Source organism: Cyprinus carpio, chromosome B16 (genome assembly GCF_018340385.1).
Source record: "Cyprinus carpio isolate SPL01 chromosome B16, ASM1834038v1, whole genome shotgun sequence".
In the NCBI taxonomy this organism is placed as follows: Eukaryota; Metazoa; Chordata; class Actinopteri; order Cypriniformes; family Cyprinidae; genus Cyprinus; species Cyprinus carpio.
The window spans coordinates 21,790,500-22,078,857 of NC_056612.1; the positions used below are offsets into that span (position 1 = coordinate 21,790,500).

The 288,358-nt window shown below is 36.8% G+C and overlaps 4 protein-coding genes, 2 long non-coding RNA genes and 1 pseudogene across 6 annotated transcripts; 4 read left to right on the forward strand and 3 right to left on the reverse strand.

The window, feature by feature from the left end:
• Positions 1 to 2,523: 2,523 nt before the first annotated feature.
• tgfbr2b (transforming growth factor beta receptor 2b) lies at positions 2,524 to 31,407 on the reverse strand. Its single transcript, XM_042741484.1, has 8 exons — positions 31,384 to 31,407; positions 31,129 to 31,303; positions 23,031 to 23,187; positions 22,197 to 22,381; positions 12,696 to 13,498; positions 9,747 to 9,888; positions 4,482 to 4,609; positions 2,524 to 3,416 (listed from the first exon to the last, which is right to left on the reverse strand). Exons 2-8 carry the CDS (start codon positions 31,220 to 31,222, stop codon positions 3,228 to 3,230), a joined length of 1,698 nt encoding a protein of 565 aa, XP_042597418.1. The 5' UTR covers positions 31,223 to 31,303; positions 31,384 to 31,407; the 3' UTR covers positions 2,524 to 3,227.
• Positions 31,408 to 65,287: 33,880 nt separating this feature from the next.
• Positions 65,288 to 204,810, reverse strand: LOC109106615 (RNA-binding motif, single-stranded-interacting protein 3-like). Its single transcript, XM_042741485.1, has 14 exons — positions 203,640 to 204,810; positions 177,095 to 177,252; positions 148,655 to 148,713; positions 145,111 to 145,202; positions 104,026 to 104,183; positions 102,579 to 102,658; positions 82,265 to 82,371; positions 80,995 to 81,038; positions 78,002 to 78,098; positions 75,717 to 75,767; positions 68,885 to 68,995; positions 67,260 to 67,343; positions 66,840 to 66,967; positions 65,288 to 65,660 (listed from the first exon to the last, which is right to left on the reverse strand). Exons 1-14 carry the CDS (start codon positions 203,712 to 203,714, stop codon positions 65,657 to 65,659), a joined length of 1,248 nt encoding a protein of 415 aa, XP_042597419.1. The 5' UTR covers positions 203,715 to 204,810; the 3' UTR covers positions 65,288 to 65,656.
• Positions 204,811 to 256,608: 51,798 nt separating this feature from the next.
• On the forward strand, positions 256,609 to 259,007 carry LOC109105923 (histidine triad nucleotide-binding protein 3-like). Its single transcript, XM_019119216.2, has 5 exons — positions 256,609 to 256,799; positions 257,335 to 257,452; positions 257,633 to 257,702; positions 257,811 to 257,937; positions 258,314 to 259,007. The coding sequence occupies exons 1-5, from the start codon at positions 256,671 to 256,673 to the stop codon at positions 258,350 to 258,352; spliced, it is 483 nt and encodes a 160-aa protein (XP_018974761.1). The 5' UTR covers positions 256,609 to 256,670; the 3' UTR covers positions 258,353 to 259,007.
• Positions 259,008 to 259,019: 12 nt separating this feature from the next.
• On the reverse strand, positions 259,020 to 262,003 carry LOC109106700 (actin-binding Rho-activating protein-like). The gene is made up of 2 exons (XM_019119993.2): positions 261,841 to 262,003; positions 259,020 to 260,698 (listed from the first exon to the last, which is right to left on the reverse strand). The coding sequence occupies exon 2, from the start codon at positions 260,650 to 260,652 to the stop codon at positions 260,179 to 260,181; it is 474 nt and encodes a 157-aa protein (XP_018975538.1). The 5' UTR covers positions 260,653 to 260,698; positions 261,841 to 262,003; the 3' UTR covers positions 259,020 to 260,178.
• Positions 262,004 to 262,185: 182 nt separating this feature from the next.
• LOC122140021 lies at positions 262,186 to 262,938 on the forward strand. Its single transcript, XR_006156748.1, has 3 exons — positions 262,186 to 262,457; positions 262,658 to 262,723; positions 262,798 to 262,938. It is a non-coding gene; the product is annotated as an uncharacterized LOC122140021 (long non-coding RNA).
• Positions 262,939 to 263,614: 676 nt separating this feature from the next.
• On the forward strand, positions 263,615 to 264,154 carry LOC122140022. Its single transcript, XR_006156749.1, has 3 exons — positions 263,615 to 263,682; positions 263,761 to 263,853; positions 264,025 to 264,154. It is a non-coding gene; the product is annotated as an uncharacterized LOC122140022 (long non-coding RNA).
• A 369-nt stretch (positions 264,155 to 264,523) lies between these two features.
• On the forward strand, positions 264,524 to 274,848 carry LOC122134631 (annotated as a pseudogene).
• Positions 274,849 to 288,358: the final 13,510 nt, after the last annotated feature.

Sequence of the window (288,358 nt, forward strand, 5' to 3'; positions counted from 1 at the left end):
TCTCTATTGAACACCACAACAACAACAAATGCCAGGACTCAGAACAGGCCCATAAATCCTATTCTGAGATCAGTGCCACAGAGGGATATTTATAGCCATTCAGCCCTACAGATACCAGTTTATTCCCCTGTCTGCTTCTCCTCTAGCTGTTCCAGTGGTTTAGGGGCTAAAATAGTAAAGAAACAATAGACACTAGGGAAAAGAGGGCTGGTGAGAGGAACAGGGGTGTGTGCGACTGCTGGGGATAAAAATGACCCGTCTGAGGGACTCGCACAGTCTTCGTTCTCTCTGTCATTATGGTCACGGTTGTTCCCGGTCAGGAATTTCAAAGCTCTCACTCCCAAACAAAGCCCAGATGAACCGCTACTGATTCCAGTGTGAGAGCTCAATTCAAACAACCTCACGCTACACAAGAGTCAAAGAGAGAGAGTTTATTTCACTCAATTTGACAGCCGCCTGCCCCATCTCACACTTATGAACAACTGAACTGAGCATGCTCAGTTTGATTTTATAAAACAGAATATATATTTGTTTTACATGAAGCATGAGTTTCATGCCGATAACTAATAAATAAGAGATATTAAAATATTATATTTTGTCTGAATATATTAAAATGACATGGTTAAGGCCAATAACCCATGAATAATAGATATTAAAACTGTATACTACTTCGTCCTATTAAATCAATACAACATGTTTTATGCTGATAACCCATTAATAATGATATTAAAATTCTATACCATTTTGTCTGAATGAACTAAAAATACAATCATTTTAAATACTACATTGCAGCAACATTATGTACAGTTAGATGAACAGATATTAGTTTTGTAAATTGCAATATATATATATATATATATATATATTATATATATATATTATATATATATATATTCGTTGTCTGTCCCTTTAAAATATATATATGCGGGCGTTGCACACACAGGTGCATCTCAGTAAATTAGAATGTCTGAAAGCATTCAGTTATTAACAAGAGGAAAAAAGTTCATTTATTTCTGACGTTGTCTGTGGTTCAGGAGTGGCTTAACAAGAGGAATACGACAACTGTAGCCAAATTCCTTGACACACGCTTGTCTGTGTGTGGTGGCTCTTGATGCCTTTAAAGACCCCTAGCCTCAGGAGTCCATTCCACTTGTGAATAGTTCAAACTCAAATTCTTGAATCGATTTTGCTTGACAATCCTCATAAGGCTGCGGTTCTCTCGGTTGGTTGTGCATCTTTTTCTTCCACACTTTTTCCTTCCACTCAACTTTCTGTTAACATGCTTGGATACAGCACTCCTTGAACAGCCAGCTTCTTTGGCAATGAATGTTTGTGGCTTACCCTCCTTGTGAAGGGTGTCAATGATTGTCTTCTGGACAACTGTCAGATCAGCAATCTTCCCCATGATTGTGTAGCCTAGTGAACCACACTGAGAAACCATTTTTAAGGCTCAGGAAACATTTGCAGATATTTTGAGTTGATTAGCTGATTGGCATGTCTCCATATTCTAATTTGCTGAGAATTGGTGGGTTTTTGTTAAATGTGAGCCAAAATCATCACAATTAAAGCAACCAAAGACTTAAACTACTTCAGTCTGTGTGCATTGAATTTTTTAATACACGAGTTTCACAATTTGAGTTGAATTACTAAAATAAATGAACTTTTCCATGACATTCTAATTTATTGAGATGCACCTGTATATTTAGCATTGTTAATTATTGTTTTTAAAGCTGACTTGTATAAGATGACGAAAAAGTTAAATGAAACAATGGGTAAATGAGCATGAACAATTAAATATCAAGTATAGAAACCACATCAATTAAAACCATTAAAAAATTATTTACTTTGAAATAAAGCTTAATATAATGAAAACTTAAACAGAAATGAAATGTGTCGGTAACTAACTAAGTTTAAGTTCTCAAATTATAACTAAATTAAAGATAAATAGAAATATAAAAAACAAAAATAAAAGCAAAAAATATTTAACAAAAAATAAAACAAAAATTAATTAATAAATACTATAATAGTATATAAATAAGACTAAAATAACTTAATAAAAATCACCTTAGCAACACTCTATCATCATGGTGGGGGGTTTGGATGGCCAAGTGCCTTTAACATTTTATTTTGTAAATGACAGAAATCTATTTCAAATCAGTTTCTCTGCCGTTGTGCTAAAAGATGCTTTCACACAAAAATGTCTTGATTAAGCAACAGCTAAATGTTTTCTTGCAGTAGAAACCCTGAGGCTTATGTACAGAAAAGCGAGGCATATTTGACGGCTGATTTTCAGTTAAGAGGTTTGTTTCCCAGAAAACACTCAAATAGTGGGCATGCATGACAACCAGTTAATGGAATGTTTGTTAAGATTAACTGAAAACATTGTTGCAACCAGCAGCGGTATTACAGGTAATTATAACCTGGCTGTCAATCATCTTTGATATGAAAGGAGCCTTCACAAATTTCCCAGGCTGAAAGCTAAACACTGTCTAACGATGAATCCCACTCCTAATCCAAAGAATTATACACAAACAATTTTTTTTTGTGTCAATACTGTACATAAATGTATTTTAATCAACGATTTACAATATATTACATAAAGTAGTAAAAGAGAGGCACAATTTAATATCCAGGATATGTGAACATGAGGCACTTTGTGAACTTAAAAATACTGTTCGTTTAACACATTTTTTGGTATGTGCAGCATATACTCTTCCCTTTTTTGGCTCTCTCAATAGTGTGGGTTGATTTTTATGTTGAAAGCTGTATTTACAATATACTTTTTTCTTTGGCTAACAAGCACATTACATTTCTTGCGAAAAGCAACTCCAAACACACTAGTATACTTACACACACAAACACACACACACAAATCTCTCACCTATCACATTCTTCCATAAATCCAGAAAATCCTGAAGTGATCTGTAGAAAGTCTTACAATCTCCTATGAATCTTTAGTGTTGAGGTGAAACATTTTCCTGATTACATATGGCTCTCGGTCAGCTGTCAGAGGAGAAAACCAGCGTCTGTCCAGCTCCTCTTGCTCGGCAGCCTGACCTTCCTCAGTGTGAGCTATGCATAATCTGATAAAGTGCATGAAATCTTTGGTTATGAAACAAAGCTTTATGAAAAGGCCACATTCTTCCACTCCACCTCACTGGAAGGATTCAAACATTCAGTTTCTGCAGAGAGAGATCAAGCGAGTGAGAGTGATCTTTCTTTCTCTCTCATTTGTCATTGCTCACGCTCACGGAGCAATCTTCCGGAATCTTCTCCTCGGAGCTGCTGCACGTGGACAACTTGTCTAGGTCGTCGTCCATCTCGCTTAAGCGTTCGGCCACACACTGCGCCGTGAGCCGGGCCTCAGGATCGTGATCCCAGCACTCGTTGATGGTGGAACAGACTGCAGCCACACCCTGGAGACAAAAAAAAAATACAAGTGTTTGTGCATGTGTTGTGGTTATTTTAGTCACAGTCAATGACTATGTTTACATGGACATCAGTAATCTAATTATTTACCTTATTCTAAATAAGCCAATATTATGATTAAGGTGTTTACACGAGTTGCTTTTAGAATATTCCTTTCATGTTCCCGTTTTACGAAAAGTCCTACACGATGGTAATAATGTGATTAAGGTGTGTACATGTCTATACTGCACTTCGGTAATGTGACTAAAATAGGAATACTCCACATGTGTTGACTTCCAAGTATGACTTTAGCCGGATTAAGGTAATCAAAAATCTGTTTACATGGTTAATTTTGTTATCAGAGTATTTTCTTTATCGTGCTAAAATCTGAATATTGTTGTCCATGTAAACATACTCACTATTTCTGATCAACATCAACACATCACTTATTTAATAAAAAAAAAAAAATAAAACATTAATATTTATAAAAAAAAAAACAACTTATGCTCACCAAGGCTGCATTTATTTGATCAAAAATATAGTGAAAACAGAAACATTGTGAAATATTATTACAATTTAAAATAACAGTTTTCTATTTTAATATATTTTAAAATTAGTTTATTCCTGTGATTGCAAAGCTGAATTTTCAGCATCATTTCTCCAAGTGTTGAGTGTCACATGATCCTTCAGAAATCATTCTAATATGCAGATTTGGTGCTTAAGGAACTTTTCATGTTAGTATCTATGTTGAAAACAGTTCATATCTCTGTGGAAACTGATACATTTTCTTCAACATTCTTTGATGAATCACAAAGTGAGAACATAAGAACTGCATTTATTTGCCATTTAAAAACATTATAAATGTATTTACTCTCACTTTTGATCAATTCATTGCATCCTTCTTACCAACCCAAAATGTTTAAACAGTAGTGTAATATATAACTAAAGCTTTTTTCAAAAGAAGAAATGTACCCTTTTCTCCAAAAGCTCCAAAAAAGAAGTTGCTTGTCTCTCTGCTAATATGCTGTCTTTACCATGTTCTGAGATCAAAATACAATTCTACACTGTTTTACCTGGTGTTTCATCCAGCTGTTGGGGATCTCTGGCCTGCCCCGGTCTCTCAGCACATTGTCTTTCATGCTCTCCACACAGGGGTGCTCTCGGACTTTCGAGCCAAATGGAGGTTCGTAATCCTTAACCTCTGCAAAGACACACACGAGGCGATCAGATAATCTGACATACTGTATGATCTATCCCCTTATGACAGCATGAAGAATCATTTTTGGAGAGCATTTGGTCGTGACTCGTGAGAAGTACTGAGTTTGAAAACTGGAAGCTGGAAGAAAGCCCTGAATGTGGAAAAGAACGCATGTTTCATATGCTCTGGTTATTAAATCCGGGAAAAAAAAACGTAAATGCGGCATTTGGAGAAAAATGGGATGAAATCAGTTTCTCCATCAGAATGGCAACAATAAACAATGCTGAGTTTGTGGGTCATTTGTTTTGTTCACAAGAACAAATTGATGAAATATGAGGCTAATCACTGGACTGTGCCAGCGAACTCCGAAAACAGATTTTCCAGACCTTGTGAAACTCGCAGCTGCAGAGGCCCAATCATATATCTGTCCTCAGCCTCCATAGCCAAGTACTTGACCAGAGCCAGCTATAGATAACACACAAACACACACAGGGTGCTAAAGAATCTGCAACAAACACCAAAACCTCCAGTTTCCCAGAAATAGTAAGGAGATGTTATAAAACGTCAGTTATTGTCCTCTTCTTGGCCAATATAAAATCCATTACTGCAAATGATGGTGGATGAATAAGTTTACTTTGGAGCGGTTAGCTGATTGGAGAGTATGTTTTGTGGTTCTTGCCCAGCACTCTGGGCCCACAGGAAGGGGCTAGGCCAGCGTGCAGCCTGGGACAGGAAGTGAAGGACTGTGATTGGGCCCCTGCGGAGAAGCTGACTCCAAAAGTGAACGCATCCTGTTTTTGACAAGTGGACTTCCCCTGTTTCAGCTCTTAAACAAAATACTCCCATCACTACTGTGCTATTTCTGCTGTCCTCGGTGCCCCGTGTGAGGGTCTGACCTGATGGTGGTAAAATGGACTAAATCAGAGCTTAGCTTGCATGCAGTCCATAGACAAGGACACATGGCTGTCTGCAACATTAAAGGGTTACTCCACCCCAAAATGAAAATTTTGTCATTCATCACTTACCCCCATGTCATTCCAAACCCATAAAAGCTTTGTTCATCTTCAGAACACAACATAGACTGCCAAGTAAATAACAGTGTCAAGGTCCAGAAAAGTATGAAAAAAATAACAGTGTAAAAGTCCAAAAAACCAGAAAAGTATGAATGACATCGTCAGAATAGTCCATTTCCCATCAGTGGTTCAACAGTAACGTTATGAAGCGAGGACAATACTTTTTATAAGCGAAGAAAACAAAAATAATGACTTTATTCAACAATTCCTGTCAACAGTCTCCTCTGTCTCTCTCCGCATCACCGTAGTGCCATTTTGGAGAATATGAGCTGAACGCAGGCAGCTTATGCTCTTCTGTGTCATCCGTGCCACACGGATGCGCTGTTTTCTTCAAAACAAAGCGAAAATACACATAGAAAATGCATCCTTGTGTCGCTGACACAGAAGAGCTTATGCTGCCTGCGTTCAGCTCATATTCTACAAAATGGCACTATGGTGACGTGGAGAGGAATTGTTGAATAAAGTCGTTATTTTAGTTTTCTTTGCTTACAAAAAGTATTCTTGTTCAACTGATGGCAGATGGATTATTTTGACGATGTCTTTCATACTTTTCTGGAACTTGACAGTGTAATTTACTTGGCAGTCTATGGGACAGTCACAAGCCTACCGGTTTTCATCCAAAATATCTTAAATTGCCCGAAGATGAACAAAGCTTTTAAGGGTTTGGAAAGACATGGGGGTAAGTGATTAATGTCAATTTTCATTTTGGGGTGGAGTATCCCTTTAAGGTCACCAAGCATCTTTCTTTTTGGGTCTTTCTTGCTTTTGCAATATGTCCTGATTTGCTCAAGGGGCTGAGCTACTCAAATGTACTCGCTATGTGAGGAATGCCATGGTTTTCAGGAACAGATGTCCTGCCGGCTGAGGCCTCACACCCCAGGCCCAGGTAGAAGTATCCAGGGAAGCACTTTTTTACTAGAGTTTCCCCTTCAGATGAACCGTCTGCTACCTCCACAGACCTCCCTGTCTGAGGCTGTGTCTGGGAAAGAGTATAAGAAGAAAAAAGAAAACACTTTATGGGTGTTTCTTCATTCTTGAGTGCTTTTATGTCTCCGAGACAGATTTTTATGAAAATGAAATAAAATAAAATAAATATACATATTTTATTTTATTATATTATTTTTATGTATTTATTTATTTATATAATAAAATGTGACCTTAAATATTAAATATTATTATCGTGCTTTCATCATTTACTTTTGCTGTTTTATTGTTCCAGACATTGACTTTTAATATCGTAAAATATGAAAATCCATCATAAAAAAATAAATGTTTAAAACAATACTAATCTAAACAAAGAGTGAAATAACCAAACCATTCCAGAATTTACTGTGTGAAAATGTATTTAATTGAAACTGTATTCAAGATAATTTATATAATTGTTTCTATAAAACTGAATGTCCAACAGACATGTCATCACATCAACCAACATTCTGTCTAGATCTACCTATCTATGATTTATGAAAATTGCATAGTTAATAAATAATTTATATAATTATTTCTGAAAAAGTTATACACTGACAAACAAACAGACAGAGAGAGAGAGAGAGAGAGAGAGAGAGAGAGAGAGAGAGAGAGAGAGAGAGAGAAAGAGAGAGAGAGAGAGAGAGAGAGAGATTTAAGTGTTCATAAATCACAGTAAGTGAGACAGTCAGTCGGGGCAGGCAGGAGCTAAGATTCCTGTTTAAACACTAGGACCTATTTAGACGTCACCTAAAGAGTAATGTGACAGCAATGTTGTCAGACCAGAGGACTTTTCAGGCTTCAGTCAGAAAAATTTGGGGTGGATCATGAGCGCACAACACCCTTTGCTCTTTTGTGTGTTTGTAAAGAGTGTGACGGCAGTGTATCCGAGACCTGTACTGATGGATGGCCACCCTGCATGGGCTTCTGCCACCTGCTAGCCAGCTGCTGTCCTCCATTTACTTGTTTTCCCGTCTTTCTCTGAGGACAGGAGGGAGTTCTCCTCGGCTGGCAGGGTCTCAAGTTCGCTCTGCTACTCCAGACCAGACCACACCCCGTGCTAATTCAGGACTTACTAGCATACACAGTGAGCCGCAGCAGAACAACGCAGCCACAGCTTTCCATTTCACCATCACCCACACTTGGGCTTACTGCAGCTGCTGTCTGCAAGTGCTACAGTACATCCCTAAATGTTTCTTTTCCCCCTTTCTGAAAGAGATCCCAGGTTTTTCACATTGCATTCTGAAGGTGGTACTTTAACAGGGGAGACAGACCCTGGGATGTCTGTCTCTACCCCCCTCGACACAGACTGTCTGGCTGAAAACAACTCCAGCTCTGCAGATAAGCTCCAAGCAGCATGACAGGAGGACTCAGCCACAGAGAGGCATGCCAGGGCATGTGGGTAACACAACCGGACAGGCACAGGCACAGTGTGTGAAACAATATACACATGCAAATACACTGCCACTCATATTACCAAAGTTGATTAAAATAGTAAATTGCTGCACCTTCATTCAAACATGAACAGAATTTTGCGGTGCACCTTCTGATCTTTACATTCTTAGTATTTTTGTCTTGTTTTCCAGTAAATTGTTTAAACATCCTTCAACCAACATACATTTACATGGGAAGTATTAATACAATTTGAAATAACAGTTTTCTATTTAAATATATTTTAAACTGCAATTTATTCCTGTGGTGGCAAAACTGAATTTTCAGCATCATTACTCCAGTCTTCAGTGTCGCATGATCCTCCAGAAATCATTCTAATAAGCTGTTTTGGTGCTCAAGAAATGTGTTTTATTATGATAATTCTTCTTCTTCTTCTTCTTCTTCTTCTTCTTCTTCTTATTATATTTAACTGCCAAAAACATATGTACTGATTAATACTTATAATACTGTGGAAATTGCAATTTTTCCCAGTTTGTTTTTTGTTTTTTTGTTTTTTGTGTGTGTGTGTGTGTGGGGGGGGGGGGGGTTTCAAAAGAATATAATTAATTTAAAAATATAAATATTTTGTAACGTTATAAATGTTTTTGTGATTTTTTATACACCCTTGATTTATAAAAGTATATAAAATTAATTAATAAAATTATTTTAAAAAAAAGTGATGACTTAGAGAATGTCACTAATTAAACACTAATTAAGATTATTTATTTAGCCAATTAGTTATTGCAGTGTAACATCTTATTTGTATACATATAAAAATTCAAACCAAATAAGATGTTTATATAATAAAATATATGATATGATATGATATGATATGATATATAAAGTAACCCTGTCTGATTATTCCCATATAAGAAAGTACAGTCATGGCTTATTTGAGGGCAAACAAATCCATTTTTTCCTCTATCAAGAGAGGACCAAAGTTGGAAAGAAAATCCAGTAGGCTTCATCCATCCTCTGCATTTAGCCCTTACCAGGATGAACACTCAGCAGACCGAATTTTTACTGGGCAGTCACTGATAATTTTTCAATGCAGGAAAAAACATAAACAACAACACAATCCCTCCCTCTTCCTCAATTTCTGCATGCATCCGTGTTTATATTTACATCCATAACTATATACAGTTTCTGTTGTTGTATTTCATACTAATTAGAGCATAAATGCTCAATGACAGCTATATGAATACTGTTTTTTATGCCGATATGTCGGTTTGGCAAAAATATGCTAGCATCTGTCTTCCCACCTGACCAAAGAAGGGAAAGTTCTTAGGAAGCACTTGACATTTCACACATTCCTTACATTCCCCAAACAGAGTGAGGAGTATGCCGTACCATCTCTGCTCTTGTTAAGGAATGGCTCCTCCAATAACAGGAAGCTGCAAATCGGTCAAAACACATTGTGGGCCACAGTGGGCTTTCCATGCAGTCTACACAAACAATAGCCCAAGGATGGCAGCAGAAAAAAAACAAAGTGCCACTAACAGAACCAGACAAAAAGCGAGCCTGTTTTCATCCCTGTTCTCCCTGAGGAACAATTACAGGCAGAATAGAAACAGAATAGCATTGTCTCAAGTTTACTAATCATATTGGTTTGAGAAATGCCAAAATAGCAGCTGTGTTTCCAAGTAAGATCTCGATGATGTTTGTGTACTCACCACCGATGGCGTTACACCGGGACGTGATCTCCCACAGCACCAGGGCCATGGAGTAGACATCGGTTTGCTTGAACGACTCGATGTTCTCAAGGTTGATCCTAGATTCCAGCACTTCTGGAGCCATGTACCTGGCTGTACCCACCTGAGAATCAGATACAAAGGACACTTTATATAAATTTTATATTATTTTCTGAATGTCATGACCAGGTGAACACAGCATTAAGTAATACATTACTAAATTATTACCCATTATAAATATATTATTCATTATTTTTTCAAAATCTGAAAATATTATAACTAATAATAATAATAATTATTATTATTATAACATCAATTTTATGTATTTAATATTATGAATAATAATAAAAATAAAAATAATTCTTATGATTGTCATGACAACACAAATATAGTATTATTATAATCTAAACTATAACTAATAATTATTAATTACTATAATTATGACACTTATTTATTTATTTATTATTAATTAAAAAAATTATAATAATGTAACATACAAATAAAAATGAATTATTATGATTCTCATGACAACACAAATATATTATTACTCGTAAATCTAATTATTTATTTTATAACTTAATCTACTAATTAGTTCAATTATATTTATTGACAACAGAAATATATAATTATTATTATAAATAATAAGTTTGTAATATTATTATTATTAATGGTTTTATTAATGTTGTTGTTGTTTTGAGGGTACCAAGCTATTTCCATGTCTTTTTTTATTCCTTTAACTTCCAAACACTTCAGCTCACTTCATTACTTGACCTTGCTTTAAAAGTAAAAAAGGTCACACCAATGAATCAACAAATCTAAAATGTGATAATTAAACGTAACCTTAGCACTGAAGTTTAAACTCCCTTTGAACTATTTTTGGGGTCACTGTCTGGGACTAACCGAATGTTGACATACATCAAAGCACTCTGGGTATGGAGAGAGTCGCAGAGTCAGGCGATTGTTAGCTAGTTTATTACTGATTCACTTGTCGCCTTTGTCTTTTCATTTTCAGCCCGTGAATCATAAACCTGAGCAGACAGTTTAACAAAGGGTGCACATACATAAAACACACGCATCTGCACATGGTGAGATGCCTGAGGGGACTTTCCCTGCAAGTTATGACCTGATGTACCTGCCACTGTAAATCTGCACAATTTTAGGTATGGAACACGCCAACGCTTCCCTTGACACTTACCAAGCAATAAGAGCAAGTGAATCTAGGTAGTCTTGTGCTGCACTGGGACTGATAGAAAGAATCAGTTAAGCTTCAGGGGATAGACTCCATTAAAGAATCAGATTAAAAAAAAAAAAAAAAATAAAAAAAAAAAAAAAAAATAAAATAAAATAATGATTTTAATGGAGTCTCTTATGCTCATCAAGGCTGTATTTATTTGATCAAAAAAAAAAAAAAACAGAAAAAAAAAAACTGTACTACTGTGAGATATTATTTCAATTTCGAATAATGATCCTTAATTTTAATATACTTTAAAATATAATTTATTTCTGTGATCAAAGTTGTATTTTCAGCATCATTACTGAAGTCTTAAGTGTCACATGATCCTTCAGAAATCATTCTTATATGCTGATTTATTATCAGTTATGAAAAAAAATTTAAAAAATAAAACTATTTTTTTTTTTTATTTTTTTTATGGAAACAAATACTTTTTTCTGGATTCAAAAAAGAAAAAAAATTAAAAAAAAAAAGCATTTATTTAAAATTAAAATCTTTACTACTACTTTTTTGTCCATTTAACACATCTTTGCTGAATAAAAGTATTCATTACTTTCAAATAAGAAAGACATTTCAAACTTTTAAACGGTAGTGTATATTGTAACACAAGATTTCCATTTTGTATAAATGCTATTTATTAATTTTTTTTTATTAATAAAAGAATCCCCCAAAAAAGCATCACAGATTCCAAAAAACATGAAGCACCACAACTGTTTCCAACATTGATAATAAATCAGCATATTAGAATGATTTCTGAAGGATCATGTGACACTGAAGACTGGAGTAATGATGCTGAAAATTCAGCTTTGCATCACAGGAATAAATGATATTTTAAAGTAGAATTTCTATTTCTATTAATATAGAAACTCTTATTTTAAATTGCAGTAATATTTCACAAAATAACTAAAATAAAGCAGTTTTTTTCTGTATTTTTGATTAAAAAAAAAAAAACTACTTACATAATTAATGATAACAAAAAACAACGTAAAAAAATATTAATGAAGCAGAACCAGTAGAAAATTTAAACGGTAGTTATATATATATATATATATATATATATATATATATATATATATATATATATATATATATATATATATATATATATATATATATATATATATACATATATAGAAGAAGCCTGTCTTAATTAAACTATTCACAATGTTTCATGAGAGTGGACGTTTGCTGCTGATCTCTTTCATTCTGATGTGTTTGCTGACTGATGGATCTTAAGTTAAAATGAACTTTATGGTAGAAAAGTTTTTAAATAAATTATACAAGTTTATTGATTTCTCAGTAGAGAGAAAACATCTCACTTTAAGAAACCCGAGTGATGCGCTATTGCATAATAGTACATTTACATTAAATCTGAAGAAAGTGAATTTATATTCTATACATGCATTTACACTACTGGCCAAAATAATTTTTAGAATAATTTAATTTTTTTGTTTTTGGATTTCAGACTGGAGTAATGACTCCTGAAATTTCAACAGGAATAAATTACATTTTAAAATATATTCAAACAGAAAACAGTTATTTTGAATTTGTAATAATATTTCACAATATTGCTCTTTTTACTGTATTTATCATCAAATAAATGCAGCCTTGGTGAGGGACTTGTATAAGCTGTCTGTTTGCTGTATAAAGACAGACAGTCTAAATGCACCTATGAAGATGAAAAGTTTTGCACGACCCACCTGTCCACTGTTGGCCAAGTCATCCACTGACAGAGAGTTGTCAAGACGGAGCCCAAGTCCAAAGTCACAGAGACAACAAGTGAGGTCATTCTGCACCAGGATGTTAGAGCTCTTCAGATCTCGGTGGACGATGGGCACTTTGGGCCGCCCGCAAGGGGTGTGGTCACTATGCAAATGAGCCACACCCCGGGCCAACGAGCCCCCGAGCAGCCGCAGGTCCTCCCAGCTGATGAGGTGTCGAGTGAGGTACTCCTGCAGGTTCCCGCGTGGATGATAGGCGGTGATCAGCCAGTACTGTTTCTCCACCTTCCTCTCCTCGGCCGTCAGGAAGTGTAGGATGTTCTCGTGCTTCAGATCGATGTCCGAGAAAATGTCCTTTTCGTTCTTCCAGGACGCGTACTCTTCATAGGGGAAGATCTTCACCGCCACTGTCTCGAACTGTTCCGAGGGGCTTTGTCTCAGCTTGGCTTTGTACACCTCGGCGAAGCGGCCCTTGCCCACCTGAAGGTCCAGCTCGATGGGCAGAGGTTCTGTGTTGTGGTTGAGGTTGTTGGCGTGTGTGGAGCTGCTGTCCGAGCGGTCATCATCCATCATGATGGCACAGGCGTCGCTACAGTCCAGCGGGCCTTTGGGGCCCTTGCGTTTGGACGGCTTCTTGGTCTCCCACTCATCGAGTTTACGGCGACGGTACATGCGGTACCAGTAGAAGGAGGCGATGACCAGCACAGCCAGAACCAGGAGGGGCAACAAACTGACCAGGATCACCAACACCACCTGGTTATTTGTGGGGTCTGGACCAAAAGCTGGAGAGAAAGCAGAAGGATGTCAACATTTACCTCTGCACAGCACAGGGCAAATGCATATCAAAACAACTTATTTACATACTTATGAACCAATGCACTGTAAAACTCAAAAAAATAAAAAAAGTAACAGATCATTCTGCATACAGGAAATTCAGATAGCAAGAAATTTGAATCGACTATAAATCTACATAAAAGCATGTTTAGACAAACAATATTCCCCCAAATGTTGTCTAAATTATCCTAAAAGAGTGGTCTGAATAAACAATGCTTATTATAATAATTGGCTTTCCAAATTGGTTTTCTTCAGAGGCAAACACTTGAGAGTCTACCTCATATTAACTGTGTAACACAGAAATGAGGAGAAATCAATATTTGTTGTGTTGCTAATTGATCATTTGTTAAAAAAGAAATTTTTAGTTGACCTGACAGCAATTTATTGGCTGAGGGCATTTTGTTGATATTTTGTATTTAATGAATAATTAAATTCAAATTAGCTAAACAATGTAGTATTACTGGGAACATTTCTAAATGTGGGTAAATGAATAAAAAAGTAAATAAAATGAACCAAATGTTATGAAATTACTATAAATGTATTTAAATAAACAAATAATTATATTATTATTATGATCAAATCCAAATTGACTAAACAATGTGATCACTGGGAAAATTACTAATTATAAGATTAATTAACTTATTGCAATATCTAGACCCAATAAAAAATTATTAAAACTTTGCATTTGATAAAATTTAAAAGACCTCACTGCATCACACATATATATGTGTGTGTATGTATATATATATATATATATATATATATATATATATATATATATATATATATATATATATATATAAAATGTGATGGTATGCAATTTAGTCAAAAGTAGTGATGCTTTGTGTCCTCGAGCAAAGTATACTGTAAGTCATTTTGGGTGGAAGGATCTATTAATTGACTACTTATTTAGCAGAGAAGTCCAGAATTTAGAGCCATCTGAAATAGCAGCCATAACCATCTAGTTACCTAGTACCCAGGTTGACTGAACTCCTAATCATTAACCCAGTTTGTGAGCAGACAGTTTTTCCTGTCACACCAGGGAGCTTGAGCAAATCTCGCACAGTGAGAGTCTGTTCTGTGACTTCATCTTTCAAGGCAAAGTTTACACTGCTACGACGTGTGCCTGCCAACCCGAGGACTGGCTTGGAAGCCCTAACACTGCAGGTTCAATCCAGAGACAAAGTGAGAGCTGCCAGCTACGTGGGCAGAGAGTGGAGTCAGTGTTTCGTCTGTCTGCATTCTTCCATCAAACACACAGACACGCCTTATCATTGAGACACAGACATAAAAAGAACAGAAATGGATACACAGCACTGGGAGAGAAAAAAACGTCAATAAATGCCAATGCGTTTGGCAGACAGAACAGTCAGCAAACACATGCAAAAAGCATAGATGTGTGGTGCAGAGGGAACACTCAACCCTTCACATACAGTGGCAGAAGCCTCTTTTTGAGCCAAACATCCAATATAAACACGCATGAAATCACAGTGCCTTTTCCAGCCACATAAAACAGGATGCCAGCCACACTGCTGCGGCCCATGACATTATCAGCTAGTAAGAGGAACTTTTCTGCAGGCTCTACTGTTAAACTCATCACTGTACATCCATGCCAGGGTCTTAACAAGAATCAAGTGGATTACGCATTCCAAAGCCACTGACTCACAAGTTAATCTATTAAAATTTAATTGCTTCTCACGACCAATAGACAAGTTTCTCGTTAGTGCATTTGCGAACACCGCTATTACTACTACAATGGCTCAAACAAACTGGAAAAGGATTCATTAAGAATGCAGAATTTATCTGTACCATACTGGGTTTTTAATTTGGTCGATACTGGATATTTAATTAATTTCTGCCTATGTTTACATGACCTTTGCCTTCCTGTAGCTCAAACAGTAAAGTATGGTGCTAGCAACGGCAATGCGTGAATTTAAAAAATGTGTAGTCTGAATGCAGTCTAAGTCACTGTGCATCAGCCAAATGCATAAAAATAAAGCCATGAAGAGCCATATATGGCTTGAAACATCACTGTTGGTGAGAACTAAAATATAACATTTATGAGTTTTTGTGTGGAAGCCTGTTTGCACCACGTGATACAAACTCGCAATACAGAGAAATTAAGTCAAAACTGCATGATATAAACTCGCAATTGTGAGTTATAAAGTCAGTATTGTGCGAAATAAAGATGCAATTCTGTGAAATAAAGTCAGAATTGCAAAATAAAAACTCACAATTGTGACATCTTTTCATGGAATTGCAAGTTTATGTCTTGCAATTCTGACTTTATAACACACAATTCCGATGTTATTAAGTCAGAACTGTGAGATATAACTTGTAATTCTGAGAACATAACAGTCTTTCCCCCCCTCAGAATTGGACTTCATAACTCACAATTGAAAGTTTATATCTCACAATTTTGAGAAAAAGTTAGAGTTGTGAGAAAAAAGGCAGAATTGTGAGTTTTTATCCATTATATCTAACTATCATTCTGACTTTTTTTCTCGCAATTGCGAGTTTATATACTGCTATTCTGACTTCATAACTAGCAATTGTGAGTTTATATCACACAATCGCAGAATTGCGAGAAAAAAGTCAGAATGGCAGAAACGGGCTTCCATATTGGTGTCAGCATTTTCCTTTTTATTTATTTGTTTGCCTGCTGAATTTTTGCTTTCAACTATTTACGTTTTTTAAGACATTTATTTTCTTTTTTTTTTTTTTTTTTTACATTTTTAATCATGGTACTCATAAAAAACTATTTCTCACCAAAAACTTCAAAAGCGTTCCACAACCTTTCCAGTTAATAAACTCTCAGAACATGATGTTTCACATATTCTTTAAGTTTACCAATGCAGACAGGCCAATTCTCTCCACCCTCTTGCGTACTAACAATCAATGTCATACAAGCTTCGACCTGCTTTCATTTGCTGGCTGGGCACATTGTGTACTTGCTTTATTTTGAAAATGTCAGAATTCAAAGTGAGGATTCCCATATGTACATTACTGCCTTTTAGATCCCTGTCCTGATGCAAGTTTAGAGTACTGCCAGACTCAGATTGGTAACATGCTCTACATGAGAAACACAGACCTATTACTGTTTGTTTGTTATGGCTACGACTTTGTTTTTTAGCATGGCTCATACTGCAAACAAGTCTGATTTTTCTTCTTTTTTTTTTCTCGAACTAACACCGTTTTGGTCTGTTGTTTGCTTTCTTGATGTGACTCAGACCTTTTAACTATCTGCTCTATAACCGGACGCCAAGATTCCTTAGCATGTGAGTGTGGATGTGTTTGCGAGCCAGCATATATACGTGCAGGTCAGGGTTGGGTTGAAAGTAAAGTCGGCACAGATCCTCAGTCTGCTCTCTTCCTCCTTTCCTTTATGTTCTTCTTTCCATCAAAATAACCTATGATAAAAGATCAACTGAACAGAAACATATTGCTGGGTTGGAAATATTCCAGTGAGACACAGACACATGCTGCTGCTTATTTGTCCTGTCAGGCAAATGGCCTGGATTGTCATCCTGGGAAAGAATAATGAGTACTTTCCACAAGATCTGAGAAAGAATATTTTGGCATCTATCATTTTTGTGTGACAATAAGATGATGACACTGATATGTCAAAATAAGCACGGCATATGGGTAACCAGCAGTGCAAAGTGGCAAACCAACTACATTTTAAAGTAAAATTATGATAAACATTTTTATTGAAATAAAACTTGTATATAATCATGCACAATAAGAAATGTATAAAGAAAGCAAACACGGTCATGCTGACTTTAAACAATCGGATTATGTTTTTATCTACTACAAAATATGTACCATTTAATTTTTATTTAATGGATAGGTGCTGAGAGAAAAGTAATATTACAAAAAAACTAAAGGAAAATAAAACAATATTTGTATCCGTAAAATACAATATGGACTCTATTGATTTGGAAAATAATAAGATAAAATAATAACTGATTTTCCATAACAGTTTAAATTATTATGAATAATAGGTTTCAAAATTTTGAAATTTTTTCAAAAACGTAATAAACAGTTTGTGAGTCCTGTATAAATACACTTATGTCATATTAAAACACGGTGTAGTCCATACATCACTACACTCCAAAAAAAAAAAAAAAAAGTACAGTACGTTTAACATGGTTAGTTACTTTTTAATAATGACTGAGTAATGCAATTACACGTTATAGAAACATTTACTAACACTGCCAACCACAGTTGCTGAAAATAATACAGCGCATGCAAACGGAAAATCTGATAAAACGGAGCTACAGCAACAACAACCTAGCTGAGTGTGAAGCTTGTTCATTTTACTACTGTGATGGTACTGTATATAAACGGTTTCATGTTGTGATAAAACCACAACATGCTTCCAGGACCTCTAAATCAAGACGCCTCCAAGGTTCCATATTCACTTCATGTTCCTTCCGACTGAGCCAATCACGTTTACAAGTAGAAAAACAGAAAAACATGTGTGCAAGCCACAATGAAAAGTGCAACACGCTCCTTCTGACAAGCTTTATGAGTTGCTTATTAGAAACAAATGTACTTTTCCTGGAGTGTTCAGGCAATAACGGCCATCACTGTGAAGAGAGTAGCAGCAAATGTGTCTGCTTCAGTGACATCAATCTGTCTTCATATCTCAACATCATCCCATTCCAGAGCCAAATTTAAACAAACAGTAGAACATCATGTTACAAAATCATTTTCATTAAAGCGTTAACCATTTCCTTGGTTTGTGTTTTCACTCAGTGGCTGCTTATTGAAATGTTGCACAAACTCCATTTTGAAGAATAGCACTAATAGTCTGCAGGCGAGTTACATATATTCTGGCAGAAACTGCTTTTTTTTTCTGGTACTGTATACTAATGTCAGTAATCCTCGGTTAACCACAGCTTCTCCATTTCCCTTATTCTAGATGAAACCCCATTAATATGTCTGAAGCTTCGTTTAAAAGGCATAATGACATCTTCATGCAGACAGACTGAAGTGAAACCTTGCAGGAATAACCTAATGGATGAAGACTGTGGATAGACCAATACATCATTCACTATTCATTTTAATAATTTGTTTATCAATGACGACCAATAACTATAGTTATTGTTGTGTGTGTGTATGCATATTAACTCAAATCAATGTTCTGAGCGAAGTAGCTGTGTAATACTGAGAAAGTACATCCAATCGGTTGCTCCAACAAAAAAAATAAAAAATAAAAAATCTACACACACACACACTAGGGGTTGCACGACTAATCGACTTCTATGCACTACCATGATGCTTAAGGCTTGATGTCGACTAGTCGTTGGTCCTATAGAGGGCGCAACAGCATAAGAAATCTTTGAAGGACTTCCACATTTATGCTCACTTTCCAAACAGCTAAAATTAAAAATTTTGCGGAGTGAAAACGCTCCACAATTCATGAGTGATTATATTACTGGATGCTCGAAATTGAACGGGAGAATGCACGTTTTAAATCGCTTATTGTACAGGTAAATTAATCGCCGTTTTAATCTAATGCGCTGCAGCACTGTAACACACACACATAGGTTACAGACAGTTGTTCGTACTTCACGCACAGATCTTGCGTGCACAGAATCATTCAGCGCGGAAATGTATAGTCAACACTGTTCTATGTTTCGCAATAAAATAGCATAGAAACGGAAAAGTTCTATAATTTATTTCTTAATAACTAAATCCCACAGCTTCACTACTAGCAGAGAGATGCTGCCAATCGCTCTTACTACTTTTTTCATATGAATGTAATCTTTACTGTGCTACTTTATCTGTAACGTTATCTGATTTAGAATGAGCAGAAATCTGTGAGAAATATAGCGACCCAAAGACAAAAGAACTGATAAGAATGAGCTGTTATAGGAGCAATAACCATGTGGGCAGCGCTGTGTCATACACCATAGCTGTTCACAAGGTGTTGTTCACAGCTCCGGGCTTATGTTCATTAATGACGTCATCAGTGACTAGTCGACTTCGACTCGACTTTCATCACATAAAAGTTGACTTTAACAAATTAGAAGTCGTTCAACCCCTAACACACACACACACACATACATATATATAACTGAAAGAATTAATATAACTTGAAGAATATATCATATGATAATATATATATATTTTTATTTAATTATATATAAAATATATTATTAATAATTGAATAATACAAAATTTAAGCACTGAAAATATATGTAAATATCCGCCTTTAAAAAGACTTAAGACAGTATGGCAGTACTGACACTAAAAATAAAGACAATGAAAAGACTCTCTGGAGAACATCTAGACAAGCTTATGAAGTACATTCAAGGGCAGTTCTCTAAATATCTTGAAAAATATACCATAGTACCTTTAGTACACAAAGGTTTTCATATAGTATTTCCACCTAAAAGTCCACCTATAGGCCAAAAGTAGCAGAAGCTTGCCTTTCTGTTGATCCAATTCAGCAAAAAATGTGTGTGAAATTGCTATACAACAAAGCCCTGCTGCGCAGTACATAATTATGAGCTGGTGTGTACACCCTGCAGCTGCCATAATGAAGTCCAAAGAAACGGCGGCGTCTCCAGCCGAATACAGAATAGGGAGCTTATCGCTGGAACTTGCAGGCTCTCAGCCACAGTTAATGTCATAAAAATGTTATGGTCCGGGAAAACAATGCCTGGCATTTCTGGAGAAATATGCCATGGAACCGTTCCAATAAGTAAACATGGACTTCCTGCAATACTTCCCCACTCTGGCAGGGAATGAGGCCTCCTTCACCGGATGGAATTACAGCCTCCCTCAACTGTTCTTACATAGCAAACACTGCAGGCATCAAACACCTGCTCAAACATCATCTCTCCAGACATAAATCCGCAATTTACCAACGGTAGAATCCGTCTTCATTAGCTGACGATAAATGTGTTTATGTACTGAAAGAAGGAAGCACACTCTCCTCAGGATACCCCACACCTCAGAAATCCACGTGCTGTTTTAGGTTTTATAAACCATAAAATGTGGATATTCCTTGTTTAAAAACGAAAATGTGGCTCTTTAAAGCATACAAAACATGCAATAAACTTTCCAAATAGTGGTAAATAAGGTTATTTTAGTGAATGCCTAGTGCACACAGCTGTTTTGCCATGTGGTTGTGATGTCTCTGCTTCAAGTTACACAGACAGGAAACCACATGTCTGAGATCCTCAGCCGTCCACACAACCAAAGCCAATAGAAAGTCTTCATGAGATAACATAGCCCGGCCAGCAACAATGCAGCTGCTTTAGAACGTTACGACAACCTGAGCTCACATACCAGAGCGTGTTACACGCTACGAGCCAGTGCTAAATAGTTAGCATTGTGTGTGGGAGATAAACATGTTCTGCTTGGGTTTGGTTTATCAGCTCAGTTGAGTGCTGTTTATCTAGTGTGGTGAAGTGTAGCACTATCAAAACCAAAACTAGCTGAAAAACAGTTCATTATTTATACACTAACGCAGTGTTTCCATAGTCTATGGAAAACCTCAGAGAGATGTGATGTAGGCTACATCACATGAGAAGCTTCAGAGGTTGCAATGCTCTGGTTTCACTTACCAATTTGCAGGCCCACACGGAATCTGTGACTGCAGAACGCCGCAGATTTCCATTGATTTGGAATGCCTGTCATTCATAAAATTCTAAAAAACACCTGACCTTTTCATCAGAGTAATTTTAGCATTATTTATATATCATTATAGCATTTGTTAATATTTTTAATTAGCTTTCATTTTTATATTTTCAGAATATTTTAAATTCTTTTATTATGTGCTTTTGTCATTTTTATTAGTTTTTTCATATTTACATTTAGCTAGTTTTATTTTAGTTTTAGCAGCCTAATTTAAGTACTTATTACAATTAGTTGCCAGAATGAACCATTCTAATTAAGCTTTATATTCTATTTTATTTCAGCAGTTAACGAAAATAACGTTTATAAATAGTTTTTGCTTTAGTAAAATATTAAAACACTGCTTGGCATCTAAATGGTGTCTGCACCCATTTCATTTCCATAATCTACTGTATTTCAGAATGAAACGTGACGTTCAAAAAGATAAAAAAAATAAAATAATTAATTGTAGGGCAGGGCTTGATTTTATCCATCTGGAATTGATAGGATTGTGAAAAGTGGGTGTTACCAGAATGACTGGAAGAGAAAGGGTTTAATATAATAATAATTGCAAATTTTTTTAGGTCAGTCGATAAAGCAGCTATTCTAATGAAAAATTCACATATGAAATATTTTTAGTCGGAATAAACCTGGCAAATAATTGTGCACAATAAGACAAGAAACATGCATAAAGAAAAGCAAATCAGGTCATGCTGACTTTAAATAATTGAATTATGCTGTCATCTACCGATAAATATGTAGTTATCAGCACTTTTAATGTTTTGTCTTGTTTAAATCCATTCAGCAGTTTTTCCTTAAAAATCAGCCGAGAAAACATAGTTCCGCAGATTCCATCTGGGCCTGTCAGCTGGATCAACCTGAAGTACCTTGCTCAAGGACACAATGGTCTGAATCTACAAATTTCAGTTACTATCTTAAAGCACTACTACCAGTGACACTAATAGGGAGGTTACACAAAGTTAGAAAGGAGAAAGAATGAAGAGGGAAACTAACGGAGTGTGAACATCAGCATGTCGTTACACTCCTCAGCGTTGCAGGAGCAGATGTGGAATGGGCCTTTGTTTGACATCCTCTTTTTCATTTCACACTTGGTGGTGTTGTAGTTCTCCAGCATGATGCCGTAGAGGAGCTCGGAGGGTTTGTGGCACAACGTCTCGATCGTGTTGTTGTCATCACTCCTGATGTCATCGAGAGGACACAAGTATAAACAGATACACTGCGATTACAACGATTATGATATCAAATGACAGCTGTTTTGTCAATATAAAAACAATTCAATGGTTATTTTACATTCTCAGTTGACTTTGACAATAAAAGATGAACTGCAGGTCCACTTGTTGCTAAATCAGTAAACATAATAAGCACTTAGATGACTTGTTGCTATATTGAAATGCGCTTTTTCCATAATTGAAGACAACATGAAATGACATCATTTTCATTTCAGAGTAAAACTTGATAGTATTTACTGGTATTTAATTGGATTATGAAATGTTAGACCTTTAGATAATATCAGATAATATTATTTCTTCTCGTCACCACTTGGCCTTGGTTATGTAAGAAAAGTTCTCTCAGAAGTGCTTAAAGTTCTCACATTTGGATTTAAACCCCCAATATGTACTGAGACAAAGCATATTTATTAAGGGCCAATTTTGATTTCGTGCCATTTTTTTTTTTTTTTTTTTAAATATGATGATACTGCAAGCTGTGAACAAGATTCTTTAGTGATTTTTGACTGATGTGCAAAGCAGATGTTTTACACTTGCATACAACAGATGTTTTACACTTCATAAAAAGTTGTGGAAGAATATGACTTGAACAGTGACATACCAGATAGCCACACAGATTTCATCAGCATTGGGACAGATGGCTGTAATGCTGCAGTTGCTTTCACAGGTGCCGATGCCTTTACAGTTGGATGCCTCCACGTCACAGAACTTACACAGTTGAGGAATCGGAATTGCATTATATAAAGGATGCATCCCATCTAGGATAAAACAGAAACAAGGTCACCTATTAAAACTATTTACTCTTTTATTCAACATTTCTGATCCAATGTTGCATCTACTGCCCTTGAGTAGTATCCTAAGGGACCATAAAAGAGTGTGAGATGAAATGCTGGCTGCTTCTGTTATCAGATATACACGCTGCTCGCTCTTTTATCTGCTTTTCAATGCCCTGTTTGAATGTGCCTTCATCTCCAGCTCCCTTGTCAGGTTCCTGAGACTCTAAATGCACTGATGCGATCAAGCAAACACCAGCACAGAGAGACCAAACGGCATCAAACTCCTGTCTCTGAGAGTACAGACTGACATCAGGACCTCAGATCAGTGGAAAAGCTATACTACTGCCACTGGTTTAGTCTGTAAATCTAGACATCCAAAATGTGAGTTCAAGAACACACAAGGGGTTACTAGTTTGGTGTTGCATGAGTCATTTCTACGTGTGCATGGTTTTTCAATTTCAGCGAGTCTGTATTTGGCCAATCCATAAGAAGTCGTTAAACTGTATTATGTAATTTGTTAGCTTAGCTGCTCTTTGGAGTACCACACACCTCCTTGACTTTCCTGTGATAAAAGGCCACCTTGGCACTCTGGGACTGAAAGGGGCACCGTTCATTCAAACACACTGAAAGACTTAGAAGTCAAACCCAGAGCAAAGCCCAAATAATGTTTAAACACATTAATCACATTGCAAACTAATTAAAAGTGCACAGTACTGTTTTACTGCTCTAATGGAAAGATTTAAGGGGGCTCCCTGAGAAAAGAGTGCATTCATCACAACAGTGTTGTTATTGTTAAATAAAAAAAAAAAGTTTTTGTTAACTGAAATAAAGCTGGAAATGTTTTGATAATATATGTAAAATACGTGAAAAACAGAAACTGGCAACTATTACTAAAAATTATAAAAACGTAAAAAAAAAAAAGTTAAATGGAAAGAAAAACTGACAAAAAAAATAAAATAAAAATTGCATAAAATTATTAAAAATAAACTGGAAACTGAAAATATGAAAATAAAAGCTAATTAAAAATATAAATAAACACTATAACAATAAATAATACTAAAATAAAACTTATTCACGCAGTGATTACACTATATATCAATAGAATATCGGTTATCAGCTGAGTTTTATTTTTATTCATCATGTAAGTCAGTATTGCATATTTAATTCTGCATGCATTACCATTTTTTAACTTTAGATGAGCTTTTCCATCACCTAACACTCACTTAATCAACAAAAACACTAGTCATTTCATTTTTAACAAAATGAACATCTAGGCCTTTGTTTCTTACTGTAAACTATAATGTTGTGATGTCTATTTACTTGTAGCATTTAAATTATCTATTTTAGTTTTTAGTGTTTTGTTTGGCGTTTATCTTGAAATTAAATAGTATATGATTTTTAAATCAGACATACCATGAAAATAATTACTAGCTTATCTGTATCAGGCTAAATTTAATATTATTGCATCCCTAGTTTGAATTGCTGAAAAGCTTCCAATTGAGATCTCTGCTCTCGCGCTGGTTGTTGCCATATTCACATTTGAATAAAGTTTGACTCATCTTTAATGGTCTGTTGTCATTCATGTCGCCTCAAATTTCCAACTTTCTCCGAAAATTAATGATGTAGTCACTTAGAAATCACTGTCAGTGTGAACGCCTCTTAAGATTGAAACTGGAGTCACTTGCAGTTCAGTTCAGCGGCACTAATTCCACATGTTCAGGTCTCAATGATAGGAATCGCTTCTAATGCAGAGAAGGCAGTACCATAACATGGTAGAGAGACAATCACAAGACCTCTGACCCCCATTTTCCCTTAACTCAGCTATCGCTCCTCAATCCGTCTCCACCGCTCTTCTGGAAAGGACGGAACAGGTGACCCGACCAAGGAAGGAAGCACAGATAGGGCGGATGTGTGGCTTTCCTTCAACAGACAGAATAACAACCAAGACACTTCTATTGAAGAAACAACCAACCAATCACTACAAAAGCTCATCTTTGCAAATATTCAGCATTGGTTTAAGGTCATCACAGTTTTGTAGCATAATAGGTTTGTTCTGACTGCATACATAAAACCAACAAATACGATTCCATCTTGTCTTAAGATCAATCCACTGTCATTTTTTGGCTGCTTTAGCTCTGTTTTTCGAGCTGAGCAGATTAGTGTTGTCACGATACTAGAATTTCTAACTTCGATACGATACCTTGAAAAATATCGATATTCGATACCATTTTCGATACCACGGAGAAAAAAAACTGCCACAATATTAAGGGGTTATTTTTTTTATTTAAAACTAAATATAACAAGTCAAGAACATATATTTTACATTAACAAAAATGTCCTGAGGTAATGCACTTGTTCAAAAGCCTCTAAGATTGCATACATTCAAAAACCAATAAAGTGCAAGTAAAAAAAAAAGTGCAATCTTTTGTATTTCCAAGTAAAATCAAATCACAATGTCGACAAAAGATACTTAAACTTCAAGCAAAAACAAAATCAGTGCAATCTTATGCATCAAGTATCAAATTAGTAAACAAAATAATTAAATGGAATCTGTTGCTGCAGTTTTATGCAGATTTTCTCTACAGAGGTGAGTGAGATTGACACAGCTGGTAGTGTAGGTTGTGATTGTGTTGTTTTTGTTGCAGGTCGAGTCTCATAGACCACACTTTTAAAATGAACTGAATGAACTAATCTAAGAACTTAGGTTAATGGTAATAGATATTTGTTAACATGAATAAGCAATGAAAAATACTTACAAAACATTTGTTAATCAAAGTTAAAAGTTGATTTAAACTAACATTCACTAATACATGTACTAATTAAAATCCAAAGTTCTATTTGTTAATATTTTTTCATAGGACCAGAGCTAACATGATCCGTTATATTTTTATTACCTAATACCTACTGTTATCAAAGATTAAAATATACTGTAACAGATGCATTGCTCATCGGTCATAAAAGCTGGTTAATACATTAACGTTATTTGATGAACAGATTTAAGCGCAAACGTGCGTGCATCACACGCGAAAACAGTGCTCACTGGATCGACATGAAGTCGTCAAGTCACCTTTATTTATATAGTGCTTTTAACAATACAGATTGTGTCAAAGCTCTTAACAGTATCAAATTGGAGGATAGAGTGTCAGTAATGTATAATAATAATACCAACCTCGAGAAATTCTTTATACAGATCCGGGTGTCGGTCTCTCAGGTGCTTTACTATATTAGTGGTTTTAGCGCCTTTTGTAAGCACTGTTCTGTAGCATCTCTTTCCAGATAGCACTCCTGCTGTGTTCCTTATCAACCAAAGCCGGTCGCGAGGGCGTTGCACTCGCCATCTTTCCATTCACTTCACTTTTGCTAACCAGAGCGAATGAGACGAGTGCGAGTGCGCGTGTGGTGGTTGTCAACGCACCTTTGGAGAGAAGTGAAAGTGAAAGCGCGGCTAGTATCGATACTTCGGGAAATTAGTATTGGTACCGTTCAGATATTTCAGTATCGATATTTATCGAAATATCGATATTTTTGACAACACTAGAGCAGATAAGCAAGACTATGTGTCCTTTTAGTCTCTGGTTCACTGGAGCGAGCCAAGAGGGGATTGTGTCGGACACGAGGATACAAAGACAAATACGGTCAAATCAGATGCAGCCATTTTGAGGTTATGTGACCCCTCTTCTCATCCCGAGATAGCTATTTTTGAGTTCTTGGCACAGAGGCCCAGAGAGGCTTCGGTAAACATAAGCTCGGATTCACAACCTTCATCCACTAGCCTGGGTCTCACATGGCTTCAAGGGCCTACAAAGGAGCTTTTTTTACTCCGTAAGCACTGCTCACTGACTCTCTATCTACAGCCCAGCCTGACTGGATAACATTATATACTGCAGAGCCATTACCTCACACTATTTCGGTTGGACAGTATTCATAACACAGCCGAAATTATTAAATTTCAAAATTCCGAAGATGAACGAATATCTTATTGTTTCGGAACAACATGAGGGTGAGTAATTAATGACAGAATTTTCATTTTTGGGTGAACTAACCCTTTAACTTAAAATATGCGATTATTCTTCAGATGGCCAAATGGAAATTACTTACACAAGTTTGGTGCATAAATGGTTTTCAGATCTTTTTCTAACGTCGTTTAAAGACTGCACACTCCAGATAAGCAGAAAGGGCTTTGGCAGTCCCCAAAAACATCTGATAAGGTACTTCAAAAATAACTACAAAATGCAAATGTAAAATTTTGGACAATCTGAGCACCATTAGTTACACTTTAAAGTTTCCCTTTTTAAACTTGACAGCAGAGTTACTCAACAACAACAAAAAGTGTGAGTTTAAGTGCATGACGCAAGACAGGATGAGCTCAAAATGACCTATGTGGGCAGATGATTAATAAAAGTAACATTCTAATAAAAGACACCAACAAGAAGACAAGTGTCATACCTGCATACAGGGTGACTGATGCTATTTGTAATGCCTAAAACAAGCAAGGCAAAACTCTTGCACGTGGTTCGAACGCAGCACACACAGCCCTAGTGTGTTTCAGCAGCAGTGTGCAGAGCTACATGCAGCCAAGCAAGGCTGGAAACAGGAAGTGGCAAAGATGTAGCTGGACATCTGGAAAATATGATTTCTGTAAGAAATATCTCTGTTGCTCCACCAAACACAGCGCTGTGTGACAAACATATCCTGCTGTACGATCACAGGCGTGAGGTGGGGAGGAGTTCAGTGAGTGTAATTAGTGTCTAAAGTAACCTGTAATCACAGACGCTGAAATTAATGACAGGACAGAGAGAGAGATAAACAATTTATACCAATGGGAGGAAGGTTGCGGGCAGAGCCGGCCAAGCCACTAAGCGACCTTTGCAATTGCAAAGGGCCCCGTGGCCAGCAGAGGGCACCCTAGAGTCACTGCTAGCTAGTGGGTGAAAAAAAATCATACATCAAAAGTAACATAAAATAAATAAATAAAAAGAAATGGGCCTACATCGCTCTTTTTCAGGCATCATGATAAGCACAGTTGTTATTTATTTAGTTCTTTATTATGGCGAGTTCCCCGCGAATCTTGACCCTGACTGATCCCTATGATGTCACTCGTCACCTGGTCAGTGTCTGTCAGTCAGTTACTCTAACTGTATTGTTTGAATTTCGTTATGAATTCGGAATAATTTTAAAGCTGGTACTTTTTATTAAAAAGTGATAAAGCACAGAGCTTTTTGCGATTACTGGACGGCAGTTGCACTTCAAATAATGAAGTTCACGCATTAAAGGACACAGACCAAGATCTTGTTTAGAAGAAGCCATATTAGTAATTATTATAAACGAGAATTGTTAAGTTTGTTCAAGTTGTGCACGAAATAGACGCTGTATTTTCTGCACTTTCCCTTCTCACGTCTCCGTCATTTCTCTCTCGCTGCACAGCGGAGCTGCGTTTATCAGACTGTGTGCGTCAGCTCTGATGTGCGGCAGAGATGAGGACTGTCTGAAACTCTCTTTTTCTCTAAAACTTTGATGCGCATCGTCTCAGTTTAATACGTGAACATAACAAAAGATTTTATCACAAAACAATTAGGAAAAAAGGCATTACATTAAAATTTTTAAGTTATAACATGTAAATATATACCCAGATAGCAATAACACTCGGGCTGATTCTGGCTGAAATGCGTCTCTGTCGGTTCAGTCTCGGCATCGTTGAGAAGATAATGGACCAGAGCCACGCCGACTCTACAAAACACTTGTGGCTGACAGACGGCTTTTTTTCCCTCTGGGCCGATCTCGGCTGAAAGCTGTTGTACACGCGGCAGCTCCACACTCGGTGTAGTTGTGTGTATTAACCTTCGGCCCGAGTTCGTTTTATCACAGACGGGGCGCTGCTAGAATGAACCAAATCATCCGCCTGAGAAAGTTTTTTAGCGGTTAAATCCTGAGGAGCTTTCGGCGGGTAGCAGTGGCGACCTCAGCAAAAACGTCACTCGCAAATTAATATTTATGGTCGCAAATGCGACTGTTTTAGTCGCAGTTTGGAGCCCTGCTAATTCTTATTATTGTTACTATTAATCTTGTTTGTGGTGTTTTAGATGTTATTGTTAATTTTGTTTATTTGAAAAATTCAAACATTTAAATGTCCTATTTATTATTTATTTTATATAATATTTTATTTAAATGTTATTCTATTTGCTCTATTTCACATAAATCAAAAATAATCCCCAGTTTGTACCTCATAAACCCTGGCAACAATTAGAAATGTTTTTTTTGATGGTCAGTGAAAATCACTTTATCAGTCTTTTTATTCAGCAAGTTAATCAGTGTGTGTTCGTTGCACTGCACTGCCATTCAGCTCAGTGGTATCATAATTTTCCTGTTAGACATCAAACATGGAACTCAACTCAAGGTCTTTTATTGTCAATGTTGCCACATACTGTAAGAACGAAATACTTACTCAGGACCAGCAGCGTAAAAAAGATAATTAACATACAGCATACATAGAATAATTAAAACATAATTTAATAGACTAAAAAATGTAAAAATAACATAGTAGATATAATATGTACAGTATAGTTATAAGGTAGTCTTTGTTTTTCTTTAGGCCTTACTTAAAACGGTCAAAGGGGCCTCCAACCAAATTTTGCTTAGGGCCCCCAAAGGTCTAGGGCCGGCTCTGGTTGCGGGGCTGGTTGAAATGGAAAAAACGTCCTGCGCAAACTGTCAAACACGTCCACTACAACCGAAAAGACAAACTTGTAATGTTTTTCAGCTGTCAGCTCATAAGGGCGTTCCCTTGTGTGAACACACATTTGAGGGAATAACAACAGAAACAAGCTGATGTATTAACATGTTAAAATGTCATGCACTCGATTAGAGGAATATGTGTTTGATTCCCTTGTCTTTCAAAGCTTAGTGAGACAGAATGGATATGTCACTGTCACTAACAAATGTGCCACTGTAATACAGTACTTGCATGATTTCATACTAATGTTTTTTTAAGGACTTGCATAGTACAAATAGGCTTTTTCTGAACATTCATACAGTATGTCCTTTTTTGCATTTCCTTCAGTTACTATAAATTATCATTAAGGGCATCTTAAAGTAGTTTATGACACGAAAAGACATGGTTCTGACATCATGCCAATATAATAATTTATTTGTTTCCACTGTTATGTAATCATTCAGCATGGTTTATATCAGTGGTTCCCAACCCTGGTCCCGGAGGCCCCCCAAAACTGCACATTTTGCATGTCTCCTTTCTCTGACGCATCAATTTCAGGTCTTGGAGTCTAATGACCTGAATCAGGTGTGTTTGATAAAGGAGACATGCAAAACGTGCAGTGGTGGGGTGCCTCCAGGACCAGGGTTGGGAACCACTGGTTTATATCAAACACCACAAAGTAAAACCCATCTGATACAATCCCCATACCATGCAAAAGACTTTATAAGGTGCCTATAACTTAAACTTTACATTGCATGGCCCTATACATATATAAAACTAACGTCAATTATATCTAATAAAGCAGTCACACAGATAACGGTTTTACAAACACATTGAAACCGTCAAGTCACTCGTATCAAAAACACAGACGTGCAAAGTTTAGTCTGCGCAGGACAGGACAATAAAACTGCATTTTATGCGACTGATGTCATCTTTAAAAACCTGAGCAAATATATGTTGCTTCTTACGCTCTTACGTAACTCCTCAAACTGCACAAGAAAAAATAACTCTGAAGCTGGCGTTCACTGAATGCGATCACCTGTTGCACGCCTTTAAAAGTAAGCAGTCAAGCAACAAACGCTCCACTATGAGAACACGAGCCACAGGAGATGATAAATACACGGGTCTCCTGCATAAAAACACACAATTACACGCGTAGCCTACATACCTGCCAACTTAAGAAAAGCGCAAGAGGTGTCAAGACAGTAACTCACCGACTCCGCTCCGATCCATGACAACCGAAGAAATCAAAAAAGTCCCCCAACAGAGCAGAGAAAGCCAATATTGCTCCATTAGAACCGCAGTCATGTCCGTATCCCTCTCATTAATGTGAACGTGACCCAGCTGGCGTGGTTTGACCAGAAAGCGTGGTGATTTTAGCGTCTGATCCTGAGGAAAGCAGAGCGTCTCATACTGCTGAAGTGAACAAACAGTCACTGTGAGGGAATGTGTGGGCTCGAGTCGCTTACTTTTGCTCGCCTAGTGAAACAGGAAATCTTCCACAAATCCCACCACCTCAACACATCCCCAACCCTAGCCTGTAATTCCACATGCCTTCACTTCGACGCTCAAACTCAAATGCCTTAACACCTAAAATTATAAATTGTGTAGGACTTTAAATAATATGTTGACGATATTATCGTAGGATTTGTGTCGTTTAAAACGATGGACGCCTTTGTTGCGACGCTCTCACTTGCCTGATGTGGTTTCTTTATGGTATTTTTGAGGTGGAATTGAAACATCTATGTCTAAAGTGCTCACGAGTGTGTGTGTATACTTGTTTCATTTGCTCTTGTTTATTTACTAAATGATAAACCGTAATGAAACAAACTGTCCTCACTAGCTACTCACTAGTAGGGCTACATTAAATATTTCCCCCCTTCTAATTACATACTAAATTAATCCATACATCCTCATTTCCTCAGAGAGATACGTATTTGTTTTTATTTAAGTCCCCCATATAGCTACAAACTTTTGTATACTTGGCTAATAGCTATATTATATTAGTAATATTTGTATATGTTTGTCTCGTTTTGTTTGTGACTGCCTAAATGCTTTCATGAGATCTCTTTTAACAGTCACATAAATATTGGGTTAACCACTGATTTATATAATCTCTATTATGGATCAATGGGTTTAACATGTAGCAATCATAATTTGCTGAAAGTACAACAGAAGTCAATGGGAGGTCCTGACAAGTATATGGTATTTCTATGGCATGACTTCACTTAAATAGCTAGATAACGTGCATGCACATGTGTTTGTGTGCCCCCAGTGCCTTTGCCTCTACAGAAACAGTTGCTGCCCTGTAATCATTATACCATAACACTTGTTATAGTGGACAACCTAAGTGATCATTATGTCAGGCATCAAGTTTAAACCTTACCAAGTTAGAATACAGCTGTCTCTGACTGTGATTTAAATGGTAGGCCTACATAAGCTGTCTCTTTCTTGATTGTTACAGTGATCCTTTTGATTTTTTTAATGATTTAATTTATTTATTTAATTATTATTATTTTTTATTTTTTTTGAGAGAGAGAGGCAGAACAATGTGCTGTCTCAGTATTTAAGTTAAAACTGAGGCTTGGATAGAGTAGATAGTCAGGTCTGAACATGCACAAAACTGCACAGCCTACCACAGATGATTTACGTGGAAAGATAGAGAGCAGGAGAAGAGAAAGAGGTCCACTTTAAATCAAAAACAATCCAGTAAACACACATGATGCTGTCACAGAAGTTTCAGACCAACATAGTGCAGCACGTAGAACTTTTACAGTCGGGGCTGCCAAGATCCGAGAATTACTGAGTATTGTATGATCATAAAATCTTTCTCTGGATTCATATAACCACACTAAGAACACAGCCAGCTCTCTACAACAAGTCTATCAGGGCACTTTATCCTCTCCGCCGATGTCATAACTACTTTTACTCATAGCTAATATTTGCGCTTTATCACATTCAGTGATTTGAAACCACAAAGCAGTTGTAAATCATTAAAGGAATGATTCACCCGAAAATGAACATTTGCTAAAAATTTACTCACATTCAGACCATCCAAGATGTAGATGACTTTGTTTCTTTATCGGAACAGATTTGGAGAAATTCAGCATTACATCACTTCCTTGTCAATGTATCCTCTGCATTAAATGGGTGCCGTCAGAATGAGAGTCCAAACAGCTGATAAAACCATCACAATAATCCACAACTAATCCACATGACTCCAGCCCATCAGTTAATGTCTACATGTTTGTGACAAACAAATTCATCAAGCTGTTTTTAACTGGTTAAAACTCGAGACCGCTAAAAGATTGCTCTCTCTAGTGAATATGGTGGGCATGTTTAGAAGTTCAACTCTATGCAAATTAGCAGAACTGCAACTACTGTATAGAATGATGAATGGAAAATCTTGTCAGAAATCACTCATTTATGCATTGATAATTGTTCTTCGTGATGATATGATACATTATGCATTGCTTTTTTTATATAAAAAACACTTTCTCCTTAAGAATCTTATTTTTTGTCCTATTTAGAAATCTGATCCCTTGTCAAATTTGGATTAATAAATTAGAAAGTCTTATTTTTATAGGCAATAAATCTTATCTGTGACTAGATCTGACAAGCTTTTAAAAGGTATAAGTTTCTTAGTCTGTTTGGTTAAGAAAAATATCACATTTTCATTGCTGATTCACATGTGAAAGGAGAATTACATCTCTCAGAGGTCAAACATCCTCTTGGGAAGAGCAGAGGGACTTGTGTGTCTGAGATCATGTTGCTCAAGTGCTCCTTTCAAAAGGCAGATGAGGATGCCTGAGGGTAACAAAAACAAGAGATGAAGAAAGTGAAAGCAATTCTCTTGCAGAAGGGGACATAAACATGGAGATTAAAACAAACTTTCTGTGTGCTTAGATTAAAACAAAAATTCTGTGTGCTTAGATTAAAAGGTTAAGATCTAAATGAAATACACTTGACAAATATGTTTAAAGTCGCTATTAAAATCAAAATATATATTTTTAATGAAATATTGCAGTATTGATTATAAATGACTTAACTGTGCATATATTTATTTATATCACTTACATGAAACAATTAGAGCAATTAGCAAACAACAACACTCCTATCAATTTACAATGGACAAAATCAAGCACCACCCTTTTCTGGTTCAAGAAGCTGATACACTTGAATATACGTAACAATAGGGAAGAAAATTCAGTCACAGTTTCTACTTAATGCCGACTTGCAGAAATTAAAATTTGTGTAGTGTGTTCCAGCCTTAAAGTGATTAAGAAAAACAATAAAGCACTACAGTAGTATATAAGAGGACGCTTTATACACCTGCCTCATTGGCATCATCTATCACTCTGGCAATAATCTAACATTTCAGAGTTGACAGGTGTGTGGTCAGATCCCCTCCTCAGAAACACCTGAAACATCTGTTCTGACATCCACCGGCTCCACCACAGGCCTGAAGCCATAAACGTAAACAAAACTTTACTGCGGTTAGATTCATCTGTTATATCAAAGAGCTTGAGTGTGTCTTGACGGCTCTATTCTGAGTGCACAAAAGCTCAGGAGAGGAGAGGTGTTGGGTTTCTGTTGGCACGCTTGCTATGACAGGCATGCTGTGTGCATCTCTGCTCTCCTGTCACCTGAACCCATTGCTGTGGAAACCAGGGGAGATGCCAGAGATGCAATAGGAGGGTGGACACAGTTAACTGAAAAAGAGGACATATTCTGAGTGTTTTTTTTTTCTTTTCTGGCTGAGATATTCATAATGAGGTGAGCAAAGATGAAAGGTCATCTAAAGAGAGTAGGCTGCCAAACTCGCCACACAGCTTTATGTGATGCTCAGTATGAGTCAGATCCTTACAATTCTACTCTTTACAAAGTTTACTGCGGTTCTCAGTGAGTTTTAGATGCAAGTCATGACCCAGATTTTACATTTCACCTTAAAAAGGCACTCAACATTGTGCTTAAAGTGTTTATCAAATAAAAGTAAACAAAAATTACTTTATAATTCAACACTGAGTATGAAACATGATGCACTATATTATATTAAACAATGGATGTCCAATCAAAATACAAAGAATTTGACTAGAAGCACAAAATAGGATGTCAACAGCAAAATATGTGGATTTTTACATTTTCAAACTTGATAAGACCATTTATTTTTCCTAAATATGCACAATTTGCATAAATATCACTGTTTTGTCAGTCCGTGACACTATATCGGAATAGACTTACGACCTATTTTTGGGCTGAAGAAATATAGTTCTTCATGTGAAGTTGGAAGTTTCCTGTACAAAGTTCATCTGACAGATTTATTCTTTAAATACCAACATTTCTGGTGTTAGTGAGTCATTATCTAACAAACAAAATATCTCTAATAGACCGAAATGAACAGAAAAACTAGTTTTTATTAATGAGGAGAGAAAATGAGTGGTTACAGTTAAAGTCAAATCAGATCTAGATGATAGTTATTCAAATAACTTGTTTCCTTTAAAAAACCCTGACCTTTACAAGTAGGCTATGATGATATTAGACTAATAAAATATTGTTATAAATACCACATTACTGAATATTTACTGAATATGTACATTATGAATCATGTACCAAGAAATATTCATGGTATACAAAGAATGACATAATATTACCATAGTACATAATGTCCAGAAATTATTATAATTACATGATACTTCTGACTTTTTTGTGTACTGTTTTGATAGTTAAATCATTCATAAGCTGCATTATCATCATCTGAATTAAGACATTCTTCTTTAACCAAATGATTTGTTTTTTCCTTTTGTTTTTCTGTATTTTAAAGTATTATGATCTTGTATGCATTGTATAACATGAAAACAACTTTCAAGGATTCAGTGTGTGGAATTCTCCAAATGACTGAAACTGAATTGCGAACTATGCTGTTTGATTCGTTGTAAGGAATTGACTCGAAAGATTCATCAATTCAGTATTTGGTTAGGTCTGAACACCACATCTTTCTTACATCAAATGAGTCAGAATCAAATCCCAGATAAGTCATGCCTCACACATTTTCCCATTATCCCTAAGCTCCAGGGATGTGCAGAGTATACAAATGCACTTGGAAATAATAACACCGTTGAAAAGAGGGCAGGGATAAGGAGGGGCCTTTACATTCAGTATATACTGACTGATATAGTGTATTTAAATAACAGAGCATGACAGATAACTCAAAGGATTAATGGAGGACTTTAAAGTTTTAGTCCAGTTTTAGCCAGTGTATCTGATCAGCTCACACTCCCAAGAACACCCAGCAAAGGCCTATATACTAACACAGACTAAATATGAAGTACACAATCAGACAGGAGATAAACACATGCACATGCTCACAGCAAGCACTCAGTGTTTGTTTAAACATGCCCAAAGGCAAAATAACTGAATGTTCAACGTTTTTAAAAACAGGATGTGAGTCACCACCGATAGGCTGAGGGTTTCTAGGCAAAACTCACCAAATGTAAATCACTTGCACTGAGAGGTGACCCAATCACTCTCAAATGCCTGGATGAAATCCTGAATAGCTTATGGGAAGTCCGTTTGGAGTGAATTATACTGAGTCAGAGCATTGAATCAGTCCCAGGCTCCAGGCCTGTCTGAGCACTTCCTCTGGTCTTAATCCCCTCGGAAAGGACCAATCGCCCACTCACTCATGCTCTTTTTTGCCAGCTGCTACATGACACTTCCTACATTCAGTCACACACATGGCACTGGTGAAAGACATGTCTGTTGACTTAATCACATCCAGAGTTGCGCACATGTTTGGGCTTGTGTATGAATGTGGAGTATATCTATGCATGCGGACAGAGAGGATCGCGAGCTGATCTGTTCAGAGATCTCATTTCTTTGCGTCAAAACCCTGTTGGGACGGGAGTAGTTTTATATGGGGAGATGGGGGGAATGTAATAATTACCAGAGCTTCTCCATGATTTTAATCCCATCAGAATCAGGCTTGTCAGTAATCTTCACATGCCGGAAAAGATTATTGGCTTCTATAAAATGCACTGAGAAGATAAGACTCCAGAAATGAAAGATGAAACGTATTAAGAGAGAAGCTGACTGATGCATTTTTTTTTCAGGTGTTTTGTGCAATCACTCCAAGAATTTTATTAAAAATGTGATGATGAATACAATTTATTAGTTGTTGAACAACAAACTAAATAAATATACAAATATATTTAAAAATAAAAAGAATAAAAAAATAAGAAAAATGTAAAAACGTGAATAGATTATGTATCTAAAAAAGTATACTTTGTCCAGATTTTGATTAAGTTATCTTCTCATATTTAATATTTCCCACATAATTACATGTGTCTGCAACTTGTAAATATAGGCACTCCCATCACTGTACAGTAATTTTAGCAAATATCCCATCTTGTACTAATTGACAATAAACATTACACACATCCAAAGTAACAATTACTTTACAGACATTGTCTTAAAAAAACCCAATGTACTTTAGCAAAGTCCATTTAAGGGTATATAGTGTTTGGCTTTAGTCACCAAATGTATTTTCTTTCTTTCTTTCATTAATAAGTCCATTAGATTCCAGTGACTTTCCATTTTCTACCCACTTCAAAAAGCCTTGCAAGCTTGTTCACACAATTTCTTAGGCTTACAGCTAATTAAAAAAAAAAAAAGCCCGTGGTTCTTCACAATAAAAGCAGAAGCCACATGAAAAAGATGAGAAGGAAAAACACAAAACAGGAGCCCAAGAACACAGATTTGCAGAAAAGACAAAAAGGTCTATTTTGAGAAAGAGAGAGAAAACTATGGTAGCTGAAGAAAGCCAATTATAATGAAGTTACTTAAGAGGACAATATTTTTTAAATATACAAATGATGAGAACATCCAAAACTGCTATTCACATTGTCCTGTAGATGAATTGTGGGAGAGTTCAGGTGAGGAGGAAAAGGAAATGAAGTGTGTATCACACACAGCAGTATCACAAAGTGTTTCCCTGCCTCCTCATATCCAAACCATTGTGTTTAGAGAACTCAAGCAGAGAGCCAGAAGATGCTTGTGTGAAATATAAAGGAGGGCGTGTGTGTGTGTTTTTGTGTGTTAAGCCACTCTTGCTTTACTTGCTGACCTTATTTTCGTACACTCTCGCTCCTTACATACACACCATCACTCCTGCTGCAGGCAGAGACTTGCTGTACAAACAGTAAGCACTTTGGAGGAACAGAGTGCTGCTCGGAATGTCGCTGACGGGAAAGCAGGAAGAAGGGTCACCCCACCTTCAGAGCGTCTCTTCCTATCTTTTACATTCAAGCACACGCACACAACCTGAACCACTTTTTTTCACAATGAGGGCTTGTTTCTGAGGTATGTGGGATTTGATCTCCAAAAGGATCTCTGGGGTTGATGGATGTTCATGCCACCCAGAAGCACTTACTCTATTAAAAAGTAATGGCCAGATATCATTTTTAATGGCTTTGCCCCCATTAGCTCCCCTTAAGTGCAAAACTTGCACATGTTACTTGCCTGACAGGAACTGACAGCGGTTTTATGGCACGTCTTCCTTAGATGATCATGAAATGATGAGGCTAATGGTTAAATCCCATTTCCAGAGCTGGGTTGGATTGGTCTGTGTGCATCTCTGGAGCGAAACCAGCCCTCGACCACTCCGTTCCCCACACTGAAAAGCTAACGAGAACAGCCTGATTTGGGTGGAAGATGTGGCTGCTTGGGTTTGGGGTCTGGCAGGGTTTTAAATTCCATAATGAGGAGCAGGTCTGTCATTAGAGGATGAAAGGAAAATGATGATTTTGAGGAGAAGATACTAACCATCCTAAAAACAGAATAGAGTTGATTACAGGGCTCGCCGATGATAGAGATACACAAATCTCACAGCAGGGATCGAAACATATTCTAAACAAACATGTGAATGGAAAGCTTCTATTTTCAAGTGGGATTTAACATGTTATTTAATTGTGAAATATGTAAGAATGAGGGTTGGCCTTTTTAGAATTAAGTATTGGCTTTGAATTGGAATTTAATTGGCCACATCCCACAGGAAGTTGAATTCAAATTAAAGCTGAATTTGAATTATAGGAAGTGGAATTCACCATTCAGAGAAATTCAACAAGAAATGGGATTCTGGCAAATGCCTTATGTACAGAAATGCAGTTGCAGTGCATTGGCCAAGTATTCATTTCAGCATTTATTTGTGATCGAATATCAAAAGACTTGCTGCTGTCTGAAATTACTTTGCGACTGTTAAAATGTATATTCTATATAATATAAATATGAGTGATATAAATGAAATACGGATGTACTACATCTGCCATTTTGTTGTAATCTACCAGTGTCATTTGCGTTGCTTCACTGCCATTCATAAATCCTCTCCTGTGGCCTCATGGGATAAGGTGTCCATTGACTGCACACTGTAGAATCGCACTGGAAGAAGCAGGTCATCCATACTTTTAATCTACTGTTTTTCCAATATTGTGAATTTGGACATACTACTCTTTGTATTGTTTTTACTATATAGCAGGGAAATATTCGATTTTGGATGCAGCATTGGACTGTGTCTTGCTACAACATATATTTAAAGTGCAAAATTGAATACATATTATGAACAATTGGCTTAGTAATAGTTTAGAAGTCCCAAACAGCATTTAAATGTCATCAGCTGTTGTTTATAAGCAAACATTTGTGTGATGCCACAACAAAGATACAGCCTGAAAAAATGTACATGTTAAGTAATGTAAAGTCATCACTTCGATTTCTGTGCATGTTGATTTCTGAAGCGGCTAGTCCACAGGCAGCCATCAGACCGTAATGATTTACAGCAAGAGCCTTGTGTGTGGCGGTCTTATCTATGACATGAGAGGGAGGAAGGGACACTAATCTCGCCCTGAGAAGAATAACAGCTGATAAGTTTTTTGGTAGAATGATGTGTGTGCGTGTGTGTGGGTATTGAGACACACACATAGGATGTTATTCAGTAGGGGTCTGGGAGAGGTTTTGCTCCCCACTCCTCACATAAGACAGTGGGTCAGCCACATAAATCATGTGTGCCACTGTGTCAGCATGAATAGTAATAGGCCGATGTGGTATGGTGTTAATGTGAACAGATAATTATTCTCACCACAGCACAGATGAGAGAACTGGGGAACTTGAAAGGATTAGTTTAGCCAAAACTCCATGCCATTCCTTTGTCACCACAGTATTTACTGCAAACCAAGCAGCAGTGAGAGAGAGTGTAGAAGGATATTAATGCTTTGAGAGAACGCTTTAGTGCAGCACACAATGCAGCTTATCACCCATTGCAGAAGTCATGATTAGGAATTTATGGGATCCGTTCAAACTCATTAAGTGCTTGATGTCGACTCAGTTGATGGAGTCGTCGCTGTGCAGGGGTTGTAAACTTTACTGCTAGTCTTTAGTGCTGCAATTTAACAGTCAAGTGAATAATATATGGATTAGTGTTGTCAAAAATATCGATATTTCGATAAATATCGATACTGAAATATCTGAACGGTACCAATACTAATTTCCCGAAGTATCGATACTAGCCGCGCTTTCACTTTCACTTCTCTCCAAAGGTGCGTTGACAACCACCACACGCGCACTCGCACTCGCACTCGTCTCATTCGCTCTGGTTAGCAAAAGTGAAGTGAATGGAAAGATGGCGAGTGCAACGCCCTCGCGACCGGCTTTGGTTGATAAGGAACACAGCAGGAGTGCTATCTGGAAAGAGATGCTACAGAACAGTGCTTACAAAAGGCGCTAAAACCACTAATATAGTAAAGCACCTGAGAGACCGACACCCGGATCTGTATAAAGAATTTCTCGAGGTTGGTATTATTATTATACATTAATGACACTCTATCCTCCAATTTGATACTGTTAAGAGCTTTGACACAATCTGTATTGTTAAAAGCACTATATAAATAAAGGTGACTTGACGACTTCATGTCGATCCAGTGAGCACTGTTTTCGCGTGTGATGCACGCACGTTTGCGCTTAAATCTGTTCATCAAATAACGTTAATGTATTAACCAGCTTTTATGACCGATGAGCAATGCATCTGTTACAGTATATTTTAATCTTTGATAACAGTAGGTAGTAGGTAATAAAAAAATATAACGGATCATGTTAGCTCTGGTCCTATGAAAAAATAATTAACAAATAGAACTTTGGATTTTAATTAGTACATGTATTAGTGAATGTTAGTTTAAATCAACTTTTAACTTTGATTAACAAATGTTTTGTAAGTATTTTTCATTGCTTATTCATGTTAACAAATATCTATTACCATTAACCTAAGTTCTTAGATTAGTTCATTCAGTTCATTTTAAAAGTGTGGTCTATGAGACTCGACCTGCAAACAAAAAAACAACACAATCACAACCTACACTACCAGCTGTGTCAATCTCACTCACCTCTGTAGAGAAAATCTGCATAAAACTGCAGCAACAGATTCCATTTAATAATTTTGTTTACTAATTTGATACTTGATGCATAAGATTGCACTGATTTTGTTTTTGCTTGAAGTTTAAGTATCTTTTGTCGACATTGTGATTTGATTTTACTTGGAAATACAAAAGATTGCACTTTTTTTTTTTACTTGCACTTTATTGGTTTTTGAATGTATGCAATCTGAGAGGCTTTTGAACAAGTGCATTACCTCAGGACATTTTTGTTAATGTAAAATATATGTTCTTGACTTGTTATATTTAGTTTTAAATCAAAAAAAATAACCCCTTAATATTGTGGCAGTTTTTTCTCTCCGTGGTATCGAAAATGGTATCGAATATCGATATTTTTCAAGGTATCGTATCGAAGTTAGAAATTCTAGTATCGTGACAACACTAATATGGATGTTATTTTAGACAGCCACTTGATTTCTTAAAAAAAAAGTTTTTATTAACAATTAATTTATATAATTAATATTATCTTCTTCTATCGTCTATTATCTATTATCTTATCTATATATATATATATATATATATATATATATATATATATATATATATATATATATATATATATATATATATATATATATATATAAACATTTGAAATTTTTGTGTATCTTTGTGATTTTTTTTTTTTATAACACTTCAATAATGGATATACTTTGTTGTTTTCAGTTCAAAAGCACGTTACTAATTCAAAAATGTTACATTAAAACTGATAATAGAGACAGTCGAGACAGAACTAGGCTAATTATTGGGAAGAGTGAAAGTTAATTTACAGGAATCTAGATACAAGATATAGGCCAGGTTTGAACTTGTATCTCCTAAACAAGTACTTCAGCTCATCACACAGAGAGCTCATTCTCTAACCACAAGGTCTTACATGGTTTTATCTGTGGTTTAGTTTGATGAGTTCAACGAGGCAATAATAAGGCCTTTATAAAGAAATGGCAGATGAACAAAACATAATACTTGCATCCAACACCTGCACCACTAGCGCCGAACTCCTCAGGGCTGCGTTCTCTCCCCACTGCTCTTCTCCCTCTACACAAATGACTGCACCTCTACTGACCCCTCTGTCAAGCTCCTTAAGTTTGCAGATGACACTACAGTCATCGGCCTCATCCAGGATGGCGACGAGTCTGCTTACAGACAAGAGGTTGAGCAGCTGGCTGTATGGTGCAGTCTTAACAACCTTTAGCTGAACACTCTCAAAACTGTGGAGATGATAGTGGACTTCAGGAGAAACCCCCCTGCACTCCCCCACTCACCATTATGGGCAGCACTGTGGCTGGAGTGGAGTCATTCAGGTTCCTGGACACAACCATCTCTCAGGACCTGAAAGGGGGCATTCACATTGACTCCACTGTGAAAAAGGCCCAGTAGAGGTTGTACTTCCTTTGTCAACTGAAAAAGTTCAACGTGCCACAGGCACAGATGACACAGTTTTACTCAGCTCTTATTGAGTCGGTTCTGTGCTCTTCTATAACTGTCTTGTTTGGGTCAGCCAGCAAATCAGATTTAAGAAAACTGCAACGGACTGTTAGGACAGCAGAAAGGATCATTTGTGTGCACCTGCTCAGCCTTCAGGACTTGTACAACTCCAGAGTGAAGAAACGGGCAGGTAACATTATCAAAGAACCCTCTCACCCTGGACACAACCTGTTTGCAATTCTCCCCTCAGGCAGACGCTACAGATCTCTGTGCACTAGAACATCTAGGCATAAAAACATTTTTCCCCCCATGCCATCTCCAGCTTAAACAGCTAAAACAAGAATCATTACCCGTGTTCTGTAATCCATTCCTGTAATTCATTCTCCATCTTTAATTATTGCCTCTTTCTCAAGTATTAAATACATATGCATATCTCTTTATTTATACAGCTGTATATAGAGTTAATAATGCACAAAACTGTACATAAATCTACAGTTCCAGATTCATACATATTATTATTAAGTCTTACTATTTAAATGTTTTTTCTGTTCTCATGTCAGATGTGTATGAATGCATGTATGTACAAGGAGCACCTTAAAAAACACAACAAATTCCTTGTGTGTTTTCGCACACCTGGCAAATAAAGCTATTTCTGATTTATTCATTATTATTATTTTTATTTTAAATGGCAGATGAACATAATGTTTTTACTTACATTCAATGACAATGCTGTCAGAAGGGAGGAAAGATGTGGGGCTCATGAGGAAATATTTAAACAGAATCTTATGAATATGTTTACAATCTCAGAAGATAAAGGACAGAGCTGCTGTCACAGAAATAAGCAGCAGTGACTATACATTTGGGAGGCTAAACACATTGTATAGCGTGTAATACAACACACAAACCATTTAAATTACTTTAAAGAGGGATATGTAGCCTACTAAACACACACACACAGCGTTTATACACACACAACTTACACACACAACTTACATTTTAGATGCAATAATCTTTTTTTTTTTTCCTTGGCCGACTAATGTATCTGCTAACAAAGCCAAGCAGACTTTATGTTGAGTAAATCCAAAAAACTAGAAGTGTTTAGTTCCTGAATCAGCTAAACGAATCATTAGAGCAGGGGTGCCTAAACTCGGTCCTGGAGGGCCGGTGTCCTGCAGAGTTTAGCTCCAACTTGCCTCAACACACCTGCCTGGAAGTTTCAAGCATGCCTATGTAACGGAGGCCAGCGAGTAGGTGCTGTGCAGGTAAACCTTACTCCCCAGGTCTCAAGAGACGCACTGGCAACTGATGCTAGTGGCTGCAGTCATTTAGCCTCCTTGTTAGTGCATCTGCCTCCCATGCCGGTGACCCGGGTTTGAGGCCAACTCGGAGCAAGGTCGAGGTGTGGCGGCGAGGACCCGGGAGAGAGGGGTTACACCTAATAAGAGCTTGATTAGCTGGTTCATGTGTGTTTGATTAGGGTTGGAGCGAACTCTGCAGGACATTGGCCCTCCAGGACCGACTTTGGGCACCCCTGCATTGGAATAAATGACTTATCGTTTGAGTAAACCAGGGACTTGTTTCTGAATGAATCGCTTGAATTATCGGTTAAATGACTCACTCATTAAGACAGTCACTTACCGCCACCTACTGGTGTAATGATAAACCTGCAGAACCTTGTCATTAGCTTTCTGTGGACACTACATATTTGTCTGTAAATGGTTAAAACATTTTGAATTATGCCAGTCCGAGTCTGGTCGACTTTTAAAAAGTTTTTAAGTGGTTTGTTTAAAGCCTGCACATAAGCCAAAATATTGTGAATCTCTTTCAGACTCCTGAAATGAGAGCATGGCATATGTTCAACCACTCCCTAATCCAAAAACACATTTCATTCAGTATTAAATGATCCATTAATCCTTCATGTACTGCTGTACACTTCACAGCAGAGTGGTAGTGGTTTAGCTGAACAATGACTCAGTGACACGTATTGACATTGCATTTGTGCAAAACACGCCATTTGGGCATGTCAAACCAAACATTTTTTTGTGATTGAATCACTGTTCCTAATCACGCAGATCCAAACAAATCACACACACCAATGGCTACGGAAAAGAGCTTAAAACATAAGTTATGTCAGAATGAATTAGGTGATTTCTTCTTTGAAATGGGGCGTCTCCTCGAAGAAGCAGTGAAATAGTTGAATGCATGCCTGTTCGGCTCTTTGGAGCCCCATCAAGGGATTTTACTGATTATGTGGTTGTTATTTGCATGGAGATTTACTGAGATTTTTTAAAAAAGAGAGAAAGACATTGATGGGAAAATATCTCTATGTCTGCTTCAGAAGAAATAAAAGCACACAGATGTCTGGTCTACAACACTAGAACTTCATCAAACTAACAGCCTTTCAAAAACAAGCAATAGAAGACAAAAAACATCTACTAGATGCTTTTAAGAAGACTATTTTGAGATAAGTAAAATTGTGCCTTAAGATAATAAGAAACATAAAAGTAAATTATGAAAATACAAACTAGAGGCTTTTCTACTATTTTTGAAATTCCACTGTATGCTTTATGCAATCTACAAACAATTTTTACTGTTCATTTATCACCACATACATTTCAAGATTGGGTGTGAGGTGTTTGGACCTCCCAGACTGCAGTGTAACTCTACCTCTCCTCTCCAGGTTCAGCTGTTGAAACAATCAGAAGAAAAATAGAGAGCATAAAATGCCATCTGCTTCACTGCTCAGTGCTTACAGGATGGTGAATAATGAAGGGAAACCAAGAAAAGCTTTGACTACAGAATTTATGTTGACTCAACAAAGCCTTGCTTAAATCTGAAAATCTGGGCGCTCCAAAGCTTCTTTTCAGCTGCAGCTGTAACACCAACAAAATTAAGAGATGTAAATCACCTTATGTATGAGTGAAACAAAGATCGAAGAGAGGAACAATAGAGCAATATGAATAAATGATTGCTTATTATATGCTTATATATTCAAAATCAAAATTACTGAACCATGTGAGATGTTTGAGAATGATACCAATGAATTGCTTTTTACATGTGTAATATAAAAATGAGTGCTGATTCTCTGTACTAACTCTATCATTATTCTCTATATTACCACGGTTACCCGTAATAATGAAAATTATTAGAGGAATAGTTCATCCAAAGAAAAAATTGCTGAAAATGTACTCATTTTCAGGCCATCCAGGATGTAGATGAGCTAGTTTCTTCATTTGAACAGATGTGATTTAGCATTACGTCACTTGTTCAGCAGTGGATCCTCTAAAGTGAATGAGTGTTGTCAGAATGAGAGTTCAAACAGCTGATAAAAACCTCACAATAATCCATAAGTGATTGACTCAGTTAAAATCTTGTGAAGTGAAACGCTGGGTGTTTGTAACAAACAAATCCATCATTAAGATATTTTAACCATCACTTTTGGCTAAAATATGAGTCCATAACCCATCATAACGCTTACTCCAGTGTCCTCTCACAGTTTTTTAGAACTGTTTTCACTTGTAAATGGCACTTGATCAATGCATATTTCTCTTCTGATACCAGTGAGATAACTTTTCTGAAGAAAGCAATGTTACGGATAGAAGACTCAGATTTTAGCTGGAAGGAACAGAATGAAGCTAAAATGCTTTTCTCAGAATAAAGTGTTTGAACATCTAGTCTACAGCTTTCTAACGTTATCCAATGCCACAGACAGTTTTAACAGACAGTCAAAATAGTTGTATTTAATATAACATCTAGACAAATACAGTTGACATGGCTGGAAGAACAGCACTTACTACTTAAGATGTTTTCAGGTGTAAAAGCAGCAGTGAAACAGCAACATACAACACAAAGGTTACAGTATGTGCATCAGTGGAGAAAGTACACAGCTCAAAGTCCATATTAAACTGGTAGTTGTGTTTTTGAACATGGTAGCTGGTTTTTAATTGGTTCAGGATGGTAACTGATTGTTGTAAGCTGATCATTTAAAATAATAATAAACTTAAAAATACCCAATATAACTGGAGAAGCTAAAACAAAACTAAAGTACATTTGAATGACTCCAATGCTAAAATAAAAATGGCAACAAATTAATTTTACTTCTGTATAAAGAATATATTGTAAAGGTTAAAAATGTTATTACCTGCCTTCATAAAAAAAAAAAAAAAAAAAAATCACTAGCAATAACAGTAGATGATAAATTATTTGACATGCTAATATACACACACACACACACACACACACACACACACACACACACACACACACACACACACACACACACACACACACACACAATGGACTAAAATAAAATTAAAGGTCAAATTAAAGATAAACTTAGCTCAAAACTATAATAACCCTGGGTAAGACTATCTGGGGAAGTCTGGCCTAATGGTTAGAGAGTTTGACTCCTAACCCTAAGGTTGTGGGTTTGAGTCTTGGGCCCCCAACTGCTCCCCGGGCGCCACAGCATAAGTGGCTGCCCACTGCTCCGGGTGTGTGTTCATGGTGTGTGTGTGCACTTTGGATGGGTTAAATACAGAGCATGAATTCTGAGTATGGGTCACCATACTTCACGTCACTTTCATCTGTTTGATGGCTCAGGGTGGTCTACCTCCTTGCACCAGCTAAAAACCAGCTACCATGTTCCAAAACACACCTAACAGTTTAAAGCTACTTCCCAGCTGGATATAAATCTGGATCCATGTATGAACCCTGCACAGCGGCAATTAAACAATGTAACGTTCAACAATACAGGAGTGAGCACATTGTTTGCGTTTTCCAAGCAGAGTGGTATGTGTTTTTAAATTATTCTTGTCCTAGCTACACGCTCGATCTCACCGCTCTGGTATGTAACACACACAGCCTCCTCTTCCCCTCCCTCCCTGCTCTTTACTTCACTTCACACGTTCATACTTTCACCAGACAATTGGCCTTTTAAAATCAGTTTATTCCACTTGTGTTTTTATTGCCCTGTAGAGAGTGCTTGCGGTCTGCTGCAGACAGGCGGTTATGCTGACGGAAGTGGCAGAAGATGACATGCGCTTGAGTGTTTTAATGCATCAGTCATGCATGGCGAATTCTCTGTGGTGTCGTGTCTGTCTGCTTGAGAATGTACAGGTCACCCTGTAGGAAAGGAAAATGACAAATGGGATCCATTTACATTTTTTTGTTTTTCTGGAATTGGTTAGACAGAAAGAAAATGTGTTTTGTTTCTCAGATTTATAAGACATATTTCTCATTGAAATTACCTAATTATCTGAGAAATGCTGTCCATATTTTATTTTTTTTATTATAGAGCACATTAAAGCAGTATCACACAAGCAAGAGCGTTGTTGTTCCAAATGTCAAAATATTCACATCAGTAGCATGATGGCAAGTGTGCTATTGCTTTTATTGCTTTTAACAGTTTATTAATTGTTAATAAAGAGAAATTTACATTTTAAACAGAAAGTCACTAGTTACTTGATCTATTTTTGCTTGGCCAGTGAAAACAAAGTCATTGAATCAGTGTTTTTGAACTTGTGCATAAAGACAACCATTTTTTTATTCTTGAATGAATCAGTGTTTTGAACGGTAGAATGAAAGATTTAAGTGTCAGTATATATACTCAGTATTTTTGAACAAACTATTTGAATGACGAATTCAATGACTCTCTAATAACAGCCATAGATGTGTATAGATGCCACATCCAGCCATTCCATGTTGACATGTTTGCCATCTTGGATGGTCAATGTTTCATTACTCACAGTCAAAGTCAACAATTTTCCAAAATGCCACAACACTACGCAGCCTCTGGTTGTAAAAAACACTGATATTTAAATTCCCGAAGAAATGGGATAAAATTTTACAAGTGAGAATGTGTTGGTTTGTGTTTTTAATATGCATTAACTCAGTATTACAGGTTTTTAAACTATGCTAAGTTTTTGATGTTGTGTTAGCTAACGACTTCATCTTGTTGTATTGTTTAGCAAAATCATGTGCTTAAAGGGATGGTGTACCCAAAAATGAAAATTCTGTCTTTAATTACTCTCTCATCTTCAGAACACAAATTAATATATTTTTGAAGAAATCCAAGAGCTTTCTGAACCTGAACAGACAGCAACGTAACTGACATGTTCAAGGCCCAGAAAGGTAGTAAGGACATCATTAAAATATTCCATGTGACATCAGTAGTTCAACAGTAATGTCATGAAGCTACGAGAATACTTTTTCTGTGCAATTAAAGAAAACAAAATTAACAACTTTATTCAAAATTTTTCTCTTCCGTGTCAGTCTTGACACAGGTTCATAACAGTACCACGACATACACATGCATGTGCGCTCCTCTGCTTGCACACAAGGCGCAGCTCAACCAGGTTCTGTGCCAGAACGCCAGCTCACACATGCGTGGTACTCTTGTGATGCATATGTGTGGTTGCAGACACACAGTCAACTTGCTCTTGTGTGTTCATAGACCAGCTTTAACAATTTCAATATGGCGCTGGTTTACCTATAGCGACCCATAGAAACAGGTGCTAATAAGGCATCTACGTATGTATAAATATCTATGCTAACAGCAGTCACTCCATTTGCTCCTGAATGAACCGGTTTAATGACTCCCTCATAAAGACAGTCACTAGTTGCCACCAACTGGCGTATGCTTGCAACTTGCAGAATGAGTCAGTAAAAAATCCCCACTACTAATGCACAAACTGTCACTAGAAAGACAAATGGAGTGAAACAAACAATAAAAATTTCCAGTGCTTTTGGACTACCAGCACACCTTAGCAACAGCGTAGCAACACCCTGGCAACCATCCAAAGTCTTTGTGCAACTGCTGAGCAACACAGACACAAAAAAATGTGTTTGTGATGAAGTTGCAAGGCCAGCACATGGGAAATTGACTAAAATATAAACCAGAACTCTCCAAACTCTCTTTTTATGAGTCTTTCTTGAACAACCACCACAGTCTAGACTGAACGCATGTTTAGAACGTAACATAACAGCTACACAGGCAAATGTGAATTCCTTTTACACCGGAAAGGTAGTAAAATGAAAAAGAAAATTGAGGGAGAGAGAGAGTGCACAAACCCAAGAAATGGGAAGTCTGAAATCCTTTTTTCAACCACAGAGCTGACCTCTGACCTTTAAATTTCAGCTCACAAAGCTGAGGTGAGAGCAAATCTCCAGCTTAATTTAGGAAGACAAATCTGCTTTAATTAGTGTCAGTTCTTAATGATCAGGTGCCTCCTGCGGTTGTCTGGGAGACTCAGCCTGCTAATTGTGTTTTTTTTTTTCATGTTGGAAAACATCACTCTCAGCGGGGGCAGAGAGATAGTGACAAAATGAGGTTTGGCAGGCCAGGACCATTGAGAGTGTTATGTGTACACAGCTAAGTCAATACATGCTGCAGAGACCCCGATGCCTGAAACAAACTCTGCATGCACAGTTGGTTCTGTGTGAGCAAGATTATAGATTTAAGATCAAATTTTGCACTTTCATATACAGTAATGCAGTGTATAATACAGGGCACCTGATCCCAGTGCTAGATATTCAATGCATTCATGCCATGATGAACAAAATGTATATGAAAGCAAAAAGAGTAAGAAGATGTGAATGGTTGAGGCACTTCACTTTAGTGTGTATAAGCATTCCTGCTACATGACTAACTACAACTGTAGTGAATCATACAAATTCATAACAGGACATTCTATGGAAAATGTTTCGTTGCTTCTTTAAACAGTGCAATCGTTGTGTTGTGTACCAGAAGTTAGGAGACACACTGACTTTTCATGTTGTTTTTCCTCAGCCATATCATTTTGAAGACTCAACCTAAGGCATGATCTCACAGAGTAAAACATGTCTGTGATTATGTGTGATTAACATTAATAACTGCTTAAATGTTGGAGGCGGGGACGTTGGAGTCGGTGGAGCTCAGAGCCGAATGAGGTAGAGACAATGATCTGATGTTCCATGTGACATTACAGGCCTAATCGGGTCCAGATGTGCCTGGCTTCCACTACAACTAAAACACAGCCAGAGAGAAGGGCCCCTCAGACGTCCCAGGACAATGCAATCCTAAAGGACAGAGTAAAAGCAGTACTATTCTAAAGTCTGCAACCCAGGGTCAAGGCATACAATGAAACAATGTTTTAAGATAATAATTTTATCATATATTATTAAATATATTTTATTTCAGTCCATGTTGCTGATATTAGTTTAGCATCTACTGTATATAAACAGTCCATTCTAGATAATATCATTATGTAATATTTAAACAATATTTTATATCTGAATACTTAAAAACTATATTTTTTATTTTTAAGTAATTTTAATTTGATGACAATGAAAACATGACAAATGTGGTACGTATGGATTACTTTCATGTATAGAACATATTTTTTAATGGTTGTTAAGTAAACATCTTATTTAAAATAATAACCCAAAAAAAAATCACAAAATTAACATTTTAATGCAGTTCAGTTAACTATGGACTCTAAATTAGAGTATGCGATTAGATTATTATTATATAAAATTAAATATGTGTACTCCTAAAAAAAGTCACAAAATTAACATTTATAAGATATTTATTATTATTATATAATATTAAATATCTGAACAAGGTAAATACGTTTTTTTAATCCATGTTAACTGTGGAATCTATTAGCTTGTGGAATCTATAAATTTTTAGCATATATACACATTTTAAAATTGACATTCTTTCTCACACTTATTTAGGGTACTGTTCTGTGCCTGACCAGATTAGTGAATCTACACATTTGTCTTTCTCTGTGTTTTCAGTTGGCTCATAGTTAGTAACCTGATGCTAACTGGTTAGCCTGCTAACCCATTATACTTTACACACTATTCTTACTTTGCATAAGATACAACAGGCTAATATTGCTACAAAAGACTAACAAGTAAAGCCTTGCATACCTAAAACAAAATGTTGTGACAACAAGCTTCCGGTTTTAGCCAGTGTGGTCAGCAGGCTTTAGCCAATATTCAACATGTCAGTGGACTCAATTTAACATTCCATTCATCAGTTAGCTTATTAGCAGGCTTACCAAACCCCATTCCCACTGGACCATTACATCTTTGCAGAGATAATCCGTAATATGCTGAAAGCAGATGGAATGCCCTAACAGCACACATGTGCTCATACAGTACAAGCACTCACACACACACACACACACACACACACACACACACACACACACACACAGAGAGAGAGAGAGAGAGAGAGCAGCAGTGACCCGTGTGCAGTTAAAACACAAGGATGATGTAATGTCCCATCCTGCTCCATAGGAAAACAAACAGGGCTTTGAAAGAAGCTATAATTCACCCATTCTTTACCACCATCCATATGTATCTGATTCACTATCCACCCACCGCCGGCCTAACCTGGCTGGAAAATAGACATTCCTCTCTCAGGAGGGCCTCAGTGGTATCAGAGGTAACTATTCCTGATCTCAGATCAGCAGAAAAACTTCTTTGTCTAAAGATAGGTACAGTGAAACCTTTGCCACCCTTTAATGTGACTTCTTTCGACAAAACTCGTCTTGACATAATTTGTCTATTTTGACTTGTTTGCAAGTAAATATCTACTAATCATAAAAAAAATTATTCATTTGCTTGAGATGCAACACTGCACATTACATTAAAATTTGACACATTTTGTATCTTGATTATAATTGTCTTTTAGTAGTTATGAATTGGCAAAATGTTGTTTATACTTAAGACAAATGAAATTTATCAATGCGTACAAATCTTATGCAGTATTGCCTCTCAAGTGAATTGATCTTATTTCAAAGATATATTTTTTATATATTCTAAATAGAAAAAAAGAGAAAAATTGAATTTAGCTGAGAATGTTGGCAGAATACATAAATACAAGTTCAGTGTTACTTTACTATCACTAATATAAATACTATTCTCGTTTTGAATGAGATTTTATTATTTTATTTTCAGTTTTCATTTAAATTTTAGTTTTTTTAATTCTATTTTGCTTTTAGTACTCCACCTTAAATAATTTCAGTCACTTTTCAAGGCAACATTTCTAATTTTCTATCAAGTTTTTAAGTTTTTCACTAATATTAAGATTTTTTTTTAATTCTAGCTTTATTTCAAATAACAATTTTCAGCTTTTATTAATAATAACAACACTGATAACTGGCCTGTAACAATACCCGTCTTTGAACTTGAACACTTGTCTACTTTCATGACACATTTCCATTATTTGGAGGTGTGCAGACCTCAAGAGTGTGCAGAACTTTTGATCACTCAATGGGAAACACACATAGTGTTGTAAAAATGCATTTAAGCTTTATCAACACATTTTGATTTTCAGTTCTCGACTTTAATTCTCAATAAATTGGAGCATGAATTCCTTAACATGATTAATGATAGGATAAGCTGTATTTAAAATGGTGTAGATACAGTGTGAGTTAGTGACACTGAGCTTGGTATTATTCAGAGGTGGACTGTCTTGCACGCTTACTTCCTGTCATGTGCACATGCTCTCCAGTGGCCAAGACCAAGTGTGGTTATTGGGGCAGGCCCAGAGTTTTGTTATTCCATATTTCAGTTTCAAGATCAGATATAGGCTGTTGACCTAAAACGCTCTGACAACACTGTCAATCTTGAATAAAGTCTTAGCTAAGAAGTACAGCATGCAGTCTGACGTCAATGACAGTTAAACAGTCTCACAATCTGCCTTGGCTTTAACCCAAGATCTCACTGGGGTCACATCGTACAGTCTTACGAGGAACACTTGTAAGGAGAGAGAGTCTCCAGCAGTCGGTGCAGTGCCCAGCTGAGCTGCGCTGGGATCTTCAGCACATTGCACACTGCCTCTGTTTATGGCTGTTGTCGGCACTGACGCCATGGCAACCTCTCTGCCGCGGAGTTCGTCATATCTTGAAAGAAAGAATGGAAACAAGAGAAAAAAACTGTCTGTGTGATATTCCCACTAATGCTCCTGGAAAACTCTGGTGGAAAAAGACCGAAAGAAGAGTGAAGAGGATATTAGCTTGGATCAGAAAAGACAAAAAATAAATGAGAAATATTGTGAACTTATATAACTCTTAAGATAGTTTACAGATTTGGAGTAATGTCTGGACTTTTGAATAAATTGAATTGCAAGCCTTTTAAAATAGAAAACAGCTACATTAAATTGTAAAAATAATTCACAGTATCACTGTGAAAAAAGAAGAAAAAGAAACACTACTGACCCCAAGCTTTTGAGTGGTTGTGTGTGTCTATAAATATTTATAACAAATATGTGATAAATATTTACAATTCTTTACTGTTTCTAGGTCACTGATCCAATAAGCACAATCATTAACTGGATTACTCAGTTTGCTATGCTGATAATAAAATTTGTAATGAAAAATATTTTATTCAATTAGAATGCAAAACATACTTAGCATTTATTAAATAGTCTCAGACTTTGGATATTAATTTATATATTAATTATAAAACATAATTCAATAACAAACTAATTGTAAACCTCACATTATCTTATATACCAATTTAAAATAAACAGATAAATTTAACAAATAATAATGAAACAGTATATAATATTATATTTATAAAATAAGATTTATATTAGGGCCATATTTATCACTTTATAAATGATCAAAAATGAATTATTATATTTATTTATAAATATATTTTTTAATTTACAAAAACAACAACAACAACAGCAGCAATAATATTACTGTTCAGCACTAGTTTTATGTTGTTTTTGTAATATTACTGTAACAGTCTTGTATGAAATTTTCATTAAATTTGATATAAAATTATTATATTTTTATTATATATTCTTGAATTTACCTTTAAAACATGACACATACTATTTTTAAGTTACCTAAACTATATTTTCCTCTGGGTTAAAGATAAATAAATTATATTTGGAAAATTCTTCAAATATACAACAACGACAACAATAGTAGTAGTATTAATAATAATAATGTGTATTTTTTTCTCTATATATTTTATTTGTATTGTTCAATAGTGATTATATGTTGCTTTTTAATAATATCTTTTAAAATACTTTTGAATGAAAGTGTCATTATATTATTATTATTATTATATTCCAAAAATCTTTTTTTTTTTTTTTTTTTTTTTTTTTCAAAATCATACAGGACACATTTGGAAGAACATGAGGGTTAGTAAAGGACAGAATGTTAATTCTGGAGTGAACTATCTCTTTAATAAAAGGTAAGAAAAGCTATCGATGATGTCCTGTGCTCCTTTGAGCCAGACACCTAGCGACTGTCATCGTGATGAATGTGTCAACCTTCCAGAATCTGGTCAATCACTCAGCTCTTGGTTTCCCTCCTTTATGAAGGTCGTTACTCCGCTTCGCCTCTTGAGAGGCCTGGCTCTCAGGTCTGTGCTTCTAATGAGAGATCCTTCGTAATGGTTTCCATAGCGCTGAGGTAATCGATCTGGTGCTCAGGAATTGAAATGGAGGCTTGGCTTTTACTGCGAAGGCTGAGAGGCCTGTTGTGTCATCCGTTGTCTTAGAGAGCTATGTGATTGTCAGTTTGCATTAGAGGGAGAGAGAGGCAGAGGTTGTTATAATAAAATGAAACTTGACACCATCCCATCTGTCTCCGTTACTTACAAAAACACAGAGACCCTTGAATATCGTCTCTCAGCACGAAACACCATAGCTCTTTTAAAGAGACACAGAACAGAGCTACCAAAACATGAGACATTGGAAAAACACTTTCAAAATGGAGTATTAAAAAACAATATACTTTTCATTATGGAGTACTGTTATGTCAAGACACAAAACCAATACCACTAAAAAAAAATCAAAACCAATAACAAACTTATTGACCCCAGCTTTTGGTAAAAGAACCAATCAAATTCCAGCATCATCAGTTTTTATAATGCACTGTGCAAAATCATTTTTTTGTTCCATGATTTGAGCTACTAAAGCAACTGAATATATGACCAGGATTCTTTGTTGAATAGAAAATTAAAAAGAACACTTTTTTTATTTATTTTTTGTAACGTTACAAACTATTATTATAAAACTCTTAATTTCTTGGAGTGAGAGAAAAATTACTTACCCCAAACTTTTATCGTTTGAATATATATATATATATATATATATATTCAATTTTTTCAATTATTTTTCAAGAATGTATAGAATAATAAAAAAATAATAAATGCTACATTGGAGGATTCTTTGATGGATATAAATTTCAAAATAAAAGTTATATATTATTATATGATAATAAAAATTATACAACTTGCCATACTTGGTTATTGTTTTGCAGGTAACTGTAGAAACAGCTCAACCAGCTGAAAAAAGGTTATCCTATAACACTCCAGGCATGATCCAGGCATTCAGAAGTATCCGTGATTTCCAGAAGCATCTCCTCAGAATCTAAATATCCTCACCTGCTGGCTCCCATCTGAGGCACATACACATTTAGTATGAAGAAAAATCAAAGTACAACCATAAATAGCTTTTAGACTAAATTGCAGGTGCAGAGTGCTGATGAATATGAAGTAGAATGATGTGTACTCTCACCGGAATGAAGTCTGCAGAGTCTTTTTCATATTTTCTGCTCTGTTTGTCTGATAATTTGTGTAATGGACTCAAATATGCTGAAATGTGTTGAGAAACGCTCAATTTAAACTGAGAACGCTAGCTGAAGGCAAACTATAAATTTATCAAACTAGTGGTGCTTGCCAGTACAAAACCTGTGGGCGTTTTGTAGTATATTGCTATGTAGTTGCTAGGGCGTGTTAGGTAATTTCTAGGTGGCTTACTGACCAAAGTCAAAAGAGTCCAAAAGCGATACTCTATTTCAAAGTCAACACACTTTCACACTTTCCCCCTCATTATTTAAGGTATCATTCATGTCCACAGCATAAACGGTGCAAGATGAGTCACACACACACACAAGTTTAATACTCAGGTTAAGGATTAGAATAAACCGTTAACTTATGTATGAACAGTAATAATAGTTATGTGAGCGTAAGCAACACATTTGTGCTCTGAAAGTGAACGAATATATGGTGTTTGCACACCAAAAGCGAATTTAATTATTCGCATGAGTAGATTACATATAAAGTCAATGCAAAGACGCAAATAGATGCAAATTAGCACTGGGAGATGTGAAGGACGCAAATCAGGCGATGCAATTGCCGCAAACTCGCAATAGTAACATCTTCCGTGCATGCTGAAAAATATCAGCTTGAGCGGAAACTTATTGACTCATCCGTTTTAACATGTCTGGTTGTATCAGAAAATGGAGGAGAGCATTTATGCAGTGTTTTTTTGTTGTTGTTGTTGTTTGTTTTTTTCATGCGACTGACAGGAAAAACATCCCGTGAGTAATCTTGAGAGCGATAACACGATCAGGGGCATGTTTAGTGTTTTGGGGGCCCTCAGCAAGTGGTCCCAGGGGGGCCCCTTGGTAGAAATTTTGGGATTGGATTTCACGTTCCAGTAGAAATAGATAAATTCCCATCTGAAGAAATCCCCCAGGGCCCCATGCAATTGCGTGGGTTGCGTGATGCCTAAACACTACTGAACGCGATGTGAATATTCGCTTCACTTTTGTTGTGCACACACTATTACGGGTTTGGAACACCATGAAGGCAAGTAAATGATGACAGAATTATCCTTTCTAGGTGAACTATCCCTTTAATTAACCATAATATATGTTAAACAAGTATAAGACAAGCAGGATGTGTTAAAGATGTTGTTTTGTATCAGATTCTATGCAGCCACAGAAACAACAGCTGTTACCATGGCATAACTCACTTCTGTCAGAGATAAAAGATGCTACAAGAAATAATACGTCAATAACCGGCTACAAAGCACAGTAACTCAATTCCAGTGGAATGCAGGATTGCTTCATATCCCAGTGATTTTGAAATCCGGTTCTCATTTAAAGCAAAAGCATGTTTTAGCAGGAAACGTACAAGAGCAGCAAGAATATGAATATGGCAAAACTTGTTTCACTTGATCATTTCAATCGAGAAGCCAGTGAAAGTCTTTTGATTTTTAAAAGTTTATGAGCATATCCCACAGACTAGATCAGTCAATGTGCTCTTTGACCCTGGAGTTGCTAATATTTGCAGTATTTTCCCCATTACGTCTTGAGGAGGGGGAGAAAGAGAGAGACTAAACACCTTTTGGCAGCAGTTCCAGCTTCACATTATGCAAGCTCAGAGTGTTTGGAGGCAGAGCCGGCACAGCATGAAACAACTTATGAAACATTAACACAGAGAACAAGACAAAAGAGGGGAAAAAGATGCAGGGGCAGTGAGGAAGGAATGGGTGAGGCGTGTGGAACAGGGATGGATGGGATGAAAATAAAGACAAGACAATGGAAAGTGTGTTAATGGCACAAATCATGAGCAATCATTCCATGGAAAATGGGAAATTAGGTTGGTCACCGAGTTAAAAGTGCTCTTTAAGCAAAACTGTCTATCTTGGTAATGCAGTCAGCCAGCAGTTTTCTAGTTTTAAGTACAGCTCCAATCTGACAGAACAAGACAGAAATTCCCTTGTCTGTTTGTTAAGATTACATTGACAGATGGACTGATATTAATGCAATATTTAATCTTTCTAATGTTCTGAAAAATGACAAATTGCACTATTTGGTGGGTCTTTAAAACACGCAACAATGGTATTTAAAGAAATGTAATTTTTTAAAGTAACATTGCTTTCAAAAGTGCAGCTTTTAGAAATAAATTTGAAAGAAATAAATGTATTACCATTTATATCTCATATATAACAACAGTAAAAATGCTTTAGCATCTTATTTAAGATTAATAAAATTTATTAGTATTAATATTACTATTGTTGTATGCAAATGATCATTTATATTTTGTTTGAAAATCTTAATAATCAAATCAGAATATATATATATATATATATATATATATATATATATATATATATATATATATATATATATATATATATAATATATATATTATTATTAAATAAAATAAGATCAAAATTTCAAACTGGTTAATGGGCATTCAAACATAAATACAAAGTTCTGTCATGAAACTCTAGATGATGCAGGCTCTAAATCAATCTGATATAATAGTGTCATTATTCACATGGCACAGCTTGCTGGTTTCTTTTCACATCAACAGCCAATGAGCTTGCTGCTCAACATTCAAATACTTGTCTAGTACTTGCTGTAGAAGTTGCAGCATGCTTCAGAAACCCTCCACCTTCCCCAGCTCCACCTGTATAGATCTGCTATGGGGTAATGTCATGTATGTTATAAACAGGGTTATTTTGAAATTACAAGACCAAAGACCAAGACCAAACACATTAATATTGCCATGTAAACTCCCTGCTAAAGAGTTGTCATGACAGAACAAAAATAATAAATAAATAAAAAATATTTTGCATATCAGGCAAAATTATCTTTGGTGGGTCTTTTAACCATTCAGTGGTAAATGTAACATTAATTTAAAGTTAACTTGCTGCTCTAAAAAGCTTTGTAAAGTAAAACTTTTGGAAATAAATTTGATAAAAATAAGTTGGTGACCATGTATATCTCATAACTCTGCATAAAATACATTATATGCATTAGAATAGAAAAATCAAAATTAAACAAGAATATTATTTAAATTAATGTCTGATTAAACGTGTTGTTTCTAAATAAATAAAACAATTTAAAACTAGTTACTAAGCATTTAAACGAAAAAAAAAAAAATCTTTAGTGTGTCAGTCAAAATAATTTATCACCAATAAATATAAAATAACCAATCAAATTTGGCAAATATAATATATTTAGTTAATTTAGCTTAAAAAAAGATATGATATATTAATTCAATATTAAAAATATAATTTTACAGGAAGCAGCTGACCATTACATGCAAAGAACAGAATCGTGTCTCAAACAGCTTAATGCATCTACTGCAAATTAAACAAGTGAACATGGCGTGTGTCAGAAGAGGCACGGAATCGATCCGGCTCAGAAAAAAAAGAATACATAGCAGAGTGTACATGCAGAGAGTCTTTGCCCTCATCTACTGTAGCTAAATGTCAGATATGAAAATGAGTATTGTATGCAGTGGAGGGGGATGGCGATGAAGGCGGGGTGGGGGAGGCCGGGTTGAAAGGTCAACGCAAGTCTGAAACAGTCACTTGTGTGTCTGAACAATCCCTCTATCGATCAGTGTTGAAGGAGTGGGCAGAGGACAGGCCCAAATAGTTACAGGCCCTATAGAGAAGGGCAGAGTTCACTGACCTCTCATTCTTTCCATCGGAGTGTCTGTGATCTGTCTGCTTCGGCTCTGCAGAGCATATAGTTTCTGTCAAGACACTGTATGACCATTGTACTGTTTTCAATTACACTGTAGTTCATACATATTAGGATTTTGGTGTTTACATCTGTGTATATATGGCCTATGTCTTTTTTATAAAGAGTAATATACAACCATGGTTAAACATTTGTGTTTTCCAGTTGTATTCAGTATATATTATTTGTTGCTCTATCTGACCCTGACTGTATTTTTGGCACACGTTTAGAATATTCAAATGTTGTGTTGATAGAAGCTTACAGTCCCAAACCAAGTTTCCCTTACAGTCGATTCATCCTTCAAGACTGCATATGCTAAACAATAACCAATCATATTTTTATATCATCTCTATATTCTTTAAAACTAAAATCTGCTGTAAATATGTATAATTTAATTTCATGTTGTCATACGAAGAAACAGTCAGTAAATACTAATTTTAGAACTGAAAAATTATATATCACAGCTTCAACTGGAATTGGACCGGTGTTATTTTTCATTCATTCATTATTCATTCATCCATCCATCCATCCATTCATTCATTCATTCATTCATTCATTCATTTTATTTTAAAGAATTCATGTATTTATTTATTTATTTTGTATCATTGATATACTATTGTAGGTTTTAGTGTTTTAAATTAAATGTTTATATTTTAAACATTTATAAATAAAATAATATTTATAGTTCTATTTTTTTAAAATAAAGTTTTAGTTTTGCTTTAGTTCAGTTTTATTTTAGTTTAATATTTAAAGTAGTATTTAGTATTAATGTTTTAAGTAACTTAAAGTAAAGGAAAATAAGAAACATTGCCTTGGCAACGAGCTGAAATAAATTACTTTTTGATTATTTTATTTCAGTTCATTTGTATTTTATTTTGAGTAATGAAAATATTTTTTATGTTTGTGGTTTTAATTACAGATAACATTAGTAACCCTGAGTCAGATATAACCGAAAATTGACTCTCGATTCAGTGAAAGCGTCAGTTGTAAACTTGGTAATGGCTCTAAATGATTCACTGAGTGAAATCTGATTAAAACCTCTAGCTCTCAAGCAAGTTTAGGGCTGTTTTGTATCTGACTCATTAAAAAGAACTAGTTTTAAAGAGTAATTTATTTGTGAATCGTACATCATGGCTTGGCTGTGTTTACTGTTGCATGTAGCAATCAATGGGGAGCACTTGGACCACATACAATGTTTTCCCAAATAGATTTTAAATAATTTTTATAAATATGCATTTCATTGTCGCATCTAGAGCCCTGTTAAAGAGTGTGCAATTTTAATATGTCCTATCCCAGTTAAATGTGCAGCGACTGCTATATAGGCCGCTTATAACATTGCTTAGCTTTTTCAACAAACAGCATAAAAGTCACAAAAAGAGAAGCTCAACCAGAATCAAAAGTGGCGTGATTTTGTAGATTTTTTTATTGAAAGCTTCATCAAAAGAAAAATAAACAGAAGTTTAAACCTAACATCCACTGGTCTACAGACACTCTCAGGATCACAGCTCGAGCACATGGGAGGCAAGAAAGTGAAGCAACTCAAGAAATCAACGTAGCATCGTAAAACTGTTCCGCTTTCATATTTCAACAACACCTGTACAAAAAAAAAAAAAAAAAAAAAAAAAAATTTCCATAAATATTTCTCTATTTCATCTGCCAGTACGTTAGTGTCTAATTGAGGTTTTGCCGTTTGTGTTGAATTTGGTTGAACGTAGTACGCTGTTTCCCGACAGTCCAATGAACGAACGAACAAATGAACATTCGTCATTCAATGACCTCAACCGTGACAGCCAATCAGATGTACATCTAAAAAATGCATGGCTTGGACCTGACATCCAATGAATGCGAGCATAGAGTTTCTAGCCAGCGATAACCTTAGAGTGGATGAAAGGTGTTTAGCTTACTAAATTACAGTTGGGATGAGAACTCCATCCTACAGTTAGAAAAACCTTCAGCTTAATCGGACACATTTAATTCACTCTTTTAATGAAAAGCATGAAGGCTGCTCACGACGTCAACACACACTTCTCATATGAGACCCCAGCCCGAATTTCCTCTCCATTCCCAAGGCCCTGACCACTTAAATACTGAATGCTTGATAGCAGCGAGCACATGATAAAAATAACTCTCCAAAAAGACAGTGGATAACAGACACAAAACACAGTGACTTTTTTTGTAACTTTTTTTTTTTTAAACAGCTGAAAATGAAAAGCTAGCTTGTTGTTTTTACTGAAGCAGTGCTGTCTTGGTCATTACGAACTTGGCATCACTTTAATCCACAGTGTCATATCTCACTGCAATGGTCATCACAGAGGATAAAGTACACCAACTTTGCTTTAACACTGTCCCCTAGTGGCTAATTGAGATCATTACGTAGTTGTATAGCGGTCATGTTGTAGGAATAGAGGGGAAAAAAGATCAAAGCGTTCATGATGGTGTTCAAAGTCTCTTGTTGGCCCTTTAATGACAGATGAATTTATACCCAGAGCACCTCGACAACTCTAATTACCCGACTGTAGAACTAGGAGGCGTATTTATGAGCCATATGACCATGAAGGCAGCAAAGACAGTTCATAATTCCCCATGTGTATTAAAACTCTTTGCTGACGTGTTAATATAGCGCTTTCCTATCAAACTGCATCAAAATAACATCTACTTCATGGTAAATAAAGACAGCAGTCTTGTTTTTATGTTAAAGGACAGTCTGTCCAAAAATGAAAATTCTGTCATTTACTCATGTCGTTCCAAACATGACTTAATTTTTATCTGCGAAATATAATAGAAAACATTTCAAGGATTTTTGGTAACCGAACAGTTACAGGTCCCATTGACTTCTTCCCATTGTATCTTTTGCCCATACAGCGCAAGTCAACGGGAACCGAAAATGTTTGGTTAACATTGTTCTTCATTTTGACAGAATTTTTATCTTTAGATGGACTAAACATGTCTACTCTTCTGTTTGCTAGTTTCCCCCCTCTGCAATGGGCAGCCTGATAAAAAGAAAGCAGAATTTTACACGTGATATTTCTAACCCTAATTCCGAGCTGTCAAGGCACCTGAGCAACCGCCGAATCCCACGATGATGGGAACCTTAGGCTCTGTCCCAAATGGTGTATACAGTATCTGATGTGTATTCGCGATGGTCATCCTACATCCATGAGACCTTAATGTGTCGCATTTGAGATTTTAGGCCACCAAAATGTGGCCTCGGTCGCATGGGCTTTGGGACAAAGCCTTTGTTATTTCAAGTAAAGACTGTCATTTTCACAAGAGATTTCCTATGGCATCCGGTTGATTAAGGAAACCTTGCATATAATATGAGGCATTTCGATTGACGCGACTGCAAATATGGATACGAGTGCTCAGAACAACATGTTATGCTAAATCTGCTAATTGTGAATGTTTCTCAGCGCCCCTGAAGCAAAGCTTGTGTTTCGTGACCTGCAACCATAGACTGTATAAAAATGACATCACCCGTAGGTTTCTGAAGAGCATTTTTGAAGCCTAAAGTGGGCGGAGCTGGCCGTCGCCATCTTGGCAGCGTGTCACCACGTGTCACTCCCGGATAATCGAAAATGGGCAAAGAGGTGGGAGTGGGTTGCTGAAACCACATCCACCTTGCTCGATGGTGGTGACAACAGCGGCAATCCACCTGTCATTCAAGTGGCCACGCCCTTAATTATGCAGAACTTTAAGGCTTAATAAAATTTATACGGATGAATTATAAAAAAAATTCACCCTTCTCACAGTTGTCATGAAGGGCAAAATTAGCTATATAGACCAAAACCACTTTTTGTACCAGGCTGTGAAAAAAATTTCTACTGTAAAGTTGGGCATTTTAACATGGGGAGTCTATGGGACTGACTCCCTTTTGGAGCCAGCCTCTAGTGGCCAGTCGATGAATTGCAGTTTTAGCCACTTCCGTGTTGGTTTCAGAGAGAGACCGGAAGGTTGCCGCTTGCCTGCAATACATTCTCCTGTGTTTCCTCATGGTAAAATTGCTTTCAATGAGGTAGTGATCTGTACACAGAGTTTAAATACACACTAGTGAGTGCTTTGATTCCTTCCTGTTGAGCTGAAATGATAAAAACGGCCTGGAACTGAACGGACGTGCGACGTATTTAATAGCGACTGAGAATGTGCAGCGATAGAGGTATAGTTGATTCAGCCGGCAGACGGGAGATGATTGATGGTTCAGCCGCTCTCTGGCACCCTCTGTTGGGGAGATCACACTCATGAGAATCAGTGATGGTGGTTTTCTGCCTCTCAACCTTAACTGTCACCTACACACCTCAACAACGCAAGGAACTCTAAACCCCTAAAGTACCAATTTGGCCGTCAAGGTCAAACGGATACTTCAGAAACCAAATGATTACGCCAAAAAATCTCAAATAGAAAAACAGAAATGAAAAAAATCGATCCACTCCACTGTCTTGAGGGGGGTTTCTTCATCTTTGGTATAAAATATGCCATCCATGGGCTGCATTTGATCCACATCTAAGAAAGACTAAAGAAATTGTCAACAATTTCCTATTACTATTGCTTTTTGCACACATTTGCTTTTTTTTTCGTTTTGATTTAATCCATAAGCTCTTATCTATTTAGATTTGCACTGCCATTTTTTTTTACTGTTTTAGTTTTCTTTTTTTTTCCGCAATGAAACAAGCAAAGCAGGCTAAAAACACCTTAAAGCTCATAAAAAATATTGCAGATAAAAACAATAATGCCATTAAAAATGATCTGCACTACACAATAAACTGCATTTCCCATGATGCAGTGGATTAACTTTTTTTCCTCTGTTTCTAAAAAATGCAACTCTCTTTAATCATCATCATGACCACAATATTTTTTTTGTCTGTCCTCTCTTTTAAACACAAAGACACCACTGATAATTTAAAATGTCTCCAGGAGACCTCTCTCTCTCTTTCTTTCTATGCTTTATACAGGCAATTTCCTTTCTTTGTCAGGTCATTTTCACTGCATTCATCAGTCTGTTCAGTTCAAACAGGAAAAAGTCTCTGAAATTAAGGCAACAAAGATGAAAAAACATTGATATTCTCTAGAAAACTAAAATCTAACTCATAAAAAAGAAAAGTAATAGTAGCTTAGAATCCGAGGAAGACTTCTTTTGCTCCTTCTCTCATTGTTTTACAAGAACGTGCTTCCTCGTCTAATAGAAAACCCCACTGTTTTCGAAAACCTACCTGCACATTCAAAAAAAAAAAAAAAAAAAAAAAAAAAAAGAATAGGAAAACTTGTACTTGTTTGAATTCGTTCACTTCATGAAGGTAAAGTTTTTCGGGTAGCCGATTAACAGTAGGCTCGATCTCCCAGACTGCATTTCTCTCATTTCCGGTCTGGTTGTGAGTTCTCCAAAGGTCCTCTGGTGTGGGCCAGTTGTTAAATAAATTGTTTGTTTGTTGTAGTTGTTTTTTTAGATGCTTGTGCAAAAGTAGACACAAACGTGTTTTCCTATCTCTTGCGCTCTGTCTTCGATGTTCCCTCGTTGCAGTCCCCCAGTCTCAAGGCAACGCAGTCACCTCAGCGCCCCCCTCCTCCTCTGGTTATCTGAACCAATGAGAAAGACAGACAGTTTGAAAAACATACTATATAAATAATGCATTATCACTTATTCCTGATGGCCCATTAACAATGGCATTTATTGAGCTAAATATAAGACCATATCATGAATTCTGCTTGCCCACCAGTTAGCACAGCAATATTTTTAAGTTATAAAGAGGTTGTGTTTTTTTACAATGTTGCAGAATACTGTTATGAAGTTGCAAGCACTGATACATATTAGGAACCTGACGACTGTGCTACAATGTGGCTTGGTTGTGTTCCGGTGTCTTCAGTTCATTTTTTGAAACATCTTATTCAAATGTACAAATTATGTTATTTTCAAATCTAAATAAAATGTTTTACACAGTTTTGTTTTTGTACAAAAAACACCTTATATGAATGTTTTGTGTTTTGGTATTGCACAACATTTCTAAAATGTTTTTTTTTTTTTTTTTTTTAGGTTGTATAAAATAAAATTTGGAACCAAAACGTAACCCTTTATTTATACTATCTTCAAAAGTTTGGGGTTGGTAAGATTTCTTAAATTTTTTAAACAAAGCCTCATCAGCATCTATATGATCAAAAATACAGTAAAATATTTACATTGCGAAATATTATTAGAATTTAAAATGACTGTGCTTCTTTTTGAATATATTTTAAAATATAATATATTCATGTGTTGGCAAAGCTGAATTTTCAGGAGCCACTACTCCAGTTTTCAGTATCACATGATCCTTCAGAAAACATTTATTTGGTGCTCAAGAAACATTTATTATTATCAACGTTAAAAACAGTTGTGCTGCTTAATATTTCTGCATAAACTGTGATACATTTTATAGAAAGTTTAAACAAACAGCATTTACTTAAAATGTATTATATTTTTAATAATTAACTACCCCTTTTGATCATTTTAATGCATCTTTTCTGAATGAAAGTAGGTATTTATTTCTTCTTTATAAATCTGGAATTGGCTATTTTTGACCATTTAAAGCAAAACGTAAACTGTACAATCGGTTTGCACATTTACATGATTTACAATCATTATGCATATGGTTTCTTTTCAAAATGTTGCACTGCAATGCTTCACCTAACTGCAACCAAAATGCATAGTTGTAATCATGCATATGAAAACAAGACACATTGTTCCCATTTGTCTTATCAATGTGAAGTGTTTCTCAAACTCACTTAGCGGGCTGAAAAGTGTAGGTGGGCGCGTGATCGCTGGTGTTGTCCATGCCCAGAGGCTGTTGCTGACCGCTGGCATCCTGCGATGAGGCCGGAACGCTCTGGGGAGAAGCCTCCGTCACCACTCCCTGGAAGGATATGATGTCATAATTACAGGATGTCCCCTCATAAGAAACAAAAAATTATATATTTTAACCTCCTCCAAAAAGAGGCATTCGGGCTGCATTTGGTACTCAGGCCAGAATGAATTTAAAGACGCGCTCCAGACTGGAGTCAGGCCTTGTAAAGCTGAAATAAAAGGCACTAAGGAAGTTGTGGGCGGATTTTGACCCGAGGCGACTGATCTCCACATTTTCAATTAGCAGAGCTCATCTAATCAGTTGGACCAGGGAATGGATTTGCAGTCACCCAGAAACTCACCTCCACTGAGACAGCTGAGGCAGGCACCGCAGTGTACTGGGGAATGTAGGTCCCCTGCATAGGACCAGCAGCTGCAGTCATGTACTGCAAAGAAACATACACAGACACGCTTCATTCACAACAGGCAGCAAACAAAACAATGCATAGTATGGAATTTAAATTGTGACCGAGCTGCTGCTGCATGTTACAGTGCAATTGATGGTACTAATACATCAAAAGCTTTTGCCAAGTGACCACTACAGAAACACAGCGCCCCTAAAGGGACATGGTGATGGAAAAATATCACATGGGAGAACAAATGATTTATTTCCATGCATTTGCACACAAAATACTTGCATTTTTGCAGAGAAACTTTTGTTGACTGGCGATGGAAATAATATGAGATGTAATGCTTATGATAAAACTTTTTCAAGTGAACACAAAGTGTAATACAAGCATAATTTTTCCTCCCATCTCATATTTCTTCCCATCATCAAGTCCCTTTAGGGGCTCCATACAGGAAGAAGAATCTTGTTGGGATGAATGATAAACGATAACAAACATTTTTTCACTGGTTCTATTATTTGAATCCTTTTGCATTTTCCTTCAATTTAAGCACTACTAGAAATGAATGATTGTACTTTTACTCATTACATTTCTAATAACTTACAAGTTCATTTGGACCTTAAAAATATAAAGTACATATTTCACTGCTCATAATGATGTAAATCTATCCTCTTATTAAACATTTATATATTTTCTTTCTTGCTGAGTTGTATCTTTACTCAATGAAATCAATGTCAATGTAAGTGGTAAACATTTCTACAACTTGCCATGAAATACAATAGTGACAACCTAAATTAATGTTTTATATATATATATATATATATATATATATATATATATATATATATATATATATATATATATTATTAAAAACCAATGTTGAATAAAAGATTGAGAGCAAACAGGTTTACTAATCAGTTTACAAACTATTGGCATTTTAGTATTTATATACTATTATACTTTATTTTACTATACTATACAGTAAATATTTAGAATTTAGTTTTCATTTTGATTTTAGTTTGAGTTTAATAAGTTTATGCAATTTCTATTCAGCTGTAATTTATTGTTATTTCAGTTTTAGTCATTTTAGTACTTCAACTTTAACTCGTTTCAGTCAGTTGCAAAGTCAATAGTACTAATTTTCATAACCTTTCTAATATTTTAGTTTAGTTTTCATTTTAATTAACAATAGCAACACTGCTACAAACAACTTTATTCAAATGTCTAACAGCTATCCAATCAGATTTGCCAGTGTAAGGTAAAAGGTTTCAGCATATTTAGTTCTCTTAATTTAAGATAAAGAATAAAGTTACACCTTTTTAAATGACCTTTTACTTTTAAATACCCAAGTACAAATCAATGTAAAACTTTATTTTTACGGCTAGATACAGTACTTTTAATTGAGTACGATACTGACACAGTATCCATATTTTATTTCCCAGAGCTTGTTCTTCCCTGTTCTTTTTCCATAACAGTTTGCAAACTTTTAATTAGCATTTAACTTTCTTCTTCAGCTCCTCTGCAATTCAGACCAGCAGAAGGTGAACAGGCCGTTCAATGAAGGCAGTGGACACACTCACAGTGCCAGAGGTACCCAGGGACAGGTGGTTCATCTGCTGGGTGAGGGGCCCCATCATGTTAGCGGGCTGCATGGAGATGGTGTGGTCCATGGCTGGCGTTATCACAGCACCCTACACACATGTTCAAACACAAACACACACAGGTCAAAACGCATGAAGGAAGGGAGAGGAAATGAGCTACCATTCAACAATACATCTGGACGACTTCATTAGAGTCAACGGCATTATCACGCAGTCATGCTCTCCACAAAATCCCTCTCCTTCTTTCACTCATCTCAGCTGGGCCCTATTATGAGGGCCAGACGTAAGCTGTTCCACTTCAACAAGTGAAATAATGCGATCCAAATGCGAGTCATGCATACTTCTGCAGAGATGATGCATCGCTCACTTAACAGCAGAGCTGCTCCACACCGCGGGTGTGTTTACGTTTCAGGCACGCTGGAAGAGAGTGCTAACACATGTGAGGTACAGACAAAAGAGAGAGAGGAGTCTGTAATTTGCAACCGCTGACCTGAGCTATCATCTGATGCGTCACATGACCGCTTCCACAGAACTAGGCCAGAGACATACGCACACGCTCATTCTCACATGCCAGCTTGATTAGGATTAATCTTTCGGAGGAGACCCTCCGTCAAACAGTTTGTCAGAAAGTTCAATTCTTCTCAGATGGTTTGGCTGAGGCCGGGATGATGAGAAACTATTGTGCCGTGTACAACTCTGCTTACAGTTTATGAGGGACTCAGTCTTTTTTTCTAATTTTTTCTCATTCAATTTACTCTTAAACCTGGAAACATGACACATCAAGCAAATAAAATGGGTTGCAAATGGCAAACCATGTTGATTTAAGCCCAGTTACAGTTGCTTTTCAAGATTTCAAGCTATCTATGGTCATTATCTGCTCTTGATATTGGTTTATCAGTGTGTGAATAAAATTAATGATTTTACAATTATTCTTTTCTAGGTAGAAGTATATAATTATGACTAAATGTCTGATTACTTTTTTAAAACTCTGAAATCTTACAATTATATTTGTCTTCCTGCTGGCACTTCAGTGTCTCGCACTGCTACGGTGCCCTTCTTCTCACTCTGCTTCTCATCGTTGTCATGACAATCGGTGTATCTTCAGAGTTTTTCAGCTGCGGAAGAGCATCAGCTTTCAAGCATGTGACACTTGTGTTGTGACTCCTGACTAAGTGCATTTATGCAGCACAGAAAATCTGGGAGTCAAAATCTAATTAAAATGTAAAAACATTATGATGTAACATGGATAAGCAATTTACAATAGGATTCTGCGTTATTTCCACTCTAGGTCACTAATCAAATAAGTCATTGATCATGTTACCTCCTTTGTACAATCTAGTCACATATTAATGCTTCCTCTGAAGAAAAGATGCTCTTTGGATCATCTTAAATCATGCAGGTTTTGCACAAACGATACAATACGATGATACGCCAGTATTGCATGCAAACTCTTGATTGTTCGTCATTCAAGCACAAAATGACCGGTTACCCCAGGTAAAATGTACCAGTTTCTGAAAGAGACGTTTTCTCTGAGTGCACCAACAGTAGAAAGAAAGCCTTTACACACACAAACATGCGAGCTTCAGTCTGTCTCTCAGCTACCACAGCTTGGTGCTGCTGGTGCTTGCATGCGCTTGAAGAATAAACTGTACAGGCACTTGGTGTCAGAAGCGCTCTGTCTCTATTCAAGCTTTCAGAGGTAAACGGTTCAACCGCCGCGCTCAGAGCCCGCCGCGTCTTAGCTTTCAGACACGAAAGCCTCGAGCTAACAGTTCCCCCGCCCCACGACAAGCTTTCATAATGAGCGAAGGAAAAAAGAAATCCATGCTGAATAATTCTCATCTCTAATTTACAGCCGCATCAGTGTGAGACTTAGACAGATGATTAAAGCTGCGCTTGTGTGTACGTGTGTGCATGTGTGTGTTTTTCCTTCATTTCCCCGAGGGGAAGTATTCGGAAAACGAGTGACATTCTGAGAGGGATTTCTGAGACAGCCAATGAGATTTCCCTCTTCCCCACCTATATACTCATTTCCAAAATCAGAGGAAGGAGAGTTTTTTTGCCAAGATATCTAAAATAGAGACAGGAAAAGGAAGTCAATCTTTTTGTCTCTCTCAGGTACTGGGGAGGTACTGCCAGGGAGGATGTTTGATATTAATCTTAAGCGAAATGTGCCAAGGCATCACCACCGATTCCCACCATTTTTCTTAAACACACTTAAGAAAAACATATACCATGCAGTTTTTCTTTCTCACGCACACACACAACACCATGCCAATTCCCACCGTTCAAATGGAGCACTGTGATGGGGCTGAGATAAACTCAAATCTTTACTCAAACATGGGCTTCTTTGTTTCTGCAAATGGCCATGACTAGCAGGGGCTTAGAGAAGCGTTTCATTTCTTTTCTCTCCTCTTGCGTGGCGGTTCCACTTTAAGCGGCTTTGCCGTAATGCACTGCGGTCTTGATTCATTAATGTTCATTTCCAGGATGTGATTTGGTTAGGGCGGCTGGGGATTCTTCTCTGCGCTAAGATGGAAAGTAACAGGTACAGTTGAGTGATGGCCCTCTGGGTGGTGCATTGTGGGTAAGTGTGTGCTTGCTGGTTGGTGTGTGTGTGTGTGTGTGTGCCCTGCTGACAACATCTGTGCAGCTACCCTGCCGAAAAAAACTAGCTTACACCAGCATGAATTTCAATGCTGGTTTATTTTAGTTAATACACTGGCTTTTTTTGTGAAGCTGGTTGGTCAAGATACTGTTGATAATTATGCTATACTGCAAAAATATAAATTTTGTCATGTTACAAAGTAAAATATAAAACAACAAATACAGACAACAAACAAAAATAAAACAAATAACATTTATTTGAAAAAGTAAAATTAATTTGAAGCTAAATTAGTAGATGCATTTCAGATTAGTGAATTTTAGTTTTCACAGTATATTCATTATATATATATGTAAATATATAATAAAAATAGGGAATTAACATACAATTTAAATTACCCTAAGTTTAACTACATGAAGCAGGCTAAAAGTAATCTATTCTTGGTCATTTTGTTGCTGTGCTGAGCTAATGAAACTCTTTCGTTGCGTGACTTTGTTAGATTTCTTTTGAATTGCATTTTAGTAAATTTCTCTTCCTGTCATTGCAATTTAAATTCCAATTCAGCATCCTGGGGTTCATGGTCAATCCAATTCAAATTCACATTTGTGATTCGAAAGGAAGCCAATTCCTAATTTTTTGTATTTTACTCAACCGCTGTAAGTACACAAGTGAGTCCACACACACACACACACACACACACACACACACACACACACACACACACACACACACACACACACACACACACACACAGCTGTCATCAGGCTAGGATAGTAATGCATAAGTCAGCTATATGGCCAACAAAATCAGCAGGTCACAACAGCAGGTGCACTTAAGGTACTGATGTATACTAAAACACACACACACACACACACTGCACTGCGGAGAGGGAGCTCAGAGTGCTTCCATTGTCTGCTGATCTGCTTAAACCCTCATCACCAGCTCTGGTCGCTATGGTCACGTGTCTCCACGGTAACAAGGTGCCAAATGCAGCGGCATTCTCCAATAACAATGCTTCCCTTTCTCAGCCACTTTTAATTGCTTGCCTTCTCTCTTCGCAGGACCCATGAAAAAAGAAAAAACATGATTTCTTCCGCCTTTGTTTTCTTTCCAGGATTTTCAAATTAGGCAGAGATCAGCTCACAGACTCCCACTGCCACCCCCCCCTCTCCCAAGCAGCTGAGGTCTTTTTTGATGGGTTGCCAGATCATTAGATATGAGGGTTTGGTTACAAACACATTTACACAACATAATCATGATCATCAAACCTCCCATCCGACTACACATGCACGCATGCACTCACACAACAAGTCTGGAATGTCATTATCTAGACAAAGACATCTGCCTCCTTTTCTATAACCCTGTTTCACTTCTCGAGTTGCTCAGGATCTGGAAACAGCTGACTGAAGCCTTTTTTCAGGCCCTGCCAAAGAAAAAGCCCTGATCCCAGACTACCTTTGGCCATTTCCATGGTGGAATGCAGACCCCTGGCTTACAGTAAATCCAAGTTCAGGTGAGAGCCAAAGAGACGGCGGGCAGACCTCCAGACCCTGGCCAAGGGGTTGCCTTCTTATACAAGACTTAAGAGAAAGAACACAAGAGAGGTAGTTTGTACCTGTGTATTTGTGCAGTGAGACAGAGAAAGACAAAAAAAACCAAACAAAAAAAAAACCTGTCTCCAGGTTGACAAAGATGTGTCGATGGAGCTCAGACAAGGGATCTATTTATCTGATCCAGACTGCGGACTGACTGGAGGAACAGATCCTCCACCCTTAAAGGGACAGTTCATCCAAAAATCACAATTCTGTCATCATTTGCTCATCCTCATGTGGTTCCAAACCCCAATAACTTATTTTCTGCCATAAAAAAATGTGAGCTGTCGAGCTCCAAAATGACAAAAAACACTATAACGGTTTCATGAAAGTGGTCAGAGGTTTTAAACCTGGGGAACTGCAAGAATGTGCTATAGGAGGTTTGCAGGAAAGTTCAAAGAAAAGTTGTGTAAAATGTAATAAAAAAAAATATATATATATAATAATTAAAATATATATATATATATATATATATATTATATATATTTATATATATATTAGTAATATATATATATATATATATATATATATATATATATATATATATATATATATATATATATATATATATATATAAAATATATATAATATACTGTATATATGTAAGCATTTTTTCACTGAAGCTGGAGTTTTCTGTCAAAATAAAACTCTATTGCCGTTTCCATCAAAATAAAAGCTTAAAGTGCAGTCCAAATTAAAAATATCTCTTTCAAGTGTCGAAATTAGGAAGGAAGTATTGTAATTTCCCTACTGTAGTGTAAAGCAAAATAATATAACTATGAAATATTCATTTTCATCTATTTTATAGTGAAATAGTTTTACAATATGTATATATATATATATATATATATATATATATGTATATATATATATACACACATATATACTGTATACACACACACACACACATATATATCATATATGTTTCAAAGCGAAGTGCGCACATCGTTTAGGCAATCAGCTCGTGATCCGGTGTTTTTTGCCCCTCAGAATGGCTCCGTTCGCAGTGAATGCAGTGAACTTGTTTATTTCATGTGCTGTGAGTTTGGGAACGCAACGGCCACCAATTATGCTTTATTTTCACATTTGCATAATTCCTAACAGACCCGGTTCTACGGGAGTCCTCAAACGAAATCAAAAGTACCCCCAGTTAAAGCTGTTAAATGGCATTTTATTGCAGATTTGGCAAACTATCCAGTGTCTTATGGTTCGCGCTTTGGAGATTGATTTCTATTTCAACATGTTTTTGCAGCGTTGGGCAATGTAGCTAATCACAGAGATATTTGTTGATTTCTTGAATCAGAGGCGTTTAAGTTTAAGAATCAACTCACTGCTCAAATCGAGTTTTTGGACAGGTATTGTGTTTAGCACAAATCACCTCATTATAACAAAGTGTAGATGCGATGCAAATAAGAAATATATATATATATATATATATATATATATATATATATATATATATATATATATATATATATATAATATACTGAATATATGTAAGCATTTTTTCACTGAAGCTGGAGTTTTCTGTCAAAATAAAACTCTATTGCCGTTTCCATCAAAATAAAAGCTTAAAGTGCGGTTTAAATGGGCAACGTTACTGCAGTCCAAATTAAAAATATCTCTTTCATGTGTTGAAATTAGGAAGGAAGTATTGCAATTTCCCTACTGTAGTGTAAAGCAAAATAATATAACTATGAAATATTCATTTTCATCTATTTTATAGTGAAATAATTTTAAACAAAAAACAGGAATAACAATAATATGAAATCTTTGTTAATATTGTTGTTATATTCTAATTTGTATGGCTTCCTAAAACACCAGCTTAAATGGAACAAAATATGTTCCATATAATATTTGTATTTTTAACAGTAATAAAATAATTAATCAGTTTAAATCTTTTAATATTTACAGGGGTCCCTCACAAGGGGACCATCATAATTTGGGGTCTGTGGCAAAAAAAAAAGTTTGAAATTACCTGGTCCATATGATTAATGCTCTATATTTCAATAATTCTGAAGTCACACAATTGCTTTATTTGAGGAAAATACCAAATCGTAACTGATATTCACTTTAAGTGCATATTCAAACTAATTTGTTTCATGGACATCTCTAAATGAACCAGACAACAGATGTTTTTAGTAAATAACAACTTAATCCTATCTGTCAGTGTAAAACACTTACAAAATAGTGGAAGAGTTGTGTAAAACACTTTTTTTTATGATTTTTTTTTTCGGAGCCTGAGAGCCTGTCCTCATTTATTCTTACATTTTTCCTTTTAAGTTCCACAAACTGTAAGAAAGAACCTTGATTTGGACTGACATGAAGGTGATCAAAAATGTAAAATATTTTGGTGAACTATCCTTTTGAACACATAAAAAAAACGACCTTTCACCAGTCCCGCGCTTACTTGCTCGGCCACAAAAGGGCAATGGGGGTAAAGAGCCACTGCATTTTTTTTTTTTTTATCTCACAGAACATCCACACTTTTAAAAAGATAAACGAAATCACTCTCACCTCTCCTCATTCCTCTCTATCTGTCTGTGTCCTCACGTCCCCAACACACGCACACACACACACCAAGATAAATGAACACCTCCTCAGCAGCACTTACCGTAGGTTGCATAACGTACTGTTGGTGAGGCATCCACGACGTACTCTGGACCTGTGGGCGGAAACCAGCATTTCTTAATTTCACTCCTCACCCCCCTCCTACACCTCCTCCCGCTGCCTTGAAGCCCCGATTCCCACAGAACAGCCAAGGCAGGAGCAAGTAATACAAGTGCGATAATTACACAGGGATCGGAATTCTACAGACAGCGATATTGCTTCCTAATTACAGCGCTGCGGCAGCAGTTTCATCATCTAAGGCCGACTTGGACCCCAAAAATCTCTCCTTTCATCTCAACGCCATAGTAATTCTCGCACTAACAATTACTACATTTAGGACAGGGTTACTATAATTAACTAAAACTGTAAAAACATTTTCGTTACTTGCAATAAAAAGAAACATTTAGGCCTACTAAAATAAAATAAAACGAACATATTTTATATTTATCAGCTAGCTGGTAACTTGGCAAGGCAGCATTTCTTCTTTTCTTTTAGTTCAACTTAAATAAATAAAACAAAAACAGACAAAAAAACAAAAAAAACAAAATAAAATAAAAAAAAAAATAAAATTAGAAATACTAAAATAACACTGATATAAAAATACTGAAAAATAAAAATTAATAGGCTATATAAAAGCAGTACTCAAAATGAAAATAAAATAACACTTATATGCTTGAGTATTATTTTTATACCACACACTGGATGTGCTACAAATAAAACAAAAATGTGAAATAAAATAAATAAACACTATGTAAACATTATAAAAACTTAACTTGAGTGTGTACTTGAGTTACTAAAAATAATATTAAAATAACTGATATTTCTGAGTATTATTATTATTATTATTTCACCACACAACTTAAACTGAAATAAACAATATGGACATTAAAAAAGGCAAACGCAACAAAATTACTAAAACTTTAACCTAAATTAAAACGACAACAGAAAATGAGAATAAAAAATGATAGGCTACTAAAATAACACTGTTAAGCTCAAGTATTATTTTTACAGTAGCTACACCACGCAAACTGAGAATAAGTGGCCACTTCCTGTCTGAGAGGATGGATGTATGCATTTAGTTTCGTGAAAGTGCGTTTGAACGGTTGTAGGTGTCTAAATTTATATGCGGTGTCCTTTTATGTTGTTCTAGGAAGAAAAGCCTTTGGGATTTGTTCATCACTGTGATCCGCCTCAGGCGTCTCTCGCTCGCTCTCTCTCTCTCTAAACACACTAAGTCCACTAAGATGTGTAAGAGCACACCTTGTCTCTCTCTCCCCGACTGTTAAAAGATTCATGCTCTCGCTCTCCCCCCTTCCCTCTGTCCTTTCACCGGAGAGGGAAACAGTTGTCTCTTGTTCCATTCGCAAAGTTCTAGGGTAGAAATAAAGGTAGCAGCACATTGATTTCCTGTCAGGTTGGCTTTGAACCCGTTTTGGTGGGTTCAGCACAGGTTGCAATTTAAAATTAATTTGCCGGCCAGCAGGGCGTTTTTGCACATGATATCACGCAATTTGATTAAGAGATAACCTTGCTGGCGTGCAGAATTTATCATAACAAACGTGCGGCCGAGAACATAAACGAAGACTAGGGCGCCGCACCGGTCAGCGTGGGTGGTTTGTATATGTGCGCTCGTGCTTGGATATATGTGTGTGTCGGTGTGTTTGCGCGAGGACGAGGTTCTCATGAGGACGGGAGGTACATGATCTGAAGGGCTTAGCTATTCTCTACGCTCAGCAATGTTTTGTTTAGTTTAGCTTAATCCAAATCAGTTAAGGATGCTCATAGTCACTGTTTGCTCACTCCGTCTGACTGCAGCTCTGGAGAACAGCGTTAATAAGCTTTCCTAACATATTAGCAAACATGGAGAGTGATGGAAAACATGCTATAGCGCAACATGCTCTCCTCGTATGTGTGTGACACAAACTGCGTTTGTGTTTGCATGCAAATGTGTTTATATACAGTGGCCCCAAAAATATTTGGACACTCAAATTTCACTTTAAAATGCCTGAACGGCATTGTGTTAGATATCAAACATCTGCAAAGAATTACTACTAGACCTTTTCTCAAAGGTGATTACACTTTAATTACATTATTTTTAACCAGAAAGTGTTCAATTAATTTTACACACAGTTTTTTTTGCTTAACTGTGCTATCTTTCTTGCATATTTTAAATATGACATCTTGATGGTCCAAATGTTTCTAAGGGCCACTGTATGAATGTAAATGTGTGAGCTGGTTTGCCTGCAGCATGTGTTTGTTCTGAATGGTGCGTATATGCTGTGATCTTACCTGATATGTGGAGACAGGAGAGGCAGCGATGAATGGAGTGATTGACGTTTGAGCGATCATGCGGTTTGTGGAGATGCTGTATGGTGAGGAGTAGAACCTGCAAGATACACAAAACACTATTAGTATCCTTTTCTGTTTGTATAAGACAAGGATTTTTAAACTGGGGTCCAGGAACACCCAGTTTTCTTGGAAAGGGTCTGCAGAAAATTTAAGAGGAACACACCGTGAAATGTGCTACACAAGCCTTTTAAATTGAATTAAAATTGTAAGTTTGTTCATGTAACATTAATAGTATTAACACTTAATACTGTAATATAAATATGGATTTTTCTTATAATAGTATAATAATTTACTTCAACTTTAGTTTAAAGTCAATTATATAATTTTATACAAACTTTCAGATTTTTAGGGTCATTAGGAATGTTTAATGTTCTTGAAATTGTTGACTTATATGCTAGCCAAGGCTGCATTTATTTAATAATAAACAAACAAACAAACAGTAAAAACAGTAATAATAATAATAATAATAATAATAATAAATTAATGTAAATATTTTTTTTTATTTTAAATAATTTTTTTTTATTACATTATATTTAAAAAATAAATGAATAAATAAATTTAAAAAATGAATTTTCTGCAGCCATTACTCCAGCCTTGTTAAAAATATTTTTATGTTCTAGAAATAATTTTTCTTGCAATTTTTTTTGCACCAAGGCTGGTTTTATTTTATTAAAAATATAGTGAAAACAGTAATGTTGTACAAAAAAAAAAAAAAAATTTTAAATAAACCATTTTCTATTTTAATACATTTTAAAATAGAATTTAAAATAAATCAAAAAGCTTAATTTTCAGCAGCCATGACTCAAAAATCATAATATAATAATAAAATATAATTTTTTAATGCTGTGGAATTATCTCTTATTATCAATGATGGAAACAATACAATACAATTACCATGTCTTGTGTTTATGTGTATAGTCGTGTGTGTTTATCTGCACAGGCTTGTGTCACAACAGTTAATTTGTTGACTTATCTGTGTTACCCGAGCAACAGCATTTTCCAATAGCTACAGTTCTTGGGCAGGACTTTATTTATCATTGTGTACCTAGTGCGGACATGTTTCATCTGCAAGCTCCGTTGCTAGGCTTTATTGATCAGCTTGTCTGGCAGCTGAGAAATGGAGCGTGGGGAGAGAAACGCTGTCTGCCCCAGAGAGCTCATGCTCCCTTATGTCACAGTCACACAAGACGACCTGAGTGAGAGCATGTCCAGGAAGAAGGTAACCCAATCTCTGAAGCAGGGTTAAAATGTGAAGCTTTAGTTAGTGTGCAATCCTTTTTTTAGCTTAGCACTATGCTGTTATTTATGCTGGCTATTAGCTTCAGCCCGCTGACTTTGAGACGGCATGCCCCATTAAACAATAAAGAAGACTGTAATATGAACTCACTATATATATATATATATATATATACACTAATGTGACGGAAAGGAGAAAGGAAACAAATAAAGCATTTCTGTTCCCTTCTCTGCCCTTTCTACTCGCTCTATTATTTACAATTCAGAACCTGCCTCTTTTTCCCTGATTGCATATTTTTGTCATTCCTTATTTCGCTCTCTTTTCACCAGACAGCAAGTGCTGAGTCAGAGGTGCAGAAGGAGCTGGAGCTGGTAACCAAGGTACGAGTGTGACTGTTTCCCCAGAGTGCCGGATCAGAAACAGAGCCCTGGGCCTTCCGTCCGCTGGAGCGGACAGATAGAAAGGGTCTTATTTCCCTTAGTCCAGCACCCATCTTCCTGCCCTGCAACCAGCACCTGACGAAACACTTACACTCTTCGGTGCAACAATAGCACAAAATGCAGATTGATTATGACAGTAGTTGTTTGTGTGTGCCAGTGTACAACACAGCTTCAGTATTACTCACTCACTGCAGCTCAATAGACCAGATTAAACCTGCATGAACCAGCTGGTTAGTCAAGGAAATCTTGGTGGTTATGCTAATTGACTCTTTAAAACCGTATGACTCATTAACATGATCAATATCTTCCTGAAAAACCTTTGTATATGATGCACCACATGACTTCTGCCCCCTGGTGGATTATTCATATTCTTCAGGAAGTAGAAAGCCTTTTTTTTGGTTAGCATTTTTAAAAATGTCCACCTTTGTGTTTTGTAAAATGTTTTTATAATGTAAAATGTTTGCTAATGTTGATGAATTAACAAAAATAGTAACTTTTATTGAGTTATTGATAGTTCAAAATGCATATTTACATATTTACATTATTAATAGAAAATGTTTCAGATATGAAATACAAAGCAGGAACTTCAGGTATATTTAAATAAGATATATTTAGAGTTGGAATTGATATTTATATGTATTTTTATATATGCATCTTTACCATTACCTTAACTATTATATATGCATGCATTACCATTTGCACAAAATTGTTTTTTTTAAAGAAATAATACTTTTATTAGGCAAGGACTTTATTAATGATTTTTATTTCAAATAAATGCTGTTCTTTTGAACTTTCTATTTAAATTAAAAAAAAAAGTAAAAAATAAAAATCCTATATCGCAAAATTATTTAGTAGCACAACTGTTGATCACAAAATCAGCATATTAGATTGACTTCTGAAGGATCATGTGACACTGAAGACTGGAGTTATGGCTGCTGAAAATTAAGCTTTGAAATACAATTAAAAAACAGCTATTTTAAATTGTAATAATATTTCACAATATTAAAGCTAATATTGTATTTTTGATCAAATAAAGCATGAGACTTTTTTTTTTTTTAAATCCTCTAAAAAGACTCAAAACCCAAGATATTTTATTATGCCAGACTAGCATAATAATAATAGCATCTATAACACATAATGTACTTTATGTTGTATTGCTTGACTTTTTAACAGGGATCACTGGTACGAGGTTGGATTCATCGCTAAAGCTCATCTAAGTTCACTGTTTTACCCCCCCAAAAACAAATGACTCTTACCCGTTCTGCATTGCAGTGGGGTCATAGGTCAGTGCCATGCCACTCTGAAACACAAGACAGACAGGACAAAGAGTGAAAGATCGTTCTGGTGAAGCAAGTATCCTATAAAGTCTATTGAGTAATGCTGGCAATAGAACAGGGTCGTCTAATAGGGGCCGGCCAAGTGCTCTTTATATCTTTAAAAGCACATGGCCGAGACTCGTAGCTGTGGATGTATTACCTCAGAGCGCTGGGCTGTAATACCAGACGGGCTTGGGTTCGATACAGCACAAAGTTATTTGGTATTTACAAGGCTGCAGGAAGCATAGCTCATGTTGACAGAGCCGCACTAGCTAAGTGAATAAGAGGGGAAAGCTGGCTGCTTAGACCTGTATTGGACTGGAGCAGATAAACAACGCTCATATACTGCAGCTTGTTGGGCGCCAAGTTTTCCTCAGCGGGGGAGAAAACCTGGAGACTGGTGGGAAAACCATCGACCTAACCTACGTGTGACTGGACACTGTATCTAGTTAATGTGGAGCCCTGGGGTTGCATATTGAAATACGCCTTCATGAGAGAGTGCAGCCAAAGTTATGGTGGCTGCCAGCTCCTCATAATGGGCGCTCACGGTCTGGTCGGTATCTGGGCATGCTTCCCTGAACTGCCGCGTCATGCCAGCAGCTGGGGCTGCCCAGAAAATGCCAGTTGTTCACCCTGCCGCCATTTTCCCATCAGCCAACCCAGACGGCGACTTGCTTTGCGGGAATAAAAACAGGAGAGGAGAGATTAAAGGACTTGAGCGAAAGACTGGGAACTTAAACATGGCCAGATGACTCCATCAATCAAATGTTTTCTCCCACCTCCCTTTCTTTCACTCCTTTATTCTTTCCGATGTTTGAAACAAAGGGTTTGTTTCCGACTCATTCCCTTCACCAGGGTTGGGTATTCTGGGAAAGGGAATGTGCAGAGAAAATAGGGCAGAAGCTGGCGTGGAAAAGGTAAGTACAGACGATCAGGCTGCGTCATTTGGAACTGAATTCAGGTTGAATTCCAACGGCTGCATTTGAAATGAATTTGAACAGATGAACAGTGAACAGCAAACAGTAGAATTAAAATATTTGAAATGTAAAGAAATTAATATAAATGTAATTTTTATTAGAAAAGCCAAGGTATGAACTACCTTATGGACAGATAGACAGATAGATAGATTGAATTTGATAGATTCTGAATTTTTGCAGAGCCGTGTCGAGGATGTTTGGTACTGCAGGTCTTTAAGGTCATCAGCGCTCACCTCTCCTTCCCGATGCCACGGTCGGCCGTTTTGAGGGTACTTGCTCTGACTCTGCCTCTTCTTCTGCCCTCCGTCTGCAAACTTGCACAGCAGCGGCTCTGTCGGGGCTGTGGAGGAGAGGGAACAAACACAGAAGAATATAAAAGATCAGTCAGCTAGTCAGCAGGGCGTGAGAGGGAGGAGTGGACAGATACTTCCATAGGTCAACCGCAGTACGATTGATGGAAAGGTCATGACCTCGGCAAAGAAAGTGGAGTGTGTTTTGAACAGAAAGGGAAATGTTACACCACAGGTATCACACCCACACCGAGCCCACAGAGCGGCGGAGGAATATCCAATGACCTTTTGAAGTTCAACACCCCTCGACTATCTCCCCTCGACTTCCTGCACCCCCCCACCCCTTCCCATTATGTCTTCGACACTCAGACCATCGGCTCCACTTTTGGCACGGGCATCCTCTCAAATCCCCACCATCAAAACAACTTCCCTGGCAGGTCTTCAAAGCACCTTGTTTAATATTTGCTCAATAATAAATGACCTGATTGCGACAGTAAATAACTTTAATGCTGTTGACTGCGCGAACTGAAAAGTTTCTTAACAATGTTTGTTTGTTTTTGGTGTTCACTGAAGTGTGTATCTCGCTTACTATCTCTTACCACACGAAAAAAAAAAAGCAATGCGAGAAGGCTCCTCTACGACCCCGAAAGGGCCAGTTCACGCGAAAGGCGAGCAGAGAGTTCAGAAGAGTTCTCTTCCAAAAGTGCAAAGCAGGATGGCAGGCACTGAGGCAAAACAGTTCAATGTTCTCGCTCAGTCATGACGGCAATATGAATTGCAGGGTGTGGAACACCTCTCTGAAGTCTACGAATGCACTTGAGGAGCAGGAAATTTTGCTCTCCAGTTGAACAAATTCCTGTACGCCACAGCTAAGCTAAACTTAATTTGGTTTCCTCGGCAACCAGAAAAACTCATTTAAAGCGAGCGCAAACTTCTTGGATGATGGGATCTGGCAGAGAGCGATGATAGATGCAGGAGGAGGAGTTTTTGCTTTGTGGAGTCCAGACAACTATTCTGAGTAATCCTGCCCTCCAGCGATATGACTCTACAGTCACCTCTGAAAGTATGTTAGTTTGGCAGAGAAAAATGAACACTTTCTCTTCCGCACGCTTTCACCTGCACTGCCATATTTCAGCAGCTCTGTGGAACAATAGAAAGCGGTTGTATCACAGACCGCAGAGGATGCTTTGTGCGTAAATAAGCGCATATATTACATAGAACCATATAAACAAATACAAAACAAGCAGCTGAAATGGCTCAGCGGAACATTATGTATTCTGTAGCCGAATATAATATTTAATGTCTGTTGTTTGTTCGTTTTTGTCTATTGTTTAAAATGAGACATCAAACAAGGGATCAAGTCTTCAAAACAAAGATTTCAGAATAAACCAGTCATTCCGAGATCGTAATTATTCAGAAAAACCCTGGACATGAGGGCAGGGAGAAAAGATTTGATGAAAGAAGATAACAGAAAAAAAATAAGACAAGAAAAGAGAAATAAAGAGAATAAAATAAAAATAAAAAAGAGAGACAAGATGAGACAAGAAAATAGAAGACAATTGAATGAGAATCCCTCTTAAAAATTATTTTAAATAGATTTAAAATAACATAAATAAAATTAAATATAAAAATATTTTAAATTTAAATTAAATTAAATTAAATTAAATTAAATTAAATTAAATTAAATTAAATTAAATTCTATCTATCTATCTATCTATCTATCTATCTATCTATCTATCTATCTATCTATCTATCTATCTATCTATCTATCTATCTGGACAGCTATCTGTCTGTCTGTCTGTCTGTCTGTCTGTCTGTCTATCATATGTTTGTGTTCGTGTAAAACAAGCCAACAAAGCCAAATCATAAATTATTCATAAAAGATTACGTAAGAAAAACAAAAGGAGAAGAGAAGAGAAGAGAAGAGAAGAGAAGAGAAGAGAAGAGAAGAGAAGAGAAGAGAAGAGAAGATTTTTTTTGGCCACTGTGATCTCTGTGTGCTTTGAGCTGAAGGAAGGTGAGGTAAAAGTGTCTCTCCTCCACCTGCAGAGGAGGCAGGGTCTACACCTGCAGCCTTGTCATCACCCTCCTATTATACACACATGCACACACTGGCCAGCGCTGATAACGGCAGCACAACACAAGCAGCTCCATTGTGAAGGACAGACAGAAAACGAGGCGGCAGGAAAGATTACAGCTTTTGCGGCAGACTCAAAATGTTCAAGCAAGCAGCTCTCCCTTGCCCTATCTCAAAAACAATGAGTCTCTCTCTCTGTGTATGTGTGTGTGTTTCAGCTGAGACAGTGGGAAACGCCCTGCATTAAACCCCCTCACAGTTTAGGTCGAACTCTATAATAACAATCAGCACCATCATAAAACAGCGAACCCAAATAACGTTGGGAATTTTTGTGCTGCTTTTGGAGCACGCTGGAAAATCCATGCTGATTTTATGAGCAGACTCTGCTTGGCATTAGCTCTGTTTGTTTTGCTAGTCAGGTTGCCCTGAACTCAAAGTGCTGAATCTCACTCATGCGAGGAAAGTTTTGAGCCTTTGTTAAGAATGACTGATTTTTGATTCAGGCCCGGAATGCATCCAGGGAAATCATACTGCACGCACACAAAAACAAATACCTCCAGAAACAACCTTTCTTGCCATGTGTCCACATCAGACACAATCAGATAAGACAAGCTATTGCATATATAAGTTTAACTCTTCAAACTGTAATAAATATCATTTGTGCTATGAACATAAATGAAACCTGAAATCAAACCATAAGTTTCTTTCATGGATTTTTAACCAGGTAAAACAGGATAAAAAGACCTACTGTACGCTGCTCTTTTGACTTGAGACAGTACATACAACCAAAACATGCTAAAATCACTGCAAAGCAACACAAAACCCACCCAAAATATCTAGCAAAAGTAAAACGACATCCTAGCAACACCATAGCAAAAATGCTAAATTGTAGTTACCACAGTTGTTAAAACTCTAATACCCTAAACAATTAATTCTGTATCTGCTCCAAATGCTTTCTGAAGGTTTCTGTCATTTTGCTTACTTTATTTTGATGATTGTGGTGTCTAATATCAAATTACACACAGGTTTATTGTAGACACAGCTGTAGTATTTTGAAGAAACATATGTACAAGTACATATGCACGCACTAGCTGTTAAGGTATCTCAATCTGACGCTTTATCACACTTCATGAGCTAAAGCATGACGCTATTCCTTAAACCACCACAGGGCAAACCACAAACACTCACACACTCTCACTCAAACATCTGTAGCGCTGCACGCGTGTCAATGCGCCAATATTTTAATCAGAGTCTTCTTGGAACTTCAAGCACCATTACAGTAAGCATCCCAACATGATGACATGTGTTTTAAATGTAACATGAACTATTGCAGGGAAAATTCATAATTCACTGATTCATTTTTTTATTTTTTATTTCTCATGGGGCATATATGGATTATTGTTGGGTCACTTCTCATTGCTTTGGGAGTTTTCCCAAAAAAACTCATTCTCTTCTCTTAAAACTTGTAGAGACAAACACAAATGAAAACGTCATTTAATGAAACACAATATGTTAATGGAACTTGTTTTGTATTGAATTATTAAATTGCACTGTATTTTGATTGTGTGTCCTTAAGTGTTTCCATAACATTTACCCAAGCAGACAGCTCTAACCACATGTATTTCCAAGCTGTTTATTAACTTTGGGTCACGGCCCTGCAGATATTCAGTCAAGGAGGGAATGTGAAGGAGGGGAGTTGGGGGGGGGGGTGTCCATCAATAAGATAGACATGTGTTTCTAATCCATGGCTGTTGTCCGGCGTGCCAGCTCCTGCTGGGCTCCCACAGACCTCCAGTTTTCACTGTGGGCGGCAGGCATTCCTGAAGCCACACCCAAGTTTCCCACCCTCAATCCTACAATGGCTCTCAAGTTGCCAGATTTCTGCATTACTTCAATCCTTTCATTCCCAATGACAAACAAGCACAACAAACAAACAAGCTGTAGAGTTCTATTACATCAGTTTTTTTTCTATTACAGCATTTATTATTATTATTATTATTATTATTATTATTATTATTACAAATTATGGTTTAATTGATCCCAAAATCTGTGTTTTCAATTCTATTTTAATATATAAATGAATATATAAATGGCTTATCAGTTGAATTCATAAAACTTTAACAATGTAATAATTAAAAAATATATATAATAAATAACAAATAACAAATAAATAAATAATAAAAATAGTCCTATACAATGTGTTGTGTTTTGTTTTGTTTTTCCAGAAATTCTGTGTTGTCTGTTTTAATTTTTCTGGATTTTGTGTTTTACATTTAACACAAAATTGTTATCAAAAATGGTAATCAAATCATTTGATAAAATGTTAATTTAATTAATCTATTAAGATGTAATCAAATATGTGTAAAAATGTGTAATATATTCCTAAATAAATAGTAATTCTAAATATTTTTTAACTACTGTTTTGTTACTTTACATTACTTGTAAAGAAGTGCATTGTACTGGACAATAGTAGTATATTTTTAGAATATTTTTAAGTTAAATCAAACTTTTATTTTGGTGGGTTGTAGCAAAGACCTTTAAGTTTCTGGGTGTATATATGATAATAGTCTTTATCAAATAAAATGGTGAAATTCTCGTGAGGTGAACTCATGAGATGGCAGATGCTGAAAACACCACGATTTTCATGTAGTGTAGTCAAAGCTTTTATAAATGGATTTCGTGATTATGATTCCGCATTGTGGAAATCATACAGCACAACAGCTGAGATGCACCAAAACTAACATTTGGGTTAGACATGATTTTCTTACTCAAAGATGACAATTTAACTGGAAGATTGGTTTGACATGGATGACCTTCAAAACAATATGTGTACATGTGTAACACATGGAAGTTCCTGTTCTAGAACATGCAGAGAGGAAAGAAAGAATGGTGTTTACCAACAGGAAGAGCACTGTTTGCCCTGGAACCGTGTGCACTGAGTGCGTAGGAGGAGCGTGTGACCCTGACAAAGCTGGTGTCTACACATCGCCCACGCTCTAATAGCAGCCTACCGCACAGATCCGTTACACTGCCAGCTTGGCACAGTGGCTTTCAGGTCCAGGAACGACGGTGTACTCTGGTTTCACATTCATCCACCGCTGTATGATACATATAGAAAGAAAACCGAGAAAAATACAGCCCACAGTTGAGCGCTGCTGTGAGGTGAGCCCACACACGCTCTGTGAGACATGAGAATTCACTGAACGCAACAACACCACAACCCTGGTATTATACAAGTGGGGCGTTTGTTTGCGAGATGGGAAGCCCGGCCTTTCCATGAAGCCATGGGCGCCGAGCCTAATCCTGGAGTTTTACACACAGAAATACAATACAGCGCTCCTACATTAAGAAGCCTCCCAAATACGTCATTTCAATTCCCTGTAGAAACCTTGCTCGCTGTGCAGAGATACACATTCATGATAGAAGAAGGTTTGAGCACAGAATGAAATTCTGGCTCCTCATTGCTAACCCAACCAAAGCTATCTCTAATCATTTTTCAAACAAAACAGACATAGAAAGAAACAATTAATTCATGTTTAAGACACATGTTACACTGTAAAAAAAGATTTGCAGTTTTAAAACTAAAAGAATGTAAAAATACTACAGTAAAAACATGTAAAAGGGTTAACTGTAAGATAAAATTTATATTACTAGATTATGTAACACGTCATGAATTTAAAATTATCTTATAATTTATGGTGAAAATATGACAAGTGTATGGTTACAGTAAAATATTGTTAAAATTTGTAAGAAAAAAAATTACAGTGAAAATACACAGAGGTCTCTGCATGATGCATTGAATTTGATAATATTTCTTTACAATGTTTTGTTCGTTTTTATTATTGTTTTAAAGTTTAAAGTTTCTTATGCTCACCAAACCTGCATTTATTTGGTCAAAAATACAGTAAAAAATGTGAAACATATTTTTTACTATTTAAAATGACTATTTACTGCATTAATGTGTTTTAAAATGAAATGTATCCCTATGCAGGCAAAGCTGGATTCTTAATAGCCATGATTTCTAATATGTTGAGTTGGTGCTCAGGAAACATTTAAAATCCTAATATCTTTTTGCACAAACCATGATCCAAGATTGTATGATGAACTGAATTTAAAAAAAAAAAAAACAGCATTTATTTAAAATAGATTTTTTTTGTAATATTAGAAATCTTTAATACATTTGTCCCCTTACTGTATGTAAAAAAAAATAAAAAAATTCATAACAGGACACTTGAGGAATTAAGACAGCCTGCAGTATTTTCTAACAGGTTACAAATGTAATGCATGCATTCTTTTTAACCTTCATGCTAATACTAATAGTAATGACAACAGATCCCAGTGTGATGCCCTGATCTTGGATCAGTGCTGGGAGAGCAGTTTACTCTGAGCACTGGTTTGTTTGTTTGGGCTAAAGCGGGTAAATATCACTGGCCTGTTTGACATCTCCCCTCAGTGGAAAGAGAACAGGAGAAAAGAGACAATTGAGGGAGACAGACAGCGAGAGAGAGACACGCTCTGAGTAGAATACAAACATTGCATAATCAGCTTAGCCTCCCCACTTCCTGCCTTTTAATGGGCCTGTCTGACTTTGGTTTGGTGAATGCTGCTCTGCACAGCTCGTCCTGAGAGCAGGTCACTGGAGAGAGAGGGAGACAGACTATTGTCTCGGTTCTCTAATAAAACACTGCAGAATGCAAGGTCACAAGCCGGTTCACCGCATGCTCGTTTAAAGGTTGAAGTTCATGTTTCATTTAGAAGAAATGTACTCGCCGCATGAAAACAGAAAATAACATAAAGTTGTCTCTCTGTGAGGTGAATTCACTAAACAGTTGCACCACTTTTGTAAAAGTAATGGACAGTCTGCACTAGTATACAGCTGCATTATATATTTACATTTTTATTATTTTTTTTACCATAAACACTTTCTATGCGAATGATATCTTGACAGAAATCTTGTTTGAAAGTAATAATTTTATTATTTAATTTGATAATAAAATAATTATTTATTGTATATTTTAAAATTTTTTTTGAATGAGTCTGTAATATTTTAGTTTAATATATGTTTTTGAGTATTTTGTGCTCACAAACGAATATTGTTAAATATGTTTTTTTATTTGAATATATTTTAAATGTAATTTATTTCTGTGATGGCAAAGCTGAATTGTCAGCAGTCTTCAGTGTCACATGATCCTCCGGAAAGCATTCTAATATTCTGATTTGGTGCTGAAGCAACATTTCTTATTAACATCAATGTTGAAAACAGCTGTGCTGCATAATATTTTTGTTGAAACTGTGCTTTTTATCAGAATCCTTTGATGAATAGACTGTTAAAAAAAACAGCATTTATTAGTAACAGAAATCTTTTATAACATTACAAATGTCTTATTGACACTTTTTATTAATTTAAGGGAAAAACAAACAAACAAAAAAAAATTCTGCATGCATGAAAACTTGCATTTCACCATTTTGGGTTTATTTATATGCAGTTTTTCTGCGCTCACGCAAAAGTGTCTTATGTGCATGTAAAAGTGTTTTGCAAACGTCTCAGGGGTTTTTAGACTTCAGGCGCAATGTAAAATTAGGCTTGTAATAGATTTATTCACAAAAGTCAGCACTATTTGCCTGCCACAATTAACTATTATCACTCGTGGAAAGCAGGTGGTACACAGAACTTAGTTGAAAAAAGATGCTTATGTAGCAGTAATTTATCGTATGATACATACAGACAGCACACACAGATAACCCACTCCCCCGTGTTCGCTGGTTAAAACGCAGGCAAATGTTTCCCTCTTTTCAGGTAATTGAAAAGCATTTGCTTGTGCTTCTGCCTGTCTGTGTGCGTATGAAATCAAATCTGTCTGATTTGGATATGCATGACTCATCCCAGCAGCCCTAATGAACGCTTGATAAAGAAGAAGAAGGAAAAAAATGCATGCAATATTGCTTCCTAATGGGCTCTCTGTTGAAATCACTAGCCCACCGTGGGGCTGACTGCTTTCCTCTCTCGGGTCAGAGGCAGACAGAGCTATTAGAGAACACCCCAGATCAGATAGATTTCACTGAAAGATCATTTCTCCCCCTCATTAGAATTCTATCTTGTGTAAACGCGATTATCTGGGCCTGGCTTTGTTTGTGTCAGAACAGGGCTAAATCAATCACGACACCGTCGAGGACGAACAAAGCATGAATAAATCAAAATATAATGCGGTTTAGAAAATTTGGTTTGGGGAATTCTCCAGATAGCGCTGGTGTGAAATGACAGAGGCTCCGTGCACTTGCAGCAGTTTGAAGACCCGCTGGGCATGCCACCTTATTTAACTGATGATATTAGCTTCAGATTTATTGATTTGTTAAGAACTGGGCATCCGATTTAGTGTTCACATTGGCACAATGCTCTTTGTCTGTTCACATGTTGATATCACACTCAAAAGCTTCATCCAAACTGAACGCATGGAAGCCAAATGCAGGTAATCTGATGCTAATTCTACTGTCATTTAGTATTGTGATGAAAGTCAATTGTTTATTCAGTCCGGGTCTAACTTGTATTAACAAAGAACATTCCTTTTTTTCTGACTGCATGTATGTTCATATTTTCACACGATTTATATGCAATGCAAGGCATGAAAATGCGAACATGTGAATAATCCTTTCACATGCAAGTAAGTGTAAAAATATGAATAATTTTCACTCTGTTAAGCCATAAGCAACAAGCCAAGACCTTTATAGCAGCTCCACTGAAGATATTATTTTCACACCTCAACCACTAACACATATTCAAGCTGTTTTCCAAAACACCTGATCCCTTTACCACACCTGCGCTTGGAGACCCGGTTACCAGGTGCACACGTGTGCATGTGTGTGTGTGAGAGAGAACCAGAATCATTTTCCACATGGATCTAATGTCAGTCATATAACTATGATTGATTGTGAGTCGTGGGTCAAAGGGCAAAACAGGGCCAAACAGGGCATAAACATGTTTTACGAGTGCAAAATGAATATGAATAATTTAAGATTTTGCACTATTTCTAGGTCACTAATCAAACAAGAAAATTTGTGACTGATCATGTGCATTTATCTGCTTTTTTATATGCTGAAAAAAAAACTGTCATAAAGATTTTTTTTTTTAAATAAATAGGGCTGCAGGATTATGAAAGCCCTATACGCATGGGATTAGTATTATCTGGGGACCTTGTATGATTTTGAAACTACCAAGCACCCCCCCCCCACACACACACATCTGAATTTTGTGTGGTGCATTCGCACGGCATAAGAAAAGCCTGTGATCTTACTCAAATTCACTGACTTATTTCCTGGATACCCGGATGTCAAGGCTTTCGAGTCCCATTCTATGGTCTGGTTAGATGGATTTTAAAAAAGAAACTAATATAGTTTTGTGCCTTGTATCATTTACATTTCACCAGGTTAAAATAATATCTCAAGCTTTTTGCTTGATTTAGTTGTAACACATTTACCTCGAAACCTTTTCAGCTCTTTCTGCAAATTGTAGTATGGTGTAGTGGCCTATAGCTATATGACATCACCCGGAATACTATCAAAACACTCCAATGCAACTCCATTCTTCGCAAAGATGCAGGAAACAAAAACCTCAAAAAATGAAATGCGACCCGCCAAATGCGGGCCAAATCACAGAGATGCCGATTCGCATGGGACTAATATTATCACAGGACCTCGCTTTTCGGCGAAAAATATTAGGTCAATTGCGGGGGAAGTTTTACTTAAAAAATTACAGACATGTCCGATTCGAATGGGATTAAGATCACAGACAACCTCCGTGAATATTACAAATGACTGGAGGTCACCAGGTAACACTAATACCATGCAAATAGGTAAAGTCAGTAATTAAACAACACGACGTAGTCAGTGTTGGTATTGTATCAGACACTTACACTTAACATTAGGCTATATGAAAAACAAGCTCAGATGGAGTTACAAAAACGTACAAAAGTATATTAGCTAGCCTTTCCAGACATAGTGTTTGAGTAAAGAAAACGCTGTACTATTCAAACAGCACTTATTTATTTACCCCAGTGGCGGCTCGTCAGGGGAGGTGAAAATGGGAGGAGGACTATTTAATGTTAATAAAATTCACAATTAATTTCAGTTCATATCTCAGAATGTGTATTTTTTGATTGTCATTTCACAATTGTAATACCATAAAATGTTAATGAAGTTGGAAAGCACTGCATTCCTATCACAAATGTGCTGAATCTGCTGATATAATTACAACAGCTAGGTGACAGAGAAGAGGAGGGGGGAAAAAAAATTAGCCAATCAGCATCGAGTGTTCACTTTCGGCGCTGATGAGTGTTGAGAAAAGAAACCTAGTAGAGGAGGAAAGCCTCCCTTCTGGTATCAACCAATCATCACAGAGACGTAAATTACGTGATATTAGTTTGAACGTCTCGCGCCGGCCTGATAAGGCAATAATTACTTATGATGAGCAGCAATATTGAATATTTGATCGGCAACAGATTTACCAAGCTGTCATTCAAATAGTATATATACAAATTAAAAAAAGGGAAAACACGCCTAAGATGGATATAGAATACAGCAGTCGGCTTAACAGGCAGCTCTCTTTTAGCACAGACTTTTAAGAAGGGATGGATGTTTGCTTCAAGTGATAGGCCAGGTAAGTGAAATTATATTATATTGTTGTATGCGTGTCGTTTTCTTTACATTTTCTGACTAAAAGCAACCAAAAAGTCATTTTAAAGCGGTTAAGCAAATAATAATAATAATAATCGGCAGGGATCCCAGACCAATACAATTAGTGTGCCTCCTCTATTTTAAAACCCACTGATTTACCCTTGCATTACCAGAGATCTGTCTCCCGTCTGTGCGCGGCGCATCAGTCTGAATGAAGGCGGGAAGTTATGACGTTTCGCTGAGAGCTTGAGGATCCAATGGCATTACGAGCTTTAGTGACAAGCACTCTGTAATACTTATCATTGGTTAAATATTTGTAAAACCCTCTAATTTAAAATAATAATAATGAATTATAATAGAGATATGAAGTTTGGATAATTTTTCATGGCACACCTGACTGGGCTAGGGTTTGGCAACTGCCCCTGGTTTTACACATCAGTAAATCTATATAAATCCTATAGAGTTAACTTCTCTCTGGCCCTCTTAGCAGAATAAAAAAACCTGTTATCAGATTTTGAATAAATTATACACCAAAAGCGAGCAAAACATCAATAATAGAATGCTCCCATCTTGCTATGATCAATAAAGCTGTCAATGCAAGTTTACACAGTATCATGAGACCAGCAGTTCAGCACGAGCTCACTGAATATCAAATCACGGCAGACATAATCATAATTTTTTACTTGATTTACTGTGCAACTATATATAAATATATATATATGTATATATATATATATATATATATATATATATATATATATATTATATATATATATATATCTATAGTAATATATATATATTATGATATATAGATACTAAATATGAATCTAGGTCAGCTCACATTTAGGACCCAGTGTTCTTTCCTCTCGCTCAAAAACATGACAAAGATTTAAATGCACATGCTGGCATGATGAGACACTGGAGGAATCACGAGGGCCTGTAGCATTTCCTGTATGCGAGGTTACGGGCGTCATGTTTGTGTGTTTATGAGCGTTGTAAAAGCCATCCATCTGACTTAGTGTTCAGCTCTCAGAGCAGGCCTCAACGCAGAGAGTTTGGGGTATTTACATTGCCCTCCATCACATTAACCACTGCCATTCTCTCTAAAGACTACAGCCGAATCTAAACACTTTTCGTACACTAAGATGACTGTCGCGTCCCTGCAGAGAAAAATAAACAGGTTCATGCTTATTCAAGGGTTATGGGAAAAGGAAAAGATAGGCTGAGTGAGTTTTGTGGAAGTGAAGAGCAGAGAACTGGAAATGGAGTAGTTTTAGAAAAAGACGCACAAATCCAGGGAGTTTTGGGAAAATGTGAGAGACAATAAATGACACATTTACAGTTTTAGTAGAAAATATGAGTGCTTCTTGCTTGCACAGAACTCGCCACCAGTGTTGATTGGCTTTTGCGCTGCAGTTACTAGGGTGTAAGTATTGTAAGTCTATGGGATTTTTCCCACCCATTTTATCATCAAAATTATCATAAAATATGGTGACGAAAATGTTCCTCGATGTTTTAGTCATTAATAAATTAAATATTCAAGAAACCCCATATAAAAGGAGAATTTTAGATCTTAATCTTTTATTCTACCTTAAATTAAATGGTTTGGCACAACATCGTTCTTTACATTTTGTAGTAAAGTACAGTACACTACTGTTCAAATCATTTCTATATCAAATAAATGTACTTTTTTTTAACTTTCAGTTCATCAAAGAATCCTGAAAATGATCATGGAATTATTATGGAAAAAATCAATCAGCACAAAAAATGTCAACATTGATAATAGTAAGAAATGTTTCTTGAGCTGTAAATCAGCAAATTTGAATGATTTCTGAAGGATCATGTGACACTGCAGACTGGAGTAATGCCTGCTATAAATTCAGCTGTTCCATCACAGGAATAAATTACATTTTAAAACTTATTCAAAGCGAAAACAAGTATAAAAAATTTAAAAAAAAATTTTTTATTATTTATTATTTATTTATTTTTGGATCAAATAAATGCAGCTTTGGTGAGCTTAATATAGTTCTTTCTTTCTTTTTTTTTCTTTTTTTTTTTTTTTTTTTAAATCTTCAAACGTTTGAATTGTAGTGTGTTTGTTAAGTATAAATAATACAGAATTCTAAACATTTAAATAAAAAGCAAAATATATAAAAAAATTAATAATATTAATTAAAATCCTTAACTATTAGTACTAATGTCAAGATAAATTTATTGAAAAGATTATTTTGTGATTGAGAGTGTCACCATATTTTGAGACTTATCCAACACAAAGAATGAGCAATGCATGCCTTAGCAAGCGGCACTAAATATAGAGAGTGAACGAACACATACAGTAAAAGGGAAGAAAGAAAGGAGACAGAGAGAAAGAGGCAAACAGAGAACATGAGAGAACGATATGCGCCAGCGCCCATTATGTTCGCCAGTAAGTCCAGGGAAAATAAACAGCTTCATTAGCACGTCCTTTATAGAATTTCTCCCTCTCTCTCTCTCCCACACATAGCGTGTGAGCGCCTTGTCTGAAGTACAGACTATCCAAACATAAGACATCAGTCAGAAACCAGCTCAGCACTCATTAATACATCAGAATGTTACAGATCCCTCCACGCCTCAGCGCTGGCCCGCCAAACCCTTACCTGAGACCCCTCCAGTATGACCTCACCACTGGAACACAAACACAGCAAGAACTGAACTCAAAACAGTCCAAAAATAACGTCACACCAGATCATCAGATTACTGGCAGATTCATCTTGAAAGGGGGACTGATATCTTATTTCGATGGTGTGGTATGTAAACAGACAGAGTGCTTTGAAATAGATTAAGGATACGTTCAAACTGTGGAACAATATGATTGTCTATAGTGGTTTGGCCCCTGCTGGTAGATGTCATAACTACACCATCTGGCTGCAAAATAAATAAATAAATAAATAAATAAATAAAATACTATAAAGATGTATTTTTATATATATATATATATATATATATATATATATATATATATATATTTATATTTAAAAAAAAATTATCTATCCCGGATTTTCAACTAGGTCTCTCCCTTAGTGATTTCTGGCCTCTCCGCTGACACACATGCCCCATTCAACTCTGCAAGCAAACAAATCCTCAGAGAGTGTATCGCTCCGTGGCAGCTTGATTTCCTAGTCTCACAGGCATTAGCGAGTCAAGTGGAACCAAATTTGATGGGTCATCCCAATGTCGCACACACACATACACTCACATGAAAACACACATCAGACTGGCCTCTCACACACTGACGGGCCATATAATTTAGCTTCCCCTTCCATCAGCACAGACAGTGGAGTGTAAGTACTCTCTCTCACACAGTCTCACTGTCAGTGGGCTTGTAAGTACTTCAGTACAGGCCCACTTTTCCCTCAGTCTCAGTTAACACACACACAGAGCAATTTAACAAGTCACTTTACTGATCAGTCTGTGGGAAAACATACACAACACCCTGCCCAACAATCTGTCTGTCTTTTCCAGGATTTTCAAAAAAAAGTACTTTTTTGGCATGAACAAAATGAAATAATAAATAAATAAATAAATGGAAATTAATTAAAAAGAAAATTACTCAAAAATATTTATTAATAATAATAATTTTACAACAAAATAACATTTTATTCCTTTTTAACTACAGGGCAAAAAATTGTTAAATAAGATGCATTGCATGTTATATTTCTCATTTGTAAGTCACTTTGCATAAAAGCATCTACTAAATGAATAAATGTAAATGTAATAATTAATAATAATAATAATAATAATAATAATATATGAAAATAAAATTCTGGTGATATGTGGCAAATTCCAAGCCTTTCACTAGCAAACTATCCTGAATTGTGATGTCGAAGGCAGCAGACAGGAAAAAAGTAAGACAATTTCATGTTTTCAAAAGCATTGTAAAAAAGCATTTTTACTATACTATACTGAAACATTACTGACATATAAGTTGCTTCTATATTTATATTGTCACAATACACAGCTGTTTTTGAACAGCCATCAACTTAAAAAAAAAAAATAAATAAATAAATAAAATAAACTGCTTTTTAGAGCAAGACTGTGTAGTTACAGCATCTACCAGCAGGGGCTCACAGGGCCAAACTTATCAGCCAGACCTTGACCCCTTGCTACATATACCCATTCCCCTTTCAATTAGTTATTTTTCAGTTTTGTGTAGAGTAGTGCTTCTTTCTTGTGTCACAGTAAATAAGAAATATGTGCCTGTATCTAAACCTTTATCTCTTTACCTTCAATTACCATCAGCTAAAATGTTCCAGAATGAATGCATATGTGTGTGTGTAGTGTTATGGCACTACATCCGTGCCTTGATTCCCAAACCCACACCATTAAGACTTCCCTCAGGCCACTTTACTCATGAATAGGGTGAGACAGAGAGAAGAAGGGAGGGGGAAAAAAGAAACGGCTTAAGGTCGAGATCAGGATGCCGGCCAAATTGCCTGAAACGCACTCCAAGATCTGACAGAGCCCACAGGCTTCAGCTGGGCATGTAGAAAAGATCAGCAGAAAGGAAGGAGCACTGGACGTCCCATGACTGGGAGCTCGTGCGTGATGGAGGGGTCATGGCATTACACGGTCGTCATCATTATCTACCCCAGCATCAGCAAGTTGCCTAAGAGCCTGTGTAATTATGAGAGCATGCAGGCCTGATGGCCCCGTCGTGGCCTGTTAGAAAAGCCTGAGTAAGCTGGATCAGGACAACACGCGTGCAAACACACACCTACAGCAGATGGAGACAAGAGGAGAACGACAGAGCAAGTGATAGCAAGCACTTCATGAAAGTCATACGGGTTTGGAACAACATAAGGGTGAGTAAATGATGAAAGAGCTTTTATTTTAGGGTGAACTATCCCTTTAAGAGACAAACAAGGAGGTTCTTTTCTTTCTTTTTGCTATCGAATAAAATGCATGCATAGACATTTCAACAATCAATCTGTGTAAGAAGAAGAATAGGTGCGATGCAGGTGGGTAACGCTTTTTCTGTCAAAGCATACAGCAAATTTGATCTCTTTTATATCTGATGTTTTAATAATGCTACACCTGTTTGAAAGAATCTTCAGTTCAGAGCAAGTTTCGAGAGGAACCACTCGTGCAAAACATAGTTATTCCACAGGCTCGTATGATCCACTTACTACATAGTAAGTACAGAGAGAGAGAGAGAGCGATAGAAAGATGGAAAAGAGGAGGGGAGGGAGAGAAAATCGATGAGGCGCTATTTTTGAGCTTTAAACCTGGATATCAATACATGCATGGCTCCTTTTCAAGGCTGAATGCATTATCAGATGGCTGGCTAAGACTGTAGCAATATTCCTGATTTAGGAGAGCCCAATATCACCTTATTCTCACTCTCTGCCTTTCATTTCTCAGTAGAAGCTTTTTCTTTTTTTCAAAATGGCTTTTTAAAGGGATATGTTACCCAAAAATGAAATTTCAGTCAATTTACTCCCACTTGTGTTTCCCCAAACTTGTATGCCTTTCATGGAACACAAAAAGAGAAGGTTTAAAAAATGTTCACACATATACATATAATGGAGGTGGACCACTATATAAAGATCCATGAAAACATCATATTTTAAGTCTTATAGAGCCATGTTGTTATGTTGAACAATTCAATTTAAAGGAATAGCTATAGTTAAAGGACACTTTTGTTATCATTTACTCACCCTCATGTTGCTCCAAACTTGTATAAGTTTCTTTCTTATGTTGAACACAAAAATAAAGATATTTTGAAGAATTTTGAAGAACCAAACAGATGTTGGTCCCCATTGACTTCCATAGTAGCGAAGGAAATACCATGGAAGTCAATAGGTACCATCAACTGTTTGATTACCAGCATTCTTCAAAATATCTTCTTTTATGTTCAACATAAGAAAGGAACTCATACAGATTTGGAATGACATGAGGGTGAGTAAATGATAACAACATTTTCATTTTTGGATGAACTATCCCTTTAAGTCTTTACTCTCCTTGGTGTGTTAGTAAGGGGCATAGCAATATATAATGTAATTTGTGATTGAATCATTCTTTTGAGTAGAGTCTTTTTGAAGCATTGTTTGATTGTCTGAGTCATTCTTGACTTCAACTCAATTTATTGAGTACAGTCTTCTGAATTTATTTTGTGTTTCAAGGAAGAAAGTAAGTCATATGTGTTTTATTAGTAACCAATGACTAATAAACCGGGAACGTCAATGACTGTTTCATTTTTGAGTAAACTGTTTCCTCAAGCATCAATCTGTAATTTGTTTCTCTATACTGACAACAAAAATGCCATGTTTGACATTTAAAATACACTACCATTTAAAAGTTTGGGTTCTGTAAGATTTTTTCCATTCTTTTTTGAAGGAAATAAACATTTTTATTCAATCAAATTCAATTAAATTACGTGACCAGAAAAGTGACATTTGTAATATTACAAAATATTTTTATTTCAAATAAATGTCGCTCTTTTGAACTTTCTAAGAATCCCGAAAAAGTCCACAAAAACATTAAAATTGATAATAAAAAGCACTAAACCAGCATATAAGAATGATTTCTGAAAGATCATGTGACACTAAAAAACTGAAGTAATGGCTGCTGAAAATTCAGCTTTGCATCACAGGAATAAATTACATTTTAAAATATATTCAAATAGAACAGTTATCTTAAATTGTAATGTCTTGTAACCGTTTTGATCAAATAAATGCAGAAAAGACTTCTTTCAAAAACATTTAAAAATCTTACAGACCCCAAACTTTTAAACGGTAGTCTATATTAATATAACATATTATTTTATATTTTATTTAGACCAATGAGATTTCGGTGTGGATGAGGCCAGGAAAACGCTTCAGAAATAGAAACCAACTCACTGGGGAAAAAAAATGCCCATTGCTTGTCGCAGTCGCAGCTGGTTAGTAGTAACAACTCAGATTTACATGGAAGACATTTTTATCACTTGTCGCTTTATCATGTCGCACCGGGTTAAGACACAGTGTAAAGGTAACAACAAAACTGAGTTGGCCAGGAGTCTGTTAGTACTGAGAAAAGAGAGAGAGAGAGGTATAGATGAAGTCATCCATCATCCCACTGTCTTTGGGTCTGACACCGAGCCGCACGCTACACCCCACAAATCACACAGCAACTGCCAGAGTTGCAGGCTGCCCTCTCCAATCTCTCTCTTCCTATTCTCTCTCTCTGTCTTGTCAGTTGCTTTTACACCCCCCCCCCCCCCAAGCCCTCTGCCTATGCCTCCTTCAAACAGACAACAGACAGATACACACATACACACACACACACCTACTGCATCCAACAGGAATCGCATATTCTCCCTTTCTCATCCACCCTAACCTCTCCAGCTCTGATTCTGTTGCCTTTGCTCGCCTTTCCTCTCTCTAAGGGAATCAAGAAAGCTCAGCAACAGCAGGGAAATGAACACCACAAGCACATTACTGAGGAAAATACCCTGAGCTTTGCAAAACTACACCATTAAATAACACTGTTTACACATTTGTGTGTGCGTCTGTCATTGTTAAAGGGGACAGAATTGACTTTCTTAATAAATGTCTCTGGTCTTTTTTAAGCATGACTGCTGAGTGTTTGTTACTGTAAAGGAATACTCTGAGTTCAATACTAGTTAAGCTTAATCTGCCTAATATTGATGACCATGGGAAGTAATTTTGAATTATATCCCATCATTTTCTTTAAAAATAAGCAAAAAAAAAACAAAAAAACAAAAAAAAACACTTACATTCGTTTTATTGTTTACGACATTATGTTTTCATGGCAACAAAGTTGGATTGGACTGAAATGGTTGGTAAAGAAATTTTTCATCTCAAAATCATGTTAACTTTCATATGGTTTATGTCTTGGGGTTATACTTATATTGTTATATTTTATAGCACTTACACTGCTGTTCAAAAGATTGGTATCAGTAAGATTTTTAATGTTTTTTAAAGAAGTTTCTTATGCTCATCAAGGCTGTATCTATTTGATAAAACAGAAAATACTGTGCTGCTTAATATTTTTTGGGACCTGTAATACTTTTTTCAGGATTATTTGATAAACAAAAAAGTTAAAAAGAACAGTGTTTATTAAAAAAAAATAATTGTGTTACAATATACATTACTATTCAAAAGTTTGGGGTCAGTAATTTTTTTCTTTCTTTTTTTAAAAGAAATTTATACTTTTTATTCAACAAGGATGTGTAAAATGGATAAAAAGTGATAGTAAAGACCTATATTGAAAAAGACTTCTATTTTGAATAAATGCTGTTCTTTTTAATTTTTTTTATTCATCAAAGAATCAAAGTAAAAAGTATCACAGGTTCCAAAAAAATATTAAACAGTTTCAACACTGATAATAAATCAGCGTATAAGAATGATTTCTGAAGGATCATGTGACACTGAAGACTGGATTAATGATGCTGAAAATTTAGCGCTGCATCACAAAAATACATTTTATTTTAAAGTATATTAAAATAGGAAGTTAATATTAGAAACTGCAATAATATTTTATAATATTACTGCTTTTTCTGTATTTTTTAATCAAATAAATACAGCCTTGCCGAGCATTAAAAAGAGACTCCATTAAAAAACATAAAAAATCTTACTGATCCCAAACTTTTGAACAGCAGTAACATGATTTTTGTTGTAATCAGCAATATGCCACAAATACCGTCTATTAAGATTATAATCGGAAATGTCCTTTAAAGAAAAATCTATCAGCAAATCTAATAACACATTTAGCCTTTAAAATGATTTTGGAACAAGGCCAAAAAATAATGCCAACCAATAATATCACAGCCCACTTTTTCCAGTCCAATTTAATGTGCATAAAATAGATAAAATCAAGTCCCACCCTACATCATATCTCACTAATATTCTGTTTCGCTCTGAAATACATCACGTAATGTAAGTTAAATGCATTCTAAATGCTGTCTTCAGTATAAATGTTTGTCTCTAGTATATGCAGTACATTCTGCTGCCCTCTGGGAACTGTTTTCCTCCGGCACACCAAGCTTAAATTAAACCTTAATCAACCTATAAATCAGATCCTGTCATATGAAGCTGATGAGCAGAGCGACTCAAAGTGGGGGGACGTGTGCTTCCCCACATGAGAGCTTTGGATCACACTGAGCTTGGGGGTTTAGTATACATCTAAATCTTGACATAGTGAGCGATACAGGTGTAATTTTGATGTCCAAATCAGCAAATCAGAGCATGTTTAATATTTAAAAGGACAGCTCATAAAAAAAATGAGATTTCGGTCATCATTTATGTGCTTGGAACAACACGAGGGTGAGGAAGTGATGACAGAACTGTCATTTTTGGCTGAACTATTTCTTTAATATACAGCTATATGGAGAGGGACTTCATAGCAATGAGATTTTACTGTGGACAGAGCTGTGAAAATAGACAACAAAATGTCAAGTTGATTGTCACTTTATCGCTTTGCACCTGGTTAGGACACAATATTGTTAGAACACACTGTGTTTTTGACACTTGCCTGGCACTCCTGGTGGGGTTTTGAGGAACTTTCCGTTGAAATGTTGAATCACCACATCACATTTCTCAGTGGACTCCATTCTGTGACAGAAACGAAGCGAAGAGAAACACACAGAATGAGGCAATCAGAATGAAAGTCATCGGCCATGACTGAAGTGAAAACGCATTGCAAACTGAACACATTCAGCTTTTTAAAACTTTGCTTTATGGCTGTTTCTTCAGCTATTTCTTCAGACATTTTTGGCCCTGTGGACCTTTGGAAAATAAAACACACTTTTCATACTTTCACTAGTTTAATTGGTCTACTAACAATGTCTAACAGTGCATATACATTCATCCCAGCCTCAACAAATGCAATTTCCACCATATTTAAAATAATGTGTTTTAACTTGGTTTGATAACATTATGCAGTCGAAATGAAATAATTGACTCCTTTAGGAGGCTAATCTCATAGTATTTTATGCATAATAAATACACAGTTAAATAATATTTTTACACTTTTCAATAAATTGACTAATGTACAGCAACAACATGATTAGAAATTATGCAAAATAACCTGCTCACAATTGATATTTACCTTGATTTTTCTGATTTTTCCCCCACATATTTCATATAAACCTTCTCTTCACTGACCCACCTAGTCTCTTTGGTAAACAACTTTTGATAAAACCCTTTTACAGCCAAAATTATGATGGACCGCAAAAAATAAAATAAAATAAAATTAAGCTTATTTCACTATGTTTATGTTTTAAATGATATTGAATTCTATATTATTTTAAATCAATAATTCATCATTTTATATTTTGATTGAAATTATGATTGAAAGTCTGTGTCTAGGGTAAACCAATTAAAATGGAATAAATTGATACAGAAATCTAATTTAAAAAGGAGCCAAAATAAATGATGACGGCATGACAAAAAGTTCCCGGTTTGAATGTAATCTTCATATACCAAAAATAAGTTGAAATCTATTAGTTTTAACCTCTGGGACAATAAAGTTCCTGTAATTGAAGAAACATCCTTATGTGTTAGTTTAGAGAATGAGAGGAGAGGGGAAGAGAGAGCGTAAGAGAGAAAAATAAAGAGTGGCAGAGGTGTTATATAGTGTTAGTTTCAGGCTGCAGGGAGTCTTGATTTAGTCTGTGCTCTCTGGAGTGGCTCCTCTCCTCTGTGCGGCCCCATTCAGCTCTGCTCACCCAATCATGGCTGAATGGCTAATTGCCTGGCTGGCACACTTGTACACACACACACACACACACACAGCCGCTGCTGGGATCTCTTACACAGCCAGTGACCCTGAAAACCAGCCAACCCACCCCACACGCGCCACACAAGAGAGAGGGAGAAAAGCAGGAAAAGAAAGAGGGATGTTTTTATAAGTGCCCTCCTGAACAAACGCTCCGGCTAGTCTTGATTGGGCCAAAGAGAGTGTCGGATGTCAAGGTTACCTGGCGAAGCCGACCCCTCGGCTGACCCCGTTGGCATCTCGCAGTATCCGTGTGGAGATGACATGTCCGAAGGGCTTCAGCATGTTCTCCAGCTCTTGTTCATCCATTGAAACCGGGAGGTTCGAGATGTACAAGTTAGTGGGGTCCTGTTCCTGTTGCTGTGAAGAGAACACACACACAGTCGAACATTAGAAATGTCAATCATCATGTAGTCACACATATTCAGATTTCATATTATCTTCATAAAAGGCAAAAAATAACCATTTAGATGGGACGTGGCCTTCTGAGTGATATAGAAACTGACCAGGAGTGCGCAAGACTTGGGTAAAGGTGAGGATACCTTGTTTACAAAGAGTCTCAGACAAAACTTTCTGAGATTACAGCCGCCCTAGGGGTATTTTGGTCTGATCTTCCATGCTGCTTTTGCGATTGGCGACATGAGAAACCCAAGATGGAGAGGAGACTGAAAGAGTGAGTTGTTAAAGCTGAAAGCGGTGTAAATGAAGACTATGAAATGCTGGAGGGCTTAGCTGGGTACATCTCTACCTGTCTCTCACTCACGCACTGGTGGAATCCATTGTTGTGTTGATGGCCTCTTCTAGAGACACTGTGAGGCTGGCTAATGGGGGTCTGAGAGGATAGCGCACACGATACAGACACTGTATGCCGCTTGTTGAAGGGTTTTGATGTGTGTGTGTGTGCAAGGACCAAAATGAGCAGCATTAAAGCACTTGCACACTAAGAGAACATACTGCATCTGTCTCTTTGAAGCCCATGTTAAAATGCAAAGAGGAAAAGCGTACACTGTAAAACATAGTGTTTCATGTTTGTTTTCTACAATGAAGACATTTTTATTTTTTATACATTTTTTTTTTTTTATAAAATCTCAAATAATGGAAAACTTTGCAAAGTAAATTAGAAAAAATACAAAAACACAAATTTTGCATAAATGTACTAAATTAAAGCTTGAAATAAAACAATAAAAATGTGATGTCTTATATTTTATCACCAACTTGTAAAATGCTTGATATACTATTTCAGTATATTTTAATATAATTTTACATATTATATTATTTGATATAAAAATTATTTTAGAAAGTACATTATGAATTAAATTGATCATAGTGATAGAAAAAAAAACACATTTATCATGTTACAAATAAATGCTATTCTTTTATTACAGTAAATATGTTTTTGTTATTACTGTTCTTTTAATACAGTACAATAAATGCAATTCTTAAAACAGTTTCTACAAAAATATTAAGCAGTTTTAACTGTTTTTAACACTGTATTTTAGGGGCACCACATCTGCACATTAGAATGATTTCTGAAGACTGTGTTAATGATGCTGAAAATTCAGCTTTTCCATCACAGGAATAAATTACATTCTGAAATATTTTCAAATAGAATTCAGTTCTTTTAAACTGTAATAATATTACACTATTCAATCTTACCATTTTATTTCATTTTATTTTATTTGTCTTAGTAAGCATAAGAGACAAAAATAAACCAAATCTTCCTGATTCCCAATGTTTTGTGAATATTTAAAAAAAATGTTTGTAATTTTTAAAATCAAATTTTAAATAATTTATTGTTAGTAGCTAATATGAACAAGGTTTTTTTTATTTTTAAAGGTGTAGTATCCACTGCATGGGCATGGGCATGGGCTGAATTTAAAACAGAAACAGAGTGAGAGAAACAGAAGCGATAACAGAAAGTGTTGGTGGGCTAGCTGAGAATGACAGCGACCTGCTGGTGAGTTAAGGAGTTATCTGACGTGTGCATGCGTGCAAATATTCCATTTGTGATGTGTGAGGCCTGACCTTGCAGGAGTCCATCACTCTTTTATTAAGTGAAAGTGATTAAAATAGCAACTGTAGCTGCTTTATGATATCTCCTCACACACCAGATGTTCTCTACGCTCTCATTTACTGGCTGAGATCCAAACGGTTATTGAACACCCCACGCAGGGCATTTCAAGTGGCAAAACCATCAAACGCTGTTTGTAAAGGTGTTCTTAAAGCTGCCTAAAATAACCGATATATAAAACTGGCTTTAAATTAAATAATAAAACTGTAAAAAATGTTAAAAAGAAATAATAAAACTTAAAATATTTAATCATGGAAAGTGTAAACAAACAACAGCATATAAAGCTCTATTCAGGTAATTGTTTCTCAGGGTGACATCCATAAAAGAACAATTTGTAAGGCTCCTCTGTGATAAAACTCATGCATTTGGATGACTATCATGCAGGGGACAGATAAAGAAGCATTCACAGGTATTTGTATGAAAGCGCACAGTTATGTTTTTAACATTTAGATTGAAATCAATAACCTGTGACGCAAACATTCTGGTTCAATTTCTTTCTTCCTTTATGAAGATTAACACTTTTATACAGTAAGGATGCATTAAAATTATCAAAAGTGAAAAGCAAAATTGGTAAAAATAAAAATTTAAGGAACTGTTTTTTACATTTATAATGAAAATGTGTCTTGACCAAATCTGCATAAAAGAATAATCTCTGAAGGATCATGTGACTAAAAATTAAAAAAAAAAATCTGCTTTGCACTACAGGAATTTTAAATAGTAACAGTATTTCACAATATTACTGGTTTTACTGTATTTGCAGTACATAATATATAATATAATATACATATATATATATATTGCATTAAAAAAATACTGACGCCAAACTCTCTATTAAAATGTAAAACAACAACAACAACAACAACAAAAACACAACAACAAAAAAACACCTATGGATATTAAAGAGTCCCTGTTAAACTGACAAAACTTCAGAAACAGCCTATAATTTTCTCCTGGGAAAAAATATTGACATTTCCATTTCAATTGTCAATAAAATGACAGATTAACACCAGTACATGTTGAAATGACCTCACATCTCTATGTAAAACAGTTGAATTAATTAGGCTTTCTAAGTTAAATTCTAAAAACATCTGGAAATACCTTAAGTGCCACCACTTTAAAGGGGCTATCTGCTCACCAGACGGCAAGGGGTTAAAATTTCAGATTGGACTCCACCCTCAGCCTCAAACATCTATTTAATTGTGTTAGAGAGCCAAAGCCTCAGCAATACAAAAGAATAAGAGCTCAGTGAAAATATCTCATAAATGTGTCACTCTCGTCAAAGCTGAGAGCTGGGAAAGAGTGACAGGCAGGGGGATTACGTCTGAGATGTGGATGGGGAAATACATTTGGAATCTCAATATAAAGACGAGGGGCTGATTTTCTAAAGGACGGACGTGGTGAGATGTATGAATGATTTATGAATATGAAATGAAAACACCAGCCCTTCCTTCAGGCCCCTGAACAAGACTGAAAACAGAGCTGGGTGTGTGTGTGTGTGATATATACCTTCAAGTATCAGTATGCTTCCAAACTGATTCAGTGTATGGAGGACAAGGGCATGTTTTTGTTCCTCGGGTTCTGTTTTGAAATGTTAGATGAACATATGTATGTGGGTCTTCATCATAACCTGAGGACACAATGTCTCCAGCGCTCTTTTTCTCTCTATGTAAGCTCTAATGCCTTTCACCTTACAGTATATAAAAAGTGGTTTGGTCTAGGTCATGGAGAAGAGGGCAACTGAATTGATCAAATTATGCTCTTCAGAGTCTGCCTTTGAAATCCAAAATGAGACCATTTACTGGTTGAGATATTTTTCTTATGAAAATGCATGGATTCGGTACAGGAGGCCTTTATTCACCCCCCGGAGCCGTGTGAGGCACATTTTATCATGGATGCACGCACTTTATTTGACGACTTGTGGACTGTTCAACTGCAACACCCGCTGACTGCAATGATAGAGCTTAGAACAGCAAGGGCAATTCTGACTGGATTCATCTGAAAGAAGAAAGTCATATACACCTAAGATGCCTCGAGGGTGAACTAACCCTTTAATTGAACTGAATAAAATTAAGTTTAAATGAAAATGTATTCTAAAAGTTCAGAAAAGAATAAAGTGTAGTCAAAAAAAAAAAGTTGCACAAATAAATAAATTATATTGGTTCAGTGGTTCTTATATATATATATATATATATATATATATATATATATATATATATATATATATATTATTATTATTATTATTTATATATTGATATATATTAACATATGTACTCTAAGTATTTAACAGAATAAGTTAACACAATTTTTAAAATAAAATAAATATTATCAAATTATAAATAAATAATTTTTTACAGATTTTTTTTACAGAAGACTATATGAATGTTCTTAATGATGAATTGATTATTTTTATTATAAACATATAGTAAAATATGTATATACAGAATAATATACAATAAGAATATATAGAATATGAAATAGGAAAAAAAGATTAAAAATTTAACAAAAATTTAACAAAACAAAACAAAAAAAAACAAAACAAAACAAAACAAAACAAAACACAGAAGACAATTACACTTACACAGTGTTTGTTCCTGGCCTGCAGTGTCCAAGAAATAAATAAAAATAAAATAAAACAAGTTTATTATTACCAGCGGGACTTAAAAGCAGATTTCCGTATGACAATGCAACAAACAACCAGAGTTTGTTCTGTCTTTGCTGCCGTCTTTCCTAGAACTGAGTGATGGAGATTTCAGCAAGCATCTGTGAATGTCATGCCAATCCACATCTCACCTAGACCTCTGTGTCTCCTTTCGGACAGCTCTGGCCCCACTCAAAACGGCACGAAGCAGTCAGCACGCTCTGTTTAATTCTCTCTAACAGGAGCTGAGCGAAAAAAGACCACGCTACATTCTCACAGCTACTGACGGAGGAACATGCCACTCTCGCTGATGGCTCTATAAATAGTTTTTAAATACTTAATGAATGTAACATAAATATTTAATAATATCTAAACCATTTGGAGCCCAGGAGTCTCATTACGAACTTTATCTGCGAGAAGCAAAGTCAAGGGCGGAACCTTTCATGCAAACTAGTGCCTCTGCATGGACTGTCTATGGTACATCTGAGACAGGTGTCCAAGGTTTGCCCACACTGTCGATGCTCTACACTCAATATTTCTGCGCTCGGAATGGTCCGTGTTGCTGAAGCAGCACTTCAGAGTATCAGCATTCCAGATAGTGGAGAGATTAAACAGGGCTGGGAAGCTCACACACATTCCCACCGCCTGCATTACAGCCAGAACTAACAGCCCAGCCAACGGGCCTGTGCTCAGCTGATTTGCCCACAGGGACAGAGTGCTCTAGTTGGAGATCTGCCAGCGAAGGCCAAAGGGAGGGTTGGGAAAGAATAGAAGGCCTAGAAGAACCATTAGGATGTTACAATGACGGTTGCTTAAAAACGAATGATAAAATCGATACCATCTTTCGATTAACACCATGGGACCATATAAAGAGTCATTTGTCACTAAAACAGCCAAGTGATCAATTATCATCTTATTCTCCCCATACTCAGAATTCGTGCTTTGCATTTAACCCATCCAAAGTGCACACACACACCGTGAACATACACCCGGAGCAGTGGGCAGCCATTTATGCTGCGGTGCCCAAGGAGCAGTTGGGGGATCGGTGCCTTGCTCAAGGGCACCTCAGTCGTGGTATTGCCGGCCTGAGACTCAAACCATTAGGCCACGACTTCCCCTAAGTCTTTACATGATGCCTAAACATGGCCAGAAGAAAATGCTGGAAACATTTTATTTAAAATACATTTATAAATAATAATAATAAAAATAATAATTTAAGAAAAAATATATAAATGTATATTTTTTCATATAATAATAATAATAATAATAATTTATATATATATATTATAAAAAAAATAATAATAATGCAGTTTATACAAAATACATTTATAAACATTTGCTAAAATCATTTAAGTTTTTTTTCTTTCCTCATTAATGTACACACAGCACCCCATATTGACAGAAAAACACAGAACTGTTGACATTTTTGCAGATTTATTAAGAAAGAAAAACTGAAATATCACATGGTCCTAAGTATTCAGACCCTTTGCTGTGACACTCATATATTTAACTCAGGTGCTGTCCATTTCTTCTGATCATCCTTGAGATGGTTCTACACCTTCATTTGAGTCCAGCTGTGTTTGATTATACTGATGGGACTTGATTAGGAAAGCCACACACCTGTCTATATAAGACCTTACAGCTCACAGTGCATGTCAGAGCAAATGAGAATCATGAGGTCAAAGGAACTGCCTGAAGAGCTCAGAGACAGAATTATGGCAAGGCACAAATCTGGCCAAGGTTACAAAAAAATTTCTGCTGCACTTAAGGTTCCTAAGACCACAGTTGCCTCCATAATCCTTAAATGGAAGACTTTTGGGATGACCAGAACCCTTCTTAGAGCTGGCCGTCCGGCCAAACTGAGCTATCGGGGGAGAAGAGCCTTGGTGAGAGAGGTAAAGAAGAACCCAAAGATCACTGTGGCTGAGCTCCAGAGATGCAGTCGGGAGATGGGAGAAAGTTTGTAGAAAGTCAACCATCACTGCAGCCCTCCACCAGTCGGGCTTTATGGCAGAGTGGCCCGACGGAAGCCTCTCCTCAGTGCAAGACACATGAAAGCACACCTGAAGGACTCCAAGATGGTGAGAAATAAGATTCTCTGGTCTGATGAGACCAAGATAGAACTTTTTGGCCTTAATTCTAAGCGGTATGTGTGGAGAAAACCAGGCACTGCTCATCACCTGTCCAATACAGTCCCAACAGTGAAGCATGGTGGTTGGCAGCATCATGCTGTGGGGGTGTTTTTCAGCTGCAGGGACAGGACGACTGGTTGCAATCGAGGGAAAGATGAATCCGGCCACAGGGATATCCTGGACGAAAACCTTCTCCAGAGTGCTCAGGACCTCAGACTGGGCCGAAGGTTCACCTTCCAACAAGACAATGACCCTAAGCACACAGCTAAAATAATGAAGGAGTGGCTTCACAACAACTCAGTGACTGTTCGTGAATGGTACAGCCAGAGCCCTGACTTAAACCCAACTGAGCATTTCTGGAGAGACCTGAAAATGGCTGTCCACAAACGTTTACCATCCAACATGACAGAACTGGAGAGGATCTGCAAGGAGGAATGGCAGAGGATCCCCAAATCCAGGTGTGAAAAACTTGTTGCATCTTTCCCAAAAAAGACTCATGGCTGTATTAGATCAAAAGGGTGCTTCTACTAAATACTGAGCAAAGGGTCTGAATACTTAGGACCATGTGATAATTCAGTTTTTCTTTTTTAATAAATGTGCAAAAATGTCAACAATTCTGTGTTTTTCTGTCAATATGGGGGTGCTGTGTGTACATGAATGAGGGGAAAAAAATGAACTTAAATGATTTTACCAAATGGCTGCAATATAACAAAGAGTGAAAAATTTAAGGGGGTCTGAATACTTTCGGTACCCACTGTATATATATTATACACGCATATATGTATATAAATATATATACTTGTTTTTAATTTTGTGTGTGTATGTATACTATTGTTGCATTTATTTAAAATGTCATCATTTTGCAAGCCACAAATATTTCATCATCATTGGTTTGACTTCTACTGTGTAAGTAAATCTACATCTATCTACCTATTGTGCTCCTGTAGCTCAAGTGGTAGAGCATTGCATTACCAAGCGCAAGGTTGGGGGTTCGAATCCCTGGGAACGCATGATAGGTAAAGATTGATAGCCTGAATGCACTGTAAGTCGCTTTGGATAAAAGCGTCTGCTAAATGCATAAATTTAATTTAAATTTATCTATCTATCTATCTATTTATTTAGACCTGGATTCACCGACTAAGCCAGTATTAGGCTATAGTTCAATTAGGACATTTATTAAAAAAAAAAAAAAAACATTACTGCTGTGCATCTTGAGACAAAACGAAGGCACTGATATATTTTAAGAACGGATCAGGGGTAATGTAATATTTTATCTATGCTTTAAATGATTTGCCGAATATTGATGACATTAAAAAAAAGGTTTTCTTTCTTTCTCCACAAATTATTTGCCACCTCTTTAAACACCATTTACCCTTAAACACAACAGCATGATTTTTTGTTTCAGAAACAGTGACCTTGGGGTATCCTGAGGTTCAATGCCTTGCTCAAGGATGCAATAGCGTTCACACATCTTTCAATACTAAGCTGCACTACTCCACATACACCACAGAAAATCCAGTGTGTCAAACGACGGCCACCCTAAAGCAACCTACTCTCTATTCTCTGACCAATCAGAGTAATTTACAGACCTGAGTGACAGGCTTCAGTCACCATTGGGTGGCTAACAGGGCTGGTAAAAGATGAAACCTCACTAATGCTATAGATTGCCACTAAATTGATGCCTGCAGTCTTAATTGGAGTTGCCATCAACAGCTGTTGCAATTTAGAGTTAATCACCGCATCAGGGCTGCTGCTCCTCATTTTAAGAGGATGGAGAAAAAATGGGCAGCTATAATTGCAACTGCAAGTGGAAATGATGAGTTTTTACCAGAAAAAGAGACAAGAGCGGATTTTAAGTGGGCACATCCTTCAACATGCACAAATACAGATGAAAAAAAGTATGTGTGTGTGCCAGGTGAGGTCTTATTGTTCCTAAAGGGGCGAAGGTGCTGAGACTGTCAGTGTCTTCTGTGCAAACGCAGCTAAATCCCAAAATGGAAAACGCAAGTCTCCTCTAGCATCGTGGTCGCTGTGGTGGTTTATCACAATTTCCAGCCTGGTTATGCTCCCTCTCCTGCTGTTTTTCAGGCAGGGTTTTTCTTTTATTCCCTCACTCTCAAAGGTCTCTCCACAGCTAAATGACCACCATAAAGATTAGCAGCCCATGACCTGAAAACATGTGTACGACTTAACGTCTGTACAATCATCCACAATCATTTATATAGTACTTTACAAGCTCCGTTTGAAACCCTAGTGAGCTGTCTACTGCCTATATACTGTAGACAACTGCCTTGTAAGGCAACATTCTAAATGAAACCAAAGCCTTATAAGTGATTTGTAACACTCTAAACAGGCAACATCTGTTAGAAAATAGCACTTCAAAAGCTGAGTGCACAGAAAACTCAATGCAGTAAGAGGTATGATGCAATAATCTGAAAAGCATAATTATATTCATCAAAAATTTGTCAATTTTATACATACTCTATAAACTAGTCAGGGTAAAATGGTAAAAGAAAATCCTATTTTAAGTAATTTTTATGGATACATTTCTGTATTAAATGAGTAAAAATAATACATTTATTTTGCTTTGTCTGCCATATTGAAAATTTTTCCTGGGCTCATTGAAATGCATTCTGGGATTGATTTCATCACATACTGACTTACATTTTGCACAGTTCTGAACTTTTTGATGCCATTTTTAAGGGGCTAAATGTGCTAAAGCTAACGCCTTAAAATTAAACTAAAATGAAATAAATACTATTATTTAACCAGAAAAATAATAAAAAATTAAAAGTGAAAATATAAAAATAAAACCTAATTTAAAATAAATACTATATAAATACTACAAATAAATTCTAAACAATTTCCTCCAACTGAAAAACAGTAAATGCTTCCGTGTAGTAAAAATAAAACTGTTCACACACTAGATAGGCTAGAACAGTACGTACATTGTTTCAGACACAGTGAAGATATCTTATAAGGCAGCATAATTAAGTTCCCTACCTACCAGAACAGACTTTGCGTCAGGAATGCGCCTACGATGCCCTAAAAATCTTTCTAGGTTTAGGAACAGAGCAGCAGTCTGTCTTTCACACATACACACACTGCGGCTCAGGAGCTTTCCTCCCCATGGCACCCATCCATCACTCTCATTTTTCAACAATGTTTACTGGGAGCCAAATGAATTTATGATGCATTACCTTGTTAAAGAGGCCCAACCAGAGGGGCCACATTTATTGTTTGTGTGACTCACTGTGTTTTTGTGTGATGAATTTGTGCATGTAATTTAGTGTATAATGTTTATAAAAGATTAGGTGTGTTGTGCTCCATGCATGTTTGTGTGTTTAACCTGCTTCACAAAAATTGGTTAACAATTCAAAAGGGTTGTGTGTGTGCGTCTTTAGCGATGCATTTAGTCTGGAGTAATCCATCACAGAGCCATAGCAGCCGATCCAGAGCAGTGCTGTCTGTCATGAGGTAGAGCAGTGAATTATGGGTAGCAACAAACACAGGCTGCCAGCAAAGCTTGAATCAATCTCAAAGAACTCAATCTCGAAAAAACAAAACAAAACAAAACCGAAACAAAGAGAAAGAACAGTCAAACCAGCAAGATACAACGTCAGATATTTGGTGTCTTTGTAACTATATGGTTTAGAGCCTGACTGGATGGCAATGTTAAACGTTAAAAAAAAAAAAAAAAAAAAAAAAAAAAAACAGTGGCTGACTCTGTTTTAAGGCATCACAGGAGCGATCCTGACATGAAGGGCATTTCAAAACATAAGCAAATTTTTCTTAGCTTTTGTCCTGTCTCTTGCTTTCACCAAATCCATCATCTCAGGTATCCTTTGCAGAGAATGCAATCTCAGAGTGCACTCCAATAAGCAAGAATACGGCTAATAAAACAGGCAAATTGCTTAAAACAATTATATAAAAACATTATAAAAATTACACAAAATGGCAAAGAATTGAATACTGGAAAGTAATATAATATAATATATATATATATATATACATATATATATATATATATATATATATATATATATATATATATATATATATATATATATATATATATATATATATATATATATACTCTATAATTTATTCAATACAATTTTAATGTACTATGTACCAGTAGAAAAAAGTAAAAAAAAAGATTCACATCATGTACAAAAAATACTATGGAAGTCAGTGGCGACCAGCAACTGTCTGGTTACAAACATTCTTCTTCAAAATATCTTCTTTTATGTTCAACTGAAAAAAAAGAAGAAGAAGAAGAAGAAAATCATACAGGTTTGGAACAGCATGGGGATGAGTGAATGATGACAGCGTTTTAATTTTTAGGTAAACTATCCCTTAAATAATTGAATTAATTTTAACAAGATAAATTGCCATCATATTTAATATATTCATATATTAATAGCCGTAATATTTTTTTCTACACACAAAATTTTTTTATAATTTATGTATTTATTCATTTATTTATGTATTTATTTATTTATTTTTTAAATAAAATGTAATAAAAATTGGAAATTAATTAATTAATTAAAAACCAAAGGCCATAACCTTTTACCATTTATTATAATAATAATTATTTTATTCTTATTCTTTGACCATAATAATTAAATCATGTAGTTTTATTTCAGTTAGGATGCTGCTATAGAAGGCAGCTGCTTGTGTAGGCAGTACAGGCTCACTAGGTTTTGGAACAGAGTTCAAGTCTGAAACCCCTGATAGAAAATGGTAAGAAAGAACAGATTTGAATGCCGGGTGGTTATTTTATGAGCTACAAGCAAGAAGTGGTTCTACGTAACGCACTTATGACTATGTTTGACCCTATACTGAACCACAGTCATGGATAAGGCTCAGCATTAAAAATATGCCCTAAATGTTCCCAGATAAATAAAAAAAAGAGATTAGGAGAGATAGAGGGTAGAGTGAGAACAGGGAGAAATCATTCTGACAGCTCTGGGTGAGGGACTGCATCAGAAAGTGGCTTTAGCAGCGGCATCTTCGAAAACATATGTGAAAACATAAAAAAAAAGACACCCTGAGACCCCTTATATTATATATAACACTGGGACACCGGCAAAAAAAGCAATGCTTGTTCAGGAGAACTAAATGAAATGATTTCCTAAAGCGAATCACAGGTTTTTCTTACAGAAAAGATTATTTTTTTGGAATTGTGCTATTGAGATTTTTCTGTTTTCTCAATTTCTTGTGAAAGTCTGCAGAGCCACTATGGCTAAACCATATAGGTTTATGTCTGTGTGTGTGAGCCAAATGTCCCCACAAGGGTAGTAAAACCTAAAAATCTCCTACAGCAGCCAACAGCCCCCACGAGAAAAGCAGCTTAATAAACATACTAAATAATGTCTTAATGAAAATCTAAAAATGCAGAAAGTAGACATGTGCCTCTATTGAGTAATGTAATATATCACAGTAATGAATATGTACGATATTGTTATCGTGAGCATTTCTAAATACCGTGAATAAGTATATATAACAAATTACTAAGAATCGGAATATTTGAATGCATTTTAAGAATACTTTTCCCATCAGCTGTTCAAAATACACAACACCGCTGTATGATGCATGAAAGACGTGCGCACTCTGATGTAAACAAGCACGGATGAGAAGTGCATGAGAGACACTCTGGATGCACTCTCTGACAGCAGATGGCGCTAAACATAATGCAGCTGTTACCCCGGAAACCACGTAAACAAAGTAACTACACTACTTTCTGTTTCTGAAATGTGTTTAAATTATTTAAACAGCCATTCAGATTTGTATAATTGCTATAATGTTCATCACAGCACCAAATACTTAAATATTTAGACTTAATAAAAAACTCATAACAAAACTTTTTTTTTTTTTTTTTTTTTTACATTTTAATCTGGACTACAACATGCCCTAGATATTGTTTGAAAATGTTTTGATTCTTTATAGTTTGGTCACACTTTACATTATTGCTTCATTAGTTAACATCAGTTAATTCATTAGTTAACATAAACTGCCAATGAAAAATTCTTCTGAACATTCATTAATCTTAGGTATTCCAATATTTAATAACACATTGTTAAAATCGAAAGTTGCAACTGTTATTTAATGAGCTAACATGAACCAAGACTTGTATATATATATATATATATATATATATATATATATATATATATATATATATATATATATATATATATATATATTTAACAAAGATTAATAACTTCTGTAGCAAATGTAGTTATTGTTCATTTTGAATGTTAATGCATTAATTAAGGTTAACTAATGAGGTTTTATTGTAAAGTGATACCTATTGGTCTTTAAACCTGTTATACTGTATTATGACAACACTTTTTTGAAACTAAATTTCAATATCGTGACAATACTGTATACTATGATAAAAGCATTAGCAATTAATTGCTACTCCGCAGAGGTACCTCCCCGAACCAGTCTAAAATAGTCTGAATATAAACATTTATTATAGATGTACCATAGTGATTCACGACAAGCCAAAAACACGGTTTGGAAAATGGATTCATGGTGTACTCGCTAATTATATAAATATAGTAAATTTTGAAATAAAAAAAAAGTTACGGACTGCAGCTTTAAATACAAATGTTCTTATTGATGATGAACTGCTTATGGTTTATTTTGTATTTCACCCTCTTCTCCCATGCGTGGTGCCGGGTTCCACTCTGATCTCATACTGTCTCATGTGGCTATGAAATACTACACATGACATCACAAGCTCATAATACGATATTGTTTCCCATCACAGCATCCCAAAAAGTGAAACAGTGTCTTTAAAGGTTTTGTAATGGTTGTTGTGAGCTCATACAGCTAGTGAACCTGTCACCACTGCTCTGACTCACAACTTCTACTACACATACTCACGGCCTCCAAACACCCCCCTCCTCCTCGTCTCGGGGCTGTGATCAAGTCTAATGCAAGTCAGCTGGGACTGGATGTAATTGGGCAGGAATGCAGACTGGGCCGCGAGGCGACAGGACTTTTCCACACCACATCAGCTGGTGGGAGGAGTGGTAAAGGCGGCCTGACCCAGACCTGGGCGAGGAGGGCGTCTCTGCGGACCCTTCTTATCCGCTCCGTGACTGAAACAACATGAGAGAAGCATCTGGCTGGATTCCCTGTTCCAAGCGTGCTTCGCAAATAATGTAAAGCCTTGGAAAACTCTGTTCAAGTTATAGATAGTGTAACAGTGACTGAATTGCCTTTGGCACTTCGAAAGAAAGGTCAGCAGCCTCTGAAGAGCTATTCAGATCACAGAACCGACAGAAATCGAGCAATTATGAGAACAGTTCTCACATTCAGTGAAAGCTACTCTGTAAAAACACTGTTTCAAGTATAGTCTTGGCTGCTAGGTGCCATACATATTTTGTGTTTACGGTATTACATTATATCCCAATTAAACGGCAACTGCATACAGTGACTGGAACATATGCCTGCACAACATTTAAATGCAACCGGTGTCAGATCAGCCTTTAAGGATTATAATTACACAAAGTTTGACTCAAGTCAATTTCCCAGTGTTCTCCCTGTGATCGACAGAGGAACAGAGCGCCAAATCCCTTGAGCCCCGCACCTTTAGAGGCTTAGTAAATGAGCGGCTGATTTTATCTGTAAATGTAATACAGCAGGAAGCAAAGGCTCTTAAAGTGAAGGTGTGTGGCTAAGTTAAACAGGGACATACACCTGAGGATGTGTTAGTGTCGGATGTGATGCGATGTAAAGAACAGGCCGAGGGGTATCTCTGTGTTATCACTTTGTTCTAGATATTTTAAACTGACAAGCATATATTGTATGCTAGGTAGTACTGCATAGATAATGGCTACACTCTTAAAAATAAAGGTTCCAAAAGGTTTTTTTTTGCAGCAATGCCATAGAAGAGCCGTTCAGTAAACAGTTTTTGGAGCATTTTAACAATCTAAAGAACCTGTTTCCACTATAAAGAACCTTTTATGCAATGGAAAGGTTCCATAGATGTTAATGGTTCTTCATAAATGCCAATCAAGAACCTTTATTTTGAAGTGTAGCTGGCATATACTGTACCTAAATTTCCCATAATTTTGCTTTAACATTGGTAGAACAGTCTGCCAGATTTCTGTTGCAAGTTATTCTAAAAAAAGTGATGAGAAACAATCATATACGCTAAATGCTGAAGTACATTACTAGCGCATTAGATTTCATACTTTATTATTACATAAAATACCATCTAAAAAGTGGCTTAAGCATATTTTAAACATACTGTAACTACAATGTCTGTTTCTAAACTATGGTATTTTTTACTGCAATTGTATGTACCCCAATTAATAAGATTCTTATAAAGGGGGACCTGAACTTGTCAACTTTATCCAGTAATTAAGTCAACTTTGTCAAGCAAAAAAATTTTAAAGACCAAAAAAAAAAAAAAAAAAAATATATATATATATATATATATATATATATATATATATATATATATATATATACTTTATGATATATTCATCGGAATCGTAATAAAATATTTTTTATATAATAATTATATCAATAATAATACAAAATATTTTTATTAATATAAAATTATTTATGTTTTGCCTTTTTAATTTGTTTGCTTATGTAATGTTATAAATAATAAATAATAGTAAATATCTTGACCTTCTGAGGTGCCTCAGTACCTTCATTCACTGACCATTTCTTTAAAAAAAAGTGCCTACTCTTTAGAAAGTGTTATATATTCCAGCGGGATGGAGGACAAAAGGCCCCTTCAACATCAATCATTATTATAAAATAAAGTTTTGGAGAAACAACAGTATTTGAAAAATAATACTCTCTTTGTTCTTCATTTCTAAGCTCAAACATACACAAATGCACTATAAAAGTTATAGATAATTACAGTTCTGTAATTGAAAGGGAAAAGTTATTTTTCTTTAATCTCAGGTAAAGTGTAAATCGCCACTAATTCGCCAAAAGCTCAAGGGGCTTTCAAAAAAAGAAAGGGCCACTCGAGCGGCGAGCGCGACACCTGGCCACAAGCCGAACTCTGCTGGCCCGGGACGTTAAATGATTCATGCTGTCTAGGTAAAAGAGGAGAGCTGTCTCTATCTTGGGGTCTCTGGCACTGCCAGCATCTGCAGGTAGCCTTGTTATGCTAATGTCTTGGGAGGCTCTTTGAAGCCTCAATCATCTCCAAGATGGCTGATGAGAGAGCCTTTTTATGCCTGTCCAGAGGGACTCATTAGTTGAGAGATGGTGGGGGGGTGGCTGGCACCTTGAAAGGGAGGGAGGGAGTAAGCGAGCAAACGAGCAAGGACTCAGGGAGAACGATGAAGATCGCTTAACACGGACATATTGCTATCATACGACATACTGGCACGTATACAGACCGAGTTGAGGTTGTCTGTTCTCAGCGGACCGCTGATGATCTCGTGATGTGGGGCCAAGAATAAGATGAAATGAGATTCTCAGAGATCGCTCCCAAAAACAGCACCATTAGCGCACGCTAGCGGACTAAATGTTGCCAGGCATTGACTGCGTTGTTTGTTCTCGTATTCAATAAGGTCACGTCAGGTGAAGGATTTTTGTAGTCAAACTCAAAGACCCTTGGATCGTGCCGGAGCGCAGAGGATATATTTTCTTTCACTCACAGGAAGCGAAGTTCTCTGATTGGTCTGCGATTCGGGATTTGGCGAGGGAGGAAAGTGGGGGAGAAAAAGAAGAAAGCGAAAGAGAAAGATCTGTGTGAAATCGCCTCAATCTCTTCTGCTTTAATAAGAAGCCCAGAGCCAAAGGAACACAGCTTCAAGTTCCACTCCATCGCTACACTTAATAACTTCGGCCTCCACCGTGGACGGAGAAAAAAAAATCACTATCCTCCTTATTCCTGTCTCTCTCTCTTATATAAACACACACACACATACCCACATGAGCACACACTCGGTAACTCTGTGTCTTCCAGGGCGCCTGGATTTTTTCATTAAATAAATGCAATAACCAAAGAGTCTGGTGGATTATGACTGAAAAGCACTTTTTGAGATATGAGGGTAAAAATTAATAATGAAAGTTTTTTTGAGAAGGAAAGAGTGCGGGAACGACATGAGTGAGAAAGAGCATGAGAAAGTGAGGTGGATAGAAAAAGACAATCACAGTCAATGTACTTCCAGCTAATGGCGTCTCGAGTCTGCTATGACATCTCTACAGGGTTGGAAGTTAGCCGTGAAAAACTCAATAAAAGAGGTGTTGAGCTTGCATCGGGCTACAGACTGTCGCATAAGACTGTAGGGCTCGCTTATATAAACATCATGCTCTGGATACAGTGGTTTTTTCAAAAGATGTAACTGTAGCAATCTAGATGTTTAGACCAGTGAAACTTACATTATGTCTTAAAGTGTGGAATATTCCTCACATGTACACTGAATGCTCAAGCTTAAAGCTCATATGGACATATGGATAATGGCATCATTGACCTTGCACAAGCAATGTCACTAGATACCTACATATGAATAACCATTTTTCTGCATCTGTTCATAATGCTTATTGCATTTAGGTTCCTGTGAATGCAAAACATATTCAGACTCGTGAGGAGTAGTTCACACATCTGCAGGGCTCAGCCATATAAACACTCTGGTTTTGATGAGTTGTGTTCAAAATCACAAAGTACCTCCAAAATGTTCACTGTTTACAAAACACTCCACTTCACTTGACAACACTGGTTAATAACATCTTCAAATACACATAAAAACTGAATTGATTCCTTTTAGAAACACCAAATAATTTAAGAATGAATGGTGTGTGACACAGACTTTCGTTGCGCCACTGGACTCCGTCCGTCAGATAGCCTAGTGCCCGGTCACTTTTGCCCAGAAAATAAAATTCTGCCTACGCCACTATGTTTAATTTGAGTTTATTAATTATACTTTAGTGTCTTCTTAACTGTTATGTAACTTCACACCTTTTATATCAACCATTGACAACAGCCTAGAAATACTCAGGTTGAGTGCAATGACTGGTGGGTAAATTTCCTTATCCACTTCCTAAGCTTTCTGCACTGTCCTTCAGACTGAACATATCCACCCCCTAGACCTGAAATCTCACTACAGATGGCAGAATACCCAGTGAAATCCAGATACATCTATGGAGCAGAGTGCAAAGCAATGCGCTATGGCACAGCTCTCACAAACTTAAGTACTACACACTGAAGTACGTACACCATCTCCAACATTTCCTTGAATATTCCTTGTGAATATTCCTTGTGTTTATCTACTGCAAATCATACTCAAAGCTCACATGACATCCACAAGCTCATATGGCCATATGGATAATGGCGTCATGAAGATTGTTCACTGTTGTTGGCTACATAAGAGCGGCCATTTGCCTAGAGGTACATTTATAAAGTTTATGGCACTCATGTGAGCTTTTACGTTAGCATATGCAGAACACATCCGGACTCTGAAAGTCTAGCGATCAGGGCGGGGAGAGGGTTACTGCCCATGGGAGACATTGTTCTTTAGTGCGTCCTGTGGGACGTGAGGGGTTTTCACAAACACAGGGGTGTCCTACCTTTACTTTGTATTCACTACATGTTGCCTTTCATGGGTTCCTGTTAAAATGCCAAGGTCAAGGGTGTCGGTGTGCATTTGTGTGTGTGTGTGCTGTGTCTCATTAATGACCAGAGAGGTTAAGGGAGAAAAGAATACCTGCCTCCACTCTAGTCTGATCAATTATCCGTCGGGTGATGTTCCGCAAAAAGATAACCTGTTGCCATGGTTATTTCTGTGTGCAAACCGGAAGGATTAACCTCAGTGGAGAGAAAGGGCTCTTACTCTCTCTGTGACAAGGTGATCAAAGCAGGGGGGGAAGAGAGAGCGTGAGAGAGGAACAGTGAGAGAGAAAGAGGGAGGCCAGTGCAATGTTCTGTCCTTCCATTTAAACTCAACTCTTGTTTGCATGTGATGTTCACACTTTTCTAGAAAATTCAATGCACATTTTATTGTTGGTTGGTGAGCTAACACTTAAAGGCACAATATGTAAGTTTTTTTTAATAAAATATCCAAAAACCACTAGAACAATAATATATAATTTGCTGACTTGTGTACTTACATTATCCCAAATGTTCTGAAGAATGTTTAAATCCAGAGAAATAAGCAATTTTATCTAATGATACAGACCGTGTCCATAGTGTCATTGTGTCACCTGCCAATGACATCATAACCCCTCGATTTCTGGTTTTGTTTTGTAGTAAACATATGTAAACACCAAAGACTCTTTAATATGTTGTGCATTTTAATAGACCGCTGACGACTGCACAGAGTAGCATTATTATAAAACTTTCAAATGTATCTAGTTTGATAAAACAGCACTGCTTTTTTCCCCACATACGCATGACCGGAAGGAGCGGAAGCGGTCGACTGTGGCATAATAAAAGCCCCACTGCTTTCGAGCTGTGTGTCACACTCGTTCAGCGGCCTCATTTCGCTTCAATGGCTTTCAGCCTCCCCCTGCTTCATTCTACTACGTTAATAAATCATTAGCTCATCCATGAACATGATTTCTGCCAGAGTCCCGTCAGATTGCATCGGCTGTGGGGATGAAGACCACAACTCCCATGATTCCACACTCAGTCACACACGTCATCAAACTATGCTATCTGGTCTTTGTTTATTTTGAATATGTGCCCTCTAATGGTGAAAAATTACATATTGTGCCTTTAAAGTAATAATAGTTTCTAATATTTCAAACATCCTGACTTGAATCAATAATTACTACATTCAAAGAGCCATTATAAAATCAGAACACTGGTTGTTTTACTGTGGTATACTGTAAAAGTGCAATCACATTTACCATAGTTTGGCAAATTTTCTAGGGCAAAATCCAATCATGTCAATAGGAATTCAAAGGATTGGGAATTTTGTGTTTGGGCAAAGGATTTCCCTATGCAGAGTTCGCAACAGGTTCAAATTGGTCATATGACACACTGACCAAAGCTGCTTGTTTTGAAAGTGACTTTATTGTGATCTGTTCGGTCGCTTAGTAGTACAGAACACAACAAAAATTGGCACAACACAACAAAATTGCCACTACACTAATTTTGTTGTGTTGTGGCTTGTTTCCATTTTTTTGTGCTAATTTTGTTGTGTTATGGCTTGTTTCCTTAGTGTTGCATCTTGTTTCCATCGTGTTGTGCTAATTTCATTGTGTTATGGCTTGTTTCTGTTTTGTTTTGCTAATTTTGTTGTGTTGTTGCTTGTTGTCATTGTGTTGCAGCTTGTTTCTGTTGTGTTGTGCTAATTTTGTTGCGTTGCGACTTGTTTCCATTGTGTTGTGCTAATTTCATTGTGTTGTGGCTTTTTTCAATTTGTTTTGGTAATTTCGTTGTGTTGCGGCTTGTTTCTGTTGTGTTGTGGCTTTTTTCAATTTGTTTTGGTAATTTCGTTGTGTTGCGGCTTGTTTCTGTTGTGTTGTGGAGATTTTGTTACCTTAAGGCTCTTTGCAATAACTTAAACATTTTGGCAAAAGGTATAAAACTATAATGCAATCAAGATACACAAATTCCCAAAGCTAAAAATAAGAACATCAGCCAATCATATTAATGCTGAAAAATAATAAAAATTATCATTATTACAATAATTATCATCATTACTGCTACTACTACTACTACTACTACTACTACTACTATTACTAGAGAAAAATACAGACAGAAAATAGCCCCATCTCACATAACACATTCAGATTATTATGAATTAATGCAGTTTAATAATCGCACAAGGCCATATTGTGATTTAGATTTTATTTTCATTTAATAGCTCAGCTCAGACAGGCAGATAGACAGGCTTGACAGAATGAAAGAATGATAGATAGAATGTTAGAACGATAGATAGATAGATAGATAGATAGATAGATAGATAGATAGATAGATAGATAGATAGATAGATAGATAGATAGATAGATAGATAGATAGATAGATAGATAGATAGATAGATAGATTTCAGAAATGAAACAAGAACAGTTAGGCCTAATTCACATAGAATCACAGAATCAATGACCAATGACTCTGTCAGAATAATGGTATTCACTGAGAATTGTTACATGTGTAGACATAGATTGCTATCTATGTATGTACAGGAATGTAGTATGTACGTGTCTCTTCTTGTACGTTTGCGCAGACAAACTGTGTGTTTTTCCCTGTGTGTGTGTTCCTGACTGTGTTTGCAGTCTTTCTCTCTCTTTCTCTCTCTGGTCCTGTCTGTGTTTCTCAGCAGGGCTGGTACGGGTTCGGCAGTACAAGGTTATTTAGAAGTTCTTTTGAGTGGTGAGGCTGAGCGAGTCAGCGAAAAGCAGACAGCGCCGCCGCCAAATGGACTCGGATCACCACAGAGCCCAATGAATTCAGCCTCATTACCATCCACCCCACACCCCGTTCAACACTCTGACCAAGGACAACACATGCTAATACAACTCCCCTAACACATACAATAAAAACGCCATACAAACTCAGGCAAGCACATTCATACACACACAAATGCAAACACATCAACCACTCCACATATGCTCAAGTGCACACATTCATGCTCATAGACTCACCCAGAATCCTTCAATGTCACCTGAATACATATCAATATATACACAAAAAAAAAAAAAAACACTAAGATGCCATGCTTTTCAAGGCAAATCAGAATAGCCCCTTTTTACTTCATTAACAAATGGCCTTACTTTTATTGTGTATAATGCATTACTGCAGGTTATTCTGAAGAGAAATCTTTTTATAATCTTTCATTAAAATGTAAAAGCTTTCTCAAAACATTTTTGCTGATGCAACCAGGGCTGCATGGGCAGGAAGAAATAATATTATCCAGTACTATCATTGCCTAGCCTTTCAAGTCCTGCCCTACATTATTTCTTGATAAATATTACACCGTACAAGCCTCACATTAGGGAAATTCATTGGGTTGCTGTTGAATAAAGAAAATGATAATCACTAAAGTTTAACTACAAGTTTCTTAGGGACTGGGTATCTTTAGACAAAAAAAAAAAAAAAAAAAAATATATATATATATATATATATATATATATATATATATATATATATATATATATATATATATATATATATATATATTTTAAGAAAAAAATATATATATATATTTATTGGCCATCCATCTACTCTTTATGTAAATACTATATAAACTTGCCACTACATGCATACATAAAATTATTTGTATTTGCATTAAAATTGTATTTATATTTTTAAATTTACACTTTTAACAATTTTTCATTAACTTAAAATAACAATTATTTAAAACATAAGCCCTAGTGCTTCCAAGAAATGTTTGATGCTTTCAGTGTCATGTGCCAGCATCTTAAGTATGTGTTTAGCTGGTCCTCTGTGGGCAGCTTTAGGTGTGTCAGGTTAAAGCTGGGGTGTGAACGTTCATCTGCTTCAGCTTTGTATGAAGCACATTTATTCTAATCAGCCACAGGCAGCTGAAGCATATCCATTAACACACATTTATTCTAATGGATGCAGAAGAGCGGTTAGCCACCATGCTAATGGGGGTGTGTGTGACAGCGCAGTGCGCCGAGAGGCCAGTGGGGACTCATGTGTGTCAGAGTGTGTGTCAGCTCTGTCTCACAATCAAGGCCACCATCACAAGTTATAAATGTTAATGCATTCTCCCTTAGATTGACACAAATGGGCACAGATGCGCGCTCACGCGTACACACACACACGCACATTGATCTGAGCTTAACAGGCCAGTTTTATCTCAGCAGCGGCGGGTGGGTGGGATGAGAGAAGGAAAGCTGTGAGAGATCGAGTGTGAATTCAATGATCCTCAGCTTGTCTTGAAAAACTTGTAAAATGACTCTCAAACTTATGACCGAAACAACCCCCACCAGCTAACAACCACCCACCCACCGCGCTATACGCCACAAGACACCTGCGCTGGCAGAGACATGATGTCCGCATGCCTCCGCTCTGTCTCCAACTTCAGTAGCAGCTCAAGGACAAATGGAGGTCTGCTTTAAAGACCACATCGAAAACTTGCCAAAAGCATTCTATCTTTCAACCTAAAACCGCACTGAGGGTACTAGTAATCGAAACACCATTCTACGCCCGTCACAGAGGTGTCACAGGACCTCACAAACATAGTGGTGGGAATCTTTCATCTCAGCTTTTGCATCAGCATAGGGGTACAAGAGATTATTAAGATATTAATACTTTTATTCAACATGTATTAAATTGAATTAAATTGGTCAAAAGTGACAATAAAGAAGAAAAAAAAAACTAGCCTTGGTAAGCTACTGCACATCTTTACTAACTTAGGGCCCTATGATTTTGCAATATGGAAAATGCAGACAGAATTGCAGAATCCAGTCATAAAAATGTAATTAACTGTACAATGCAGAAAGTCACTGAAAATGCCAAATTTTGAATGAATATATCAAAAGTAAGCCGGTACACTTCAATCAAAACGCATTATGGACTTGTGTCTGTGACTTTTTTTTTTGTTTGTTTTTACAAAAAACTATTAATTAGAGATGCTTTTGATTATTACATTCAATTAAACCATTAGAATGGAATCCAGAAAGCAAAAATGGAAAACACAGAATCTGATAAAAATAAACCTGAATTTGAGAAACATAAAATATATTTAATAGGGCCCTAAAAATGTAATTTTTGTTAAACGTTTAATAAATTGCTGTTAAATTGTGTGTGTTCTATGATTTCAATTAACTAAACTTTTAATTAATGTTTTTTGATTTATAGATCATTTTGATTTACTTATTTAGAAAATTTGAAGTGCAAAAAATATAAAATAATAATTTGTGGAAAAATAAAATAAAATGGATTTCATAGAGCCCTACTAACCCCAAACTAAACAGTATAATGTATATTAAAAATAATAATAATAGTAATAATAATAATAATAATTACATTATTATTATTATTATTATTATTATTATTATTATTATTATTATTATTATTAATTATTAATTATAAACATTTAAATCGCTGATATGACAACTAGTACATACTTAAAACTAGCCATAATACTGTTTCTGATTTTTGGAACTGACCTATATCATTCATCGCATCAATGCAGGTTGGTTATTTTCAATAACCAGAATTACTAATATATTTAATATATAATTATTCTGATTATTTTTGCTGGATTTTTGTGGATAAAGTAGCAAACAGTCAAAAAACACACCTCCAAAAGAGAGCAGAAGATGTGTTCAGAGTCACCAGAGGTCTGATAGTACCAACTCCAGCACTGACCACTGAACCACAACATGTTACAGCAAAACCTAATCACAAAACCTAACAGCAACTACTGGGTCCCAGGGGAACACCGGCCCTGTTACCACAGAGACAGGCTGAGGGTGTAAGAAATAACAGATGAACAGAGCAGAATCTTTATTTATCGCCACAAGACCAAGACTGATTTATTACCACGACTTTCCTACAATGTCGACACAGAAGAGACAATACAGGGGCAATTGTCGTGAAAGAGAGGATGAAACAAGAGCTAATGTGGCTCAGAGGAATATTTCTTCCCTTAAAGGGATAGTTCACCCAAAAATGAAAATATTTCAATAATCATTCACTCACTGTAATCATGCTGCTCCATATCTAATGACTGTCTTAAGTCACTGCTTGCTTGCAGTATATTATATGGAAGTGAGTGAATGCAGTGAAAGCGAATGGCAACTGAGTCTGTCAGTCTTTCTGTGTTTCAAAGGAAGGAAGAAAGAAAGGAAGGAAGGAAAGAAGGAAGGAAGAAAATAATTGGTCTTCTTCCTATTAGGATCAAACCATCCACCTTTCAGATCCAAGAACCGAATGGACGACAGCATTCTTTCGCATTAATTTAAGCATGCTGATCACTTTTTTCTTCTTTCTCTCTCCCTCTATGTCAGTTTGTTCACTTCAGCCCTCACTCTTTGATCAACGGCTCTAGCTTCTTCCTGTAAATTATTCCACCATCATCCAATCAGCACTGCCGGGCCTGACGTCTCTATAAAACAGCTCTTCCTCAACACTCCACAGACGATCCCAATCAAATGAAAGAGAAGAACACTCCTGTGGCCGATCTGTGGAGTTACGCCAATCTGTCCGCTTTCAGTCGGAGATGTCGTGTTTGATGGCTAAACACAAGCGGACGTTTGTTGCCATTTCACTCTTGATGAAAGCCTGTTATTACCAAAGGCATTATAGAGCCGGTGGTGTTGAAGCATCTCTGCTTTCATCTTCACTCACCGTGGCCTCTTCATCTTGATTGGGATAAAGGGTAGACTATTGAGCTCCGGAGAAATGAACCTTCTTTTCTTTATCACACTTACACACACACACACACACACATATACACCTGACAACAAACAGACACTTGCAATCTTGCAAGAGATGTTTTCTCTAAATTTCGACAAGAGTGCTCTGATATTTCTCAATTATTGTAGGACTGATAGAGTGGGATTTTTTTTTTTTTTTTTTTGGATAAGCTACACACACACAAACCTGCCCACACACACATTGTGTACCACTGTGCCACCTGGAGGCTTATCTGTCATGACCTCGGATTTAGTGGCAATAGAAAATGATAAAGGATAGGACAGGCACTCTGAGAGACAGTGAGGGTTCACACTGATGCCGCTGAACCATGTCACCAGCGGCGACACACACACCGACGAGTGATCAAATAGGCAGTGCTAAAAAATGTTGACACTTACAGCTCTTACTGTGAAGACTGAGGGTGGAAATGGCACGGAGAGGAGAGATTACATGATAAAAAATGAGAGAGCGACGACCTGTATCTTATCTTGAACGTAGGGCTATTGGTCTCAAGCAACAATTTTTTACAATACATTTAAAGTTCAAATCAGGCATTAGATTAAGCTTAACTAACAATAAAAATTATTTAGATAATAATTAAAAGTGTCGCCCTTTAATAATTTTTTTTCTCTCGTTACAATAAGGCACTTATTGTAAAAAAAAAAAAAAAGAAAAAAAAAGACATAAAACACACACATTTAAGATTTAAAAGAATAAAAATTCCAAAACCAAAAACTCACCCACAAACTACTCAAAATCAATAAACCACAAACCTGTATAAGTTTCTTTCATATGTTGAACACAAAAGAAGATATTTTGAAGAATTTTGAAGAGCCAAACAGTTGTTGGTCCCTGTTGTTGGGAAAGTCAATGGGGACCATCAACTGCAACATATCTTCTACTATATATTTTGTTACAGTATTTATTAATCTTTGTTGATTTTAGTTATAGTGATTTTAATAATGTATTATTCATTGTTAAAATTATTATTAACTAAGATTCATAAATGCTTTAGAAATATTTTTCAGTATTAATGTTCATTAATGTTAACTTATGGAACGTTATTGTAAAGTGTTACTAAAAAGTGCTTCTATAAAATTCTAAGCTTTAAATTTCTTGTTTTAATTCCTCCTAAAACACTTCCATTGTAAGTGGCTCACCATAACCTTCAGCTTTGCTTTTTTTGTGGTAATCAACATTATTCCACAAATGCTGCTGATTTCTAATATACTGAACATAGATTGTTCTTTTACATGACACTAGTGTGATAGAATCACTTACTCATCTTGTCTGTGTAAAGTTATATTCAACTTTGTCATTAAAACTTCATGTGGTAAAGCTTGTAAACCAGATAACTTTTACACAATGTCTGCACAAGGATACCCAGAAGGCAGGTGACATAACTTCCTTGTTTACATGGAGCTCAGCAAGCGGTTTGCCAGACTGTTGTCTCAAAACAGCAGAAGAGCATAAACATCTCCTTCCTGTTGTCTGCATATGTTCCAAATGTCTGACACGTTGAAATCCAGCCAGAAACAGCATAAACAAAAAACTGTCTGCTACATATTTACCAGAGACCAGGTGTGTGACAACATCATTAACTTTATATATAAAAAAACAGTCTTAAATCACATGGGTATATTTGTGGCAGTACCCAACAGTACATTGTATGGGTCAAAAATATCGATTTTTCTTTTATGCCAAAAATCATTAGGAAATTAAGTAAAGATCATGTTCCATGAATATATTTTGTAAATTTCCTACTATAAATATATCAAAACGTAATTTTTGATTAGTAATATGCATTGCTAAGAACTTCATTTGGACAACTTTATAAGCTTCTCTGCCTTTTGGCTAAGATCAATGGCTGTCCACTGATCCGGAAGTGTGTTCACTGCTGTGTGTGTGCCCTTTGGATGGGTTAAATGCAGAGCACGAATTCTGATTATGGGTCACCATACTTGGCTGTATGTCACGTCACTTTCACTTTTTTTTTTTTCACTTTCAAATTTTTTTTGCAGATTTTCAAATAGTTGCATCTTGCCGAATATTGTCCTATCCTAACAAACCATGCATCAATGGAAAGCTTATTTATTCAGCTTTCAGATTATGTATAAATCTCAATTTCGAAAAATTGACACTTAAAACTGGTTTTGTGGTCCAGGGTCATAAATGTATATAAATGTATAATTTTGAACAATTGTAATTCATATTATTTATTAACAATGTACAGTAAAAATGCATTTAATATTATTTTTTTATTATATCATTTTAGAAAATAATACAGTGAGGCAAATGTGGCCATTATTCACAGATGACGGGTATAAAAAGATCTGTGCCTTGCTTAATCTGAACAGTTTATTCTAGTAAGGCATGGGAAAGCGCTTAACTGCTACAGCTCATTTAACACACTGCCAAAACTTAATTAAAAAGCAAAAAAGAGACATTTTAATGGCGAATTTAGGCATAATGCAAGACACAAACAAATAATGTCTCATAATGGAACAAATCAGATAGCCATAACATTACAGTCCCATTTTCACGTACATGGGTATTTAAGAGCCTTAATGTGCTGAATTTATTTGTTAATACAGTGAGACTTCCTCCAGTAGGGCCATTATGCTACGGACATAATGTCCATCAGGGGGCCAAACGATGTAGTGTTTGCTCTGTCATAAACACACACTGAGCTCATGTGAGCCAAAGTCTGTAATATTGCCCACCATAGCCTATCACGCCTCAAGACTTGCCAAGACTGTGAAACAGTGAGCTCATCTATATTGTAGCCAAGAGCACCATTTGCCCTGTGGTAATGTCTACAACTAGTGGTGTGTAAAGAAACCAAACAAGCCCTTTGTGTACTGTGAATATGTTTGCGTGTGTTTAATTGGTGTTTTGGGTCATTCAATCATAAAAGAGTCTTCATCTTAATGATAGTTTAAAAAATGAAAATTATGACATTGTATGCACACCCTCAAATGTCAACTGTTTGTTTACCAACCGTCTTTAAAATGTCTTCTTTTGTGCTTTAAAGAAGAAAGAAACAGTAAAGGATGACAGAATATTCATTTTTGGGTGAACTATCCCTTTAATTTAAATCCACACTCTTAAGTGAGCTCTCAATTTTACACAACCTTGGCGCATATTCAGACTTTAAAATCACTGGTTATTGCATGGCATGTAACTGATCGCAACATGCCAAGTAGTGATATGCAAAAAATGCAAATGACATTAAAATGTTATGCTGTTTTTCTGTGAAAATTGAGACTTTCTTTCTGCTGTCAATCTTACATAAAAACAGTATCTGCAGCTACAACAGAGGCAGCACAGTTCTGTGTATTACGTTATCAAACGGTATCGGATGGATCTGTTGCACTTACAGCTCTATGATGCATCACAAATGGTTCTCCAGCGCTCTGTCAGGCCGTAACTATAGTTAACTGGCGAGCGCTTCAGTGAGCTCATATCTGCCTGACATTACAACAGCAGCTGCAGCTTAAGTCTCTGTGATGAGGTCATCTTAAGATGACATCTGGGTCCAAGACAGCTGTGTTTTGGCACGTATAGCCCCTGTTCTGACGTAGCTGCCCGTACCGCGCCCATGACGGCTGGGTCAGCGCCACATCGGTGCATGTACTTGGCTGAGATTTCCGCAGCATATCCTCTCAGACTCCATCATTCCCACTATCCATCAATCATTCGCTCATATCAAAATGATCAGCATCATCTGCGCCTCAGGTTCTTAAACCCCTGCATTGTGTTTGCGTCTATGAGAGCTAGATCAAATGTAAAGAGAGGCATTAATCACTCAGTGCTGGCCTTCTTGCAGCTGGCCTGCTCATCCAGTGGGAGATTTTTATGAATTATATAACTCTGATTTATTGCATGTCAAGAAATCAGGTCTATTGTTTTTTTTATTATTATTCTTTTACAACTCAAGAACAGGTCAACGTTAGTTCCTCTTGTGTTGTACATCCCAAGAGCGAGCATTGCAGGCAGTGAGATTTTTTTTGAGAGGTAGAATAAGAGGAAGCGAGGATCATTCATTTGTCTTTGTTTAGAGTGAGACAGTCAATTTTGATTCCCGGCTAAGATTCTGCTCTAGCGCTGGTGTAGACCAAGGAAAGGCTTAACGCACCGACGAGGGTGAGAAACATGTGAAGCACACGCAGATGCTGGCTGTCTTTCTGAGTTAGATCATCAAAGCAGACATTTCCATGAAATGTCCAGTACTAACTGCCTGTGCAACAGACAGGAAGTAGGGTCAATCTGGTTATGTGACATAGTCAGATCTTCCAGACTACTCAGGAACTCCCTTCTCTTGCATTCTCAGTCTGTTTCTCTCTCTAACTCTGTCTTTTCAGCCCAAGGAACATGCTGTTCCGCCAGTAGCAGCTGTTTGCACAACTCAATCCCATATGGAATAATAACCAGTCAAGGTCCTTTATCTGAAATGCCTTTGCCTTTTTTTAATCCACAAAATTACCCTAACAGAAAGCCTCTAAATGTGTTTCGTTAGACACATGCATTGATGATGTGATAGTCATCACAAGGAAATTGTGACACTGGTTCATGTAGAGTGTGTTTACACACGTGCCAAAATATTACTCACATTGAGTAAGTTTAGCATATCTCATCTAGAGTGTACTTACCACTTTAATGTTCAATAGTCTTATGTATTGAATATAAATCAGTCTTATTTACAGTACAACAATTTAACTATTACATATACAAATATTTTTTTATAATTAAATAAAATATATATAGCTAGACATAATTTTAAAACTGAACAAAGGCACTTTGACTTTGGAGCAACATACATTTTTATTAAAAATAGGAAAATTGTATGCTTTATTATGAAATGTTAAGGTATTACATATTATATATGTTATATTTCATATCATAAAATATATTTAATAACATAAAAAAATAAATACATGCAATTTAAAATAGACTTTTTATTTAAAAAGTTTGAGATTCGTAATTCATAATAAAAATGTAATTGTATTACATTTTACATACTATCTATATTACAACATAAATGTATTAAATAACATGAAACAGATAAATACATATTTTTTAAATATTATTTATATTTAAAATATCAATTAAAAATGGATTTGCCTATAGCATAAATGTACTTTGACTATTCCAATAAAACTGCAACCAAGCCACATACAAACACACGTAAACAAAAACCAAGTCTAAATAAAAAGTCAGCCTGGAAAGTTCATCTGCAATCCTGTCAAACCCTTTGAAACTAAGAGAAAAAATATCTGTGTGACAAATCTACGATAAATCTCCCAACACAAGCAGAGCTTTTGAATCAACTATTAAGCAGATGGAGTTATTATAAGAGTGTTGAAGGAAGTGGATTTATTCGCTGTGGAATTGACAGTCAGATCGAGCTCTCATGAGAACGACACGTCTCCGTAATGGACGAGAACATCAGCGGCCATATCAGCTGTTAGTACAACTCACTGCCCGAGATGGCGGAGATATGTAGACAGTTCTCAGGCACTAGTGAGGAATAACAACAGCGCTGGAGTGAGACGGGGCTACATGAGTACGACAGGGACAGAGGAGACACGGCAGCATCCGGATGTGTCTGTCTGTGTGCTTTTCGCTCTCTCTCTCTCTCTCTCTCTCTCTCTCTCAAATCCTTTCATTTGTGAAACGAGACATTTGTGATGGTGTTTCTGGTGCTAACAGCTGGAGGGTGTGTTTCCTGTCTGATCAGTAGTCTGGATGAAGCACAGCCCTCTGAGTTCTGGCGAATGGTTCGAAGCATGTGTACTACACCTTTCCTCTGGCCTTTGTGTGCCCTCATCTAGAGAATAGAGCTTGCACGCACATGCATCTTGCAAATGCACATTAGCATCATTATAAACAACAACAACTGCAACTCCTTGAGCTCTCGGCTTTCTTTTTGCTTTCTTTCTGGAGCCCAGCCCTCCAGCTCCTGAGTGCTCCCACTAAAAGCCCCTTTCCTTCCTCACACAGCTGCTAATGCATGGATAATGAGATTGGTGAGAGGCTGATAGAGGCTCAGAGATACTAACATTCTGACTACATCACCCATAATTCAATTGGGCCAGCTTGGCCGTCTTCTTTTTGTTTACGAGCATGAAGGTTTTAAGGCCACACCACTCCCACATCCTCCTCCCAGTTTCTGGCTGTGTTTGGACTGGCGTACTATCTTAAAAGTCATATATATCATGCTTTTTGTTTTAAGATGAACCAGTCGCAATTCTGGCCAAATTTGTGCCTTAAGTAAGAACAAAAAGCATTTAAACAACTTAAAGCATTGTATACTTGTCATAAAAATATGAGAAAGCACATTCTCCTCAGTGTAAATACATAGAATGTGCCTCTGCACAGTATACTCATTTTCACATGACCTGCTACATTAGCTAAAATGTGCTGTATAAAACCAGAACATAATAAATGTGATAACATATCCCATAATGGACTTCACCTGACTTCACCTTCCATTCCAAGTGTGACAAATTAATGTGAAGCAATATATACTGTAATTCTGAAAACTACTTCTTTTAATTCATTATTTGATCTTAAAACAAACCATGCAAAATAGATGAAGGATATACTTGTATCCTTCACAGATGAGGCAATCCCAGAATGTATTAGAAGGTAGGAAAAAATATTGATCAAATAAATCTTGATAATAAATATATTTAAATACCATTCAACATCAAAGGACTGCTACAGCATGTATTTAATGTACTTACATGCATTTAATGTACACTTCTCAAATGTTTGGTGTCTGTAAGATTTTTTTTAAAGAAATGAATAGTTTTATTAAACAAGTATGCATTAAATTGATGAAAGGTGACAATTTCACAAAAGACTTTCACAAAAGATTTTGGTTTCTATTTCAACTTTAGATTACATTTTTAAATATATTAAAATAGAAAACCATTGTTTTAAAATATAATAATATTTCACAATATTACTGTTTTTACTCTATTTTTGATCAAATGAATGAAGCCTTGGTTAACAAAAGAACCTAAATATGCTACAGCAAGTTATGTATTATAAGTGACAATAGTATTCCAACTCAAAACTGGTAAATAGCAGATAAAAAACACTATTAAGAACAACAAAGCAGATGCAGGCCACACATTAAGGATGTTTGGATAGATCATTATGGTTTAATCAACCCATTAGAACAACAAAAAATGTGGTTAAAAATAAAGACAACCCAAACGGGGAGAGTTCCTGAGAGTTCAGATCCCAGATAACCCTTTATAAACGAGTAAAGTTTTAAATTACAAAACCCAGAGAACAAGACATTGGCAACAGGCCTTCATGGCTCAATTTTGATATTGGACTCTTCTGGCTTGCCATTATTTTTATTTTTTTTACGCAGAATCGTAGGCAAGGCGCATTATGTTAAACAAATCATCTGTGAGTAAAAGGGAGTGAGAAGCCACCATTTTATATAACCGGAATGCGCCTGGTGCTTATTGCTTCCCAAGCCCATTTCATTGTGTCGCAATAGATCTCGTTTATGCTTTCGCTGTCCTGTGTTCTGCTTTGTCCATTACTTTCCCCGGCGAGACAACTACAAAAAAACAAGGCATCTGTTTTCAATCACTGTGGGCCCACACCAAAACCAAACGGCAACAACACAACACACACCACACACACACAGACGGTGAGCCCGTGGAGAGGGAAACACACTTCACAGAACATTTAGGAAATGGGAATTTGATGTCAATGGTGGAAGACAAAGCGCAATCACATCTTTCCTTTCTCTTTCTTCCCCCACTCTTTCCGGTCCATAACGAGAAGAATAATCTCGAAGCAATGGTGGTTGGATTTTTAAACATGACATGGTGTTGGATTTCAGTGGTTTGCCTTTATTATACATAAGATATGTACACTTAGGGAGAAGAGGAACATTATATTTCTCAGCTTGTCCATTTTTAGCCTGGCTGAGTGACTTGTACTAAGAACAGTTGGGAACAGTCAGGAAGTTCTGTGCTATGCTTTGCTAAGCAACTACAAAAGTTAATTTGCTTGCATAAAGACTTAATACAACTTCTTTGTCTTTGGCTAAGAGTTCTATATTCCTCGAGAATGGTGAATGCTAACAAATAAAAATAGCATTCCCATAGCAAACTACATAAATGTTAATGATTCAGAACTGATGTTAGAACCATCAAATGCAATAACATATGAAAGATTTCACATCCTACAGGATTTTAAAAGACAAGCAGCACCATAACTACTGCTCATATGGGTTCTTTCCTCAAGTACTACTTTTTATTGTTTTTTTATATAAATTTTTTTTTAATAGTTTATCAAAGAAAGGTGTGCTTTTACTTTACTTAGCAATCAAACTTACAATTTTCATCAGGCAAATGATAAAATATAGGGAAAAGGACTAATTGAGAGTACGTGTGTGTGTGTGTGTGTGTGTGTGTGTGTGTGTGTGTGTGTGTGTGTGTGTGTGTGTGTGTGTGTTTATATAAAATATATTTGCAATTTTTTTTTCTTTCCCAGATGCATACACATACATGAAATATACAGAAACTTTAATAAAAACGAATAACTGAACAACAAAATTTGCATTTTCCATACTGTTTATATAATGCTGCATACATTTTCATTTTTACGTTTAAAATTGTCATTTTAATCATGAAAATTACTATTATTAATCTTAACATACAGGAAATATATCATGGCAGTGTCTTTTCCCTGGGCGAGCACCATGCATTTTCTTCAGAAAATAATAAAAACCTAGTTTAATAGCATAGCTGGATATAAAAAAATTAAAGCTAGATTCAGGCAATTCAGCTAAACTAGTTTGCTCCAAGGTTTCCTAACACTCAGGCTAGACATAAATTTGTCTGTGCGTGAGTGTGTTTGTGTGTGGAAGACCTGCCAGTCACCCAGCAGTAGGAATCTTTGCGACAGGTGCAGCTCAGACTCCCACAGCGTAATTCACGTCTGGGCTTAAGGTGTGATGGGGACTGGCAAACGCGTACACACACACATACACACACACATACACTCTAATTACCAGCCTGACCTTGGTTAGGTTATTACGAGTACTTTCTACTGCAGGGAATGCTTTTCCCTGCAACTTTTTGGGCCAAATAAAAACATGAATGGGGAAACCACTGAGGTTATGTGAAGGAATGATAAGTCTGCTCACAGCAGACAGAAAGGGGAAACAATTTAACTTCAATTTGAAGTTGTTGCACTGGTTTATTCATACGAGGTGTCCGTGAGGATGGAAAGGCCCTCTTCTTTAAGGAGCAATTATTCACCCTCATTTAGCGCTACCGGAATGCCGTGACATGCACAAAATTGAGAACGGAGAAGAATGAGAGCATTTTCCACACTTCCACTCATATAATACCCTGAGGGAATTTTTCCACCTCCTGCTATATGGCTATATTAAAAACAAAACCATTTTTAAGCACGAGGATATGCTTCAAGAAAGCAATGCTACTAAGTCATGAAGGTAATACAATTACAGTTCGCAAAGACATGTAAATACACATTCGTGCACACAATGCAAATCTCTGTGCAGGCATAAAAAGAAAAGACCTTCACTCGCACGCACACACACCCTCACAATATTATCTGAGTGTTCACAGTTCTTCTGACGGCCCAGGGGAAAGAAATCATAATGGAAGCCAAAGGTGCAGCAAAACCTGTAATATTACCACTTTGCTGCTGCTCATAAAAAGCCAAGGACCAACTGGACTTACACACACACATTCAGACAGACTAGTTTAATCCAACAGTTACATAATGTAATGCTAATGAGGACATTTAAACATGTCTGGCCATCTAAAGCTGTTAAATTAAAGAAAGATGATTGCGGTATCAGTAAAAGATTACTAACATTACATTTTAAAATGCTAATGGCTAACGTTTCAAGTATTGATTCGACTCAAGAGCGAATTTTCATTTACATTTTTATAGCCTCATCACACAACACCAAAAATCTAGTCTTGGATTTACATATTCAGCTCGGATTTTAACACTATCATCCCAAACCTCCTCCTGCCCATATTAACTCAGCTCTCCATGGCCACCTCCATCTGTCAGTGGATCACCAACTTCCTGACAGACAGGCAGCAGCTAGTAAAGTTGGGAAAATTCTCATCCAGCACCCGTACCACCAGCACTGGCACCCCTCAGGGATGTGTCCTCTCCCCGCTGCTCTTCTCCCTCTACACGAACGTCTGCACTTCAAAGGACCCCTCTGTCAAGCTCCTAAAGTTTGCAGACGACACCACATTTATCGGCCTCATTCAGGCTGGTGACGAGTTTGCTTACAGACAGGAGGTTAAAGAGCTGGCTGTCTGGTGCAGTCTTAACAACCTGGAGCTGAACACTCTCAAAACTGTGGAGATGATCGTGGCCTTCAGGAGAAACCTCCCTGCACTCCCCCCACTCACCATCATGGACAGCACTGTGACGACAGTGGAGACATTCAGGTTCTTGGGCACCACTATCTCTCAGGACCTTAAGTGGGACACTCACATTGACTCCACTGTGAAAAAGGCCCAGCAGAGGTTGTACTTCCTTCGCCAGCTGAGGAAGTTTAACCTGCCAAATGAGCTGCTGAAACAGTTCTAATCCGCCATCATTGAATCCGTCCTCTGCACTTCTAGAACTGTCTGGTTCAGCTCAGCTACCAAATCTGACCTCAGAAAACTACGTCGGATAGTCCGGACTGCTGAGCGAATCATTGGTACAACCCTCCCTACTCTCCAAGAACTGTACCCCTCACATCCAGCATCCTCTTTGAACTGTTGTTGTCTGGTCAGAGCTGCAGAGCACTGTGCACCAGAACGGCCAGACACAGGAACAGTTTCTTCCCTCAAGCAATCCCTCTTACGAACACTTGACAGTAATTGTGGAACACACAAAACTATTTATACACTTATATACTTATTTATCTAACATACATACTTAGTTTACATTTCAAATTTGCACATAATATACCTGTACATACAAAACTGTCTATTGTAATATACATGTACATACAATTGTCAATCTGTGTACTGTTATTACATATTTACTTGTTCTATTTTTATCCTTTTATTATCTGTGTTTTTGTCCTGTCACTGTCATTCTGTTGCACTGTGGAAGCTTCTTACATGAAAACAAATTCCTTGTATGTGTAAATATACCTGGCAAAAAAAGCTCATTCTGATTCTGATATTCAAAGCTTTGACTCAGGATAACCGCTGAACAGCACTTCTACAGGTCTACATTCCCTTCCGTCCACAGGAGTCAATGCCGCCAGATGGTTCCATCAAATCAAGGTGCAATTTTTTTACAGAACCTTCACTCACTCCGTTCTGCCATTCAAACTCAGTTAGAGCTACTGGGTCCATTACAGCCTTTAAAGATGGCTAAAGATGAACTAAGGTGCCAACTTCTGTTCTCTACCTGTTTAAAAAAAAACAGCATATGCTGGTTAGGTATGTTTTGAACCAGGTTTAAGCTGGCCTTTAGTTGGTCTTGAGCTGATTATAAGCTGGTTATGAGCTGATCATGTGCTGGTCCTGCAACTCCTGCTCAGGACCAGCTCAGAACCAGTTTATAAACAGCTCAGGACCAGCTCAAACCAGCTGTCATGCTTCAAAACATAGCTAACCAGCATATGCTGTTTTTTTCAACAGGATTCTTTTCTCTGTTCTACTCTTGTACTTCTGTGTTAATTTCTGTAATTTACTTTTGCATGGTGAAACAGCAAATATTATTGAATATTTTATTATAAATTACTAATCTATTATGTTAAATGTGGACATTCTGGAATGTACTGTACAGATTGTTTGGAGCAGCCGAGGCAAAAACTGATGGTATGACAGCATACTATAAACACACATAAGCCCTATTTGGACAGGAAGGGTTTTTTTCATGGGAAAAGTCAGGTAAGTCTGTATTCCACAGAGACGTACTTTGTGATTTTAGTCCTGTCCTATTTAAGCAAATCTGTGTTTTCCTTATATATATTTGTAAGAATTAAAAAGGAAATTACCTGCAGTTTTTCGGCTTACTCCTCTGAGAAATCTAATCCCATCCAGACAGGAATGTCTGAGATTATGGTATATTATTTTCACAATGATTCTCCTCATTATTTTGACATTAGCTGAAGACAGTAGAATTTCTCATTGCAGTACCTGGTGCACCAACTTCATTATGGATTTAAACAAACTTTCTCGATGAAACTGGTGGCTCATGTACTGCTCCCATCTGATGTAAATAAGAAAATTAAATCAAGAAGAAACTGCTCAGAATGGCAACATCAGGTACAAGTATAAAATTATTTCCTTTTGTTCATCATATAAATAATGTTATAATTGAAAGAGGTCTTATTTAAATGGGTTTTACGATGCAATCCCAATCCTGTTTCCAAGAGAATTTAATCCTTTCCAAACTGTGCTTAACACATTCAAAAATATCAAAAAACAACACAAGCTTTCTGGTATCCAGGTGCAATCTGTCTAAATGGCAACTCTGATTTTTTTTCCCAGTAATGAAAAAGTAGGCCACACAATGTCTTTGATCTTTTATTTTCTCTACTTTCATTTGTTCCTTGTCTATCACGGAAAGAAGAAATTTCAGAAAACAACATGACACACCAATAGCATTCAAACATAGAGCCCTCAAACGGAGACTCTGAGAACATTTGACATTTTACATGATGATTCTATTCCATTCGCCAATGTAGAAAGATTCCGGCAAAAATGAGTTTACACAGGGTGGAAACTCCAAACCAAAGTCCTCTCCTGGGAAATATACACACACAAACATAGACATCAATGCATCACTAGCAGGCATGTGGATCCACAAAGAGTGTGTGGAGATGTTCAGATGTGAAGGACATGTCTGCAGGCAACTACTCAAATAATTCACACACGCACAGTCTTTCTCTACTTCCCCTTGTACCGATTATACAGTTAACGTATGTGTAACAATTTACATAAATACTGCCTCATGAATAATTCATCTCCTCACAATTACAGTATTCCATACTAGCACCTCATTATGGCATCATAATTATAACGCATTCCTGCCAAACAAATTCCCTGCTTGATGCAAACTAGTTTGGTTTTTAAACATGAGAAATAAAAGTCTTACTTTTCAGGAAAGACTTTACTGTCTGTTTAAGTGGTAACAGACGTTGTTTGAAGTTAATTTAGAGAAAATCAGACACAATAAGAATGTCACAGCAGGACTAGCACAACAAACAAAAACAGAAAGGACTGGAAGTTTGAATACCATCCACATAAAGAGGTTATGAAATCCAAAACAAAAGGTTTCTTAGAAACCCACAACAACTCAACAGTAAATGTTCACTGAACCGAGTTCTGACATCAGATTACACACACACACTTACGTATATCATGTATATGGGGCGGCATTTCAATCTGCATTACTCCGTGGCATTCATGCGTATATGTTTCTGTCCCATAAATATTTCAGCACTTAAGTATTCTACAAGCCTCTGAGGTACATTTCATTGTGAAATATTACATTTGCAATATTCTTTGAATATCTAAAGGTGAACATGAACCCTAGATGGTTTGTTTGCATCTTTGAATGATGTATTCTCATGAATATGTCCTTTCTACAACAAACATGGGTCAAATTTTGATCCACAATCTAAACTGCATGTCTACCATGTAGACATTCTCCACATTAAGCAGTAACCACCACATGAGAACCTTGATACACTGGTGAAATAAGTTTAAGAGGCTAGTTTTGTTGCTCAGAGGCACTGTTAAAGTGAGAGAATTCTTAATGAAAACAGGTTTAATAGGGCAGAGGGAAACTCTTCGATTGCGCTCCTGTTTAATTTAATGAGCCTTAAGCCAGGCGATTTAGTTCTTTTAATTGCCTTTCTCTTATTGTTAAAAAGACGTATGTGGCCATCTTCCACAGAGTAAATTCCTCTGAATAACAGTTTAGTTCCTACAGTATGTTTCTTCCACCCAGGAAGGATTCAACGGTTCTCTGTTCCTCTTGAATTCCTTTAAAAACATCACAGCATGGTGAAAATTCAATTTGAAATAACTTTAGATGTTTAGATTACACGGCTATTTGCGAAAAATTTATATTCAGACAGAGAAAGTAAATTGAGCATCAGCTCTGACTGTTTTAAAAAAGCGGGTACTGGTGGGCAAGAACCTTGCTGATTGGCTCATGCTACATACCAATCACTATTTATACTCCAGATTGGCTAATCAAATTGTTCTCCTTCATAACACTCAACACTTTCAAAAGTTTAGCTCAGAAAAACTACTGAAATAATAGCCAATCTACCAAAAAAAAAAAGAAGTTTCTTAATTAGTATTTTGCCTTGTTTTCCAGGAAAAATAAAATAAAAATACAGTGCATTTATTTCATAAGCAAATTCACAAAAGATACTAAAATATACATTTAAAATCCTAACAAAATTGAGTGATGTTTTTGCTTAAAAAAATCAAACTACTTGCCAATACTGTATTATTTTCTCTCTCTCTCTCTCTCTCTCTCTCTCTCTCTCTCTCTCTATATATATATATCTCTCTATCTCTCTCTATATATATATATATATATATATATATATATATATAAGTATATATATATAAATAAAATGTTTTAATTATTTGAATAAATGTATTTTGATTAAAATATTTTTAGATATGTCTGATTCTACTCAACAATTGATATCAATAGTTTGGCACTATATTATTAACAGCGCAAGCTCTTGAAATCTTTTACTGTAAATACACTACTATTTGTGGTTGGTAAGTTTTTTAAACTGTTTCTGAAAGAAGACTCTTATACTCACAAATGCTACATTTATTTGGTTGTAAAAAATCAGGAAAAACTATAACATTGTAAATTATTAACATTATCATTCTAATATACTGATTTGGTGCTCAGGAAACATTTCTTATGATTATCTTTGTTGAAAACAGCTGTGCTGCTTAATATTTTTGTGGAAACCATGATATTTTTTGATGAACAGAAATTTCAAAACAGCATTTGTTTGAAATAGTAATCTTTTGTAACATTATCATTTAATGTGTCTTTGCTGAACAATAACACTCATTCTTATATATATACAAAAATCTTACTGACACCAAACTTTTAATGGCCTTGTAAATTAAATAAATAAAAATACAATACTGAGTAAAATATTCAGTTTCTCATTAGATTTAACTACTTCATCTCGATATTGAAGGAAATGTAAACATATATTTATAATTAACATTTCATTAATCCACATTTTTACTACATTCTAATGCATTCTGGGACTGCCTCATCTGTGAAGGATTCTGGCCCATGAAAGAAGGTATCCTAGAAGGCAGGAGTTCACTAGTTTTGGAACAGGGCCTATGAATGGCTTCCAAAATGATTAACGGCTTCTTACCAATTAGATGCAGTCTGTTTCATTCAGAAAGCTGAGTACACTAAAGCAATATCCAGGGTTCAATGCAAGTTAAACTCAATCAACAGTATTTGTAGTATAAATGTGTTAAACTAACTTTGAATTTGGCCTTTATTACAAAAAACTAAGGTTGAAGTTATTTTCTGTGGTAATGGACATTACACAACAGAGGCTGTCGATTGAGCTTAATTTAAATGGTAAATTCTATTACTCGGACCGCAGAAAACATGCAAACATGAGCAAAAACACAGTCTTTCTCTCTCTGGCTCCCCGCCTCCCTCTCCTCCTCTCTGTAAGATGACCTGTCTGTTTCATACGAGGCCTGCTGCGTTGCAGAGAGCTCTGACAGGCATGCATTTAAATGGGATTTCAGATACACAAACCATCTGCATCCTGACAGCCTGCAAGCTTATGAATATTAGAGGACAGATGCTTTAAACAACTGTGCGTGAGTCTGAATGCACACACTGGACATCGAGCTTCATGAGTCCATTTCCACCTCTTCCAGATAATCATACGTATACATCCTCCACAGATGTTTACCACCACAGCCGTCATCATCAACATCTTCCCTACAATCATTATCACCATCAGGGACACCATAATTAGAAATAGCAGCAATATACTTGGTATCCTCATCCTGTTCTGCTAAGCTTTAGACACGGTGTAAAGTCTAGCTTACCTTTGCCATCTGTGCCTGCACGCCACTGGCCTTCAGGGACGCTACAGCTTTCTGTGCCGCAGCCGGACTGTCGAAATCCACAAAGCCATATCCTACACACACACATGTACAGAATAAGAGTGAGATAATAGTTATTTATAGACACTATAACACACATATCTTAGTGTTTTGCCAAAAACTGAAGAATTCTCTATCTGACATTAATCAGACATTATCGGACACATTTATCAGATTTAAAATTCAAGGGTTAAAACAAGACGGCTCCGTTGTTTGTCTTATCACGCTGATCGTTGGCGACACAAGAGAGTCTGCATGTTTGAGCACAGCCGCTTGTGTCTGTGTGTGGGTTTGTGTGTGTGCTTGGGGAGACAGGAAACGGCCATTTTGTTCAAGGCTCATGCTTGTCAACTATTTCCTCAGTAACAGGACAGAGAAGGATTCAGCCTGACCTCACCCCTGCTGGAAAATCCAGCTTAAAGGAAGAGTTGAGCCAAAAAAGAACATTCTGTTATTCACTCACCCTTATTTTATTACATTGGAACTCCTTCTTGGAATGCAAAAGGTGCATTTTTAATAATTATTATTAATAATAATAATAATAATCATGCATCCAAATTTCCAAAGTCATGCGACAGTTTGGTGTGATAAACATCAACACGTAAGTAAATTTACTGCTCTTATTACCACGTTCATAAGAGAAGTAATGTTGAACAATTCATGAAGGATTCATTCTTTTAAGTTTCAATCTACAGTATCTTTTCAAAGAATCAGTTGATCCAGTGCACAAAGTTGTTCTCAAATGAAACTAATGCTGTACTCATTCAGTGATCAGGTTGCAGCAGTTAGCAGCTAAATGAATGGCAAAATTATCATTTAATAATGACTTAAAATTTAGTTTGTTCCTCACACAAAACTACTGCATGAATTCAGAGGATTTGGAATATAGAGCACAAGTAGTATGGACTACTTTTGGGATACTATTTTGATTACTTTACACTTTTACATCCTTATTGAAGCATGCAATTTCCATTTTTTAGGGGAAAAAAGTTCCACAGAAGAAATAAGCATACAATTTGAAACATATTAAGGGTTGAGTAAATTTTTTTAAATTATTATATATTTTTTATTGATGATTATATTATATTATATTATATTATATTATATTATATTATATTATATTATATTATATTATATTATATTATATATGGTGCCTGGTCAACGAGCTAATGGCCAGCTTAGATCATTTAGAAAGCAGTTACCATGTTTCAAGTTTCAAAACACAGCTACTATTACAGCAGGGTCCATTCTGCCACCCAGCCCTTTAACCAAACATTTCTTTGGCAGCAAGCAAGAGAGAAGATCCACGACTTCCTTTACGATGTATCATAATAAAAACTGCAGTGGCGGAGGTTCTTAAAGACCCTCAGTACATTTGAGGCACATTTGAGGCAATGTGTCTTCATTCGGCAAAGGCATTCTCAACATAAGCCTCTCTAAACTCTAAACACACACACTCAAAGCCTGACTGACATCCGAAACCACAGATGGCAGAACGCAGCGCTTTGGAGAGGCCGCGAATGGTTGAAGCCAACAGCTCTATATGCCAGACATATGTGTTCATTTACGCACACACACACACACCTTACATATAGAACAACATGCCATCCGCATTAAAGCCTCCATTAATGGAAGCAAGAAGGAGAGGGACAAAGATCTCTACAGCGGAGAACTGAGCCGTCCAGATGTTCCAAAGACTGCAGATGTTTCATAAGCCTAAGAAAACAGAGCATGTGTGTGAAAAAGGACTGTTCTTGATCTAGAGAGAGGAACACTTCTGGTTTTAGAGATCCCTGTGAGCATTCCTGAGGTCACTGACCAATAGAGCTAAACAGCAGCCATCAGGAAGTGGGCTGAGAAAGAGGTTTGAAGCTGAAGAATGCAGGGATCAATTCCTATTAACAATGTGACGAACAGGAACAGGCCTGAAAAGGAACTTGACAGAGAGGTAAAAAAGATAAAAAGCATGCATTTGTGTGTAGACATCACGCATATGAGGTTTTGAAAGCCTTACGTAATTAAATCCATAAATACAAATACGCCTCAAATGAGTGTGTGTATTCTCTCACTTTCTTTTCTCCCTCTCTGTCTTTTTTCCTCGGATGTCAAAACTGTGGGAAAAAAGAGTGTATACACTACCTCCTCTTCCTCTGTGCATAATTCCAATTAGAAAAGGAAAGCAAGGTAGTGAAAGAGCGAGCTTGTTGGCGTGCTCGTGTTGTACGACACAAATATTTACGTTCACTCCGTTTAATGAGAGGCTCGTGATTGAGTCAAAGAGAAAATCAAACACACCCTCAATGTTGCCCACAACCCCCACTGCTGTCACCCTCTCCATCTGTCATTGCGGACAAGGGAAAAAAACAGCTGTCTGAAATTGAAAATGTGTCGCTTTTTTTTGCACAAACAAGTTCGCAAACGAATCTAGCTGCCTAATGCAAAACACACAAAGTAAACATGCGATTAAACCATGTGAGTTTATTGAACAGCCAACAATCCATGTAAGAAGAGTGATTAAAAACGTTGCAGAGCTTGATAACTTACGAGTAATCTTCAGAAGCAAACGGACCGAACAAACTTGATTGTAAACGACCCTCGATGGCTAACTCTAACATACAGGATTAATCTACAGCAGATAGGCCTGTAATTGCGATCAATCGACATATCTTTGAAATGAATAGTGCATATCCTGTGGAAAAAAACTAACAAAAAAGGATGGCAGAAACAAGCAGGACAAACATATGTAGATTCAGTGGAGCCGTGAATGAAACGAATCCATCTTTTTGTTCGTTTCCTGTCTGATATCCTTGGCTCCCATAAGTCCTGGCTGGAAGCCCATCAGGGTGGAGAAGCCTGGCAGAGTAGGAGGGCTGTTAACTCCAGGAAGTGGAAGTCCTCTAAAGCCTGGAGTGATTTCCTCTGCTTCCCAAAAACACCCTCTCTCTCCAGTCCTCATGTGGGAATTAATACTCATTTTTGGACACATCAGATGTGCCCTCAGAGAGAAAGCTTGACAAAGAGAAAGACGCACACATGCATAAACGCAAAATAAAAACCTGCAGGACCCGGATTGGCAGATTGTGTAGGAAGCCAGGCTGTTTATTTACAGAGCTGGCTGAGTGTTTCCTGAAAAGAGGCTGTCTGCTAAATCATCAATTTCAGCTGGACGCTTCCCTCGCCCCTATGGCTATTTCTAAACCACCACAACTAGGGCCGGACTTTTCAAATCAACACAGGAGGAACCCTGTGCTTTTCCTCGCCGTGGCTAACACTGTTAGTCACGCTAACATCTTATCCGGTTGTAAAGACTTAACCCACAATCACGCTAACACATTTCCTCCTCTAAAGATCATCCAGACAATCTCCAGACTAATCAGAGTCTTTCAAAAGCTGTCATTTTTCAAGGATTATTGATTATTTTAAGTGAGACTGTGAATGCTCTCTGAATGTGTTTTTAATGCGAGCTGATATTGACTGCGGTACTCACCTTTGCACTGGTTGGTGTTTTTGTCCAGGATTGCCTTTGTTGACACTATTTTTCCATACCTGTGAAGGACAAAGAGAACAACAGGATCAGCTCAAATGAAAGCAAGCTACTGTAGATAAAGTACATTTCAATCTATTGCATGAAACTCAGGTTTAGACTTAGCATTTTATGCATCCTAAATACACACTATTGAACAATATTTTCACACTTTATGCTAGGTTGACAAAATAACAGTAAATTCATTCATTTAAACGCAACATTCTTCATTTATTTATACATTAGATGCATTCATTTAAAAATCTGGCATTTATTTTTGTCTTATTAATTACCATGAACATTTCCACCACAATATAATTTCCACCATATTTCAAATTATGTATTGTGTTTCTTTAAATGATGTGGTGGAGATGAACATGATGGAAATTACATTTTAACACTTTGTAATAAAATAGAATAAAATCATACTAATGCTAATGCATCCTAAATACACACTACTGAATAATATTTTCACACTTTTTGCATAATTTGACAACATAACTGTAAATGTATTCATTTACACAACAATAGTCGTTTATTAACACATAAGATGCATTCCTTAAAAAAAATAATTATAAAGTGTTAATATTTGCTGACACTTTTTGTAATAATTTTGTTTAAAGCTGTAAAACTGTAAAAATGTAATATCTGAATTTTAAAGTTGCAATGAAATGTAATAAATTACAAATAAAATATAATAAACAACAATTCCTAAATAAAAAACCTTTAATTATATCCAAGTTAAACAGATTATCAAAAAAATGAAAATAAAAAAATAATAAACCTGTAAATGGATGACTCATTCACAATAAGATTTATAACATGCATTTATTAAATAGATTTACATTGAGGCCTGAGACAAAAATCTATATATAAAAGATAAAAAAGACAAATTTTTAATTACAAAATGACATGTTTTAATGTGACCCTCACATGAAAAAAAAAAAAAAATTATAATAATACAAGTCAACCCCAAGTGCCCGAACTTGTTGAAAAACCCAAGTGTAATGTTTGCGCCGAACTTAGTTAATTAAAAAGTTTGAACCTAACTCAAAGAGTACATTTAATAAAGATTAAGCTCAGCTTCATTAAAACCTTGACGAAGGGATGTTTATCGATACATCAATACCTTCCTTAACAGGACACCGTAAACAAGGGGAGGTTGATTTTGGGTGCAGGATGTGAGTCTCAAACCCCAGTGATTTAATTAAAAGCTGGAAGCATCACAGAGCCCCAATCTGCAACACAAAAATCCCTGGCCTCATTTTCACTTTTTCACTTCAACTCACTGAGTAGCCTACTCTTGTATTCTTCTAATAATCTTTCTCTTTTTTCTGTCTCTGCCCCACAAAACCCATATTCACATAGCGAAATCAGTCTCATCGCAGAATCACGAAAGCTTCTGCACAACAGATGAATCTCTTTCCTCTCTGCAGTCCCTCTTTTCCCTTATTCCTCCCCTACCGCCTTCCCTTCCATCCACGACGGAGGTAATAAAGTTACTTATCGCTTCCGTCTCCGCCTGAAGACCGGGAAGACTGATATAAGCATGGCGCTCCTGATGTGACTTTTAATTAATATTTAATGCGGCTCCCACCTCCAGGTAAAAGCGGGAGACTATATTACCCACCTTTATAAGGATGGAGGCGTTTAATAAGGGAAAGATCATTTCACTGTCACCGTGAGAATCGGCCTCCCATCGAGGCATTGTAGCGCTGATGTCTGGAAAATGGCAGCTAATTCATCTCATATACCGTATGTCCCCGTAAACGTCAAAGCGTCATAGAAGAAATACAAATAAATATCGTAAGCTGCTGTAGAATGCTGCAAGGTTGTAAGAACAACCGTCGTACAAGGTTTCGTGTGAATTTATCAACAAAGTCTTCTGCAATTCACACCATCACACAAAGAGTAAGTGTGGGCGGATGTTTTTTGCGAAAATGGATAATCACAACTCTGGGATCGCAGAGACTCATTATAGAAACAATACTGGTTTTGTTAGATTTTTTTTTTTTGTTCCGTCAATATGGTTTGTCAGTAAACAAAGTAAAAGCCTGAGGGACGAGAGCAACCACATAACAGAGAGTGGAAGACATGAAAATGAGGAGCACTGCTGGAGAAAGCATGTAGCGGACCAAAGTGAAGGAAACACATGAGAACCATTTGACTCGAACGCTTGATTTGCTGCCATTTCATCTTGCAAAACAAGTGGTTGGACAAACACAGGCGTCTCAGATGAGTGAGTGGGTCGGGTGTGGAGCTGAGGGAGGAATGTAGTCAACATAACTGGCAAAGTTTCTGCAAGCCAGTGCCATGCCGCGGTCATGCACACGGATGTCTCGCTAACACCAAACTCACGGACAGGAAGGTTTCCTCACAAACAGCTCTCTTGCAGCCAATAAGGAGGTGCAGGGAGTGAAATGTCCCTGTAACCATGTGCCTGTCTTGTTTTGTTTGTTTAGATGCTGATAAATGAAGCATTGCGAACTACCAAGGAGGGGTAATGTTTAATAGACAGAGTCTATGGTTTTGATTTATAAGTTACAAAATGAAAGTCTTTGTTGAAACCTAAAAAACTTTAATGACCCCAACGCCGTACTTTCTGGTTAACGTAATGCTCTTTAGGATCATTTGTCAGGATGACACAGCTAACATTGTAGCCAAAGGTGGAGGAGCTCACTGTGAGAACATCTGGCAAAGTGTCCTGATCACGCTCACACTCCACAATGAACTTCAGGGTAGTTTTAAGTTGATGGAGAGCAGCAGTGCTGGGATGTGACGTTATTCTACCCAGGTTTAAAGGTTCATTATGGAATGTGCTGGCCCCTCTATTACCACCTGTGGCTTAAACACAAAAGTTTCAAAGTCGTTTAATTTAGAAAATGGAATGGGGAAAGAACGGTTTTGAACACTGATTGTACTTCGATAATGTAATTTTATGTCATTTTGCCTTGTAAAATCCTCTATAATGAAACTCTTATAACATAAATAAGGTGTTGTCATTTATACTCCCTCATGTTGTTTCAAACCCTTACATTTATTTCTGATGCAATAGCTCCATATTTTAACTAGACTATAACTAAATAAATAAATAAAAAACATATGAAAAAGCTATATGTGACCCTAGACCATAAAACCAGTCTTAAGTCACATAGGTATATTTGTAGCAATAGCCAACAATACATTTGTATAGGTCAAAATTATTGATTTTTCTTTTATGCCAAAAATCATTAGGATATTAAGTAAAGATCATGCTTTGTGAATATATTTTGAACATGCGTACCGTAAATATATCAAAACTTAATTTTTGATTAGCAATATGCATTGCTAAGAACTTTATTTGGAAAACTTGAGTTGATTTTCTCAATATTTTGATTTTTTTGCACCCTCAGATTCCAGATTTTCAAATAGTTGCATCTTGGCCAAATATTGTCCTATCTAAACCGTACATCAATGGAATGTATAAATCTCAGTTTCCAAAAATTGACCCTTATAAATTTTCCAGGGTATCATATGGATTTAAAATGAGGGTGAGTAAATAATTTTGTGGTGAACTATTTCTTTAATGTGGTCTTAATGTCGTCAGCACCCAAAGACACATTAGCTTTACTAATTAGCATTGCATGCATTTCATTACAGCATGCACATATGTAAAATTCATGCTTGCAAATCTCAAGAGTTATAAGTCACACTAATGAAGTGCTTAACCCTTGTTTTTTATTAAGCAGGAATGTTTTTCTGGAATGCTTATCAATAGAACTGTTTTGATGATTGCGTATCAGGGTTACTGCCGATCAACTTAAAACTGTTTCTATGGATGCTGACTTTTGATTAAGAACAAGATTCAAATGTGTTTAATAGTTGAAAACTTTCAGAACCTCAAGCATGGAGTTCCCCTTGTGGATGGCTGTTGTGCCAAGAATTCAACCTTAAATAACATCAAGCCAAAGAGCCAAATGGTTTACAGTTATAGAAGTTGCATGCTACAATATTAAGGGTAGTTCACCCAAAAATGAAAATGACCCTGCATTTTACTCACCCCCGAGGCATCCTAGGTGTAAATGACTTTCTTCTTTCAGATGAATCCAGTCAGAGTTATATTAAAAATTGTCTCTGATCATCAACCATCTACTATCTATCATCTATGATATACTATGATAATGATATACAGTACAGCACTATTAAACACAAGAACAAAAATAGCATATTAAATTATGTCCCAGTGATTCCAAACACAACAGAGCTGCAAATGAAAAATCATTCAAATCTAATTTATATTAACTTGACTTTTTTTTTCTTCTTTTTTTTTGTTTTCTAATCAGGCATAACTTCAGCAGTACATGACAAGGACCCTTGTTGGTTGTTTGGTTTCCATTTTCATCAGTTTGCAATTTGTTGACCTGCCCACAGTGAAATTTCACTGGTCCAAAATCCGTCTCTTAACAGATGAATATTAAAGGGGTAATCGGATGCTTAATTTACTTTTACATCTAGTACCACCCAGTGTTTTTTATTTTATTTTTTTATTTTTAAAGGTGTCATATGATGCTGCTAAAAAGAACATTATTTTGTGTATTTGGTGTAATGCAATGTGTTTATGAGGTACATTATTTTCCACATTATTGTTGCTCCTTTATGCCCCGCCTTTCTGAAACGTGTTGATTTTTACAAAGCTCTTTGTTCTGAAAAGCGAGGTGTATGCTGATTGGCCAGCTATCCAGTCTCAGAGAACGGCTGCTCACCCCATGGAAGAGAGGGGTGGGGTTTGCAGAGTTTATTAGCATTTAAAGGGACATGAACCGAAACGGGTCGCTGTGAACAGAACTGTTTTTGACAGGGTAAAAAGGGTGTTGTTTTACACTACCATTGAGCAATTTTAACCAAAGTATGTTATAGACTTTTCATTAAGACCCTATAGAATCATATTAACTTGTGGAAAATGAGCATCCAGTGACTGCTTTAAAGAATTATCTTATTGCACGTAATTAATTGGCAGAGCACTTCATTAAAAAATAAAAGTTGTTTTCATAATTAAAAAGTTTTAAATTAGACTACCCTAAAACATCTTTTCTTTATCATTGATGTCACTAAATTAACTTTTTGACCAGCTGTCACCTTTCATGCTGCAATAAAATGCTGTCCTACATTTTAAATATGCTATTTCACTTATATCATGTATAGTGTGCCCAAAATAACACATTTAGATGGGCTTTAAAAAAAACTTTAAATTAACACATCAGACTTGATCTACGATATAAACATATAACAATTAATATATATAATAAAGATGCATTAAATTGATCAAAAATGACAGTAAGTCATTCTATTTTTAAAAAATTACTAAAATATTAAATTTTGTGGTTTGCTTTATAACATTTTTTTTTTTTCAAATATATGAAATATTTTGTGGTTTATTTTTTGACATTTTGTGGTTTCTACAAATAAATAAATAAATAATAATAAAATAAATAATAATAATAATAACAATTTTTATTTATATAGCGCCTTTCCAAAACCCAAGGTCACTTTACAAGTCAGGATTTAAGGAACAGAAACAGACAAACATCAATACCAGAGGACAGAACACATACCAAGAGCTGACAGTAATATACAGCGACCACTTACAAAGTTAGATTAGAGATACATGAGAATGTAAATAAACATCCATAACAGGGTACAAATTACAGACTGAGAACTGAAGAGTAATACTCAGAGAGGTTTTTGAAGGAGAGAAGGGAGGATGCTTGATGGATGTTTTGGGGAAGAGCATTCCACAATCTGGGAGCCACAACACTGAAAGCTCTAGCTCCCGCAGTCACCAGATGAAACTTAGGGGTGACTAAGAATCCCTCACTAGAAGATTGCAACGAGCGGGCAGGAACATAAGGCAGAAGTAAGTCAGATAAATATGCAGGACCAAGGTTATGGAGAGCTTTATAAGAGAGAATTAGTATTTTGTATTTTATGCGCAACGAAACCGGAAGCCAATGAAGGTCACAGAGGATTGGGGTAATGTGATCGCTCTTTCTTGTGTGGGTAATCATGCGAGCTGCAGAGTTTTGAACATATTGTAGTCGTTTGATATTATTAGCTGACAGGCCATAAAGAAGTGAATTACAGTAATCCAGTTGAGATGTGACGAAGGCATGTATAACAGTTTCAGCATCCTACTGACTGAGAGGATTGAATATGCAAAATATTACGTAGGTGGAAAAAAGCTGTCTTTACTACTTTACCAATGTGATCACTGAATGAAATCAATGAAAACACCAAGATTGCAAACTTTAGTGGAGGGCATGACCAGCTCACCATCCAGATCCATCAGTTGACCAGAGAGCTTAGATATAACAGCTTTAGAGCCAATCAGAATTACCTCAGTTTTATCCAAATTAAATTTAAGGTAATTTGCCTCCAGCCAAAACTTGAGTTCCTTGATGCAATTTGTTAATGCAGGCGGAGGAAACATTGAGGTGGAAGGTGCGCTAAAATAAAAATATTAAATATGTTGTGGTTCATTTTATAACATATTTTGTGGTTTCTACTAAAATATATACAGCATATAAATATTTCTTGATCACCAAATCAGCATATCAGAATGATTTCTGAAGGATCATGTGACACTGAAGACTAGAGTAATGATGCTGAAAAATCAGCTGTACATATATATGTGTGTGTGTGTGTGTGTGTGTGTGTATATATATTAAAATAATTTTTCAAAAACATAAAAAAAAATCCATTATAAACAATTTACTGGAGTCTTTAAGGGCCAGTAAATGTCAGAGTAGATTTATGGAGTTATGTTAAATACAATCCTACGCCTCAAACCTTGGTGAAGAAACTCACAACTATTAATATAACTTGAAGACAACACAGCTGTGACAGACAGAATCAAAGAAACAAAGGAGGCAACAACGCCCTTACAATAACAGATCTTTAGAGAGCTTTAATTAGACTGCTGATACCACACACACCAATACCTCCTGTCAAATACCACAGCTCAGCCAGAACGTGGGATCACAATGTTCTAACTCCGGTCATCTGGATAAAAGAACCATCTCTCCACACTGACCAGAGCAGAATAGGTCCAAAAGAGATGCCCACAAATGACACACACAGGCCCAATCACACGCCACCACCCTTCCAATGCAGCACAAACTGAACCCTCTGAGCACTTTAGTCAACCCACAAGCACACAAAATCAAATCAACATGACCACAAAAACTGTAAACACCACATGAGGTTAACCAAAATGCCTAGAATGACTTTCAATGAGGATAAATATATTTCTAGATCCACACACGCACTTTTGAAAGATCTCGACACGGCTCGACGTGCTGTGACAGCCCAAGCTGGGAGCAGATCCCAGTTGATTTGATCACTGGCAAGACAACGCGTCTTGTGTACGAAGCTTTCAGCTGCAGTGTGTGAAGTGCTAATGACAGTTCTCAAAGGGCCGTCACACACTCTGATCTGTGTTTTTATTTTCCCCAGAGCGCCGGCAGCCACGGATGCCGGACCGTTTGATGTCTCGTGCCGAGAGATGTGAACCAGCATTCTTTCAACTTGTATCCAGGTGGGTGTGTAGGATCTCTTAATTGGCTACCAATGCAGCTGTCTCGTCTGACACACCGCGCGACACTTCTGTGCCGTGAGTTACAAGCATCTCATGTTTGTTTGTGCGCTCGCTTGCGCCGCTGGATTCGAAAAAGAGGTCCTGTGACTTTGCAAAAGGAGGATTTGCTTTCCTAAAGCGCTATGGCCTTGATTTACTGAATGTTCACATGTATAAAGCCTCATCCAAACTTGATAGAAAGTACACAAAATGTCTAAGCTTAGACATGACTCAATATACAAGCAAAAAATCATGTACAAAGTGTTTATAATACAGCATTTCTGCTCACCACATAAAGTGAAATTTACAGAAAAAAAACAGCAGCTGAAACAGTAGCAACATTTTAGATACTACATTTTTATTTTATTTTATTTTATTTTATTTTTTTATAGTATATTTATAGTATATTATAGTATATTTCATTATCTAATATAATGTTATATATATATATATATATATATATATATATATATATATATATATACATACAAAAACAGGAGAAACATAATTATATAGATAGTTATATAATTATAGTTATAATTATATAGAAACATAATTATATTAAAGGCACAGTTCACCCAAAAATGAAAATTTGATGTTTATCTGCTTACCCCCAGGGCATCCAAGATGTAGGTGACTTTGTTTAGAACACAAACAAAGATTTTTAACTCAAACCATTGCAGTCTGTCAGTGATATAATGGAAGTGGATGGGAATTACAGCTTTGAGAGTCAAAAAAACATACACAAACAAAACCAAATTAAACCCTGCTGTTCAGTTTCTTGCACAGACCGATCGTTTTGTGTCTTTACACATCAGTGTATTGTCACGAGCCACGGGGTTTAATTTGGTTTTGTTTGTGTATGTTTTTTTGACTCTTAAAGCCATGATTCCATCCACTTCCATTATATGACTGACAGACTGCAACTATATATAAAATCTTTGTTTGTGTTCTACTGAAGAAACAAAGTCACCTACTGTACATCTTGGATGCCATGGAGGTAAGCAGTTAAACATAAAATTTTCATTTTTGGGTGAAATATCCCTTTAATAATAGTGGGATCATCAGTTTACAGTATTTCACTGTAATTTATAAGACTGTTAAATTTTTACTTCCAAAATTTATACATATAACAGTAAAATATCCCATTAGATCTATAAGAGTGGTTCATTATATATAGTAACAGAAATTAAGTTTTTTTATTATTAAATTAAATTTTTTTTTTTATATAATGTATGATTATATCACATACTTAATATGGTAAATAAATTATGTGTTTACAATTAATATTTAGAGGGGAAATGCTTTTTTTTAATGCTTTTATTTTTAGAGGAAAAATAAAAATAAAATAAAATAAAATACATTTCTGCAGGGCTGTTTGAGTCACATCTTTTGTTGTTAGCTTAAAAATTTTGTCATCCCCTGAAATCAAGATCAAGTATGAACAGGACTCACCTTGCACAGCAACTAACAATGAAGCATTAAACTAACACTTAAAGAAGTGAATTTTTTCTTTGTCTTTGCCGAGGACACCATAGGTGTCCGATTATTCAGTGAGAGCCAACAGAGAGCGACATGACTAACATTTGAAGTTACCAAATGCAAAACTCTTCTTTAAATACAGGTGTGACCAACTTATTTGCAAATCTGGATGTGCACAGTTATTCTTAGTTAAATCACTCGGAAAAAGCCTACAGACACACAAGCAATCTGTAGATTGTACTAGCAAATTAGTATGCTTTTGTCAGGTACCTTACATTATTAGTGCACTTTATTTATTATTTATAGTTAATCTAGGTCTGTGCATCCAAAACGCAACAGGAGCCGTGCTAACAGGACAAGAATCGCTTTTTTTGTCCTTGGTAGAAGGGATTGGCAAGAGAGTGTGTCAGTCGAATCCAGTCTAAAACACCTTTATCCCGAGTGTTTAGGCACTTTTTGACTAAGCTTCCCACTTCCTCTTCCTCTCCCACCTCACAGTATTGACAGGAGCTGTGTGATACTGAGGGAGACAGAGAGATTGAGTTTACAAAGACTTCAAGACGACTCTTGATGGCTAGCGGCTTTTTGGCCCTCATACACTCTTCTGAACATACCCAGGGCAGTTGAGCTTCAAGAGGAGTCGGCCACTCATCTGACCTCAGGTTAGGTCTGAATGCTGGAGACATGTTGCTGCTTTTAGGTTGAAAAAAATAACAGCAGTGAGAAATAACTACAGATATCGCAGAGAAGTCTCATAAGGGAAAAAGTCACTATAGAGACATTACCCTGCACCACGAAAACATAAACCAATTGAAGTAGGTCTAACTGCAATATGATTTTTCTTCAGGACACAAATTTTAGATTGGGCATCAAGTGGGAATCAAACACATTACTAAAATGACATAAGTAAGCAAGCAATCCTTAAAGGGGTCATAAACCAAGAAACCAAAATTCCCTTGATCTTTTGACATATAAGATATTATTATAATATAAAAACATCCTGTAAGTTTCAGAACTCAAAACTTTGTTATTAGTCTAAAAACAGCTTATAGAAGGCAGTACCAAATTATGATCTTTTTTGATGTAACAATCTTGATAACATTATAAGTGGATCTCAGAGAACAGTACAAAATGAAAAACATTTATATATACTGTGATTGAATTTTATTTTTATGAAAACGAATTTTGTTATTTTTAATGTAGCCTATCTAAGATATACATTTTCCTCAAATTATCCTGTCGACCCATTTTTGACCCAGGGTTTGAAATCCTGTGCCCTAGTTCAGTCCATGCAGAAATTGTAAACGATGCTATAATTGTGGCATCATCGTTTAGTGACGTCATTGAATGTTCCGGGAAATCTGAAGTTGTATTGTCAGTGTCGGTCACAGCGCCTTTTAATTTTTGTTTTGGATCCGGCAATTATTCATTTACAAATGAAGCACTGGCTATATCTAAAGTTTTTTGAAACCATATGATAGCGTTGAGTGAAGAACAGACTACCAAGATACCAAGTACAATAGATTTAAATTGTTGTTTTGGTGAAACTGGATAAAAGTCGCTAGAGAAACATTTACTTTTGAGAGTGCATTGGATACAGAGTTGATTCCAGAGCACTCTCTGAATGCTTTTTGAACCATACCCTCTTTTGCACTACAGCAGAGACATGAATAAAACTCGAGTTAAAAAATATGAATTATGAATCAGTCTTCAAATCATTAGAAATACTAGCCTGATTTTCTCCCTGTGATTAGACATTTCTACAGCAGTGAGAAGGAGACATAAATCATAAGTGTAGAAAAAGAAGATGACAAATGTTCTGTAAGAAAGCAACACTTTGAAATAAAAACCATGACCTGTTATAGCCTTGTCACTGGCTCAGAAATGGTTTGCATGCTCTGGATGCCTGAGTTATTCGAGCCCAGTGGGGGTTCTGCCGACTGAAAATGAGATCTTACCCCAGAGGCCCCCCTAGATATGGCACCTCTGTACACAAGGGCAATTCCTCCACTGCCTCAGTTAGTCAATCAGGCTGAGAGACAGAGAACAAAGGAGGGGGTGCCATTTTTGGGCAGCAAGCCTTGAATGCTTTTCAGTGAATATAAAATATATTAGCTATTTTATATATATAGGAGAGGAGTATAGAATAAAATCAGGAAAATGAGAACCGCTGAATGCCAAGATGCCACTGGAAGCAATATAATAACTTTCTGATCTTACTCACACATACACATACACATACACACACACACACACACACACACACACACACACACACACACACACACAGGAAAGAAAAACACAAATGAGATCAATTTTATATCTCAGTTGTTTCTCCTAGACAGCAATGAGATTAAATGGAAAGCAAATGAAATCTCCTGCTCCCTAGATTTTGCTCTTGAAAAAAGCCATTTTAGTAATCTTGCATCTGTCTCTTCTAGGGTTTCAAATTCAGAATCAAAAGTAAAAAGTTTTCAACATGAACCAAAACATTTCTCATTAAATAAAAAAAATGAAATTAAAAAATAGAAAAGATGTGCTATCCACATAAATTTTATACCACAGCTATATACTCCCAGCAGGCACACAACATCATATGACGTTAATATTAGATTAGATTTAGGTCGCGACGTCAGGTAACCAAAATTCAATGTCAAGCCAACGTCTAATGACAATGTTAAATTGACGTCCAAGACCAACATCAGCTGACGATGATATTTGGTTGTTTTTAGGTTGTGTTATAAAGTAACCAAAATCCAACGTCGAGCCAACGTCTCAAGCCAACGTCATATTGACATCAAATACTGATATTTAGTCATCAGGTATGGCAACCAAAATCCAATGTCTTCAAGACGTCATAATGGTAACGTCCAATCAACGTCAAATTATAACGTCATTTGACTTTGATCTTTAGTTTGTTTTTAGGTTGTGACATTAACTAACCTAAACCCAACGTCGAGCCAACGTCTCAGGCCAACGTCACATTGACATCAAATACTGATATTTAGTCGTCAGGTATGGCAACCATAATCCAATGTTTTCTAGACGTCATAATGGCAACGTCCACACAATGTCAAATTATAACATAATTTGATGTTGATCTGTAGTTAGTTTTAGGTTGTGGCATTAACTAACCAAAATCCAGCATCAAGACAACATCTCAAGCCAACGTCACATTGACATCAAAAACTTATGTTTTGTCGTCAGGTATGGCAACCAAAATCCAACATCTTGTAGACGTCATTATGGTAAAGTCCAATCAACGTCAAGTTATAACATCATTTGATGTTGATCTGTAGTTAGTTTTAGGTTGTGGCATTAACTAACCAAAATCCACCAAGCAACATCTCAAGCCAAACGTCACATTGACATCAAAAACTTATGTTTTGTCGTCAGGTATGGCAACCATAATCCAACGTTTCCTAGACGTCATAATGGCAACGTCTACACAACGTCAAATTAAAACATTATTTGATGTTGATCTGTAGTTAGTTTTAGGTTGTGTGGCCATTAACTAACCAAAATCCAACGTCGAGCCAACGTCTTAAGCCAACGTCACATTGACATCAAATACTGATGTTTAGTCGTCAGGTATGGCAACCAAAATCCAACATCTACTAGACGTCATTATGGTAACGTCCAATCAACGTCAAAGTTATAACATCATTTGATGTTGATCAGTTTTTAGGTTGTGGCATTAACTAATCAAAACCCAACGTCATTCAAGCCAACGTCACATTGACATGTCAGGTATGGCAACCAAAATCCAACGTTCCTAGACGTCATAATAACGTCCAAGTTATAACTTATTTGGCATCTTTTAGTTTTAGGTGTGTGGCATTAACTAATCAAAACCCCAACGTCGAGCCCAAACGTCTCAAGCCAACGTTTGACATCAGGTTTTGTGGCATTAATCCAACGTAGACTCATAATGGCAAACGTCCACACAACGTCAAATTAAAACAATTTGATGTTGATCAGTTAGTTTTTAGGTTGTGGCATTAACTACTCCAACATCAAGACAACGTCTCAAGCCAACGTCAGATTGACATCAAATACTGATGTTTAGTCATCAGGTATGGCAACCAAAATCCAATGTCTTCAAGACGTCATAATGGCAACGTCCACACAATGTCAAATTATAACGTCATTTGACTTTGATCTTTAGTTTGTTTTTAGGTTGTGACATTAACTAACCTAAACCCAACGTCGAGCCAACGTCTCAGGCCAACGTCACATTGACATCAAATACTGATATTTAGTCATCAGGTTTAGCAGCCATAATCCAATGTTTTCTAGACGTCATAATGGCAACGTCCACACAATGTCAAATTATAAAATAATTTGATGTTGATCTGTAGTTAGTTTTAGGTTGAGGCATTAACTAACCAAAATCCAGCATCAAGACAACATCTCAAGCCAACGTCACATTGACATCAAAAACTTATGTTTTGTCGTCAGGTATGGCAACCATAATCCAACGTTTCCTAGACGTCATAATGGCAACGTCTACACAACGTCAAATTAAAACATCATTTGATGTTGATCTGTAGTTAGTTTTAGGTTGTGGCATTAACTAACAAAAATCCAACGTCGAGCCAACGTCTTAAGCCAACGTCACATTGACATCAAATACTGATACTTAGTCGTCAGGTATGGCAACCAAAATCCAATGTTTCCTAGACGTCATAATGGCAACGTCTACACAATGTCAAATTAAAACATCATTTGATTTTGATCTGTAGTTAGTTTTAGGTTGTGGCATTACCTAACCAAAATCCAACATCAAGACAACGTCTCAAGCGAACGTCAGATTGACATCAAATACTGATACTTAGTCGTCAGGTATGGCAACCAAAATCCAATGCCTTCAAGACGCCATACTGGTAACGTCCAATCAAAGTAAAATTATAACGTCATATGACTTTGATCTTTAGGATTGTTTTTAGGTTGTGACATTAACTAACCTAAACCCAACGTCGAGCCAACGTCTCAGGCCAACATCACACTGACATCAAATACTGATGTTTAGTCGTCAGGTATGGCAACCAAAATCCAATGTCTTCAAGACGTCATAATGGTAACGCCCAATCAACGTCAAATTATAACGTCATTTCACTTTAATCTTTATTTTGTTTTTAGATTGTGATATTAACTAACCTAAACCCAACGTCGTGTCACAACGTCTCAAGCCATTTTTTTTTTTACATCAAATACTGACAACGTCAAATTATAACATCAATTTATTGTTTTTTTTTTTTTTATTATTATTTAATAAAGTGGTTTCACTTCATTTGATGGTCCCTTTAGAAATTTTATGTTGTCGCACCTACAGTCGTGGCCAAAAATATCAGCACTCTTGGTAAATATGATCAAAGAAGGCTGTGAAAATTCATCTGCATTGATAATCGTTTTGAACTTTTATATAAAAAATTCACAAAAATGTTTCCTTTCATTGGATAATAAGAATTTAAAACGGAGGAAATATCATTATGAAATAAATGTTTTTCTCTAATACACATTGGCCACAATTAATGGCACCCTTTTATTCAGTACTTTTTGAAACCTCCATTTGCCAGGTTTACAGGTCTAATTTTTTTTCCTATAATGCCTGATGAGGTTAGAGAACACCTGACAAGAGATCAGAGACCATTCCTTCATCCAGAATCACTCCAGACCCTTTAGATTCCCAGCTCCATGTTGGTGCTTCTCCTCTTCAGTTCACTCCTCTCATATTCCGTAGGGTTCAGGTCAGAGGACTGGAATGGCTATAGCAAGCAGAAGCTTGGTTTTGAGCTCAGTGACCCATTTCTGTGTTGTTTTTCGAGGTTTGTGTTTGGATTATTGTACGGTTAAAATATCCAAACATGGACCATTATACGATTTCTTGCAGTCACTTACTGATTTTTTTATCTGTTGGTATTTGATAGAATACACGATGTCATGTATCTAAACAAGATATCCAGGACCTCCAGCAGAAATATAGGCCCAGAAAATAAAAAATACAGCAATATATTTCATTGTACACATGGGGTACTTTTTTCTCTCTCTGTGTTCACCAAACCATCTTGAGTGTTTGCTGCTAAAAAGCTCATTTTTTTAGTTTCATCATCTGATCATAGAAGCCATTCCCATGTAAAGTTCCAGTCTTGGCTGATAACTGAATATGCTTTAGTTTGTTTTTGAATGAGCTAGGAGAATTTTTCTTGTAACCCTCCCAAACAAAATGTGTTGATGTAGGTTCTGTTTGACAATTTTTTTTAACGGTTTTCTGAACAAGAGACTCTGCTATTTTCTGCAATTCTCCAGCCGTGACCCTTGGAGAGTCTTTAGCGACTCAAACTCTCCTTATCATCGCACATTAGGATGATTTAAAACACACGTCCTCTTCCAGGCAGTTTCGTAACATATTCTGTTGATTGGAAATTCTTAATTATTGCCCTGATGGTTGGAAATAGGAATTTTCACTGCTCTAGCTCTTTTCTTAAAGCCACTTCACCAATTTGTGAAGCTCAATTATCTTTTGCTGCACATCAGAAATACATTCTTTGGTTTTTCTCTCATTTTGATGAATGATTAAAGGAATTGGGCTTTGTTTTCCCTCCTCTTTATATTTCTGTGAAACAGGTAGCCATGTCTGGATAATTTCATGTTTATAATCAAGCTGGAGTGCTCAAAATTGTGAATTTGAATGGGAATATACTTCAGAGATATTTTACTCATAAGAATTTCTAGGGGGGCCAATAATTGTGTACAAAGAGCATTTGAGAAAAAACGTTTTCAATTCTTATTATCCAATGAAAGGATACATTTTTGTGAATTTTTTTTAAATAAAAGATCAAAAGGATTAACAATGCAGAAGAATTTTTACACTCTTCTTTGATCATATTTACCAAGGGTGCCAATATTTTTGGCCACGACTGTACAAGTGTTAGAATAAGTTGATGTACTTGCAAAGTTACTTGTAGTCAGTAAAACATATTTTGGGAGACCATCAGAATTAAGAGTTAGAAATTAAGCAGACAGGCTATTAACACTGTAATGAGAGTTAGTTGACATGTAAGTGCAATATTATATTGTCAATAGAATATTCAAAAGGGAATATGAAAAAGTGTTATGACTTTAATTTGACCCATGACCCATTCATGAACCATTGCAGTTTATATAATTGATATCCAATCTTTTTTTTGCAATATAATGCAATTCAAACACTCTCAAACCTGTTAAGACATATTTAGGATGATCAAAACAGTATTGCTTACTGGATTCTGGGCTGGATACATAAACTTTTTGATCTTTGTGTTGGAAAGTAAAGTGAGTGCATGCAGACAATGCAAACATTACTGTTTATTGTACAGTCTGTGAATTATGCAATATAACTCTAATTCCTTTGCTTTAATTTGGTCTGTTTTTTTATATTATTATTCTTTTTTTATATATATTAAATAATTGATCAGATTGATTGCTGCTTCTTACTTGCATTTATTTTTATATTTAAAGTACATTCTAGTTAAAAATGTAAAATTACAAATCATTTCATATTTAAATGTTGATCTCATCCATCAAAGATGATTATGCTTCAACTTTTTCTGTGTATGGATTTTGTGGATAAGCACTAATGTACAGAATAATACAAGTTAATTTAAAGTATATTATTGTTTATTTTTATTTGAATTATTATTATTATTATTTATTTATTCTTTTGCCAACCCCCATAATCCCATGCCCAACATAATGCAACGCGGTGACATCGCGCTATTGCGCCATTTTGCGACTACTTGGCGGTCTTTTTTTGAATCGGCATCAATTTATCAGGCGGCCTGCAGTGCACGTACAGCTCGAACTGTGGTGAGTATATCTGGAAATTAGATCATGTATAATGTAAGTGTTTATGCCCCCCTATATAATGATATTACTTGTAATACGTATCAAATACATCGAAGTGTGTTTTAGCTGTAAGACGATGGGTAGAGATAATTATTTAGAAAATGGAAACGTTAACTGTTATATCCCTGAAATAACGCCTGAGTCACTAAAGCCATCTATCGCTGAAAAAACAGTTCAAATAAAGTTTCAACTTAAGACGTATGTTTTTAATTATTATATTATTATTTGTTTCGGATAATTTAACGTTAAGCTTTTCATCATGAAATTCCATCGATTCGATGCTTTTCTTTCCTTCAATTGTGTCATGCGAATTAGTTATGCAGATGTTTATAGTAACTTAATATTTTGCTGTACAAGTTGTTTAATTAATTTGGGAGTAATTAGGCTATCTCCTTTAGCTGTCAGATTTCTACACAGGATGTAAAGAGGCTCCTTTTTTTATTAATTTAAGCAAAAACAGCCTTTTCTACTACAAGCTCTAGTTTTATATTTGGGGTTCAAGTTTATCACTGAGGTCTATTATAGTATTTAATATTGTGTGATTTCAGGTGTTGTGGAGCTATACTATATGAGGTTATAACATTTGTTTTGTTTTTGCTTTTATCTCCTTGCCATGGTCTGAAGAAGCCATATTGTTGTAAGGTAACGTTATGTTTTTTGTTCATTTATAAATGAGCCGCTAGAACACTTATGTTTTAATATATTACATTAACTAGATTTAAAATATTAATAGATTGAAGGTCATTAATCTGATTCTTCTGGTTTTCTTGTGTGCTCTTCTGTTATCCTATAATTTTGCACTTATAATTTTACTAGCAAGGAGAAAATGAATGAAATTAATATTTACAGGCCAAGTTGTTGAAATAGTGTTGGGTTTTACATTTTGAAATGGCACACAATATCAGTTGTTTCTGCAATAAGATAAAACCTGCCAGTTTGGGTGAGCCTATGACTTTTTATCTAGTACCAACTGGAGGACCTGTATGATATCTGCATTATACTAGATATGATGAACACGTAACACAAACTATAATACCTGCCTCATAATGTGTCATGTATAATCAATTATTTGGGCATTACCTCTTTAACCAAAAGCCAATGACAAATGAGGTCATGGCCTGTTTCAGTATGAAGTGGGGGAAGGGGAAGCTTGCCTTCACCAAGATCAATCTGTACACTGTTGCCACAGGTAAAACAAAATTAACAAATAATACAAAATTGTAGTCACACAACTGTCACACACAAGGTTGTTTAGTTTCTGTTTTAGTTGGTTTAGTGAAAACCAGTAACCTCGTATTGTAGGTACTCATCTGTCACACAGAAATCGCACAAACGTTCATAAGACTTCTTGCTGATTGGCAGGTCATTCCTGTTGTCAGCCTTTCTTTATTGTTCAGAACTCTAACAATTGTTTTTGCATTCTTAAAGATATGTATTAGACATTAAATGTTAATTTACCTTGAGACACTCTGCAAAAATACTGCAATGTGTCTTTGTTGTCATGGTTTTCTTTTGCTAGATTGTCTGCTTAGTGTTTGTGAATTGCATCACAAGCTGAAATATATTTTGATGACTTATAGCATGTACTTTACATTCATGGCTCTTAAAGCTATGGTAGATTTTTTTGTTTTTCTCAGAAACTGATTAAAACCCAGTCAATAGTTTAAGTGGTCTAAATGTATTCTGTGAAAGGGAAAGAAATAGTTAATGATTAAATACAGTGATTACTGTAGTGCATCATATCCTATACTTATACATTTTCTTATTCAAATATTTCTTACAGAGAGTGTCCAGAAAACATCAAAAGAGACGGGGCAAATATTGCAGCGGCCACCGCCTTTTGTTTAAAATATGCCCCAGCAGAGCCGTCGCAAGGAGGGTGAGAGGCCCTGTGCAAAGTTGACATACGAGGCCCTCTACAATTTTGCGTGTGTGTGTGTGTGTGTGTGGTGGGGGAGGTTGCTGTAGTAAGGCAAGGCAAGTTTATTTATATAGCAGATTTCGTACACAATGGTAATTCAAAGTGCTTTACATAAAATAAAGTAAAATAATCATGAAGAACAAAAACTAAAACAAGCAATTTTAAACTTTGGAAATGATTTAAAAATTGACTTGAATTTTAAAACAGTTAGAAATAGAAAATGATTTTACATAAAATACAGTGAATACGTAAAATACAGTGCAATTAGGTCGGACATCGCACAGTGCTCATTAAATAAATGCACAGCTAAACAGATGAGTTTTGAGTCTAGATTTAAATGTGACTAGTGTTTTAGCACATCTGATCTCTTCTGGAAGCTGATTCTGGAAGCAATGTATTTTGGTCCTAGGTCACTGAGTGACTTCTAGACGAGTAAAAGGTACTTTAAAATCAATCCTAAATGTAACTGGAAGCCAGTGTAAGGACCTGAGGACTGGTGTGATGTGCTCAGATGTTCTGGTTCTAGTCAGAATCCTGGCAGCAGCGTTCTGGATGAGCTGCATCATTTTTGAAAAAAGATATGGGAAGTGTGTCAAGATAGCAAGTTGACGATTTTAGTTGCTGCACTATGTCTTCCAAAATGTTGCTATCAATTGCTTCAAAATAGACAGTATCTTTTTGATATTGCAGCCGAATCTGTCTGACCTCTGCATTGCTTGAGGATGTGCTAATCGCCTTCCTGATATTGATGATCTTCTCAGAAAAGAAGGAAGCAAACTCATTGCATTTGCAGTCTGACAGCATTTCACTGGGAATCTGACTCTGGGAAAACTGATTTCTGTCTGTTTGTTTTCTTACTGACTATTATTGGAGCAATATCATTAATACCATTCTTAACTTTTGAGTTAAAGGAATCAAGGAGAATATCAACAGAGTCCGCAAAAATACTTAGTGTTAAAAGATATAGCCTCCATAAATAGTACACTAGTGTTCTCGTTAGGTCTGCACTATTAATCGCATGCAATTGTCATGCGCGTCTCGTCAGTAAAGCTGGTTCTGTGATTAGCGCTTAATGTCCAGAGCCGTAGTTCGCTGACCCAATATCACATTCATAACCGCATGCGATTCATCTGCGATTATGAACGCGATATTGCGCCGCTTGTCAGCAAACTACGGCTCGGTCTATTAAGTGCAGCTACATTTGAAAGCATCTCCTTCTGACAGAGACAGATCTAGATTCAGTGGTAGCAGAGATCAATATATCAAAGAAAATACAGAAGTGATCAGATAGTGCTACGTCCTTAATAACAATGGATGAAATGTTTAGAGCCCTACTGATGATTAAATCTAGAGTGTGTCCACCTTTGTGTGTGGGTCCATGCACATGCTGAATCAGGTCAAAAGTGTTTAGAAACCGTTATCATTTCTTTTGTAGTTTTGTTTTCTGCATTATCTATGTGAATATTAAAATCCCCTGCAATAGCAAAACAGTCAAACTCTGAGGAAATCATTGATAACATTTCTGTGACCTCTTCAACAAAGGCTGGAGAGTATTTTGGAGGCCTGTAATGATAATGATAATGATAAACAGAATGCATGGAGCACCTTTCAGCACAATTCCTAGATATTCAAAAGACAAGTACTGACCAAATGACACTTGCTTGCATTGATAGACATCTTTAAACAGAGCAGCTACACCTCCAACTCTCCTAACAGTCCTGCAGACACTCATGAAAGTAAAGTTAGGAGGGGTGCTTCATTGAGGACTGTTGTACTGCAGCTGTCTTCTAGCCATGTTTCATTTAGAAACATAAAATCCAGATCGTTTGTGGTTATAAAGTCATTGATTAGAAAATGATTAATTTTTTAGTGAGCGAATGTTTAAAGATGCTAACTTGATGGCAGTGCTTTAAGTCATTACATCAATTTTAGTTTGATGCATAATAGGCTGCAGATTAGATGAGTTTGGCCCTTCGGCTTGAGATGGACTTAAACTTTCTGTCACCATGATAAAACTGAAATAGAGAAAGCTACAGGCACACTGGGTTCCCGCTTGTTCTTTAAACATTTGTGAATGTTGCTGCTATTATAGCGGGGACCCGACACATATCACTGAGAGCTGCTATCAGCTGTCTTTTGGTTCACCTACAGCAGATGGAGGGTTTTGGGCCCTGGCGTTGTGGCAGCGGTCGGAGAGCTCTCACAGGAGCAGGTCCCACAGGCTTTGGTGTTTGGGGGGCCCGCTGTTTTCTTGTTGATATCTGCGGGCTTGCAACGAATGAGTGTGAGAGTTTAGTCCCAGCATACACCAATTCTACCATTTTCTGTGAAAAGCACAGAAGTGGAGATGCTGGAGAGAGGGATAATGTGTCTGGTGAGCGGGGCTGTGTCTCTGGTGTGTTCCGGTGACTGTGATATGTTGTCTTGGCTTCCCCGGCTGTCTTCCAGAAAGTCATCCTTGAGTGCTGAGTCTTGTAGCTGTTTTGATACATCACAGTCTGTCTGTGAGGAGCTCTGAGGGCAGGGCTCGGCGGGATGGTGTCCATCAGCAGTGCTTGTTGTGGCTGCATGGTGTTATCAGTTGGGAGTGGTCCACTGATGAACTTTGAGTCTTCAAAGTGTTTGAAAAAGGTTCACTAAAGTCCTTCTTAAGGAGTTCTGACTGCTCTTTGAGAGTATCATTCTTCCCCACATGGATGATAATTGGATTTGTAGTCTTGTGCTTCATCAGAATATTCTGAAGTTGCTTGTTCACATCAGAGACCATTGCTTGAGGAAGGCAGCATGTTGTTGTAGTCCTGCTACTGATGTTTCTGATAATAGAGTCACCCACTATCAGAGTCCTGGGCTCGACTGCGCTCTGAGCTGAATGTTGTTGTCTGCTCGACCTTGAGCACCTGTTAGTAGCGGTGTTTAGCTGCTGGCTGATCCAATAGATGTTTAATCACATTTGGGGATTCCCTCACCCGCATTCATTAATGCTTCAAATCTGTTCTCAAGATGTATAGGGGGGTGGTAGAATACTGGTATTCACAAGCCTTGTCATAGTGGAATCTGGGGTAGAGGATGCTACGGCAGCAATACGAGAAACCCATGACAATCTGATGTCTCGTGTTCCTTTGGGTCTCGCTCCCTGTTTGTGCCATCGATTAGTGTGGCGATCAGTTTTGGCTTGTTCCTCTACACTTGGTATAAACTGTTGAGATTCAGAAGATTCATGGGACTCACCGGCTGTATGCTGAGAGGGTCCATGACGATGGTCTGCTGAATGTTTCCGTCTGTTTTGGGAAGTCCGGCAAGTAACTTTGTTTCAAGAATCACAATCCTTTGTAGAAGTTTGCAGCAGTTCATGCAACAAGTGGATCCAACAGGAGGCATTTTCTCTCTCTCTTCTCTTTGAATGTAGGCAGTTGTTATCCCATCTTCGGAATGTAAGCTGCTGGCAGTGGGAGGCAAAGTCTTCATTTGTAGTATTATTCCAGTCCCAAAGTTTTTAGTTTTAATGTTTGTGCCAAAAATCTTTTGTTTGAGCACTGTGCTGATCTTCTGAAGTAAAAAAGCTTAGAAAAATCTGAGAAAAGTACAGAAATAAGAACCAAAGCGGAGAACAATAAGCTAGAACGTCCCGAACGGTAGCGAAGCCGGAACCGTAACAAACTCAACTTTAACATGCATCTGTCCGATTGTGATGCCTTGCTTACTGACATGCTTGCGCACAAATCACGGCCACGCACTAGCTCATAAGGATCTACAATAATAATAATAATAATAATAATAAGTTAATAAGAATGCTTAAATTAGTTCTAGGCTTGTAGACAGTTATATATAAAGAGTTCAGATGGAAAAGCCTCTAAGTGCGATCCAATATTTTCTTCTAAAATAATTATTTTCTCATCCTCCTATGTTTATGTTCATTTATTTAACTTTAATGGGAAAGAAAAGAAACTGTTCATTGCTATTAAAGTGAAATTACTGAACCTACACATGGGAGCCTGATAAAAATTTTTATTTTTTAGAAGAAAATTTCAAACGGCACTAGGTTTTTGCAGCTGAACTTTTCATATAAAATCAATTTGCACTATTGCACTCTCACTCTTATTCGTATGTTTAATAGTCGAAAACGCAAACATCTATTGTCACATTTATTTATGTTTTACATGAATCATTAACCTATCGCATATTTTCAATTCAAAAGGGCGGAATTTCATAAAAGGTTGAGTAGTTTGCATCACTAGATAGTCTATGTCGGTGGCTGAACATTTCTATCATAAAACAGTTCTGTAATACTGTAGGCTACTGCTTACATTTTTCCACAAACTCTAGTCATGATGCGCTTTCTACCGTCTCGTCTTGAACAGGAGCGCTTCACAAAAATTAACCAAAGCTCAGTGAATACATGGCTCACAGACGTGACAAATATATCTATAGAAAGCTTTAAATGACTACTAAACGAAATACAACAAATCAGAAACAAAAACTCATTCATTATAATCATAATCCGTAAAGATGAACTTTTTTCTAAAGCGCGTAAAATGAAGAGGTTGCGAGTCAGGATTGGCAACATCATCCTTGCGACAACAAACTCAGAAAACACTATTTATTAGTAAATAATTCAATATCTCATTCCTGTTTCCCCCATGACTCATTTATGGTAATAATTTTTTGCCGATGCTTTGTGTCAAGCTTAAGCCTATTGCGTGCATTTGAAAGCAGAACACTGCGCTGCTGTGGGACACTTAACACTGTTGAGCCACTATTGACAGTCACGGTAGCACGGTCTTGTGTTGTTTCCCCCAGTGCGGCAATTTTTCATCACTAATTGATGGATGTCTAAAATATAAAAATAAGGAGAAGCCTTAAACAGGCCTGAGGCCGGCCCGCATCTGAACTATGATGTGAAAATTGGCCCGAAGCCCGGCCCAAGGTGTAAAAAAAATTCAGGGTGAAATGCAGGGCTCTAGACCAGACTAAAAGTTAAACTTTATAACTTTTTGTCGTCCTAACAACAAACAGTTTTACTCATTCTTATACTCAGAGTCTTATACTGTCTATCCGCTATGACTATTTTTAGTCTTCCAAAGGACAAGATGGGTGGAAAAAACAGTAATAAAAATTAGATATAAACGACATAAAAATGCAGGCCAGGAGCGAGGCCCTCTAGAGGTGCGAGGCCCTGTGCAGTGTGCACACTTGGCACAGCCCTTGCGACAGTACTCTGCACCAGACAGGGTGGGTGGAGGTGGCAGGAAAAAAAAGCTGTTAATAAAAATGTATCTTAATGTTTTCAAAACTATTCAGTTCCAATAAGGTTGATGTTAAAATGTAATTATTTTGAAAATGTTCTGTTCCATGTTAAATGTAAATGATAGAACAATTGAATAAATAAATCATATTTGTAATAACCCAGTTCATCTCTTAGTCATTTTTCTGATAAAACCACAAAACATTTGTGGATTCCATTTTCAGATTAAGTTGCTAATGTCTTAAAGGGTTAGTTCACCCAAAAATGAAAATTGTCATTAATGACTCACCCTCATGTCATTCCAAACCCGTAAGACCTACGTACATCTTCGGAACAGAGTTTAAGATATTTTAGATTTAGTCCGAGAGCTTTCTGTTTCTCCATTAAAAGTGTATGTACGGTATACTGTCCGTGGTTAGAAAGGTAATAAAAACATCATCAAAGTTGCTGACATATGATGCTGTGGATGTGTTTTCTGGTGCGCCCAATAACACATCAGCAGCATCACTGCAGTGTTGTGAACGCACTCAGAACAGACCCGGAAGAGAAGACAATGAATAAAGGTTGTAATTTTTTGTTATTTTTGGACCAAAATGTATTTTCGATGCTTCAACAAATTCTAACTGACCCTCTGATGTCACATGGATACTTTGATGATGTTTTTATTACCTTTCTGGACATGGACAGTATACCGTACATACATTTTCAATGGAGGGGACAGAAAGCTCTCGGACTAAATCTAAAATATCTTAAACTGTGTTCCAAAGATGAATGAAGGTCTTACGGGTTTGGAACAACATGAGGGTGAGTCATTAATGACATAATTTTCAGTTTTGGGTGAACTAACCCTTTAAAATTTAATCATTTAGTGTTGTCTCACATTGAATCTTGAACTCTATCTGATCTGATGTTACACTTTCTCTCTGTATGTTTTTATTTTTCTTTTCTCTCTCTGTATGTTGATTTTTATTTTACAACAAAATCCTGTCTCTGTTAAAGGTTTGATGTCATGTCAACACAATCCATACTAGCCATATCTTATTTTAAAGTTTGAGTTTGTCAGTTTGACAATTTTGACAGTTGTTGGTTTGTGACAGATAATGATTTTGATTTAATTTTCCAACAAAATGCAATGTCTGTCAGATGAAGGAGATTGATGTTAGTCTGACGTTGGGTTCTAACATCGACCCGATTTTCATTCTCATCCTAAATACCACATCTGACCAACGTTGGAGATTGACGTCAGTCTGACGTTGGGTTCTGACGTCAACCAGATTTTCATTTTCATCCAAAATGCAACGTCTTACCAACGTTGGAGATTGACGTTACTCTGACGTTGGGTTCTGACGTCAACCAGATTTTCATTTTCATCCAAAATCTAACGTCTTACCAACGTCGGAGATTGACGTCAGTCTGACGTTGGGTTCTGACGTCAACCAGATTTTCATTTTCATCCAAAATCTAACGTTTTACCAACATCGGAGATTGACGTCAGTCTGACGTTGGGTTCTGACGGCAACCAGATTTTCATTTTCATCCAAAATGCAACGTCTTACCAACGTCGGAGATTGACGTCAGTCTGACGTTGGGTTTCTGACGTCAACCAGATTTTCATTTTCATCCAAAATCTAACGTTTTACCAACATCGGAGATTGACGTCAGTCTGACGTTGGGTTCTGACGTCAACCAGATTTTCATTTTCAACCAAAATGCAACATCTTACCAATGTCGGAGATTGACGTCAGTCTGACGTTGGGTTCTGACGTCAACCAGATTTTCATTTTCATCCAAAATGCAACGTCTTACCAACGTCGGAGATTCAAGTCAGTCTGACGTTGGGTTCTGACGTCAACCAGATTTTCATTTTCAACCAAAATGCAACGTCTTACCAACGTTGGAGATTGACGTCAGTCTGACATTGGGTTCTGTCGTCAACCCGATTTTCATTTTCAACCAAATTACAACGTCTGTCCAACGTTGGGATCCAATGTCAGTATGACGTTATATTGACGTCCAGTGCCTGCTGGGCTACCACTGTATGTTTCATTCATCTGCATTTTTTATTTGCCTTCAAGGAATTTTACTCTGCAGCTTTTTTTGCATTTTCTCTATTGATGTGCGAAAATCTGTGAATACTGCAAAATGAACTTAAAAATGACAAAAACATATAGAGTCCTACTACCTATTCGTAGATAAAACACAATCAAACTAGCCAAGATATGAATAGGTAAAACATAATAGTTAGGAGATGTACAGCACATTTCACAAGTTTCAACTGCAAAAGGTAAATAAAAATGTTTAAAGGTGCACGTATACTAAGAGACAAATTGGCAAAAAACATACAGAACTTAGCTGGAATTAAATTCCTAATTCATCCCTTAAAACCTTGCTCCAAGTGTGAGCAGAATTGAGTTGGATTGTATTCACTTTCTGTCTGTAGCATTAGATTACAATCAGAGACATAATGAGGGGCTCTGAAATGCAATTATTTTAAATGGTATTGTAAAATGCTGTGTCCTGAGGGTTAATACTCCATGATATCGAATCATGGAAAGGAAAAGTAATGAACTGGCTCACAGACATGACTCTCCGCCCTCTGGTTTCCACCAGCACACATACATACACACACACGCACACACGCAGATGCATAATGAAAGAACATAAACACGATGACGATGTATTCACCTAAGGCCTTCATTAATAATTCATGATTCATATTCAGGCCTTTTATGAAAACGCCCTGGTACATTTTCAGTTTTTTGTCTCAGTAAATGCAACACTCCTCCAATCTGACCTTTTTACCTCTTCTAATGCAACATAACTGAGACGTTAAAATCTGGATCTTTAAGTCGCAAACATTCTGCATCTGCATCTTGACAACGTGCCATTCCTCAATGATCAGATAATCTAATTAAAAAAACTGTGAGCACGGCAAGCTGAAAACTAGAAGGGCTCATTTTCATGGCTGAGGTTTGAGATTCTGCTGAGGCCACGTTTTCTCTTTTAGAGTCTAACCCCATTGTACCTTCAGCCTCAAAACCCTGCCAATCATCCGCGGGGAATCACACAAGAAGATCTCCGAAATGTCAGCCTGACAGAAGCACTTTTCACTGCCCTTCCCGCCACTGCAGCAGAGCCACTGGAGGACGGAAAAGGGTCACTAACAGTGTGTCCATGTGCACAAAATGTGTGCGTATGCATGCACGCAGCTGTAAGCTTTAGATCACGACACTAGGGTGCCAGATATGCATGCATGGCATCTAAATCACTGTGGTGTTATGTAAAAAAAAATGCAAAGTGTGTTTGTGGACACACTTTTTTCTGCTGAGCTCCAGAAGTGAGCCCCAAGGCGAACCCCTTTGACCTTTCCAAAATGTTACTGCCCATTTGGCACGGCAGCCGCAGCTAATAAAACTTTTATAATCATGAATTTTTTATTCCAATCCCGCTTCAGGCCTTGGGCTAACCTGGACGATGGTAGCCCGAGACCCTGAGAGAGTTTGAGAGATGTTGTGGGAGGCTGTGAGATTTCATCATTCTACCCCCTGAGTTTTGACATGTTAACATTTGGAGCATTATAAGTGGCATGCATTTCAGCTTTTTTGAAATGAAAATAACGTTTTCATGCCTCTTCCCTCTCAAAAAACAAAAAAAAAAAAAAACAAAAAAAAAAAAAAAACAATCACAATGAATTCTGGGAACTAATAGCAGTCATCTGCGTAGGGTCAACAAGACAAAGCAGTTCTTGGTTTAAACGTTCCTTAGAAACTGCTAACCCCATGTCCATATTTTCATGGCCAACTATGTATGGGTAAAATTAGGAAATTCAGAAAAATTCACAGAAGGTCATGGCGCTGGAGTAAATGTCTTAGGTTTTAAGGCAGAAAGCCCCCACACAGGATTTACATTTGCATGAGTCATCAGAGAAGAAGATTATGCAAGCTGCCCCCTGGTTCTTGTACAGCTTTCATAATGACCTCCCTACACTCTAATGATGCTGACTTTCCATCGCCATTTATGGGCCATCTTCTTCTCTGTAACCAAGCACGGTGACTTTTTTTTTCTTTTTCCGTTTCCCTGACCTTCTGTGCGTGCATTTACTTGATTGCATGAGTTCTTGTATGTGGGTACCTGTGTCTTTGCAACTATAAATAGGTATAGAGTGACTGCTCATTTAGGTGTACAGAATGACAATCCTGACAGACAGACAGAGGATAACAGGCAGCGACAGATAGGGGACATCTGGGAAAAGATACTTACGGTTGGCAGAGTTTGATGAGGTCCTGGTCAGTGGTGCCAGGTGGAAGGCCCCGGATGTATAGGTTGGTTTTACTGAGCTGCTCCGCTGCACTGTGGCTGCTGCTATTGGTGCTTGGGCTGGGCGGAGCCATGGGAGGAGGGGGCGGGGCATATGACTGCTGCAAGACAGAAAAAGGCATAATAAGTTGTTATTAAAAATTGATATGATTTATATTAGATTACTGTAATATGCACTTTGGAACAGCAAGATCTCATGACTTGAAGACAACAAAAATGTATCTCTAATGGGCATCTCTAGCCACTGTAAGCTTAAACACATGCCTTTAGGTGAAGAGTTTATGAGTCAATGAACCTTAGTGAGAGTCGACACCATATTTAATATAAAACAAGGCTGTGAGGGAGAGAGCTGCAGTCTATTCAATAGATTGTACAATCGTTATTTCAAAGCTTACTACATAATATGGGTAGTATTTGCCTCTTAAAATGAAAGGCAAATATTTATGCTGTTAGGCAAATGTATTGCAATGAGATGCACATATACAGTACCTCAGCACACGATTCTCAACCATGGTGAGGATCAAAAAATTTTTAAAGCAGTAAAAATATGAACTATGATCCACATGACAGCTACAGTAACAGACAGTGACAGCAGCAGCAGCATAATTAAACCAGTAAAATTGAAAACTGATAATATTTTAATAATAAATAACATAAAATGTTCTCAAGCTGCAATGCATGCTGGGAACTTGTGCAATATTGTTCAGTGTAAAATTGTTTGTTCAGATGACTCAATTTGAAAAGTTGGGAGAACATTTGGATATGTTCCTTAATTATCTAAATAAAAAAGGTAAACAAAACAACTTTTGCTAGCGACATGTTTAGAGTATTTTTGTTCAGTTCACAAAAAAAAAAAAATTTTAACTGACTTCTAAAAATTCTTTGTTCAGGCAACATTTTTACATTGGTTAGTAGAACTACTCGAAAGTTGGATTTTTTTACAGTGTACTTTTATCCCTCACAGTTTGTTTTAATTTGCATCAGTTTAAATACTGCTTCTACCCTAACTAAGATTCAGTGAGGCTTTTGAACCGCATACACACTGAGCATTTAATATTTTCTGACAGACACGGCAGTCAGATATAGAAACATCACTGTGACAGTTAGACTGTGGCATGAGAGCTATTATTTATGTGTGTGTGCGCTTTCCTAGTGATGTCTATGTAATGGACTGTGTGTGTGTCTGGCCCGTGTTTTCTCTGTGTTTGCGATAATCATTGGCTGTCAGTTGCGCTGTACACTGGCAAGTCTCCCCTGGCATTAATCTATTACCTGCACTTCCCCACAGCCTGCAATTTCCTCCAGACACACGTAAGACAGACAGACAGACAGACGGGCCTATCGCGGCTAGATAGATTCTGCATTCATATAATTCAAACAGCCCTGTCCCTCAGGCTACAGTTATGAATGAACCCATTGAATTCTCAGGAATACAACACACAGACAGGGAATAGAAGACGAAGAACTGCCATTAAAACACACTGTGTACATGTGCATAGAGGGAAATATATGCCTCATGTTCCAAATGAAAAAGTAGGGGATTTTAAATAAATATGAGAAGGTTGGGGCCTAAGCACATTGCATGAACAATTACATGCATACCAGCAGTGTTGTTAGTAGGTAACTAAAAGTAGCGTCGTTACTTAACATTATTTTCCTTCGCATTACAATTGTTCATGTGTTGTAGCGTTTCCAGTAACAAGCTTCTTTTTCCAACCAAACACTACATTTCTGCGAGTCCAAAGAGTGAACAAACACGTACTCCTAAATGGTCGAGTGTATGTTTAAGCTAGGCCTGGAAAGTCATTCTAGTGAATTGGTTCGCTGTATACCATACCCCGACTCTTTCCCCCAAACCATATGGAAAGTCAGAATTATTAGTATATTGGCTCGCCTGAAAAATTCCACTCTTTCATGTAATTTGCAAAAGTCAAAAGTAATGCAAAAGTAACTTAAAGTGTTATTTTGCCAAAAACAAAACAAAACAAAACAAAAAATGTGGTAATTCAATTGTTTCTTTTTTTATAATATGTAATATAATATTGTATAGCATTCATTTTAAACCTAATGTTCCCTAACATTGATGCACACATAACTCTGCCCCAAAAGCTCTTAGTGTGCCAGAACCCTACATGAAATCTGGATATAATAAATACACCCAATTCCCAGAAACTATACACACCATATGCGTGTCTGACATGCCTGACATGGCTTCAGGCAGTCATGCACACACGCATGATCTGACTGCACAAAAAGCTTCCTGTGTGAGTGGAAGCTTATCAGACCCACCCGGCCCAGTTCTCCTCAGCAGAACGGGGGCCTGGCCTCCGCAACACGACGCCGGGATGAAGACAGACCGAGCGCAAGAGAGCAAAAGCTCGGCTGATCAAAGTGCTCGCCACAGACACCTCTTTCAGCCAATTTGTGCAGCTGTCAGGGGCACGGCGATAGCGCGTCAGGGTGTGTAGTGTGTCAGGAGTCATGATGAGGGAAGCCTTTGAAATGTCAAAGGCGTTCACTTTGCCGTCAGACGGGCTGGGATTAGAGGGAAAGGGAGAGATGATGTTGCTTTTACAACGGACTCCAGCAGGAATCACACACATACTCTTGGCGTCTCTATAGCCACACACACTAACAAATCCCATTCATTTGTGCAGCTTTAGTGGAGCCACTTAAGTCAAGCGAAGAGACCCTGGGAGACAAATTGTCTGATGATAGATGTGCTATTAGGTTACACATATGTTGTCTGAAACACATTAGCACATATAACGTTTACATTTGTGATGTGTTATCAGTTGACAACTGTTTGTCTTGGGGTTTTGCTTTCATAAGAAGTATTTAAACAGTATACTTTGTAGTTATGGCCTAGTGGTGTGTGTATATATGTCACTTAGGATGAACGTTTTTGAGTTTTGGATAAAATTAATCATTTAACTATTAGTTTACAAATGGACAGCTGAATAATAAAAAATCTAACATTTTAATTCATTTTAACAATCTCATACTTAGATCTGCTTTAACATCCTTATATTCAGGGTTATGACACAAAACTGACCTAATGGCAAAGTCCTTAAGACACGTAATAGCCAAAAAAAAAAAAAATACCTTGACTTAAAATCATTGCATATGATTAATTTCTTTTAACTGTGAAAAACTGTTAAATGGTTAATGGTAAGTTCCCCTACTGTATACGGTGAAAAACTGTAATAGATATTTCATGTAATTTTACGGTAAAATACAATTTTTGGAAGTGGAAAAAAGAATGTATAATTTATAGTGAAAAACCATAAATTGACATTTCCAGAATTCCCTGTATTGCATTTCAAATTTGATGTATTTTCTTTGAAATATCTCGGTTTCTTCTTAGTTTTTTTCTTACCAGTTATGTTTATTAGGGTATTTCATATTTTATATGCATATTACAGTTGCATGTGTCACCATAATGGTGTTTATTGTTTGTGTGAATGACACTGTGCAAATTATATATATTGTATTTTTTATGGTAAATTTCTGGCAACCACAGCTGCCCGTTTTTTACCGTAATTTTTACAGATTTGTTTTTTTATAGTGTAAGTACAGTTGTTGCCCAGCCCTAGCTAGTAATTGGTAGATGCTGTTTAGTTTGGTCCTCATATAGTCTGCATGAGTTTGAGTCTGGCTTGCGTCATCTGTTCCATTCCTCTCCCATCATTTCTAGTCATCTCTATTCTGTAGCTTTCAATCAAAGCGGCAAAAAGGCTGAAGCCTTCCAGAGGAGAGAAAACCAGTTATTGTCCGCTAATTAAACAATTCCTGCCTTTCTTCTCCTTGTCTTTTGGTCTCTCTCATCCTTGCCTTCTACCACTCTAATGACTGTAATCTGTCCATTCAGCCCCCCTCTTCTTCCGCAGCCTGGCTTCTGTAAACCGTCTCCTCCTCTCCCCCGCCCCCTCCTCTACTACGGATAATCCCTCCCTCCCGCTTCCCCTCCTTCCCGCCGTATCCCAGGGTTGACTGGTACGTAGCTGGGCACTGCTCTTTATTAAAGGGTGAGTGATGTGCACACACATTATCTCCTTGCTGCACGCCCAGATAGCCTTCATTTCCCTAAAGAGTACTCCAGTCACCAAACAATTAGTACTTCCTCGAGAGCCCTCGAAAATGAGTTTCGAATGACCGCCTCTTCTCTCCTCCAACCCCTCTCCCTCCCTCTGTCTGTCCGTCTGCCTTTCCCTCTCTCTCTCTCTCTCTCTCTCTCTCTCTCTCTCTCTCTCTCTCTCATTATTTCTCCTCTGCTGTTCTTCGCAGAGAGAGATTGACCTCTATCAGGTCAGCTTTCTTGCGCTGCTTGCTGAGTATGTGGAGTTAACCCCTGCCTCCGCCAACTGTGATTATGCTTAGGCTATGGAAATGTACATGTGTGCGCACACTGCATATGCATGTATTTAAAATATACATTCTATTCACATACTGATGCATTACTGCATGTGATATGGGTCAATGATTTATAAGACTGTCCATAATAAAGAAAAATAATATAGGTTAAAATGTAATTGTTTTTAATTTAATTGTAAAATATCTTACCTAAAGTATTTGAAGAGACTTGACAAACACACTCATGATTTAGATTTGTTGTACTTATTGAAATATTAATAAATAGTGGAATTTTGTTAATATATATATATATATATTTATATATATATATTAACAAAATTCCACTATTTATTAATATTTCAATAAGTATATATATTGCTCATAATATATATATTGCTCATTGTAGAAGAGGTGTATTCACTCAGTGTAAATGCATTTTTATTGTTTAATGCAGTGAAAATTTAAATGCTTTAATGGATAGATCAAAGAAAAAAAAATTATGTTGTAGACACATATGCCATAAGTTTTGCCACTCTTTTTTCCAAATGTGGAGGAAAGGTCTCATAGCATTTCCATAACAATTTGGATTCTTCTGCAGACAGCGTTCACAACACACATGCACTCGGCCTCGCTCCTGACGCTAGTGATTGATAGTATACGCCATGACCCTTCTGTCACAGGGACCAGAGCAGGACACGGCGAGCATTGCTCTCCTTCCTTCAACTCTCCCCCCAGGGCCCCTTGGGGCGAGGGAAAGAATGCCGGCTATTTAGGGAAAGGGTTTAAGATCCCCTGCATCCGGACAGCGGAGGCCCAAGGAAGCCCCAAAGATTACACTGAGAACTCTACGCACACACACTCATCGCACATAAAAACATGACTCTATCTGACCCAGAAATATATTACCACATGCATTAGCCCATTAGGCTCTCAAGAAGATCTATACGTTAGAGTTACTGCAGCAAAGGTAGGAGGGAGACTTCTTGCAGAGAGAGAGAAAGAAAGCGAGTGAGTGAGCTTTAAGCTTTCTGTGCAAGTGGGCACTGAGTGCTCTCTGCCATTAAAGCTCATAGTCGATAACATGCTGCATTAGAACCTCTTTGAATTGCAGAATTTCATATGAAATAAAGAGATGGTCTTCTTCTACAGCTTTCTTTTGTGCTGGAAACACAGAAAGCGATCATTACTGATGAAATGATAAACATTTGCCTTCACTGGCATGACATTGAGCCTGTCATTGGCTTGTGACTCAACAAAGGACACTTGAAGGAAGTGAGCATGTCAATAATCAGTGTCATGAATCATGAAAATGTCATGTCCATGTCATCCATCATGGGCCTTTTCCCAGAAACCATGTCTGCTTATGCTGTCTAATTATCTTGTAAATATTGAATCTTAAAATTTTAAATGAAATAACAATGTTTAAGAGCAGATAAAGGTTCAGAGGGAGGCAATGTCTCTTTTCCCCTCGCTTGAGTTCAGCGCAGTCTCATTAGATCCTAAAGCACAGCGTGAATGTGTAGGAGTAACTGCAAGAAAGAGGCTAAAACTCTGAGGTAATGCCTCTTTAGCAGTATGATTGGCTTTAAATGGGATAATACCCGCCTGTTATGTTCGCAACTGCTCTGCTAATTGGCCTGAATGGGTCAAACTGGAGGAAATAGAAGGACTAATTGACCCTTCACTACCTTAGCAACTGTTGCCATTGGCCATTTTTTCAGACAAGTTTTTGCTTTTTTATATATATATTTCTATGGAGGGCCTGTGTATTATTGACATTATCCAAATGTACAACACCACAGTGTTGCTGGGGCTCTTATAATAGTGGCACAAGGTACCCAGAGATGTTTTTTGTTTTGTTTTGTTTTGTTTTGTTTCTAAATCTTTAAATTATTCCTGAGAAGTGCTTGAGGATTTGGCCCTCAATCCCAAGTTTGGGAAGTCATGGCCTAACGGTTAGAGTGTTGGACTTGTAATCCAAGGGTTGCAAGTTCGAGTCTCAGGCCGGCAGGAATTGTAGGTGGGGGGAGTGAATGTACAGTGCTCTCTCCACCTTCAATACCACGACTGAGGTGCCCTTAAGCAAGGCACCGAACCCCCAACTGCTCCCTGGGCGCCGTGGCATAAATGGCTGCCCACTGCTCCGGGTGTGTGTTCACGGTGTGTGTGTGTTCACTGCTGTGTGTGTGCACTTTGGATGGGTTAAAAGCAGAGCCCGAATTCCGAGTATGGGTCACCATACTTGGCTGTATGCCACGTCACAAATGAACATATAACATCAGTAAGAACAACTAAATTTGCTCTCAAGTAAATTAATGCAACTTCTCTGAAGTTTTAAATCAAGTTACTGAGTGATTTAAAAATTCTTTAGAGAGCAAAGGCAGAAAAATGCGTTGCAATGCCACAATTCCGTAGTTCTTTGCTTTTGGATATTGTGTAAAGTTTGTCTGAGTTAGCAACAGTAACCAAGGAGGGAAGAGCATAGGGAAGGGTCAGTGTTGACATGGCCATATCTGGTCACATCCAAGTGAGATAATTTTAGCAAAGACTCCACTTGGTTAAATTAAAGCTGAACTTTGCCGTTTCCTATCCCAGTTTGAGTCATCTGAAAAGTCTAAATACTGTGGCTCTCTGAAGCTCTTTTATGAGCTTTGTTTGTTTTGGCATCACCTGACACAGCAACAATGGCTTAACCAATAGCGTGAGTGTGGGGGCGGGATTAATGACAGACAGTTAGAGTGCTTGGGAAACCTGTTTGAAAACATCGATTATTTTTGAAGATAAGATGTCTGAATTTAACGAAGATGTTCACTTTCCTCCCAGAGACTTTTTTTTTATCCACATCGTTCACGTGTTTGACCCTTTGAGGAACCTCAAAGCGTAATGGACCACACGCAGACTAAACAGGTACCAGAGCACTGGTCTGTACCTTTCATAATTCTTTCTGTCAGCAGGAATGTGAGGACTAATAAGCTGGCTTTAATTTAGAAGAAACACACTGCTTCAGACACCCAACCACACTCCAGCTTGTTAACGTCAGGCCCACGCACCGTTAATGTCATGAACGAGTTACACAAACATTCTCCCAGACAGCACTAACAACATCTTCCTCACCGGCCTCTGTCACGACAGCACAGCAAGCAAAGGTTCACACTCAGTTTGCAATCAAACTCATCAGCCTACGCAACATATGACAATCCGCGCCTCATTCCGCACAGAATCGGCTCACATCTGTGGCTCCGCTGAGATGACACTAAAGGATTATTCACTACAATCATTCGACCTCTCGAGTATTTGCAACGCATGAATTATCATCACCACCTCCTTATTATGCAGATATATGTTAATTTCTCTTAAATATATTCAAAATGCACCCCGCCTCTTTCTTCGCTGAGGTCAAGGTTTAACAAAGTTGGCATGTATGGAAACGGACTCAGGTTTTAATAGTCTGTTTTTTTCCGAAGAGAAGGAAACTTGAAATAAAGTTTGCGTGGATTTAAACGCATCTGGAATTTAGGCCAAATTCTGAGTTAATTCGTTACACTACATTAGCGGATGTCTCTCTATTTAAATACCCCTTCCTTCGTGACCTGCAAAATCCCCGGCCCCTCAGGGGCAAGCGCAGCATATTCAAATACGAGGAAACAATCAGAGTGTGCTTATTTGCATATGAACGGAAGATGGAAGCCCGCAAATCCGCGGCAGTCCATTTTAATCGGAGAATGACTTCCTCTTGTATTGTTACGAGAAACAGTCTGATAGCATTCTCTCCTCTCGTCTCCCAATCTTCCTGCTGAAATTAACATCCGAATGTGCTGCTCGCTTCGGACCAGACCGCTTGTAGAGCCGTGCAGACAGTAGCAGTCCACCAACCTCTGTTGCCCCGGCAACAAAGTGGAGGACATGGTGAGGTCTTATCAATCAATTAGAAACGTCTCTGTTCACTAGAAGCATTGAGCCACTGGGTCATGATTCCTCCACAGTTTGTCAAATTCATTAGGGCCCTTGTCAGAGTTGCATTGCTGTTCAAAAAAAGTTATTTTTAATGTCTGTCACCTCAGTCAGCAGGTATTTTTTTTTTTATGTAATTTTATAGACTGATATTCTACACTCACAATATAACTGAACTCCATTTAAGTTTGTAAAACACATTAGTGTTCAAATAAATCAGTTTCCTTTAGGAGAATGCAGGATGCACAGAGAAAATCAGAGGAAGTCAATGAGCCTTTTTTGGTCAAGAGTCATACACAATTCATTCAGCTCGGGAAGAGCTCACTTCCTGTGCCTTCGTTAAAATTCCTTCGTCAGGTTTGCTATTGCAGCAGGGCTTCCAAGAACTCCGGACTAGACCCATTCAAGGGAATTCTTGTCTCCAGAATCCTTTTTTCATTCCCAGAAGCTGTCTGAGGAACAGCCTCTGTTAATTGGCATCACATGACAGCTGGGTGGGTTTAGGGGTCACATCCATGTTACAGTGATTTGATGGAGGGAAGCTAAATTAAATCATTACTTTATTCAGCATTGACAGTGATGTGCACACAGTGAAGGTATCAGGCTAAAGGTTCTGCTCCTGGAAACTTCCACTGGATGGGATTCATTCAACAAAGCAAACAAATATAGAAATTAGTAAAATAAACATTTTCTGCACTGAAAGATTTTTGGACAACTAAGATCATAGGTCATACATTCTTTAAAAATGCCACAAAATCCACCATGATGTTACTGACGTACTACTGATGTGTGTTTATACTGTACATATAGTATACTGTAATATGGTAGAGAAGTCAGGCAAAATATAAAATACAAAATGTAATTTCATATTAAATGCAAATTTTATATATACACACACACACACACACACACACACACACACACACATTTTTTTTTTTTTTTTCAGAATTTCTCATAATATAATGTGCAATGAAAAAATATACTCAATTAGTAAAATGCAAAATAGAAGCATTTTCACTAGTGGTCTCAAACCTTTGGACCCCACTGTGTAATATAATTTATTTTATAATTTATATATATTTAAATCTATACCTTATGCTGCTATAGAAAGCCACAGCACTTTGTGAATGAAATTGTGCTTTGCAGTTCTTGGCCTCTCTCTACAGCTGTTGTACCAGAACACACACACACAAACACATGCACACATGCATGCACGCACACACACACAGATGATAAAGAGTCTAACATGCCGCGTGTCCTTGTGCCTCCCTCCACATTGAGTCATCAGCTCTGCACTCCATTAATCACACATCATCAAATGTTGTCACATCATGTTAGTAAGTGTGTGTATGTGTGTTCGTGCATGTGTGTGGTCTCCAAATGCGATCTATATGTTGTGGCCCCCATACAGCCTTGCACTTCCACTTGCTTTCAGACGTAAATAAATAAATAAATAAATAAATGATACAAAGGCGCAGATCCATGTCTCAATGTCACCCTCTCTGGGTGTTACAGAAACCTCAGCTAAGCTCGATGCTGACATTGAGATGGAGAGAGATAGCCAGTCTGTGGACAGAGTATTATATTCCCTCAAATGGTCACTGAATACGAGTGACATTGAAGCAGCCATTAATCAGTTTTCATACCTAGTCCTTCACCAGTTCACTAAACGCTGGAGCCTGATTTGATCGATAACAGAGGAAGAGGGGAACAAAACAGACGCTGGCCGTGCAGATGATGATCAAGACATAGTCTGTGCTGGAAATTATTTAAAAGCCATATCAAATTACCATGAAAAGTTAATTATTTTTTTTCTTATATTGAAGGAAATGAGAGATGCTTTAGGCTAGGTGGTATACAACATTTTTCTGTTTTGAAATTCGATGCGCAGGCATGTACAGTGTTGAAGTGTGCCATTTTCTTAGTTTAAAATGCAAAGATGAGAAAAAATAAGCAATCACTTATAAATGCTTATAATGCAATATTTGCATATTACAGTGAATATATTTTGTATACATTTAATACATTAAAATATATTAAATTAAATATTACCATTAAATTATTTTTTCATTAATTATGCATATACGTTTAATAAAATGTCATTTTAAATCATTAAAATTAAATATATTTTTATATATTAAATGTTTTTAAATATACATATTTATATTTAAATGTTACTTAAAAATCACGAGTTGGTGTAGTTACAAGATCTACCAGCAGGGGCTTGCAGGGTCATGCTAACCGTCCAAACCTAGACCTCACAGGTTTGAGCATCCTGACCAGCCTGACACCCATTAGGGTGACCATAATTTTTTTGTATATTTCTATTGATGATTTTAGATTTTAAACAAGGCCACATAATAGTCCAGCCTCATAGATGCATGTCCTGCGGCTGTGTGGTCTGACGCATATAGTATTGCGTGGGTGTGCGGCTGCTAATGGGAGATCCACAAGGGTGCTGCTGTGTCAGAGCACACTCTCAAGGACGTGGCTGTGATCCAGGCGTAGGACGTGAGCAAGATGATCTCGTAGCCCATGTGGAGTCCACACATTGGACACATGTACAATGGATGCATAATATGAAGCGGACAGGATGTCATGTTACAATATATCATGTGCACTGTTATTAGATTGCGGAATACAAATAATTAGCCGCACCTCCACCTTCCTGTCCTTGTCTAATTCCTGTCACAACGCAAGATAAACTGATTTATATGGCACCACACATTTGCTGTTTTGTGTCTAGGAGATTTTGTAAACAATGCATAATTAGGGTCTTAAAGGTATAGTTCATCCAGAAATTTAATTCTGTCAGCTTATTTTTAAACTCTGTTAACCATCATTTAATTCTAAACAATTTTTCTTTCTTACATTCTTGCTTGCTTGCTTTCCCATAAAATTGGTCTGTATGATTTCTGTTCTACATTTTAAGTCTGCTTAATTTTTCTCTGAAAGTAGTTCTAGTGTTTTGTGCTATTTAGCTTTAGATCCTTAAATGAATCAGTTGATCCAGTTCACAGAACCCTTCTGAATGATTCATTTGATCCTTTAACTCCCTGATTCAGTTAATTGGTTGCAACAGTTAACAGCCTACTGGAGAATATTCACTGAGATCATGACTTAACTTTCAGTCTGTTTGTCATACAAAACATATCCCTTTAGAAGACTTATAATATAGTGCAGAAGTTGTATGGACCACTTTTAGGAGACGTTTTATGTATCGTCTTTTATAGCTCCACAGCTCCAGTCTACATTTACTTTCATTATATTGAAAACCATGGCCAGGAAAATTCTTTTGTGTTCCACATTAAAGAGAAAGCCATGCAGGTTTGACCTGCCATGAGAGTTAGTAAATAATGGCAGATTTTTTCTTACCGCTTGAGTTTTTTCAACCTATGAACACAGTCTGAAGTGGGATGGACAGTGTTCTTTCTGTTTTCAATTCCGTGTTGTTTGTCCACCCACTCAATGTAATTATCTCTTGAGATATTTGTGTTTGCCGGACACAATGTGATCATTCATACAAATAATCAGGGTTGAGTCTCGGTGTAATGTCAACCTGGCCTGTCTGCTTTAAACGCTTGATGGAAAAGTGTGGGAGTGAAGGAAACAGAATGACACAAAAAAAGAAAAATCCAATTATTCGTGCATAATAACAATCGTGCGGTATATGCAGGCGATTGCCAGCACGTACTAACCCGGCCCTTGCTGTCTCTCCTACTGTCTAAGTGCCAATTATGGTACAGGCGGCGGACATCCGCTTGAGCCAGGCCTCTTTCCACTAGACACATTAGGAGTTGCGCCGAGCATGATAGTGCTGTTTAGTCGAACACTGCACCATAAGAGCCGTATACTGCTCCGGTGCACCAGCTCACAGTACACACACACACATGCATGCATGCTTGAGCTGATCAGGCTACCGAAGTAGATGGCACGCTGTTTCCTTGCAACATCATTAAAGCAAGGGTGGGGATTTTCCTAGAGCTCTGCGTGTCTAGCACAATGCAGTCGTATCACTGTCCTCTTCTGGAATGCAGCGGTGTTACCTGAGAAAAGCCTGCTTGCAGCGAGAAGGCAGGGTGGAGAGAGGGAGGGATGCATAAACAATTCGGAATGGTGATGGGGTGAAAGAAAGAGGGATAAAGGACCCAAAAAGGACATGAGGGAGAGAGAGAGAGAGTACATGAGAGGCAGGCCCCTGTGAAGTACCTCTTGTTATTAATAATTGATTCTTTGAAAAGACTGTGCAGTTTAATTGGTGGTAAGGGGTGATCTTGGCACACACACACCTCTGGGAGTCTCTCTGCAGCTGGTTTCCAGTAACGCTGGCTTAACGTGAGGGCGAGAGAGCAGCACTCCACTCGAGAGAGAGAGAAGGCATTTGAAATTCAAACCTACCTGGAACGACTCAAGCTGTGTCTGCAGTCTGCAAGGAATTCACTCCAAAGCGCTGGAAAGTATACACCTTTGCATGTCAGACAGCTCTCGTACTGTTGTACCTGAACCAAAGGCCACAACCTACATGCTTTGATGACAACTGCAGCTGCATTTTATTTTATAAAGCATAAATGGGATAATTCTGAAATGAAAATTCTGTCATTATTTACTTACTCAAATGTTGTTCCAAACCAGTATGACTGAATTAGATCTTTACAGCAGTGTTTCATAGTGATCAGACTGCAAAAAAAAAAAAAAAAAAAAAAATTCTTATTCTTAATAAAAGAAGGTATTTTCTGTTAAAATAGCTTAGAATCCTTGAAATAAAATTTGTATACTTTAAAGGCAACACTGCATATTAAGATATTAAGACTAGTTTTCCAAGAATGTATCTTCAAAGAATGTATCTTAAATGTATTTTGTCTCACTGCACTAGCAGAATTTTTTATTGTTTATAAACAAGTGCCAATGGAGTAAGTCAAATAGTGATATGAAAACTTTCATATCATAGAAGATCTATGAAAACAAGTCTTATTATCTTGTGCGGTCTTGCTTCTCAGTGTATCTTAATTATATTGTTACTGTAAATAAGAATTTATGTTTTGTTTTTAAGGTCATTCTTACTGGAAAACATGATTTAAAAAAAAAATAACATGGCTATTAAGCTTCAAAAAAATAAGTCCATAAGACTTATACCTATGTTATGAGTCTTCATTGAGCAGTTTTTAAGATAACAACCTATTGAAAGGGACGATTATTAATTAATAAGGGGATAAGTCTGTGCCTTCACATAAAGCTATCATATGGCTTCAGAAGAACACATGCTATATAGACTCCTATTTATGGTGCTCTTTTGTCTTTTTTGGGGTCTTTGTTGTAGGATTGTGGGGCCTTACAGATGATCACTATGAACATTCTTCAAATATCCTTCATTTGTGTACGACAAGCATACAGGTTTGGAACAAAATGAGTTTTCATTTTTAGGTGATCTGTTTCTTTGAGAGCATTTTGTGCGATAATTATTCTCATTAAAATTTTGACTGATACAAAAAGCTGCTGCCCCACAAAATCTGTTCTGTACAGTGCCCCATCCACAATCTGACCTTCACCTCATATTGGATTAATTCCTAAGTCAATGTTCAACACAAACCAGTACCACAATGGAAACAGTGAGGTATTTACAACAGACACTCGCTGTATATTCAAAAAGGAGCACACTCTTGACAAAGACCAGAGCCAATTTGACCAGATAACATCTGTGGAGACCAGAGGAAGCTTTTCCTTTCGTGCAAAAACCAGAGCTGCCGCCTGTGAGAACTCTCGGCTTTGAAGATTCTCTGTCCTATTACACTAAAAACTGCTCTGGAGACTACATTTGCCTCAGGTAACTCAGGTTCTTTCCTATAATCAACAGCAGTACCGTTTCCTCCATTAGGACCTTTAATAAAATTCTCTGGAAAAAAAATTGTGTGACGATCCTTTCGCAAAGCTGAGATCAAATTGAATTGCTTGAAAAGCTAAAAGGCAGCAGAAAAAAAGGATTTGCAGTGTGTGCCACGAGATGACAGAATATCAAGCCGGTATGACAGAGAATCAAGTCAAACAGCGCGTCGGTGTGGTTTGAAAAGTTTCAAAACTGACTGAAAGCTGTATGAAATCTAAAGTGTGGCCCAGAACAGACCTAATTGCTGTAATTTGTGTGCACAGTGTGTGAACAGCACTTTCAGTGGCTATAAAAGGACGTAATCAATACAGAAGATATAAACATGGCAATTCACTGTGCGCGCTTATCTTTTCATCTCTAGTCTAGCTCTCATGTGCCTTTGTGCTGTTAGCCATGATAATCTGCAGATCTGGATTTGCCCACCCTGCTGAATTATGCAAACCCAGCTCAGCTCAGGCGTGAGGAGTTTAACTGGGCTGGCAGTGGGAGATAGACAGCTTGTGGCCTTTCTTTTAAAGGAAAGAGGAGAGCTTATGTTATATCCCTCTGTTTTATTCTTTCTTTGATCAATCTATGTATCTATCTACCTGTCTGTCTGCCTGTCTATTTGTCTGTCTTTACGTATGCATGTGTGCGTGCGTGCCATGGTTTTCTGGACAAGTGCCATGCATTTTGTGTGATAGTACTGTGATAGAATCCTTTGAAGGACCATGAATAGGCCATGAAATTATTTGAAGGACCATTTTAAGGCAATCATACATTTATTGTGTATATAATACATTTACATTCACTTTGGCCTGACCAGGATATTCAGAAATTCACCTGTTCTGTTGCACTACAGAAAGGAAGTCATCCGAGTTGAGGATGAACTATCCCTTTAAATGTAATTTCTTATATATATGTATATACATATATATCTCCATTATCAGACCTGTCCATTCCTGTTCTGTGAATTCCCCTAGCAGATCATCTGCAGCGCTCGATGGTTTGAGAGTGTTGTGCATCAGGGAGGAGAGGCCAGTAAGTGAGCAGGCCCATTAGGCTACGAGTGTGTGTGTGTGTGTGTGTGTGTGTGAGAGAGAGAGAGAGAGAGAGAAAGATATGAGATGCTGCTCTTAGACAGTGATAGGCTCATTAGTAGGGCTAGGATGTACTGCATTCGAGTGTGTGTGTGTGTGTGTGTGTGTGTGTGAGAGAGAGAGAGTTTGTGCGCACGTTTGCAGTCTAATTAGCATCGGACAGTTAGAGTGACTGTGACCCAAGACTCTCTCCGACCTCTCATTCTGACCTGCCTGCCGGCGTCCGCAAGTTCTATCCGAACCCCACAAACACACGGTCATTCAAAGAGACACAAACACCCACACACCCACACAAAAGAGAAAGACATCCCTTCATGAATGTCAATACGCTCTCTAATTGGCTTGTACGGGCATCCCTGTTTTCTTTAAACAAATGTCAGCCATTAAGCTGTGAGTGAGATGATTAGTGTGAAGTTGGTGTGCGGTGCACCGATACACATGTCCTCTTATGGAATGTGTCCACACAGCCATTAGCACGCCGTCCCTGACATGCCCCATGTCCTCTCTCCTCTCACACCTATTTGTCAAAGTGGCCCACCGTTTCTTGCGAAAATAATGACAACCCAATCAGAGACCGAGACTGGTGTGTGTCTAACCCTTTTTTTTTTTTTGAAGTGCAAGATGGTTTTTTGACAGAAAAAGAAGCTGATGGAAGTCAGACAGACTGTAGCAGAATATAGATGCAGGCACCGGAAAGTTTAAAAGACATTTTAAAGTTTAACATCCTCCCCCAAAAGGCCCTTCTGCTTTCTGGTTACCGCAGTGCGAGATGAAAGCGCTTGTGCTTCTACAAAAGACTTATTTTTTTTGTGCCTAGCACCACTTTAGCCAGCTAAATGCATCTCATCCCAGTGACCAGCATTGGGAAATACAATCTCAGTGCAGAGGGAAAAGTCTGGGCCAGCATTTCAAACAAAGGCACGCTAGCACAAAAAGACGAGAAGGTTAAAACCCTGGGACGCTGGGCAGTGTAGGCCCGTAGGGGCCCATTGTTTTCGAGAGAGCATTATGAAGAGATACACATGCACAGAAAAAGCGGTTCACACGCATGCTCTAGATGAGGGTGAGACCTGGCTGCAGCCAAGCGGTGCACACAAAGGAGCTTAATCATTCATAAAACTGGAGAGGCTAATAAAATATGCAGCACATGAATGCGGTAAAGTGCTCCGGTGCTGCCTAAACTTTTAAAAAGACACATCGAATCAGCTATTGTGTGTGTGTAGGCCGATTCGTTTGCTGGGGCTGAAAGGATGAGGTCACGTAGCATCTCGAGGGCGGATCCTGTCAGGACTGCGTCCTCTACTTCCTGTCTTCTCCACTTCTTTATGCATTTGTCTTGTTCGTTCTCTGGCCTTCTCTGTGTGCTTTTTTGCTACTTTGCAAATAGGGACGCTGAGAGAGGAGACAGGAAATGACAAGGAGAAAAGGGAGGGCACCACAGGAAGTAACACAAATGAGATTTCTAATATCATCTCCATTGTTTTCCTGGCAATTAGATTATATAGACATCAAATAGAGACTTCCTTCTCAGATGTTTCTATTGAGAAAATACTGTAATCTTGCAGCTTTCTCAAATTTATTTTAAACTGGACTGAAGGATCCAAAATTCTACAATCCAAAGTTAGATATTTGTTTATAATATCTAGAATTTAGTTTAGGGTCTTTAAGTTGTCCTGAAAGAAATAAATACTTTTATTCAGGAAGTATCTATATCAAATTAAACAAATGTGACAGTAAAGATATTTATACTGTTGCAGAAGATTTAGATTTCAAACTCATTTCTGAACACTTGATTTATCAAAGAATCCTAAAGAAATAATAAAAAAAATTAAATATCACAATTGTTGTTAACACTGATAAAAAGAAATGTTTCATGGTCAACAAATTAGCATATTAGAATGATTTCTAAAGGATCATGTGACACTGAACACTGGAGTAATGATGCTGAAAATTCAGCTTTGGAGGAATTACAGGAATAAATTATATTCTAAAATATATTCAAATATTACAAACAGACTTCTTTCAAAAAAAAAGAAAAAAAAAACGACCTGAAAATGTTTATCATTGGTGTATTTCTCTTACAGAATTTTAGGAGAAACATCTAAACAAATTGGATACTTCTATACTTCTATGACAAATATCTGAGAAATTTCCTAAAGCATAAAAAAGCAAAAAAAATTGTCTTTAGTGTCAGGAAGTAATATAAGACTCGAAGTTCAGTTGCCCAGAGCTTGTGCGTTAACCCCTAAGCCACGGCTCTGACCTCTCAGTCCTTTTTTCTCTCATTATGCTTCTCACAGCAGGAGGAAGTGTTAGAAGTTGCAATCAAGGGTACTGTTGTGTGACAGATAGTTCAGCTAATAAGTCCAGGCTTGGTTTCTCCACCACCTAGCACCTCTAGCATCCACGCACTCAAGTGAACTGAACCATCAAAAGCAGAGGCTCTTGCCTTCAAGCTTACCATGGCTAACAAGCACAGCTGTTCACTGAACCCACCATAGACCAGCTGAGGATATATTAGTCACGTACAAACAAATGGATAAATGAGAGCATAGGGTAATCATCACCATTTTTACAACAGACTTCACCTCAGGTGGACATTTTGATTGAACAGGGTTGTGAATTACTGTAAATAGCATTCAGAATTGAATTGAGAATGTGTTTCAAATTCCAGTTCAGATATAAATTAAATTGTATTCATTTGAACTGGGGTAGCAGAAAAGATGCAGAACTGCAATTTGATATTAAATTTGAAAGAAGTTCAATAAAAATTAACTGAAATTCAAGAAAAGCTTGTCTGAAAACTTGAAGGTTTTATAAGATCTTAGCTACACATCTATAGGAATGTGTACTTTTTTTTACTAGAAAAATAGTAAATTTTGCATTGCATATGTTTCTAAAAATCCTTTAAACAACTGCACAAGATATTAAGACTTGTTATCATCTAATGTATTTTTAATACAAGTGGAATTTGTCTCATTGAATTACTGTGTCTGATTTTTGCACTCAAGTATTTAAATATTTAATGTTTAAATATTTATTTAAATTTATCCAGTTTCAAGGAATTTAAAATATTTTTTTACTTGGAAAAAAGGTAATATAATTATAAAAAAGATCATTAAGTATTGTGTATAAATTAATGAAAATGAAGATTAAAGGTGTGTGTGGGGGGGGGGGTATATTCTTCTTAATGTTTATTCCATTTATGCACTTTATTTCACAAAATGCTAATAATTGTTTGTTTCTCTGAATTGTAATTGAGTAAATTCCACTTCCTGTAATTCTATTTCAAGTCCCTGTGAGGTATGGCCAATTTAATTTAATTTCACCCTCTTAATTTTAAAGGGCGCAGATTCAGTTCTTCAATTCAGAATTTTGCACAACCCTGGTATGCATTAAAGTGTTGATTCACCTTGACATTCAATGGGAAACATATGACCTCAGCGGTCACATTTAGCATGATGGGAAGTCTGGAAAAAGGGCACGCCACACATTTGAGTGTCATTACTAGCTCTGTATTTAGCCTTGAGCCTGGGGATATGTTTGGACAAGTCTTTGAGTGTCTGCCGCACAAATTATCCTGATAAAAGCACATGGGGTGAGCAAATTAATTCAACCGAAACCCAACAAAAAGCACTGTTTACATAAGCTAATCCAGGCAGTGTGCTAGCCGCCATGCCAACCCCAAGCAGCTTTACTGAATCATCACCCGCTCCCTGGGCACTTTCGAGACCCCAAAGTGTCTTTATCCAAATGGGGAAGTGAAGGGAGGAACGGGTCCTTTCAGATGGCATCTTTACGGTCTTCAGTGGTTTGAAATCGAGGCCAAAACAAATGGCCTTTTCCAGAGCAGTCTTTAATGTACCTTTTTGGGGCCTGATTTTCAGCCAGACCGTGGAGAATTGGATGTAGTTATGGTGGGTTAGAATCACTGCAGCTGTGTATTATTATAGGAGGCTCTTTTGACACTCAAAAGGTGTGTGCATAGTCCTCGCATGGACTTTTCATGACATGGAAAAGGCTGGAGCAGGAGATGGGGGTGGGGGTGTGGGTGGGGTCCATGGAATGAGTAGCCCGTTCTCAAGGATTTATTACACCTTACGTCGCCTACTCTGTCCTTGGTTGCTTTCAGGAGGAAATGCTTTCCAATGAGTCTCTAGATGAAAACACACGGGAGGGGCGGAAGAAAAGATGACAGGAGCGGCTGAAAGGCACTACACTGTGAAGGAGGAGCAGGCTGCCACCAACATCCCTCCTCTTTTTCTTGAAATCAAGTGGTTATCGTTTGTGACTGAAGCCAAGCTGCACAGGCTGTTCCTCTGTGCTCTCTGTGTGAATTCATAGCAAAAGCAGCTTTCCTAACCGCTAATTACAACTCGAAGCTCATTAAACCACCAGATTTATACACATGCACATGCATGCACGACCGCTGACGATGGCGTCATACGTCACCCTTCACATCTAGATGATAGATCCGTTCCAAAATCCCAGATCAAACATATCTCTGCTCCCCGAGAAAACACTATCGTCTTCCAGAATCCACACCAGATATTTACAGCTGAACACTAAGCCTCTAACTAAAATCATGTTTATCTCAAAGATGCAACGAGGCAAAGCCCAGAAGCGACAGCGCCAATGAGGAATTTGATCGGACGCCAATGGTAAAATGTCGATGAGTCCCTGTGTTATTGCCCCAGCCTTCCACGGCTTCGGCTTGTTCCTCTTCGATCATTTATCCCTGAACGCAGGCTTTGTCAAGCACTTACGCCAGTGGCCTAAAAGAAATGGCAGATCCCTTAAAAGTGGAGAATCCATCAGGCTTGGGTTGTTACAAAGTGGTCCTCTATTAAAAATGCAGCAGGGCCATTACCTCAGGACCGGTGCCTTTCTCCTCTGGCTCTCTCAAGCCCACAGAAACCAACTAGCTAGGTGAGATCGCCCCATTACAGCTTGGACCACACATGAGTGCTGGTCATGGATGAATACTCAAGGTGCTTGCAGTTAGTTCCAGATAAAGGTGACAGTGACCAGATACACATGCAGAAGAGGCTATTTATATAACAGTATTGCACCTAATAGTGTAGTTTATAAGTCTGTCTCTATTTCACACACTCAGAAAATGACTTTTTGCTACTTGTTCAATTTGCTTAAAGCAATATTTCACCCAAAATTAAAGTTTTGTAATCCTTTACTGACCCTCATGTCATTACAAACCTGTGTAAGTGCTTATGTGGAACACGAAAGAAGCTATTTTGAAGAACTTTGAAGAACCAAAAAGTTGTTGGTCCCCAATGACTTCCATAGTATAGGGAAAGAAATACTATGGAAGTCAAAGGGGACTGTTTGATTACCAGCATATTTCAAAATATCATCTTTTATGTTCAACATAAGAAAGAAACTCATACAGGTTTGGAACGACACAAGGTTGATGACAAAATTGTCATTTTTGGGTAAAATATCCCTTTTTTACCTTTTCCATTTTTATTTAAAAAAGAAAATTCTGCCATTATTTATTCACCCTCATATTGTTTTAAACCTGTAAAACTTTCTTATTTTAGCAAACACAGATGAAGATATTTTGAAAATTTTGTCTGTTTGTTTGCCCATACCATGAAAGTCAGTGGGGCTGTGGTTTTGGACATCACTGGCTTTCATTGTATGGACAAAAACAGTCTTTTCAAATGGATAAGTAAATGACAGAATTTTCATTTTTGAGTGATCTATCCCTCTAATAGAAACGTGCTAACAATTTTTGAACATTCCCTTTCATTAAATTCAAATCACTTGAATTTGTGAAGTGGAAGTTAACCTCAACCTTCTGGGTTAAAACTACATTAATCACTTTTTGTTGGCATTAACTGAAACTTAACACTAAGTTCCCAGCATCCTTTGCAAAAGACTCATTCTGGAGTGTAAATTTTAAAATCAAGTGAAAATGAACTATTTTATGCATTTTTGATTAAAGGAAAAAGCAAGCTTGTGGTAAATGTGCAGTTTGCTTAGTGATTTAGAAGATTATATGTCATGTTGGAGTTTTTGTGGTTACCCTCATGGAGCTTAGATTGTGGGCGGCCACATGAAGGCTTTGGTGTGTGTTTTGTCACTCAATGAGAAATAGCTGTGCTAATACTAGCGCAGCGATTAGACTTTCTCTCTCTCTCTCTCTCTCTCTCTCTCTCTCTCTCTGTCTCCCATACGTTACATTTTGTAAAAGTTGTTATACTTAGCATGCCCTGTGCTGCCATTTTTTTTTTTTTACTGTAGAGGTTAAACGAATAGTTCACCTAAAACTTAAATTCTGTCATTAATTACTCACACTCATGTCGTTACAATCCGTAAGACTTTCGTTCATCTTCAGAACACAAATTAAGATATTTTTGATGAAATCTGAGAGCTTTCTGACCCTGCATAGACAGCTACATAACTACCACATTCAAGGACCAGAAAGGTACTGTAGTAAGAACATTGTTAAAACAGTCCATCTGACATCTCTTCAACAATTTCTTCTCTTCTATGTCAGTCTTCGACGTGTTCATGAGAGTACCATGGTGCATGCATGTGCATTCCTCTGCTTGCAAACAAATCAAAATAAATTTTAAAATCCTTATATGATTAGAAAGGTCAAGGAAAAGGGAAATTCACTGGTATGCAGAGTCCTGAGTAAAACATGAAAACTCTATTAAGTGTCTGGTGCTATGAATGAGCCACTTAAGTTTTTTCGTAATATTTTGGTGCGTTAATATACAATGAAAATGAAGTGCGGTCTTTTGTTTGTTTAATGACATATCTCACCGGATCAGATTTTACAGCCAGACCTATCTGTTTATCAGTGCTATGGTACGAGTACTTTAACTCAGCATTGTGTGAGTGACAATGAAAGTTTCTTCTTGCACATTCTTACATTGGTTTTGTGTGACTGGATGCGCATGAGAGTTATTACTCTCTGATGCAAGATGTGAAAATCTAGAACACATTTCACCTTCAGAAAGGGCCAGAAAATATTAAACTACTACTACAAACAGCTCTTTTGTGTGCTTTGTATTCTTTTCTTTTCATGTTCGTGACTAATGCAAAGCATTTCACCCCTGAAACGAGGACAATCTTGGACATAAAATGTTATCCACCTATGAGGGTATGTTTGCCAAGTATGTTCCTCTTTTCAGAGTGAACCCCACCCCTCTGAACAGATGGCTGGAGAGAATGTCCAGGACACAGTAGGAAAGGGAGATAGAGGAAAAGGGATGGGAAGATGATAGAAAGACAGGGAGGAAAAGAGAAGAACATTGATGGACTAAAAATATGAATGCCTGTATTTAAAACCATTTCTCCTGTGAATATTAGACTGCATAGTGATATAGTTTAACGTGTGCATTCCGACTATGTGAGGTCATGTGACAATATATTTTTGTACTCGCAACTTACTGATGTTCAACATTAAATAGAAACCTCAGAGTGAAAACACATTCACAACCTCACAAAGCAGAGACTATATAAATAGACTCTAACCCTAACATAGACTTTCTTCAAATATGACCAGATTTGTGTAGGTCCCTACATTTTCATTGATGTGGGAAATGTGGACGGAGCTGTGAAATCCAGTAATAAAAACAGAATTTTGATGAATAAATTGAATAATAATACCGTACAGTTTATTAAAACTTTGTTTTTAATATTTTTCACACAGTATCACAAAATGTTTAGTGTAAGTTTTAATTTAAACAGTAATCCTCTGTTGAACATTACTTTGTTTCTGAAAAATGTTAAGGATTTTTCATTTGATTACATTTTAAAAATTTAATTGTCAAGGTTTTTTGTTTTCCAGAAAAATTAAAAGACATCAGAGTTTCTGGGGCAAAAAACAACAAGATAATATTATTGTTAAAAATTTAACACATTTTTAAAATTTTATCAATTCAATTTATTTTACATCGATTTAGATTATTAAAATTTAATTGAACCAAGAAAACAGACAACACGAAGGTTGGGGAAAAATAAAACTTAATTCATAGTGCCCTTTTTGTGGCTTAGATGCACACTCCAATACTTACAGAAAAATTACACACAGACAAGCATAATTTAGCACTCTAGGCAGATCTGACATCCCCAACTCGATGGTTACAGGCAGATACTTACAGCAAGCATTTTACAGTGCAGGCTTTCCCGACGGAAGTGTTTACATGTATAATTCACACACGCATACAAAGCCTGCACTCTTGTAAGTTCATGTTTCTGCGTATGTCATTATGGATCGCTTCCAACAGCAACTCAGAAGAAAAACTCAAATAGAAAATAAAATGCATTAAAAAAGTAAAAACAACCCAAATATTAGATTTTTTTTTTTTCCATTATAGCATAACATCATGTAATGCTGTTACAAGTAATGTTATTGTACTCTCAAAGGGAAAATGCTGGACTGGGCAAGTGATTAGGAGTCAGGCTTAGTCTTCCAACGATTTCTGATGGACCAAATAACCACATTTTTTAAAAATAACAACCAGACAATTATTCAAAATTTTAAGCATATTTTAGAGCCAAATTATTCAATTTGTTGCAGTCAATAATTTGTGTGTGAAACGGCTGAGTGTGCTTGTGGATTTTAATCTATCCTTTCACCTGTTTAATGACAGTGTTGGTAATGAATACCGGAAATCAAATTGTCGTTGATACCTGAAAATTGCTTGTCCATTAACGAGTTTAATCAGATGAAGGTTGTTTGGAGGAGGGGAGATGAGAGCATTTTCACCCGTGTGGTAAAAAATAGGTGCCACTAGAGGAAAATGAAGCATCAGTCTGGTAATTATCCACAAGCGGAGTACATATCACAACATAATAATCCTAAATGACATTGGGAGCAGCGGAAATATAATGAGCCAAATATATGAACCATTCCCATAATGCAGCAGGAATGTTGGTGGCAATCCACGTGTCACCTCATTGCAGGGCAGTTAGCGTGCACTCCCACTGAGAGGATAGGTTTAAATGGGCGACTGGATGTTATTTCTGCTGTACATAAAGCTGACCCCACAGAGTGTAACCGAACACCACACACACACACACACACACACACACACACACACACACACACACACTTGCTCGTATACGCAATCTTATGGCTCTGAATCTGAGTGCTCGCTCTGGCTGTCTTCCCCTTTCCCTTCTTTTGAAACATCAATGCGCACATACACCTTAAAACTCTGACTTCTAGCCACTGATTGAATGGAAGACGGGGCCCCACTGGCCTCTGTTGACACAATACCAGGGAGAAATTACCTCCCTTAAATTCTATTTTATATCCCACTGGTGTATGACTGCTGTCAAGGATATCTCAGCTCACACACTCACGTTTATACATCCACCCATGTTCAGTTAAACCCTGCAAGGGGAAAGGGACGGGGTGGTGTGATATTGGTACTGTAGATATCCGCATGAGGAGACTACAGTTAGATTGTGAATCCATTAATTTGGAATGTGTGCCATTTGGAATTGAACTGAATTGAGAATAATTTTTTTTTTTTAATTGAGGTACAGTATGGATAAAGAATTGCAATTCAAATTTGATTGTAAGGAAGTAAAATAAGATTAATCGAAATGTATTTTATTTTTTAAATAGAAAAGCAAAATTTGCCAAGACAAACTGTAAATTTTAAATTTTTTTCAAATCTTTGAAAAAGTTTTGTGAAGTGGAGTTTTAGGGTATAGACAGACAGACAGACAGATAGACAGATAGACAGATAGATAGATAGCTAGATAGATAGATAGATAGATAGATAGATAGATAGATAGATAGATAGATAGATAGATAGATAGATAGATAGAATGTAATGTTCAGTGATATCTATGACCCATATTATAAAACAATGGATGGATTTCCTGCCACATTACATTTTCTTTTGAACCTACTTCACTGAAAGTAAGTCATTTACATGTAATTGATACCAGGGTCTTTATAATAATTTAACCGAATTACGGATTCTCGACATTAACAGCTTACTGTCGCATCATAATTTCCCCTGCTTAACATTTGCCTCTCATTGAGCATAGAGCATTACTGGGGGAGAGAGAGAAAGAGAGAGAGAGCGAGGGCAGTGATTGTGTGTCAGTTGCCCCTCTTCCCCCTCATGATTGATTTCCCCCGGAGGAATGCCTCCACTCAGAGAGCATGCTAGAATCAAGATTAATAACAGGCCATTTACATCCTCAATCACGCACACACACGCAATCGCACTCACGCTGACCCGTGCACACATGAGGTCCCCATCCTTCACAGGCGAATATCTGAAATCTGAGACTCCGTCCCAGTGCCAAAAAACCTCCTCCATCTCCTTTAATAATCTACAGATCAATAATTATTCCCAGACTGGCCCATTTGACCATTACCCATGATGTTGCTAGTGTCACGTATAGTCTAGCGATGAAGGGCATCAATCAAGTTGTTTCTACAAGCTTCTTCAAGATTTTGAAGGCTGAGATAGGCTGAATGCTTACTAAATTCTGGTAGTGTAACACGGGTAGAAGGAGGGAAAGAGAGAGGTCGTAAACACTTGCTGATGGAGAACGACTTGGCCACTGCCGTTTATCATGTGTCTTTTGGGAACACTTGCATATTTGGCCAACGTTGAGCAAGCAACTCCTCCAAAAGACTTTCCATAAATTTTCTTCCCTCACATTCATCTTTTGCACTTTGTAATTTACCCACCCCAAGTTGATCAGGAAAATGCATCTTCACGCCTTTTGTTCTGACAGCCTATTTTTTTTTTTTTCTCTGATCCAATCATAGCCCTCTCCACTTTCATTCACTCAAACATGTTACACAAGTGCCGGCCTCTTATGGGGCGCGCCACATAAAAACATTAATGAGATCAATGGGAGGCCGAGATCACCAGTGCCCCCGATAGCATCTCGGCACTATCGATCAGCCCATGGTAATCAATTCTCCACGTCCGGGTGGTGTAGGGGCTTAGAGAGATGGATGCAATTATTCAAGTCCCTCCACCACAGGCTACACTGCTGAGAGGACAGAATCTGGCGATCACAAGTTTGCGTGCGAGAGTGTATGCATGCGTTCTTGATAAACGGGCACTCTTGCACCTCCAGAGAGTGGCCCATGTCAAATATCAATCATGTGGTTTGTGTGTCAGTAACCTGTCAGAACTGTGCGGATGCAAGGAAGCATGTGAGGCAGACAATCAGTACATCACAAAACCAGATAACCAAGGTGGCTTACCTTAGTCTGAAGGTAGTGAGGGTAATAGTAAGTGTACTGGGGGTACATTGGTTGCTGTTCCAAGCGTTTGCCCATGTAGCTGGAATCCTTCTGGCTGTGGCTGGATACAGAGACTCGCGTGTGGGATCCAACAACTCAAAAAGCCTTCGCTTGTGGTTCCGTGGCTAGAGGCTAGATCCGCGAGAGGGACGGAGCCAGGGGAAGGATGGAGAGAGAGAATGAGATGATACGGCACACAGGCAAGTGTGCGTGTGCTGTGCCTCTCCTCTTGACGCCGTCTTCGGGAGCAGGGGAGAAGGAGGTGATGGAAGGAGAGTGGCGGTACGAGGATGGGATAGCAGCGGAGGTGTGCACGAAGAAAGAAGGAGCAATGGCACAGGAGAGAGGAGAGAAGGAAGGAAGGAGGTGAGGGAAGAAGAGGGGGCACTGTGGCGATCACTTCTCCAGAAAACCGGCTTCTACTCTACTGCTCATGCCCTGACTTTGACTCTCTCTCTTTCTATCTATCTGGCTCCTTCTTTCTTTCTCTCTCTCTCTCTCTCTCTCTCTCTCTCTCTCTCTCTCTCTCTTTCTCTCTGACAGTTGGTGCAGCGTCGGTTCCCAAAGGAGCTTGTCAGATATCCCAGTCGCACACTTTGTTCCCGTCTGGCGGATGCACAAAGCGGCAATGTAGACAGTTGTCGGATTTGGATCTCTGCACGCGTTGCTGACAGGACTCAAACCCTCTGCAGGAAGGACCAGACTTGAGCCGTGAGGTTACGAGGCACACAGGAAAGGGCACAAACTCCAGGCAGACTGCAGTATCCGAAAAGTCCAGGTGCAGCAACGCTGTTTTTCCTCTGTGATGTTCTTTCCTTTATTACCCGCCTCCCTCGACTGCCTGCTTTGTTGCGCGCGCAAGTGTGTGTGCGAGAGTGAGTGTGAGTGTGTGTGGCTGTGTGAGAGTGTGTGAGTGTGTGTGCGCGCTGCCGGCTGCTCCACACTGTGGGGAAGATTGAAGGGATCAGCTCGGGCAGCGCCGTGTTCCTCCTCCTCAGCCTGGTGGGTGGGGCTAAGGGCTGGCTGCACCACTCCCGGCCGGGGGAGTGTCTTAAGCAGCCTATCCATGTTTGTCCTCATGGGAGAGCTGCCGCCCACTGCACGGCTTCACTAGATGCTGAAGGGGACGACTTACTCCTACTCTCACACTCTGGGGGAGGAGACTGAGGACGACACAGAAAGGAGCCGAGGCCCCCTACTGGTCAACTGCAGACTGTACCTCATGTGATCTCTTTTTTTTTCAAGCTTTTTCTTTTCTTTTTATCCTCTGAGTGTATTTTTAACTTCACTTTCTTCAATAAATAAAACATGAATGACCGCAAGATGTTTCTTTGCTCTGGTCTGACACATGCTGGTAACTTTGCATTGGCTGATACACTGACATACTGACACACTGACATGCATACAAGTACATAAGTGCAGTGCAGAAATGGCCATGAATTAGAGTCTTCCATAAGGCTTAAGCAGTGTTGCTTATTAAAAAAAAAAAATATATATATATATATATATATATATATATACAGTATATAGAGTGGAATGCTGTGCTGGTAAAGAGAGCAGTTTCATAGCAGATGCTTTTTTTTCCACAACCTCTGCAATAATGTTTGTTGCAGTGGCCAATTATTTACAGCAGAAAAAATTGGACTCAAAAAGAAAGTAACTGAAAAATCTCTCCCTAATCATTCCTATATGCTCGTTCTTTGAGTTTGCACTTTGATCATTGTTTTGACATTGTTGAGGTATTTTTCCCCCAGGATTCCCAGTGCTTTTTAAAATGAAGTTCACATGCAGATATGGCTGTTCGTATAGGAGACAGTTTCAGGGCGTGACAAATTAGCGCTAAAAGAAAAAGCAGGCTGTGTGTTTGCAAAGTGTTTGCAGACTGACGGCAGTTAATTATGAAAGCTATGGCAATTTTTTGCCCAAAGACTGCAGTAAAGTGAAAGGAATGTAAGACCTAATAAACAAACAGCGGTTGGGAAAGACAACAATACATTTTCATTAGGACAGGCTCTCATAGACGTCTGCAGTGCAGGAGGAGAGAGAGAGGGGGAGAAAGGTGTACAAGTCTAGCTCTCTCATCACTATGATTGGAATGCTGAGGCACAGAGGGAGGAAGGGAGAGAGGGATGAGAAGCCAGTGGAAGGGGTTCAAATAATCCACAGCACCAAGTGCATGGCCACTAAAAGTCAAAGCAGTTATAGCAGCAATGGAAACACAAATGGAGCTGCTTTTCAAGAGATGACAATGGAAACGCTATTTCATACATTTTTTATTTAATTCCCCCCGAGGTCTTTGTATAATGTAAGGAAAGGCTTTTTTTTGTCCCAGAGCATTCATAATTGAGTTATGACAATCACCCTGTCTCTGATCCTTAAAACTAAACTGTCCAATTTTTTGTTGTTTGTTGTTGTGCCTTTAAGGCTTGCTTACGCACAACATGTGGGTTTGCTGTTAAGTCCTATATAGTTTTTTAACTGCCCATCCTTCAATAACACTCTTTTTAAAGTCTGCATTATATTTTGTGGCAGGATCACAAAACAGCTCATGCAGAAATATGATGCACAAACTGTTAGGTCAGACTGAAAGGTCAGAAAATCAGAGCAAGCTGTTTTTTGCAGCTTAGTTTTCTTTGGTCATTTTGGTCTGGGGAGATTAGAGTTACAGTGTGTTTTCATAGTGCATCAAACTCTTTTATCTCAAAGGATCAAAGCAAATTGGATTCCTTATGATGATACAATCATTGCTTAATACCATGGGACAGAATATTTTTTTCTTTGAAAATATAGAAGTATATTTCTTTTTAAATATTTATGTAATTTTTATATTTACAAATAAATTAAAATATGAACTTATAAAAATTCTGTGTATTAAAGTAATATATAATGCCATAGATCCAATCAAGATTTGTTTTTGCGATGCATGTTAGTTCCATATTACTCCACAGTTGTACGTTTTGGTTTGAAGCGTAGTCAGAAAACTGTAGCTGAAATTAATAGCCTTTTTATTTCCTTACTTTGCATGATGTTTTGGGGCTTTTCTGGAATGATTGTGCAAGGTTAGCGTGAGTACACGCTCACAGAACGAGGCTGGTGCCATGACGCCGTAATTGTTCTTGCTACGGTCTTCAAAGAACTCTGCAAATGGAGCTGGACACGCTCCCTGCAACTCAGGGGTACCATTCTCAAAAATCCAAAGAAGAAAAAATGCTCTCATCTGGACTGCTGCACAGCTGGGAAAATAGAGTCGGCTGCACTCATTTGTGGGACGACAGAAAAACATGGGATAATTGTGTCCCTTGGATGGAAGCAGGGATGTAATACTGTAGTGTCAGTCGAACGCCTGTTTAATACGTAAAAGGAGAAACAGACCTCTACTGTTTGCTTAAAGTGTTAAGTTTTGGTTTAGTATTCAATACTGAACACGAGAGTCTGTGTCATGGAGAATATCACTATATTAATAGCATATTAAGGTAGACATTCTTTTCCAGTAGATGGGAATGCGTAAATCTACCACTAATGTGCTAATCCATTACACCAGTCTCTAGCTAACACATTTAATATTAAAGTCTAATGCTTATACAAATGAAACCGTGTGTTGGTTTAGATGGTAAGCTAACTGATAGCTTGAAGGTGGGCAACCAGCCACAACACTCTAGTATTGTGGTGCCATGTTTTGCACAGACAAGCACCACTCATTTTCCTCAAACAATGCGAAAATGTAATTTTGCATGTACCATCCACACTTCAGCACAGCCACATTGGCCACTGTCCCGCCACCTGGGGGTTTATCCCAACTGGCTCCGGCCCAGCCAATCTGCTGTCTGAGTGGTGCTATAGCAAACACCTTTCTCGTCCAGTGACAGTCGTGCTAGATAAGTAACAGCACAGGCTTACCTGAGATAAAAGCTGCAATGCCATCAATCATGAAGAGGGGGAGGGAGGGTGAAAAAGAGAGTGTTAGAAACAAAGCGTGTGAGAAAACGAATGAGAAATGGATAGAAATAGAGCACATCCAACATGCATGCAAAATTAATTTGCGATCAGACCTCACCTACACAATTTATCACAGCAATCTTTGACTATATTAACATTCATTTCTTATCTATAGCTTATTGTTTGCAAACAATAGAATGGAAACCATCTAAAGTTGGGAATCTAGATATAATCTAATCATGTGGGGTGAATCATAGTACCAGGCACGTAGAAGAAGTGCATTCCTGTGCTCTACCATTGGCCTGCTAGTTTTGGGACAGGTTCTTCAGTGGTGTTTCCATTTAAAGATCTAGCTTATTACTAGGTCACATTGACCTTGCATAGCAAATCACATCTCAAGAAATGCAACTTGATCGATCGTGGCTGATTGTGTGTGTGAGAGACATGGTAAGAATGAAAGCATTTTACATTACCATGTTTACACACTATTATTTACATTTTAGGCTGAAAAAGATGGCAGATTGCAGAAAATCTGTGATTGCACAGAATATAAGCGGTAAATACTGCATAATGCCTAGTATTTTGTATTCAACTATTTTTTCATTATTTGACTACAAATGTTTCACAATAACATGCTACACTCTCAGAAAAAAAAGCACAAAAAATCTTCAAAAGCTACACTTTTGGACCTTGTTTACCCCTAAAGGGTTCATACATGAAGTGTACATATTAATTTAGGTATGATATATATTAGTATATTTTGAAAAGGTACTGACCCTGTGGCAGCATGTGAATTTTTGTTTTTTTGTTTTTATTGTGGTCACGTAACCTCACTACTTCTGTGCATGTCAATAGTGCCCAGTTCCGATGTTAGAATTATTTTATTTTATTTTATTATTTTTCTCTCTCTCTCTCTCTTCTCTGTAAAACTTTATTTTGATGGTCCCTTTTGAGCATTCTGTTGACAATAAGTAACCTTGAACCAACAATTTGAGCTGGGAGATTTAAAATGTAAATGTCCTGTGATTAATATAGTCTGTTTAACACTTAAAAAAAAAAAACTTTTTCAATCCAACATCCATTTTTATCTTCCTAAATCTATACTAATATTTACCTAATACTGGTATTTACTAATATTCAGGTAAAATTGAACATGCATTGTGGAATGCAATATACCATGCAGCATGTATTGTTGTATACTGCTCTCTTCAGGTATTGTGTTCATACAGGATATTGCATATTGCACAGTATGCATATTGTATACTACAGCAATAATACAAGTACAAACAATTCTTAACAATTTTCCAAACATCAAAATTGCCCACAACTGTTACACAGAAGGGTTAAAAGGCACTCTTTAGTAAAAACTTTTGAAATGACAGACTCATAATTCCAGCAATATCTCAACTTCCTCCCAAAGCAGTGCTCAAATGTGTGAGAAAAAACACGATATGTTTTGAAATATCGGTGAAGTAGGTGGGCTCGAAACCAACCCACCCATCTCCAAGAAAACGTCCCAGTGTGTTTTATCACTCATGAGCGCCTTGTTAAGTCCCGGGGTAGTTGAGGTTCATTTCACACAGCTTTGTTCCCTGCGCTTCGACTCGAAGCCATAAAGTTTAATAGAGTTCCTCTAATCTCACACTGGGCGACCCACAACACAGCGGCGCACTTATTAGATCCTCTGTCGGCAAAGAGCGGCCACAGATTCACACCAGACACGCGGCGCGACAAGAAGCGCAATCTTCTGCTCTTCAAATGACTGATTTCATCCTACGTTTCTTTAAGTGTGTCATTTGAGTAACTGGCGGTACTACAGTGAGCTGGCTCGAGGAGTAGGGTGTGAGAATGGGTTTTAAATGCTTTAGAAGAATGGTTAATGTAAGAATGAAATGAGAAAGAGCTGGGAGGGAAGAAGAAAAAGGAAAACAACATAAAAAAAAAATCAAATATAAGGCAATTTACTTTTTCATTTATTCACCCACATGTTGTTCCCAAACTGTATGACTTTCTTTCTTCGGTGGAAAGAACTGTTTTTGTCCATGTAATGAAAGTTAACAGGGTCCAAAGCATCACTGGACCACTTTACTTTCAATGTAAGAACAAAAGCAGTTGACATTTTTCAAAAAGGCAGTTTGTGGGTGGGCCTTCACTTTAAAACACATTCTTGGTTTTATTGAGCATGGCATTCCAAAGAAATATATAGCATATTTGTCTTCGTAATTTCCCACCCTACATTTTTATCTCGTTGAACATCCTGCTTTGCTCGGAAACATATCAAATTGCCGAAGTAAAATGGGGTTGCAAATGCCGTTTCATGTCGAAACGGGTGGATATTAAACAGTTCCTGTTTTTGCATTTGGCGTATACCCTGATAAACAAGTGATGGAGAGGCTTTTCTCAGAAAATCACACCGAGCAGAGATTATGGTTGACAAGTTTGCATTAATACCCTGCCATAGAGCTGGAGAAAAACTAGAAACACTAAAAATGCCAGTTCATTTTAATCTCTGCAAAAGTGGCAATGGATAAATGATTATTCCGTTAATAGAGCCGAGATGTAGCGCTTTCTGCCATGTTGCATTCATTAAGCTAAAAGCTAACCAAGCTCAACTGATCTGTGTCCGTAATTAGAGAGTCATGGTGGGCGTCGTATGAACATTCAACACAGATTGGCTTCATTAACCAACCACAGATTAATGAAAGTCGCTGCCTTTTCCAGAAAAACAACAAAGAAGAGCAAAACAATTTGGCTTTCTGTCTGGAATTCCATCATGAATGAAATTATTGGCAAGAAAAGATGTGTTTTATGGGTCTCCCTCTCTCTGTCTGTCTCTCAGCAGGTGGAGGTGTCTCTAATGGAGGTAGTAGAGACTGGTCTAGCGTGACTGACGCATGAAGCTCCAGTGGAAAGTAATTAATTTCTGTAAACGACTGCCATGTCTGTCAGCTTTTATAAACGAGCGTTTATGTGTTATGGACGATTTAACCAACCCCATTGAGAGGAGCTGACAGAGACGAGTAGAACAGAGACAGGGAGAGAAAGAGGGAGAGAAATTAACGCAAACCGCTGACCATGTGAATAGACCCGCGCTTGCAGTTTGAAATGATCTCATGATATGGCCACCGTTCAGCTGTCACACAAGCGTTATAAATCATACTGTGAATCTCGCATACCCCCCACTACAAGCCATGTGTGGAAAGGGACATTTGTGAGTTTCTTTTGTGACTTTATACAGCAGACAAGTGGAATGTGAGCCCAAGTCTGCCATAACTTTACTCTCAAATGTTTGCACATTGCACAGACGTACAGGAAACATATCATATAAATGATTAACTTCCCCCAAAGCACTCTGGGATAGTCAAGAAATCATTTTGTGCATATGCAATGCATATATTGAATTTCAGGCTGAGGCAACATTTTTGTGATTCTGTTTAACCAGTTACTCTGTGGGTGACACCACTGGAAAGCTACTTTGAAAACTGAACCTTGTCAAACTGCAGGCGATTTCTACTTTACATTCAAGCTAGACTTCTAAAAACAGTGAGCTACACTACTCAATTCTAAAAAAAAAAAAAAACAGTTAATTGTATTGAAGCTTTTTACGGCTACAGTTTTTTTAAAATATTAAATAAGCAATTTATTTTACAACAATTTTGGTCCTTAAATCTGATTGGCAGATTTTGCAGCACTCCAGTAGTGTTGCTATAACAGTCCAGTGACAGTGTTTGTGCATTCCAGACAGATTAGTCTGTGCATTAGGACCGGGACAATAAATTGATGCATTGTGAATCAAGAAATTATTCTGCATCGTTTCTGAAATTTTCAGAATGCATCGCGATTCTCCTTTGAATCGATTCTGAGCTTAGTGGCACTGAATGCTTTAGAAACAGCCATAGTCTGCTTGCTTTTTCAATTCCTTACAAACACCGCTCAAACCTAAAATAATCATTCATAAAGTTTGAAAAGTTTTAAGCAAATTACAAGGGTGTTTATAGTGGGCTGTGTGTACATTAATCTCACATCATAAAATTTACATGACTCAGCCAAAACGCTCGAGCACTTTTTCTTTGTGAGCATTTGAGTGTGCAGTTTAAAAAGTAGCCTAGAGCGCCATGTTTGTTAAAAAATTAAGCTTAGAATAGATTCCATAGAGAATCGCTGTGCATTTGGAAAATCTCAGAATCGATTGATGGGAATTTTACAGTGGCTCTTTCTGCAGGTTACATTATTACACCAGTAGGTGGCGACAAGTGACTGTCTTCTTGAGTGAGTTATTATTTATTCATTAATTTAGCCCATTTGCTCAAAAGGACAGATTCATTTAAGCATGAAACAAGAGGCTGTCTTTATGAATGAGTTGTCATTATTTTAAACAAATCACTTGAGTCAATGATTAAAACACTCACAAAAACACAACATTTAAAAAAAAATCTTTAGACACAAAACATGCATGAAAAACGTTTTTTTACTTATTTAAATAAAACAGTATAGATTTTTTTATTATCAGATTTTTTATCAAACATAGCATGAAAATACTATCTAGTTATCCCCTATTATTTGCATTTAGTGTGTTTAACCCCCCCCCCCCCATTTTTCATGAAAATAGAATTGGAAAGTGAGAAAAGACAATAAGACAGTTTGGACCTATCTTTGGGTCACAAGAGACTAGTTGAGAACCACTAGTTTAGAAAAAAAACTAGTTGCTTAGTCGCAGAACAAAAAAAATCCACAGACGAAGTCACGCAGTCCGTGACAAACAGATCGTTAATGGTTGGTCTTTGTGATAATACAGTACATCGGGCAGGACATCATTCATCCACCACAAATATGGCTTATCATCTGAAATATGTAAGTATTAGCAACCTAGAGGAATGTGCACTGTTCAAGTGTGTCTGTGCGGAGTGTGGAATCTGAACAGGCGGAGTGCGGAGTGTGTTAGCTGAACAGTAGCGCTTGCTGCAGGACAGATGGAGGTGCTGGTGCGCTCACTTAACCCTAAAATACTCTATCGTTTTTGGTCATACGAATAATACATCTTTCGAATTGGTAAAGACGCTATGTTTATATGTGTGCACTCATAATAACAACAAAACGTTGCTCTTTTGTGAAATAATTAAAGCAAACAGGATGTGCTTTCTGCCGTCTCGGTCTCTGTGAACTTGAGGGTGAAACTCTGTGTATATCTTTGCGTTACCGACACAGAAAAATGAATCTAAAGAGAGCGAAAAGTCTACTTTCAAATGAACCAATTTAAATGATAAACAAATATTCTCTGATTATGTAATCCGTATGAAACATGCATACAGGCAGTGTTGCCGACTTCATCTCTTAATCTAAAACCAAATAAAGCACTAGTGTATCAATATTGCAATGTTAAAATGTTTCTTACTGTTTTTCCCTGACACATTCATAATCATTACTTCTGCCGGTGTGCTGTGGCAAACTTTATGCGTGTGCTTGAATGCTTATTATGCAATGTAGGCAATTAAAGGCTCAGTATTATGATTTAAATGGTTTATTAATAAACGTACAATTAGTTGACTAATGCTTAAAATGAACAACTACTAGTCAACCAGAAAAATCTTTAGTTGGGGACAGCCCTACTACTGTTACACTATTTAGTTACGCTACTTAGAGTTTGTTAACCCCTCGGCACTGGTGGCTAAGCAGTCATGTTTGGTACCAAAAGCTTGTGAAAGGATGTGTGCAGTATCTAAGAATGTGTCTTGAAAACGTGTACGTGTGCCCCTGGAATTAATGTTCCCTCCTCTGAGCTCCACATCCACTAGGTCGTAATCATCTCCTCTAATGTCATTCCTCACGCCGGGCCCATGCAGAAATAATTACAAAATGGAGGTGCAATTTTCAGACTGCGATACTGAGAAAATGTGGCACACAAGGCCTCAGAAATGAAAACAAGATAGACTGTAGAATCCAACGAGGACTCGTTGCCATTTTCCAGATCCCAAATTGTATTTCTCTAACAAATACGGTTTTTGGTTGATAAAGCTTAACTTGAAAGCCATCCACCAGGCCTGTCGAACAGCGGGCGAGAAACACAGAAACAGAGAGATTTTCGAATGCCATCAGCACCGAATGAGACATGTTACCCTCCCACTCACCATGTTACCATGAACCCTAGAGGTCCAAAGCCTTTCTCCCAGCCCTCTCACCCCTGCTGGAGAGGGAGCTTTGATGAAGGACTCACACATCAGCTGGTTTTAAGCGCAAGTGTGTAATGCAGGCTCCAGGTCTTGTCTCTGTATTTGTGCAGATGCCCTGGGTAATCAGGCCCATGAAATGTGTTTTCACTGCTGATTACAGAGCAGTGGAGTGCAAATGGCCTGCGCGCCACTGGAAAAGACCCCCCACTCCTGGTCAGTGAGACAAATTATAGATAAAGACTGTATATACAGTAGAGTAACACTGCTTACTGCCAGAATGGAAAAGGCAAGTTATTTGAGAACATATAGAACTTGAGAGCTTAAACCACCCGATTATTTCTCTGCATTAACCAGACAAAAGGTTGTGAGAGAATGGAAGGAGGATAAAAAAAATACGTCTTTCTTTCTAAAAATAAACCTCTGAATGAAAATGGCCCTTTGATGGAGAACGCTGGCTGAGTGCCATCATACAACTATATGCTGTTCAGTCTATCTTAGAGAGCTGGAGTAAAGGCTAATGGATTCTCTTTTTTTTTTCTCGACACTGCATTAACAATTAATAAAGTGCGCACAAGCTTTTATCATCCAGATTCTTATTTCTTTTATTTGTTTATTTAACTACACATTTATTTATATTGTCTGCTTATAGTGAAATTTTTTTATATATATATTTTAAAATGGTTTGGTGTGTGTGTGTGTGTGTGTGTGTGTGTGTGTGTGTGTGTGTGTGTGTGTGTGTGTGTGTGTTTAATTCAAACTTATGTTTTACTTAAAAAGCACTTGCTGTACATTGCATTTAGTGTAACCTACACATGCTTTGTTACATATATTAAATATAATTAATGATTAGGGCTGTATAAGAGTTAATGAGTGTTAATTTAATGCAACTGATTATGAAAATATGCAGTGAAAAAAGCCCAACCTTCCTTTGGAACAATTCAAGCTTGAAGTACCTTCATGGTTCTTACGTTCATAAACAGCTGTACTGGGCCAAATAACCTAAAAAGAAAACACAAACAATACATTAACTTTTTGTAATGTCTGTTCAGTGTAATATTATCTTAAATTTATGCTTTATTAAAAAAAAAAAAAAAAAAAGATAAGATAAGATAAATTAGCATATCATCTAATTAAATTACATATTTGCAATCATTTGCCAGCTCTAGTAAACATACAATTATTAGAATGTAACTGGCAATCTGGTATTAATTGGATGTTCTAATGTTGTGTTTTCTTGCACAGTTGTTCCATCAGGTGTTATATTAGGAAGATGGCCGTTTAGAGGATTGTCTCCCTGGAAGCAGCTGAGAAAAGCTCTTTGCCGTGATGGTTTCTGTTTTTTACTTGGTGAGTTTAATGGCAGGAGAGACTCCAGAGTGCAGCAGATCAGGGAACGGGGGGTCTGGAACGACCTGCTCCCATAAAGGATGCCATGAACTTAAACATCCTTGGTCCTGCAATAACATTAAATTGTCTGGTTTACATAATCCACAGCTCTCTGTTCTCTGACTCAGCATGGTTGCGGAGATGTATAAAATTGCACCCCCATCCGGGCACCTCAACATTATTTTATAGATTCTAATAACCGATTCAGCAAGTACCCCACCGTACATCTGTAAGTTAGCAGCTTGCTTTTCAGAATATATAACAGTGTTGCTTTTTTGGGATCTTTCAGAATACATTTTCCAGTTAGAGAAGAAAGGTTTAAGATTATAATCAGCACCACCTACCCATGATGCTTTGTTTTGTGGGAATTTGACAGCTCCCCTAGGGACTTTCATGCCATATTAATGGTAAGAAATATGGTGACTTCCACTGTAATTACAAAAGCACTGCAGGCAGACATGGTGTGTCGTAATTCACCCACTTCCCTTCATGTTTGCACTGCAGGGTGGAGAATGGCACTATCTATTTCATCAATGTCTTAATCCTTATCTTTCTCATTAAACATGTGCCGCACATTGCGGCTAGGCCAGTCCACCCATGAAAACTGAACTGGAAATGAAACTCGTGTTCACCTGTAAGCAATTACTTTCAGTTAAAGGGACAATATGATGGTAAAGTTTTACACTATACACGCTATAAAAACAATCCTGTTAAATTTATAACTCTCTGGCAAGCTGTGGTTGCCAAAAAGTCACTGTAATAAAAATACATAGGCTGGGATTAATGTTTTTAAAAGAAGTATCTTGTGCTCACCAAGGCTGCATTTATTTAAACAAAAATACAGTAAAACAGTAATTTAGTGAAATAGTATTACAATTTAAAATAATAGTTTCATTATATTATTATTTTAGTATTATTTTAGTATTTTTAATGTGATCTTTAGTGTCAGAAATCATTCTAATATGCTGTTTTCAACATTGATAATACGAAATATTTCTTGAACACATCAGCATGTTAGATTGATCACAGGGAAAAATATTCAAATAGAAAACAGTTATTTTATATTGTGAAAATAATTCACAGTATTACTGTTTTGCTGTATTTTCAATCAAATAAATGCAGCCTTTGTGAGCATGAGAGAATTTTTTTGAAAAATATTAAAAATCTTAATTATTCCTTTTGACTGGCAGTGTATATATATTTACTATATTAAAATGAAAAAAAAAATGTAGATTTTTACTTTTTAAACTTTTTTATTTAACAATTTTTACAGAGCTTCGCATTGTTACTTAAATATTAAACATTTAAATATTTTACTTCAAAGCTTAATGTATTGTCTTGTTTAATGTTTTAAACCATAAACAATATATTTTTACTTCCAAAAAAACATTTTTTTTTTACCATTTTCATGTAAAATTCCATATAAGGAAGTATTTTAATGTTAAATGTATTAAAATATTTAACTATATATGGTAAATCAACTTAAGTTTTTACTGTAATACATTCTTACCTTCTGTTTCTGTAAAGATTATTGACTCTTTTACAGCGAGAGCTTTGGGAATTGAAGCATCAGTGTGAGCGGTTACTGGCTGAGTTCCTGTGTTGTCTGACAGTGCAAGTCCACAGAATACACTCTGGGTTTGAGGAAAAACCACATTTCTCCAAAGTGATAGAACAAAGTTTTAGGTTGAGATGGATGGAAAGTACTTATTCAGCACAAGTTTCATTTTGCCTTACAATATGTAACATCCTCTTCCCACACTCTCTCTATCCAATTGTTCCTCTCCAATCTATATATAGATCCTTATCCTAACCTTCCCCACTGTTTGGATAAAGGAATAGCTCAGATAAAAAAAAAGGAAATTTTGTAATTTCCATCACTCAAATCTCTTGTGCTTGCATATGTTCAGATTTGCTGCATTAAACTGCAGTCAGTGATGTTTAATGTCTCATAACCATGAGAATAAATATGTGGAAATGCAGCGATGAAAGGGAAGAATTTCTAATGATTAATGTCTTAAATTTCTGTTTCTTGTATGAAGTTGCAATATCAGAAGTCTTGCATTGTATGAATCATTTCATGTTAATTTTTTGTCCTTTTTAGCGCTTGACAGATCATCAGATATATCTCTTTTGTGTACCACAAAAGTGTTTGGAACGACATGAGGGTGAGTAAATGATGACAGAATTTTCATTTTTGGTTGAACTGTTCCTAACTTCTCCATTTCTGCTTTAGCTAAACAGTTGTCCTTTTGATGAAGACACTAGCAGCACTGAAGTACACAATCAGAGCTGTTTCCGGTCTCATTTCCATCTCAAAACACTGGTGTGACCAAACCTCTGGGGAGAAAACTCAGCACTGATATCTTTCATGTTCCAAGCCCGAGGATTCTCATTTTCCTCTGGATCTGTTTTGAGAAGCAGGAAGAAATGTGTAAAGAATGTGTTTTTTCTGCAGATATTCACCGATCTGTTTACATCTCTATTTTGTTCCCCAAATGTGTTCAACTCTCCCCAGCAGGTCTCATTTGCTTTGAAGTGACAGGAAAAAAATGGCTCAAAGCTTTTAGGTTTTAATTGTGGTGTATGTTGAAATAATTATTAATTACACTGACATAAGGTGAACCATTGTCATTATCATTTAGTTTGCTTATACATTTTATGACTTTGGTTTTGTGCCCTTGTAAAAAGGTAACTTTTGTGAGCTTTGTAAATGCCAAAACCAGCAGGCTGACATCAGCTCCAGAAGACTCATAAAATGTCAAACCTTGATTAAAAACAGTGTTTTCTGATATAAAAACCACTATATCCACGCCACATAACTAAAATAACAACTTTTAAGTACAAGTAACACCAGACTTTTGAAGGTGGTCCAAAATTTTTTTTTCGTAGAACTTGCCCATGCAAACCTACAAAAATGACTGCATATATTAATTATATATTATTATCTTGTTGTATTTATATATACATATTTTTCTCTTATTTAATGACCATATTATCTTGATGTTGTAGCATTTTGTAGCATCTCTGACCCTCACATAGACAACAAGGATACTACCATGATCAAGGTCCAGAAACGTAGTAAGGACATTGTTAAAATAGTCCATATGACATCCATGTGAGAATACTTTTTGTGCGCAAAGAAAACAACAATAAAAATGTTTACGTTCAGTGGATACTCTCCAAAAATGGTGCTAGGGTGACACGGAGGAGACGAATTGTTGAATAAAATCTTTATTTTTGTTTTCTTTGTGCACAAAATTATTCTCGTAGTATTCTCGTAGCTTCGTAAAATTATGGTTGAACCCACCGATGTCACATAGATTACTTTAACAATGGCCGTGCTACTTTTCTGTACCTCGATCATGGTAGTATCCTTGCTGTCTATGGGGAGGATCAAAGAGCTTCATCAAAAATATCTTAATCTATGTTGCGAAGATTAACGGAAGCCTTACAGGGTTGGAACGACATGAGGGTGAGTAATTAATGAAAGAATTTTCATTTTTGGATGAACTATCACTTTAAACCAGCCTACACAGGTTTGCCTGGTTTTATTTGGTCTACCAGCCTGATCAAGCTAGTCTATGATGATGGCAGTATTACTCAAGCACATAGGCATCCCCCCTATAAACTAACAACAAACCACAACTCAACCCTAATAAAACATCTAAACCTTTGCAAAGACACGCCCCCCACTTCGTTACTGTTGTGTGTCCGACAAACTGTGCCACTATCATACCACACAAAATGATCTCAGTGAAAAACACATTGCAGAAAAAGGAGCACACTGACAATGCGCCGATAGACAAGACAAAACAGGTTACTTTTGGTATGAAACCATGTGTCAGCTTTCAAATTTTGTCATTTTTAAAAGAAATTCAAACAATAAGTACAGTTTTGTGGCTTTTTAATGTGTCATGACAGATTGCTGTAGCGTCTCAGTTCAAGCGGCATGTGAACCAATCTTCTCTTCCTCTTTTCTAGTTATATAATGAAATAAACATGAAATGAACATCAGAAGGCACACTTGTTTCAATTGTGGAAAGATATCAATACACACCATTTTTCAAGTTAAAGTCCACCAACATTATTCTACTCTACTGTCTGGTTTTGTTTGCCAAGCAAAATGGCAGATTCTGCAATATGATTGGTCAGATTGCCTGTCAATCCAACTCCCTGCGAAGGGTCAATTGATTGCAGTAGAGTTTTAACACGGGTGTGATGATCAGCTAATAAGCACATATGTACAAAGTGCACACATATATTAGGTAATATTCAATGATACATTGATACATTCAGTGATGTTTTAGAATGGCCAATATTAGGTATTTTAGGACAGTAGGGAGCATAATTAAGCATAATTTTCAACAGCCTTCACATTGTGGAACGCTTCTGATGCCTTAAAATCCTGCCTACATAGGCAGCTCACTAGGTTTTAGAACAAAGCGAAAGACTTGCCATGCAGTAGGTAATGAGGCACACTTTATGCAGAGTACTTCCCAGTTGCTAAAAAAACAAAGTCATCAAAGCATATTTCTGAAGTGACTCGGAGTGTGTCTCATCTAATTTGTATGTTTATCCTTAGTCGGTCTTATAATTTGCAGCCCTCATCATTGCAGTTCTAAGGTAGGATTCATCATGTCTTATTTTGTGTGCCATCCAACAATAGCTTTTCGCTAGCTTTAACTTTTTACCGCCAGGCTGAAAAATAACCCTGACACACACTTTAAAGCTCAAATCTAAACTTAGGACTAAAGGATAGATGTAAAAACCACAAAGAAAACAAAGACGTGTGTGAAAGTCTTTTTACTTCGTAGAGAAAAATTAGGTAAGAAGATTTTTAACAGCACAAGCAATATTAAACTCGGCTAGCTCAGAGCCGTCCTGAAGGCATAAAAGCCAGTTTCGGAGAAATGCGAAAAAGAGTAATGAACGGATGGAAAGATGTACTGACACAGGAAGGGTGAAGAGATAAAAGGAAGTAGAGAGAGATTTAGGTGCACGTCAGGAATGTCAAGCACAATGAATGTCATGGGAGCCGCTGCCGTCCCTCGGAGCGTCTCTACAATTGCTCTATCATGGCGCAGGATCCGTAGTCACCATTTACATGCTAGTTTAGCTCTGCCAATTCAATCATGCCATGATGAACATGAGAACGGAGCCCTGTCAGGATCTATTACATGAGGGACAGTTGAAAACCGGGCCATGTTAAACAGGGTCCTGGGTTTTGAATCGCAATTGCGGCTGATATGGCAAGTCTGCGGTTCCTCTGGTCTGGTTGCTCACACAGGAAGGAGTGGACCAGATGTATAAATCAGAATTCAAAGGAAGCGGACTGGGGGAGGATGCTGGCAGCCAGACTGAAGAGGGGCCCAAAAAAAGTCCTGCTGTCAGGCAGCTCATTCATCAAAAGCAGAGAGGGTGGCCTCACCCGGAGGCCCAGCCAGCCTGTCCTCCTCTCTAGTGTTGGGGAACACTTTGGCCTGGGCTCATTTTAGCTAGAAAAGGTGTTAATTAAACTACCCAGAACAGTCTGAATGCGAGAGAGGCAAGCATAGAAGCCGTGAATCTTGCTGGGCTTCTCTCGAAGCCCCCGCTGTGTATTGGATGTGTGATCCTGGCACTGTGCAATCCTCTCAGCCTAAAGTTGTTTGATGGCCCACACCGCCACCTCAGCCATGCTGATCTTGGGCGATTTAAATCTGTTTATCGTGGCATTAGAGACTTGTTAGTGACTCATAGCTTTACTCACTAAGTGCTTCAACTTTGTTCAAAGACCTTTTATAGTGTGTTAAAGAAACAGTTCACCCAAAATGAAAATTCTGTCATCATTTATTCACTCTCATGTATTTTCTTCTGTGCAACACAAAAAGTGAATTCTGTTTTTTACTGAAAGTCTGGACATCCATTCTAGGTTTGCTTGATATGTTAAAGAGAAATTAAACTAATCTAATTCTTTTGAGTCACAAACTATAGGCCATACTTGAATTTAATGCACACTCATATGGACTAACTTTTTTTTTTTAATTGTGAAATCACCAATCAAACACTTTTATGTATGTTAAAGCATGCTGGGGAAAGGCCAGTGGTGCTTTTGCATCCTTTTTGAAGGTTGAATGTTTCGGTCCCCATTTATTGTAGGAATTGCATGGAAAATAATGAGCAGTACATTCTTAAAACAAAAGGCATCTTTTTAGCTCCATAGAAGATATAAAACAACATGAGGGTGAGTATGTTATACAATTTTCATTTCTGGATGAAATGCTTGCAAAAACTATTTCAGATATTTTATGTTCAACAGTAAGATCATTGGTGTAAGAGTCACATTTCAATTCTCTTAAGATGAATGACATCATGTTTTTGCTTGAGGGGAATGTAAAGAATGGGGCCATTCATGGGTAAAAGGTCTGAATGTGTTTTCCCCTCACTTTTTGGAGCCCTGGTATCTGTTAGATGCAAAAGAAATTATAAGACCAAAGAAACAGCAATAGCATTTCAGCAACTAATTTGCAGGCTATGGAGAAAAAATGATCCAAATCACCAGTACTACACCTATAAATTGAGCCAAAGGACAAAGCTGAAAGCAACATATTTGTTTCCTAATCTAAACAATGCTTGTAAGTGGAGGTTATGTTCTCTTTTATACTGCGATAGAAATTGATATGAAAACATATGACATCAGCATCAAAGAGTCTGATGCAATCCTGAGTAACACAGAGAGCCTGTGTCTTCTTGTCCACCATATTGGTTTCAAATACACAGATCAAGCTCCCAGATGAGACTGCAGATTTGCCCCTGCTGCCTTTGTTGAAGTTTCACGATAAATTTGAAACCGACAGCTCCACTGCAGGGATAAATAAAATGTAACCGCATTTCGGGACATCATTAAGAGTAATGTTTCACTCTCAGTCCCCTAAAAATCCCTTTCACACATTTAAATAATATACAGTTTTGTGGATTAATCTGAAAGTTCAACCTGAAGTCAAACTTGAGCTGCTTCCACCGCGCTCAGATTAAAACTCGAGACCTGGCGGAGAAATGAACGCGCGTCGGGCCCATTTTTCACTCGTTAAGCAGTTTCGGCTTCTCCTCTTCCTCCCCGCCGCGAACGGGAGAGATTTAAGTGCCGTGCAAAATAAAACACATGATGAATTAGAGGACCACTGTCCTTGTGTGACAGAATAAACTGCAGCGAGGAGCACATGTGTGAGAGCGTGTCCTCCAGCGTCTGCCGCGTCTCTCCTCCCGCTCTGCCCTGGCACAAAGCTGACAGATCACCTGTCTTCCGGTGCGCTGGAGGGGTCTCTTCCTGACCGACACAAGGTCGTTCAGTCACTCAGAGAGTTTGGACGGGCTGCCTGCCGCATTAGTCAGCACTTTCCCGCCACTCCCCATTCTCCCTGACTAATTTGCGGTTTATAAATGGAACGAGCTCCGAGCACATTGAGACATAAACATGATCATTACTTTGAAATATGAGCATTCACACGGACAGACCCACCATGTTAGGCCTATATCCATTGTCAGTGAGTCTGCGGCGTTTGTCCTCCAATGTTGAGGAGAAGAAAACTCGTGTTTTAGAGTGATTCATTTCACTGAATCAGTTCATTTGAGCGAGTCATACTAATGAAGCAGTTCAGAAATGATTCACTAGGTCACTGAGTCCCTCTTGTTTAGTAATTTTTGTCATTTTTACAAAACTCATGTGTATTAGCCAGCTAGACATTAAATAACATTATCTTGGTGACAAATCAGCAGAATTTACCACAACAATGTATAATCCATCACAGAAAACCAAACAGTGATGTACAAGATGTACGATTTTCAGTAGAAATGCAGTATATATATTGTATAAAATCATGCAAATTTTTTAAATCTGACTGAATATACATGCACACATACATTTACACACACATAAAGTCATACTTGTTTATTAAAATTACATTTAGCTGTATTTTTATAGCTACTTTTTTGACTGTAGTTGAACTACTCTAACTTATGAGTGGCTTGTAGCTTTGCAGGCTTCAGTTTTAAAATAACTCCCTCAACATGTGTCCTGCTTCATAGTAACAAACACTGTTCCATGACCTGCAGGGTTTTTAGCAGACAGAGTCCCGCTGCCAGAAGAGTCAACAGGGCTTCCGCAGGGTAAGGCAACTCCTCTTCCCCTGCTTCCTGTTGGGCTGGCCAATTTCCGCTAACTGTATTTGGGCCTAGATTATTCTCTGTTAATATTGGCAGAGCCTCAAACAAATCAAGTATTCTCTCACTACTGGATGTCGGTAAAGCCACTGGGTGAAGTTATTTACAAAGCCATCCACAGCGGCTTCTGTATCAACCCAGACAGGAAGTTTCATCTGCAACGGGAAGGGAGATGCACTTTTACGCCTCAGAGGGCAGCACGTTTCCACAAAATGTTTTGGGAGTTGGTCGTAAATGTCTGACGTTGTTATAGAGAGCTACAATAATTCGGACCAAACAAATTGGTCTGAACTAATCATGATTCATATGCTGCTCATATTCCAGCTGTTGACGTTATTTAAAGAACAAAGCTGTCACTTGTCCTTTTAGGCCAGTGCTGCATTTCTACTGAAAATCGTACATCTTGTACATCAGTGTTTGGTTTTCTGTGATGAATTATACATTGTTGTTGTAAATTCTGCTGATTTGTCACCAAGATAATGTTATCTAGCTGGCTAATACACATGTATGAGTTTTGCAAAAAATGACAAAAACAAGAGTCTTTTTAAGCATCTTATCATTAATGTTGAAAACAGTTGTGCCTTGCAAAATTTTTTTTTGATACATTTTATTTTTCATTTATGTATTTATTATTTGGATCAAGTTTAAAAGAAACAGTATTTATTTTAAATAAAAATTTTCGTGAATTTCTTTTCTTTGCATCCTAGCTGAATGAAATTATCAATTTCTTAAAAAAAAATTTATTAACCTCAAACAGTTCAACTGTAGTGTAAATATATATATATAATATATATATATATATATATATTATATATATATATATATATATATATATATATATATATATATTGCTAAAAGTAAAACTGATCATTCTTTTGTGAGGTCACTGAAAATGTGGACCCACTGGAACAGAAATAACCATTGTACAGTGTTTTGACATTGAAAAAAAAAGGCAGACAGCTCTTTTTTTTTTCAAGTATAGGTAACAAGAAAAGCTGTTTCTTGTGGGTTTATTTGTCACCTGATTGTTGACTTGTTGACGTTCAAGGGTGGGTGTAGTACTGTATATCTAGGAATGTATTTAAAGAATGTAATTCATCAAAGGTTGAGAAGTCCGTTTTTTATCCAATTCAGTGCATGCTATGAATGTACAGGAATTTAGACAGCCTATGTGTTTAGCCTTTTCTTTGCAACACGAATAGAATGGAAAGCATTCCTTGTAGTAAATGAAGAGTTGCATGAATCTTGCATAGAGCACATATTGATTTATTGATGCTGAGGAAAATTGCTGTCATGTGCATGCACCCACAGGGGACTAATGGAGGGAGGTTACAGATCTGGCATGCTGGCTTAAAGATGAAGGATGTGATGTCAGGGCTGTATGTGATCCAGGAACTGTGGCATTACAAAGGTCACCAATCTTGCCCTGCCCTACAGTAAGTAAAATGCCTCCAGGGGACTGGCCTGGTTAAAATGACAATTGTGGAATTGTGGGAAGATTCCATTTATCCTTTCATCTTCTTCACTTGTTTCTCTCTCTCTCCCTCCCTCACTTTCTCTGTCTTGGTCAGTATTGCGGTGGCTCTAAATTCCTCATGGTGAATCATCTTTCACCCCGTGTGTTTCTAAATATTGTCTTCCCGAAATTTTCCTGCTGCTCAGAGCCTTTCTTGGCTTTCCACGAAAAAGTGACTGTGCTGTGCCTTACTCATGTGAAATGACCCAACTCCAGCGATAATTTCCCATGAAGCGCTGCACACACTGAAAAATATTTGGTGGAGAAATAACTTTTTACTCAGAAATTGCTAGTAAATTTCACAAATAATTATAAATGGTCAATAACACATTCAATTAAACAATTCTAGAAAGACTGAAATAGGATTTTCTTGTAAAAAGTTCTCCAGAAACTTTTTTGTTTTATTTTAAAAATTACGGTGCATGCTTACATCTTGATGCACTTGAGAACTAAAATCACAAAAAAGTGTTTCATTTATGTTACTTAAATATTAACTGAAATTTAAAAATAAATAATTTAATGTATTATTTCACTGTATTTCATTCGTTATTTCAATTTTACTTTATAATGCCAAAAAAAAAAAAATTAGGACACTAAATTAACTCAAATTAAAATAAAAATATATTTAAAAATTTAAAATATTTAGGTGCTTTCTTTAAAGCTCAGTCAAATGACTTGGTTCCCCCTTTAGAATTTTATGCCTGTGTTATTATCTGGCAGGCAAAAATCATTCATTTACTTAAAAAAAATTAATTTATGCTCATAGCAAAAATATATGGGCTGAGTTACCTGCAGAAGTTTAAAAGAAATGTTACTAGTACTAATAATGGATGCTTACCTAACAAACCTAGTTTGAGCATTCAGGTTATTACTGATCAAATGCTTCAGAAACTTGAACTGCAATGTTTCTTGTTATTGTTACATGCTGTGCAGGACATTTAACAAAGTGCATCAGAGCACAATGAAGGACTCTATACAGCGCATCTATCTGTGCCAGTTTCTCTATCAGCGACACTATCCTTGAGGATGAATTTTACTGGCAAAGTCTTTATTCTCCTCACATTGTGTTGCCCTTCACAGTTTATGTCCTTCTGCACTTTTTTTCCTCAGCTTTGTTCTATTTAAAAGCAATGCACCAAGTTCTTCAAAGCTGACCAAAACTGATACAAATAAGTAAGTAAATCCATATCATTCTTTGACCTTTTTCTATAATACATTGCTCAATCTGAAAAGGCACTGGATTGTGTCATTCAAATTCAAGTTTCAGTGCCCCTTTTAAGACACTCTAAATTACATACTTTTGTCTAGTCCATTATAGGAAAAAATTCACAGTACATGGTGAGAGTGAACGGCCAAAAAAACACACTGTAGTGAACTCATAAAGCTGTAGGACAACAGTGGCTCCAACCTGCTCTCTGCGTCAAATGTGATTCAACACATATTACACATTCTAGACTTTTTTATTTCATAGAGCAGTTGCCCAGAACATTTCCCGAAAGTCCCATTCACTTTTTGGAATGGACAAGGACTATAAACTTGAGACATGACTACAACTACAGATAAACTACAGATGTGAATTGATAAAAAAAAAACACATTATTGTGGCATAATCAAGTCAATATATATAATTAAATAATGACTCCTTATTACTGTACGTATTGTGTGTGTGTGTGGTGTGTGTGTGTGTGTGTGTGTATATCCTATATATATATATATATATATACTATATTCTATATATATCCTGTCGGGCTGTCAGTCGAATAAAATTTTCAATCTAATCAATTAATAGCTTTGATATGGTCGATTAATTAATCTAATTAATCACAACTTACATTTGCCCAGTGAAAATACCCCAAAAGATTATTTAATGGCATTACAAATACTTTTAATTTATAATTTATTTGATTCAACGTAAAAAATTAGTTAAAACATTAAACGTTGAGGCTACAATGGCCTAACATAAATTATGGAACATAAAGGTAGATAATTTGAGGAACATTTGTTTGTTTGTTTTTGTTTGTTTGTTTGTTTGTTTTTTTATGCAATGGAAATAATATTTAACCAAAACAGCTTATGTTCGACAATAGCAAGTAAGTCATTCCGGTTTGAGTCATAATGGTTTAATGACACAACAAATAAAAATAATACTACCAATATTATTTTTATTTTATTTATTTATTTTTGGTGAACTATCCCTTTATTAGTGTTTATTTTCATTATTTTTTATTGTATTTTTTTTTTATTTCTAAATAAGAAACTAAAACTGCCAGCAGGTGGTGGTGAATATCTTTATGACTCTATATGCGGCTTTCATTCGATTCGTTTAAAAGACTAATTGTTTTTTCATTCAGGAATGACATAAACGGCTTAGGCTACTTTATGAATGGCCCTTTTAATAATTGAGTCACATAATTCGTTCAAAACGCGGATTCATTCAGAAAACTAAACAACGCTGTGTGCTCGGACGCACAACAATTCTTCTATGGCTTTTAGGTACTATTTTTGTTGGCAAAACTGAGCAAAAACAAATAATATTGTGTTTGAAATAATACCACAATATTAACTTCAACTGAACAACTGTTGTTTAAAATCACATTTAAAATTGTTATATTAGAGACAAAAACAGCACTAGTGCGACTGATCTCGCTGGCTTGTGTAATATCGCTTCATATGATATAAATATGAGACAAAAAAACTCATACAGCAGCTTTTTTGCCCCGATATCTTGCATTTTAGGGCATAACTGCATTTATGGGAGTTGTTATATATTGTCATATTTTCATATTCATATATCATACTTTCTCAACAGTCAACTGTATGAAATGTGTAAGATGATGTTCAGGTCTGGGGGCGGGTGCGCAGTGAGTTAACTGTGTTAAAATAATTTAATCGCGTTATTTTTTCCACAACTAATTACTTAAAGTTAACACATTAAACTGACAGCCCTAATATATATAAACAGAGGGGGATTAAGAATGATTTATGATGTTAAGAATTTTTAAAATATTTATATCATTATTAATAAGGGGTGAAATAATCACTAAAGTAGCATTGAATTAACAGCCTTACTATAAATACAAAGGACTTCTCAAGAATTTTCACCAGAAAACCCTCCCTGACCAAGTAGGTATTTAAGAGAATGTTCTGGAACAAAATGGTCTGGCAAATATGAGCAAGCACTGTAGTTGATTCCTTCCCTTCAAATTCCTTCTCTGTGACTTTAACACAGACTTTTTAAAACATACTCTGATCCACTTAAAAGCATTGACTTCCATCATGTGTCAACATTATGGCAATATGAAACGCATTAAATCAAAGATAAATCATATTTATATAATTAATCCTTATTACATATTGTGTGTGTGGATATATATTGGTGGAGAGGAGACAGAGTGATGAAGCCGATCATTATATGGGGTATGATTAGCCGAAGCCATGATGATCAGAGGGCAAAAAAATGGGGGTAAATTTGGCCAGGATGCTGAGGTCACACCTCTACTCTTTTCAAAAGACATCCTGGGATTTTAATGACCACAGAGAGTCAGGACCTCGGTTTATCTTCTTATCTGAAGGGAGGTGCTTTCTGACAGTAAAGTGGCCCCCATTACGATACTGGGGCACCAGGGACCACACAGCCCACAGGGAGAGGCACCCACTGATGGTCGCATCTCGCACCCAATTCTTTCAACAGCAACCTAGTTTTCCTCAGTAGGTCTCCCATCCAGATTCTGGCCATGCTCAAGCCCTGCTTAGCTTCAGTGGGCAATAATGATGAGGCTGCATTGTGCTAGCTATACAATGTGTGGATAGGTGCGAGAGATCAACCCTCACAATGTAAACAGTGCTTTGAGGTGCTTAGAAAAATTGCTATATAAATGTTACTGAATGGATATATAAACAGGCTTAAAAAAGTATAAGTTAGCGCTAAGATTATTTTACCATTATTTATAATCAATTATAATAAAGAAATAATCACTAAAGGCAGCATGGAATTTACAGCCTTACTGATACGACTACAAAGGACTTCAAGAATTCACCAGAAAAACCTCCGGACCAAGTAGAGAGATGTTCGGCAACACCCATGATTGGAAATAGGAGCAGAAGCAAGGCGGATTCCTTCCAGATTCCTTCTCTGTGGACTTTTACACAGATTATTTACAAAACTATCTGATCCATTAAAAAGCATTGCCAGCCCATTTCTAAATACCACATGTTCATCCCATTCATGTGACAGAGGGTGGAGACTTTACTTTTTAACCACAGATGAAAGGCCATGTCTTAGAGATATTATAATCTCCACTATCAGGAGGAAAAAAAAAACTGCAGGGGGAGACTGGTATATTTTGAGTTCACTCTGCCAAACAAGTGCTATCTTTGCCACAAGGATCTCCAGTCCACTCGGATGAGAGTCAGGTATTTGAGTTATGCAGGTGCAAGGGGAAAATAACACTCCTGCAGACTTGGTGTAATGAACCAATATGAAAAACGTCAAAGCAAAGCCACAGGTCAGAAGAAAGTGGAGACCATTAAATGGGAGGCTGTGAGACCAGCAGAGGATGAGGGCACAGTCTAAAAGGTCACAGTCACCCTGTATTGCAGCTCTTGTCAGTCTCTCCTGTGCGCCACCCACCAGAAGACTCTAATAAGATTCGAGCTAAGAGCACAAAATGACAGAGACGCCTTAAAGCAATAGTTTACCCAATAATGAATATTCTATCATAATTTACTCAACCTCGGGTGTTCCAAACCCGCATACAAGGAGAGATTTTTAATAATTTGTTGAGCACTCTTCTCACAGCCAATGTCATAAATGGAGCTTATAAAGCTTTTTAAAACTTTTGCATCCTTTTTAAAGGGATGCAATAGGAATAGTTTACCAAAAAAAAAAAAAATTGGAAGATTTACTTACGAGTTTGTTTCTTCATCTGAACAGATTTGGAGAAATTTACCATTACATCACTTACTGATGGATCCTCTGCAGTAAATGGGTACCGTCAGAATCAGAGTCCAAACTGCTGATAAAAACATCATAATAATTCACAAGTAATTCATACAGCTGTTGTCCTCTCACATCAAAACCCACCAACAAATTTGTTTAGCACTGTTTTAGATTGTTTTTGTTTGTAAACAGTGCTTGCACTGTGCATATTTCTCTCCTGACTCACTGTATAAAGCAAACTTGCTGTATAGCTAGAGGACTCACATTTGACCCAGAAGCAACAACTTTTATTACAAACATACATGTAATTAACTTTACAAGATGTTAATTGATGGTTGGCGTCATGTGGATTAATTGTGGATTGTGATGTTTTTATCAGCTGTTTGAACCATCATTCTGACGGCACCCATTCACTGCAGAGTGAGCAAGTGATGTAATGCTAAATTTCTCTAAATCTGTTGTCTGATGAAAAAACAAACTCATCTACATCTTACATGGCCTGAGGATGACAAATTGTTGACAAATACATATTCTAAAATTATTAAACTCGAATGATTTATTCACAAATCAGACACTCCATGTATCATGATTTTGCTAAGAGAAGCTCAATATATAGGCTATAATGTGGAAATCACAATAAATATTAGTGTAGTGTAGTCCTCACACAAATAAGCTATAATATATAATATTAGCTTATTTATGATGCTTTTGTGACAGAATATTCCTAAAAAAAAAAATCGTCTTTTTGTTCAGTGGAATAAAAAAAAACGGATTTGGTAAAACACGATGAGGGTGAATACGTGACAAAATAATTTATTTTTGGGTGAACTACTCCTTTAAAGTTTTAAACAAGGGAAGACGGGGAGGGGAGGTTAAAAGGAAAGAGGTAGAGAGGAACAAAAAAAAGGGAGGGGTGAAATCAATAACGAACAGCTCTGCAACACGAACATAATCAGAATGGCAGGGCGATGTATTACTCCGGATTAATATAGGCATGGTGAGGTCGATTTAATTTACTGGGAAAAGTAAGAAAATAAATAAAACATGGAAAACAAATAGAGTCCTCATTCAAATTCATTTAGAGGTTTTTGCGAGGGTGTCGAACGGAATTTTCCTCCGTTAAAGTACGAGTCCATGACAAGTTCATGTGCTCATTCTGGACACTAAGTTTCAGTGGCAGCCCAAATTGGGTCCATAAGTGCTGTATTTATTTTAATATTCATTTGTTATAGAATATGGTTATTAAAAAAAAAGTGTGTGTGTGGGTTTTTTTTCTTTCACTACATTTTGTGAATGGTAAAAGGGTGGTTTGTAAGCATGCAGTGTTACAACCACAAAGGTTACCTTATGTTTTATATACATCCTTTTAGTTCCAGTACTTACATTTGATTTTAGTAAGGCGTTCCGAGTGTTGACATCTCTCGCTCCTCTTGTCCGTTTGGTTTTCCAGTGAAGGTTTCTGCATGTTGCATTGGTTGCACCACTAGGTGGCAACAAGTGACTTTCTTTTTAAACGAGTCGATGAATCATTCAACTGATTCGTTTTAACACACATTAGGCTTGTTCGAGATGAACTACACTAGCCTGCCCTGGTGAGATCTGCAGGTTGCAGTCGGGATGGAATTGAAAGTGAGATGTCAAGCTGATAGGACTGTAATAAAAGATCGAAGGTCAATCCGGGACACTTTCAGCTCCTGGTAGTGAAGCTCGCATGGTGTTTGCATTCTCTATCACAGATTAAGGCATGAATTAAATGCCATATTTGTCAAATATTTAGATGTGTTTTTTTTTTTTTTTTTTTTTTTTTTTTTTTTTAGAAAGGTCTTGCATGAGCAACAGAAACATTTTTATATTACTGCTAATAGAGTGCCATTCTGTTCAAGAATAAAGTTCAAACATAAACATATACTATTTAAATACCAATAAAGTGGGGGTAAATATGCTTTGATCTGTATTTTTGGATAAATGTGACTTAATATAACATTGCGACTACAGTAAAAAGCTTTTTACTGTTATAAAACACAGTGAGCATTATTGGAATTGAAGATGTTAAAATAAACCTGAAAAACACAGGTCATCATTGTCATCACAGAATCTGACCAATGAGAATAAAGCGTGTGTGTCATCAAGGCCCATGCAGCTAATTTATGAGCAACTGCAATGCCTGGACATTAGGCGGCTGGTTTTGTTTTGACTCTCGCGGGTACTTTGATGGGACATGTGATTGTAAGGGCAACTGCAACGCTGATCAAAGTCAGACAAATGTTCTAACCAGAACAACACATTGCTTTTGTCAGGTGGGCAGCCGATCTTTGAGGCGATGCATGAACTCGAACAAGCCTATTCATTCAGGAACAGTAAAGTGGGCTATTTTTTATGAGTGAATCATTGAATCATTTACTAAACTGACGTTGCTCACAAAACATATTCAGGAAAGCGACTGCAGCACTATGGATAATTCATCTACAGCTTTGTTTGGAACTTTTGATTGTTTTAAGGCATTATGCAATAATTAGCATTATAAATCTTGCAAAGTGTTGTTATATTTTGCTTTTTTTTAAACATGTACTGTAATTTGTGTTCGTATTTATCCTGGTATTAAATTACAAAAACTAGTAACAACCTACTGCAGGGATGTTTTCTAATACAGCTGCTAAGAGATCCTCTCTTCTGACTACAGTAATCGTGTTCCAGTTTTTTTTTTAATACTTTTTTTCTTCTTCCATTTGCAGAACAATAACACAAAAAAGTGACTTAAACAATCAAGCCCACCCAGCTCGAAAAACTTGCCTGTGGCAAGTGATATTGATATTTATGGTGCTTCTTGCACATTTCGCAACACTTTTTAATATGAAAATGTCCAGTGAGTTGCACTTAAAGCATATTCAGATTAATGGGACAATGTTTTATTGTGCTGGTTTTGTACATATCACAGCAGTCTTAGCTCTTTTAATAGTGAATCATGTTTCACTGGATATGGACATATGGAGCAGATTATGTGATGTAAATATCAAAATAATATACATTACAAAAAAGTTCGTCAGTGTTTTACTCACAGACACTACTGTTAATATCAACTGCACAGTGAACTGTACATTTTGGAGTTTTTGCAAAAAATGTAGATGGCAGAGGCAGTAGCATGTAGGTTTCTCAATATTGACTTTTTGTTCAATGAGCTGGGTTATAAAAGCAATATCAACACTAATTCACATACTTTCAGGGGGCTTGTAGCCCCAGGCCGCCGAACAACTGCCATGAAGATAAATGGGAACACTACCAGATAGCTCTCTCCAGGGTATAAGTATTACTGAACCTGACCTCGACATAAAAAGAACTCTGTTAATTTATGTTTTGTTTTGAAAACCTTTACATTTCAGTTATTTTGAACATTTAGGGGGAAGTGAAAATGAAACCCAGAAAGACCACACCACGTGTGACAATGGCCTTTTCTGCTACAGATGGCTGGGATTAATAGCCAGGCAGCAGCGGCCCAGTACCCTGGCACATTGGAGTTGAATACTCCACATCCCTGCCACCGCCTTGACGGCAATTACTCACCACACAGCCAAGCACCAATAAATCAAAAATATATGATAATAGGTCAAATTTTAAAATCAGCCAGGAGGAAACACTCCATGAAAAGCGATCAACGATGAGGTGACAGAGTTGGCTTGGTGTTATCAGCAGTGGGCGATTTTCACGATGATGAGTGTTTAAATAGTTGGGGTCCCACCTCCTCCTCACAGAGCTCAGTGCCTCGGATTCCTTCATAATCCACACCTATATTATGGGGCTGGCACTAATTGAAAGATAAAATGAGTTTATTTGGGTGAATTAAATCCCATCACCGTGACACAAACCAACAGGGGGACCAAAGAGTGAAGGGGGAGGAGAGGATGAGAGCTCAAAGGAAAGCTGAAGCGTTTGTATTAGCCAGCTTGGATTATAAGACAACCGTCACAGAGGCGAACTTATATGCGGGATAGCAGGTGATCTAAGGAGTGTGAGAGTTGCAGGAGGAAGCATTATACCAAGGCTTATTTTCTTGCAGAAACTTTGAAGATACATTTTTGTCTGAACATCATGGCCAAATGTTGCTTACTCGCTTGTTTTTTTGCAGGGTGTGCAACAGCCAAGGAGGGTAAGTGGCGTCTGAGCATCTAGACGTAATGGGCGGGATCGTGTCACAGCCAGACACGGCTTCACATTTTCCACTTTGTACGCTGTCTCCCTTAATAACAGTCATGAAGCATGTGTAGAGCTGGCCTTAGCAGCAGCAGCATGTGTGTAAACGTGTGACCAAAATCAAAAACTCCTTCATGGAAATATGGGAATGTAAACTAGGAACAAAACTCTGGGTTTAAAGCGCCGTAGGCAGACAGAGAGACAGGCAGATTAAAGCACAGGCTGAACTCAGTCCCTACATATAACTGCTGAACTGGAAACTACAGAGTCCAGTACAAAGCTGAACTTTTTGGCGGTGAAACGAGAACAGAAGTGGCATGGCTTTTCTCATGCTTTACAGACACAGATGGAGTTTTCAAAGTGGGCCACGGGACTCATCCTACTACATCAAATTGCAGGCACAGCATATGGCTATACTCAGGCCAAATGACGGAACCAACAAGGTTGCCTTTTTCAGAGAAGAGTTTCGACATCTTTCCAAATCTAATCGTCCACATTTTGGAACACGCGAGAATAGACCATTATAGCAGTTATAAAATCAAACTACACTCCATGAAGTTGAATAACATTATGTGAAAAATGTTTCTTCGTATAATTAAGCTGCATTTAAATTCAATTTATTATTATTATTTATTATTCTTATTATTCTTTTAGTATTATTTATTTATTTCTTTATTAACATTCCATTGTTGTGTCTTCATACCGCCAGTGGATTACAAGGTCTTCAGGAAGTAGAAACAACTCTATTCATTCCGGGCAAAAGGCCGCCTTTATGTTGGCAGGAGACATCTTTGCTGAGTTAAAAGGCAAAATCTATTTTTATTATTGTTATTTCAAAATGGCTTAAATTACCTAGAATTGAATAACCATGGCCAAAAAATAAAAAAATAAGTTCATAATGTCAAAAGTATTTTTAAACATATAGGTCGTAGGTAATTAATAGTACCGGGCCCCATTAACTGATTTACCTTGGCATAAAGGACATTCTGTTAGATGTCAAATAAAACGTTTTTCTTTTGGATTTTGTATCATTAAAGAATATAAAAAAAAAATTTTCCACACTTTTGCTTTACATACTACCGTAAGAGACCTTATTTAAAAAAACTAACACTAACCTTTATATATAGTTCAAACTATTGTTGCACTACACATATATACTGATTCATGATAGATAAATTCATATATATTACACGCACTATTCTGTAGAATTCTTCATATAACGTCTATTTGTTTTACTTACAGATGCATATTAAAAATATTTTGTATAATTAACAGTTATCCACTGCTCCTCTCGATTCACCTGCCAAGAGACAAATTCAAAACTATCTACAGCTAAGGAGACCTGCAAAACTTTATAATTCTCCCTATTACTCAACCCCTCGGGACTGTTGCCTTTTATCCTGTGCTCCGCCTGTCAATAAAACTTGCTGTTTTGATTTCCCCACTTACTGTTGTCTCTCTGGATGTTTGCTGACACTGTAAAATAAAAAATCTTTATGTATATATATACATTATTGCTGTCAAAATCATTATTTCACCATGACAAACATGTACTTTGAATGTCAGTCAGTCGAGACACATGCCTTTTATAGCCTGAAGGTTGTAGTAATAGCATTTACCAAATTGTGGTCATGCTAACCAGCAAGCAAAACCCTGATTCCTTGGCTGTAGTAGCCCTTGTGTTTTCAAATCGTATGCAATGTTTTAGAATGTGGACGGCCTGCTGAAAACATTTCGGCATGTTAGGCACCCGCTTCAACTGCCCACTGCTTCTTAGAAAAAGGCGATAAACAACAAAAAAAAATTGATTTGATTCTTCTCCTCCCCCCGAAACTTCTATTACGTTAATTGCACTTCAAGGTTTTCAAAGTAACGTCACCGGCTCGCCACTATTGTATTTATGTGCACAGAACAGGCGAGATTTGGTGGCAAGAATGAACTTGACAATTAGTAATCCGATGTCTAAGTGATTTTTGAAACGGCTGCCGGGTCTGCAATTGTTCTCAATTAGATGGCTCTAGGACCCCACTCCTCTTCTAGCCAAGAGGGACTTATGAGCTGACCAATCAACAGGGAAACCTTTCATTCTTTTGTCTTGTTTCACTTCTCAGCATCTTTCAGTTTAACCCAGCTTTGGCATACGAAAAACTAGCCCTGTCAAGACATAAAAGAGAGGTTTATTTATTGTTTAGTGTGTTTTTGAACGAACGCTGAGGCTTTTTCATACAGAGACTTTCGCCCACTTTTAGATGACAATAAACACACAAACAACAGTATGTTATCTCCATCATGAAGTACCTTGGATGGAGTGCTTAAACACTGATGTCCTTGATCGTAGTAGAGGAAGGCGAAGCATCCGTTTTTAATATCCGCACAGCAGTTCCCCCCTCCAGATGCGTACAAAGAGACACACACTGTACTCTGAATGCATTTATGTTTGCAGTGCCACTGTTGGGACTGAAGCTGAGTTTCTAAATAAAGTGGATATGTTGAGTAACAAGCAATTATCAAAGTAGGTGGCCAAGGAAATCCTGCAACTGGCCTTTTAAAACTGTTTACAATGACTGTTACACGGCAACCTGAGCCCAGCACGCGGGAATTAGATTTGAATAAATGTTTTTTCTATAAGAAAAGAGCCAACATCCCCACTGAGGTTCTCTCAGGTATGTGAAATTGACAAATATATTAAAACATCCAAGTTATATATGTTATAAAAATATTATAGATCATGTGTTATATTTATAAATATATTTATAAATTATGGAAGGCACTCATTACCGTCCCATCTGCCCGCCAGAGGAGATGTGTTTGGAAGCGTGTAGGGGTGTGAGTTGTACACAGATTTGTTAGTGGTTGGTGTGGTTGGATACTCAACAGTTAGCTGAGGTTGTGTTGCATAGGGGTTCTCACTTCCAGTCTTGCCCTACCACCACTCTGCACATTTTGTATGTATCTCTTATCACTTCAGAACAAAGAATACTGTGTACGGGCATGTCAGTCAGAACACAGTGCATGCATCGAGCTCTCTTTTAAACAAGCTGGGTATCTGAATCCAGTAAAGAGAGACATATGCAGAGGGGTATTATGCAAGGACGGGAATTGAGGGACCCCAGCCTCCGAATACATGTTCTGCATCCCAATATACCTACTTATTTAATGCCTTAAAACTATGTATTCTTTGTGTGAAGAAAATACTTTGAGTGTGTATCAGTAAGTGTAGTGCATGCATTCTGTCACCACTCAAAACTGGCTGTCAATCACAAGCTGGCATCCTCATAATTAAATTACTTACTTAAACACACCATTTTGGAGAGAAAAGAAGTAGCAAGGGGATCTGCCGTCGTGGGGTTTTCATGCAAAGAACCAGGTTTTTTATTCTTATTTATTTATTTATTATTTATTTTTGTATGATGCATTTAATAAAGTTAATGGGCTCCAATGTGTATTTTGTTTCACTGTTGACATCTTCTTTATATATAAGTTCACAAATGTTAGTTGCAGATGAAATATAACACAGATCACATAAAAATTTTTTTTTAGCAGGTTGGATAATTGATAATTAGTAACATAACAACAACTCGGCTAACTGTCTGCCCCACGCACACCTGCCATGTTTAGCAGTTTTTTTTTTTTTTTTTAAATGTACTTTGCGTTTGTAGCTCTAAACTGGAATCCTCCTCCAAAGAGTAGTGGATTGTGGGCAATATCAGTGTTAGAGTGTTGCGGGTCCATACTTCAAAACCCTTCTGAAAATAGCGTGGTTCATCCAGGGACTTTTCGCGACAGCTTACAAAGTTGAATCTCAAGACCATGTACTATTTAGGATGAATATTACTGGGATGCAGGGATTCAAGGCCATAATGAATTTACTCGAGCCTACTGCACCTTACCAGTGCACTCAGGTGTCCGGAGCTGCTCACCTATTTTCACTATGTTCTCGGTTATCTGCAGTTATTTGCATTTCCCAACTTATTTAGTGGACTACTAGTGGAGTAATGTAGGGAAATTTTGATTTTCGGATACAACCTTTCACTACTTTCTAGATGTGGTTTGTAACCTACAGTACACACCCACCATCTTGTAAGATATAGGTATATAACTCAACAGATACAATATTGAGGAAGACTTTAGATATTAATTCAGTTTGTCTTTGGATTGTTTTGTACATTGGAAGTTTTAAAATAATAGGTATGATTCGAAAATAATTTAAACTCTCCACATATTTATTTTATTAGGTATCAAACTGAACATCTGAATTGTGCATTTACTTTCTTACAGATAACATAGTTTAAATGTAAACACTTTAGTGCACTTCCCACACAGTATTCCTATAGGGAAAGCTGGCTTGTGTCCCTTCTGTTCTTCTATTTTTTCCATTAATTTTGCACAAACAGCTTATTTCATAATAGATATTTGTGCAATGACACGACGGCAGCCGGGAAGAAAAACTTTTAATGATATAAGTTATGGGGAATAATGTAAATTGGATCCATGCCCTGAGCAGCGGTAATACTTCATTGAGGATTGGCGGCGCTCTAGAACTTGTTGGGACCCTGCACATCCTTTTTAATAAGAGGCAGAGAACAGAGAATAATGGGTGCTGCAGCTGAATGAATAAGTTCGGAATTTCCAAAGGTGGACGTTGATGTTACAGAAAATGCCCCGTAATTAAATGCACAGTCGTCAAGGGCACAAATGAAATTCTCATTAAGATTCATTTTCTCACACTTACACTTTCCCACATATAAGCCACTGGGAAGGCCATAGAGAAACCGTAGAAGAGAGAGAGGTTCACCAAGAGTGAGAAGTCAGGCCCGAGGGGAGTATGAGAAAAGTTAAAGAGGTTAAAAAAAAGAGCAGAGGGGTGAAAAGATTTAAAACATAGCTTTGCAAATTGCTAAGCATGTTTCTCCCCTAAGTGTAAACACAATGAGCGATCAGGGAGTAAGTTAATTAGATTTATTCTCCATCTCTCCATCTCCCTACCTCCTCGTTTCGCTCCATCGTGCCCAACAGACTCTCCAGGCGAAAGGAAGGGGGGGGAAACAGCTGTCAATTTTTTCTCTGTCAAATGGGATCTAAACTTTGAAAAGGCGTTGAGCATCAGCGATTTGAAGCGAAGAGCAGCAAAGTTAAGTAACCATCGCTGCAGATGCCAATCAAAACAGAAAATACACAATCTCTGAACAATCTCTACGCCTCATAGACCAGCTTCCTGCTCCGCTTGCCTTTCAGCAGCAGCAGCTCTCAGCAAATTTTGTTCCGTGTGTGTGTGTGTGTGTGCGCGAGCCGCGGAGTGTGAAAAAGACCCCTGCAGCTGGTCCTAGAAGCCAAACTAATTTGTCCCAATCACAGCGTTGGTCTTGGGAAGTCCACCTTCCATTTATCTCTCTATCCTTTCTCTCCGATCATACTGTCCTTGAAAGATCATCCCTCTAAAAGAGCTTCACCACAATTCTCGTGTTCTGATTGCCTACCATGGTGGTCTATGTCTTGCCCAATTTCTTTGAAGTCTTAATTACGACTACAGCACTTCAAGAAAAGAAAAAAAATACTGGAATCTCCCACATGCCATAAAACATGTTCTACTGTGTTGCAGTTAAAAACATATATACTCGTATATATTTAAACAATCTAATTCTGTAATGTATTTAGGGATTTTGTTTATACCGACATGCCGCTTTTCACTTCACAAAGTGGTTAAATTTATGGAATGGAGCGTGTGGAGTTATTATGATTTTTATTTTTGTCACCTTTTGGGGACTCTCATTCGACGGGCACCCATTCATTGGATCCTTTTTGATCAAGGTGTTAATTCTAAATTTTCTCCAAATCCATTCTGGAAGAAACAACTCTCTACATCTTGGACAGCCTGTGGGTTGATCCCGTTTTCGGTAAATTTTCACTTTTGGGGTCAACTATTTCCATTTAATTGTATACACACCCCAGAATACTTAAGAAGAATCATTTGTATATGTTAATTTAATGTTGTTTTTTTGGCTGCTCATTTCAGATGTCTTGTTGACTACCCAACTTTTAATCCCATAAGAGCTCAAAATCTTTAAAATGTAGATATGAATCAGCCGCGTGCATTTTCAGTGGTTATGAGTGTATTGCCAGGTTTTAATTCTTAAAAAAAAAAAAAAGTTACACTGCTTCTGCATTCTTGGTGGTCTTTGTACAAGAATTTGGAGTGTCCATTCAGCATAAAGTGATGTATTATACAGGAGAGAGAGATAGAGGAATTTGGTCGGGGCATCATTTCTCAAAGATATCTGTGTGGCATAATGATTTGGAGAAAGTCTCCGGCTGCGTGGCCTGACAAGTTGGGTTTTTTGTGTTTGTGTGTTTTGGTTTGTTCATACCCGTGTGGCATGAAAAATTAAAGCCTATCAGGTTCTACAATCATTTGCACTCATCTGGGTTAATCATGGACAGCTATGTGTGAGAAAACGTGGGTGGGATTCTTACCAACCCAACTGAAAGATCAGTATTACCTTCAACAGTCACCCATCCTTTTCCAAAATTGAATATAAAATGCACATCAGTCTGTCTAGTCCTATTTATAGCCCACTACTGTTTAACTTTCAGTATAGAGTGAAATAGTAGTTGGCATGTTTGCAGTTCTATCGCACTTGTTGTCTCTCTCTGATCTTTGATTGGGAAGTAGCATTTTGTTTTTTTATTCCATTATGTCACTTGCTCACAATTGCTCAACCTCGGCAGTGAATGGTGCCATCAGAATGAGATTCAAACAGCTGATAAAAACATCACAGAAACCACATTAGGGTCGTTTTTCAATGTCACCCATGCCTTTCACCATTGAAAAACTTGTCTGAATCAAGAGAGAATAATGTTAAGTTAAGCACGAAAACGTTTTTAAACGGAAAATAGTTCTAAAAACAATATCTCAGTATTTTGATGTGAATGACACACTGTGTAGTAGCGCACTTTATGGATTATGAACATGGATTATGAAAGTTTCCCCACTGTAAAACGTCTTAAATGGATATAAACCGGTGTTTTGTGTGTATTATTGCGATGTTTTGAATATGCAGCTGTTTGAACGCTCATTCTGATAGCGTGTCTACCTTTGTCTGCACTGCTAAATTTTTTGGTTGTTTTAGCAAAAAAAACAAAATGAAATTTTTCATTTTTGGTGAATTTCTTTTAATAGCATTTAGGTGTAATTCCGACAGTAGTTCTGCCCATGACTGCACAAGTCTGTCTCGTTAAAATGCACAACTTGCGTTCTAAAATTACCTTGGTAGAAGTTGAAGTTTGACATTTGGAAAATAGCCCATAATCCTAAGCATTTTTATTTTCTGCAGATACTTACTTGATGATACGCAGATATGCTGCAGCTGAGATGTGATCTCAGAGCATTAAACCGCATTATTGTACAGATCTTCATTAATACTTCTCCTCGACAGATAACAACACAGTCTGGAGTTCTGTTGTATGGATGCTGCCAGAAACAGCACACTCCGGGCAGACACAGACCAGTCTTGGCTTCAGGGCTCCAGCCCCAAAATCTACCTCCTCTCGGCAGCCAACAGCTATCGTTTCCCTCTAAGTCTTCATTAAAGAATACCAGGGCCCTCAGCTCAATCACAAACCCTGAAGGTTTGCCAAGACAAATCCCTGAGACAATTAGCTCATGTCGTAAAATAACACACCCACGTCATTGTAGTCTGAGAGGTTCAGGATGGGGAAGAGCTTTGTTGAAGAATCTGAAGACGTTTATAATAAGCTGTTCAGTGTTTTATCACTGATTCCAGCTGCTTTGGAGAAAATCCCAACCGCTCTGCATGTTTTGCTTAATGTTACCTCATTACTTCTCGTAGCTGATTAGTGAGTGCTTGATTAATGAACTTACTTAAGGGTTGCTGATGCTTTGTTTGGTAATTTATGGAAAAACATGAGGGATAACTGGACTCTCTTCGATCACAAACATTTTGCATGATTTCGCACCACTTTGTTGTTATGGCGACTCACTGCAGTAAGCTTATTATAAGAATAATGCATTGCATGTATGAAGGGCTATTGCTAGCACTTTGTGAATACTGCTTATGCACCTACAGAGAGCTTGCTCGAGATGAATAAATGAAGTGTTGTCTACACACCTTCAGGGTCGTAGACATGGTAGACAGATCATTTGAAGGTTCTCCGCTACATATGTTAACCAAATAGACATACAGACAGACAGGTCATTTTTCGGTCCACTAGAGAGAGAGAGCGCAAGAGATGCGTAATTTCAGTCACACTTTATTTTAAAGGCCCAATTCTCACCATTAACAAACCATTCATCTACAACTTTGCCTCAGTAAACTTTTCATTTTGCTGCTTATGAATAGTTATAAGGTAGTTGTTAAGTTTAGGTATTTGGCAGGGATTAGGATGTTGAACATGCAGAATATGTAAGTAATATAAAATATAATATATTACTATACTATAATATAGAATATAACATATAAAAATACATATACAACAGCCCATATTTAAAAATGGCATGCTAATAAGCAACTAGTTAATTGTTTCACTATACAAAGTGTTTTACCATAATTCATATATATATATATATAGATATATATAATCAAATCAGCATATTAGAATGATTTCTTGAAAGAATGGCTGCTGACAATTCAGGTTTTGCCATCACAGGAATTAATCAAATTTAAAAATATATAAAAATAGAAAACTGTTATTTTTAAATGGTAAGAATATTTCACAATATTAACTGTTTTTACTTTTAAGTAGGCGCCCTTAGTGAGCATAAGAGACTTGAAAAACACGCGTGAAAAAACTGAGAGAGATATAATAACCACACACACTGTCAGTCTGTTATATACTGTTTGCTATATGGATGGGAAAATCCAGTTTTAAGCTTCATTCGATGCCAAGAGTTGGGTGAGACTGATGCGTTGTTGAACATTCTGATGACAAGGAAATCAAACAATACTCCAGCAGCCATCTGGGACATGGCTCTGATGCTGCAAGACATTTAATGTGCCGTATGTTAGCGCTCGCGCTCTCCGTCTGAGGCTCTTGAGGGGTTGTGTGGGATGCAGAGAACTGCACAAAGTTCAACAATGTGGGCTGGAGATGGACGAGACTAAACAAGCAGAGCTGGGACATGTGATACATTCTTGAGATTAACTTTAGGTTTTGGGCCACAATGTTGCATCTCTCTCTCTGGGGCACCGCGTCAGGTGACCGAGGAAAATACGTTTTCATGTCAAGACGCAACTTGGCTAAAAAAAGACACTGTCTGTAGTGAATCATAATCCGTGGCTTATATATACTATTTCCTACTGTAGTGATATGTTAGCCATTCATTTTGATGAGACACTGGAGCCATTATTCTCCAAGCACAGTTTTAGACAGGAAGATCTGGTTTGGGACAGTAAGCTCCCTCCTAGCAATGCCCTAACAACCAACCAGAATACCTAGCAACAGAGCTGCGACATGGTTTGATCTCGCCGCCACACAGTCACATGGTTCATGGAGCTCTCAATAGTTCCAAACAACTCAGCGCTGTCAATATGTTTGAATGCAGTTTCACTATATTTTTACAGTATATATATATATATATATATGATATATATATATATATATATATATATAATATATATATATATTATATATATATACTATATATATATATATATAGTATACACACACACACACAGTTCTTTCTGATTCGCGAATCTTGTTGGCTGATAGAGTGCAATATTACACTTATGACAGAGCTTCTCCAACCCTTTTCACCGTTTGTATCACTACCGCTTACCGTATTTCTCACAGCAAGTGTCATGGGCGGATGCCCAAATCCACTAAAATCTAAAAATAATATTGTTTTTGTCTCACAGAATGTTTGTTTTAAGAGCTTTTTAGGCAATAATGTATTTATTTAGATTTTAAAATGTGCAATTTTGTTAATTCCCTTATGAAAATTAACCATGGTAGTATTGTAGTTCAAAGTGTAGTAACCATGGTTTTTTGGCATATTGATTACCGTTTTTATAATCACAGTTTTACTACAAATACCATGGTTAAACTATGGTTAGTGTAGCAAAACCATGGCTAATTTGTGGTTAGAATGCTTTAAACATAGTAACCATGTTGTTTTTTTTTGTTTGATTGTTTTTTTAGGGTTTAATTAGTAGTAAAACCGTGGTTAATTTTCGTAAGGTTAAAGATAACATCGATTTGAAAATTTGGCGTCAGCAGCCATTCAGTGCTCCTGAACCTGCCGAGAGCAGCCTCACCTCAGCCAGATCTTCAGGAATTTGCCGCTGGCTCTGATGTCTCTATATTGGTTAAACATGCTATATAATTTGTTTTGGGTAATTGTGTAGCTCTACTATCAACCAACCAGAATACCCAGCAATGAATACCTAACAACTCCGCTTTTAGTTTAAAACTTTACTGTTATGTGAAAAAATCTTACAGTACACAAATTATAGGAGAAACCAGAGGTTAAGTGTCAAGGGCACAATGGTGATCATTCCTAGATCATTATACCTCCCAACTTTGGGTACCAACCATTATTATCTCACGTTATGCTGCACTGGCGGTTTTACCCTGAATGTGATGCTATTTAGCTGTTATCCGAGCACTTAGTGCAGCAACTGATCCCAGTTCAGGGTGACTGTGTGTGTGTGTGTCTGTATGGTTGGTTATGCAGTAGGCCCAGTGTGACCTGACTGAACAGCAGACTGGTAATGCAGCAGATTTCAGGTGAGAGACTCAGGGGGGTTGTCAGGTGTGGACAGTTGCGCCCAGCCGAGCACGGTGCCTAATGATGGCTCTTTTAATGAGCGCTGATACATGATGAATGCGGCCATATGGTCAGACAGCCTGCCGAAGGTCAAGTGCACAATTTTCTTTTAGCATTTAGCAGAGGTAAAGAAGCGATCGCGCGGGTGTAGGTTTTGTGAACAGTGGGAAGAGAATGTGACCTTCATCCACCCTGCAGAGATTCTGCATTTTAGCTGTACAGTTGAGGAAGTGTTCTTATGAACCATCATTATCTTTTCTTTACATTACCTACAAATTAGCGAGTGTTATGCAGCCTAATTAGCTTTTAAACTATGCTATTCATGTCTTTTTCATTGCACTGCTGGATCATTTTCCTGTGGAAAGCCCAGTAGTCAGTGTGAAATCTAGGATATAACAAATGGCTGACAATCCCATGAGGCATTAGTGAGGTATGGCAATACATGGAAGAAAATTTCAGAATATGAGCGTCTGGGAGATTATATTATGAATCTGAAATGCATGATATTACTGCCTCAGTGCTTCAGAAACTGAGAATAGTCAAATATTTGGCCACACATATTCAATCTTTATTTTACACATTATACATATATTATAATTTTACATATTTTAGAATAATATCGAAGTCATCAAACTGATAATATAACACAAATGTAAGGATTGGGAAGTATGCAATGACCAAAAAATGTTAAATAGCTCATAACGATCTTTTCAAAAAAAACTATCTTTTAGTTTTTTTGAAGTTTTGTGGATTTTAGTTCATTCTTATTAGCTCTGAAGCCATCTATATGATAATTTTCTCCTAAAAATGTTCTCATTATACACGCAAGTTATGATAGATTTGAAATGCAACCCCCTCATACTACCTTCAGCCAAAAATAATAACATCCTAAATACTAACAAAAAAAACAAAACAAACTCACTATTTCAAAACCAAACACACCAACTAAAAAAAAAACTCAATTACCATCCAACCAAACATCCTATTAAAAACAGAAAATAACAATGTCCAGCAAAACTCCTCTATTTAACCCCTCAAAAAGTTTTTAAAATTACATTGAATTATTTAGGTTAATTATTTGTGATAATTAAACCAAAACTATTATTTTAAATGATTGTTTTAATTATTAATTTTCCTATTATTTTTAGCATAGCTATTTTTTTTTTCATTTAGCTGCAATTTATATTTGTGAATGTAAAACATTTATGCATGAGGTTGTAAACATTATAAGAAAACATGAATTCACTCAAGTGTGTCCAAAACTTTTGATTAGTAGTGTAGGCCCCTAGTATTCAGCACATAGACTCCAGAAGAATCCCATCGGATACCTCAGTATGGCTCTTTAACAGTTTGCAGCTTGTGCAGTGTCGTTTAAAGAACGATTTGTTCACTCAGCCGTGAGTGACCGAATTAGCACATCGACAGCGGTCACGTCACATGGGTAACGGTTTACCTTTTTCATCCAATTTGTGATTGATTCCTAAATTACCGATCTGATCAAATTACCCAGCTAGCTGCGCATGTTTAACGCCACTCTGCTCCGACAAATTGATAACAGAGAAAAGACAGACAGCGAGTTTGTAGGGAAGAGAGCCTGAAGTCTAATCAGGGCAAAGCCTCTCTCTGCTATAATTACATAAATAACCGAGCAGAGTCACTCATATTTCAAATTCATACCCGCTCGTTTTAATTCAGCGCAGGCGCGCCTCAATGCAAATTAAAGTCTGGTTTGCCATGAGTCAATTCTTGCCATTGCCATATATATCATGCATCTGTATTTTTTCAAGTTCTTTTTTTTTTTTTAAGAATCTACAATGATATGCCAGTTAATGAAGCACTGACCACTACAATTTTCATATAATAGTTGAGGTTTCCAAAAAATCAATAAACAAAACTCATATATACACTGACAAAAGTGTTTCATTCATCCAATTAAAAAAAATAATAATTTAATTGGATGAATGAAACACTTTTTTCAGTGTATATCATTACAGGGCCAACAGCAGTACTCAAAGTTTGATTGGTTGATATTCAATCCAACAGCACTGCACTGCTTGTATCCATTTGCAATGTGAAAATTTCCTAACGGACATTCAAACACCAGTCGGTGGCAACAGTTGACAAGTCTTTATAAGTAAGTCACTGAAATATTCATTCAACCAGTGGCGGACTGGCCATCTGGAGCACAAGGAGTTTCCCAGTGGGGCCGCTGTACAATGTGGGCTGGCCCATAGAGTAAATGTATGTAAAAAAATGAATTGTAGTAAATGTACGTATATCCTTCCAGCAGCTAGCGGGCGTGTTCTGGCTCAGTGCAGCTGCTCAGTGCTCGTCAATGTCAAAATGTTTGAAATAGCCAATCAAAATGTAGAAGGTGGGATTTACTGTTCACAGACGCTGAGCTGAGGTAAGGTGTAAACAGCTAAACATGACGAGACAATTCAGCAATATTTGCCAACCGTTATGCGATATATACAGTATATCTCATAATAATGAGTTTATATCTCGTAATTGTGAGTTCATATCTCATAATTCTGTCTTTCTTTTTCACAATTCTGAATTGTGAGATATAAACTCAGAACTGTGGGGAGGGGGTCACAATTACATTTTTTTTTTCATCCCGTGGCAGAGACAAGCATCCAAAGAAACATGTTTCTCAACCTGTTTTCTTTCCATCCTCACTGAGAGCTCACCGCGCATTTGGTTCCGTTAAAACTTCCATGTCCTCCCGCATTCGTAAAACTAAATAGCATTTCAATCTGATCTTTGCTGTCCTCAATCATCTCTTCATGCCCCTCTCAAATCTCCCAGTAATCCTGTTTAGTCAGGCTGTGTGCGTTTCTGTGAAGTGTGTGTGTGCGCGTTCAGAGATAGAAAGAGGTAAAGAGTGTGAGCGAGAGAATTGGAGAGCGAGCGAGAGTGTGCGAGCAAAAGAGAAAGTCATTCAGCTGTATCAAACTAGCTGGGGCCATATGCTATTCCTTCTCCAGTTTCCCAGCATGCTGCTCAAGCCGTCGGCGCTTCAGGGAGAGACACTCACTTAGGGGATGTGAACGGAGTCGCATTGTCCTCTTGCACCAGATGTTATCACGCTCGCTAATTGGCTCAACAAAAACAAAGCAAGAGGACGGAATGCCCCGGCCCACAGGAGCAGTACACAGCCTTCAGCCCAAAGAACCAATAATGATCATACAGACCTCACTGACAATCCTCTGCAGCAATTAGCAGTCAAGACATAGGACTTCCTCCGGCTCTGCCTGTTTTCCGACATAACATGTCAGTTTTTTTATTATTTGTGTTGAAGCTGTAATACAAAAAAAGCATGAATAGTCTTCAAACGAGCCTTAGCTTTCCTCAAGCGGTTGGCAATGCCGATACGAGCGACTGAACGAGCTCGGTTTTCAACATGGTGGATTTCCCCACTGTCCTCAGGTTTCTTATTATTGTAACAATTAAGGTGTTTCAACAGCCATCCTGTGCAGACACAACTGCTAGAGCCATTAGTCGATTTTACAGTTGAAAAATAGAGAGAAGGACAGAGGAAAGTATGAAGCTTCCTGCGTGTATCCTTAAAAGAATTATAGTCCCAGTAGCAATATTATAGTTTGTAATGATTGGTTTTTTTTTTGTTTTTTTTTTTGTCAAGATCACATATGTCTATCTATACTACTTTTTTATTATTATTTATTAATACTTTGATTCGACAAGGATGTATAAAATTGATTAAAAGTGACAGTAAAGAACTTAAACAATACAGAAGATTATTCTAGAAGGTTATTTAATTTAAAATTAATGTTGTTTTTTAAACTTAAACATAATGTTCATTGAAAAAATCCTGAAAAAAATGATCCCAATTTCCACAAAAATATTTAGCAGCACAAATGTTTACAGCATTCATAAGAAATATTTCTTGAGCGCCAAATAAGCATATTAGAAACATTTCTGAAGGATCATGTGACAATGAGACTAATGATGCTGAAAATTCAGCTTTGCCATCACAGGAATAAAATGCATTTAAAAATATATATAAAAATAGAAAACAGCTGTTTTAAATTTGTAATAGTATTTGAATATTATAGTTTTGACTTTATTTTTGATTAAATAAATGCAGCCTTGCCAACAATGGGGAACTTAAGACGTAAAAAAGTTTAGCGACTTCAAACTTTTAAAATAATATTTATTTATATATTTATTTATTTATTAAAGTCATCATAGGGCAGACTAATTTTAAAATAAAATAAAAAATATTTATTTATATTTGTTCATAAAAATCATCTTAGTTCAGACTAATTTTTAAAATATAAATATGCAATTTAAATATTTAAACATTACACCACCATTTTGAAACTTAGATTACCTATCAACTAATGATTTATTTAATAATATTAACCAACCACAAGTCATTCATTATTTTAAGCAAACTCTCATTCAGTCTGGCTCCATTGTCATATCTAATGGCCACTTTTCAGCATCTGATAAGCCCTGCCTACATTTATCTTATTAAATGCTCTGTTTTACTCATAAATGTGGCATATTATGGAATTAAAACACTGTTCACATACTTACTATTCACATTTCACCTTGACGTTCTGTTCCTGAAGGTTGTGTTCTCTGGTTTCATGTCAAGTTCTAGGAGTACTGTCCCTCTAAGTGGCAGCAGATGTCTTGTGTGTGTGATCCAGGTCTGGCACTGTTAGCTTGGTGTAAGAATGGTCCAGGTCTATTTCAAGGGGATTCACTCTGATTGAGAATGTGAGAATTTTACTGTGATGTGTGATAACCTTGAACAGTGTGAAAGAGAAGCAGCACTCTGTACGTCCTACATCATTCTTGGGTGCTGTTCCACAGCCTGTGAACTTGGTAAACTAATTTTACTCTGTGCGATCCTGCAGCATAACCAAAACTTATTGAACAAACTGCTTTGCATATAAACATGCTCATCGGTCTTCATACAGCAGACATAATAAATGCGTATGTGTTCATTTTATTTTCATCTAAGGGTATGTTTGTGAGCCACGATATGACTCTGTATCATCCTGAATCCTGGATATTACTCACAAAACAAAACATTTTTGTCTGCATCCATTTTGATTTGTCACAATTTCTACTCAAGTTTCACAATTTCCTACATCTGTAATTAAATTCAAAGTGGTCGAAACGCATAATAAACTCATCACTGCAGGTTGTAATTTTAAGGCATCTGAATTTAAAGATGTAAACTTACATTTTCAGTTGTATTGCGTTAAAATGTTTAGCAGAAGAAATTATGTGTAAATCATTCCCATTGAATTAGGTAATTTAGGCTTTATGTACAATGAGTGCAGAAATTTCTTCTGTAGTGTTCGTATTTTATGAAGAAGTCCCAGTTAAACTGGGAAAGAGTAACAGTTTTTAATTACAATTCTAGATAACATTGCAACAGTGTTGGAATAACTCCAGGTCAATATTACACATTCATTTTCTGTTTGGTGCTATTATTGAATTATATTTTAACATTCAAGATGCAGTTCTACTTTTTAAGTATTTCAATTTTAAGGGTTTTGGTATCATTCTCTTCTCTGTGCTGGGAACTCAACTGCGGCTTTCAGCACAGAAAAGTTGTATTCTGTCAATCTCCTGTCGTTCTATGATAGATTGCCCTTTGCGAATGAAAATACAGTCATGCATGATAAGTAAGGCTGATATCTGGCCATGTGACTGAAATCCATACCCTATAAATGGCCATATTTAAATTCTATGAGGCAAACCACAGGGTTTTCCCCCTGCTGGTAGATAACTGCTTCAGTTTTTTTTTAGGTTATTAGATCAAAAGTGTATAACTGAATAAAGAATAAATAAATAAATAAAGACTGCACAAGTTAATCGTGTTACTACAGTTGTGATGAGCAGGGAATGCTAACAGATTCACTTTCTCCACGTGATTTACACATGAGAGTCAAACCACATTTATGACCCAGACTTTATGACAGACAGACAGACAGACAGATGTCATCATATTATATCATGGATGTCAGCAGCTGTCAGTCATCATTACTTGGCAAATATACAGTAACTGGCAATCAACCAATCAAAAGAGAGCAAGGAATAAGGAAGTGTTTAAACTTGTAGTTCGTTCTTTTGGTTCGAACTAAAAGGAAAATGATAGTCATTTTTAACATTGAATCTAAAGATACAAAACAAAAAGGCTTAAGAATACAGACACAACCTGATTGGACATCCAAAACTGCGGTTTGCACTGAATGCACTTGTGGTGTATACACATGGTGGAATGTTTGCCAAATGCCAGATACGTTAAGGAGTCTAAACACCAGCAGGAATTTCTCCATAGTGCTCAAAGAGATCTGCTAATCCCGAACTGTAACAGCCAAGTGAAGAACCAGGTATGCTTGAGAATTCTGTCCTTTTAATGGTCACATCTTGTGACATCATGTCCTGTTTTTATCCACTTTGATACAGGTGTCAATTTAGCCCAGTTGAGTAAAAATAACACCATAAACACATACAACACACAAATACAACATATAACCCATTCAGTGGTAAAAAATACCACCACATGTACAGATATCCAATGAGTGCATTTAGCCCAGCACACAGCATTATTTTGGATGTTCAGAAAGGTCACAATTATACATCAGAAAAGTTGTCCAGTCATGTTGTGACCGTATCCTTATGCCTTTTGTTTAGCATCTTTTTGGTTTGATGTAAAATATGACAGTGTGAATGCTAAGTGAACTAAGTCCAGACCAAAACCATCAATAGAACTGAACTACAAGTGTGAACACATCCTTAGTCAAACAAGAGGTCTTGGACCCACATGTCGCGCAAAGGAATGGATGGCAGTCTTCACACTTATTCAAATGAACCGCACTAACAGAGAACTCGCACCACAGTTCGTTTAAATCGAACCAAAGCTACCAAATGTGAACACCCCCAGTTCAGGGGAAAACACTGAATCTGAAGGAAAGAGGAGAGGGAAATAAAACACCAGGTGCATTGCAAACCCACAGTAAATGGACTGTGCAGAAAGGTACAAGAATGAAGGAGAGAATGTCTAGAGAGTGACAGACAGCTGAGGAAACAGAGAGTTTCACACTACCTGCTCTCTTTAGTTACGCTAACATTTCCATGATACGTCTGGATTAAAGTAGACACTAATGAGACTACCTGCAAGAATTTACCATCAACAGTGCATTAATATATGAGATATGTAAATACAGTTGCATTAATATCTACTTCCACAATGCGCTGCTGTTGCTGCTTAAAAGTATTTTGTGACCTTAGCTGTGGGTCTAGTACAGTACATCTATCATGGTTTATCTGACACGCATACTTGACGAGTAGAATTAGAAGTGCAGATGTTTGAAAAGAAGGAAGGAACATGATGAAACAGCTGAGAGTAAAAAAACTGTTCACACTTCAAAGGTTGTGCTGAAGGATGTCATAACACTGCCTCCTGCTGGTAGAATGTGGAAATACTGACCTAACTCAACCTTTAGGTAATTTTTTCACGTGTCAGGTTAATGTGCAGAGACTACAGTAAATAAGCTTTTGTTAATTTGGAAATTCAGTTAAAAACACTGTGGAGCTATCAGAATAATACCTGGAGAATGTGTCATGTCAGCATTTGCTCAGCTGGTGCATGATCACCTGGATATAAGGGATTCTGCCATCTTTGTTCATGGGCTTTCAGTTCTGCATAAAAAATGGTTTTGCGCTAATAACTTTAGCCATAAATGCCAACTGAGTCACTCTAGAGCCACAGGAAAATGACATCCTGACAACACTGTTTGGCTGATGGCACCACAACAATAAAGGGGAATAAAAAAATAACCTTCCAAAAAATCTTTTGAGTTGAGTTTTAAGAGTTTGGGGGTTTTTGGAATTACAGTACCAATTAAAGCTGAAAGTCAGCTTGAAATAATATATGACCCTGTTTACTTTTGTAGTGGAGCTGTGAATATAATATGCTCACCAATGCATTCATTTAATCAGTAGCAGTGATATAATGAAATATTAATACAATTACTTATTAAAATTACAATTTTCTATTTTAAAATGAACTTCAGCTGCCTTTAGTAACATTTTGTAACTTTATAAATCTTTATTTTTAATCAACTTAATCCATCCTAAAAGTATTAATTTCTTAAAAATCTTACAGACCCCAAACTTTTAAACCATGCACACACATGCAATATAATAAATCGATAAAGTTAGCCATAGGGTTTGTTTTAGCAAACTCACATTTACTTTATATCTTGTTTAACATCTTGTTTCACTCCTGTTTGCAATTTGTGACATTACGGAAGTAAAAGTTTGCAGACATCATTTGCAGACATAATGCATTTAGGCTGTATTAATTAGGTAAACCGGAACCGGGAACACTTCCCATAACACCTGATGTACTTGCTACATCATTAGAAGAATTGCATCTACGCTAATATTAGTCTGTTTCTCTCTTATTCCGAGGTCACCGTAGCCACCAGATCCAGTCTGTATCCAAGTCAGAGGTTCACTGCAGTCACCCAGATCCATACGTATCCAGCCCAGATGGTGGATCAGCACCTAGAAAGGACCTCTACAGCCCTGAAAGACAGCAGAGACCAGGACAACTAGAGCCCCAGAGACAGAACCCCTGTAATGACCTTGTCTCAGATGACCACCGGGACGAGACCACAGGAAACAGATGATTCTTCTGCACCCACTGACTTTGCTGCAGCCTGGAATTGAACTGCTGGTTTCATCTGGTCAGAGGAGAACTGGCCCCCCAACTGAGCCTGGTTTCTCCCAAGGTATTTTTTCCATTCTGTCACCGATGGAGTTTTGGTTCCTTGCCGCTGTTGCCTCTGGCTTGCTTAGTTGGGGACACTTCATTTACAGTGATATCGTTGACTTGATTGCAAATTATTGCCCAGATACTATTTAAACTGAACTGAGATGATGACATCACTGAATTCAATGATGAACTGCCTCATTTTGCATTATTGACACACTGTTTTCCTAATTAATGTTGTTCAGTTGCTTTGACGCAGTCTTTTTTGTTTAAAGCGCTATATAAATAAAGGTGACTTGACTAGACTTGACATCAATTCACAGTGACTTTAAATATCAGCAGAAACGAGCTGAAAAGTAAAAAAAAAAAAAAAATGCGGATTTCATTTCTCTTAAAAATGCCTCTTAACCTCTCAACCATGTTGTCTGTAAAGGCATAGCCATTTAATTTCATAAAAGTACACAGGCTAATTCCAGATTCATAAAGCCAAGTGTGACGATGACCAGTGGCAATGGCAATCGTCTCAGCGGGATGTATGGAATGAAAGAGGAAGTTGGAAGTAGGGCAGAACATGATTAAAGAAGCTGACTATTTTGCCTTCATGTAGCTCTCTCTCTCTCTCTCTCTCTCTCTCTCTCTCCCTCTCTCTCTCTCTCTCTCTCTCTCTCTCTCTCTCTCTCTCTCTCCTGAGATTCATGAGTTGCAGTTGTCGCCATCCCCCAACTTCCTCCATTTTAATCAACAGGATCTATTTACAAAGCCGATGCCTCATGAATAATTCTACAACCTCTTCAGGACAAAACATTGACTTCCTCAATGCTGGAGTTGATATTTTGGTCATGAATCATTTAGAGACGCGTGAGATCCGTTGTTTGTTGCTGGTGCTTAACTTCATATTTTCCCAGTTATTTCTAAGGCATTTGTATTTTCCATTCACATCACGATCATCTTCTATGTCCCATATTCACTAGTCCTCTCTCTCTATCTCTCTCTCTCTCTCTCTCTCTCTCTTTTTTATACAATCCTTTGCATTCCTACAATACTACAGCAGACTCTAATTGCATACAGTCATGTTCTGGCACATTATTTATCATATGGAGCCGCAGAACAAGAGATAACATAATAGCTTTGGCCAGCTGACAACCTCCAATACAGTGGCTGCAAATTGCTGATTGTCACATAAATTATTTTCACATTCATAATATAAATAGGGGAGGGTGTACAAGGAGAGTAAATTTGATGTCTTGAGCCATTATTATTTTTGTAATTTGTAATAATGAATCTCTGGATTGTTGGGAGTGCAAATGAGCTCTTAATTTAGAGACTAAACATGAACATGCATTTTAATGACATCATTTGCATACATTAAGGCGGTAAATGTGGCATCCTGGCATATTGGAGTGCTCGGGATTAATTGCTCGGTTGACCCACTAAACAGAGCAGTTTAACATAGTGTGTTGTCACTCACTTATCCTTTCTGCCTCTCTTGATTAGTAACCTTTAACCAGTCTTGAGCTCCGTCTTAGTGATTCTGCTGGGAGATTTTGCTCAAATTCTGCTGCGCTGGCTGCTTGCACACAATAAAATAGTATTCCTTATAGACATAGGCAGTAGTAATTAAAGAATAACACAGCTTTGTCTTGTTCACTGCTGTTGGAGATGCTTAACTAGTTTAAAAGGGGCTTGAAGATATATCATTTAAAGCAGTGCTTCCCAACCCAGTGATTCTGACCCACAATAGGAGTCACTAAAAATTTACAAGGGGTTGCCAAACTCATTCTACTTTGAGGGTTACAAGTATAGATTAAATAGTTACCACGTTGTTAATAAACCATGATTCATATTTTAATTATCATTAGAACTGTACTGTTAGTTATTAGATAAATTAATTTGACTTGTCAAATTTGATTTACTTTTTTTTTTTTTTTTTTGTAGAGGCGCTTTATTAATTTCTTCTTCTTTTGGTGGGACCAATATTTTAGGTTTTAGTGTTGTGTTTATACAAAATACAAGAACAAGAAGGATCATGCTATTATTATTGTTGTTTTTTAACCATTTATTAAAATAAATAATGGTGAAACCAAAGAATAAATATCTCTAGGTTCTGGTAATAACATATAAAGAAATATCCTTAATTACTATAAGCTTAGAAATGTGTAATATTTCACACAGTTGAATGGATTTTGAGCATGCATCTTATGAGCATGAAATTATATTTGAAGTGTGACTAGATTTTTCTTCAGAATTTCATAATCTTGCAGAAAAAAAAGGTATACAAGTTGTCACTGGGGCGGTAGCTTTTTAAAAGGGACACCTTTGTACCTAAAGAGTCCATATTGGCATCATAAAGGTATATATTAGTATCTGAAGTGTACATATTAGCACCTAAAAGGTACCTTAAAAGTGTACCTTTTCAAAAGGTACCACCCCAGTGACAGCTTTTGTACCTTTTTTTCTGAGAGTGCAGGCCTAAATGAAGTAACAGGAAATATAGCACATCAAATATATTGTATATTCAACATAATATCATAGAAAATGTTATAACAAGATGACAAAACATGCCTGTAGTTTAAAAAAAAAAAACGTTTTTTTTTCTAAATAAAACAATATAATAATTTTATTTTGTATATGTCTTTCGTTTCTTGCAGCATACATTCAAAAATAGTTTGTATTATATTTTTAGGATGCTCTGCCACTGTCATTTTACCTTGCTTACTGGTTAAAAACTGCTTAATATTTCAGATATAACAATATATTCTGTGTATAATATCGGATTAAAATATTTAAAAAAAATACAAAAAAGAAACTAATATAATAATAAAAACTTTTTTTTAATTTAATATATTAATACATTTATTAGGATTTAGTACAAAGACCAATCATTTATTCTAGAGAACAACTTGTCTTAATAATATCATGCATAATTTAGGCGCTTTAGACATTTAAATATGTACAAGCATATATTTTAACTCGGTTTCTCTCACAAAGGGATCATCATATGTGGGATTTCTTGGTTTAAAGCCCCCTGACTCAGGGGACTTATATATTGAAACGACGTGACGCTCGTGTCCGTGATGATGTAACTGGCGCCGACTTCACGTTTTGAAGATGGCATCCGCCGTAAACACACCGACCCCTGAGATCGGTACAACGAACCAGACTGATGATGGATATGATAAAAAATGCATTTTCTGTAAAATCGTGAAGGGAGAAATGGGAACTGAGCTCCTGCATAACGTGAGTGTACTGTCAGAGGCGCGAAAGAGGATAAAGATCACAATACACGACGATACAATACATGTTTCATAAAATCATTATTTACCTATAGAATTAATAGACCGACGTGTCCTAACCATCGCCAACATATCAGAGTTTTTCCTTTTCTCCTTGCAAAATGTCGTCAAGGTTATTGTAATTTTGTTTGAATAAAAAGGTAATGCGATGATTGCTCGGCCATCGTCATCATAAAGAAATAAAGTTATGTATTTTGAAAAATATTATACTTTTTTATTTTAAATTATGCTTCACAATTAGTAACATTGAAATCTTCATGTCTAAGTCACAATTATTGCACAATTAACAGTGTATGTAAACGCATTTAAAAACATCAGAAGTTGTAAATAGTCCTTTTAAAGTTATTAATTAAATTAAAATGTATAAATGAAGCACAATGTAAAATCAAAGATGTAACACAAATTAATTAAAATAATTATTGTAATTGTTATTAGTTTTTTTATCATTATTTATAACCCTTTAAAACTCTGTTTTCCAGGATGGAACTGTGTCCTGTTTCAGAGATATCCACCCTGGAGCTCCTCATCACTATCTGGTTGTACCAAGTAAACACGTGGGCAATTGTAAATCTCTAGGCAAAGAGCATGTACCATTAGGTAACACGCTGTGAGTTATTCAAGACTGGTGTAAATGTTTAGACATTTCTGACAGTAGCTACGCTGGAGCCTTTCTGCAGTAACAATCTGAAATAATGAGTCAGATTTAGTCAGACTTCCCAGCTTAGTTACGCATAGCATGCTTTACTAAGGATTCATCTGTGCAAACTCTATTTTTAGTGGAGAAGTTGGTGGAGACGGGGAAAGAGATACTTCAGAAGAACGATGTGACTGATTTAAACGATGTTAGGTAATGAAAAACATCTGCCACTTACACGAAAATCAAATCCTTGTTTATGAAGCATGCAGAACGTTGTGAGTTACGTTCCGATGCATCACATGCCAATTATATTTCCAAGTTTGGGTTCCATTGGCCTCCATTCTGTTTTGTCACACATCTGCATCTCCATGTTCTCGCACCCGTCAGTCAGATGGGCTTCATGTCCCGCTTGATCTACAGGCTAAACTCGTATTGGTTCGTAACGGTAAGCAATCAAATGAATAAACCAACAATACAATCCACTACTAAAACTAATAATCATTTTCCCTTGGAGCGGTTTATCAATGCATTAACAAATAAAATGTTTTCTGAGTGTAGCAAGACTTTGGCAGTTATTACGTCCGTTGAACGAGACCTTTTGTCATGTAATTGGAACAAGCAAATTGTATTAAATAAAAATGGACAAGCTACAGTGGCAGGGAGAATGAAAACCTTTTTTTTTTTTGACAGCTCAAATGGATCTGTGTGGAGAAATGTTTTAGTCTTACCAATTCTACTACTATAAATTGTAGGATTTTGATTTGCCCTTGCTTTGGAGTGTGCCAATATATAGCTAACCCTTTTATGTCTTTATTTTGCAGGCTGACCAGTTACTCCAAAGGCTAAACTCTATGAGCTAAATATACAGGAAGTTAGAGGAACTCAAAATACATTCATGTTTGAGATGCCCAGAGCCACGTTACTCATAATAACAGTCCTAGTCAATATGTTTGTGATGACAAAAGGTTACGGACATGTGCCTCAGGGTTGTAAAACTCATAATGCTGTGTTTTCTGTTAGTTATATCATCAGCCAGACAGGCTAATCAAATTTGAAGCTACAAAACTGCAGCTACTTTTCAATTGTTTTTGAGGGGTGAGGGGCGGAGCATGCCGAATAGTAATGACATTGATAAATTTCACAGAATCGTTCATCTTTAACAGAGAACAGTTGGGATTCTTCCAGTTTTACTGAAGTAATATGAGTTTTAAGGATACAGAGCTGTGACAAAGAGTTTTTAAATATGAATGAGCTAAAAATGGTAATTAATCTCAATAATTAGCTTTGACCTTTAACCTCACACTAGCTGAATGATTTTGGCATCAGAATTTTATTCTATACTGCAACACTGATGCAAGAGCAGTTATGTTTTTCTTCCTTCATATGACACTAAAGAAAGTTTGAACTCTGTTTATGCCATGACAGAGATTGTACTATATTGCCTCAGATGTATTTAATTATTGAGTGGTGTAAGGTTGTATAAGCATGTAAACAAAATAAATAATATTCTTCTCATGTGTTATCTGTTTTTTAATAGTTTAATTATCACATTATCATCACTGTAAATATATATTTTATATCAATTATATTTAGAATAAATTCAAAGCAATTCAATACAGAAAAGTTGAAATGTATTTTCTAGGCAGTACTACAAGTGATTCATTATATGAGAAAATTATTCCATAACAAATAATAAAAATAAATCAAATAGTAAGGTTTCAATAGGAAAACACTGTGTGCCTTAACACTGTGCATCAAAGTGATGGCATATTATTGTGATTATGGTTTGAGAATATGGCTTGTCAAGACTACAATCTTGCACTGTTATTGTTCACTTAAAGGTAAATGAATGTAATTTCTGAGGATAAATTATTGTGCAGAGATATTATCAGAATAAAGTCATCTGTAGGTTGCCCTTCTGAAAAAAAAAACTGCTTAAAGGAATAGTTCACTCAAAAATGAAAGTTTACTCACCCTCAGGCCATTAGCATTACGTCACTTGCTCACTAATGTATCCCCTGCAGTGAATGGGTGCCGTCAGAATGAGAGATCAAAACATCACAATAATTCACGAGTAATCAACACGTCTTATGAAGTGTAAAACTCACTCTGACGGCACCCATTCACTGCAAATGATTCATCAGTGAACAAGTGATGTAATACTACATTTCTCCAAATGTGTTCTGGTGAAGAAACAAACTCATCTATATCTTGGATGGCCTAAGCAAATTTTTATTTTTAGGTGAACTGTTTCTTTAAAGTACCTCTACAGTAAAACCAGTAAACAGACAAGCCTAACCAAGCTGGTAGACCAACTAAGACCAGCAAACCATTTTCTGACTGGTTTAAAATATATATTTTTTAAGTTAAAAGTGTAAGCGTTGTTGCTGTTTTTTAGCCCCTAAAAGCAACATTGACTTAACAAATGCTATGAGGGGGGCAGGGCTACCTATCTGGTTGACCAGTGACATACAAGACTGTTTTGAATCCTGTTTGAAATCATTATTTTTCCAATTCTGTTTGGTAGTACCAGTTTGCTACATTGAAATTCAATACACTCAGTTTGAATCTCATTAGCATAAGTTTCTTTGGTCGACAACTGACTCCTAACCCATGTTCAAGTACAACGGATGTCTATAAAGCAATGGTGGACAGACAGGCACATGGTGTCCAGCACTGCTGTAAATCACTGTAACAAGGTGATGAGCACTCCATCATCTCTCCCCTGCCACAGCATCTCACCTTCAAAGTGCACCAGCCCTTGCTTGCGTGCTCGCAGCAGAACTCCCACTAGTTTATTAGAGATAGTGACATATCTCTCAAACAGTGTCCCGAAGTGCACAGACACCCCGCCGTCGTCCCTGCTCGCTCCGATCTCCCTAATGACCTGGCAGAGCTCTGTGACCTCTCTGCTGATGTGAGAGTGGGCGTCTTTTCCTCTCTGCTCTGTTTTGGAGCCCTCTAAGGGCCTGCCGTAGCCCTCCTGTCCTCGCTGGATCTGCGGGGGAATCACCTTGCCATTGCTGAAGGGATTGTGTTTCTGATACTCGCAGTGGTCGTTGGACCATTTCTGCCAGTTCTCTGTCAGACCTTTGACGGATACGGTGCAGGTCTCCGCCCTGTCATCATTAGGCTGCCCAGGTGCTTCGTCTGTCTCCATGGTGACCTTTGGCTCACAGGACGGCTCTAGTTTTCAGCATGCTTCACTGATGGCACAACACAGGCTGGGAGTGAGAAGATTGCATGTCGTACAGCCTTTAAATAACTTAAAGCCTCATGAAGTCTACAAGTAAGACTGACCCAATGTAATCAATACTAGCCGGGGCACTTAAGCTAAACTATATCATATAGCTAGATTCTAGGAAAAAATGTTCCAGGTTATTGTTAACTAAAACTAAAACTAGAAAAATATTTTTGTTAATTGAAATAAAACTATAATAAACTAAAATAAAATATAAATGTTAGATGAAACTAAATGAAAATTAGAAATGTTGCCATTGTCAGCTAAATGAAATAAGTTGAAGCACTGCAATTACCAACTGGAAAAAAAAAACAAAAAAAAACTGAAATATAAATCAATGGAAACTAAATTGTAAAAAAAAAAAAAAACATAAATAATACTAAGAAAAACACTTTTCTAGCTTAAGGATTATAAAAATGGACAAAAATAAATAAATATCTTTTGTAGTGTGTGTTTAAGGTTTCACACTGTTTATGTTATTTGGCTCAAATTTGGAAAATAATGCTTACTAGGAAAAATTATTATGATCAGGAGAAATGTAGCTTATAATTTAAATTCACATTTTTATAGGTGACATTTCAGATACTGATTATTATATTCAACTACATGTATCAGTAATATGAACTCTTTCTTGAAATATTCCAAATTCATACTGAAAAATGAAATTATTATATTTATTATATTATTGTATAAATATTATAATTATATAAATTGCACGTAATGCAGCTGCTTTTAGTTTTATTATTTTAATAATTCTTCAAATTTGAAGTACAGTTCTGTATTCATCAACCTCAGTTCCAGTTCAATTCAAACTGAATTTATTCTCAATAATAATTCAGTCTTAATATACAGAACAATTGGGACATTAGAATTGAGACATTCTCAGTTCTACTCTGAAGGTTGCAAAGCCTGCATGAAACGGCACTATATACAATACACATTAACAACTATACTGTATATGAAACTATATACAGAACACTGTAGCTTATAAGATTATTAGTGACAGTCTATGACAGCTTAGTTTATCGATGTGATCAACTTTACAAAGATTTATTTGACATCGAAATATATGCATAACACGTTAGGTGTATTATAATAAAACCTTACCGCTTTTGTTCGGCTTCTTGATGATGGTTGTCATACTGTAACAGCGATGGAAGTGGATATATTACAAGTTCAGCAGTAGATACTTTTCTGATCTCTTGTGAGAATGATTGACGTGCAAACCAACCAATCAGAGCCCGAGAATCATGTCACTGTACGAGATGATGAACCAATGATAGGGAAGATTTTAACCTCTCCTAAGTTAATGAGCGTGTAGATAAGATTAAAAGATATCATCAGGTGACACGAAATCTTTTCCATTTTCAAAAAGGACTATATACATCAAAAAATAAGAAAAAAAATAATAATTCTGCTTTCACGAACACACAACTGTTCCGACTCCAAAGGAAATGTAGCCTAACGTTACTTAATTTTACGCATGAGTGTGATTTACAGTAGTTAAAACTGGCATTGAAAAGTACAAATGTCTAATCCTTTTACAAGGCTTTCGCTTAGGCGATTTGCGTACGGGGATGCCAAGTAGGAACTGTTGTTACTAGCACAATTTACTCATCGGATGATAATGAATGTAGCACACAAACATGGCTGTCTACTGTGGTCGAGCGTGCAGAAAATATTTACTTCATCTTGCACATGATAACGTCGATTTTAGATTACCGGTACAAACTGTAAACCTTCAGTTCACTCAGACCTTCGTGTCAAAACGCTAGAATTAATCTTTGAGAGTGTACTTCGGAATAGAGAACTCATTACTCACAGTTCAATTCAGTATTATAGAGTTAATTATTTTAATTTAAATCTAAGATCTAATTGTGTTTGGTAGATATTCATATATCACTCTCTGAATTATTGTTTGCAGGAAATAAAAGCATTGCTGTCTCTAAGGAACCGTCCATTTGATACATCAGAAACATTCAGCGAAAAGGTAACCCCAAATAGTTTTTCACTTGACATAAGTAACTGTTATGTTATTTATTTTCTAACTCTTTTTCTCATCAGTCTCCCTTTTGGCAACTGAAAGGCTTATCTGAAGATGATATACGGAGTGTCATGTCCAGAACAGTTTGTGGAAAGTAGGTTGTAGTATTTTATTACACTTACATTACATGTAAAATGCTCAAGATGACAAACTATTATAAATATTACTCTAATCAAGGGGACACTTCATGTGTTTGAATATACTAAATAATTGGCTTAAGAGCAGTGTATGAATATTTCATGGGAGAAAACATGGGTGCTATCTTACAATAAGCTTTCGGTTGTTTATATTAGTTAATTACATGAGTTAACGTGAACCAACAATGGACAATATTTCTACATCATATATTTATCTTAATGCTAATTTCAGTATATACAATTTCAAAACCAAAATGTAGTTAATATTAGATAAATGCCCTGTGAATTGAAATGAAGTTAAACAGTGAATAAATGTAATTTTTTTTTTTTTTTTTTACAAGGATTAATTAATGCAGTTAAAATATATAGGTCTATCGCTCATTGTTAGTTTGTTTATTGACATTAACAAACAAAAGATCTTATTGTAAAGCCTTGAAGGATTAGTTCACCCAAAAATGCAAATTTTCCCATAAATTACTCACCCTCAAGGCATCCTAGGTGTATATGACTTTCTTCTTTCAGAAGAATCCAGTCGGAGTTATATTAAAAAATTGTCTTTGATCTTTCAAATTCTTATTTTCATTTTTGGGTAAAGTAACCCTTTAATTGAAAAATGTATAAATAAATAAAAACAGTAATAATTATTGAATTGTTGCATTTCTGTAAAGTTTCATATTGATTTCAAGGTCTTCTTTGAACTTTTGGGGTCATGGAACAACAACAGATGAGCTTAGGACGTCATTGTTGGAGTATCCAGCAGAAAACATGGTTTGTTCATGTTCTCTTAATAAATACAATGTGGTTTACAGAAAATATATCTGAATCTCTTGTATTACTTGTTCACAGGCTCCATATCTACAACAAAATTCAACTTATAAGATCAATGTCTACACTTTCAACAAAACATTAGTGTTTAAGGACAGAATCAAAAAGATTGATGTAAGTGTTTTGCTGTATTTACATGTTTGTGCATTTTGAACACCTGGTTCTGTAGAATACATCCATAATTGGTGTTAATGTAGCAACAGTTTTAACTGCAAGTTTGAAAATGTCTTCTGTTATGGACAGTGAAACACATATGTGGATATATAAAGTGTGCTTTTGCCACAGGCTCTAGACTTCTTGCCATTTTAAAGGGACAGTCAATCTGAAGGATCCAGAACATATTTTCTGTTTGCTGGAGGATTATGGATCTGATCCTAATGACATCCCAGAAGAGCCTTTCCATATATTCTTTGGGAGATGGGTGTGAGCAGCACTTTCCATATATTATATATATATGCTATCTATGTATGTATGTATGTATATATATATAATATATATATATATAATATATATATATATATTATATATATATATATATATTATATACATTTCTGAACTGTAGTCTTTGCAGATGAACTAGCCTTCACATTTGACTATTGTGTATAGATTTGTAAAATGCTTGATTTGTGGCCTAAGATGAATGATGTCTTTGAAATAAAAGATTACCTACTGTACAACTCTTAAATATTAAACAGTTTTTCTCTTCAGACTTGCAGATGGTCAGAGAGAATAATTCGCTCTTACAGTGTGAAGAAGAGACATTTCATTGGGAAAAAGAACTAGTATGGACGCTGGCCTCTCCTTCATCATGGCCAATCATGCCAAAGTAAAGGCTGATGATTTGGTTTATGATCCTTTTGTTGGAACAGGTGAGGAAATGTCCAAGCGCATAGAAGGCTTTTAAATACAACCATTCATGTCTCTTGACATAAATTCAGACTCAAATATCTGTTTGGATGAGCCATATCTAAAGCAGTTGTAAAATAGCCATCATAAACACTGTTGTTCAAAAGTTCAGGGTTGAGAATATTTTTTAATGTTTTTGAAAGAAGTCTCTTATATATATTTTGTAAAATATTATTTAAAATAATGACCAGTAAAAAACAGTAATATTGTAAATAAATTACTATTTTTCTATTGTAATATTTTTTAAGTGTATTGTATTCAAGCTGAATTTTCAGCAGCCATTACTTCAGTCTTCAGAAATCATTCTAATATGCTGATTTGAATGCTCAAGAAATATTTCTTATTATTATCAATGCCAATGCTGAAAACATTTGTGCTGTTTTTTTTTTTTTTTTTGTGGAATTATTTTTTGTAATGCATTTTCAAATTTTTTGATGAATGGCAAGTTTCAAAGAATGGTATTTATTTGAAATAGTAATTTTTTAGCATTAATGCATTTTATCAATTTACTTATATTTACTTCTGTTCATTAAATAATTATTGGAATGTGGTTCTTCGACAACTAGTATTAAAAAGTCAGTTTTAATATAAAAAGTCAGTGTAGAAGTTTCTCATCCAACATGCCTATGATGTCATATATCTTTATTCTGCAAATTAATTCATTTAGTCTTGCGAAATGGGTTTGTTTGGCACGTTGTTAATCAGAACAGTTTAGACGCTTCATTTTGGGCCAAACTCAAGCAGGTGTTTGTGTTTGTTTCTCGTTCTGAGTGAAATCACATCTGACAACTTGTCTGAGTGATTGAAGATATGGGCCGTCATCTTCTGTCTCTTATTTGTGTCTAACACAAACCAGGAGCAGATCTATATATCATATTCTTTTTATTTTTTTTTATTTTTTGAATTGGCTTACAGAAATTCTCACTTTTCAGTCTCAGTTGGCTGACTTTTCCTCTTTTCATTTGACTTTGAAAAGACACTTTCGAGTGTCATCAGTCAAATGAAGGATTGCTGGCTTTTAAAACAGCATGGGGCTGCATTGCTCTCTCGGTCTCTTTCCCAAAGTGTGGCTTATTGTGAGTTTGTAGCGTGCCATGATGTTGCCAGGGCTTTATCATAAGTCTGTTGTCACCACATGCGCTGAGATCTGCAGGCCAGATGTGCTTATGTAGTTGAACGCTTTCTGGTTGCCAGGAAATCCTTATAGGCCATACTTTGTCAAGCAGATATAAAGATCTACTGTACCAGATTACTAATATTATTATCTTAAATTCTGTAATGATAATTTGTCTTACTCTGTTTTGATTTTCAGGTAGTCTTCTGGTAGCATGTTCACACTTTGGGGCGTATGTATGTGGAACAGACATAGATTATAACACTATTCATGGAATAGGTGGTGTTTTTTTTTTAAAGCCTTCCAATAATTTTCTCCTTCAGTTTTCACACAGTGTAGGTTTAGTCATACTTTTGTAGTGAGTGCACACCTGTGAGCTTTTAAAACTGTTGCAGGAAAAGCCAGCAGGAAGAATCAGAAATGGGAGAGGACCGACAGGATGAGAACATCCGAGCGAACCCTGCGGCAGTATGGGACTGAGAGTCTCTATGTCGACGTCATGGTGTCTGATGCTTCCAAGCCTCTTTGGAGAAAAACTGCACAGTTTGATGCCATTGTTACAGACCGTACGTACCTAGAAACTTAAGGTCTTCAAAGGTGAAGGGTGTACAGTTTATTTTTATGTTAAAAAACTATTGCACACCTGATTGGATCAGCTGAAAACAAGCTGGATCGAGATTCTGGAATTTCAGTTGCAGGGAATACTTTTTTGTAAACATCGTTCAAATATGTTTAGTGGCTCATAAATTACACACTGTCACCTTTAAAGCCACATGATTTTTTATTTGTTACTATTAAACTGTGGTTTTGAAGCTTCAAGTGTTTTTCTTTTCCCTTTGTGTAGCTCCATATGGCATTCGTGAGCTCCACAAGGAGAACGGGATCTCATAAAGATATCATCAAACCTCCAGTGAGGACTTGTAAGCCTATCCACTTTTATGGATCCACCCTGCATTTTTAATGGATCCACTTGAAACACTCTTTAGATATGAGCCAGCTTTCAGGTAATCCTTTGCCTCACCTCTAACACAACAAATGGTACAAGGCTATACAGTTACACTAGCATTCAAAGGCTTTTTAAAATTAAGTCTGTCCTGCTTTTTTGGATCAATGATACAGTAAAAAGAGAAGTATTGAGAAATAATAGTAATAGTACATAGTCTAAAATTTAAAATAACTTTATTTTTATATTTAATATTTCAAATGTAGTTTATTCCTGTGATGGTAAAGCTGAATTTTCTGCTGCCGTTACTTCAGTCTTCAGTGTCACATGATCCTTCAGAAAGATCATTCTGATTTTGGTGCTCAAGAAACAAATATTCATAACACCTTAATATAGGGACCAATTCTCACTATTAACTATTTGCTTATTAGCATGCTTGTTATTAACATATTGGCTGTTTATAGTGCTTATTAAGCACAAATTCTGCATGACCATATTCTACATTCCTAACCCTACCCAATATTTAAACTCAACAACTACCTTACTAACTATTAATAAGCAGCAATTTAGGAGTTTGAGGCAAAAGTCATAGTTAATGGTTTATTAATGGTGAGAATTGGACCTTAAAATAAAGTGTGACCCAGATATCTATTTTTCATTACCAGTACTGAAAAATCTTTATATAATTTATATACTAGTTACTAATGTTTATTCAGGCCTGGAAAATAATAATGTCTTGAAGACTGTATCAGAGTTTGATGTTTCACTTGATCCAGGTATAGGAAACCGGTTTCTTGTGTTCAGTTTACCCAAAAAATTAAAATTGGCATCATTTACTCACACTCCTGTTGGTTTCAAAACACTTCTGGCTTTCTTTTTCCCACATGGAACCCAAAAGGTTGAATGTTGTGTATAATGTATTAGTCCCCCCTTTGGTTTGGGGGGGGGTTTCTTTGCTTTTGCAATTGCAGTGCTTCAAAAAGCTAAATTTTAAATTGATTTGTTCGTTAGACTTTGATCAGTGTGTTGATTGGCTGATTCCTGACTGATTACTTGAGGGCAGGTCAATGATGACAGACTTTTTTCTCTTGAGATTCTGAGTTGATTATATTTTCTTGTGTTTCATATCCCAAATGCAGCTCTGGAGAGAGTCATGTCCCCGTTTCAATGGCGTATCACCTGAGTGATATCTTTGCCGACCTCTTGAATTTTGCAGCCCACCATTTGGTTTTAGGTGGACGTCTCGTCTATTGGCTTCCAATCTACAGACCAGAGTAAGTACATCTAATCAGACAGCTTGATAACATTCACTAACTTTATCAGATGCAGCAGATTCCTCCAGCATATGTGTACTGAATCAGTCACTAGGGGGGCTGTCTTGTACCTTCCTATGCCTGTGGATAGGCGCTCAAAGCACATCAGTAGCCCAAGCCCCCTGTTGAGGTGGTGGATGTTAAACCTGCTCAGACTTGTTTGACCTGCGGTCAGCCCAGAAGAGAGAGCAGGTGTGAAGCCGTGGGGTATTTCCCACTGACCACAAAACAGCAGTGTCCACAGATCATGCTCTCCACTGATTACAGGGCCCGGGAAGAGCAGTTACTCAAAGGAGGGGCCCCCGCCTCGCTTGATCTACACCTTTACCTCATCTCCGTCTCCCTTATAGACAGATTTTCCATCATATAGTTACGGGATTCACTCCCACAAAGATTGCTGATGCCCAACAATAATGATTTTAGCTTGCGTTGTCTTGATTTAATTCATGATTGAAGTGCTTTCCAAGTAGGGCTGTGCAGATACAGTCACATATCACAGTTCTTTTTTCTCCTTTATTTTTTGTTTTTTGTGTTCATTCATATAATATCCTACAGATTAATTAATGTCGTACAATATCCAGCTCTAATTCAAAGTGTTGTCTGGCACAATGTTTAACAAAAATACTAATATGATAGTGGAAGCGAAAGATCTGTATTGTACACTACGTTCAACTTTTATTCAGCAAGTACACATTAAATGAATTTATCAAAAGCTACTTAAAAATACAAAAGATTTTTATTTCAGATAAATGCTGATCTTGAAACGCTCTAATCAGCAAAGAGTTTCTGAATTAAAAATGTATCATATAATAATAGTATAATAATAAAATATTAAGAAATGTTTCTTGAGCAGAAAATCAGCATATTAGAATGACTTCAGCTACTTAAAATTCACTTTTGCCATCACATGAATTAATTGCATTTTAAAATATATTAAAATAGTAAACACTTATTTTAAATTTTAATATTATTTTACAATAGTACTGTTTTATTTTTGATCCAATAAATGACTTTTTGTGAAAAAAAAAAAAAAAAAAAACTTCCTGACCCCAAACTTTGAATGGTACTGTGTATCTTTATCACTAAGTGCTGCAGAGAGCCAGAACCAAACCTACACACAACTGAACTCCAGTATATCCGGTCGACGGGTCAGAAGTGTATCTGGTGAATGTGTTGGGGTCTGCAGACAGGAAGAATTTAAAGGGGGCATGTGATGCAATTTCAAGTTTTTCCTTTCTCTTTGGAGTGTTACAAGCTGTTCATGAATAGATAAGATCCCTAAAGTTGCAAAGACTAAAGTCTCAAACCCAAAGAGATATTCTTTATAAAAGTTAAGAGTCGCCCACGCCCTCCTAAAACGCCTCATTTAAACACGCCCCACACATGTCTACGTCACTGTGTGGGAAGATTTGCATAACGCCACTCAGATGTTCACACGCAAAGAAAGAAGGCGTAACTTTGATTCTAGCTGTTGTTTTCCAAAAGAGGACACAACTAGAAATCAGTGGTTAAGTTGTATTACAACACTGTTCCAGAACAGTTCAACCCAAATATTCAGATGTGTGCAGCGCATTTTACGGAGGACCTGTTTCCTGATCCTGGGAGAGTTGTTTCTATAAAATGGGGCAATCCCAACTTTTTCAAGGACAGTCTGATGCTTCTGACTCACAGCCTGTAGGTACGTTTTCATATTTAAAGAATTTGCCACCGAAGATTTAAGCACGAGTTTTGAGCAGTGTAGAGTAGCGCTTATTTTTCATTTCTCAGATCACCAAATGCAGACATGGTTTTTATGTTTACGCAGCACTATACACAACACGTTAAAATGATAAGTCATTATAATCCGTAATTATATCCCTACTGGATGCAACAAATGCCTTGTTTGTAATGGGTTTAAAACTGGTTTTGTCTCGTCACAGTATGGTAAGGGGCGTAACAATTTCCATCACACGCTTGAGGTATTCGGCCAATCACAGTGCACTGGATAGCTGGCCGATCAGTGTACACTTCACCTTTCAGAACTATGAGCTTTTGTAAAAATCAACCCGTTTCATTACACACCAAATAATGTTCTTTTTTAGCAAAAGTCATATGACCCCTTTAACTGTAAGAAACCAGTATAGTTATCAGTGACATCACCACAAGGAGGCGCTGGCGTCAGGAGCTTTATGACCCGCATCTTCAGAGCCGGCGTTAGTAATAGCAAGCAACACTTGTGTTTATAAACTTTGTCTGTGAAAGGAGCATATGACAGCTGCTGGAATCTAGGGCTTTGTCACTGATTACCCTTGTAACTGTTAGAAGGGGAAACAGCCCTCAGTATCCAATTCATCCCATTTGTCTTGAGGAGAAAGTTAACAATCGAGCACCAGTCCAAATTAAAAACTTCTTCCATAGTAAAACATCAAAAATTTCTGGTGACGCAACGGGTCAGTTGTTGAAAAAGAAAAACAAAATGAGGTATGACAGAGAAAATCATATCCTAACATATTTTAATAATGTCTATCGTGATCTAGACTCAACATGACGCTGAAAAGTGGTTGGTCTTTTGATTCAGTTGACACATCTTTGACCTTTATGTTAATTGTTTTTGTTACCACTCAACTCCATATTGTTGCAAATAGAAGAATAATCTCTCTTACGGGACACAGACGTCATGAAGTGAAGGCAGAGATGAGTGTGAGCCACATCTGGAATGTTAGTCAGTCATTAGTACCCCATAATGCACTAGACTGTTCTGACTCATTGCCCTATATTCAGAAATGTGAATCTGTCATGTGATCTCTGGGGATGGGGTTCTCCAGAGGGCCCTTTCCTGGAAAGCTGACATTTGTTAGACATTTCGCCAAGGTGACAGGAGTAGCTCCGTGTAAAACAGTGCGATGGAGAATATGTATGGCTTCGTATGCCTCCCGTTCGGGGCACATAATTTATGATTTGTTTTGAAACACAGCTAACTGCGTGTGCGCAATGGTTTGTGGATCACTGGCTTTGTGTGGATGAGGTTCAGCTAGAGCTGGCAGCCCTCAACCCCATTTTTTTTCATTGATTTCAGGCACTAGCCATATTTAAGCGTAATCGTCTGAAAAATGAAGGGAGTCGATGCGTGTGAACACGTTCTGTCAGCATGTGAATGTTAACAGCCCACCAGCTCAACTCACTGCTGAGTTAATGTCCCTACTAAATGTCTTTCACTGCCTCTGGGAACAACGAATAGTTTAGATGTTCTTAGTGGTTCTGGTTAGATGTGCTCTCATGGTTGTGGCAGTGCTTCAGATTGCGGTTTTAAAATGGTCACAAATGCGAAAAATTTGTGTAATATGTGTTTTCAGAAGTTATTTTGTTAAATCGGTCTTTAGAGCATGATGTATCAACAAGTCAGTGCAACAACAAACACAGAGAAAGCTGTGTAGTCCAATTCAAAGACAAGGACTTTTATGAGCCGATTATTTTTTAATGCGTCATCCAGAAGAAGTCGAGACAACTTGCTGTGTCCCAGTCTGCAAAAAATCCATTATAAATAGTATTTGAAATTAGAATGAGCTTGTCCTAAATCTTAGTATGTTGAAATGAGTATCCTGAAGATACTCAGATGGTGTGTTAAGGTGGTAATTCAAAGTGCAGATCCATGCACACTCTAATGATCGACTACATTCATGCATTGCTTCTGTTTTTGTTTTGGTGACCTCCTTGTTCACTGGGGAATAATTGGCAGGCAGTCTATGAAAAATGCCAGTTTAATGTATCACCCTTTTTTTTTCCATTGCTATGCAGTGCATGTGACACACACAAGTGAGCAGTGGCACAATTTCAGCAACTACAGCTGAGAGTTGTGACATCCCCTACCACTATCAAGGTGTTTCGTTTTTAAGCGTGGACAGCTGGCTGATCTGAAACTGTACTGTGGTCTGCAGGTACTGTGAGGAGATGGTGCCTCTTCACCCCTGTTTGACTCTCATCAGCAACTGCGAACAAACTCTGTCCAGCCACACGTCACGAAGACTCATCACCATGGAGAAGACTAAGGAGCCTGAGGTATGTGAGGCTTTTTTGGGGTGGAGGCCCTTTGGTCTAAAGATGAGCTTGATATATGCAAACTGTCCTGAACATGTTTTTTATACTGCTACGTCTTTTATGGCGCCAATCTGAAAATAATCCTGCCATCTGGCTGTGATTGACTCTCTGTTTTTACGCCGCTTTAATGACTTAATCACACATTGTATGGAAAACAATCCATCTTTGGATTTGACAACCACTTCACTTCAAAACCCCCAAATTGTTCCCATAAAAGCTTTCCTGAAACCCACGCACGAATATTTACCCAGACTGGCATGTGTCTCCACCGACTTCTGCTCCAAAACTGGAACGTGTATGTTATCTGTAGATGTCATGTCCTTGTTTTCCCTCCTGAACGTGTGTTTCAATCCCCAAAGACAAAAAATTACTATTAACTCAGTCTCTTCTGTGAAAATTTGGCTCATTTTCCCAAAGCTTAAGTAGCTCTGATGTGATCTTGGCATCAGTTCCGTCAATAAGATTGTGGAGATCTCTGCAAAACTTCTCCTCGTGTCCAGCAGTAGCAAAAAACATCTGACTAGTGTCTGTTGCTCATTGTTTATGGATGTTTATCCTCATGTCCTTGATCGGCTCTGTTAGACTGTTCTACAATGCTCTTCACATGAATTATAATATTAGGTTTAGAGTTCTGTTGCTTTTGTTTGAGAACAGAAGGAACATGTCTTGTTGCGTTATGGGATAAATATTTCCCAGTGTAGCTTATTTTTAGAACAGAACGCAGGACTTTTAGGAGCTTAGCAGATGTAGCATTAGTCCATAACTGTCAAACAACTCTGAGTCAAGATGAGGCCATGTTTCTGCTGCCTTGTCTCATTCTCTTTCTCTCTGTTTCCATCTCTCTCTCTCACTCTGTTGTTTCTCTTTACATTTTGGCACATAGATTCTGTGTGTCCTCATGTCCCCTGATGAAGTACCTACACCAAAGATCTGGTTTTATTCTTGGGTAAATCTTACAAAGAAAGTCACAAACCAAAACTACTGAATTATATTTAGCATAAAGAACAAGACTTTTTTGAAAGAATTTTTGTAAGGCACTGAATTAAATTGAAGTTAATGATTGGCACTCTATATATTAATTTTGTAATTTTTTTTATTGCTGTATTTGGAGTGTAATATGACTTGGACATTTCATGACAGTTTTTTCATTAGATTCCCAGTGCTTTCCTCTTCATTTGTTCATCCTGTAATTCTAATTGACATTACAGGCCATAGACCACCACAGACAGTATAGGGGTCTGTTCCTGAGGCTTGTGTGGTCTGTGTTGCGTAGGTTGCGTTGTAAACTAGAGCCCGGCGCGTGTGACCTGAGTTGAGTCCTTGCTGACTGGCAGATGGGAGTGTGTTGTAGAAGGTGCCGTTGATGGTTTGCAGGCCCAGAGCTGGAGTCATCACTTTAAGCTCACAGTCTTCCTGCCACCTCGTTAGCCTGTGGGGCAGTGTGCTCCCCTCCTGCCCTCCTCCAGCAGGTCCTGCTTAAGCTCTGAGCAGGAAAATCTGAGGAACTTAACACTCTGCTGTCTGTCATTAGGCACTTGACTGTGAGCTTTGTGAAGGGAAGACATGAAAGTGTGCTGTACTTTAGTGCGTCTTTGTTTTTTGTTGAAATATTTGAATACGTACATTTAAACTCATAAAAATTTAAAAGTACTCTATCCACTACTTGTGTTTTGCATTACATTTTTAAAACTTTCACTAGAGGGACAAAAGTTTGGTTAATGTTGTGAAAGAAGTCTTTTAATGCTCACCAAGGCTGCATTTATTTAATAAAAAATACAATATTGTGAAAAATGAACACAATTTAGAACAACCATATTTTTAAATCTAAATTATTCCTTGGATAGCAAACCAGCCATTACTCCAGTCTTCAGTGCCACATGAGCCTTCAGAAAATCATTCTCATATGCTGATTTGATGCTCAGTTATTATCAGTTTTTGGCTTTTTTTTTTTTCCTGTTTAATATTTCTGTGGAAATGGTGATGGGTTTTTTTTTTTTTTTTTTTTTTTTTTTTTTTTTTTTTTTGCAGGATTCTTTGATAAACAGAACGTTCAGTGAACAGCATTTATTTGAAAAATAAGTCTTTTATAATTACAAATGTCTTTAATGTCACTTATCAATTTAATGTATCTTTGCTGAATGAAATCAGCATATTACAATGATTTCTTAAGGATCATGTACACTGTAAATGAAGTAATGTCTAATGAAAATTAAGTTTTGCCATTACAGGGGTAAATTACAAAATACTACAGTTTTTTTACTGCATTTTTGGTTTAATTAATGCAGTCTTGGTGGGCATTAAATATTTCTTAAAAAAAAAAAAAAAAAAACATTATTAATTGTTCTAAACTTTTGACCAGTAAGGCACATGACTTTGTTTCTTCCAGAAAATGTAAAATAAGAAAATAACCAGCTCCACCTGAATGTAGGCTATTGCCAATAAAAAACTATTCAAACCAATTTGCCTTTTGAAGTTGACTGTTGTTCCTAACCTCTAAAGAGAAAAATGCTAATAGAATTGAACTCTCCACCACTGAAGATTTGCTTGAATCCTGCACTTCGGATGTTCTTTATTTAAGCTGTTTAATATGCTTTCTTGCAGGATTCAGACAGACTGTCGCACCTTGCTGACCCTCGCTTCACCCCATACCAGGGTCACAACTCTTTCAGAGAGAAATACTTCAGTGGTCTCACCAAGAAGAACGGAAAGGACGCCAAAGCCACCCCAAAAAATAAAGAATAAAACATGAAAAGAATAGTTTTTTTTTTCACATTTTTCTTTTTAATAAAATTAATGTATTTTAAATGTTTGGTTTTTTTTTTTTCAGTAAAAACCCTTGTTTTAATCAGTTGTCTCCTCGTTCTTTTTATCTTTCTCCTCTCTAAAGTGAGCCTTACAAGTGCGATTTAATTTATTGCAGCATTACAAATATGTGTTGCAGATAAATTGGTGACAGGGATTAGCGTAATACTTGTTTCTCTGAGTGCTTGTGAAGTAGAAAGATGTAGGGGTGTAATGTAATGTGCCTACTGGACATTTGCAGAGAAAGGATGGAGCACTGGGCCTGCTATCTAAACTCCCTTAAGAGTTTAAACCAGGTCAGGTAGACGTCTGACTAATGAATCTGTCTTGGACTTAAACTCACCTCAAAGAGAGCCGTCTAGTTCAACATGAGATGAAAATACAGAGAGATCTTAGAGGGATTTGGGCAGAGATTTAACATGTGATGTCATAAATTGGTAGATACATGCATTTCTTTTAGGATAGACCAAATTTTTGCTTTATTAAATCCTGAGGCGGATGCCAGACATTATAAAGCGGTTATTTTGTTTTCTTTGCACAATTCCTATTTCTGTTTTTTTTCCTGTCTCCTTTCCGATTCAGGCAATCTTTAGAGCAAGCAGAAATTAAATGGATCATTGTTCATCTCCCGGAAGCAGATAAGCTCCCTTCCATTCCTCAACTCTCCCCTGTAGAGGACTGATTAAGTGTGAATAGCCACAGAACTGTTCACCTACAAAGGAGCGTTCTGGCGTCATTTACTCACCAAACAGTTGACAGTAAACATTGATTTCCATAATGGTTTGACTAACAACATTCTAAACATATTTTTTTGAAAAATTTGGTGAAATGCCCTTTAATGTCAGATGAGATTCTATTATATGCCCCAGCGTTCATTAGTTGAATGATATTGGAATTTAATTTATTTCTGTTAAAGAAATATATAGTCCAGTCCTTTCCTCACTATTCCAGGCTATAAAAAAAAATTGGCAGCAGGAAGTTGCTTCAAGGATGTTGGCCATTGCCTCCACTGGTGCTCTTAGGAGAAGGGAAAACAGCCTATGAAGCAAGAAACCCAAGGCACTCACATGGGGTGTAATACAAAAATAACTATTATTGTTTATTTGGTTCTGTTTTGTAATCTTATACCGTTATTTTAAGCACTTTTTTTAAATATCAAGGAGCCTTGGATTCTTCATTTCATGAAAAAAAAGGCAGTCAGTCAGATGGTTTTCTTATCTAAATAAGATGCAAAGTAAAAAAAAAACCTTAAGTATGGAAATGTAAAAAAATATATACACACAACACACACACACACACACACACTGTATATACACTACCATTCAAAAGTTTGGGATCAGTAAGATTTTTAATGGAGTCTCTTCTGCTCATCAAAGCTGTATTTATTTGATCAAAAATGCAGAAAAAAGGAATATTGTGAAATATTATTTACATTTCTATTATTGATATATATATATATATATATATATTTATATATATATATATATATATATATATATATATATATATATATATATATAATATAATATACACACACACACACACTTTAAAATATAATTTATTCCTGTGATGCAAAGCTGTATCTTCAGCATCATTACTCCAGTCTTCAGTGTTACATGATACTTCAAAAAATCATTCTAATATGCTGATTTATTATCAGTGCTGGAAACAGTTGTGCTGCTTAATATTTTCTTGGAACCTGTGATACTTTTGTCAGGATTTTTTGATGAATAAAAGTAAAAAAGTACAGAATTTATTTACAATAGAAACCTTTTCTAATAATATAAGTCTTTACTATCACTTTTTATCCATTTAACATATCCTTGCTGAATAAAAGCATTCATTACTTAAAAATAAAAATTACTGAACCCAAAGTTTTGAACAGTAGTGTATATTGTAACATAAGATTTCTATTTTGAATAAACACTGTTCTTTTTTACTTTTTATTCATCAAAGAATCCTGAAAAAAGTGTCACAGCTTCCATAAATTTATTAAGCAGCACAACTGTTTCCAACACTGATAATAAATCAGCATATTCAAATGATTTCTGAAGGATCATGTGACACTGAAGACTGGATTAATGATGGAGTGATGATGCTGGAAATCCAGCATTGCTGTAGAGAAATAAATGTTATTTTATAAAATTATATTTTAAAGTAAAACATGACATAAAATTGGAGGAGCTTTACAAATGTGAGTATTCCCATTTGTATATATATTTTAAATAGATACCACTACTTCCTAATTAAATGACTGCAACATAAAAAGTACACATGGGACATGTTTCTGTCTTAAACAATGTGTGTAATGAGTGCTTTAATGTTATTTATCCTAGTGTGAGTGTTCTGCCAGGGCTAGATGTTTTCAATTTAAGCGCTTAAAAATATCTAAATTGACTCTAATTCCCAACATTTCCCTTTTGTTTTCAAATGAGTTGTGCATTTTAAATGAGTTGCTCACAAACAGCCAATAAAACTAATAACCAACAAAAACAATAACCACACGCGCTTTCACAATGCAGCGCAGAGTCTTAAGAAAAGCTTTGAGACAGTTTTATTAGATTCATATGGCAGCAAAACAAATATGTTGCTCATTCACCCGCACACACCAAAAAATGTATAGGAAAAAGAGGAACCAAATAGCAATCAACGATTCTTCATAGTTAGCTTTTAGCTTTTGTGTGTTCACATGGTTTACATGTGCTTGCATCGATTATCAACGCTTTTTGGTTTTGTGTAGTATCGGAATCAACCTACAGAACAGTAAGTAAATGGCATTGTTGTGCGCTTATTTTATGTAATTTGTGTTGTTTCAGGTTCCTTGTGATGGTCTACTCAAGTTAAAAGCTCCACCTCAGCTCCGTCACCCCCTCATTTTCTCCGGCCTACACAAACAAAACAGAGAACAGATGAGCTGTCTATGATTGCTGTGTTTCATTAATTTCTCTGGAACTCGGCTATTTTGTGGCTCCCAAATGTTTACTCACAAACCGAGGTGTTAGGAGTTTTGGTAGATTCTGTACATTTTCAGCTGGGTCTTGTTAAGCTGTGTTGTGATTCTCACCCTAAATGAAAGATTTTTATGACTGGACCATTTGTATGTGACATAATGTTTGTTTAAGGCAACTTGACCTGCTGTTTGCAACCCATTTGACTTTCGTAAAACGACATTTCATAGTAACACAACATGTTCAACAATAAGTGTAAGGCAGATTTTAAAGGAATAGTTCACATAAAAATGACTCGCCATAAGGCCATCAAAGAGATGTTTTTTTTCTTTTCTTTTTACATCAGAACAGATTTGGAGAAATTTAGCATTACATCACTTGCTCACCAATGGATGCTCTGCAATGAATGGGTGCCGTCAGAATGAGAGTCCAAAGAGGCGATAGAAACATCACAATAATCCACACGACTCCAGCCCATCAGTTATTGTTTTGTGAAGTGAAAAACTTAATGTCGGTAAGAAACAAACTGTCTGACCCTACATAAACAGCAATGCAACTGAAATGTTCCCAAGTCCAGAAAAGTAGCAAGGAGATGTGTGAATTAATCCATGTGACATCAGTGTTTCATGTGCAATTAAACGAAGCTACAAGAATACTTTTTGTGCGCAAAAGAAAAAATAAAAAAAAAATTTATTCAGCAATTTGTCTGCATCACCATGGTGCCATTTTAGAGAATATCTCAGCTGCGTCATGCCGATACGCTGTTTCCGTTCAGTTAAAATCACAACAACGCAGGAACAGTTCCGGCGTGAACGAAGGTCTTACGGGTTTGAAACGACACAAGGGTGAGTAATTAATGACAGAATTTTTTATATTTGGGTGAACTAACCCTTTAAACATGAACTGTCTTTCCTCTATCCAAGTCGTCTCATCTGAATCAGGAAAGAAAATTGCACAGATGAAGCACTGTTTAAAGGTAAACATCGTCCAAAAGGGTTCTAAACAAATATGTTAATGGATTTTGATGTGAGAGGACAAAAAAAGATGGACTTTTTCACTGGATTAAGCGTTATTATGGATTATTGACTGGTAACTTGGTAAAAAGTGATGGTTTAAAGTTAAAATGCTGGATTTATTACAAACTCGCAGCTTTTCACTTCACAAGACATTAATTGATGGACTGAAGTTATGTGGATTACTTGTGGGTTATTATTCACTGCAGAATCAGCTGTTTGGGGACTCATTCTGATGGCACCCATTCACTGCAGAGGATCAATTGATGAACAAGTGCTAAATTTGATGAAGAAACAAAATCATCTACGTCTGTAATCTTTAGGTGATCTGTTCTGTTAATTTTATCCTTCAACAATTGATTGGATATTGAAAGGGATCTTGAATTAATTTTAATTTCAAGTTATTTTTAAAGCTCATTTTTTTGTGTTAATATACACTACAGCATGGGCTCATGAATATTAGGTTATGTTTTGATGTTATAAAAGGCTAATTCATATTTTGCAACCAGATGTTGTAGTCACGAAATCTATTAGCAAGTGCTAACTATGCAAACCTTGACCTATTGAGTGCAAAAGTGGTTGCTTTGACTTAGAAGCTTAGCTAAGAGGAGCCTCTACAAGTGATAGCAATGGTCAATGACTCTTAAACTTTTCATGCATTTCCATAAATACATGACAAAAAAAAAAAAAAAAAAAAAACTTTACTACTTCAGTGTGGGCTGTTCTGTTTTGACCGTGAGGAATGGTCTACTCATTCCAGCCGCTTAAGTTATTATCTCACTTCCTCCCACTGGACATTCCACTATACTGTGCCGACCTTTTCTCACTTCAGTGGAGTGGCTGGGATGCAATAAACCCACTTTGATTATGACTTTCTTCATCTTGAGAAAACCCAGATGAGCCTAGAACGCACGCCATGCTTTGAAAAAGTGGAAATCGAGAGTCAGTGACCGGCCTGTCACCGAATCTCATCCTTTATCACGTCTGTTTCCTCGTGAGCTGGTGTGACCCTACAACTTACATAAGCCTTGCATTCTAATTTTGTTAAAAACAAAAATCTGTTTTCAACCTGTCGGTCAAACCGCTTTTTATTAGTACAAGAGTTTCAGAGGTATGCCACAAACTTCCCTTTTACCCCATTCTGAGGCGAAGTTGACAAACATTGACAAACACTGAAAAAAAAAAGTGTCGCTGACTTTTATTAGTCGAGTAGAAAGTCCCTAAAACATCTGAGGGGGAATTAGGCGGAAAAAATGGCTTAACGATAGGCCGACATAATTATCCTCAATGAAGGGAACCTCAAACGGGTTCATCCCGCCACATTTTAATGACTCGTGGGCGCCAAGTGGCAAATGTGGTTACCATGACACCATCCTCTGCTTGTTTCTCTTTCCATTCCAATGGGCATGAACAGTTTCATCAGTAGAGGTTTCATATTGGAAAATTTGGGGTAATTCTCTACATTATTGTTTTTATAGATTCATTATTATAATAAATGTTGGACCACAAAAAAATTCTACCAATAAAATAAAAATAAAATAATTATAACATTTATAAATTCATATATGCATTTTTTATTGTTTTATTAAATCTGTAGGTATATATATATATATATATATATATATATATATATATATATATATATGTATATAATTGTATATTACTTTATAGTGAATTTTCTTCTTAATCTTGATTTAAACATTTCTTTAAAATATACTAATTAAATAATGTTATTGAAATTAAATTAAATTAATTAAATATAAATTATTTATATTGTATGCCCTTAAATGTTCAATTTATAGTCAGTAATTGATCAAATAATCACCACTTTTTACTGAAAAATAAAACAAAAACAAATTAACATTAGTGTACTGTCAGGATAACAATATATTTTAAGAATTCTGTTTTTGTTTTTTGTTTTTTTTTCCTCTGGGTCACTGGGTTTGAATTTCTGTGATATGCTTAAGTGCACACAGGGAGGATGTGATTGCAGCGTGAGGGTATGTAATTGGGGGTGTTGAGCCGCCAACACCAGGCTCTCACGTCTGACTTGCACCGTGGAATGCACTGTACATGAGGGTCTACATTAGCCAAGGCCAGGAAATACGCAAGAGACTGAATTCTTGATTTCTCCCCCATGATTCCTCAAAGACCATCACCCCTATCGAGGCAGACAAATTTGTGCAGGTAAACATGACCCCTGGAGGCTCACCTTGACTGAGGCGGCATCACACCTGTCTATGGCCCACAGGTGGAGGATCTATCTATATATATCTATATATATAATCTATATATAATTTATAAAAAATTTATGAAAATGAAATTTTTACATTTATGACTATTATTGTATTTATATTTATCATGTACAGAACAAGTGTTGTAATCAGTGTATAGTTTTATAAAAGGGGTTGTTTGACATAGAAAAGAGAAGAAAGAGTCAAGAAAGAGTTATTTTATGACATTTAGGGGTGAACAGTTAAATGCTGAATCAAACATTGACTTCCACTGTATTTATTTCCCTATGGAAGTCAATGGGGACCAACAACTGTTTGGTTTTTCAAAATATCTTCTGTGTTCAACATAAAGAAACTTATACAAGTTTGGAGTGACGCCAGGGTGAGAAAATGACAAAAGTTTCATTTTGGGGTAAACTTTTCCTTTAAGTAATATATATAGTGATTTTAATATTGATATTGTGTCTGAGGCTGAAAGTAAGATGGATGTACCCTGCATTTTTAAATGTTCTTTGTAAATCATATTTATTTGGAGCTTTCCATCCTTCTTTTGATGAATGCACTTGTAAAGGTTGACAATTGCGCATTTTAATTGTGCTTGCTTTAGTTTAACTGTAGCTAAACTATGTTGCCATAAGGCTTTTTTTATTCCTGCTCTGCAGCTGCAAATGAACCGCAGAACAGTACAGCTTGGTCACCGAAGCTCAAGAATCCAACAAAATTACACTCAGATCTGTTTCTCTCATGGGGGTTATTTGATTTGGAAATGATTAGTGGTTTTTGCATGCGGGTTAATGCCAGATATGGAACTGGTTGCATGAATGAATGTGTGATAGCATTCAGTTTTTTATGATGCAATAAATAGCACAGCATGTTCTGTATTGAGGGGTTTTGTGAATGCGGGCAGAATGCAGTTATGGGTTTGATGTGTGATTTCCATGTTTGTTACCAATATTTCTAGACCGTGATGTTTGTAGGCCTGAGATCAAAAGTTCATTTTGATTATGTTCATAGAAATATACATGATACAGCCTTTAGACCATCAAGAAACCATTAATCAATGTGCATTTAATCTTAAGTTTTTCCATGTGTCATATCCACAGGAAGAGAGACTTGTATACACACAACGGGCTTCAGAAGTCTGAGACTACGCTGAAAATCCAAGCCAGACTTTCATAGGTAGGCTAAAACATGTCAGAAGTCATATTTTTATTGTCTCCAGGAAAACAGGAGGAAAATAAATGAATCAGGAACATTTAAAAAATGAAATAAAAATGCAATAAAAGTATAGCATGTGGCTTAACTTGGCAAGGTGAATGTTTCTTGGTTGCTAGCACCATAGTGATGGAAAGACAAACCTAATTTCTCTGGGTGTGCTGTTCACACTCATGCAGAGTTATGCCATCAGGGGACAACATCATAGGCTTTTCCGTTCTGTTTCCTTTTGAAAGTTATTGAACCTCTGCTTTATTGAATTTGGCTTCCTGTAACGCACTTTATTTCCTCATCTGTGGGGAAAAGGTCCAATTTTCCATTTTCCAAACAATTATTTTATAGGGATTTTTACACCCTTAGTACTAAATCCTCAGGTCTTAAATGCTTTCAAAATTCCACCTTGTAGGATTACGATGAACAGAAGGTGAATTATTACAGGTTTGGTGAATAAGTTTACAGGAACTTTTCATCCAAAACACATTTGTGAAGAACTGTTATGCAGCATTTGCCGTATGGCAATTCATACTGTTCATGAATTTGCATTTTCATCCAGCCCATATGCTGTGTTCAGCCCATTATAGCCTATATGAAATCTATAATCATTTATGATTTTGACCAATTTATTTTCTTAAAAAATGGTTTAAAGCCTGAAATGTGAGGTTTCTCATTTCATAAAACTTTTTTTGTCAAACTTTGTATTATTTAAACTGTAAAGTTGTTTAAATTATTCTTTTTACAGAATTTTTGATGGAAGAATTTAAAGAGAACTCAAGAGTATTATTAGTTGATCCCCCTTCTTCTTCTTCATACAACCTTCAGGTATGAAAATATAACATAACATATAGCATTTTAATGTGGGTTTTTTTTTTGGCATGTGGGTAAACAAAGAGAGAATATACACTGGAAAAAAAAAATTATATAAACATTTTTTCACTCACATTGCTACTAAATTTCACAAATAATTACAAAGAATCAATATGTGACCCTGGACGACAAAACCAGTCCGTAAGTAGCGCGGGTATATTTGCAGCAATAGCCAAAATTATCGATTTTTCTTTTATGCCAAAAATCATTAGGATATTAAGTAAAGATTGTGTTCCATGAAGATATTTTGTAAATTTCTTGCCGGAAATATATCAAAATGTAATATGCATTGCTAAGGACTTTTCAATATTCTGATCTTTGGCTTTAAAAAAATCACCAGTCAAGGGTGTAAAATAATCAGTAGTTGTGACAGCATTGCTTGGAGCACTAAAACCTTTAGTCGTACCTGTAAATCGCAGTAGCTTGCTCTTTCAACAGTTTCCTTGGCTTATGAAGAAAGAAGAAATTCACCAAGCGAATAAATGGCAAATCATTTTTATCAGCACCTCTGACGATGCAATTAAACATCAGTGCACGCAGTATAATTATTTAAGCCGCAGTTAGCTCAAGGTTTTTGAAAGCATAAGAATGAAAGAGCCTTCACCTGATTTAGAGAGTGTTGATCTGCCTTTATAACACACTTAGCACCTCATCACACTTCCCCAGATGCAGCTGTAAAGATCTAGAGCTTTGCCCGCCACACTTGGAACAGTGCTGATTATTTACACAACAGGTTACAGCCTGCTGTTCCCCACACCAGACTTTACTGCAGTGAGGAGTGTCACGTTACATTGTTCATTTGTATCTACAGTAATATGTTACTCTTTTCCATTAAAGTCCAGGGGCATTTCTAGCCCTTCATCAGCACTTAGGCACAGGCCTACAAAAAAAAAGTGTGTCCATATTTTGATAGGATAATAGATACAAATCGTGTCTACCTGGCTGCCACACAGAGCTGTTTACCTTGTTCTGCGGTGTTTTCTGTCTTGTGAAATATCCTGTAACTAATTTGGTGTGAATGACTGTCCACTTTAATCAACCATTTCACATCTTTTTACAAACCCGCTCGACTGATTAGATCAAAAGAGTGATTCATTCGCCAATCTGATATGGAAAGTTCTGATTCTAAACAGCTCTTTACTCTCTGTATGTGTTTGATTCACTAAAATGAGCTGATTCATTAGTCTCATTCTTTTGGGAATCTGACTAGATTGGTTGTGCAGTATGCTTTTGATTCGCGTAAAATAATCAGGTTCATAAGAGTCAGTGTTTAATAACTATTTCCGAAATTTAGGCAGAGTGTTTTAAATTCAGTGTTCTCATGGAAGAATGCATGTACAGGATTATTAACAGGTTCTGGAATTTGTTCCCAAACCATGTAATGCCACTGATAGAAAAAAAATAAATGTTAAGTAATATGTTATTACCGTTTCTGTTTGCATTAGAGTCTCACATTAAGTTACAAGCTGTATGTGTCTGATTCACCAAAAATAATCTTTCATTAGTAGTCATTAGAATCTGACTACACTGGTTACGCAGTATGCTTTTGATTCACTTAAAGCAATCGGTTCAAAAGAGTCATTCGTTTTGAAATTAGACTACACTGGTCATGCGGGAGATTCACTTGCAAGTTGCGCAAATTTAATAATTTTTTTCCAGAAATTCTGTCAGTGTTTCAATTTGGTATTCTCAAAAGGAATGGACATACGATACGAGAACCGTTAACAGAACCAAACATTCCAAGCTCTGGTAAGTATGTTCCTGTTGTAATATATATATATTAAAAAGTTGGTGTTTCCAAAAGTTATCAGCAATACTAAATGTCCAAAGAATAACAGTGTGGCTGATATGGACATGAAAATATGATTACCCTTTAATAAGAAGCAGGTGCTGTGTCTGGTTACTAACATACCCTTCCCTTGATGCCGTTAACAAGACTGAAATATAAACAAATTAATTAACCTTGAATGCAGCAGAATTGCAAATACCCAGCACTACGTAATGCTGGAACACATGACTAAATCTGCAAACAGTGCACTGTACAGTATGATTGGGGGTGTTGAAATCCCTGTACATCATGCATTATACTGAATAGGTCAAGAATGCGGTCACACACTATCTGAAGATCAAACACATGCAGGGTGTTGAATGCTCAGTGATGTCAGGAGTTTGAAAACATGGCAGAAACTCTGCATCGTTTTCACCACCTACTTCAGATGACGTGTAAGCATGAGACTATTAAAGCTTGCAAAAATATGATTATTTATCAATGTCAGTGAGTCATAATTGAAAACTTTAATCACCTGCACTAAACTGAAACTCATCTCCAAGCATTATTTCACCTTTCACTCTTTGGTCTTTTTTCCAGCTCCAAATGTGCGTTGACAGATGTTCTGCTTGTTAGCTGAGATCTTTGAGCTCTGGTCTGAACTTCAGAGTGCTGGACGAGTTCTGGCTTACTGGCCTGAGTATAAAGAAAAGTGCCAATTATTCTTTTGGACATTATACTATAGTCCATAAAACGTCAAAGGTATGAAATCTGGTATTTTTAATGACAATGTCTGTTCAATATGAAAGGGATTGAGGGTTTCACTGTGTTTTCATTGAGATTTAGTTTCAGCAGAAATTAAGTTAGACACAACAGAAATAGGCTTCACAGGAATCTTGGTGCTGCGCAAGAACATTGCAGTTGTAGACTTAAATTTTGAAACTACATTAAGCAGAGCCTTATTTAACATTTTGAAATCAGGGCCCACATTAGCCCCAAAAACATGTGATCTGGTAGTTTGGTGAGCAGGTATTAAGTTTCTGCAAAAAGGGCAGATTGCTCCAAAGTGGAAAAATACACAAAACTACATACAGTTGCTTTAATAAGCAGCCAATGTGCAATGTAAACACCATAAATTTCAAATTTCAAAACCATATTTCCAAATTGCAAATATGATAAGCAAAACCCAACTGACTGATTTTGCTCATTTAATCAGGTTATTTAATGCACGTCTGATTACATTTTGATGTTAAGAGAGTAGAAGAATTTGCATTGACCACTTGTTTATTTGCAGTATTTTTATTTATTTATTTTTAAAATGTGTAATCTTTCTGCAGTTTTTCTTTCAGTTTTTTTTAAGAAATTAACAATTTTTTTTTTTTAGTAAGGACACATTAAATTCATCGGTAAAGATATTTATAATGTTTAACAAAAGATAAAGATAATAACTGATAATAACTGAGAACCTTCAGAAATATTCCTGAATATTCAGCATTGCCACTGCAGGAATTAATTACATTTTTAAATACTGTATATTAAAATAGAAATCAGTTATTTAAACTGTAAAAATATTACAAATTACTATAATATTTTATATATTCTTTTTTTAATTATTTAATTATTTCAACCTTTTGTCCACTAGTGTATTGCAAATTTATTGTTATATATGGTGCTCTTATGCTAAATGATAAAGTTGTTTGTGTGCCATGAAGATGCATTACTGCTCTGAATGAGCTCCACTTCTCTGCACTTGTTCTCAAAGCATCTGTATTCATTTGTCACAGCCAAATGAAATGATCCCATCATATCCTTATACATGACAGTCACTCAGCTGAGGGGTGAGCCCTTTGGAAGACCCCCATTGTTTGATTTGACAGAGTACAGTTAAGAGCTCTTCCTTTGAGTTGCAGCTGTTGGCCCGAGCGGACGGGAGCGAGACCACGGACTGCAGGTATGTGGAGGTGAGCAATGACAGGCTTTTTAAGCCTACTCTTTGATGTTCTGCCCCCCTCTGGGAGCTAAAAGGGTAATGTGAGACGTCAGGGAGCACAATGACTCTCTCACCTGCACCCTTTGAAGATCCAAGCATGCCTAGGACATCTCCATCAGAGGATCCACAGACATTTATGGGCCCTTTTTCTTTCTTTCTTGTTTTGAGTGCACTAGTCAAACTACTCTCCGAGTCTTTGTGGCCGTGTGTTTCTCAGCACTCTGGTTACAGCAGCTCTTGTTCAGGATGAGAGCGGTGTCAACCTGCTCACCGGCCGATCAGCATCAATCGCTCAGCCTCTGTATGTCAGTGAACCTTGAGGGTAACCTCCTGCGCTGACCAATTCTCCAGCCAGATTCTCTTTCCAGGACAGTTTCTCACAACGTACCTCTGCAACGATGACCTTTGGCCTTTTTTCTATAAAATACTGTTGCTTCTCAAGACTTGCTGTTGGAATAGATTTGCAGCTGTTCCAAATGAGCTCAGGTTTGCTATTCTAAACATAAAGTACATGTAGTTAACTAATATTACTCCGTACTTAAATGTATATTTACACTGTAACAAGGACACCTTAAAAAATGTAACCTAAATTTAAATGTTACATTTATAAAAGTATTTGAAAAAATAATAAAAAGGTTTTCTGATGAGGCAGTCATCTCTCACCCTGACATGGCCACAGGAGGGAGTCGGAGGGTCAAGAACATTTTCCAACATTGTTATTTAAAACAGGTCTTTCTCTAAATATTGTTGTACTAACGATTCTCTTGTTGTAGGATGCTCTACAGCCGACCAGAGGAGCCAGTGTGAATCAAAGCAACTATAGCCAATGGCAACAGTTTGTGTGCAGACAGGTGAAAAAGATACTTCTGTAGGTCAGCGCAAGGTCATCATGCAGAAGACAGATAAGTGACTCTGCATGAGGTAATACCACATCAACCACACACACCTATTTGGCCTGGCAAAGGGAGCTCTTTGTTAGTACAGAGAAGTGCTGATGGCTTCTGTCCCCCTCTGGTAGGGTCACAGGGGCCCTTTTCTGAAACAAAATAGGCCATGCACCTGACAAAGAGCCAACATCATCAAATATTGATCTATATTTACTCTACCAGTCAAAGGTTTGGACACACTGAATCAATTTGTTTTTAATTATTTTAAAAACTTTTTTTTTTTTTTAATTATATTTGTAGATATAAATTTTGCCTAGGTTTTTTTTTTTTTTTTTTTTTGCAAATTAAAAATTTGACATTGTTTGAAAAATGTCAACATGTTTAAAATATAGTTAAAGTGTTAAAAAAAAAAAAAAGCTAATCATGAGCTATATCTTCAGATATGTGTGCATGCATATTATTTAGAGGTAGAGTGGTGCAACGTGTCACCCACTTAATCTAACAAACTGTGCAAAGTGATAACATTTTATTCTTTCTCCTCACAGTCA

What these genes read in the sequence shown, in the direction of transcription:
- LOC109106700 (XM_019119993.2), bottom strand. Translation starts at nt 260,652, where the DNA reads ATGGAGACAGACGAAGCACCTGGGCAGCCTAATGATGACAGGGCGGAG.
- LOC109106615 (XM_042741485.1), bottom strand. Translation starts at nt 203,714, where the DNA reads ATGGGCAAACGCTTGGAACAGCAACCAATGTACCCCCAGTACACTTAC. An exon ending in CTCACTACCTTCAGACTAAG is followed by an intron (nt 177,253 to 203,639) that starts GTAAGCCACCTT and finishes TCTGTCTTGCAG; the next exon opens with CAGTCATATGCCCCGCCCCC. An exon ending in CGTGGCATCGGGAAGGAGAG is followed by an intron (nt 81,039 to 82,264) that starts GTGAGCGCTGAT and finishes CTTGTGTTTCAG; the next exon opens with AGTGGCATGGCACTGACCTA.
- tgfbr2b (XM_042741484.1), bottom strand. Translation starts at nt 31,222, where the DNA reads ATGACTGCGGTTCTAATGGAGCAATATTGGCTTTCTCTGCTCTGTTGG. An exon ending in CATGGATCGGAGCGGAGTCG is followed by an intron (nt 23,188 to 31,128) that starts GTGAGTTACTGT and finishes GTTTTATCCTAG; the next exon opens with ATGGGATGCATCCTTTATAT. An exon ending in ACTTGGCCAACAGTGGACAG is followed by an intron (nt 9,889 to 12,695) that starts GTGGGTCGTGCA and finishes TCTGATTCTCAG; the next exon opens with GTGGGTACAGCCAGGTACAT.
- LOC109105923 (XM_019119216.2), top strand. Translation starts at nt 256,671, where the DNA reads ATGGCATCCGCCGTAAACACACCGACCCCTGAGATCGGTACAACGAAC. An exon ending in GAACTGAGCTCCTGCATAAC is followed by an intron (nt 256,800 to 257,334) that starts GTGAGTGTACTG and finishes TCTGTTTTCCAG; the next exon opens with GATGGAACTGTGTCCTGTTT. An exon ending in ACTGATTTAAACGATGTTAG is followed by an intron (nt 257,703 to 257,810) that starts GTAATGAAAAAC and finishes TTATATTTCCAA; the next exon opens with GTTTGGGTTCCATTGGCCTC.